The following is a 288,358-nucleotide window of genomic DNA, read 5'->3' as shown; positions in this document are numbered from 1 at the left end:
ACAAACATTGTGCCATTCGCTCACCATATTCCTTCATGTGAGAGATATTTATTGAATGCTGACTGTGTGCATGAGGCACTGGGGGCACTATTATGAACAGACCAGACATGAGATCCTGGATGCTCTGTATTTTTAGCTAATATCTCTTAAATAGGTGTCCCACATCCCCAAAGAGTTTGCAAGTTCCTCAAAGGCTGCAGTATATGTTTGCCTCCTCCCTTATCCCTGACACCCGCCCCTTCCCCTCACCCCCACTACTGCTCCACAAGAAAGACACACCCTTCACACTGAGTCTCTAGTGATCTGTTTGGGAATTCACTAGGAAATACAATTTCATCAGTCACATTTACTGACCAGTCATTTAATCAGTTTTACACAACCATGGCTTGATTCTTATTACAACCCCTCCAATTGAATCAGGCAGACCCAGAAGGGGTCAACCCGAGGTCACTGAGTCTAACCTTCTGCTTCCAGACCAGGCTAAAACCTAGGCTAGATCAATATTAGGGTCTGGTACAGGGCAAGAACAAAAGTCTGGGGGGCAAGAACAAAAGTCTGGGAGTCAAGAGACCTGGGTTTGAGCTGGATTCTGGGTTGAGCCCACTGCACAGTTGGCAGTAATGGTAATGTCCATTGGTAGCAATTTGGAAACCCCTTCTCTCATTTGATCCTCTCAACAACCTGTGAGTTAGGCAAAGCAGTTTCTGTTATCCCCATTTGACAGGGGAGGATACTGAGGCTGGAGAAGTCCAGTTGCTTTCCCACAGTTGGTCACGGAGCTGGTGAGTGGAGGTGCCAGGATTTGAGCCAGGTCTGTCTGGTCCTGGAGCGCCTTCTCCTTCCATACCACAGTGACCCTGGGCACCAACTCCAGATGCTGCTGTGCTGTGTTCCACTGACAGGAGCCCCAGAGCTGGGCTGATTCATGAACTGATGGTCTAAACCTTCCTGCCTCCCCTGCCTGACGGGTTACTGGCTCTTCCATCCATTACATCACTGGCCAGTAAACAGGGAAAGCACAAGAAAGCAAGATGGAGGTTGGGGGTGGGCAGAAGAGGGACAGCAGAGGCAGATGAGGAGGTCTCAGAGCATCCATCAAAAGGGCCAATTCACCCTGGGATCTCAGCTGCTGTCTGATCTGCCCTGAGAGCCGAGTTCCCATCCAAGAGTCTGTGCTGCCTGACAAGCTGTCAGTCACTCCCCCAGGAGAGCTCCTTCCCAGGCTCCCTTGGCCTCAGGGCCTGCTAGGACCCAAGCAAATGGGCAACACATACAGGGCTTTGACAAGGAAGAGAAGCAGCCACTCAGACACCAACAACAGACAGACCCATGCTTTTTCAGCCTCCTGCTTTATAAGCCAATTCTCTGAACACTTGGTCAGAACACAGCCCTAAATGCCTTAAGCTCCTTTGCTGACTGCTTCAGGAGCTGCAAGTTCTTAGGCATTTCTCCTTCTCCTGGCCTTCATCCTCACCTCCTGGGCTGGCCTACTTGGATGGACATGCCTGGCCACTGCACGTCCTGCCCTGTGTATCCTGTTGGCCTGGATGTGGGACCAGGAAGACAGGAGGGAAGGAAGGACCCAGGCCAGCTAGGGTGGGGTCATGCTGCTGAGGTTGAAAACAGAGGGAAGGATGACTGTTAGAATAACAGACTCTGCCCATCACTCCCTTGGAGAGCTGAAGTTGAGGGGGGTGCTGCCCTGTTGTGCTTCTGTACTGCTTCCATTTCAACAAACAGGCATAGATGCCCACTCTGTGCCAGACCCTGTGCTGGGACCCGAGCCCAGACATGATTCCAGCTCCTGAAGGGCTTCTAGACTGGTAGGGACAAGAGCTCAGCAAACAAATAACGAGGACCCGGGTGATCACTGCTCTGAGAGGAGCTGAGGAAGCCCAGGGAAGAAGGACATCTAAGGAAGTGGCAAAGAACCCGGAGGAAACAGCTCGGACCCTGGACTCAGAGCTGAGTTAAGATTGCATCCTGCCATGGTTCACTCACTTCTCTAAGTCTCAGTGCTTTATCTGGAGATGAGAGTGATAATATTAAGCACCTCACAGCATTGCTCCAAGGATTGTGACATCCCTGTTCCTACCTACTGTGTGGATTGTCCTCATCTGCCTGTCTGCCATGAGTCTGTGAGCTGCTCCGAGGGCTGGGACCTGCCTCATTCACCACGGCACCCACAGTGCCTGCTGCCAATGTCACTCAGTGAATGTATACAGGAATAATTAACAAATGATTCTGCAGAATGAAAGACAGGAGAAACAGACTCGAAAGAGCAGAAGAAACAAAAGGGATCTCATATTTCTAGCCCCCACCATGTGTCAGGCATTAGGCTGGTTCCTTATGTGTATGATTAGGTGTAGCTCCCACCATAGACTGCTATGTATGGTACCCTCCCCACGTTACACATAAGGACATGGAAGCTCCCGGACCTGCTGCTGGAAAGCTGGAAAGCAGCAGCCCCATGGCTCCACGTCCATTCATAGATCCACACAGCCCTTTCCATCGTTCTGGGCTACTTCCAACTGTCCGAAGATGATCTGGCCAGAGCCTCAGGTCCCAGAGGGCAGCCCCTCCCCCTCCACTCCTCTCCCCATCCCCAGCTGTGCAAACATTCTCCAGCTGGGCGGTTCAAGGAGTGCTGGGGGAGGGTCTGGGGGTCTAACAGGTCCAGTGAGCCAGGCTTTCCTGGAAACAGCTCCCACCCCAAGGTGGCCTAGAATCCATCCTCAGCAGGCTCAGGAGACGGGCTAAGAGCCTGGTTGAGACCTCAGCCAGCAGTCAGACTCTAAAAATGACAATGAGTCCCACCCTAAACCTGCACCCAAATCCCAACCCCCAACCTCCATCCTCAACCCCCTACCCTCATTCCAAGTGCAGCTGGATCCCTGCCTGGTCAGTGCTGCACTAAAAACCTTGCAGCAAGTCGTAGGCTTGTGTGACATATACACCTCTCAGTGCACCATCATGCTGCCGGGAGGGACAGAAGGCCTGGGAACCCCACTGGCTTTCTTCATCTGCTTCACTGCACCCTTCTTCCCTGTCCTCTCCCTGCCCCAGAGTCCTATACACAGCACTAGCTTCATCTCCCACTTTCCTCCCTGCAGGGCCCATCTAAAGTCAGAGCCTTTGCAAATATTGTGACCCTAAGGGTTCTGTCACCAGTTCAACAGCAGTCTCAGAAGGGAATGGATGTTAGAGAAAAGACTTCCCTGCAAAGAGCACCTGCAGGACACTCATGGCCAACCCCCCACAATCAGAACTCCCAGCCTGGGTTTCCTCAGCGGAGTGATTTTTTTTTCCTGAAGGATCAGATAATTCACATCTAGGAGGAAATGGGCACAAAGTGATTTTGGTTCACACTAACAAAAACACAGGCTGCTGTACACCCACCCAGCAATGAGAGACACATTCGCTTTTCATCCGCACTTGGCTCTCAGACAAGCTGATACGGTCTTGCACATACCACCCAGAGAGTTGGGGATCCACCCTGCCCAAGGGCTGACACCAGCATAAAAGAAAGAAAAACCTTGTCAGGGGATGCCCGTCACCCATCCCCAGAGGCTGCCTGAAAACTTCCCATTTGGAGATCAGGCCTTGTGAGTCGGGGAAGCAGTGTCTGTCTGCAGGAGGGGACTTCCCAACTCAGGAGAACCCAACCCATCCTTCCTATGGGTCAAGGGTAGGAAGGCAACCACACCCGAGCAGATCCTGGAATTCATCTACACACATTCAATGCTCATCTACTATGTGCAAAACCCTTGGGATGAGGCATGGGGTGACAGAGAAACCCAAGTTTGGAGTCAGAAAACCTTGACCTTGTCACTTCATTATTCATGTCAGACTGAGATTCAACAAACATTTCTCGCACACCAACTGTGTGTTGGCCATGCATGCATGAGCAGTTTCACATAGTTCATTTCTCTATGTTACACATGCAAAACCAGGACCCAAAAAACATATGTCATTTGTCCAAGGCTACCTCTATTTGCTTATATGTAAAATGGGTTCATACCAGTACCTACCTCATAGGATTATTGTGGGGATACATGAGTTACTTCATGTAATGTTATTAAAACAGTGCCTGAAACAAAGTAAGTAGTCAATACATGTTAACTAATATTTAAAGGCCTTGTTATAAATTCTGTTCATAGGAACAACAGAAACCGAATTGAAATAACTCAAATCTCATTTTTCTCCTACAGTATCAAGCTGCTTTTTGCATTTTTTTGGCTTGCAAATATTTCCCACAAATAGCTATTTGGTGTTAACTCTATACTAGGAGCATTGCAAAGTGTGAGTGGCTCTTGGTCTCATGTTCAAAGCCCCCAGTACACAGGTCCAAATTCCCCTCTTAGCATCAGCTCCCTCCCCTCCCTTAAGCAAACACTCTCCTCGGTCATGATGAAGAATCACTATTCCACCAAGCTCACCCCTGGTTCTTCTGCCTCCAGGTCTTTATTCAGACTCAAAGCTTCCAAGCTCTGTTTCTGTGGGCTCAGAAATTGCAGGAGTTGTACTCAGGAGTCCCACTGCTGAGATAGATCTTACCCCTGTGATATAATAGAGATCAGCAGGCTTTCGAGTCAGAGCTGTAGCACGAAATCTCAGTTCTGCCACTTTGGCTATGGAACCTTGAACAAGTTATTTAACCTCCCTGAACCCAAGCGTTCTTATATGAAAAGTGTGGATAATAATTCTCATATGAAGTGTATTAAATGAAACACTGTACAGAAAGCACACTTCCCATTCAAGTTTTCAATTCACACTCAAACAAATTACATTAAGAATATCATTTCTCTATTTTTAATTTTCTTCCATAAGCTTTCCATGAATTTTTATGCCTACTATATCTTTTTAAAAATCTAGTTTTATTTTATTTTAAGTTCTGGACTACGTGTGCAGGACATGCAGGTTTGTTACATAGGTAAATGTGTTCCATGGTGGTTTGCTGCACTTATCAACCCATCACTTACTGAGCCCCACATGCATTAGCTGTTTATCCTAATACTATGCCTTATCCATACCAAAATCCAATTTAAGAAGGCATAAACTTAACACCAACCAAGATAGTTCATCACTTTGAATTGCATCTCAAAGTGGTTCATGAAATGTTCAGGGCTTCTCAAATCCTAGAGGAGTGACTTCTGAACTCTCTTTGAGAATTTGGCTCAACCTTGTCCTCAGCCCGTAGCCACACCCTTTCCACCTTTCAAGATCTGGCCCCAAGTTGAATTACAACTGTGGTCTCAGCCATCTGTTTGCTGTGAGCAAACTGGGAACAGATGCTGGGTATGACTGATTGCACAGAGCCTAAGGAAGCATTCGATAAGTCCTTGAATGGACCAACATCCATTGCAGTCATCCATTCAACCATCCATCTCCAATCATGCACTTATCATACATGAATTAAGGACTCAGTCCTCTTTAGGGAATTCTCCTCCAAACATGAGAAACTCTGCCTTATTTGTCCCCTTTCATTTTCTCTCTCCTGGAATCCTTCCAGCCAGTTCTGCTGCCCTCACTGATATTCTCTGCTTTCCCTATTTCCAGGCAGCCTCTTCCATTTCCATTCTGCAGGGCCTCACACCTCCATGCAGGTAGAAGTTGGGGCTGGCACCTCAGAAGGAACAATGTCCTGTGGTCCACAGCTGGAGGCCTTTAAGGACATCTGGATGGACCATCGGTTCCCTCCCTTAGCCTTTCAAGCCCCGGGGTGCCAAATCTGAGCCTAGGCAGATAAGAAAGCTAGATTTTCATGTGCACATTTGGTGTGTATGTGGAGAGGGGAGAGGAGGGGTGGGGAAGGATCTCACTTACCCCAGAAAGCCCTTCTTATCTACAAGTCCTTTGAAGTAGGGAGCTCTCAGAGACTGGCAGCCAGAGGGGAGCCTTTTTTCCACACTAAGTCCCTGCCATTCCTCAGCTGCAGAGGCTGGACCCAGTAATTCTGGAATCTCAGAAGATCACACATTATTCATTCACTGAGCAAGTGCTTACTGAACCTAGCAAGTACTAGGCTCTGGAGATGAATCAGATCCACATGCTTATTTGCAACCACAAAAGCTCTCAAATTGCTCCCAGCCCAAGAAGGGATGCAGACATGGAAATAGAGACAGTGCAGTGGAGCACTTACAATCTTGGGTCCTGGTTTGGAACTCGATGCCTGGTTTTGATGCCTAAGAACCCTCTGCAATGCTGGAGGAAGAAAAGAGGAGTCAAACCCCTGCTCATACACCTCTGCTGATGGGGGAAACCACTGTTACTCCCGCTTCTTCTCTGCCCCAGAGCAGCCTGTTACAACAGTTGACCCTCTGGTTGGTAGATTGTGCTACCTCCCTCAGAGCTAAAACCTGCCCCCTGTGCTCCTCCCACTGGTCCTAACTCTGACCTCTGGGGCCGCACAGACACTTGCTGGCTGTACATGCCCCAAAATAGCCCTGAAGAGAACTGGAAGCAATGTCAGATTCCTACAAAACTCAGTTCCTAAAGATTGTTTGGCTTCAGACAGGTCACTCTAGAAGAAGTAAGCAGAAATCACAAGACTGGTGGGGGCTGGAGATGAGGAGCTCAGTGACACACCAGGTGGGACATGATGTGGCTTGAGCCAAGCAGGATTTGGGCTGAAGAAAGCCAGAGGACCACTCAGTGAGAAGTCTTGCTGTTGGGGACGGAATGGGAGGCCCTACTGCAGACTCCATGGGATGGCATGCTGGAGGCTGGGGGCTCAATGGGGAGGCATGCTGGAGGCTGGATACTCCATGGGAGGGCAGGCTGGAGGCCGGAAGCTCAATGGGAGCTCATGCTAAAGCTTGGAAACTCAATGAAAAGGCATGGTACAGGCTGAACAATCAATGGGAGGACATGCTGGAGGTTGGTTCTCAATGGGAGGACATGCTGGAGGTTGGTTCCCAATGGGAGGATATGCTGGAGGTTGGAGACTCAATGGGAGTACATGCTGGAGGCTGGAGACTCAATGGGAGGACATGCAGGAGGTTGGTTCTCAATGGGAGGACATGCTGGAGGTTGGAGACTCAATGGGAGGACATAATGGAGGTTGGTTCTCAATGGGAGGGCATGCTGGAGGTTGGAGACTCAATGGGAGGACATAATGGAGGTTGGTTCTCAATGGGAGGGCATGCTGGAGGTTGGTTCTCAATGGGAGGGTATTCTGGAGGTTGGTTCTCGATGGGAGGGCATGCTGGAGGCTGGAGACTCAATGGGAAGGCATGTTGGAAGCTAATGAGAGAGGCTTAATCCTTCTTTTAGCCAATGAGAGGGTATAAGACAAATGAGAATGAGAAAATAGAAAACAGGAGTGGCTTTCCAATTCCCAGCCCTCTGCCCCCTCCCGTTTCTAGCCAGATGTGCATCCCTCCCCTGCTCTTCCCTTTGAAAGCATCTATTCTCAGGCTGCTAATGTTCTTACCTAAGTAGCTGGAGGTCAAGCAGCTGGTTCATCTCTATTCCATCTCAGGCATTATCCTTCTCCTTGGCCATGCCTGGTTCATGACCTGCACATGGCAAAGGCTTAGTAAATGAGAACTGAATAAATATCAGCCTGTGAAATTGTTCATTGTACTAGTATATGTGGATTGCAGCTGGTGCAGAAGCTGCATGTCCAAAGAGAAGGAATCAGCCAAATTTAGGGTCAGGAGACAGATCTTAGCCTTGGCTCTGACATTAACTTAGTTTGCTCCAGAGTGGCCTTGAGCTGGTCTTTTTTCCTCCATGGGATTCAGTTTCTCTATCTAAAAGGACCACACAAGACAACTCTGAGGCCTACTAAGCCATAAATGTCATATGATGATCAAGGAGACCCCCTCCACATTTATTTGGCACATTCTATGTAGGGGACACCTGAAGAGACTGTCTTCTAATTTCTCTCATGGCACCTCCATCCCCCTACCAGAATAGTTCTGAGCCCTGGGAACCAAAAGAGGAATGTGTTCAACTCTGAGCTTGGCCAAATTAAGCCAAAACCTCTCTCTCTACAGAGGCAGTCTACTGAGGCTGGGAGGAGAAGGAAATTCCTATCCCCTTGAAAAACTCACTTTGCAGTGGCTCTAAATTCCCCAGGATCAAGAAACCTCCAATGGCAGCTTTCCACTGCCCTTTTCTCTAAATTCTCCCCTGAGGCCACTTCAGTAGCAGGTCTGGGACACTCTACTGGCCTTCTTATTTTCCAGAACGGATCTGTCATTATAGTCCCTGGCCCAGTCATGTCCATGGGGCCTGAGTTATGCAGCACAGAGGGCCCACATCTTCTAGGCTGCAGGACTGTGCATCAGAGGGTAGCTGGGAAGGAACTAGGTCAAGACTAGAGCTGACTGGGAGAGGATGGTGGACCTAGTGTTACAAACTTTTGCATTGTAGCATTTCAAGCTGGAGGAGACTTTCAGGATTATTTTGTCACACACCTCAGTTGTACAAATGGGAAAGGAAGTCTCAGAGAGGGCATAGGACTTGCCCAAAGCCACATCACTTGTTCCTGGTAAGCTTAGGGTGCAGATGCAGGTTTCATTTATTCACTTATCCCACAATCATTTTTCCACCACCTCCCAAGTTCTAGGATTAGAACTTGTCTTATTTACATAAATTCGTATTCATTTAACCAACTTATATAAAACTTATTACGTGCCAGTCACTGTTCTAAGCACTTTGTTAATATTATTTCATTTAATACTTCTAAGAACTCTGAACATAGGTTCTACTATCCCAAATTTACAAAGAAGGTCGAAAATCCAGGAGGCCAAATAACTTTTCCAGGGTCACACAGCTAAGAAGTGGGTCATAGAGGTTTGGATTCTGGCCTGTCCTGTACTCCTTCCTAACTCTGGATTGTTCAGTTGGAGGCAAGAGAAGTTAAATCCAAGTAACATGCAGTGCAAACAGTGGGAGATCCAAGGCCACGGAACAGAGAAATTCTGGGGAGGCAATGGAACTCTGAGGATATCAGTCTCACACACAGCTGGGAGATGGCTGCAGTGATAGGCCTGTGTCCAGCAGCCTCGCTTCTGCCCTACTACAGCAGCAATACACAACTCCAGGGAACACCGTCCACTCTGTATTCCATGCAAACTGCTCCGCGGGGTTGTGCATTGCAGCAGTAGCCCAGCCTTCACATACTCAAGCGACTGCCAGCCAGGTGTGTGCCTCAGCCATTTAGTCAGGGCTGCTCTTCTCCAAGAGGAGGATTCCTTGGCCCAGAATAGACGCTTTGCCAGCCCCAGAGGTAATGTGCCCCAGCTGCTGCTGCAGTCCCCACCAGCTCTGCGCAAGATCATGCCAAGGGCAGCCTAGGGGTCATATGTCTAGACAGTCAGACTGAGAACGGGGCTCGGCATCTTGGGAGAATTTTCCTGAATTCCGCCCACCTTTGGGAATGGAAACAGCTCACAGGGAATTTGTTCTAATTTTAGGGAAATAAGGAGAATTGAACAAGAGCTCCTCAAGGCTGAACATTTCTGTAGAGTTTCTCCAACCCCGGCTTTGTTTGTTCTTTGGTTCCGTGAGAAGCCACAGAGCACCGACTTTGTGCCAGCTCCTGGCTGGGCACTGGGCACAGAGAGGATTAGACAGGCACCCTGACTGCCAACAGTGCCCATCTAGCTGGGCAAGGAACTGACAAGCCCAGCCCACGATGCTATAGGTGCCATCAACAAGGAATCTTGGGGATGGAGGAGGGCACACGAACACAGGCTTCCGAAAGCTCAGCCTGGAGGTCAGCCCAGGCTTCTGGACAAAGTCCAGGGTGAGTTGCTCTTTCCTTTCTTCTCCCCACACCAAGGGACCCAGCTGAAAGGCCACTTGCTTCTGGAAATCTGACTTCAGGACACACCAATAGTCATTCAACAGGCACCGTTCAACAAATACTGACTGAGGAAAGAGCAGGGGATAGGAGAGAAGAGTTGTCCACTCGTGGGGTTATGCCACTCCCTTCTGTAAGAAACCTTTGCACATATTTCACCCATTGAACCACCTCGGGGTGTGTGTGTGTGTGTGCTCTTAAGCATTTCCCATGTTTATTTCAAGAAATAGGTATGTGTAATGATTAAGAACTTAGCCTCTAGAATCAGCCATTCACATTTAAATCCTGAGCCCAACTCTATGTAATCTAAGCAATCTACTTAGCCTCAGTTCCATTTATCAAATTGGTACAATAATAGTTACTTGAGAAAGCTGTGTGGATTACATAAAGGAATCCTTGTTAATTGCTTAACCTTGGTTATTGCTTGGTTATTATTGTGAGTGTAAACAGGGGCAGTCCCGACTGCTAGTCACATCAGCCCACAGTGTGTAAGACAGGCTCTGTACTTAGTAGGCACCTTATAAATGCCTGGTGTTTGACTGATGTTTGGCAAAAGACAGAGGGTAGATATGTGTGGCCTTTTACAAAAATTGTTTTTATTAAGGTAAATATACCTTTAAAATTTTACCATATTTATAATCCCAGCACTTTGGTCAAGGTGGTCTCATACTTGTAATCCCAACACTTTGGGAGGCTCAGGCAAGAGGACTGCTTGAGCCCAGGAGTTCCAAGGCTACCCTGGACAACATAGCAAGACCCCATCTCTACTAAAAAAAAATTAGCCAGGCAAGTCATGGTGGTACATGCCTGTAGTCCCAGCCACTCAGGAAGCTAAGGTGGGAGGATCCCTTGATCCCAGGATTTTGAAGCTACAGTGAGCTATGATCCCACCACTCCACTCTAGCCTGGGTGACAGAGTGAGATCCTGTATCTTAAGAAAAAAAAAAAAAAAACTCTATTCACTGTGCTGTACAACCATCACCATCATCTATTTCCAGAACTTTTTCACCATTCCAAACAGAAACTCTGTATCCTTTAAACAATAACTCCCTGTTCACTGCCCCCCAACACACACACATACCACTATTCTACTTTTTGTCTCTATGAATTTGTAGGTACCTTGTAACAGCGAAATCACATGATATTTGTCCTTTTGTGTCTAGCTAACTTAGTGTAATATTTTCAAGGTTCATCCATGTAGTAGAACATGATAGATTTTCTTCTTTTTTAAGGCTGAATCATATTCTATTGTATGTATATACCACATAATGCTTACTCATTCATCCGCCGATAAATATTTGGGTTGTTTCAACCTTTCGACTATGTGAATAACACTGCAATGAGCATCAGTGCACAAGTGTCTGAGTCCCTGCTTTTAATTCTTTGGAGCACATACTAAAAAGAGGAATTGCTGGGTCTATGTTTAAGTTTTTGAGTAACTGACATACTGTTTTCCACAGCAGCTGTACCATGGTATATTCCCACCAGCGATGATGTGTGTGGTCTCGAAGTAGGAGTTGCCTCCAGGGGCACCTGGCACCCTGCTGTGAAGATGTTCCTCAAAGCAATGGAAGCAGAGTGATGATGAGGAGGGCAAGCCTGGAGGAGGTGCTCAGTGTGGGGAGGGCCCCGAAGCCACACTGAGGAGGCAGTGGAAGGCCCAGAGTGTGGGTATCACCAGAAGGCCCTGGAGGATGTGACAGCTGCCATTATATGTCCACCGTGCTGCCCGGGGTTAGAGTGGGCAGCTCCAGAAAAAGAGAGACGTCTAGGGAGAATTCTAGGGAAACTGGATCCATTTCAACATGAAGAAAACGAAGGCTTTCTGAGAGTCAGGGCCATCCGGTGACATGAGCAGGGAGCTTTCCATCACTGGAGGTGTGCCAGGAGCAACTGATGCCTTTTTGGACAGAGGCCAAAGGGCATAGGAGGCTGGACCATGCGGCCTCTGTGAGTCTGTAGAGCAATGTGTTGGGAAAGTATGTGACTCAAGGATTCTGTAGCTGGTTTCCATTTAAGCCCATTTGTGGGCAAAGATTCTATAACTTGCTATTCCTGCCCATCCAGACAAATTCTGCCCTGGCTTCTCTGTGTGAGCCGTATTGGCAAGGACCCTGTATTGGCAAAGATGTTGCTCAGCCTCAGCAGAGGTGAGCTTCATTTCTATTTGCTGATGTGGATATTATGTGACTCTATAAATTCCTGTGGCTCCCATCTACCTTTTCAAATGGAAATAATACAATATGTCTGCAAAAAAAGAAAGAGACAGGAAATGGATTTGGAAACCGTGCAGAGATGGCAAGGGGCAGAGGAAAGGGTGCAAGGAGCTTTCCTGTCTGGCTTTCAAGGGCATCCAGAGCCTGCCCCTTCCCTGCCACCCGTGTCCCCCAACCCCTGCCGCTGGCCCGGGGGCAGAACTGACCTTATTTCCATCTCTGCTGAGCACTCTGCCTCCCTAATGCTGGGCTGCTCTCTCTTTTACTCTTCTCTCCTTCCAACCATTCAACTCATGCCCCCTGCCAAGCCTGCTTCCTGGGATACTTTCTCTGATTCTCTCCACCGTCACAAATCCTACCCATCATTTATGGCTCACCCAGAAAGCCCACAAAGGTATTCTTCCATAAGGTTTTGTATGCTGAGATGCCACTCCATGCAATCATTCACAGATATTTATCTATGAAGTGTTCAGCACCAGGAGTGCTAGAGGCACTGGGGATAGGTCAGTAAAGAGAGCCAACATCATCTCTGCCATCACTGAGCTTAGACTGTAGCCAGGTGACAGAGTGAGATCACCACAGAAAAGAAACACAGAAGAAAATACATAAAATTTATTGATATAGGGATGATTGGTGCCAAAACAATAGAACAGCAGATATAACAGAGGCTACTCTGTAGAACGGTCAGTAAAGGCCTCTCCAAGAAGCGATATTTGAGCTTGAACAATGAAAGCAGCAAGCCATGGGAGGATCTGGAAGAAGTCTTCCAGAAGAGCACAAAGGCAAAAGTGACTGACTAAGGTTAGTTTGTTCAAGGAACAAGAAAGTGGCTACTATGGCTGGATCATGGAGAATGAGGCAGAATAGAAGACGTGACGATAGGAAGACACAAGAGAGGTGATTTAAGGCATGGTAAAGATTGCAATTGGAAGCTATTTCAGAGTTTTTGTTTGGTTTGGCTTTTTTTTTTTTTTTTAGAGACAAAATCTTGCTCTGTTGCCCAGGCTAAAGTGCAGTGGCACGATAATAGTTCACTGCAGCCTCGACTCCTGGGCTTGAGTGATCTGTTTGAGGGTTTCAAGCATAGGAGGGACACAATCTGATTTATAATGGCAAGAAGACACCACAGCTGCTGCATAGAGAATGGTTTGTAGTCGGAAAGGCTGGAAGCAGGGAGGCCAGTTAGAAGCCTACTGCAGTAGACCAGGCAAGAGACAATAGTGGCTTGGACCTGGGAGATAGTGATGTGAACGGTGAAAAGAGTCAGATTTGAGATTTATTTTAAAGTTATAACAGCCTGGGGGTTGAAAGGAGAAGTTATTTCTAATCAGAACTCACTTGCATGTCCCCACTTCACACAGGGTGACAACATTATGCTTGGATGAAGCCCTTTCTATGAATAGTCTCAGTCCCGCAGGCAGAGGGGCCCAGCTGGACTCCACTAAAGGGAAAAGCAGAATCCTGCTAGGGTCTGCTCTTCCCCGTGTGTTCTGGAAAGCACTTGCAAAGCCTGAATTCCCAGCCCACATGCTGGAGCAAAGCATTCTGTTCTTCCTTTGAAACCTAAGAAAGTTGCAGAAACAGCCATTTACCTGTCACATGGTTTTCATAATTTCCCTGCCACCTCTGCTAATCACTGACGCGAGTTTTGGCGGGTGGTGGGTCCAGGGCGGGCACGCTGAACTGCAGCTAGTTCATGGGGAGAGAATTGAAGCCGAGGTCTTTCAGGGCCCCTCCTGAGTGTGCCCAGCCACAGGGGTCTGCTCGTGAATATTTGGAGGACTTGACGAAACCTCAGAAGCAAACCGATGGTAAACCAGGTGACGCGTTGGAAAGTCGAGTCAGTGAGTACCTGTGAGTCCAGCCCAGAAACACCCATGTGTGGTGTCAGATGACGGGGAAGAACTGTGGACAGTGTGAAAGATACGAGCAACTCAGGACTGACAGGGATGCAAAGTACATGATATATCCATGTAGTCTCAAAATCATACTTCTTTGTGCCTTCTCTCAATGAAGATTAATATGTGTGCTGCTCTAAGCACTAGGATACAGTGGCAGGACATTAACCCAGTCCTTTTCTGCCCAGATCAACTAAAGGGAGCTGAGCTATGTAGTTCCAACTCCAGATGCTCAGGAGAACGGGGTATGAGCACGGCCTTGGGTGATGACTAGGGCGGCTTTCTGGAGGTGGTGACGTGCCAGGTAAACTAGAGAAGGTACTAAGGGAAATCCACGCTTCATGGCATTGGTGGAGAAAGCTTGGATTTTGGACCAAACAAACAGACTTGTTTTCAAGCTAACTGAGCCTTTGTTTTCTCATCCATAAAATGGTAATTATAATCCTTGTTTTAGGTATATTGCAGAGATTAAAGGACCTAGGAGCCAGTGTGCCTGTTTCCAAGTGAGGTTTCCTGAAATGGTTGGTTGCTGGGGGCCAGGGAGCAGGAGGTGATAAGGAGTCTCAGAGAGAAAATCTGCAAAACCATCTCTTCTCCCTCAACCTGTGGACAGGATTAGTGTAGGCAGGGCCCAAAGCAGCACCCCAGATTGTTTGGGTCCTGGTGATCTGTTTGCCCAGAGCTTCCAGAGGGCACTAGCACAGAAGGCTTCTGCAGGCAGCCAGAGAGGCTCTGCCGACTGTACTTCCACAAACCCGGAGGGCCCCACTCTGAGGCTCACACCGTGTGAACTTGAGACGGTGGCCAAGAAGGCAAGTGCTGCATTGGCTGGACTTAGTGGGGTGATGGGCCTCCACAGCGGACAAGGAAAATAAAAAGGATTCTTGCCATAGCTTGCTCACAGGGAGATGCAGTTCTCAAAGCCCCGCCCCCCAACACCAGGATTTTGCTGGAGAACTAATCTTTGGAATCTGACCCAGGAAAGACCCACCTCCTCCAGGAAGCCTGCTTAGACTGCGCTGGTCACTTACGAGCTCTTACTCCTCCAACTCTGTGCACTTGACTGTGGCTTCACTCTCATATGCCATGTACTTGCAACACATCCTGTTTTGTACAGTTCATTTTTGATTCAGATTGTCAAAGTCCACTAGGAAGGGCAAAAGGAGGAGGACAAAGTACACACTTATTGAGCCCCTACTGTATACTTCACTCTGGGCTAGGCACTTCTCATGTCATCTCACATAAATCTTGCAACAGCTCACCAATGTAAGGACCACTATCTCCATTTTACAGATGAAAGGACAGGTTCAAAGAGATGAAAGTTCCGAAATTGAAACCCAAGTTGGCTGGACTCTGAAGCTTTTCTAGAGTCATCTGTCCTTCAGGGCCTACTTCCTCCACATCAAAGCAAGATTCTCTGTGGGAAAAAGAATACATTATGCATGCTGTGGTGACATGTTTAGAAAATCCTCCTTGTTAAACATGTCTCTTAAGTTTCCCAAACCACAGTAGCATATTTGAGGCTCTGAGAAATCCTGCAGAGAAGACACCAGACTTACTTTACCTAGCCTAACATTCCCGAGGGCCACCTCAGTTGCATTATAGCTTCTATAACAACATCCCCAAAAGCCCCTGGGCACACACTTTGAGTTACGCTATCTATAAAGCAAAGATCATCAAAATAGCAGTATTCAGAAACAAGCTCTCTGAGAAATCTGAGATGGGTGGTGAAAGCTGAATTAGAGGTGAATAAGAGGGAGTAGGAAGAAGGGTACGTGAGGTGGTGGAACAGAGTGGGAAAAGGCACAGAGGTGGGAGTGAGCAGCATGAGGGGTCAGGACCAGGAGAAGACAGCCCCAGCTGAAACTCAACATCTTAAGTCCATGAACTGTTATCTTCTTTGACCACAACAGCCTGTCTTTAAAGCCAGAAGCTCAGTGTGACTCTGAGTCACGCTATCAGGCGTTGCAAGCAGAAGGCAGTAGTTGAAATCTATATGAGTATGAGTCCCTATTGCCCAAGGAAGCAGCAGAATGCAGCATGAAGGACTTTAGTTAGACATTAATTAGGCCATCAGTAGACGTTTCTAATCAATCCCCCCTAAACCACATGCACTGTCCTACCACCATCCCATTGCTTATGCTCCCCACGCTGTAATGCTCAGGAGAAATACGCATGGCCTCCAATGATGAATGCCCTCCCTTCTGCACATTTCCATCCTCCCAGCCTCCACCATGCAGTTCATTTGCCAAAAAGACTTCTAAAGGCTCCATGCTGTCTGCTTTCTCTGGAATCGGAGGTCCCAATGCATTTGTCCTTCCAGAGAAGATGCTGGAGACTTAAGATGTCAGTGTCAGGACTTAGAATCTTGGTACCAAAATTGGGCAAAGAAGTAGTCCTGCCAATTTCTGCCTAGGACTGAGCAACCTGGAGTATTATATCTGATCAGGGCGCCACACAGGGACAAAGGCTGGGGTGTCCAAGTGTTGATAGCCCAGGTAGGAAGCTCTTGGAAACTGTCATAGGAGACGTAGGTTAAGGAAAGGGGTGGGGAGACATTTGTAGAGGAAATCACAATCAAAATCTTTGAGTAATAGCTCACATCTGTACAACCCCTTATGTAGTCTGGAGTAGGGTTTTTCAAATGTGGTCCCCATGCCAGCATCATCAGCATCATCTGGGAACAAGTTAAAAATGTGAATTCTTGCACACCACCCCTACGAGAACACCTGAATCAGAAACTCAGGGTAGAGCCCAGTCAAGAGTTTTAATGAGGCCTCAGGGTAGTTCTGAAGCATGCTCAAGTTTGAGAAACTCTGACCTATATTCCCGTTATAATAATAGCTCCTCATGAAAATAGCATTATTAATTTTTGTTGTAGAAAGCATCTCAGAATGGACATTTGTTCAGTCATAGGACTCACAGCAGATAAGCTGCAGACCTGGGGTCCCAACCCAGATGGGACATCAAATCCCAGTCATTCTGCTCCCAAGGACACCAGACTCCAGCTCTGTAGGAGGAGGAGCTTCCCAGCAGCAAGACAGAGCTGTCTGCCTAAGGTTCTAAGAGAGCTGCCTGCCTTGGCCCCAGTCTGCCTTAATTGGCTCATTAATAGCTGTGATTAGCGAGAATGGAGAAGCCTTTATCTTTGAAGTCCCCGGGCTGTGCTAGAAGCTCATGCAGGGAGCTTGCTGTGGCTAATTAAAGCTGAGCTATGTTTCCTGTCAAGGGCCCAGAGTGTTAATGGCTTCAAGCAAGAAAAATTAAGCTTCAATTTCCATTCAGGAGTAATGGATAGAACCCGCAGAATGAAGATGAGAAGGCAGGGTCTTTTAAAGGAGTAGGGACCCTGGGCAGGAAAGTAGAGCTCCAGATCTTTTCTGAAGTACGTAGCCAAAGAGGCACTGCTGGCTTTGGGGTGCCATGGGTGGGGGCAGGCTCAGATCCTCACAGGCAGCCCCAGGGCTGACATTGTCTTCATTCATAGTGTTACTAGGATTTTTGAGCACTTCAGCTTCTGGCCCCTGATCACACCTGCTCAGGTGGGTATGAATTGTCAGTGGGAAGGGAGAGTTGGATGACACTCCTGGTGCACCCCAAAAGTCATATCCATTGCAGAGTTGAGGTCCTCCAACCACTACTATTAATTTATCAGTCACCTTTTCTCAAGTCTTCACTAAATGCCAGATACAGGGCTGAGTGCTTTAAATTAGCTCATATAATGCTCCCAATAATCCTATAGAAATTGCACAAGGCACAGGTGCATTAGTTAATTGTCTTTCCCAGATATATGTAGCTGAGCAACGGACTAAACCCAGCTGTAGCTGATTCAAAATCCCTTGTCCTTAACCACGAATATAGTCAAGATGCCCTGATCCTGAAACTTCCTAGAGGCCTGGGTCATTTCAAGCTGAGAATGCTAACTCCACCCAGCCATCCACCTGGTGAGGGCTCTTTGATTATCCACTCCCACCCTACCCCTACCCTGCTTCAGGGGAGATGACTGAGGACAGAATGTTTCCTCAGACACATTGTGGTTGGGTGAAGGGGTCAAACTAGCCCCTGGCTGTGTAGATCTAAGTATAAAAACGATGCTTCTGAATTAGAAATAAGAACAAGTGTCTAAAAAATAACCTATTCTTATTTAATTTCTTCTTCCAAAAAGTTTGATCAATCAAATGTTAGAAGGTTTGAACACCTATCACCTTTAGTGAAAAGAATATTATATAATAAATACAAAAGTCAGTCAATAATTGATATATTCATTCAACTAAAACCCAGATTGTTTAAATAAGAATTATCCAGAACACCCGGCAGGTGGAAAATGTGGTTCCCTAGGAGCCCATCATCATAGCTCCAAGTAGTCAAAGGCTTTTTCTTCTTCAAGGTCTAAGTCCTAGGAGGTGTCCCACTACCCCCTACTCTAACCCTCCTCCCAGGAAAGTGCTTGCACCATCCCACCCTCAATTTCCTACCACTCTCTTTTTAATGGCCTATTTCAGAGTTGACTATGTCTGCCCATCCCCCACCACCTCAAGGTCTGAGATTTTTTAAAAATTTAAAAATGATCTGAGTCATCTCTGCCTCCCCAGGGCCCAGCCCACAGATCCCAGCAGGCGTCGGTGAGTATTGGCTGAATGAACAAATGAATGACTGTGCTGACTGAGAGGAAATGTTGCTTGGCCTAGAATTCATCTCTGCGTACCCTGGGCTTTCTTTCTCACAGTCCTCCAGCACAGCTGGTGATTCTGGGTCTCCACGTCTGCCTCCTCAGAGGTGGTGGTCCAGGTCAAGGGCTAGGTCTAACTTGCCTCTTTATCAGTGTCAACCCAGGGAACAGTGCCAAAGAGACCTACAGAAGGGCTTATTGAAAGAATGAATGATCAAAAGAACAAAGAACTTGCTTCAGAAATGTTCCACCCTTGGCAGAGAAAGTGTTCACCTGTATGTGTGAGACTACCCCCTCCCCAGGAACCTAAATCACTTTAGAAGGAGGTCCCTGCTGATTGGTTATTCTAGGCCAGGCAGAGCACACCAGGCTGAACCCAGAGGGTAGGGACGGGGCATGGCCAAACTGGGAGCCCAAGCGGGGCAGAGGGGGCAGGGACAAATGACCAGTGTCACCAAGGACCTCTGCATGTGAATGGGGTTGGGAGAGCTTCCCCTGCTCCAGGCCCTACTCAGCAGCTCCCTTTGGCTCTTAAGGCTCCTCACTGATCTGTGTCCTTGGCCTAGCCATGAAAGTCAACATGGTAAAGAAGAAAAAACACAGAGAAGCCCTGGCTCCTTCAAGGATGATGCTACCCACTTCCCACCTCCCCTAACCCATGAAATGAGGCAATAATAATGCCACCTTCAGGATAGAGTTGAGATATGAAGCTCAATTGGCCAATGGGATTGGGCTTTGTGAATTGTTATGGGAGACCTTTGGGTGGCAGCTTGCCCATGGTGGCTTCCATGAAGACAGAACGTGGTGTTGTATGTGGGGAGAAAAACAGATCAAATTAGGCTGGGAGTGATGCAAAATTCTCTTCCTGAGCATTTACTGCATGCCAAGCCCTGGGCTGGTAGACACATAACCACGCATTACTTTATTAATTTTCATAGCCAATATTCAGAGTAGGGATTAATCCCATGGAAAAGATGGGGAAATTGAGACCAGACAGACTCAATGAGGTAAAGCCATGTGACCCACATTGGTCTCAAATGTCAAGGCTGAGCCAGGCTCAGAACCGAAGACTTTCTGACCCCATACTCCCCTGCTGCCTCCCACAAACCACAGACATCCATTCTGGCTCAATCTCAGCCATGCACTTGTTCTGTTTCCTTAGGCAAGTCCTTCCTGCTGTGTCTGTTGAAATCTGACCCACTCCCCACCCCCAACTTCAAGGAGCTACTTTCTCCCAGTCTGCTCAATTGCACGCCCATCTCTCTCCACAACTACCTGAAACCGCAACTGCTATCTCTGTTGGAGCTGGAATCAGCATAGCAGCATGCATTTCTATTGGAAAGGATTGCATGAGCCTGTGCCCCTCCCTGACTGGGATCCCTGGGAAGACAGGGTCTATATTCTATTCATCTCTATGCCTTTCTACACCACCCAGCCACACTGCCCAGTACACAGCCTTGAGCAAAAGAGGGACTCAGAGAAGATGCATCTATTAAAGTGTCCCTTTTCCAGGCCTGTTTTCTCTCTAAATGGTGGATGAGTTCGATTAAATCAATGGTTTCAAAAAGGCCAGGAGTAAGCCCTCTCCAAACAGCCTGCTCCCATTACCTCTCTGACCTCATCCCCTGTGTTCCAGCAACACTGGCCTTCAGGACATCAGTCAGCCCTGCCTCAGGACCTTTGCATGTGCTGTTGTCTCCACATGGAGTGATCTTTCCCCAGATCTACCCATGGCTACCTCCTTCACTCCTTCAGGTCTTCCTTTCCTGACCACGCCATTTAAAGTTGTGTCACTCCCTCCCCCCGGCATTCTCTGTCTCCTCCTCTGCTCTTTATTTCTCTCCATTGCATTTATCAGCATCTTAGATTTTTAAAAAATTTCTAAAGTACTGGCTAACTGCCTCAGAATTACCTGGGAGAGCTTGTTTTAAAATGCAGATTCCTGACCCCCACCAGACCAGCTAAATCAGTATCTCAGGGATAAGACTGGCTATTTGCATTTTATAAATGCTTCCTAGGTAATTTTGATGCACAGACAGGGTTGGAGACTGTAGAAAATCACTGAAATGAACCAAAGTCCCTCACAGATGGGACATCATCTGAATCAGCCAAACCCCAGCCTCACCTGCGTAACCTGTGCCCTGCCCCCGGCAATGCTGCCCACGCAGACTCCTTCATGCTACATAAAACGACTTGCTGTTCCCTGACCATGGCATCCGTTTAGACTTGTTCAACTTTTGCTCATGCCCTCTCCTCTGCTCTAACTGTCCTCTCCAGTATTCTCAACCTATTCTCCAAAGCACTGCTGAGAAGCCACCTTCTCTGGGAAGCCTGCCTGTCCCCTTCCCACCCCCCAAGTCAGAATCCCTAATTTCTTCCTCCACTCAGAGGATCTTGCACATATCATTGGTACTGGATTTATCACACATTTTAGAATCAGTTTTCAAATGCTTGTTCTCAGTAGACTATGGCTCTGAATAAAACAATGATTGAGTCAGATTCATTGATATTTCCAGTACCTAGACTAGTACTTGGCACATAGCTGGTGCTTCCTATGCTGAGGGCATGAGTGAATGTATTAATAAATACATGGGCGTTTAAGTTGATGCATGCTTAGGAAAGTCAGAGTTGCAAGGCTGATATCATTTGTCTTCAAACTGACCCAGCATTTTCCAGTTTCATCTGAGCACAGCTGACCATCACTGACAGCTCAAATTTGCTCTTAGGATAAAACAGACCCTGATGAGCTCCCTCCTACCCATCTGTCAACAAGTGACCCAGCTTAGTTGAGAAGCACTCCCCTCCTGGAGGGCTTTACTCTGTTTCAAGGTGAATCCAAGCCTTCTGCTACAAAAGTTCTAGCTATCAAAGCAGCCCTTGGGGAGTTCTTTTATTCGTGGAAAGGACTTTCTCTTACCTCATGAAAGTCAGGTGATTCTTAGGGCACTGCATCACAGAATCCGAGACCTGCCCCTGATGGTGCTCCATCTAGAAAGGAAAGACAACATCACACACACACGAAAGTAGCAGGACAGCCCTCTAGTTTGGCAGGAATAATCAGAGATCTCTGGGTGTAGCCTCCTCACTCTTCAGATGGACAGAGAGGGCCAGAGCAATTTGGACAATTATATCCCTTGTGGAACTCAGTCCTTCAATGGGAGGCTCCTTCCCTTCCCCACCTCTTACCCCTTCCAAAGAACGGCTGGACTTCCTCTTAACGAGAGACATAATTTATGTCAGCTGGGCTTAATTAGCGCCAAGCTCTCTTGGGCCGCCAAATGCCCCGCTGGCCAGCATCTGAGGGCTGTCTGGCAGGACATATTTGGATGATGAAGCCATGCTGAATGCTAAACTCAGCCCAGGAAAGAGCAACTTGACTTGGATGCCCACCAAAGACTGCCAGGCTTGGCTCCTGCCCACAAGTTGGGCAACAGGCTATTTGGCAGGAGATGGGGCCGTGCTTCTCTGGTAAGAGGGGTGAGGCTAGTCTAGGAGTGCACCACCCCAGGGCAGGATGCCCTCCTTGGGCTTGGCTGGGCCCAGCAAGTATAGGCAGTGACAGAAACTTGAGCTGTGAGCCAGGAGGTCTGGACTCAGAGCCAGCTCCACCACTAACACCTTACTGGGTGACCCTAGGCCCATTGTTTATCCTCCTCTCTATGCCTCAGCTTCTCATCTGTAAAGTGGGAAGGATTTCTTTGCCTGACTCAAGAAACACTTAAGGGACATACAGGGTACCAAAAAAGCACTTACTCTTTTTAGACCTCGGTTTCCTCATCTACAAAATGGGACAAGCATGGCATTTCCCTCACAGAGCTAGTATAAGTTTAGGCGTAGATTAATACATCGTGCCTGGCAAGGAATGCAAGCTAAATCAGCTGTTACCTATTCCCTTCATATTATTAGTATTACGTTGGCTTAGCCATTGCCTCTCTCTGACTCTTAGTTTTCTAATATGCCTTCTTCATAAGGGTTGGTGTGTCTCTGACTCTTAGTTTTCTGATATGCCTTCTTCATAAGGGTTGGTGTGTCTCTGACTCTTAGTTTTCTGATATGCCTTCTTCATAAGGGTTGGTGTGTAAATCAAATTTGGAAACTGTAATCTGAGAAAGGAGATTATGTAAGTTGTACAACTAAGAATTGGTAGATTGGGGTTCTAAATTTAGATCTGTCTGACCCTCAAGCCTCAGTTCCATCTACAACAGCAATATCCACTTACCACCCACTGGTTTTCAGATTCTACTTTCAGTGCTGGGTGTGCAGCATGGAGCTGGCCTGGAGAGCCTAGACATACAAAACAGACACAGCCCCCCATTGCCACTCCAGATCTGCCCTGTTATCTTCCTAGTAGCACTTCTGAAAAGCCCAACTTCCAGGAGAACAGAATAAAACAGAAAGCAAGGAGGGACTGTCCTGAGCCCCCAGTGAGTCAAGTGTGGGCCCTGAAGAGAATAACCACAAGCTCCAGGCTCTGTCCGGACCTGCCCCACGTGCATGCCCAGACCTACGAGGCCACACAGCCTCCTTCTTCATCTGCCCTGAGTCTTTCCTGCTTTACAGGGTGGAGGCTCAGGGTGGGAGAAAGAGCACATGGCTTTTAATCCCAATCCTATCACTGACTTTCTGCAAGACACTGGAGAAGCACTTTAAACTTTCTGGGCATGAGAGTATTGTATGTGAAGTGGAAGTGCTGTGCACACTCATTAATGTGGGTGTGCTTCTCACATATTCCTCACAACAGGATTTTTTGCCCCTATAAACTTTTAGGCAGAGGGATGACTGACTCCTCTTGGCTTTGTGCTTCGTTCTGTTGAAAGAAAAAGAAAGAAAGAAAGAAAGAGAAAGAAAGAAAGAAAAGAGGGAGGAAGGGAAGGCAAACAATCCCCCCTTATTAATGTCTCTGGGACACCCAGCTGGGGGATGAAGAATGCAAGGAAGATGGCCATGGAGCCCAAAGAAATCTGCAGCTCTTCATCTCCACTTGGAGGAGTGCAGACCCAGGCCCTCGCCAAGCCCTGAGAACATGAGAGCCTGCAACTCCCAGAGAAATAAACATGCTTCAGAGTGAGAGGGGAGCCAACGGAAGTCAATCAGCTCAGAGAGACTTGAGACATTTTGGGATCTTTAAGGCAGAGAATTAATTCATTTTGGGGAATTGTGGGCTGCTAGACCCAAAATCCGGACCCCAAATCTAGTCTACAGAAATTAAAATCTGCCCATATATGCCTTAAGGTTTCACCCCAAACCTGCCACCATCCTCAGCTACCTTCTTTCCTCCTGAGAAACTAGGACCCAGTCTCCTGATTGTTTTTATTCAACTGTCCACACCCTCCACCCTAGGACTGAGAGTGTGGGATGCTCAGTAGATATTCCAACCACAATCCTCAGCCCTTATTGATCAGGGGCCCCTGTAGACTGTAAGATGTGATCACCAGGAGACATCCCTGTTCTCAGTAGGTGGAAGGTGTCTACTTCAGCTAAACTCACACATGCTGCAGCCCATGGATTCCAGAAAGGATGGTCAGTTCAGATGTGATTCATCCCAGCCACAGAGCCTCTGGGTGTGACCTTAGATAAGGGACTATGTGATGGAATGTATGAACATTCAGATTTAGGGTCAAGAGACACCCTGATTCAATCAACTTATGAAGAAATACATGTCTGTTTATTAATCAGCAGATGGTATCTTTCTGATCTCCCAATTGCTGGGCGTGGGGAACCCAGAGAAACTGGGACAGAAGAGATATATGAGAATGGAATGAACATTAGTTTACAAAAAAGTTAGTCACTGAATGGGGAGAAAAGGTCAAAGACAGAAAGCAAATTTAACCCATAGTATTATCATAAAGAATAACAGTAGGATTTCCTAATTCTGCAGAAATTTCTTACTTTCCCAAAATCTAGTTTCACCCTCACCATGACCTCATCAAATAAGACTCCTTATGGCCATTTTATAAATGGGAAAATGAAGGCAGCTAGAAATAAGGTTGCTTGCTCTAACTTCTTAGAAGCAAACTCATTAAAAGTCAGTGCTATACTTTTGAAATCATAGAAGGTCATCAATTTGACCGACTTTTTTTCCAGAGTAACGAAGATGTAGAAAGGATTCTAAAAGATTGATTATGGTCATTAAATAAACTTCCAAAGTGCCGTCATAGGCATTTTAAAACTTTTTGCCCTGTAATGCTAATCCTGTGGCAAGTTTCCTCCGAAAGACCCTTCTCTCTTCTTACTTTACTTTAAACATCTCAGCCCCTCAGGCTCTATTCTCCTCTTCTGTATACGCTCTTTCCAAGTGCTCTCATTCACATCAGGACTTCAAGTGGCATCCCTTAATTGTACACCTCTAGCATGGACTCCTCCTAAGATCCACACCTGCACGTTCTATGGCAGCGGGTACTTTGACATCTGAGTATTCCTATAGCACTTAAAACTAGACAGAGCAGTTTCCCTTCCCCAGGTACTACTGTTCTTACTTTCACACTCAATCATGAAAGAAGAAAGGCAGGGCAGGAGGGAGGGAGGAAGATGGAAGCTGCTAAAGAGCCTTAAGAAAACCGACTAGTATAACCCTTCATTCTAAAGATGAATAAACTGGCTAGATAGAATCAGACTCCGGACTGGAAATCCTGTCTCCTGACATCTGGCCTGGATCTTTGTAAGAGCAGTGGCACAGAGCACTGAGAAATGACACAAAAAAGGCAGAAGGCCAGGGAGGAAAGCTGGGCCTTTGCTTCAGAGCACTTAACACAATGTGTGGTCATACATTTGTCTGTTTACATGTGTGCTGTCTGTCTTTGCAGTGTTGGGTCTGGGAAACCAGGGACTATGTCATGCTCACTACTGTATCAGCGAATCAGTAGCACCCGACACAGGGCCTGCACATAGAAGGCACTCACTAAGATGTGCACCATTATTACTATCCACAATGTAGAAATCCAGGAATTAATCTAGGAATTAATTTAACCAAGAAAACAAGATATAAGATAAGTGGTCAATTTAACCAATTATCTAGGAATTAATGTAACCAAGAATACAGTAGACCTCTATGTAGGAGAGTAACACTGATATAGGGCATAGAAGATGATACGAATAAGTAGAGAGATGCTCCTGTGCGTGAATGAGCTGACTTAACATTAAAAACATGCCCCTCCCCCAAAATCAATATAAAGATATAATACGAAGCCAATCAAAATACCAGTTGATTTCTTGAGGATGCAATACACTTACTCTAAAATGTACATGGAGAAATTCAAATGCAGTTAACGTAAAAATGTTAAATCTTAATAAAGAAAAAAATAAAAGAGGAGAACCTCACTCTTTCAGATATTAACATGCTACAAAACCAAGATAATAAACACACTGTAATACTGGTCATTAACAGATAGAGGCACTCCGGTAGAACAGGGAGCACAGAGACACACCCTCACACTGTCACATGTATTGCACTGGATCCTCTCAGTTTGCCCCGTCACATCCTTTCTCCACCCTTCTCTGGCTTCATATGAGAGGCTGGTCTCCCTGCATTGCATTAACTGTACTTACTTACCCTGTGTGATTCCCTGTTGAGTTTGGCCAAAGAGAGTCACTGGAGGGAGGTTGGAGAGAAAAAAGGTTAGCGGGTAGTTATGCCCTAGCTCTCCCCTGCCAGGCTGCACTCATCTGCCCAAGACCAGAACACCAGCTACAGCTTCTTCTGAGTTTGATAGCCATTCCCTCCACCTGCTTGTTCATACTTGGTGGGTAGGAGCTGGAGGATGGGAGATATGACTTCCCCACTGTTGCTGCTGAGTATCCTAACCATCCTTATTGGAGTCCTTAACCAGGGAGTCCTTAGTTCTCCTCAGTTACCCCATTTCAGCTTACATTCTATTTCCTGCTAGGACCCCTACGGATACATATATAAAAGAACTTCACAGACCGTAGAATATGACGAATCAACTCACTACAAATTGTCAAGTATATCATGTTGAGAAAATTAGTTGATCATATGTAGAAGAGGAAAACTGGATCTCTTACTTAATATCATATACAAAGGTGGTATGATGTGGATTAAAAACACATGTGAAAGACAAAAAATAAAGTTTTTGGAAGAATGATAAAGTCAATAGAAGATTTTAAAAATTTAAAGTTAATAGAAGATGTAGAAGTTGATCTTTATGACTTAAATACGAGGAATAAGTTCACACACAAAACACTAAAAGCACAATTTGGGAACAGATAAATTATATTTTTTAAAAGATTTCTATTCAATGAAGGGCTCTATGGAGAAAATAAATAAATAATAGAAGGTATTCGCAACATCTGAAACCGACACCAGATTAATACTGAAAAGATACAAAAACTACAAATCAACAAGAAAAAGAGAAAATTCATGAGAAAAGTAAGCACAGGATATTTGGGCACAGGCAATTTTCAAAAGAGGAAACACAGAAAGAGAAAAAGTATTTGGAGAGTTGCTCAAAATTATTAGTAGCCAGAGAAATGTCCCTTGTGCAATTTATATCAATAAAAATTAGAAATAAGACTTGCAGGGATATAGGAAACTCTCATATGGCAGGATTACTGAGTGGTGGAGGCGTTCTAGAGAACACCCCCCACCACTTAGTCAAATTAAGTATATGCACGCTCTACAATTCAGCTATTACGATCCTGGATATGCATTTCCCCCAGAAAGCTAACCTAGGTTTATAAGATAATTATTTGTGGAGTCAGGGAATTGTAGGCAACCTGGAAGATCATCACTCAGAGAGTAGACAGGCAAAACATGTGAAATACTACTACTGAGTGTTACATAGCAGTCAGAAGAAATAAACTGATTGTAAGAGTATACACTTTGGTGCAAAAAATAAGAACAGAGTCTGACAAATTACACAGTATCATTTATCTAAATTAAAAACATATGCACACAAAACAGGTATACATATTTTCAAGGACATATATAAACAAAAAATATACATGAAACATATTAGTGGTGAGAAGGATAAAGGGAATGAGATATGAGAATAAAAGAGAATAAATAAAGAGAGAGAGAGACTAACTTCTGCCACTAACCTGAGTATGTGCACTATGGACCATGAAGCAACACTTTATTTAAAAAGAAAAGGAGGATATGGGTAAGGGGAAGTGGAAAACAGAGAAGAAGAAGAAAGGGGGAAGGTGGGGAGGAGGAGGAAGAGAGGAGGGAAAAAGCTAATAAGGTTATAAAAGAAAATGAAATCATAAGAAATAGTTAATCTAAATGGAACAAATAGAAAACAGCAAAATGGTAGAGTCAAACTCAAACAGACCTATATTCACATTAAATGTAAAAAATTGTCAAATTGGAACAAAAAAGTAAACCCAATTACATGGTGCCGATAAGAAATCCATTTTAAATATAAAGGCACAACAGGTTATAAGCAAGACACGGAACAAAGATATAGGAGGCTAACACTAATCTAAATAAAGTGGGTGTAGATTTATTAATATCAGACAAAACAGACTTCAGAACAAAAAATCTTGCCATAGATAAAAAAGGTCATTTCATAAAGGAATCAATTAATCAAGAGGACACGACCAAAATGCGTATGTGCCTAATAGTTTTCTAACAACACTAAGCAAAAACTCACAGAAGTGAAAGGAAAAATAAACAACTCCAACATCACACTCGAGACTTCAACACTCCTCTCTCAATAATTGATAGAATAGGTAGACAAAAAATAAGATTAAGATAACTTGAAAAACATTATAATCAACTTGATATCATTGGCATTTGCAGAACATTTCACCAAACAACAGATAAACATTCTTCTCAAGGGTCCACAGAACATTTATTAAAATAAATCTTATTCAGTGTCATTGGACGTCTCAATAAATTCAAAAAGATTAAAATCATACAAAGTATCTTCTCTGACTACCAGATAATTAAATTACAAACAAATAACAGGAAAAAATCTGGAACATACCCAGTAATTTGGAAATGAAACAATGTATTTCTAAATAACCCATGGGACAAAGAAGAAATCAGAAAGGAAATTACAAAGTATTTTTAATTAAATCAAAATGAAAAAACAAATACCAAAATCTATGAAATGCAAATAAAGAAAAGTATGTAGAATTAAAGGCTTATATTAGAAATAAAGAAAGGTTTAAAATTAATGATCTGAGTTTACATCTTAAAACATGAGAACAAGGAGGGAAAACTAAAACCAAAGCAAGCAAAAAAGGAAGGAAATCACAAAAATTAAAACAGAAAACAGGGAAAAAGAAAGGAGAAAAATTATGGAGTAAAGCCCAAGCTGGTTATCAATAAATTCGATAAATCTTTGGCCAGACTGACCAGGAAAAAAAAAAAAAAGATTCAAATTACTAGTAGCAAGAATAAGCAAAGGGAATATAATTACAAATCCATTTGATCATTTCAATAGATGCAGAAAATGCAAGGTTATAGAAAAGAATAATAACATACAACATTTAATCGTATTTTGCATACTTTCAAGGAATAGTTGTAAGTTGAAAATTTTTAAATGCTATTTCTAAGAGCATTAAAAATCAAGAAATGCTTTAGAAAAATTTTCACAAAAGATGTATAGATATATACATTGAATAACTCAAAATATTGCTGAGAGAAGTTAAAGAAAATCTGAACAGACATAAACCATGCCTATGGATTATAAGACTCAATATTATTAAGGTGTAAATTCTCCCCTGATTGATCCTGAGATTCATGACCATATATATCAAAATCCCAGGAGACTTTTTTGCAGAAATTGACAAGTCAATTCTAAAATTTATATGAAAATACAAATAATTTGATAGCCAAATACATGCTATAAAGAAATCTCTGAGACTGGGTAATTTATAAGAAAAAGGGTTCAATTGGCTCACAGTTCTGCAGGCTGTACAGAAAGCATACAGGCATCTGCTTCTGGAGAGGCCTCAGGGAGCTTTTACTCCTGGTGGAAGGTGAAGCAGGAGCAGGCACTTCACATGGTGCAAGCAGGAGTAAGAGAGAAAGAAAGAGAGAGAATAGAGGGGAGGTACCACACACTTTTAAATGACCAGATATCATGTGAACTCAGAGCGAGAGCTCTCTTATCACCAAGGGGACGGCCCAAGCCACTCATGAGAGATCCGCCTCCACGATTCAAACACCTCCCACCAGGCCCTACCTCCAACATTAGGGATTACAATTCAACACGAGATTTATGTAGGGACAAATGTCCAAACTATATCAAAGATGAAGAACAAAATTAGAGGCTTAACACCTGGTTTCACGACTAAGTACAAAACTCTAGTAATACAGTGTGATGCTGCTGTAAATATAGATATGTCTACCAATGGAACAGAACAGAGTCCAAAAACAGACTCACACAAAAATGATCAATTAATTTTTGATAAAAGTACCGAGGCAATTCTATACAGGAAGGGCAATCTTTCAATAAATATTGTCAGGCAAATATGTAGTAAACTGAAACATCATGGGATGTTCAATCCCCTTTGCTTTCAGGTGAAAGCAAAGCTTATAATCACCTAGCCCACCAAAGACTTACATCCTATCCACTGTTACAAATTCCACACCGGTTCACTCCCAAGTGATCAGAAGGTCCATCTCAGCTTCCCCTGGACTTGGGCTATTCCGAGACTGCCGGCTTCAGTATAGAGTTCATCTGTTGCCTGAAGAAAATTCAACAACTGTTATGATGCAGCAAATGCCCTGACAGATGAAATTCTTCACCGATCCAAAGTACAGGCAACCAATGAAGGGTCTAGATTTGCTCATAAATCTCAGAATTGATGGTCTTTGTTCCCAGGCAACAAGGGGCTGTAGAAAGAGGGAAATTAGGCCGGGCGCGGTGGCTCAAGCCTGTAATCCCAGCACTTTGGGAGGCCGAGGCGGGTGGATCACGAGGTCAAGAGATCGAGACCATCCTGGTCAACATGGTGAAACCCCGTCTCTACTAATACAAAAAATTAGCTGGGCACGGTGGCGCGTGCCTGTAATCCCAGCTACTCAGGAGGCTGAGGCAGGAGAATTGCCTGAACCCAGGAGGCGGAGATTGCGGTGAGCCGAGATCGCGCCATTGCGCTCCAGCCTGGGTATCAAGAGCGAAACTCCGTCTCAAAAAAAAAAAAAAAAAAAAAAAAAAAAAAAAAAAGAAAGAGGGAAATTAAAGATTATTTTCCAGATGCTGTGAAAAAAAAAAAAAACACAAAACAAACAAATGGTGTTGGAACATGGATATCCATTTGCAAAAAGGAAAAGAGGAAGAGAAAGAAGAGAAAGGGGGAATGAGGAGGAGGAAGATGAGGAGAAAGAGAAAGAAGTGAGGAAAAGAAGGTAAGGAGGAGGAGCAGGGAAAGAAGGACGAGGAAAGGAAAGAAAGGGATGAGGAAGAGGAGGAGGAAGAGGAGCAAGAGCAGCAGTGGAGGGAGTGGTAGGAGAAAGAGGAAAAGAGGCGGCAGCGCCGTTGCCCGTGATCCTTAACTCACAACTCACATAAGGTCCAAGTGAAAATGGATCACCGATCGAAGGGCCACACCTAAAAATGTAAAAATTCTAGAATAAAACAAAGAACAGAAAATCTTAGTGGCCTTGGGTTAGGCCAAGATTTTTTAAACAGAAGACAAAACGCATACATTTTTAAAGAAAACAATTGACAATTTGGATTTCTTCAAAATTAAAATACTGTTCAAAAGACACTGTTAAGAAAATGAAAACACAAGCCATGGGAAAATATTTGCAAAACTATGTTTCACAAAGCACTTGTATACAAAATATATAAAGAACTATCACCTCTCAAAAATAAAAAGCCAAACAGCCCAATATAAATGTAAAACAGATTTGAACAAAAGCTTCACCAAAGAAAATGTAGGAATGGCAAATAAGTATATGAAAAGATATTCCCAACACCATTAATCATTAGTGGTGTTGAGTAACTCATGCCTGTAATCCCAGCACCTTGGGAGGCCAAGAGCAGCCTGAACAACATAGCAAGATCTCATCTCTACTAAAAACCAAAAAATTAGCCAGGTGTAGTGGTGCATGCCTGTGGTCCCAGCTACTCAGGAGGCTGAAGTGAGAGGATCCCTTGAGCCCATGAGGAGTCCCTTTCAGTGAGCTGAGATGGCGCCACTGCACTCCAGCCTGGACGACAGAGCAAGACCCTGTTTGCTTTGTTTGTTTGTTTGTTTGTTTTTAAAAAAAAAGAAAGAGAAGAAAAAGTCATATTACAATCACAATAAGATGTCACTTCACACTCACTAGGATGGCTGTAATTACAAAACCTGGCAAGACCAAGTATTTGTGAGGAGGCGAAAAACCAGAATTCCCATACATTGTTAAAAGCCTGACACATAATTAGTGCTCCAATATATTAGCAATTAGTCATAGCAGCTAGCAGCAGCAGCTATCATGAATATGAGCTACACACAATGCAAAATGAAAAACCTCAACATGGTCTCTACTCTCGTGGAGCGTCTGTCAACCACACTTCTTCCCTGTATATGTGTGAATTTTTTGAATTCACTCTCTTAAGGACTCATGTTTCTCTAGACCTGGGCTAATGCTTTATGTTATAGAAATGGTGATTTCCATCTCTACACTACTGGAAAAGAGATCTAGAACTGTGAGGAAATAGTTTATATTGAATAGGCTAGACCAGGAGCTATTGATTTTTGCCCCCTGTTCTTGTTCTGTTGCCCAGGCTGGAGTGTAGGGGTGCAATCATGGCTCGCCACAGCCTCGACCTCCCAGGCTCAAGCAAACCTCCCACCTCAGCCTTCTGAGTTGTTAGAACCACAGGTGTGCACCACCATGCCCAGCGAATTTTTTAAATTTTTGTAGAAATGTGGTCTCCCTATGTTGCCCAGGCTGGTCTCAAACACCTGGGCTCGAGCCATCCTTCCACCTTGGTTAACCTCCCAAGATTACAGACATGAGCCGCCATGCCCAGCTAAGCTGCCAATTTGAGAAGGGGAGAAAGAGATGGAAATGCTAAACACTATGGTAGATTACTAAAAAGCTCAGAGGCAAAAAACTAAACAGAAAATTACAACAACAACGAAAGAATCAATTAAGTTGGTGAGTCTGCAGAAGTTTCTGCCACTTCAGAAGTTGCGTGGACTCCAGGACCACTGCTGCTACAGAAAGGCAGCTGTGTGCTAGTGAAATAACATGGGGCAGAGAAAAGCTTAGGAGCTGTAAGACCCTGGAGGAATCACCTCCTCTTTCTTATGTTGGATGCATGAGTTAGTAAATCAATGAATGAAAAAGCTATCAATTCTTGAGGCCATTTCTAGACACAAAGAATTATTTTAGTGGTCAGGAGAGTGAAAAGAAGCAAAACCTTTTATGTATGAAATGGAAGAAACAGCAATAAGACACAGGGTAACTTGATCCCTGTATCCAAATCAATGAATAGCTGTCATGAAGAAGATAGAAATTTCTTCCATGTGGTCCCAAGGGCGGGAACCAGGAACTAGTGGGTATGAGCTCCAGGCCGGCAGGTGTGGACTCAACAGATAGAAGTTTCTGAATGTGAAGAGCGGCTTCAAAGTGGCATCGGCTACCTCAGGTGGTAGTGAGCTTCTTGGCACTAAATGTCATAAGCAGTGTCCAGACAACTACTTGATAAGATTCATGAAAAGGGCTTTCAAACAAAATAGGAGTAGAGAATCCAGCCCAAACTCTCAACTGAGAAAAATGAAGGTGTGAATTTGGACATAAGGAGTTTGAGAGGAAGGCAAGGCATTCAAGTAGAGGAAAGGCCAGGCTGGATACACAGATAGAAAAGTCATCATAAAAATTCCAGTGGCTGAAGACAGAAACTCATTCTCCATTACTGGATTGGCTAATTAAAGTTCAAGCAAACCCAAACATTTCAGGAAGCGTGCCGGTGGATGCTAACCTATATGATGCCAGGTGGAATCACTGCAGATGCAGCTCCTTGCCCGGGCACATGGCTGGATAAGCAGAGTGCTGGCTGGATTTCACTGCCACTGGCCTCCTCAGCAGAGCCCTCTCCTGCAAGGTGCAACCTGCCCACCTGCTCCAGGCAGTGGCCCTGGGTGCCACCATGATGCAGACTTCCAGGGCTCCTTTCACAAGGTGTCCATGTTGCAGGCGATGCACACCCTTTCATGACTTTTTCAACAACTTGAAAGTAATACAGGAAATACTTTTGAGGCCCCTTCTTTTTTTTATTATTGTTAATAATGATGAGAGAATTAATATTCACAGCCCTTTATAGTACATAAAGTGCATTCACATGCATTATCTAACTTGATTCCCACAACAAACCTATAAGATACACATTACTATTGTTCTCACTTTGCAGAGAGGAAATTGAGGTGTGGAGGGATTAAGCTAGGCCTTAAGTGAATCCTTTAGTGAGCTTCTTGTCACTAAGTATCATAAGCAGTGTCCAGACAACTACTTGATAAGATTGACGAAAATGGCTTTCAAACATAAAATGGGAGCAGAGAATCCAACCCAATCCGATCCACTACCAATGGTAGCAAGGCTTGGCTTTGCTTGCTTTCTCTCTCTTTCTTTCCTTTTTTCTTTCTTTCTTTTTTTCAAGACTTGGCTATGCTTTCTTTCTTTCTTTCCTTTCTCTCTCTCTCTCTCTCTTTCTTTCTTTCTTTTTTTTTCAAGGCGTCACTCTGTAACCCAGGCTGGAGTGAAATGAAATGATCTTGGCTCACTGCAACCTCTGCCTTCTGGGCTCAAGGCATCCTCCCACCTCAACCTCCCAAGTAGCTGGGACTACAGGTGTATGCCACCAAGTCAGGCTAATTTTTGTATTTTTTGTAGAGATGGGGTTTTGCCATGTTGCCCAGGCTGGTCTCAAACTCCTGGTCTCAAGCAATCTGCCCATGTCAGCCTACCAAAGAGCTGGGATTACAGGTATGAGTCTGTGCCTGGCCAAAGCCTTTTCTTTTCTTATACAGCATATATTTTTCAGTTATAAACTCTTGATCACCAAATAAATGTGCAAATCTATTTGCGCAGACCACACTGGCCCAGCAAGAGTCCACAAAGAAGGCAAATGCTGAGGAGCACTCAGCAGTTCCAGGTTTAGTTGGACCTTCCATAACTCCACCGAACCCACTTCATTCAGCTCTACTTGCATGTGAACCCCTCTCTCTCCGGGATCAGAAGTTGCCCTCTCTCTGCCAGATCCTCACACTGGCCTGCAAATACATATATGACTCCTATTTTTAAAAGTCTCTCCACTGGCCCGTGTTCTCACTCCCCTCCATTTCTTTATCCTTTATCATAAAATTCCTAGAAAGAGTTCCCTGAAGTGTCTGTCTCCACTTCCTGAATTGCCTCCTGTCGGCCTCCTGTGGTCAAATTTAATCATCGCTTCCCTGTTGTTTTGTTTTACTTTGTTGGATATCTTGATACCCCTCTCTCCTGTTTTTTCTCCTACTTCTGTCTCTTTTGATGACTGCTTCTCTTTCAAACTTGAAATGAATGAGTTCCCTGACTTCTAGGCCTTCTTCAATTCTCTGCTTCTCTGTAACAGGACCTTGGCTTCAAATATCATCTTTGTGCAATGGATACTAAATTTATCCTTCCATCCTGGACTGCTGCCCTGAGCCCCAAGCTCATTTATAAGCTGTTTTCTTCACACTATACTTGGATCCAAGCAAGCAGCTCATGCTTAACATGACCTAACAGTGGCCTCTTGACACCTTCCCTCCACTGCCTCCAAACCCTGCTCCTCCCTCAGTCTTCCCTATCTCAGCTGATGGAGCCAGTTGCTCAACACAAAATCTTCAGTGTCACCTTTGAATCCTCTCTCTTTTCCTCCCACATGATATATGTCACAAAACGGCGACTGCGTGTCAACCACATTTGCTCATCATCTTCCAGTTTCACTGCAGTCACCCTGGGCCGAGACACTATCATCACACCCTCTAACTACGGCCCTGGTGTCCTTACTGAATTACTTCCCAAACTCCCCACTTGTCGTAGGCCTCAACATCCTCCACATCCAAATCTGAAAGCTCTTTTACAAATGTAAATTGGATCCTGTTACCCTTCAAAACCCTCCTATAGCTTCTCAGCAAAGCTGGAATTCAAAACTCCTTACCTTGACCTACAAAGTATTACTCCAACTGGCCCCTCCTATCTCTCTAATGTTATCGGTTAGAATTTCCTCCCTCACAGGAGAATCGCTTGAACCCGGGAGGCAGAGGCTGCCGTGAGCCCAGATCATACCACTACACTCCAGCCTGGGCAACAGAGTGAGACTCTATCTAAAAAGAAAAAAAAAAGGATTTCCTCCCTCTAACCTAGGTCTAGGTTCACTGGACTTCGCTGTTTCCTGAACTCACCAAGGTGCCTCCCTCTGGCCTTTCCCAGCCTGTTCTCTCTGCTGGACGTGCTCTTCCCCCAGGTCTTCTCATTGCAGACTCCTATCACTTGTCTCCATTTTTATTGATTTGCTTGTTTATAATTTTTCTCCTCAACTAGAAAGTAAGTTGTGTGAGCAAGGACCTTGCCTACTTTTTTTTTTTTTTGAGACGGAGTTTCGCTCTTGTTACCCAGTCTGGAGTGCAATGGCGTGATCTCGGCTCACCGCAACCTCGGCCTCCTGGGTTCAAGCAATTCTCCTGCCTCAGCCTCCCCAGTAGCTGGGACTACAGGCGCGCGCCACCATGCCCAGCTAATTTTTGTATTTTTAGTAGAGACGGAGTTTCACCTTGTTGACCAGGATGGTCTCGATCTCTTGACCTCGTGATCCACCCGCCTCAGCCTCCCAAAGTGCTGGGATTATAGGCGTGAGCCACCGCGCCCGGCCACCAATTCTTTATCACCAAGCTCTGATTAAGCTCTCACTGCATATATGTTGCATGAACGGATGAATGAACCCTCCCACTCTGGAGGTGAGAAATCACCATCATCACCACGCTCCAGGCACTGAAGCAGACACATATGAGTTCATGCCACTGCTTTGGTTCAAACCCTGCAATGCTGCCTTGGTTCCATCACTTACTAGGTATGTGATTTGGGGTTCGTTCTCTCTGTGCTTCAGTTTCCTTATCTAGAGAATGAGGATAATGGTAGTACCACCCTCCTAAATTTGCTATAAACTGGTACAAGCTGACACACTTTAAATAGTGACAGAACAGAGCCTGACATATAGTAAGGCTCAATGACAGTTTATAATGATTATACCATCACATACCAACCCTAGAAGGCAAGGTTTCTCAATCTTGGCAGGATGTGCATTTTGGGCAGGATGATTCTTTGTTGTGAGGGGAGGGTGGGGGCAGCATCCTGGCCTTACCCACTAGATGCCAATAGCACCTTCCTAGTTATGACAAACAAAAGTATCTTTAGACATTGTCGGATGTCCCTGGGGGCCAGAACGAGGGCAAAACCACTGCTCTAAAACATGTGCTTTGCCTCCTTTGACAGGTATGAAATTGGAAGTTTACAGTGTTTAAGTAACTTGCCCAAGGTCAAAGGGCTACAAAGTGGAGGAGCAGGAATTTAGACTCTTGCCTCTGGGCTCCGCAGTGCCTGCTCTTTCCTCCACAGCTCACTGCCCGAGGCCTAAGCCCCCCTCCCCTCACCTCACCCTGGCGTGCACACTCACAGATCTGTGCTAATTACACAGCAACGTAAAACTTTATATGTGGTTTGTTATTTTATATCCAGGAACATGGTCCGCAGCCTTCATTACATAAAGCAGCTGTGTGTATACTTGGGGTCTAAGTGCTATTTAGTGGTCAGCTCGATGGGGTATTTTGTTTCAAGCATCACATTTCTTTTTTCTCTTTCCATACTCCTATTGAATCCTAAATAGAGAAGCAGAGCCTCACACAGCTTGGGGTAAAGTGAAAGGCAAAAGTCTCCTAAATGACAATCATCCCACTAATTAGACTGTGAGCCACAGCCCAGGAATTGCCATATTCGGTATGTATGTGCCCCCAGTGTGTGTGTGTGTGTGTGTGTATACGTGTGTGTGTGTGTTTAGTGAAAGGCAAAAGTCTCCTAAATGACAATCATCCCACTAATTAGATTGGGAGCCACAACCCAGGAATTGCCATATTCGGTATGTATGCGCCCCCTGTGTGTGTGTGTGTGTGTGTGTGTGTGTGTACATGTGTGTGTGTGTGTTTAGTGAAAGGCAAAAGTCTCCTAAATGACAATCATCCCACTAATTAGATTGGGAGCCACAGCCCAGGAATTGCCATATTCGGTATGTATGTGCCCCCAGTGTGTGTGTGTGTGTGTATGTGTGTGTGTGTGTACATGTGTGTGTGTGTGTTTAGTGAAAGGCAAAAGTCTCCTAAATGACAATCATCCCACTAATTAGATTGGGAGCCACAGCCCAGGAATTGCCATATTCGGTATGTGTGTGCCCCCAGTGTGTGTGTGTGTGTGTGTGTGTGTGTACGTGTGTGTATACGTGTGTGTATACGTGTGTGTATACGTGTGTGTATACGTGTGTGTGTTTAGTGAAAGGCAAAAGTCTCCTAAATGACAATCATCCCACTAATTAGATTGGGAGCCACAGTCCAGGAATTGCCATATTCGGTATGTATGCGCCCCCAGTGTGTGTGTGTGTGTGTGTGTATACATGTGTGTGTGTGTGTTTAGTGAAAGGCAAAAGTCTCCTAAATGACAATCATCCCACTAATTAGATTGGGAGCCACAGCCCAGGAATTGCCATATTCGGTATGTATGTGCCCCCAGTGTGTGTGTGTGTGTGTGTGTGTGTGTGTGTGTATACGTGTGTGCATACATATGTGTGTATACATGTGTGTGTGTGTGTACTAGCCATCACACCATCTGGCCTGTGCTATGTGTGCTACCTTCCCACTGATGTCTTGAAGGAAGCAAGTACTTTAGTAGAAAGAACTAGACAGTCCAGTCTTTCTAATTCTCAGCTCTATGACTTGAATATGGCATGTCTCCTCTCTGAGGCCCTGTTTCCTCATCTTTAAAATGGGGTTAAAAGTATCTGTCTCACAACATCATTAAAATCCTTTAGATACAGGGTCTGACACAAAATTTATCTGCAATAACCCCCAGCTCCTTTTCTTCCTTCACGACCAAGCTGCCCCCCAGGCCACCCGAGCCCAGTCCGACTCCAGCCGACTCTCAGTATTCACCCCTTCTACTCCAGCCAGAGCCTTCTTTTCCCTGCCCTACTTTGGCCCTTTCACTTTCATCATTCCCATTATCTGGAATGCAAGCAAAGCTCTTTGCATCTATTTAAATGCTACTTTTCCTCTATAGCCTAATTCGAATCCTGCCTCCTCCAGGATCATTTGGTAGCTCTAAATGAAGGAGAGTCTTCGGCTCTCACCGACTTTGCCTGCACTTTCACAATGTTGCACCACTCACCTGGCCCTTATATGCATTTGAGTGGGTGGGTGGCGATTTCTAAATCTTTTTCTCTTTTAAAATATTTAATTGACAAATAAAGATTGTAAAGGCTTGCCAGGCACAGTAACTCACGCCTGTAGTCCAGCACTTTGGGAGGTCACGGTAGGTGGATCACCTGAAGTCAGGAGTTCGAGACTAGCCTGGTCAACATGGTGAAACCCCATCTCTACTAGAAATACGAAAACTTAGCTAGGTGTGGTGGTGCACACCTGTAATCCTAGCTACCCGGGGGAGGCTGAGGCAGGAAAATTGCTTGAACCTGGGAGGCGTAGGTTGCAGTGAGCCAAGATGGCACCACTGCACTCCAGCGTGAGCAACAAGAGTGAAACTCTGTCTCAAAAAAAAAAAGATTGTATATGTTTAAGGTATACAAAGTGATAATTTAATATATGTATATTTTATGTAATGATTATTAAAATCGAAGTAATAAACACATCCATCACCACACTGGCTGTATATTAGGATACCAGAACTTATTCATTATATAACTGAAAATTTGTACTTTTGACCAGTCCTTCTTTACTGCTGGTGACAATATAAATTGGTAAAGTGATTATGAAAAACAGAATAAAGGCTCCTCAAAAAATTAAAAATAGAACTACCATCTGATCCAGCAATCTCACTTCTGGATATATATCTATAGAAACAAAAACCGTGTGACAAAGAGATATCTGCACCCGCCGTGTTCATTGCAGCATCATTCACGTAAATGCATTTTAACTTGCCACATACCTATGTTTTGTCTTGTTCAGAAATGGCAAATATTCGGAGGGCAGGACTATATTCCTTCCTGTGCAAGACACCACAGTTCACATGGGGACCCACTAAGTGTGAGTTAACACAGCCAATGCCTCTCATTGCTGTTATATCCCGGAGGCTGCACACAGCCCATCTGGAACCTGGCATGTCAGCCACCCTCAAGCAGCACCCACAACGGATGCAGAGCAAGCTCAGAGGATGATCTCCTTTGAATGGCAGGAGGAAGGGCTTTCCAAGATAATGCATAGTCCTTCCTGATGTGGACTTATTTCTGAGTGTCCCCAGTAGTTCTCCTCCATTCTACCTCTCCACTTTCGTCATTTACAATCCCTGCATGTGCCAAGCACTTGCACTCCCATGCCTTTGCACATTCGGTTCCCACTGCCTGACCTTCCTTTCTTCCTCCTCCCTGTCCAACTCCTGCTCATCTTTAAAAATCAGCTCACACATGACCTTAGCAAAGACCTTTGCTGATTTCCTTTCTCCTAAGGCCGACTTAGCTGCTCCTTTTGTCTCCGTTTCCCAAAGCCCCATGTTTGTTTGCACCTCTGCCCTCCTCACTGGATTGCAAGTCCCCGAAGAACAAAACCCTGAACTCATTCCTGTGTACTCTCTACTCCCCTACTGGGCAGGAACACATAGGGTGTTTTGTTTTTAATGAACGTCATATTATATGGCAATTTTAATCCTTTGTTGCACTTTTGTGACTATGTGTTTATTTTCCCATTGCCAGGAGGAAATGGCCTTTTCTGAATTAGTTTCTGCAATTTTCTGGTTCTTTCCACCACTCTTAAGCACTGCCAACCTCTTGGTCCTAAAGCCAGCTGTCCTCCCCGACGCCCCATGTCCTTCCATCATCAAGGATTAACTGCCAACCCAGGTGAGGGAGTAGGGGAAGAGGGTGTGGAGGAGATAGAGCCTGAGGTTGGGTGGGAAGGAGCAGGACTGGGATAGGAGTCTGAGCTAGAAGTCAGGCAAGGCCAGGACCATGTGAAAATGCCAGTGTGGCCAACAGCCAGGGCAATGGCCTTGCAGGAGGGCAGCCCTCAGGCCTGAGCAAAACTCTGCCTTTCAGGGGGCTGGAGCAAGTGAGCCCCTCATCTCCCTCCCTGAGAGATGCCCTTCAGCGGCACGGGGCTCCTGGATCTGCTCAGGAGGCAGACTTTGTTGGTTTAGTTCCGCTGCAAGGCTTTCTGCTCCTGCCCCAGCTGTTAACAGCCTACAGATTCCTGTTACCAATTTGATTGAACAACTTAATTAAAATGCAATAAAAGGAAAGTGAGCCAGATGTGCCCCAGGAGAGAGGAGGCAAGCTATGAGTCCCCTGACTCTCTCTTGAGGCCTGTGCTCTTCCTCATCCTGCCTAAAAGCTCTGGGCAGGCTCTGGCCAAGGGGCTCAGAACTCCAGTGTCAGGTATAGAGGCTCCTAAAGGTGATCTGCTCCATCAGCTTCTTCATACTGATGACGTGGAACCTCAGTTCTTACTCAGGTCCGGAGAGGACAAGTGAATTACCCAAAGCTACCTCATGAGAGGTTAACAGAAGCAGGCTAAGTCTCCGGGCCTTAGGACCGATCATCATCCAGGGTTTCTCTCACTATACCATGGTAGGGGTGAAACATGGTTTGAAAACACTGAGGCCCTTGCTCTTGAGTCTCAAGGAACACTCTCTCATGAGGTCCCAGACTTAATATTTATTTATTTGGTAACAGCTTTACGGAGACATAATTCACATACCCTATAATCCACCCATTTGAAATGCAATCTAATGGTTTTTAATATAGTCACAGAGTTCAACCATCACCATTATAGAACATTTTCATTACTCTGAAAGGAAACCCAGTAGCTTTTAGCTATGGCCCCACCATTGCCCCCATTTCTCCTAGCCCCAGGCAACCACCAATCTACTTTCTGCCTTGCTATATTTGCCGATTCTGAACATTTCATATAAATGGAATAATAGAACACATGTCCTCTTGTGACTGGCTTCATTTGGCACAGTGTTTTCAAGACTGATTTATGCTATCTTGGACATAGCATGTATCAGTAGTTCATTTTGTTTTATGACCAAATAATATTTCATCATATGACTATAACGTGTCTTTTCAAAGTATATATTTAAGGCATATGATGTGGTATTTTTATATATCACATTTTGTTAATTTATTCAAAGTTGATGCACATTTGTGTTGTTTCCACCTTTTGGCTATTATAAATACTGCTGCTATCAGCCTCTATGTAGAAGTTTCTGTGTGGATGAGTGTCTTCAGTTCTCTTGGGTATAATATCTAGGAATAGAAAAACATCTATTTGTTCTTGCATCTAATTAAGAATATCAGTAACAGCACTGGTGAAGATCTGAAGACATTATTGCACAGACTGACTCACAGAAAGTGAGGGGGACAGGAATCTGGGTGGAGAAAGAGAGGCACAGAGAAGCTAATTGTTCTGCCCCAGTCATCACAGCCACCACGTGGACCACGGAGGAGGAGGTCAGAGCTGACACTCATGACAATTAGCCAACAAAACTTCTATAATTTCAGGAAACAAAGACAGCGGGAAACTTGTTTATAATACAGGAGGGGAAGACGTTTTAAATCCACACACATATTTACACACAGCATTATTTTAAATTGATCAGGCTCTTTCTTATCCACTCTCTGACTTGTGTCTTCTCATTCTCCAATGAGGACCTTGACCCTCCCTCCAGTGGAATTCAGTTCTCACTTCCCCTGATGCTGACCAGCAGAGTGGTGACTTTGTAGGGAGTTTTGAGCTCCAGAAAGTGGAGGCTCTTTAAAGGACGTCGCTTGTCACAGCTGCGGTCTCAGAGGTCTGTGTGTGGGAAGCAGGGAGCTGTTCTGTGCTCTCATACATGCCATCTGGGTACTCTGGCCTGCTCGGTATCTTTCACCAAGTATGTGTGTAGCTAAGAGGCTGAGGCTGCTCCAGACACCCAGGAAGTTGAACCATATGAAATTGCCAACAGGCATTCACTTGTTGACCTACAAAACTGGCAATTTCATGTGGCACGTGAGAGTCAGCCTGCCAGTCTCTGGTGTCCCCTTCCTCCCAGCCGCCCAGATCTTGTGCTCTGGAAAACCTTTCTGCCCCTCCAGCCCTGCTTCGTCTTCCTCACTCAACCTTCTAGTGAGGCCCACTGGTCTCCCTGACTCCAACTTGACCTCTCCAATTCATGCCCTGGATGAGCACAGATCTACTCCTGCCACCTTAAACTTCAAATCTTGCAATGACTTCCTATCACCTGGTACATAGAATGGATGGACTCCACAGCCTGGCCAGAAACACAACTTCAGCTCCTGCCACTTGCTTTTCCCTGCAGCCATGGGTAACTGCTTGCAGTCCCTGGCAGGTGTGCTCTTACACCACTGTGCCTTGGCACCTGCTCTTCCTCCGCTTGGAAGGCATGTGCACTTCCTTCACTCAGCTACCTCTGACTTATTTTTCAAGACCATCTCCCAGGAGTCTTCCCTGGGCCGCTGGGCTGTGTCAGGAGCTCTTCCTCTCTGCTTTCATTTCCTTGTCCTTCTGTCTCTCCTGGCCCTCATCATCTGTATTTTAATGGCCTCTTTGCATATCTGTTCCTGTCTGTCTCCTTCTCTAGGCTGTGGGCTCCTGACAGTATCACCTAATTCATCGTCAGTTTCTGTTGTCTGGATAGGAAAAGACGACTCTTTTTTAACAGAGCTAAGCAGGGGTGCCTGCGCTTCCCTTTCTTCATTTGCTGGAAACGGTTCAGAAGCTTAGAGCTTTCCCTCTGGCCTTCTCTAAGTCTCATTTGCCTCTTGAGGATGAGAAGGTTGGTTTAAGGGGTCTTTCAATTCTTGTGGTCTAAGAAACTGGTATATCAATCCTCACTCTTCCAGAGACAGGCACAGGGATCCTGCGTGGGTCCAAAAACATAGATAAGAAGGGATTACTTAAATGGAAGATTCCAAGGAATTTTGAGGATGATTATTTTGTTTTCTTTCTTTTTTTCTTTTTTTTTAAATTCAGTTGGTGGAAGGTGTACACCGCAGCTTTCTGAATTTTCTGATTGCTATCTCCTCAGCCCCACTCCGGTCCCTCTGAGCACTGTTCGCTCCTGCCAGGATCCGCGGGACGGATGCGTTGGGCGAGACTAGTCCACATTCCCAAATCTGTCGCTGTCACCCGGTCCGCATCTGCCGCTGAGCCCGCGGAGGTTGGCCGAGCCGGGTCTCAGCCCGAGCGCCCTCTGGCGGCCGCAAGCGGAAGCAGCGGCCCGGTGGCGCCCGGCGAAGGGAAGGCGGAGGGATGGGGGAGGAGGAGGCGCGGGCAGGGGAGGAGAGGAAAAAGTTGCGCTGGGAAGTTTGGAAAGTTGGGAAGTGGCTGCTGCGGGCTTCGCCTCCCTCCGCGCGTGTGTGAGGGAGCGAGCGAGAGAGCAAGAGAGGAGCGAGCGAGCGCCTGCCATGCCCATCAAACCCCGCCTCGCCGCGCCCGGGCGCGGAGCTGGCCCCGACTCCCAGCCGCCCGGCCCGGCCCGGCCCGGCCCGGCGCGGCCCCGGCCCCCCGCCCCCCGCGCCCCGCTCCAGGTCCTCCCCTCCCCCGCCGCAGCGGCCCCAGCCCCCCGCCCGGCCCGGCTCCGCGCCGCTCTCCCGCCCTCCTCTCTCCCTCCCTCCCAGCCGCGGAGCAGCATGGCGGAGCCCGGGCAGCGGCCGCGCGGCCGCCCGCCGCCCCTCTGAGCCGGGCTCGGGGGCAGCCGGGCGCCCCAGAGCCGCCCCCCTACCCCTGCCGCGCCCTCCGCCGCACTTGTCCCACTGCGCGCCCCCTGGAGCGCCGCGCACCCCTGGGACCCTTGCGCGCCCCGGGTGCCCAGCATAACCCCGGGACCCCAGCGCACCCTGGGCTCTCGGTTCTGCCCTAGGAACCCCGCGCTCCCCTAGACCTTGGCGCAGCTCCGGGACCCCAACACGCCCCAGGACCCCAACACGCCCTCAGCACCCCGGTGCTCGGCCAGCGAGGTTGAGCGCCCTGGGGAGGGGCCCAGCCCTAGAGGGTCCCTCTCTTCCAACAGACGGAGCCCCGCCCCAGAGAAACCCCCAGGTCCGACTGGGACAGTCAGCCACGCCCCAGAGGGCGCCCAGCATCCCGCGGCTGGAGCCCCGTACTCCAGAGAAAACTCCGTTCCCAGCTGGGGGCTCCCCACCCTGCTGAGGGGCGCCGCCCAGGAGAGTCCCCCGCGCCCCGCGGGCCCCGGCAGGATGCACGCCGCCCTGGCGGGGCCGCTGCTCGCCGCCCTCCTCGCCACCGTTCGCGCCCGCCCGCAGCCCCCGGACGGAGGACAGTGCCGGCCGCCCGGATCGGTGAGCGAGCGCCTGCCCGGCCACTCTCCCGCCCGCCTGGGTACTCCAGCCCCGTGGGACGCTGGTTTGGGTCCTGCTTCCGCACCCACCTTAGCCCACCCGCTCCGCCTCCACCGGCCGGGCGCAGCCTCGGGCGCCCTTCCTTCGCTCCTGCCTGTCCCGGCTCCAGCTCCGAGCCAGGAGCGAGAAGGGGCGCTCCCTCTCCGGTTCCTCTCCACACGCTGCGGCTCTCGGGCTTTCCTCTTGACTTGTTGTCCTGCTTGGACGCTTCCTCCCTCTGCGCCCCTTTTTGACTCTCCTTCCTCATTTTTTTCTCTACCCTTCTGGTCTCTCTGCCCGCTTCTGACTGTGTCTTTCTAGCGTTCCTTGCCCTTCTCCTGACTTCCATTCAACCCTTTTACTCTCCCATTCACACACTCTGCCCTCTCCCAGGCTTCCCTCTCTCTCCCTGCCCTCCCACTCTGACCTAAGACAAACTTTGTCCCTGGTGCTGGTTCTCACCTCCATCTCTGCAGCCCAGGCCCCCAGCACCTACTCTCTCAAGCATCCACATTTCGTTAAAAAGGGGGACGATTTCAGAGGAGAGGAAAAGGCAATGCCAGGACGGTGCTGGCCTAATATTTACTTGGGGGTCGAATAATTACTGGTTCTCCTAATTTTCCGTCCAAAACAAAGAATATCTTTATTTCCTTCAGTATCTTTCCCTCTAAGTGTAGATTAATGCATTGACAGCAACCCTGAATTGGAGGCCAGGAGACCAGGAAGCAGTGTCGGAGGGTCTGGCTGCTGTAGGTGTGCTGTCCTGTTAACCGGGAATTCTCTGACCTTGGGCAAGGTGCACCTCCAGCGGCCGGCCTTGTGCACAAACAGGGAGCTCGTTGGCTGGCTGGGCTCTCAGTCTATCACCAGCATGCTGGGATTTTACAGTTTTGGGTTGTTAGTAAAGTAAGGTACTGTTCTCCCACAACCCAACCATCCCAACACATACTTTTTATTTGTGCCAGAATCAGGCAGAAAAATGTTATAAGTTGGTCTACAGCTTGCAAGTGGTCAGTGGGCACTCCAGGGATTTTTCTGGATGGAAAATGGCTTTGCCTAAGAGAAATGACAGTCCTCTTCTCATGCCCTTTACGCCCAACCCTGAATTGGATCTGGAAAAAGGACCCCTGTCTGCACGCCTCTCCTTAGCCCCTACGCGCGCGCGCGAGCACACACACACACACACACACACACACACACACACCCTAAGTTGGAGCTTAGGTCATAGAAAATGACAAACAACTGGAGTTAGAGATCAGGTATACATTTTTAGGGGAGGAGCCTGGAAAGTACCCAGAATATGTACATTTCTTGGGACTAATTGTAATGGAATCCTTTCCCCCAAAACCAGATTCTGGAACTTGATTTGGGCTTGCAAGATTTTAAAGCACTTTCTCATCTATGGTCTCAGCTGGTTGAGCAAAGTAGCTGACACCCCAGACCTGCCCTCCAAAAGGAAAACTGAATTCACCCTGATGAATGGGAAGGAGCTGTTTAAATAGGTGTGCTATTTTTAATAGGTGTTCTGCTTTCAAAGTGCTCTTGGCATATATCTTCTAATGGTTGGATTTAAAAGTTATACGACTTCCTCCCTTCTTGCCAGAGCAGGACTCTTGTTCCCCCTTTCCCCACCCTCCACATGAAACACCACGCGTGAAGGTTTGGCTTGGCCAAGCATGAATATCCTCAGGTGGTGTGGCAGTCCTTGGCACTCCCAGCAAACACTAATCATGAGAGTTTCCCTTCATTGCCGACTTCCTCTGTGTCTGGCACTGCTCTGAGGGCTTAATATGCATACATTGTATCTTTTAATTCTCCCAAAAACCCTTACGGTAGTTGCTTTCACTCCCATTTTACAGATCAGGAAACTGAGCCTATGGGAAGTGAACTGATTCACTCAAGATCATATATCTAAGACAGGGCAAAGCTAGGTTTTGAATGTGGGTCTTATAGGCTCCAAAGCCCTGGCTGTTTACCGCGGCTGGCCTGTGTATAGGTCTCTGCCTCTCCCATCCTCACCTCCCTCTGCAACATGATCTGGGCTACCCTGACTCAACTCTGTTGCCTTCAGCCTCACTGCCTTGCCTCTCCTCTCCTCTTGCAGCAGAGGGACTTGAACTCCTTCCTGTGGACGATTCGGCGTGATCCCCCAGCTTACCTGTTTGGCACTATCCATGTCCCCTACACCCGCGTCTGGGACTTCATCCCCGACAACTCCAAGGCAGCCTTCCAGGCTAGTGCCCGCGTCTACTTTGAGCTGGACCTGACAGACCCCTACACCATCTCGGCCCTGGCCAGCTGCCAGCTGCTGCCGCACGGGGAAAACCTGCAGGACGTGCTGCCCCACGAGCTTTACTGGCGCTTGAAGCGCCACCTGGACTATGTGAAGCTGATGATGCCCTCCTGGATGACACCTGCTCAGCGGGGCAAGGGGCTCTATGCCGACTACCTGTTCAATGCCATCGCGGGCAACTGGGAGCGCAAGAGGCCTGTCTGGGTGATGCTCATGGTGAACTCGCTCACAGAGAGGGACGTGCGCTTCCGCGGCGTGCCCATGCTCGACCTCTACCTGGCCCAGCAGGCTGAGAAGATGAAGAAGACCACAGGGGCCGTGGAGCGGGTGGAAGAGCAGTGCCATCCCCTCAACGGGCTCAACTTCTCCCAGGTGGGTATGCGGTGCCCCAGCCCGGAGCTGGCAGCCCTGGAGTCCAGGTCCCCTTCTCTGATTGTCTTTCGAGGGGAAGGGCAGCCAGAGTCAGGTCCTTTTTCTGGAAGGAGAGGTTCTTTTGGGCTGTCAGGCAGCACCCTGGCTGCGCTGGTGGTATCGGTTGAGAGTGGGGTGTGCTGGAATTTGGGGTAAGCGTCTGAGTGTTTGCATCTGTGTCAGCAGTATTGCGTGTTGGGGATGTACAGTCCTCACCTGCTGTGCTTGCTTGGGCAGAAAGAATTTCCCTCAGACCATCAGAGTGATCAAAAACAAAAAGAGGGGCTTCCGGTTTGTGTCAGGCTTTCCCGAGGCCCTGGAGGCTGGCTTGAAGCTGGTGTGTGGACAGTTCCGGAGAAAGCAAGAGGAAGGCATAGCTCCCGAGGCTGAGCCAACAGAGTTGCCCGGGACCTGGCAACAGCAGAGCCCTGCTTGCCATTTGAGGTTAAGCACCGTCAGTTTCCTGGCTCTGTGCAAAGCTCTAGGTGACCCTCGGACCGCCTCCCTAAGGCCAGGAGAAAGTCAGCCACGAGAGTTTTGGGGTTAATAATTTCAGAGAAGTGTGTTCGCTTAAAGGTTCTGATTTCTGAACCTCTGAAGTAGGAGAGAAGGGAGGGGCTTAAGAGGTTTAAAGTCTCTGGCTGCCAGAGACCTGATACAGCAAAATGTCATTAAAAGCCCTGTCTCCATGGGCAGAGGTCACTTGCTACTCACTGGCCCCAAACTCAGCTCTGAGACCCTGGGAACAATGAGTTCACATCTGTGCCTTGAGAACGAGGCTGTCAATCCCAGGATGGGGACTCCTTCAAGGAGGCCCCAAGATGGGGCTTGGGCTGATTTCTCGAGTGAGGCATGGCTCAGAGACACGCTGCCCATTAAGGAGGCAGCCTCATACATTGGCTGGACCAGAAACTACCACTGGAATCAGACCTGCTTGCTGCTCCGTAGATGTTGCAAGCGCTTCACCAGGGAAACAGCGGCAGAAACCGATCCCCTTTCCAAGATCTCTGGCCTTTGTTTTTCTAAGGGAAATGCAATATTGTCCCTGGGAGGTAAGAAGCCAGATTGATTTGCCGGCCAAATGAAAGGCGGGTTTGTCGGTTCTCCTGCTGGCTCTCCCATAATTGTGGAGTCCTTACCCAGAGGGCCCCAGTGGCAGGAGTATTGGGGCAGTTAGTCACGCCCTGCAGGGTTCTGACTACGCCTGACTCCTTCTCCACGGGGGAAAATCCTGTGTATTCTCTGGCCCAGTGCTGATTCCTCTGAACATAGCCGCTTTCTCCCTCTGAAGTGACTTTTCCCTTGCCAGCCTCGGGAGCTGATATTATCTGTGTCGGGACCCCCGGCGCTCACCGCCCATCTCATTTCGGTGGCAGGTTTGTGGGAGGGCCCTCTGTTCAGAGGCCTATGTCTGGCCTCGATATCTCTTTTAGGGTGGGGAGGTGGCATATCCACCATCACTCTCAGCACCCTCTTTGCACCAGCCACGGAGGAATCCGACAAAGGCTGAAGGAAGCACACACAAACTCTGGCTAAGCAGCCCCTGGCTTTAATCTGTCTCTCTTAAAACAACAAAACTATCTTTCTTCGGGGTCTGGAAACACTGCTGTTCAACCAAATGATGGCTTTGGTAGGGCGAAAACATTTGCTGGAAAGTGTGTGTGAGGTGATGTTTTAGGAAAAGTTACTGAGAGCCATTCATCGGCTGGGAGGGAGCCTGCTGACAGTCTCCAAAGTTCATGTTTGAAGATCAAACGGACTCCAATCTCTATTTCAAAAACGTACCCACTCCATCACCAGCCTGGGCCCACTCTTAAAAGTGTTTTTGGGTCCAGCTCCTCGAAAGAGCTGCAGAAAGCAAGTCCCGAACAAAAGAAAACAGAACTCCTCTTAGTTCCCTAATCTACATACCCTTCACCACCTGCCAGAGTGTCCAGTCATGCCAATTTGTCCTGTTATCATTTTGGAGAGAGGCGATGAAATCTGTCCTCCATCCCCCTTGGGTAGCCTTGGACTAAGTGGGAAGGGTGGGATTCTGCAGCCTGGGGAGATGAGGTCATTAGGGATCCAAAAATTCAAGATCAGAAATGCAGCAGCCTCCTCAGTAAAATTGCATGCACGCGTGCGCAGTTTGATATGAACATCTGTGATGCATTAGTGTACCGAAATATCTGTTAAGTGCATCAGATTTTTATTTTTTCTTTCCTTGCAGCATTAGTGTTATTGCAAAATATTTGGGTTGGGGGGGCAGTGAGAGAAGAAGGCGGGAAAAATAAGGTTAATAAAAGAGTGTCTGTTAAGATCTGGGATTTTAGTATTAATGTTGTTGTTTTTAAAATTTATATATATATATATATATATATTTTCTGGACAGAAATACCATATTTTTGCTTGTTAAATGGAGAAAGAAAGCTTAAGTTTTGAAACCCCTGAAAAAGCTCCTTCCATCCTTGTGCAGCTTGGAAGATCAGGTCTATCATTAGGTTTTGGTCTTTGATTTAAGAATAAACTGAGGGTGCTACACCCAGCGTCACCATGACTTTGCTGTGTGACCTTGGGCAAGTCACTTCCTCTCTCTGAGCCCTGTTTTCTTGGTCTGTGAAAGGAGACACTGAGATGAGGTCATCGTTCAAGCTCCTTCCAGCCCTGACATTCCATAGGATGATTCTAATCAATTCCACGTGCCAGGCACCCTGCAGGAGGCTCCACACGCTTTTCCATTGCATTGAATTCTCTATAACAACCCTATGGTTTTCTAAGGTGGGCATCCAGAAAGGCTGAATGACTTGCCCAAGGTCACATGGTTAATAAGGAACAGAGCCTGTCAGCCTTACTCTATCTGAAGGATGTGTTCTCCCGGCTGTTTCTCTAGACTTCCTCCTGTGTAGGTATTTGATAGCTTCCGTAGTAATTCCTTAGTTCTTTCTTCTGTTTCTATCTCCCCTTCAGGACTTGCGGGCTTAACGTTTTATTTCTTGGAAAATTTATACTTGTAGAGATATTATTTCCTTTGGCTATGAGGCTGGTGGTGAGGCAGGTCTCTGAAGGTTTTCTTGATGTGCTGTAGACAGCTCAGCACAGTAGGCTGGAGATAGGAGACTTGCTTCCAGGTGTCAGTCCAAGCCTCAACACTAAAACCAATGACCTGTATATGTATAATCTTGGGTGAGACTTGATGTCCCCATTTATCCAATGGGGCAGTAATTACCAGTCTTTCAAAGTTGAGCTGGTTTTGTGGGGACATGAGAAGATACTACCTGTGGGAGGTTGTTGATGAGTTCAAATGACTACCTGGGTGTTGGTTCTGTGCTTAGCAAACAGTCTAGACTGGCTCCAGGGTAGGGAAAGAGGAAGGCTGCATGGGAAGCTACCACTCCCTTCTCCCAGCAGCTATATCCAGTCCTCATCCCTTGCTGAACACAGTAAAGTTGGAGTATTAAGAGGCGGTGAGCCCCGCCCTTGGGGGCCCAAGGATGCCGAAGTCTTGAGTCCAGATCTTATGACAAGCTTGGGACCTGCAGATTTCTATCAGCTCTGCCTGCTGCCTCCAGGGACTGGTACCGGCTGCCACTACTTCTCCCTCTAGGGGACCTGTCCTCCCCCTCAACTGCCTGCGTGGCAGAGGCAGAGGACTGGATGAGACCTGTGAGTTACATGCTTCTCTGAGGTATAATAAGAAAACAAGGACTCTGCTATTCTGTACTTTACCAAGCATCTGAGCGTTACCCGTGTGATATGTGCAGCACCTGAGCACTGAAGCATGCCTGCCGAAGGTGTGTAAGATGTTTGTAAAATTCTACAAGTCCCTCACTTAGGAGTTAGAAACCATAATACCATTTACTGAGTTTTGTCTCTGTTCAGGGTGCTGCATTAGACCTCAATGGCGTTATCTCTAATCCTCACAGGATGCAACAAGGTTTATTATTGTATTTATTTTTAAGACCGTAAATTGAGACTTGAAAAGGTGAAGTCATTTGGCTGTGATTACACAGACAGGCCAAGTGGACTCAGTGTTCAAACTCAGGTGAGTCCATTGCCACAAGCCCTGCTTTTCTGGTATTTGAAAGATGATCTGGTTTTTATTAGATGACATTTCTGCTGAAGTGTGTGTGTGTGTGTGTGTGTGTGTGTGTGTGTGTGTTGGAATGGTGGTAGATCATCATTTCTTGCTGAAAAAAGAGAGAGAGAATTGAAAAGTGCTGGAACTGATTTTCTCCTTGGCTTATAAATTGGATCTCAAGGTGATTCTAAATTAGGAGTTCTCAAAGACATTCTGGGCATCAGCTTCTCCCTTGGAATATGTCCCCAACTTTCTTTTTTTTCTTTAATTTTTTTTTTTTTTTTTAGACGGAGTTTCGCTCTTGTTACCCAGGCTGTAATGCAATGGCACGATCTCGGCTCACTGCAACCTCCGCCTCCTGGGTTCAAGCAATTATCCTGCCTCAGCCTCCCAAGTAGCTGGGACTACAAGTGCGTGCCACCATGCCCAGCTAATTTTTGTATTTTTAGTAGAGACGGGGTTTCACCTTGTTGACCAGGATGGTCTCGATCTCTTGACCTCGTGATCCACCCGCCTCGGCCTCCCAAAGTGCTGGGATTATAGGCGTGAGCCACCACGCCCAGCCTGTCCCCAACTTTCTAGGAGACTGCTGTGAAGACACACCACTCCCCCCTGCCGCCTTGCCCCCAATACAAGCTAAGCCTGCACAGGTGAATAAAGATCTCCTTGGCTTATAGTCAGAGCTCCTTTGTCCACACCCTGGGGGGCCAGCAGGCATTAGTAAGTGCCCAGTAAATATTTGGAGCATGAATGAATTAATGAGCAAATGGTCAGAAATTATGATGTGACCCTCTCTGATTCCGTTCCACCATCCAGCACTATTGAAAGAATGAACAATGAAGAAAGGTACAAATCACAGTGAGGAGTCTCATTCTGAACTTCGAAAGCTCCTCGCCTTCCTATAAGGATCCAAAATGTCAAAATTATCATGTAGGCTATTACAGCAAAATACCTTACAGTGGGTAATTTATAAACAACAGAAATGTATGGCTCACAGTTCTGGAGGCTGGGAAATTCAAGATCAAGGTACCAGCAGATTTTGTGCCTGGTACAGGCCTGTTCTTCATAGATGATACCTTCTGTGTATTTACATGGTGGAAGGGGTGAACAAGCTTCCTCCAGCCTCTTTTATAAGGGTCCTAATCCCATTCATGAGGGTAGAGCCCTCGTGAATTAATCAACTTCCAGAGGTCCCACCTCTTCATATCATCACTTCGGTAGTTAGGTTTCAACATATGAATTTTGGACGGACACATACATTTGGACCATCGTATTTAAAGCAGGCTCTAATCCTGACCCTGTTACTAACCTTGCCTGTGACTTTGGACCAGCTCTTTTCCCTCTCCAGGCCTAAGTTGCTCCCTTTGTCCCATGAGAACACTGGGTTAGGTGATTTCCAGTGTTGGCCCAGGTCTGACTTCTGTGATACTTATCTTTGACCTATATTTTGGAGATCCCAGGCCAACCCGCTCTGAAATTTTGAGCCTGAGTTATCTGTAGTTGGGAGGGGCTGGCAGGCTTGTCTTTGGCGGTTACTGCTGATGCCTATTTGTCCGGAAGGCTGTTGGTTCCAGTGGGTGATCCTGCTGCCAGGCTTCAGAGAGGAGAGCTCCAGCCTGTCACGGCACAGTCTGCTGGACATCTGCCCAGCCTCAGCTGCTCTCCTTCACTGTGACTCCTCTCCCTCTGTCGCTCCTCACTCATTCAATCAGAGCACCTCACTGTGCTGTGCCAGTGAAGGGTCTGGGAAGAGACCTGGAAATGTCATATGTTTGCCTGCCGAGAATTCATTACCTGAGTGCACCCCATTGCTTTTATGCCCTGAGAGGTGGGTATTATTAATCCTGTTTACAGCATGGAAACTGAGGCACAGGGCACCTATTAGTCTCTCCTGTGTCCTGGTTCTGCACACTTCAGATAGAGACCCTGTTCTTCCTTCCCCTTTCTGTTGTATGCTCCCACCTTTCAGAACCATTCTCTAATTTCCTGTCCTCCAAGAATGGCCATTCTTGAGTCCTCCAGCCCTCTCTGGGCCTGTGTGGTGGCTCTGGAGCCCACAGTGCTATACCTTGTGGCCTCTTGTCAGATCTATGTGCCTCCTTAGAGTAGAGGGAGCAAGCCTTCCCCGAGGCCCCAGACACCCCCGGAAGACTCCAGACCATGCTGAAGCTTTTTCTCCCCAGAAGTCATCCATAGAGGGAGAGCCCGTCCCTCACTGTGGGATTAAACACAGGCTGGCATCGCCTACACTGGATCCCTCCAGAACCTGGAGTGAGAAACAGGCTTCTGGCGTGACGTTCACCTTGTGCTTCTGCAGTCTGCCACACCTGCTGTGTGTCTCTGACAGAGCCCTCTGGTTAGGAGCTGCTCAGCAAATGTCCATCACCTGGTGTCCCCCAGCAGCCATCCACGGGCATGCGTACACTCAGATTCTTTCTGTGCCAGATGACTGTTTGTGAAGAACCCCTACAGGCATGGCGAGCTCTGTCCATCCCCTCTCCATGACCTGGTTCATTCAGCTCCTAATGTTTACTATATTAACTAAATGTAGGGGGCAAAACACACTCAGAAGCAGCACAGGCTGGCTTTGGCACCTCCATCAGAGGGGGATGACGGCCTAAAGCTGGAGGTGACCAAGATGTCATGAGGTATTCTAGTCTAAAGAGGCTTCCAGGCTCAGAGAATCTCCAACCATAAACCCAAACTCTGAAGCTCAAGGAATCTAGGAATGGAGAAATCTCAGAACATTAGGCTCAGAGACATTCTGGGACTCGAAGAATCTTCATGTCCTGAAATCCTAGCCTCTTAGCTTTGAAGAATTGTCAGCTTATAGACACAGACTTCTAAAATCTTAGAGTTGGAAGGAGCCAGCTCTCAAGAATTCCAGGAAGCCTCATCCTCAAACATACTGTCTGATCTTCTTCCCCCAACCCGCTCTCCTCTCCAATCCCAGGCCAAACAGAGAAAACCTGACCGGCAAAGCACTTTCTGACAGAGATAAAAATGGAGCGTGCCTTTGTTAATAGTTCCCATTTGGACATCTCTCAAAGCCAGGAAGATGTCGCCTGGTAATGCAGCTTTCCTAGGGAGGAAACAAGAATGCCGGCGAGCGCCACAGCCTGCCAGTCGGGCTGCTGACGTTCTTTTCCCCTTGAGTTTGCTTCTAAATATTATCCACTTCACTCCCTTTTATCTCCCATCACTGGCTCTCTGTCCGCCTACTTAATCCACAGGCAGCCGGTGGCCGAGCCTTCAGTTCTGTTCAGCGGCTGCCAAGCCGTCTGGCCGAGCAGCTCCTCCAGGATCCGCAGGCTTTTAAATCTGTGCACTATATCCGCTGGAACACAAGACTGTTGCCCCAAGCTTGGAAACGCTGTTGCTTGTGCTAGGTCCCCTCCCTCTCTAGGAATTTCCTCCTTTTCTATTCTATTTCTGAATCCTGAGCTTTTTCAAGGCTCAGCTCACAGCTGTACCTCCTCCAGGAAGTCTTCCTAGAATGTTCCCAGGTGTAATCTGCTTGGAAATACTTGGGCCAAAGCTCCCCTTAATGACCCAGCCACATATATTTTTCCCCTCTGTGGAATTCTTTATGGCATTTTATGACATTCTTTCAGCACTTATATATTTTATTTATAATTTTTTCTCAGCCAGTCTTTTCTTTTCTGAGTCAAACCTAGCTCAAAATGTGCTCAAAATTGATTACAAAATTAGACTGAATGGTCTCCAGTTCTGAAGTTGGGGCTTTGTGGTATATTCTGTGGTTGGAGTGTTGGCAGCTCTGGATGCTACAAAGGGACTATGTCTTGGCCTCTGTAATTCTCAGAAACCTCTTAGGCTTTCCACCTGAGACACATTCAGTGCTGTTGCTGGCCCATTCGGTCAGAACTTTGTAACATTCATGAGTCCCTAATTGGATTCATTACTTTCCACCCTGGAATATATTTTTTCCTCTTTTTCAACTGTTACTTGCAAACAAGTCTCTTTTTTTTTTATCCTCTTCACTACCCGGAGCACACATGATCCTTTCCAGGCTCACTGCATCCCTCCACTTATTTTCATGTTAAAATGCTTAATTTTATTCTTCGCTTGCTATCTTGGTTTTGGAGCACGAGGGATGCTGAGCTGTGTGATTTCTCCCTCCCTCCCTCACATACACTCCTTGGTTTTGCCCACATGCATTTGCTTATGTTGTTTCTTCTACCTGGGAGCCTCTTCCCAGTTTTTATTTTCTGGCTAACTCTTACTCCTCTGAACCGGTAAAGGTCCCTGAGGACCATCCATGTTAAAAACTTGGCCTCATCAAACAAATGTCACTTTATAGCCAGACTTTTATCCATGGTTATCAGATTGGGCTGATACCAAGTAATCATAACTCACTAGTTTGAGTTTAGGTGCAACAATGTGATTGCCTTTTAGCACTGTGTTTTGAAAGGATAGGTGGGTAAATTGTACGTGGGCCACACTGAATGCTGGCTTTCCTGGAAAAGAGCCATGAGGTCATCAAACTAGACCTATAAAAATCAGGGCCCTGGGAGCATCTCTCAGGGACAACCTAGGGCCTTAAGAGATGTGTGGTCTCTGCATTTGCACCCGTTGCTGGATTCTGTGTTCCTTCTGAAGGACTTAAGCAAGGTGGTTTCCTTGGGAGAACCTGGGGCTTTCTGATCAGCACCTGATCACCCTGCAGGCAGTGCACATATTCCCCTGCCCTGAGTGCTGACACTGTCATATTCATTCTTGGGATTCTCCCTTTTCTTCCCATTGACTCAGAAAGGGCAGGAGGAGGCATTAAGCTCCCTCCCACCTCCCTTATTGAGAGGAACATCCTGGTCTGATTCTACCTTCGGAACCAAAAGTCAGTCTTTAAATTTACACATCGTAGTGCAGACTCAGCTCAGGAGTCCCCTCCACTGGAAAACCTCAGACATTGGCCAGATGGCCCCGTGCTCCTTCAGTTCCCAGAATCAGTGCACTTATTGGGAGTATAAGTAACCTTGGGGTAGTTACATAACCTGTGTGTCAATTTCCTCATGACAACTGTAGGATTGCTATGAGGACTAACTGATTAATGTAAAGCACTACAGCACAGTGCCACACACGCAAATGCTCAGTAAATACTAGCTCATAGTTATCACTTCATTTTCAAATTATCATTACACAATTTTTCAAGAAATGTTTGTTCGTGCCCACTGAGTGCCACACATGGGTAAGTGCTGGACATAGTGAGCAAGACTAATGTTTCTGTTGCTCAGGTGCTTCCTTTCTGGGTAGAGAGGGGACCAAGCATCCGTGCTGGTGCCAGGAGGAGGGAGGCTATGGCTGGTCTTCTGGTGTGTTGTAGGAGCACAGAAGAGGCACAGCTTCCTCGGCCCTGAGGAGATCCAGGAAGGCTTCCTGGAAGAAGCCTAGGTGAACCTGAGATGGGAAAGAGTAAAAAAGCCAGGTAAAGGCTAGAAAGTGCTAGGCTCAAGAGATTGGAGGTACCTACGCTGAAGGACGCGGGTGGTGCATTTGGGGGCCGTGAGCAGTTCAGCTTGGCCGCTCTGTCTGGACTGCGACTAGAAAGAGACCATGCTGCATAAAGCTGCTGTTGGTGTCCGTCTACCTCCAGTTCTCCTTGACGCTCCTCCGGGAGGTTTGCGTAACTGTGCCCATTTCACTCTCCAAGAAAGGCCTGGCGCATAGGCGAGAGCTCCATGCACGACCCGCTTGGCTAGGGCCGCGGCGCCTCTCTGGCCTGACCTCAGCGAGCCCAAGTCCACGTTTCCAAATAGAGCAGCGGCTGGGTCGCTGTGCTTGGGGACCGCAGCGTGTGTGTCCCCGCCCGTCCGTCGGTCAGGCGGCGACACAGGCGGGGCCCTGCGGACAGGCACGTCGGGGCTGGGCGAGTCCGCGTTCCCGCGTGGGAGGAAGCAGCGCAGCGCACGGCCAGCCGTGCCTGGGGAGTCCCGGTGCAAAGATAAAAGGACAGGCCTTCTCCGCGCCCCACCCCCGCCCGCCCTTGTCTTCTGTTTAAAGGCTTTACCGCCTTCCTTCCTATTAAGGTTATTTAAAGTTTCCTGGCCAGTGTTATCTCCTGGGGACTTAATGCGCCTTCAAGGCCGTTAGTAATTTAAGCCTTGGGTCCCGTTCGAAAGCCCCTTTTCTCCGCCAAAAGGCGGAGAAAGCCTTTTGGAAATCTCTCTGGATCATCTTTTAGCTTTAGTTCACACTGTTTCCCTTTCTTGAGCTGCTTGGCCTTGAGTCTGAAAAGAGACAAAAGCTTAATTGGCAATGATAATTTCAACCATTTGCATCGTGGTTTGCAATTTCCAGAGGCTTTTCACATGCGCGATGGCGTTCCCTCCCGTCCCCTACAAGACACCAAGAAAGGGGTTAGTCCATTTCCCGACCCCTCTTTCCGCCCCCCCCCCCCCCCCCCCCCCCCCCCCCCCCCCCCGGCTAGTGTGGTTACTGAGCTCAGAAAGGAAACTGGATTTGCTTCAGAGTGCCAGGTGTTGGGACCTCCAGATATCCAGCTGGGTGGCTTCAGCGTCCACTGGATTATAGGACATTTTTGAGCCCCAGATCCTGTATTGGGGGCGAAATGCAGCTTGGAGAGCTGTGGCTTGGTCATGGGATGGGCAAAGTGAGCCAGTTGGGGACTTCAGTGATAACAATGCTTGGTCATTGTGCTTGACCTTGACTGTCATTTTTTTTTTTAACTTTTATTTTAGGTTCAGGGATACGTGTGCGGGTTTATTACATATGTAAACTACTGTGACAGAGGTTTTTTTGTACAGATTATTTCATCACCCAGGTATTAAGCCCAGTACCCAATAGTTAGCTTTTCTGCTTCTCTACCTCCTCCCGACCCCCAGCCTCAAGTAGACCCCAGTGCTGTTCCTGAGTTCTCATCATTTAGCTCCCACTTATAAGTAAAAACATGCAGTATTTGGTTTTCTATCCCTGTGCGAGTTTGCTGAGAATAGTAGCCTCTAGCTCCATCCATGTTCCCACAAAAGATCTCATTCTTTTTTATGACTGCCTAGTATTCCATGACATGTATGTACCACATTTTCTTTATGCAATCTGTCATTGATGGGCATTTAGGTTGATTTCCGTGCCTTTGCTATTGTGAATAGTGCTGCAGTGAACATTGGCGTGCATGTGTCTCTATGGTAGAATGATTTCTGTTCCTCTGGGTATAGACTGATGTTTGTTGGCCCAGCACTACAGAACCTGCATGCTGAGGCCTGCTGGTGGTCTTGGAGGTAATTTCATATTCTCCTTCCATCAGTAGTTTTGTGGGGAAGCTTTTGGATGGAGGTGGCTTTGAGAGAGACCTTGCAGGTTGAATAGGATTTGGAGCCCTGGAGATGGGGTGGAATGGAAGCGGACTTATGTGGAAGTGCCCAGATGGGAAAATGCAGAGCAAGCCTTTCTACCCTCCCTTCACTGGCTTTATTCTTTCTCTTTCCTATCCAGCCCCTAAGGCAGCCATTGCTATTTAGTGCCTGTTATATGCTAGCTCTCTGGTTTATCACGGTAAATTTCTAAAACAATCCTGAAAGGTAAGCATTTTTTCCCCATTTTGAGGAAATTGAGGCTAAGTGCTTTGTTCAAAATGACGGAGCCAGGATTTCTACTTGGATCTTTTGATACCTTAAGGAAGACATTGGACTGAAGTTGGAAATCCAGCTCCTCTTCTTTGGCTAGATGGCTGAACATCTGTTTCCACATCTGAGAAAATGGGGCTCACGACAGTATTCACCCCCTGGGGTTGTTGTGATGCATAAATGAGATAATCCATGTAAACCACAGCAGAGCGGCTCACACCGTAAGAGCTGATGAATGTTAACTGTGGTGGCTTAAGTAGTGGTCATTTTCATTATTGTTATTGGCTCATTTTCACAATGTCTGTCTTGAAGTGAAGCCCATCCCATAACAAAAGATGGCTCTTGATCCTTTGGTCTCACATACTGAGCGTCATCCAGTACAGGGGTGGGTTGTTGGTTGGTCTGATGGGAACTATGTGGTCGGACCACCCAGAGCATGGCCATTTTTTTCTGACCATCTGCAGTGTGTAATATCTGACTGTATTCATTCTGGCTTGCCTTCCCTGAGGCCTCCCACTGCTCTCTGGAGTCAAGACACACTAAAAGGAGGGATCGAAAGGTTTAGGCTGGAGTCCCCGGCTTGAGGCCCCGCTCTGCCATAGGTTAGATCTGTGACCTGGGGCTCTTGCCTCTCAGCATCCTTTTCCCCTACTGCTCGGAGGGGTTGGATATTACCTAGCAACAGCTCTGAGCTCTTGGGAGAATCCAGTGGGGTCAAGTCTGTGAAGGCCTTTATCAGCCATCAGGTGCTCTATGCTCTCAGTAGTGCTAGGGGTGTATGTGTTTTTCCTCTTCTTTTTCTCCCAAAGAGAAATTCCCCATAAATAATTAATTGAATTAGTTATTTTTATTTATTTTTATTTTATTGTTTTTGAGACGAAGTCTTGCACTGTTGTCCGGGCTGGAGTGCAATGGCATGATCTGGGCTTACTGCAAACTCCGCCTCCCGGGTTCAAGTGATTCTCCTGCCTCAGCCTCCTGAGTAGCTGGGATTACAGGCACATGCCACCATGCCCGGCTAATTTTCTGTATTTTTAGTAGAGACAGGGTTTCACTATGTTAGCCAGCCTGGTTTCAAACTCCTGACCTCGTGATCCGCCCACCTTGGCCTCCCAAAGTGCTGGGATTATAGGAATAAGCCACTGCGCCTGGCCAAATTAGTTATTATTAAACTGCTCATTCATTTATTTGTTCATTTCTTTGAAAAGCACTGCTAGGAACTACATTGTGCCAGGCTCAGTTCCAGGTCCTGAGGGTTCAGAGAGGAATATGAGGCAGTTGGGGAAGGGTACAGTGGAAGAGACTGGAGAGAGAGATACCTCACTATAGAGTGCCAGGAATGATTCTGAACCCTTTGCACTGCCCCACTTAATCCTCATGACAGTCTGGCAGGTAGATTCAGCCCCATTTTACAGATGAGGAAACTGAGTCACAGAGAGGTAATTCACTTGCCTGAGGTCACACAGCCAATGAGTGGGGGATCTGAAGTTTAAACACAGAAACTCTGGCTGCAGAGCCCTGTGCTGTTGACCTATCTGCATCTAAAGCAAAGAAAGAATGTGGCCGGGTGCAGTGGCTCACACCTGTAATTTCAGCATTTTGGGAGGCCAAGGCAGGTGGATCACTTGAAGCCAGGAGTTCGAGACCAACCTGGTCAACATGGTGAAACCCTGTCTCTACTAAAGATACAAAAAGTATCCAGTCTTGGTGGTACATGCTTATTCTCTCAGCTACTCGAGAGGCTGAGGCATGAGAATTCCTTGAACCTGGGAGGCAGAAGTTGCAGTGAGCCAAGATCATGCCACTGCACTCCAGCTTGGATGACAGAACAAGACTCTGTCAAAAAAAAAAAAATGAAAAACAAAAGAGGGAATGTGACCCAGAGGAGGTGGAGCTGGAATCTGAGAGTAGAAGGGACAGCCCTTCTGAAACTGGAGATGTGATGAAAGGTAAGAGGCCAGGAGGTGACAGGGACAGGGAGTTGAGAGACTTCTGAGGGTCCCTCTTGAGGAAGGCTGTGGCCCTGGGAAGCAGAGAGCAAGGTAGTCCATTTTCTAGGAACTAGAATGAGGAGGGAGTGCGAGGAGAAAGTCTGTGGTGGACGTTGAAAGTAGAAGCTGACCTTGACAGGTAAAGCAATGGCAGGGCAGGCTGAGGGGCCCAACAGACGTACAGGTGCCAAATTTGTAACAGCACCAGTCTAGATGGCTAGGATGCTTCTCTGCAGAGCTTTCTAGTGTAGGGCAGGGAGTGGGGAAATGTGATGGATGGCCACCCCAGCCCTGAGGAATCTCTGTTCAATTTGCCATAGTAGCTGGACAGAATGTCGCTTCCCACCTGTCTATCATTCAATCCACTGTGTTAAGGTACTGTTGAGCACTGACACTGAGTCCACCACCCCCATGGCAGCTGGGGCTTTGCAGAGCTCAGTTGATCTGGAGAGTCCTGTGGATACTACCAAATGGATGAGCCTGCATTCCTGCTGTCTAGGAGTGAGTTCTCTTTGCTGTTTCACATGCTCAATTGTATACAATAGACAGGCCTCCCCTCCTTGTGAGTACCTGGTTTGGCTTTAGTGTAATACCAACTGAGCTGTATTGAAGGATGAATGGGCATGTCCTGGGTTCAGGAGGAGCACCATGTTATGGAGGTGGGTGCTGAAGGTGATATTGATCCAGATTGAAGGAATATCATTACTCACACTACTCACATATGGAGAACACTAGTAGGAGGCACAGGGAGACTAGGCAATTGTCTATAGAGGCACACAGGGGTCACATGGAGGCCTTACAACCATGTTAAGAAGTTTGGGCTTGATCCTGAGTGCACTGGGGGGCCACTGTCCGTCACTCTCGTGTTCTGCATTTCAGAATTCCTTCTGGTTAATAATTGGCCCACCCACTCATTCGTTTGTTGGCTAAACTGGAACACTTCGCTTAGGCTTGTCTGTACCTTCCCAAGCCTTTTGCTTGAGCCAGAGCAGAGGGTTTTCAGCTTTTGGGACGGGAACTCAGGACTGGGTTTCCTTTAGAAACAAGGTGGTAAAAGCGGTCTGGTGGCTGAATGAGACCAGAGTAGTTTATATATTACAGGGCCTTTTGTAGGGGAGCCTGAGACCCTGACCACCATTTCTAATGTGGCTACTGGAGGATAACATTTCCCTGCATTTTGTGTCACTTATTTTATATAATTTATTTGTGGGATTCCACCTGTTCCAAGTGGGGGCAGGGTAAGGCCGGCAATTCCTGCTGTTCACCCCGGCCCCAGCAGAAGTAGGGGATGGGAGGATCTTTGGTGGGTGAATAGAGCACTGGGTTGGGAGTCCCACAGCCTGAGCCAGAGCAAGTCCTTCCTCTCGCTCAGCCCCCTTGGTGGGTGTGAGATTGGTAAACCATAAACCATACCCCTGCTGCTGCAAAGCCACTTTTTAAGCTGGCTCTGACCTCACTGGAAAGTAGCATTTTAAATATTATTGTCTTTTATGTGTTTACATGTCTGTCTTGTTCATTAAACTGAAGTTGTTTGAGGAAAGGAACCTCCTAGATTCATTCTAGATTCCCTGACACTTGGCTTCAAGTACACACGCAGGGACCCTGTGTGTAGCTGTAAAATTATCAGCCGTGTTTACACATCATCGCCTGAGTATCCTGGTAGAACACAGGAAGCCCCCTTCCCGCATTGTTCCCAGATATCTAGATGTTTGGTTCCAGGAGGCCGTGTACCTCGGCAGCCACCTCCGCTTCATGGCAGCCCCAGGGTGCTTTGGCTTTGGGAGGCTGTGACCACTGAGAGCCTTCTCAGCCTCATGCTCTCACTGACTTCTGGTGCAGCTGTAGCATCCCCCGATCCTCCATTCCCAAACAGGCCTTAAGGGCTTTGACTGGGCCACCCTGCTGCTTCTCCTTGGATTGGAGGAATCTTCCCAGCTCTTCCCCACAAGCTCCTTCCTCAAGCTTCTGTGTTTTTCCCAGGGCACAGATCAGAGCTTCTGTTTGCTGGTCATTCCGTGATCCTCACACAATATAAATGAAAGCTGCTAACACCAATAAATTCAAACCATGTGTGGGGAACCAGGGAGGAGCGAGGACGTCAGAGGGCCGCAGTGTGAAGTGGCGTCAGCTCTGACGGGCACCCAGGCTGATTTGTATATGAGAAAAGTAAATATCCAAAGCCATAAACAGCCTTGAGTCTCTCATCATCTCTGGGATTCAAAGGCATTTTGTAGGAACACACACTCTCTGTCTCATGTAAACAAAGCGAGATTCTCTGTGTGTGCTGACCTAAATTCTGCATTTTCGTCTTTGGGAATGCCAGGCAGTCATTCGAGTCGGGATACCACAGGCGGTCTGGGCCCGTGCTGGGTTGCCTTGTTTTCGGTTTTGGCGGTTGGCCCTGCACTTTGCTTTGCAGAGGGCTGCCCCTCATCATTCCTTGGCCTTAGAGCAGTCCTAGGTTGTTGTTTTAGTCTGTTCATGCTGCTATAACAAAACACCATAAACTAGATTGCCTACTAACAACAGAAATCTATTTCTTACAGCTCTGGGGGCCAGGAAGTCCAAGATCAAGACACTAGTGGATTCAGCGTCTGGTGAGGACCAGCTGTCTGGTTCATAGATGCTGCCTTGTCCATGTGTATTTACATGGTGGAAGGGGAGAACACTGGTCCCTTCAGTCCCTTATAAATGCACTAATACTATTCATGTGAGTTTCCCTCTCAAGACCTAATGACTTCTCCAAAGCCCCACCTGCTAATACCATCACATTGGGGATTAGGCTTCAGCATGTAAATTCAGGGAGTAGGGAAGGGACACAAATTTGGGGGAGAATTTTGTGAATGGGAACATATTGTGGACAGTTAAACCATACCAGATGGATGGAATGAGGTGGCCAGTCCCATCCTGGTATGGATGAGGAACATGAAGCCCAGAGATGTAAATCGACTTGCCCAAGATCGCACATGAAATCAGGGCTGAACCAGACACCTCCCTTCTCTTCTCCCTTAGAGCCCTCCAGCTCTTCATTTCCTCTTCCCGTGAATGATACTTCTGTTCTCCCTAACTCAGAATCCCAGAGGGATCCTTATCAACTACCCCTCATTTCCTCTCTTCCAGCGTCTCCTGGAGCCTGTCCTTCCTCTTGGTTCCTGATTCCTGTGTTTTTTTTTTCATCCAGGCCATTCTTGTCCTCATGAAAGCACCCAGGAAGTAGCTAGACAGTCAGATTTGGGGTTCTGATTTTTCTGCCTGCTGACTGTGACTTCCAACAGATTCTTTCTCGGAGTGCCCCAGTCTTCACATATGTAAAATGGAGATAAGAATACTTACCTTCTTAGGGTGATCTCTCGGGTAAAGGGAGCTCAGGCATATGAAAATGAACATTGTGCCTAGTGGCTGGTGGCTCACTTCGCCCCACTTCCCTTCAGCCCTACACCACTCAAGTGGCCTTCTAATTCATATATTAAAAATGGACTGGCCGGGCGCGGTGGCTCAAGCCTGTAATCCCAGCACTTTGGGAGGCCGAGGCGGGTGGATCCCGAGGTCAAGAGATCGAGACCATCCTGGTCAACATGGTGAAACCCCGTCTCTACTAATACAAAAAATTAGCTGGGCACGGTGGCGCGTGCCTGTAATCCCAGCTACTCAGGAGGCTGAGGCAGGAGAATTGCCTGAACCCAGGAGGCGGAGGTTGCGGTGAGCCGAGATCATGCCATTGCACTCCAGCCTGGGTAACAAGAGCGAAACTCCGTCTCAAAAAAAAAAAAAAAAAAAATGGACTAACCTGGCTGAGCGCAGTGGCTCATGCCTGCAATCCCAGAACCTTGGGAAGCCAAGGTGAGTGATCACTTGAGGATAGGAGTTCAAGACCAGCCTGGCCAATGTAATGAAACCCCATCTCTACTACAGATTTAAAAAATTGGCTGGTGGCACGGTGGCGTGCAACTGTGGTCCCAGCTACTAGAGAGGTTGAGGCACAAGAATCGCTTGAACCTGGGAGGCAGAGGTTGCAGTGAGCCAAGATGGTACCACTGCACTCAAACCTGAGCAACAGAGCAAGACTCTGTCTCAAAAAAATAAAAAAGGACTAACCCTTGAAATTGCATAGAGCTAAATACACCATGCACACATACACATAAGTGAGTGCTTGTAAAACTGGTGAAACCTGAATCACATCCGTGGATTGTTATCAACATCAATTTCCTGGTTTTGATATTATACTATAGTTATGTAAGATGTTACCACTGGGGGAAACTGGGTAAAGGGCATTATTTCTTACAACTGCATGTGAATCTACAATTATCTTAAAAGTTTAACTTAAAAAATAGATCAACCTTCCCAACACCCTCACTTCATACACTCATTCATTCTTCTGTGCCTGCTGCGTGTCAGGTACTGCCCATGTACCAAGCATTTATGCAAAAGAAAACAATTCCATCCCCATCTATTTCGGGTGCACAGAGTTGGTTTCTCCTGACCACCCTGTTGGAAATTGCAGATCACTCCCTTGAACTCACTTTCCTTTCTCCTTGCCCTTTTCTTCCATAGCACCTGTCACCAGTTGCCTTCTATACATTTTACGTGTTGCTCTTCACCCCACCACTACAATGCTAGCTCCAGGAGAGTAGAAATGTTTGTGTGTTGTCTGTATTCTTAGCACCTACAATTACCTACTATGTGTGTAGCACATTGTAGGTGCTACCGTTACCTACTATGTGCTAGTATGTGTGTCTAGCACATAGTAGGTAATTAGTTAATGATTGTTGAATGACTGGAAGGCGACAGACAAGAAACAAGTACGCGAAGTACACAAATGATTAATAATAAGTCAGAGATGGATAAATGCTCAATGAAAACAAGCAAAGGAAGGGGTTGAAGAGATAGTGGAGGAAATCTCATTTTGATCGCGGATTTTTCTATAAACCCTGCAAGCCTCCCAGTGTGTAAGGGGTAAAATGCTGGCATCTTAGGTTATAATTCACTCATTAATTCTGTATTTTATTCACTCACCAGATATTGTTTTGGGCCATTACTGTGTGCAGGACCTTGTAGAGCAGGCAGAAATTAGGCAGGAAAGAAAGGATCTTGCCCATAGGAAGCTTACAGGTGGGATAGGAGAGACGGGACAAGAACGCTAATGACACATGAAAAGGAACTGAAGCAGGGGACCTTAAAGGTCTAGAAGGTCTTTTCTGGTCTGGCCCCAGCTCAACTACCAACCTCCTTTTCCGTTGCCCCTGTAGGGAACCCCGCAGCTCTACTCAGACTACCTGCTGCAGTTGATTCTGAACTCTGTGGTCACCCTGGGGTGCCCTCCGTCCTTCCCCTTGTTACTCCAAATCCTGTTTCCTATTCCAGGTCCAGCCTGGCCCTTCCTTTAGGAAGGCGTTTTTGACTGCCCCACTTCCATGATCAGTCTTCTCTGAACATCTTTGCCATTTATAGCTTGTACTGCATCATTTGACTCCTTTGAAGAGTCTTGCGTTTGACCAGATTTGTGTTTGTGCATCTGGGACAAGAGGTGGCTGTGCAGCCAAACCCAGGCTTGGGTGTGCGGGAGACCCTCAGCAATGCTTGTGGCTGAATGGACTTGAGAAGAGGGAAATAACAGGATTCATCCCCAAAGAGGGCAAGATTTGTTATTTTTGTCATTGATCCCAACTTTCCTCACTTAAAGCCACTGATGGTTCAGTTTGGGGTGAACTGATGTCTGCCTTTACAATGTTTCAGGTGTACAAAGTAATGATGCCCATGGTATGACCCAGACAATGCTTAACAGACTTCAGGAATTCCTCAGTTTTCTAGTATCATGCTAAACCCTGTGCTCAGTAAATTCTAACAAAAAACATGAAAATATATGTGCAACATTTATTACTGCACATTCATTTACCTAACAAATGTTTTTTATATAAACTTTTAATTTCAGAATATTGATTTACAGAATTATTGAGAAGATAGTATAGAGAGCTCCCACACCCAGTTCCCCTGTTATTGGCACCTTATGTTAATGTAGTACATTTGTCATGATGAATGAACCAATGATACATCATTATTAACTAAAGTCCATATGTTACTCAGATTTCCTGAGTTTTTCCCTGAAGTTATTCTTCTATTCCAGGATCTTATCCAGGATACTGTATCACGTTTACTTATCACCTCCCCTCTTAGACTCCTCTTGGCTGTGACAGTTTCTCAGACTGTCCTTGTTTTTGATGACCTTGATGGTTTGAGGAGCACTGGGTATGTATTTGTCCCTCAATACGTATTTGTCTGATGTTTCTCTTCCAGTTAGAGTGGAATTATGTGTTTTGGGGAGGAAGGCCACAGAGGTAAAGTGCTATTTTCCTCACATCATATCAAAGGTACATGCTGGCAACACGACTTATTACTGTTGCATAGTAACCTTGATCACCTGGATGAAGTAGTGTTTGTCAGGTTTCTCCACCGTAAAGGTATCCTTTTTTCCTTCCATCTTTTTGTACTGCACACATTGGAAAGGAGCTGCTGTGAATAACCCATTCCTAAAAAGTAGGGAGTTAACTGCTCTGTCGTTAACAAGTGCATTTTGTTTTGGTTTTTGTCTTTTGAGACGGAGTTTCACTCTTGTTGCCCAGGCTGGAGTGCAATGGCGAGATCTCGGCTCACTGTAACCTCCCGGGTTCAAGTGATTCACCTGAGTAGCTGGGATTACAGGCATGTGCCACCATGCCCAGCTAATTTTTTTTTTTTTTAGTAGAGATAGGGTTTCTCCATGTTGGTCAGGCTGATCTTGAACTCCTGACCTGAGGTGATCTGGCCACCTTGGCATCCCAAATTGTTGGCATTACAGGCGTAAGCCACCACACCCGGCCAACAAGTTCATTTTGAAGGCTCATTCTGCACTGGGCACTGTTACAAATGCTGAAAATATAAATGGTGAACAAAACAGAAAAGATTTTTTTCCTGCATGGAACTTTCATTCCAGTGAGGATTTAACAAGTAAATACATAATTTCAGGGCGTGATAAGGGTATAATGAAAAAGAAAAAGCAGTAGTAGGCTATAGAGGGACCAGGCTGCAAATGGTGGGGGTTGGATGGGAGCAGCTGCTTTGTGTCCTCGGGGTTTGGGGAGAATGTGCCTTAAAAGCTGAATCCAGAAAGATGAGGAGGAGCAAGCCATGAACACCTGGGGAAGGCGCATTTTGGGTAGAGGGAACAGCATGTGCCAAGGCCCTGAGGCTGCTTAAGGGACAGAAAGGATGTAACTGGAGCCATACAGGTACAGGACATTCATGTCAGGAGATGGAGTAAAGAGGAGACAAAGTGAGATCTCACCTGGCCTGCAGATAATAGGAAGGTACTTGGATTTTTTTCTAGCAGTGGAAGGCATTAGTTTAAAGCAGGGGGTGATCTAATTTACTTTTTGGAGGAGATGGAGACAGAATCTCACTCTGTTCCTTAGGCTGGAGTGCAGTGGTGTGGTATGATCATGGTCACTCTAGCCTCACCCCTCCAGGCTCAAGCTATCCTCCCACCTCAGCCTCCCCAGTAGCTGGGACTGCAGCCACATGCCACTGCACCCAGCTAATTTTTGTATTTTTTGCAGTGATGGGATCTCACTATCTTGCCCAGGCTGATCTCGAACTCCTGAGCTCCAGCTATTGGCCTGCCCCAGCCTCCCAAAATGCTGGGATTACAAGTGTGAGCCACTGGCCCTGGCTTTACCTGTGGTGTGCAGAATGGGCTTTCCTGGAGGACAGAGTAGAGGAAGCTGGGAGGCCAGCATGGGTGCTATTAGAATAGTCTAGGTGGGGGTGCTGGTGGGTTGACCTGGGGGAGGAGTGAGGAGGTGTGGCTCTGTTTTGGAGGTGGAGCTGAGACACGACTGAGGGTTGCTTGTGGAGATTTCAAGAAACTGGGTTGGCACTTGCACATTTGGTCCACGGTGGTGCCAGTCACTGAAACTAGGGGAGGCTGGAGGAGGAGCAAGTATGAGTTTACACACAGTGCTTGTAAAAGTTCCAAGTACTATGTGGTTCATTAGAGAAGCTCCCTGGAATTCGTTTGTTGGCCGCATTGTTAGTGGCACCTTCCAGTTACATCACATACCTGGAGAGATTAGAATAATGCCCTGTTTGTTGATTCCCATGCCCCTTTCTCCTCAGTAGTCCACACTGTTGAAATAGGAGATGCAAATATCAAGTGTCCATGGCTGGGGACCCTGGATGTAAGGAGCACACACACCAGTTGCCAGAGGCCTGGCTGTGGGGACTGCCCCCTGCTGGCCCAGGCCCTGTGTGCCTGGCACTGAACGGGACACCTTCTAGCCTTTCCTAGTGTCCAGCCCATAGCAACTTATTTTTTCCTGTCCCAGCTGCCACTAAATAAGCATCTCTTGGTTTGTGTTGAATAATGTCCACAGTAAAGTCTGTCAGTAAGTATTTATTGAACCCCAGCTACTAGGTAATGCTGTCTTAGACAGGAGCCATGATCACTCTCTGGGTGGGTAGATAAGGCATACACAAGCTGAATGAAGTTGATGGGGGCGGGGGCGTGTCCGGTAAAGAGTACACAACCATGCATGTACTGTTGCCCACAGGAGAGAAAGCACATGTCATTAGAGATGCCTCATTACTAGGAGGGATCCAGGAGGGCTCCCCGGAGGAGACAGACACAGACTGTAGATCTGAAGGGCATTGAGGGGACTGAGCCATGTAGTTGAGGTTTCTGTTAGGGAATTGGAAAGGTAAGTTTATGGACCAGTGACTAGCAAGGGGGTCAAAAATTGGTGCTTGTCTTAGCTCAGGCTGCTGCAACAAAGTACCATACACTGGGTGGCTTGTAATCAATGAAATTTCCCACAGTTCTAGAGACTGGAAGTCTGAGATAGGAAGCTAGCATGTTGGGGTTCTGGTGAGGGTCTTCTTTCAGGTTGCAGACTGCCGTTTTCTGGTTTTGTCCTCACGTGGTGGAAAGAGAGCTAGAGAGCTCTCTGGGGTCTCTTTTATAAGGGTGCTAATCCCATTCACTAGGACTCTACCCTCGTGGCCTAATTACATCCCAGAGGCCCCACCTCCTAATACCATCACATTGTGGGTTAGGATTTCAGCATATGAATTTGGGGCAGGAGGCTAAGGGGACACAAACATTCAGTTCATAACAGTGCTGAAAAACTAGTTGTTGAATGAGTGAGTGGTTGGAAAGTAGGTGGAGACTGCTGCCTGGAGGGACTCCCAGGCCAGAATGAGGAATTCAGGGGCTCCCACGGGTAGTGGGGGACCACTGCCGGATATAACCCGTGTGCAAGAAAACTGGAAGAAACCAGATCCCGAAGAAAGACTTGAATTTCTAGCCAGTGTTTAATTTATTGTAATAGTAATGATACTGCTAATGATAACAATAATTTTTATAACTACTTAATTAGCATTATTTTTGCCGGAAGGTCTCAGTTAGTTACATGCTTGGCCCTGTCTTTGTGTGATTAGAGGTTGTGGACTTATCTTGAGGTTTTGCTGTTTTCTTTCCTGGTTGGTCTCTGCCGATAGTCCATCTCACCGTTGGCTCTTTCATCTGTTTGTGCTCCATAAGATACCACAAAAGCACAATCTTTGACAAGGCAAATATGTCAAATCCTTATTATAACATTTTAATCACTTAGGGAGGTTTCACTCTGGGTGGGAGTGGGAGGGGTGGTGGGAATGGAAAGAAAAGGCCAGATTGCTTTGATTAACTGCATTTTTCTTTCTGGATGAATGGGAAGTCTCTGGTGGAAACCTCAGTGTTTGAGGCTGTTTCCAGGAAAGAGTAAGAAAAGCGATTGAGGAGGTTCTGGAGTCTTGGTCAGCAGCATATACTGAGTACCTATTGTGAGTGTGGCATTAGGCTGGGTGCTGTCAGGGAAGGCAGGAAGAATACATCTGTCTTCCTGTTAGAGTGTGGTATCTGAGGGCAGGGAGTTGGGCTGGACAGGCCTACCTGGCACAAGGTAGACCTAGATAAATTCTCATTGATTGGTTGGGCCTTTACCTGCTTGGTAGTTAATTGTTTTAAGAATTCAGATTGGCGAGAGAGATCATTTCCAAGAAGATAAACCTTTCTCCACTTATAACTGTACCCAAGGCCAGCTTCCCATGGGTTTTCTCATATATTGCAAGGTTTCTCATGTATTGAGAGAGCTGACATTCAGAAGGTTAAGAGCTTCACTCATACCACCAGGATAGCAGGAACATGTCTGTTTTGTTTACAAAACTGGCTCAGGGTCTGGCATGATATTTCTATATATAGTAGATTGTTAGTGTATGTGCACGGAATGAATGGAGTATTATTGGGAGAGAATACTGTGTCTGAGTCTCTCAGAAAGTGGGATGTGTACCTATGACACAAGCCAGGCCTTCCATTTCCAAGCCTGGCTTCTTTTACCATACTACCAAATTTTAGTAGGCAGAAATGGTGTGTTAGAATAGATTATTGTTCAAACATATTCCCTCCCTGCCCCCTCCTTCCCCTAGCCTCCAGTGTTGGAGTTGGACGATGTCACTTGCTTTGGCTTCCTGGTGGGCTAAGTGTACTTCTTGCTTCTTGACTTTGGGCTCTGTCTTGTCACTTGCTTTGGCCAGTGAGACACTAGCACACATGAGCCACCAGAGATTTAGATGTGCTTGCTTAGTTGGGCTCATCCTCTCGTGCCTCTGCCTTCACTATGAAAAGGGATTCTTCCATGTAGCTGCTGCCTCTTCAGCCTGGATCCTAGAATGCACACAGTAGACCTGAGTCCAACCCACAGTGAAGAGCCACACCCAAGACACAGAGCTTGAGCCCAGCCAAGTCCAACTCAGATCAACCAACCCCTGGCTGACCCACAGACATGCAAATGAAAATAAATGTTTATTGCTTTAAGCCACAGAGGCATGGGGTGGTTTGTAACAGCAATAGCTGCCCAGTACAGATAAGAAGGGCATTCAGGCAAGGGCTGGACCATGAAATATGTAACAGAGAGAAAGAGGGAATGAGGGATGGGAGATGAGACTGGGAATATAGATTTCACCTAGATCTTAGAAGGTCTTAAATGTCCGTGTAAGAAATTTGGCCATTTTCCAATAAGCAGTGGGAGGCATTGAAAGTTGCTGAGTCAGGAGGAATGAGATCCAAACCCAGCTACAGAAGGTAAATTTGAAAATAGGTGCAAAATGGTTAAAATGGAGAGAGGCCTAAAGGTCAAAAGACCTTTTGAAGAGTTGCTGTGTTTTGTCCCCCACTGAACCCCAGAGCCTAACACCCTGCCTTTTCTATAGTAGGTACTCCATATTTATTCATGTTTGTTGAATGAATAAATGTGTAACAGAATTGTCCAGGCACTTGATAATGAGGACTTAGAAAACAAGAGTCTCTGATAAGTCATCCGTTTACCCGTTCATCCATTCACCAATGTTTGCTGAGCTCTTAAAATGAGTAAGTGCTTGAGTTTGGGGTCAGGGGTGGGTAAAGCCTGAAGAGAGATCCAGAGGGTCCTTCCCCAAACATTTTGGAAAAGGGACCAGACCAACAAGGAGGTCAGGCTGGAATGTGAGAGTGAGGAGTGGTGGGGAAAGTGAAGTTTGACACGGGAAGGGATAGCCTCGAGGGAGGGCATGCACCCTTCTCTTGGACATGAGGACATGGCAGCGGGAACATCACCTTGCTGGCTTCACCTGGGACCAGGACAGCATCACTTGTCCTCCCTCTGAACCCCAAGGCTGGCTTTGCAAGGGCCACTAGGTTTGTGAATCTGATTATATTTGGCCTTTCCTTTTAGGCCAGATTACTAATGCCATGCTGTCCAATCGTTTTAGACTTTGTGTCTATGGCTTCCATCGTTGATATGCTCCAGGTCTCTGACCTGGGTGTGGGGAAACATCGATGACTGAGGGGTCTCCTCCCTAGACAAGGGCACAGTCCAGTGTTTGTAAGTTTCTAAAGTGTGACTTTGGCACATTGTGGACCTCTCCCAGCCTTTTTCCTCATCTGTGAAATGGTCACTGAAAATTCTGCTCAAACTGCCCTGTGCTGGCTTGTGTCCTTGAGTGAATCATTGCTTGACTGAGCCCTTGTGAAAAGTGGTTTCGTCTCCCGCTACACAGTGTGAATATCTTGGAGGATGGGACATGGGAAAGAGGCTGAGTGTAAACTCAGACAATGCCAGCTTTTTAAAAGTACCCAAGACTGGTTGAGAGGAAGATCAAACCCCAAGTACCAGGCTCTGCCCCTGCATCTCAGAGTTCCTGCCTATAAGCAGACATACCCAGTGAGCATTTATTTCTGACCCCAAATCAGAAGACACTAAATCCCTGCTTGTGGATCCACTTGCAAAAGAAAAACAAACAAGCAAACAAACAAAACCTCCAGGCTTCTGTGATAATAGCCTGGGCCAAGAAGTTGGCTGCCTGAAATCTTGGGTTGAGATTGATTCTGAGGCTCTGTTGGACTTGACACAGGGCTGTAATGTTCTAATGATAGGCGCAGGGGAAGCCTCGATTCAGCACATGCTTGCCAGGGCTGATATCTTTCTTTAGTCTACAGGATCGACCAACCATTCACTTGTCTTCATTCAACACATTATTACGGAGCCCCTACTCTACTGTCAGGGAGTGGCCTGGGTACTGAAATAGCAACTCCAAAACAAAACAATGTTCAGGGCCCTTAGGCAGCTTCCGTTCTAGAGGGGACAGATAGATAGCAAATGACAGACACAACAAGTAAGTAAAACAGTAGGTTGGAAGGTAATGTGTGCCGTGGAAATAGGAGTAGAACAGGGTGAAGAGGCTCTGAAGGGCCATGCCCACCCCGGAGCTAGTTTTGTTTGATGTAGTTAGAGCAGCCTATGAACCCTAACTGGGGGCTCATACGTGGTGAGTGGTTGAGGTGATTCAAAGGGATGTGTTGTCTTGGAGTGTGTGTGTGTGTACACATGTGCATGCCAAGATGTGATCCTGTGTTCCTGAGCCCAAGATGAATGACTCTGGATTGACTGCTGTTTGGCATTAGCTGTACTTCCTCTAGCTGCCCAGACAACTAAGAGTTATTGTCCCTTTGTGGCAGCTCACACCCAAGGTCCTGGCCTTCTGGCAGCTGGTTTGGGGACGTGGGTAGTAGAGGGAGTAAAACCACAGTGATTGTCTTAGGAGCAGCCTGTAGCTTACCTTCCCAGACTCTCTGGGAAAAGGATTTGCTGAGCAAATTAGAATGAAAATACATATTTATGAGGAAATGTGCATCTGGGTCATGAATGTGTAGTTATCACAAGACAGGGATGTTATTTGTTTGGGATCAAATATTAATATGCTAATTTGAACAGTTCTTATCTCTGTGAAAGCAGGTAATGTAAGTATCTCTAGTAGGTAATACTTTCTTGCCTAGTTCCAGTTACCATGGCAATCAGTCAGCCAGGGTGGTGCCCACCACATGCTCATCACTGCACTGTGCATTACAATCAGTCTCATCTTCCCTTGAAAACCATGCCGTACACTGTAAGATAACACACAGTGACACCTCATTTAGTCAACATCGGTGGAGCAGGAACTCTTCTACTGAAATGAATTATCTGGATAATAAAATTATAACCGCTAGGTATCATGATGTTAGTTGGCATAACCATGTTGGATGAAAAGCTTATAGAAGTATGTTTGTTGTGTACAGCAGCAAACTCTTCGATTGGTTCACAATTTTCTTGGAGACTCAGTGTCATTTATAATTTTCCTGGATATCACATGGTGAGGTGTGTAATAGTATGGCCTTCCCCTCTCTGGATAACTCTAGCCTGCTATTATTTTCTAGTCCCTAGGGGTCTTTCCGGTTATTTATCTATCTCTCTTATCAGAGCCAGGCAGAAGGTTTTGACATCTTACTGGAGCCAGCATCCTTTGCAGTGTATTGGTTGTTTTTAATCTTTTGTGAGCTAGAAAGCCAGAGAACCAGACTTAAAAGAGAATCCAAAGCTAAACTAAATAATTTCAGATGAAGATGCTGAGGTATTCTTCTGGGAGTCAAGTGTGTGGATGTAGTGTGGTGTTAATTTTGTTGTTTGAACATGTATTTTGGATATGGCAAGTTGCTAGACAGTGGACCTCTGGATAAGTGAAGTATTGCTGTGTGTGTGTGTGTGTCTGTGTGTGTGTGTGTGTGTGTGTGTGTGTGGTTTCTTGCTTACTCACATATACTCATAATACATGGTGGCGGGTGCATAATTCAGCTAATTCAATTTCTGAAGGGCTGTCTCTAAGCACCAGGATCTAATGTGTTCTTTATGGCCCTGCTTAGTGGATGAAAGCTTCCAGGAGGCAATTTCAGCTCAGTAGGAGGAACTCGCTAATAGAGAAGTTCAGTCTTAGAATAGTAGCTGTGGGGGGCGTAAGCTATTGTCAAGCAGCTATGCTCCAGCAGAGGCCAAACCACTAACCACCAAGCACATGGTCAAGGGGATTTAAACATCTGTCAAGCTATTGAATTTTTCAATTTTTAAGATTTGTTCAACTTTATTGAACTACACTAAACTATGTATTTAAAGGATTGGCCTGATTTATTTTATTTTATTTTATTTTATTTTATTTATTTCTTTATTTGAGACAGAGTCTTGCTCTGTTATCCAGGCTGGGGTACAGTGGCATGATCTCAGCTCACTGCAACCTCTGCCTCCCAGGTTCAAGCGATCCTCCCGCCTCAGCCTCCCAAGTAGCTGGTATTACAAGTGTGTGCCACCACACCTGGCTAATTTTTATACATTCAATAGAGATAGGGTTTCACCATGTTGGCCAGGATGGCATCTAACTCCTGACCTCAAGTGATCCACCCCCCTCAGCCTCCCAAAGTGCTGAGATTACCAGTGTGAGCCACTGCGCCAGGCCAACCTGATCAATTTAAAATTCTTTCCTGAGGTTGGCAAAGCTGCGTTAGCCAAATATAAATCTGCACATCCACTGTATGTATGTGGCCTCTTCCCAGGTGTGCTGGAATCACCAGTTTCTGTGATGTACTCAGCAGGCAGTCTGGTGGGCACCCCCTTTTGTCATCCCACTGAAATCTGAATGGAGATATGTCCCTTCTCACCTCCTCAGGTGAGATATTCACCTTAACGACTAGAAATGGGTGACATTTCCTTTGGTGTCAGCTGACAGCTGGGCAAGTCAAGAGCCCAGCTGTGCGGCCATAAATAGTGACAAGCATGGCCAGGCTGCCTTCCAGAGAGTCATGTTGGGGAGTGGTACCACGGTTCCTAAGGGTTCCCACAGCCCCCCTGCCTGGCACTTCCAGATGTCATAACACACAGCCCTGCCACCTCCATGCTGTCTAGGCCTGAATTGCTCTTTGGGACTCAAACGCTTAGGCCCTGTACTGACCTTTAAGAGGACTTAATAGGCCCCTTTGTAAACAGTGGCAGACAGTTCTTCAAGTGACATGTATGGCTTCATGTGGCTGTGGTGTGGAGTGCAGCTGGGGCTTTTTGTTTGTTTGGGTTATTTCCCCCTTTATAAACAGTGAGGAGTGTCTGCCACAGAATCCTCTTCTTGACGAGAGGGGATAGAGAGGGGAGAGTGGGAGAGTCTTCCTTTTTGCTCTATTCTCCATGGTTCTGGGGTAGCCCTGGCTTTCCAAACCCTTCTTCGAGTACCCTTGCCCTTCATGATCTGAAATCCTTGTACCGAAGAAGTGAGAGGGACCCAGCATAAACTCAAAACAACCCCACGTCACGTGGTGTCAGGAAGGAAGAGCTAGCCCCATTTCCCCATGTACTGAAGTGGGAAGAGAGGTGTGCTGTCACATTTAGGTACTAGCACCTTGTCAGAGACTTTACAGAAACAGACTCCCCTAGTGTCTACTGGGTTTGGGGTTGGGGCTGGGGGAGGGCTGGGGCCAGGGTCAGCAGGGCAGCCATTCTCAGGACAATGGGAGGGAAGGGGCAGTAAGATATTGCCAAAGTGAGTCAAGGGGCATCTGGCTTGCCCTCCCTCTGCCTGGACTTCATCCACAGGAGTGCACTAGACTCTCTGGTCCCAAGAAGATTTTTTTTTTTTTTTCAGGGAAGGGGATGCTTAATTGCAAGTCCAGATCTGTAACTTTGTCCTGGACCTTGCCAGAGACCCTGTCACTTTGGAACGCAGAGATGTAGCCCCAACTTTGCAGAAAAGTCAGACTTGTACTCTTGTTAAAACTCCCGCCCCCAGCTCCCGAATCTGATGGGGTATTCTCTCTTTCCTAGAGGCTTCAGGTTGAAACCGCAACCTGGTCTTGATGCTTGAGTTGAACCTATTTGATCAAGTCCTGGAAGAAAAATCAAAGGCTATTGAGGAAGAATCATGTGCAATGCTTAAAGCCCCTTAGTACATCTCTAAACAAAAAGACTTATTCTTTGAAGATCGAGTCAGATGGCTCAGTGCCCTGAATGGAGGGGAAAATGCTGTAATGAGTTAGGTAAAATCCTGGGATGAGAAGAAATCGTGTCTGCCTGGGGTGGGGAGTGGGAGCAGCATCCTTCCTGGGCAGGGCTTCCCAGGGGTCTCTGACTTAAGCAGTGCCTGACCGGTGCATTGTTTCCCCTCTCTGGGCTTTCACTGCTTCCTTTGCAACAAGAGAGAAACTGGCTGAAGTAACTGAGTCCAACCCGGACCCCAGAGCTTCCTAGCCGTGGAGGAATACAGTAATACTGTGTTACCGTAATACCCTAGTTGAAATCCCAAGGCTGTTTAGCATTAAAAACAAACAAATCGTTAGAGGTAAAACTCTAAAGATGACTAAAATTTCAAGTTTCTACCCCCGCAAAATATATCAATATCCATGACTCAAACTCTGTCATCTTTTTCCTGATTAGAAGCTGGGACTGGCATTTTGACACAGTCATTTGGGACAGGGATGTGGTTTGGTTAATAGGGAAAATATTTCAAAACCTGACACTGAGTAGACTAAGGGTGGGCAGGTCTTTTCTCAATACAAAGTTTGGAAATGATGTTTACAATGTTTCAGAATTCTTAATGAAGACCGTGTCCCTTCCTCAGCAAGTCTATGGGTGATTTTTGTGGACCCTTTCCTAAAACTTTGTGGACTCTCCTCTAAAACTGCAGGTTGGACAAGGTTTTGGGTTTGGAACCTGCTAAGCCCACTCATGGGAAGCTTCAAGGACCTCCTTGACCTCCTGTGCCTCACTCAGGTAGTGATTTCTGTGTGTAATGTGACCATAACGCTCCCTTTTCATCTCCGTTAATTTCCAAATTGGCTCGTTAAATCTATACATTCCAGCAACTCGGTCCAACATTCCAGGGAACCTTTCCATGGACAATCAGAGCAGGAGTTTCTTTTCGCCAGGGTTTGTTTAAGCAGAGGGAATGTGGGGTGGGGGCGGGGAACAAAACTCCAGAAGAAATTATCTTTATTTCTGCAAAGGGGACCTCAGATGGTAGCCTCACAGTGACCATGGCCTGTGTATTTCCTTTGCTACATGAAGTGTCTCAGTCTGGCCTTTGGGCCTGGCCCAAGTTCACTTGCTCACATGTCTGTTGAGCTCCTATTGCAGACTAGATATTGTTAACTCCGCCAGAGAGTCAGTAAACTCTGGGGTGTTCTTTTTCTGTTTCCTTTCTGTGTTGTTGTTGTTATTGGGACACAAACATGTAAGTGTGTTTGAAACTTCATAGGTCAGTTGCCAGGGGAGGTGTCAGTCTTGCTGCCAGATGGGTACATAATGTACCACATATGCAAGCAAGGCACTGGGGAATTTTAGCTGGAATTAACAACTGCACGAGAACTGGAAGCAAATAAATAAATAACCCAAACGTTCAAAGGCCATTTATCAGCTCAGTTTATCTCCACTACTGACCGCTAACTTTTTTCCTGACTTACCTTTTCCATTCCCCTGACCTTCAAAATTCTTCCCACATTCGGGATTAATTGAAGTTACTCTCATGTTTCATTATGCCCTGGCTTAACGTAAGGGCCTGCTCTTTTTCTCAGAAGTGCTTCGATTCCTAAGAGGCAGCTCCAGGCAGTGGGAAAATGCTGTGGCCTGAGAATCGAGAAGGATGGGCTCTGATGCCTTGCTGGTCTCTGTGTTCACTGCCCGTAACCTGGGGATGGGGCTGGCAGAGCACTTCCAAGCCTTGTCCAGATGTCACCTGCCGTCTGTCACTATATTCAACATGCACGTCTTAAATATCCAGTGAATGCATATTGCGAGACACCTATTTGGGAGATGGTCCCTGCTTCCAGAAACCTGTTATGTTAATCTCTCTTAGGGAGACATTCCATCAGATAAATGCATATGTGTGTTTAAATCAGTCTATGCTCACAGCCCTGGCACAGACATAGTCTTTCTGCATCTAATGGCATCCTGCATACAATTCATATTTAGTGAATGAATGAATGGATGGCTGGATGGATACCAAAATTATAGAGCTTCAATTCCAACTCAGAGGGAAGTCAGGGAGGCTTATTGTGTTTCATGGCGGGCAGCAGGCCCACTTGCGTGGTATCTTTGTGTGACATGGGAGTAGATACCGCTTTCTGTGAATGGAGGCAGCCTCATGCTTGATGCATGGCTTGTCGTCACCAGGAGCCTTTGGGCTGGAGTCAGAATGCACCAGTGTGCAGGGTGACCCCCACTGGGTGGGATGGGATATGGGGAGAAACAGAAGTAAAGAACATACACTCTGCAGCTGAATTACTTGGGTTTGTGTGCTAGCTTCACCACTTTGTATCAGTGCCTCAGTGTCCTCATCTATAAAATAGAGGAATCATAGTATCTACTTCGAAGGGTTGCTATGAAGCCTAAATGAATCAATCCTATGTAAAGTGTCTAGAGCAGTGCCTGGCACATGGTAAGGACTAATTAAGTATTAGCTCTTTTCATGCTGGCATTATTAATAAGGGCAAAGGGGGCAAGCATCAGGATCTGAGAGACAGAGCAAACTGTAGGACACCTCAGTTTATAGATGGGTGAAGGGGTGAGAGGAAGAGGAGCTGCAATAGGAAACACCTTGTGTGGAGGGCCGCGGTGAACGAGTTGGGTGTCTGAAGCTGTAGTTCTCTATAGTCTCAGGTCTTATATGGTGGTAGAGGCAGGAGGTCATAGGCAAAATTAGGTGGTCAGCAGCTTCCTCCTTGTTCTGGTTCTGAGCAACAAATGCCTCTGACCACCTCCCATCCCCATATACTCTTACTGAAAGGCAGGGAGGTTAGCAAACAGCACCCAGGAAACTGGCAAGATCAGGCAGGGCAGTCAGGAGCCAACTAGGTAGGCCAGGGTACAGAGATTCATCTACATGCTTAGCAGGGAGACTGAGGCAGCAGCCTAGGAAGTTCAGGTTGTCTAGAGTTCCTTGCAGGTATAACTGAAGTTTATGGCAGCCAGACTATCTGTCTCTCTTGGGATTGCTGAGCAGTGGTCTCCTGGCCTGGCAGGCTTGGCCGAAGGACCACATGAGCACAGTCAGCAGTGACCTGCAGCCTAAAGGGGAGGGATCCTGGAGACTGAGGCCAATGAATTGGGGTGGGAGGGTTCATGAGGCCGTTAGAGTTGAAATGAGGCCAAGAAGGAGGGTTAGGGCTTGGATGACCAGAGCTGAGGCATTCCAGGCAGAGGAAGGGAATCAAGAGGAGATTCAGGTGGGCTTGGGCATGATAAGATTCAGAAATATGAGTAAATTTGTGTGCTTTGAACAAAGTGACAGCCGGTGCTTATAGGGGAGAAGCCTGGGATCAGACTAAGGAGATAAGGCCAGGATGGGGAGCTTTGAAGGCTGAGCTGGTGGTGAAGGGCCACTGGCCTTTCTTTGAGCAGACAGTTATGGTCAGAGTTGAACATTAGTATAATGGATCGGATGGTGACGTGGAGTTTGTACTATTCTCCGTGTCTGTACTATAGTCAACTGGATCAGTAACAGAGAGGCAGGATTTGGGAGAGGTGGTGGAAGGAGAAAGGGATTGGGGAAGGAGGTGACTAGAAGCAGTTGGAGCAGGTTCTTAAGGTAATAGGTGTAATTATAGTCTGGAAAATGAAAAGGCTTAGACGGAGGTAGTAGGAACAGTGAGGAAAAGAGATGGAGAAGTGTCATGAAGGAAAAAGCCCTAGAGCTTAGTGGGTGAGCTACAGAAGACATGTGTGGATGGGGAGAGCTGCCTGTTTGGGAGGAGAGGCCAGGTGCAGGTAGAAAGGAATTCCACTTCCATCCCACAGGACTCAAGGTGAACATGAAGGACCTGACTGGACAGGCTGTCAGGTGGTTGGGCCCCAGGGAGTAGGCTCTGGCCTGGCGGTGAAGATGTGTGAGGCCGCTGGGCAGAGCCGAAGCCGCAGGCTTGGAAGGGTGCAGCACAGAGAGAAAGAGAAGAGACCCGTGACAGAAGCTGGGACCACAGCCATCCTTGAGGCTAAAAGAGCAGGGAGAGAAGATGTAGCAGCCTCAGGAGGCAGGGGTCACAGTGGCCAGAGGTGAGGAAGCAGAAGGAGAGTGCACCTTCCTGCTGTGCCAGCCGCTGAGAGCTTCTGCAACTTTGCCCAGGCTGGCCCCTCTGCTGGAATTCATCCCCCGCAACACACAGGCACGCACATACACACACACACACACACACACACACACACACAGAGACATGCACCACAGCTCACGACCTTATTCAAATGACAGCTCGAGTGTTACCCCTCCTTGAAAACTCTCAGCGGTTCCCGGCCCCAAGCACCATTTTAGTTCTTCCCTCTGTAAGCCCATGGCTCCTCCCTCTCCATAGTACCTGTCAGACTCTATTGCAGTCATCTGCTTTATTCAGGGTCTCCCCACCAGACTGTGAACTTTGCAGGTCTGAGTTTTCTCTGTGGTGCCGCAGCCCTAGCTACTACTTGGTACCGTAGTGACCCCGAATGGATGTCAGCCCACTGAGAAAGTTTCCAGGCAAAGGGAGGGGAATGGGATAAATGGAGACCTGGAAAAGCCTCTGGGTGTTCAGCTATGGCCTTTGAGACTGCAGTCAGAGTGGAAGGTGGTAAGGGAGGAAGCAGGATTTGGGAAACATATCCTACACTTCCGGCTGCTAGGAATCACTCGTCTCCCAGTTGCCAGGCACCTCCTCACCACCTGTCCCATGATCGAGTCTGTAGTGACCCTCACCAGCCTTTCCTTGTTACTTACATCTCGTCTTTAGAATCCTTTGAAGCTGTGACTTAAGCTTCTCCCATAACTGGGTACATAGTAGGCCCTCGAGAAATGCTAATTTGAATGAAATGTTATACATTCGTAAAATGAGAACTGTCAAAAGAAGAGAAACAGTCTGTCACTCAGAGGCAGAAGGGCACTCACATTGTCTGATTTTCTGAAGTCGTGTGAACGGCAGTGAGGGAGGCTGAGCCACTCACTGGAAAGAGCACTGGAGCACTGGAGTGGGAGACACTGGGTGGATTCAGCCCCCACGCAGCCACCAACTTCCAGGCTAGGTGAAGGAATAAAAAACTCGTATTTCCTGAGTGTCTTCTGAAGCCAGGCATAAAGGTCAGAACTCATTTTATTTCATTAACCCATATAGCAACCTTGGGATAGTGGCTCATGTGCTGATTCATTACCTTAATTTTATTTAAAAACATAGGGAGACTCAAAGAAGTGAAGTGACTAGCTCAAGGTCCCAGAGCGGGCAAGTTACAGGTGGCCTGATTGAATGTCTTTTGCATATCACTAAGACCAGTTCTGTCCTAAGTCCAGAGCCATGTTGGACATCTGATGCCTGGCCATCCCCACTGCCCCAGAGGCCTCTGTAGGTAGGAGAGGTTTCCTTTAGTCTAAGAAATGGTAGGACTGAGCTTTTAGGAAGGTATGGTGTGGGGAGCTGTGTCCAGCTGAGCCCTGTGATTTTAAGAGCAAAGAACCGTGTGACTGGAACCCACAGTATTTAGGGCCAAACTCTGTCTTGGATGCCTGGAAATATCTGACACGATCTCATGAAAGGCTGTGAAAGTGCGTCTCTCAAAGCCCCAAGGAAGAAATTAGGCTTTTGCACATTTGTATGTGTTCCATTTCTGCTGCCCTGATTTCTCTCAGAAAGCCACTGGTTCTTTCTCAAAGTTGCTCCGGGCCCCTCTGTGCTTCATCTGCACTGGGACAAGTGCAGTATCTGCATGCCTGGCGCTCTTGCCCCATTTTTCTGGGTTGGTTGGGGTGGGCAGTCCTCTGTGGCATTTTTCAATTATGCACTGTCAGGAGCTAAGAAAATTAAAACAAAGCAAATACTCCCCCAAGCAAATGTTCCCCTAATGGTAGCAGGGGACTGCTGAGTTGCTCCATGGATTGAACTGGAACCTGGGGCTAGAGATGCCAGCCAGGCAGAGTCCCTCTTCTGTCCCGGCAGAGTATGGTTGTCCTAAAAGACAGGGCAAGAAGAGGCCCACACCTTCCTCATGGGAGCTGATGGTCGAGAAGACCCAGAAGAGAAAGAGACTGGACGTGCCCTTAGGAAGGCCTCAGTGTCCTCCAGGAGACAGGTCATGTGGGAGAGCAGTTCTGTAAGAGTGAGGGTAATTCATTTTGCTCATTTGGTGTTCAGCAAATACGGAATAAGTGAAGGAAGGCCTGGGTCACAGGAGCCCTGCATGGCCCTTCTGTCTGCATAGTGTATTACGCCCTTGAGAGATGCACATTCTAGTGGGAGAGATAGACAGACACATGTGAGACCAGGAGTGGGTGACAGGTGCTGAGACAGAGGGAGGGGTGTGCTCAAGGCCCTCAATTGTTGGGGAAGAAGTCCTGGAGAAGGAGGAACTGCCACAGGAAGAGGAGAAAGGGTGTCTTAGATCCAGGGAACAGCAGTCAGCAGATGGGACTGGAGGCGTGAAGCAGCCTGCCATCCTTCTGTTTGTGGCCATTGTGGGCTTGGCTGCCCTCTGCACCCTATCTAAAGGCCACCAGATGTCTGCCCAGGGTCTTAGTGGAGCTCAGCTGTCAGGATGGGCAGCAGAGGCTGTGAGAAGTGCTAGACGAGCAGAGAAAATGGGGAGCAAGGGAGGATTCCTGGAGGAGATGTACCTGGGGCCTCAATGAAGAAGCAGGTTTGAACAGCTAGGAAGGAAAGCAGGATAGGAGCTCAACAGGAGCAAAGAACCAGAGGCGGGATGGGAACATGACGTGGAGGCAGCCTCAGGCTGTAGGTGTCTTGCAGTGTGGCAGGTGGCGTAATGCCTGGCTCCTTCAAGTAAGGCTGTAGCTTACTTCTCCCAACTGCAGTGAAGCCATGGAGGAATCTTTGGGTCGGAAGACTTCTGCAGTAGAAGTGGCTGCTCCCTCCTTAGGGCACTGAGGGTGCTGAATGATGCATGAGTCAGAACTCCCAGCTCCTATGGGATCATGCAATGCCTTTGATGGCTCTATGCCTCAGTTTGACCATCTAGAAAAAAGGACACTGGAGGGGACCTCTGGCATTTTTTGATTACCTCACTTTGTGACATTGAGCAAGGCATGTCCCTTTTGGGACTTGTTGCCTAGTATATAAAGTGGGGAGAAACATGGGCCGCTGCTGTCCCCTCGCTGAGAATTTGAGAGGACTGTGTGATGGTCTCTCCAGACCAAGGTCCCTGGACGAAGGTGAGGGGTCAGAGGATGCCAGGCTACCAGGGACTGCTCAGCGTGCTTCCCTGCAGCCAGGCCCCGTCTTCTCCTCTGCTGCCCCACCCTCTCTACCTTGGGTATGAGATGGCACAGCCAGCTGTGCCCCACATCTGGAGGGACTTCCTTGGGCTGCAGCAGCCTGGCCTGGAGCCTGCCCCTCTGCAAACTCACCCACACGCCTGGCAGCAGGAGTGCAGGCGGGCCCACCTGGCAAAGGAGCTCCCTGGCCCTGGGAGGACGGCATGCAGTCTGCTCCCGGCCCAGGGTCCTGGCTCCGGCACTCTGAGCTCACCAAGGTTTATTTATTTATCATTTGTTTGGGGCGACATGGGATAGAATCAAATCCAGTGGGCTGTTTAAGCAGCAGTTGGTGGAAAGAAAGCCATGTCTGTTTCTCCCAAAAGAATCCCCCGCATTGTGGCCCTGGCCCCTTGGTTGGGTTTCGGCAGACAATGCCCTCCTTTCTCTGTGTGCCCGATGACTCGCCCCCGCCTGCCCGCCTGCCTGTCTGCCTCTGGTCCAGTGGGCCTGCTGCTGCCCGCTTGGCTTGGCTGCTGGGGAGGAAGGGAAAGGAGACGCCTGAGGTCTCAGCCCATCAGTCCAGTCTGGCTTGCCGTGCCCTGCAGAACTTCTGGGACCACCATGACCCTGTGACCTCCAGATCTCTGTTTGGGACATTTAGTACAGAAAAATGCATTGAAGGCCTACTGTGTCCCAGGCATTGTGCCCGCAGAAATGAAACCTTCTTCCCTACTGGAGCCAGGGCCAAGGATTCAGGTTCCAAGTGAGCCTCAGTGCCCTTTCCACAATGCCCCTCTCACCACTGCCACTGAAGTTTCTGTTGCATTTTTGCAGATAAAAAAATAAAGGCGACACCAAGGGGTAGAGCAATTTGCCAGCCTCACACAGCAAGGTATTGGTGGCTGAAAATTTGGGAACCCATTTTCCCACCATTCTGGTAGAGGCAAAGAGGAGCTTCAGCAGAGGCTGAGGGTGACCGAGGCAGCCTCCGTTGGTGAGCTCGGCATTCCCTGATTGCTTGTCTGCAGCCATCTCCTCACTCCCCTTGTGGCTTGGCTGAAGCCATTCTTTACATGCAGAATAGAATCCAGAACCATCCCCTGGCCCCTGGCCCCTGGCCCCTGGCCCCTCGCCCCTCCTCTACGCCGTGTCTGCCTCTCCAGCTTCATCGTCTCCCTTGGCTTTCCCTGTTCTGTTCTCATTCTAACTTTGCTGTTTCTTCAGCTCATCAAACTCATTTCTGTCTCAGGTCTTTAGGCTTGAGCTCATCTGCCTGGAGCCCACTTCTGAAGTGTGTGTGTGGCTGGTCCTGAACAGATAAAGAGTCCATTAGATTTGCATGATGTCCCACTGCCTATACTCCTGAACACCTTACCTCTCTCTCCTTTCTTTACAGCATTTGTCACTTCCTGAAATCCTGGCACTTATTTGCCTATTTCTTATATTTTTGTCTCTCCCACTAGAATATGTGCTCCATGCCTGGCACATCTTAGGAACTTGGTAAACGTGTGTATTTTTTGAAGAATGAATAAATGAATGAATGAAATTTTGTGTCTTGATTTTCTCAGAAAAATGTATTGTTTTCTCTATAAAGTTTCTGGGACCTTGGGGACACAGATCTGAAGAACCATGGCAGGCTGGGTGCGGTGGCTCACGCCTGGAATCTCAGCAGTTTGGGAGGCTGAGGTGGGTGGATCACTTGAAATGAGGAGTTCATGACCAGCCTGGCCAACATGATGAAACCCCATCTCTACTAAAAATACAAAAATTAGTCGGGCATGGTGGTGCGCATCTGTAATCCCAGCTATTTGGTAGGCTGAGGCAGAAGAATTGCTTCAACCTAGGAGGTGAAGATTGCAGTGAGCTGAGATTGCACCCCTGCACTCCAGTCTGGGTGACAGAGTGAGACTCTGTCTCCAAAAAAAAAGAGAAAGTACAGTCATAGAGTGGACTGATGAGAGAGGACAACAAAATTGGGCAGGGAAGTGACCAGGCCCCACAGGCTTCAGAGTCAAACAACTTTGGAAACTTGGACAGTTTACTTAGCTCTCTGGTCCTCAGTTTCCTTATCTGTAAAATGAGAATAATAATAATCATGCCACCCTCAAAAATTGCTTTGAGTTAATATTTTAAAAGTACTTAGAATAGTATCTGGCCCATAGCATGTTTCATAGTATCATTAATTGCAGTTACTCTTGCTACGTATGAGCAATTTTACTATTATTAGTAATAGCATTTAAGTTATTATTTGAACTTAGTTCTGACATTTACAATCCATGTGCCCTTATGTTAGTCACATAAAACCTCCCTGAACCTCAGTTTTCTCACTTACAAAATGTGGTTAATGTCAGTGTATTAGTCTTACAGATTTGTCATGAGGATTTAATTTTTAAAAAAACTTAGCAAAGTCATGGGAGCTGGAAATGTAGGGACAGAAAGATGGGGACTAAGAGTGAGAGGGGTGATGAGGGGGCTTGGTGGGAGGATGGGGCCACCCAGAAGAGATGATTCAGATGCAGAGTTGTGGCGAGTATAAGTAACTAAGTGGAAGGGAAACATCTTGAAATTTTGAAGGAGGAGTACAGAGATTAAGGAGAGAGAAAGGTCGTCTTATTCTGTCATGTAAGACGGTCTTAGAAACTTACGGAGAGGTAAGAATTTTGTATTCTTCTCAATAAACCAAGGGCAAAGAAAAGAATTTGGGGTGAGGTCTGGAAGCCACACTTCCTCTCCCTCACTCTCTTGAAAATAAATATATGGTCTGGTTTTTTAAACCCAAGGATTGGAAAGAGATAGGGAGGTCTAGACATTCGAGGTTTAAATCTGAAGACTGTACTCGACCCACAACTCCTGTCTCCTGTCTCCTGTATCGGGGACAAGAAGAGGTAAAAAGTGAACAGCCTGAGATAGGCGTGTTTGCCACCAGGTGCTCTAGACACAGCAGGGTGGCTGGGGTGACAGTTCCAGCCTATTTGGGAAGTGTAGTGTTTGACTAGATCCCTTTTACCTTTTGCAAAGCCATTTTGCTTATCAGCCTTTAGCTGGTCTGTCTGCTCCCCCTAAAGGACGTCTTTGGCAAGCCATCACTCAGGATATGCCTTTAGGATAATAGCACCTTTGCCCCATCTGCCCAAGTCTCTCTGTCCCCACTATTCCAGAGCCTATCAGCAGTATTTCATTGTCTTTGACCCCAAGATTTTACAGTCTGTGTCATCAGAATTTCAGATCTTTTGACCTCAAGGTTCCAAAGCCCACGGCCCCCAAATTCCAGAATTTTTGTTGCCACAGATTTAAGAGTCCACGTCACCAAAAGTCCCAGAGCCTTTTGGGGTACTTATCTGGCTTCGTTCAGATTCACGACACCTGGGCTGCTGTGTTGCTTGCCTTTCTGTCTAAGGAGTACTGGACCAGGAATCAGGTCTAGGCCTGGGGCTTCTGACAGGTTGTGTATAATCGTCAGCAAGTGCTTTACCCTCTGAGCCTCAGTTTCCTCACCTATGAAGTGCAGATAATAAGCGACCACCCTGTGAGCTGCAGGAGATGATGTGTTGGAAATCAAGTGCTCTGCAGACGTAAGCTATTCCTGTGTCAGTGCATGTCAGCTCTGCTCAGCATCAGCATCATGACACTGGAAAATCCAGCTGCATGACCTCCTTGTTTTGGCTTTCATTCGCTCTATGGGTCGTGTCCATCCTTTGCTGTTTACCAAGATTTTTAACTCAATCGACGCTCCAACTCCTCCAGCCGTGTCTTCTGGCCTTGCCGCTTGCCCTCTTTCCTGTACACTTTCTAGGAGTGCCCAAGTCATAATTAATTCCTCCCTTGCCTTCAGCGTCTCCATTTATGCCTCAGTTGTGGCGCTCTGCAAAGCTGCTTTGTATGAGTTATATATTGTATGTGTTAATGATGCCATTATGCTAATTACCTCCTGCTCCATCACTCCTGGGTGTTTGGTGTCTAACAGCACTCACCAACCTTGGCTAAGGCCCTCGGCCTTTCTGAATCTTAATTTCCTTGCTGTTAATGTGGGGGAAAGTAGCACAAATCTCATAAAGTTGCAGTGATTAACAGTGACAAGCAATAGAAGATTTAAAATAGTTGGCACTTAGTAGGTGTTCATAAATATTAATCTCTACTAATGACAAAATAAGGTAGGAAGAACATAAGCTTTGAACCAGGCTTCAAACCACAGCTCTTGCCTTTGAGAGTAATGTGACTTTAGACAGGCTACTTACCTCTTCTAAACCTAAACTTTCTCATCCTTAAAATCCTTAAAGCTGGCATAACAGGGTTGCACCAAAGGTTTGGTAACCATATGAGTAAAATGCATGGAAAAGACCAGGTGCTCAATAAAGGTTTGGTACCTATTATTATTATTTCTCTTGACCTTCATGTGGAAAAAAAGCTAGTCTTACTCGCCTTTTTCATCACCTTGAGCTGTTGTGTATAGCATAACTTAGTCTCTGAAGTAAACTGAATTAACAAAACTAGCAACACAGATGGAAAAGACTAAGAAGAGAAGTGAAAGGACAAAATATAAAATTTTGAGAGGGAAGAGGAGGGAATACTTCCTGTCTCACTTCCCAACTTTAAAAGGCCAGCACTACCCTGATACAAGAACAAGACCCAGACTTTGCAAGAGAACTATAGACCAAAACCCCCTGTATCATGAAATGGATGCAAAAACTCTCAACAAAATTATTAGTCAATCAAATCCAGCTAAATATAAAAAGGATAATACATTATTACCCAGGAATTATCCTGGGAATACAAGGCTGGGTTAATGTTAAAAAATCAATCAATGTAATTTCCTAAATCAGCAGACCAAATAAGAAAAACCCATATAATCATCTCATTAGATGCAGAAAAAGCCTTTTTTCCCCACCTTCCTGCCCTGTCACCTGTCTCCCCATGCTGCTACTGAGATCTAAAACGGAAATGCACACGCAACTCCTTCTTTCACAGGCTCCCCGTTTCCTGGGCTATGAAGTCTTAATCAGTCCCACGACTTACACAGCCCTCCGAGATCTGTTCCCCATCCCCCAACCTCCCCAGCCCTCCCTAAGCTCCAGAATCACTGAACTACTTGTCCTGCTGCACATGTCAGACTTGTCCCCACATCAGTGCCTTTGGGGTTCATTTTCTACTCCAAGAATTCTAGCCCCCGTTTTTCTATCTGATGAGTGTTCTTCTCAACCTTCAAATCTCCTCTCAGATGTTCCCTACTGGGAAGTTCACCCAGGGCAGAGCTGGCTATTTCCTCCTTGGTGTTCTGGAATCAGCCTACTTATCACATCTTTGTTCTGGAATCGGCCTACTTATCACATCTTCTATTGTGGTAGCCATGTCTGTGAGCTGCTTACATCTGCTTTCAGAGAGAGTCTGCTGCCAGGGAGTACAGAGAACCGGCAGACTTCCAGCTAACAGTCAGGCCTGGCCATTTCTGTCCAAACTCCTCCTGTATGGACAATTTTTGCACTGGAGTTTCTTGTTGGGCAGGCTGAGACATGTTCAGAGGGGCTTCAGTCTGCAGCTCCTCCTACCTGGTCCTTCTTCCTTCCTCCACTTGCTTTCTTCACCATGTCTGGCCTGCACTACGGTCAGCGTTTTCCTTGCATGCTTGTGCTGCTTCTGTCCTTTGCCTTTCGTAAGCATTACTCCCAGTGAATGGCTTGCACCTCTGACTCTGTCTTGACTTCTGTTCCCTGAGGCACTTTCCGTGATTATTTCATTTTTTCCCATTGGTCTTTACTTCATTCTCCACTGGCTCTGAATTCATATATTTATTTATTCATTCAACAAGTATTTCTTGAGAGTTCCCAGCAGTCATAGCTCAGTGCCAAGGTTGCTCTCTTTTCATAGGACCTGGCTGGATCCCACTCCTCTGCCATTCCCCCTGCCCCCTTTCTCCACACCCCTGAGAATTTAATGTCCTGTGACCTCTCCATTCCTGAGCTCGTGCATCCTGTGTCCTGGAGCATCATCTTTTATTTTCCAGGAAGCTTCCTCCCTTAAGGCTTTGACAGCCCTCAGGTCTGGAAAGCCTCCCTTGATGGCCCCTGGCCCTGGTCATTGCCCATGACAGTGCATAGCATATATTAGGTTGCAGAAATGATTAGTTGAGTGTCTGACTGAATCTCATATGACTATTGTCAGCATTGATTAGAAGACATAATGTGTGTAAAGCAACAACCATGGGGCCTGGCAGGCTATAGGGTGTATGGTAAATGCTCATGGTTGAGTTCCAGTAAATTCTATTTAATGGCATATCTCATCAATTGCAGCTGATGTTTCTTTTCATTGTGTTCTGTGTGTGTGTGTCTTTTCTTTCTGGATGCATCTCATGTATAGTTGGAAAAGAGAGAGACAGTGACATTTTCTACTTTGTGTTGTTGTTTTGTTTTGTTTTGCCTTGCTTTTTTGAGACAGAGGTTGCAAAAGTGCATGCCTCTTGGGGTGGCAGCACACCAGGCTGGAATCAGGAGACTAAGTTCTAGCATGGGTGGGGGTGTCTCTGCCAGTGGCTGAATGTGTGACTGGACCTCCGTTTCCCCAACTATAATAAAAACTTGGACTCTGATTTCTGTGATCTTTGTGGAACTAAGGTCCCGCATTACAGTCTAGAACCAATGAAATGAACTTGCATTTGTTTTTTGTTTGAGATTATTTGTGCTTTTCTCCACCTTCTTTCTCCATGAAGGCTGAAAGTGCAAAATACTGACTTGTAATAATGGGAAATAGAAGGTCAATAATCACTTTATAACTTTCACCTGTGGGGGAACATTGGCCTCTTTCACGCACATGTGAAATTTCTTGCCAAAAGTGGGAGGACACTAACATGGATTTAACACCAGTCGTGTGCCATGTCCTTGATTGTGTGTGCTTGTCCTCATTGAATCCTTATTCTTAAATTGGGGAACCAAGGCTCAGAGAGAGGGAGACATTTTCCTAAAGGCTCAGAATAACCAAATGATTGGACTTTGAACCCACTGCTCCCTGACTTCAAAGCCTGCACTCTTCTTTAGGAGTCAAGTACCTCGGATTTAGGCTTTCAAAAAGGAAAAGAAACATCCAATAACAACTCTAAAATACTTCAAAATGATGAATCAGTGAATGCTTGGGTATAGCAAGTAAGAATCATGAGCTCTCACATTGCCAGCCTCATTCAAATCCCAGCTTGGCCCCCTACCAGTCTTCCTACGTAGAGCAAGTTCCTTAACCTCCCCTGCTTCCATTACTTCATCTATAAAATAACTGTAATAATAGTGCCTGCCTCCTAGGTTGTTATAAGCATCGAATGAATTAATATGCATGAAGAGTTTAAAGTACTGCCTGCCTGGAACCTGGTAAATAGGCAAAAATTATTATCGTTAAGATTCTTGTTGTTGCGGTAGTCATCATTAGTTGATCCAAACCTGGGATCCAGGAGATTCTTCTGTTCAGGAGGGCACTAGGTGGGTGGTGAGGGATGTCCTGAGAGTGTCCTTACAGCAGCAGCCACAGCTCCTTTGAGTCATGCAGAGGAACAGCAGAGCGCCTGAGCCCTACTTGGCCTGGAGTAATGCTTGCTGATTGCTGGAGCAGGACACTGCAAATGTGTAGACACCACAGCTATGGAGCCACTGCCTCCCCTGATCGGCCCCTTCACCCCAACCCGGCCCCTCCCGGCCCCTCCCACTCTGACCCTGCTCCGCTCTTAAGTGTTCTGGGCTGGTGAGCCAAGGAACTGCCATGCTTATTCTCCAAAGAGAGCAGGAGGCTTTTGCTCACCTGTAGGTGGAGAATATGACATCCTGAATGGGGTGCTGGGGACTCTTGGTGTCCCTAGTGAGTCAGGGAGTCTGAGAACAAAAGAGGGAAGAAGAAGACAAAACCCAGCTCAGAGAGACTGTAATGCAGTCAGATTTACTGCCAGTACCAGGTGGGAGTAAATCTGATTCATCACCCACCTCTTCCAGTAGTGTTTAGTCCTTCATTAGACAAGCGTTTATTGAACTCCTGTGTTGCACCAGGCAAAGCTAAGCTAATAAGTATTAACATAACAATGGCATTCCATGGACTGACATTTATTGGACACTTATAATAGTCCAGGCATTGTTCCAAGAACTTCACAAGTATTAATTCATTGAATCCTCACACTAAAAGCTGTTGGCTAAGTTCTGTGATTATTCCTTTTTTGCAGATAAGGAAACTGAAGCACAGAAAGGTGAAGTTACTTGCCCAGGTCATGCAGATAGTATGTGGCAGAGAAGGAACTCAAGCCCAGGTGGCTGGGCCTCAGAGCTGCCAAGCCATCAGCTTCCAAGGAGACAGAGGCAAGTCAGCATAGCTCATCAGTACCTTCTCACGCCTTCTCTCCTTTCAGCCGTGTAACAGACAGCCTGAAGAGGTAGGCAAGGGGGATCACTAGCCTGGCTTATACATGGAGAACTGAGGCCGTGAAATGATGTGGCCAGGTTCACATAACCATGCAGTGGCCAGGTCAATCGGAAGTCAGTTCTCCCGGTTCTTAATATAGTTCAGTTTTTCTTGAAGCAGGTACATTTGTGTGTGTAAGTGGGCACACATCTATGTGTTTGTGTGAGCAAGTATGTGTAAATGTGTGTACATGTATGTCTGCGAGTGTGTGTGTATATGTGTGTTTGTGTGTATATTCATGTGTACACGTGTATGTGTGTGTGCATGGGTGTGTATGCTTATCAGGATGGGGCTGGTGGCAGGGGAGGGTAACGAGACACAGTGTGGCTAGTGGCAGCTTGGGGACTTCTACTCTAAAGACCTTGGTGTTCATCTTGGCTCTACCACTGAGGTTTTGGGACCTTGAGTAGGTCCCCTCTCCTCTCCTTGGTCTCTCTGAGATAGGATGAGGAGTAGCCAGGGTGAGAGTCTCAGAGGTGCTGCTCTTCTCTGGCATCCTCTGGCCACAGAGAGCAGGGAGGAGGGTTAAGTCTGGGAAGGCTGCACAGAAGAAGCACAAGATGTTTTGGGACATAGACCAGCCGGGAGTGGGTAAGTGTGGGTGGAGAGTGTCATTCACATGGCCCTACTGCTCTTCTGGGCTGGAGTCCAGGAATAGCTGTGGTGAGAACTACATTTCTAAAGTGGGTCTTAATGTTTTTCACGGCTGGAAAATATGCCATTATGGGCATTTTCCCCTCTGGATTCCTGGACTGCCATGCCCTCAAGATTCCCCCACACTGCTGCCTTTATTTCTCTCTGACTGAAGCCTAATTTGTTCCTGCATCCTGCCTCTGTCCCTGGGTTTTATTGGACTTTAGGAGATGACTCGTGTCTAGGCTGGATGGCAAGGTCCTGCCCAGGAAGCCCGCCTGGCCGATGGGGACAGAGCACTGCAGTGGGGCTCAGGACGCTGGTGAGGTCCTTCAGTTCATGAGAGGGAACATGTAGTCACATCTGCCACATCCAGAGCTCTCCAGGAGGCAGTGGTGACAGCAGGCAGGCATGTGACTTCTGCACCAGCCCCAGCTTGATCATTCCTAGAGTGTGTGGACTTGGGCCATTCCTGTGTCTCTATGCCTCAGTTTTCTCAAGTATTAGATAATAATAGTCCCTGTCCATAGTACACCCCAACAAATTCCATCATTGCCGTCATCGGACATGGTGACTTGTTTTTGAGATGCTCACAGTCTGATGGTGGAGACAGGTAACTACCCAGCTCCCTGTGAAGCAGGGAGGGTGATCCTGCCACATGAGACTCCTACAGGGTACTGGCTGCCAGAAGCATCATCCATTCTACCTGGAGCCAGGGGAGGTTCGCCAGTGCTGCATCTTGAGGAGTCAAAGTTTATAGATAAGGCAGAGAAGAGGTCTAAGGGGACTGTAAACAGAGGAGCAGATGGTGTAAGCAGAGTCCCTGTGGGAAACCGCATGGTGATCGGGGCCAGGGAGAAGCTTGATAAAGGGTGCATCAAGGATGGTGGGGGGTGGAAGACTGGGAAATTAGATTGGGGCCAGATTGCGAAGGGCCTTCTATGACAGAGTGTTTCTGGGGCATTGGGAGCTCTGCAAGGTTTGCTTGGATCTCAGAAGGACCACTCTGGGGGCAGTGTGGGAGGGAGGTGGACTAGAAAGGAGAGGCCAGAGGCAGGAAGGCCGGTGAGGAGGCTATGGAATAGTCCAGAAGTTACCAGAGGCCTGAGCTAGACAGAGCTTGGTACCTAGGAAGCTCTGAGTTGAGGTTTGAATGAAAGACTTGGAAAGAAGGACTCATTGTGTGACCTTGAATAAGTCACTTATCTTCTGGAAGCTTCAGTTTTCCTGTCTCTAACAGTGACACTGAAATAATCTTGTGGTTAATATCAGTTAGACTCCCAGCCCAGCTTATCATGAGCTGGGTGACTCAGGGCAAGTAACTCCACCTCTCCAAGCTCCTGTAATTTTTATCTGTCCAGGGGATTACAGTGTCCCTGTCTCATAGGGCTGTTGAGAGGCCTAAGAGAGAGCCCAGAAAGAACAGAGAACGCGGCACCTGGCAAACAGCAGTCCTGCATAACTGTAAGCTCTCATCGGCATTCTTCATTGCTACCTTATTTTATTCTTAGTGTTACTACTGCTATCACTCAAACTCTTCTTACCATTTTATGATAAAATGTGAAGTAGAACTTCTCTAACTTAAATCACAGCATCCGTCCTGGTATCCTGGTGTGTGTGCACCAGGCTGCTCACTGAATGTCTTCTCTTCATTGTCATGTTGGCTTTTATTGGACTTGGACTCCAAAAACTTTCAAAATCCTCTGCCTGCGCTTTCAATCCCATCTTCTGCGTCCATACCCTATTGAAAGTGGAACTTACTAATTAATGATAATTACAGAATCCTGGGGGGCATTAGGAATTTAAGGCTCCTCACCATGTGATCTTCGTGATCCTTGTTCTCTTCCTCAGCACTGTTACCGCAGGCACCTAAGCCTGGAAACCTCTTTCCTGCATAACCCGCATCTTTCCCTAAGCTGTTTCTTCCTCCTAATTCACACCCTGTGTCTGTCTGCCTCTCTCTCTCTCTGTCTCTCTGTCTCATGTCCACACTCTTACTTTTCTGTCTATGGGATTTGGAACCCATTAAAGTCAACCTCTTATCCTCCTCCTGCCAAGAAACTATCTCAGATCCCTGCTTCCAGAAGAAATGAGTACCCTAGTGCTCAGCCAGGACCTTCTCTCCAGCTATGCACATTGTCTTCACCCCACAGGTCTCAAATATTTTGTGCTTCCTGCTACAGTTGAACTGAATCCAGTCCAATACCATATTTTAGACAGGGACACAGGATTGCAGTGAGAGGAAAGTGAGAGATCCCTCTGCTCCATTTCCCAATCTCAATCCCAGAGAGTAGAATTCCTCTGAGATCCCTCCAGCTGTTAGTAAGCTAGAGTCATGGAATATGCACTATTATCAAAGCAGAGGAGAGAGATGCATTTTCCCTGTGCCTAGCGGTTCCAAAAAGATGACAGATTGGAGCAGATGCTTTCTACCACTGCTCCCTACCTCCCTGTCCACCACTATGTTTAGTCCAGGATTGGGGATAGAAGGGACCATAGTTTTCAGAAAAACAGATGGACAGGTGAAACGGTTTGTGGACAGTCATACTCCAGAGACAGATGGAGCTGGGACTAAAATAACCAGTGGTGTTTTGACTCTTTCGTCCTGAGTTTACTCTTGATTGGCCTCTCTGCTCTCCTCTCCTCTACCTTCTATGCCCTCTCTGTGCCTGCAGCCTTGAACCCCACTCACATATATAACACCGGTAAGAAAGAAGGGTCCTGCTAATGGACTGTACCTCTCTTTCTATTTTCTAGTCTCTATCAGGCCCGAGTTCCCTTTGGCCTCATCTAATTTCCCTCAAGCCTTATTCTGTGGGCCTGTCCCGGAGGTTTGGTGGCTACAATATATAATTTAGGCCCCATGTGTGGCTGGCAAAATATACCATGAGTAGTAGAACTGGAGAATGATAATATTGTTGGAGACCACTGCTGGATTGAGGGGGAGCTAGGAATTTTTCCCATTTCCTCTTGGAACAAGGAAGTCATGACAGATGTGTGCACTGCCCCTGCTTCAACCCTTCACTGAGTCTGGAGTATTTGGGTTCCTCACCCTGGGTATCTGGGTTGGAATGTTCCCCTCTGTCCTTGGCTGCAGGTGGTGTGAGCTGAAGGACAGTTGGCATCAGTAGGGCAGGAGGCAGAATGATTGACCTTAAGAGACAATACCTTCATCTAAACATTGAGTGGCCTCATCTCCATGAACCTTGTCCTTTATCAAGGATCTTGGGGCTCTTACCTGTGACAGGAAGATTGTTTACTTCCCCCTAAAAATTCTGTGCACGTTAGAAAACGAAAAGTATTGGGGCCTACCTCTAACTCTCTAAGTTACCCTGGACAAACCTCTTCCATTTTCTGGGCCTCGGTTTTCTCATTTGTAATAATGTTGATGATGGTAGTGATGACAATGACAGTGATGATGATGGTGATGATAGTGACAGTGGTAGTGATGATGGTAATGATGGTAGTGATGATCATGATGGTGGTGGTGATGAGGATCATGATGGTGATGGTAACGATGATTATGATGAAGGTGGTGGTGGTGATGATGGTGATGGTGATGATCATGATAGTGATGGTGGTGATGATGATGGTGATGATCATGATGATGATGAGGATCATGATGGTGATGGTAACGATGATGATGATCATCATGAAGGCGGTGGTGATGATGATGGTGATGGTGATGATCATGATGGTGATGGTGATGGTGATAATCATGATGGTGATGGTAACGATGATGATGATGATCATGAAGGTGGTGGTGATGATGGTGATGGTGATGATCATGATGGTGATGGTAACGATGATGATGATGGTCATGAAGGCGGTGGTGATGATGATGGTGATGGTGATGATCATGATGGTGATGGTGATGGTGATAATCATGATGGTGATGGTAACGATGATGATGATGATCATGAAGGTGGTGGTGATGATGGTGATGGTGATGATCATGATGGTGATGGTAACGATGATGATGATGATCATGAAGGTGGTGGTGGTGGTGATGATGGTGATGGTAATGATCATGATGGTGATGGTAACGATGATGATGATGATCATGAGAAGGTGGTGGTGGTGATGATGGTGATGGTGATGATCATGATGGTGATGGTAACGATGATGATAATGATCATGAAGGTGGTGGTGGTGGTGATGATGGTGATGGTGATGATCATGATGGTGATGGTAACGATGATGATGATGATCATGAAGGTGGCGGTGGTGATGATGGTGATGGTGATGGTGATGGTGATGATCATGATAGTGGTGGTGGTGATGATGATTATCATGATGATGATGGTAGTGATGGTGGTGGTGATGATGGTGGTGGTGATTATCATGAAGGTGGTGGTGATGATGGTGATGGTGGTGGTGATGATGAGGATCATGACTGTGATGGTAACAATGATGATGATGATCATGAAGGTGGTGGTGGTGATGATGGTGATGGTGATGATCATGATGACAATGGTAGTGATGATGGTGATGATGATGGTGGTGGTGGTGGTGGTGGTGATGATGATCCTTATTTATTGACCAATGTGTTGTAAATGGTTTCCACATACTTATTCCATAGGACATTCAGCTGTGGCAAGTACTGTTATCATACTTATTCTACAGATGAGGAAACTGAAGCACTGAATGATTAACTGGGCCAAGATCATGCAGCTCATAAGTGGAGGAAACAGAATATGTTTGACAACAAGGAGAGTGCAATAGCCTTTTTAAGCTTCCCCCAAAACCCAAAATATAGCAGCAAACCAATTTTTAAAATTTCTTATCCTTTTTATCCCTTATCTTTTGTCTGTATAGCACCCCTGTGTAACTGAAGATACTCTTTCACAGAAATTCTATCCCTTCCTTAAGACTCAGCTCTTCCACAAGCCTCCCCTGACATCTCCAGGCCTAGTAGGGCTCCTCGCTGTCTGTCTGCCCTTTGCCTTCATACCTGCTGGGTCCTCTGTTCACCTTCCCTATTGCTTTTCTACTTCACCACACTGTGAACTCCTAGCTGGGAGTGAGGCAAGATTTTACCCATCTATTTCCCTCTGCCCTAATCTAGGGCTGCTCTTAGGGTGGCATGTTATTTCATCCACACTCTATAAATGACGAAGCATCCAATTCATGACCTGAGCCCCAAGCAAGCCAATCTTTTCTCTTTGATCATTGGTCCACCAGTACATCACACCCTCTGCATTCAGCTGAGTCTGTTGCTAAGAATGGCTCTCTTGCCTGACCTCATCTGAGAGAGAGGAGAGACCTCATAGTCCCAAGTCCCTCCTGTGTGCCAGGTGCCATTCTGGGTGCTTTCCCATACGTTCTTCTGTTTACTACTCTTAACAGCCCTGCAAGGCAGTAGCTCTTAGCTCCATGATTACATTTGAGACTCAGGGAAGGAAAACAGTATGTCCAAGATTGCACAGCTAATGAACAGCAAAATCGGAATTTGAGCATGGGTCTGCCTGCCTCTAAAGTTGATGCTCTTTTTTCCTGTGGCTTTATTTCCTGAATCCTAAATTACAAGATATAGTGGGACCTTGGAGATGCCTCTTCTAGGCATGAAATATCATATGAGAGATACAGTTTAGATATATAAATATTGGGGTTTCTAGGTCATTCTGGTGACATAAGGAACTAATGAGATATGGTATTTAAAATTAGGACTAACCTAGAAAATTCAGGACTTTCAGTCTCAGTTGAGATGTAGCAGTTTTTACTGCAATCCTATCTTACTTGCTCATTCAAGCATTTGCCCACTGCTTTTGTGGGTCCACTTAAATATCCTGCAATAGGGCAGTAATAAGTGACTGCCCTGATTTTATTACCTACTTACTGCAGTAGGACTTTCTTCATGTGAAATTTGCTCAGGGGTCATTTCCTGAGCACCCATCTTACTGAGGTCAGATATGTCCCCAGAAGCTCTATTTTAATGAAGCAAGAGACGAAACAGCTTGTTGCAATAGTGACAACAGGTGTGAACACACATAGTGTAAGGCTTAAAGCTTGAGTTGGAATCTTCTGAATTTAAGTCCAGCTTCATTATTTGACAGTTGTTTGACCTTAGGCAACTCCCTTAACTTCCCTGAGCTCTTTTGTTCCCTAGTCTGTCAAATGTGGATAAGGATAGTGCCTTTCTCCCAGGGATGAGGTGAAAAATAGATAAGGTACCTGTTGCCTGGCAGAGAGGAGAGCCTCAATAAATGGTAGGTGTAATTATGATTACGGAGTGTCATGCTAGAAGAGATTTACAGGGAGCAGAGTCTACTTGCCCACCTGCGAGTAGGAGGCTCCGGGTGTCAGAGCAGCGTTCTTGCAGGACACCAAAGCTGCCTCCTGAGGTGTGAGTAGGAATTTTCCAGGTGGATAAAGGGAGGGCATTAGCAGGGTTAGACAGTTCTTTGGAGGCCCCTTTCACTCCAACTCAGACTCTGCCTTGTATTTTGAGAGGAAGGGAGCAGGCTCTTTAGCATGCCACCTTGAAGGTTCTCCAGGGCCCAGGAGATGCCCTTCTGGGGCTCTGATGGGAATTCCAGGTCACCAGATTCCTCCTGTTACATCCCCACTCTGAGCCCTGTGTCTGGCCTTGGATCCTCCTCCCTTGTAAATGTGGCCGATGACGAAATAGAGACATGAGTCCCGTTTATGGCTCCATCAGCTTTGGAAGCAGATCATGGGAATTTTCTGTGTCTGGGCCCCCCGCCAGAAGGCATTTATAATCAGACATGGAGCAATCATTAGAGCAGAAATAATAAATTACAACGGCACCGAAAGAACTCCCCAAAGCTGCTCACGCGAGGGGAGATCCAAGGAGCAGAATGCTAGCAGGCTCTGGGCCGCGCCTGCCCCTCCTGCTGGCAGCCAGGGCCTCCTGCCTCTCCACACTCAGGCTGTGCCCCCAGACGTCTGCGATGGTGCAGCAGCAGTGCCAGAAGAATGTGCCTTGCCAGCTAGGACAGGGCTGTGGGCCTGACCTGTGTGCCTGGGGACTGTGGGAGGGGGCGTGGGAGTGGGGAGGACTCCTTCACAAAGCACCTCCAGGGCCAGGCCCTGCATAGTTGTGGGGTCAGCCTAGTGTGGCGCGATGAACCAGAGCCTGGGGAATTAGGGACCTGCTGTGCAGTCTCCAAGCTGACGGCTCACAGCAAGTCACTGCCTCTCTCTGAGGTTCAACTTTCTTGTCTAAAATGGGAAAATAGTGCTTGCCATCTCACAGAATTATTGTAAAAATTTAACATACAGTGTCGAAAGCCTAGTGTGTACTAACTGTTTAATAACATCAGCCTTTTCCCCAACCCCTTCTTTCTGTCCTCCAACTTGTGCTGTCTAATATAATAATCCTTACCCATCTGTGACTATTTGAACCTAAACGAAATTAAATTAAAAATTCAGTTTCTCAGTTGCACCAGTGCACCTGTGTTGACTGGTCACTGTATTGAAAAGCACAGACACAGAACATTTCTGTTGTTGCATAAGGTTCTGTTGGACAGTGCTATCTACCCCTCTGATTCATCTGTTACCTGGGAAAAGTTTGGCCCAGGAGATACTCATTGGGCCAAGCCCTGGAGTTGCAAAGATGATTGGAGCTCTGCTCTGTCTCTCCAGGGGCACACAGTGTACCAACAGGGCAATGTGTGCAAGAGGCTAGCCCCAGTGGAAGGGCACCTACACAGGACTGGAGGGAGTCAGAGAAGGTTCCCTGGAGGGGATTGTCTCAACTCAAAGTGGAGAATGACATTCTAGGTAGCACAGCAGACAGGAGAGCATTCCCAGAGATATAAAGCTGAGTAACCGCAGTGTGTTTGTACATATGTGAGACTATCAGGAACTCATTGCTGCTAAAGCACAAAGTGCAAGGTAAAGAATGAGAGGAGATGGGGGCTCAAGGAGGGCTCTGAATCCCAAGGAGGTGGTAGAGTGGGTGCAACTCCTGGTCTGCTCATAGCCACTCATGTCCGTGGCTCTTGCTCATGCTGAACCACAAAGCTCAGACTCAAGGAGGTTTGCTGCATGACAAGGCAGATCACATGACCCAAGCCATGTTCTGGGACCGAGAACCCTGGTATCAACTGCTGCAAGAGCCACTCGTTCTTGAAGCTAGTCACTTGACAGCTCTTAGCATGTATGATCCTCCTGACAGCCCTGTGAGATAGGGATCATTAATCCATATGTCCAGATGCGGAAGCAGTGACTTGTGCAGAGTCAACCAGCCATTATAGAGTGGGGCTGGGACTGTCACCTGTCATCTCTCCTCTTTGAGAACCCAAGACTCTGCCACGTTATGGTTGTTCTTGTGGATAAATTACACCCGCTTGTTCACTTGCTTCTTTGATCACAAGTTCCTTCTCCAGTTGCATGAATTTTTGCTCCCTTTCTTATCCCTTCTCTTCCTGCATCAGTTTCCCACTCCTTCCTGATCACTCAGGAGACACACATGCTATAGGATCTCCCATCTAGAAACAACTCCCTCGACTTCACATCCCTCCTCAGCTCCTGCCTTATTTCTCAGCTTCCCATTATAACTCAGCTCCTCCACTGACTATCCATCCTCACTGCCTTCCATTGCCTTCTCAGCCCAATCCTCATCACTATTTTGTCCTCACTTCTGCTTTGCCACCACTTTTGTTCAATCCATTGGTCAGCCATTTGGTCCTCTTCTTGGTGCACTTTTTCTAGCTATACTCCAGGGAATCCCACCCAGCTCCATGGCCTTGAATCCATGTTGGCAGTCCGCTGATGCCGTCATTGACATCACGGACGCATGTAGAGGTCTTAGAATTGGGGCAGTCTCTACCCTGGAACTCTAGACTAGTCTCCAAGTGTTTACTCTGCACCTCTTCTTGGATGTGCACCCAGCATCTTAAATTTAACATGTTTATAAAAGAACTCTTGATTTCAGGTACCCTTCCTGCACCTCCCAAACTCCTCCCCTCCAAGACTTCATCTCAGTGAATGATTCAGGCCCAAAACCCTCTGTGAAGTCCTCTAATGAAACATCATATTCTCAGAGGGGTACAGCCCTGTCACCCTTTGTCCCTTTCTGCTGCTTTATTTCCCTCACAGCACTTGTCACTATTTGGATGTTGGGGTTATCTATAGCCGCGTGACAAACCACCCTGACTTAGTGGCCTCACAGTCCTTTCGTTGTGCTCCTGATCCATGGGATCAGAACTTGGGCAGGAAGCAGCCAGGCCACTCTGCTGTATGTAGTGTCCTGAGAGTTCACTGGGGTATTAGGTGGGCAGCTGGGCTGGCGTGATGAGTTCTGGAGGCTCCCTCTAGAAGGCAGCTGTATCTGGGAGATGGCAACTGTGAAACTTGCCCTCCCCACATGGGGTCTCCAGAAGCATGGTTGGACTTCTCACGTGGCACCTCAGGAACCCACGTGTGTATGCCAGGAGACAGGAAGTGGGAATGGCCGGTGTTATTGAGTTGTGGGCCAGAAAACAGGCACAGCATCACTTCCGCCTGATGTCTTAGTCAAAGTAGTCACAGAACCCACCAAGATCTGAGGAGTGGGGACATAGACCCCCTGCCAACGGTCTTCTCAGCACGCCTGTCCAGGTGGAGAAAACATAAGGTGGGGCGTGGCTGCTGGTGGGGAAAAGAGAAAGATCTGGCCATGCCTTCATGGGGCTGCATTAGAGGCTCTCTAAAGTTCTTCCTGCTCTGGAACAATCTAGGCCTCCAAAGCCGAAGCAAGAATAATCACCTCCATTTTTTAAAAAAGAAGGAATCCTAAAGCCTGTACAAGACAAGTGGCTTGTTCTACACATAACCATTCATTCATGAACTCATTCATTTATTCCTTCACCCATTTGTTCTGATCTCTTTTATGTGCCAGGCACTGTTTTAGGTGATGGGGATGGAGCAGTAGATAAGACAGATAAGGTCTCAGCCCTCACAGAGCCCATATTCTGGTGAACAACACAGGATATATAAAGTAAGCAGAAGCCCATGTTGGAACATGAGTGTTACAGATTGAAGGTGGCCACGGTCTTTGCATTACTCCCATCAGGAGGGAGTGGTCTTTGGGAGCACCAGGGGAGAATCAACAGCTGTGGGGTTGGGTCACAGCTCTGCTCATAAGTTGCTGGTAAGACCCTGGGTCAGTATGTTTTCCTTTCTGGGCCTCAGTCTGCCTGTCTCTAAAGTGAGGGACATGAGCATGTTCTAACCACGGAGGGCCCTGGAGGTGAAGGCCACTGGGAGGGAGAGAGGACTTGTGTGACTTGCAGGCTTGAGATGTTCTTTCTCCGGATGAGGGATGCTTGGAGAGCAGACCAGGGGATGAAGGGAAAATTTGTCTCCACTGTATGTTGCCAACTGTAAGCCAAGGTATGTGTGTGTCTCCTGTCACACAGCCGGTCCTGAGGCTCCTGCTGTCCTTTGAAGCCTCTGCAAGACAGTGGTGGGGAGGAGGGCAGGCAGAGCAGGCCTGGTTGACTTGCTGACTTGTGGCTTCTCTCTCTCCACTTCTTAAGCCACCAGGGGCCTTGTTCTGCTCTGGTATGTGGCACTGAGGAGTAGCTGGAGTCAACCAAGAGCTCAGCACTGTCCACAGGGATCCAGATGCAGATGCCCAGAGAAACCCCAACACCCCTTAGGAAGGGGCTGTACACTCTGCTTTTGCCTGCCTTAATCTCTGGGGCTAAAGCTTTGTCAAAGCCAAGACTTCCCTCATAAATCACCTGGCCTCCTGGTCTTTCTCTTCTCTGGCATCTCCTATTAGACACCGAAAGGCATCCAGGAAATTGGACCCTAAACCTTGACTGACCGTGGTTCAAGATCTGCCTCTGGCAGGGAGGAGGGAAAGGGTGTGCTGTTCAGCCCAGCCTCTACTGCAGAACTGGGCACCACCTCCCTGGCTGGGTGCTGGGGAACTGAGGACAATGGAGAAGTTGATTTCATGGCATATTCCAGTAGAGTTGGCATATATGTGGAGCAGGGTGGTGGAAGGAGTAGGGAACCAGGTATGTACAATAACCACCTCTTTTCATACCAGAGCAGGGCCGTGCGGTGCTGGAAAAGGGCATTTGGCTCAGGTCCATTTGGCTAAAGAGGAGCTGGGCAGGGAGAGCCTGGAGGTGAGGAGGGAGATGAGGATGTTGCTGGAGCTGTCCACACCGGGTTTGGTCTGGGCAGCGTGCAGTGCCCACCGTTATAGCATTCCTCCAGTGCTAACCCCGTCCAGCAAATGCACATGAGCACCCATTCTCTGCCAGGTCCCAGGCTGGGTTCTGAGCATGCAAAGTGAAGGCTGGCCACTGGGAGTGCCGTCCAGCCAGATGAGGACAGTTTTGTGGAGCAGAAGGCAGAGACTGACAGGTACTAGGAGACTGGGTCCTTCCGTGGGATTTGAGAGCACAGGAGGAGGGAGATCAAACTTTTATGCACATCTAACAAGTACTAATTCAATGTCTGCCCTGTGCCAGCCTCTGGGAATGAAATGGGGAGCAAGGCAGAAGTATTCTGGCTTTGGAGCTTACAGTTCAGAGAGGGGACTGATATAAGCACTCAGGCATTCACAGTCCTCTTAAGTAAAGAATGTGACCAGGGGATGGCACAGAGCAGGGACCCTAAAATAGCAGGGGATTCAAGGAGACATTCAGAGGACCAGGGAGAGGCAAAGGAGGCACCTAGAACTCAGAATTTAAGGAGACTCTCTCTCACACAAGTGCAGCGTCGGCACATGAGACCCAAGACCTCTGTACATTCTGTGCTCCAGGTGCCTTGCTTGCCTCATCCTGTCCCGGTTCTGCAGGAAAAATGTATGTCTAAATTAACATGTAGGCTGAGACATAAAGGCTGGGTAGGCTTTAGATAGAGGGGGCTTTATGGGAAGAGTGTTGCAGATAAAGGGAATAGCGTGTGCAAAGGCCTTGAGGCAAGAGGTATCTGTGCCCAGAGACCTGCAAATTGTCTAGTCTAGGGTCAAAATGTGAGGCTGGGAGGTAGATAGCCTTGTAAGTTATGTTAAAGCACTTAGGGTTTTACCTGGGAGGCCAGTTCCAACAGGGGGATCTAGTCATGAACTTGCAAAGGATAGGATGTTTGTGTTGGGCCTTGAAGGATGACCAGAATCCAGGCACATGAAAATGAGGGATGTGAGCCTGCACAGGCTCAGAGTGAGGGCCTGAGGGACCCTTCAGTGCTGCATTCATCAACCTTCCTGAGCGTGAGCTATGTACTAGTACACTAAGGCGCCACACTAACTGATGATGTTTGCACATTGACTTTTTGCTAGAGGATTGGACTGGGAATTCTTCAGCGTTTAAAGGATGAGTCAGTCTAGACTTTAAGAGCCTTGCTATATCTGCCTATCCTTTCCCTTCTTCTCAGCCCAGCAACTGTGTCTGCATTGTTGGAGGCAGAAAAGCAGTCTTTTCATAGGTTGTGGGCCCAATAATCATGGGGTGTGGAACTTAGAGGCTGTGGGGTGTAGCTGGAGGCAAAACTTGTGAACACCAAACATGAGATGCATGCAGTGCAAGGCATCTGATGCATCATCTCATTTTAATCCTCACCATAATCCTAAATGATAGCTGTTATTATACCCATTTTACAGGTGGCAAAACCAAAGTTCAGAAAAATTGGTTAGCTTTCTTCCCAGACCACAAAGCATATGATGGCAGAGGCAGGGTTTGAACCTAAGTAGCTCTGATTTCACGGCCTGTGACTCTTCCTTTGCACTGCACTGCTGCTTGGACCCATGTCTACCACTTATTTACTGTGTGGCCTCCTGTAAGTGACTTATTTCTGCTGGGTCTCAGCTTCTTCACTGGTAACATGAAGGGGTTACATTCCATGGACTAGGACAATACTTCGCAAACTTTGCTGTGCCCATGGATCGCTTGAGGATCTTGTTAAAATACAGATTCCAATTCAGAAGTTCTGGGGCAGGGCCCAAGAGTCAGCATTTCTGACAAGCTTCCAGGGGATGCTCATGCTTCTGGTCCAAGACTGTGCTTTGAATACCGAGGGCTGAACCCTCTCCAAGGGTCCACCTATCCAGAAAGACTGACTCTTGCTGCGGAGAGAAGCAGAGGTCTAGCTCAGGCCAAGATTATTCTTCCAATCCTTTTCCATTCCATTCAGCTTCTATGCAGAGATCAGGGCAGGGAGAATGTCTCCCATTTCGCAGATGAGGAATCAGATGCTCAGAGAGGACCAGGGCTTGCAGGGTGTCTTTCCCCCTTTGAAAGTTTCTTCTCAGCACACTGGGGATGAGTATCTTCAGTGGGCACCTCCCATAATGGATGGCCCCTATATTTCCTCTAATGGGGAGGTCCCTTCTGACAAAGATGGAGTGTTTTTTTGTTTTTCTTTTTTTGGTGGTTTCAGTGTGTTTCCGCTGCTAGTGGCTACTGGAACATCTGTCCGACCCTCACTTGCAGCTGGTTAGATTGAGACAGGCCTGGGCTCTCTGGAGGGAGGTGCCCCGGAGACAGAGCCAGCTTCAGCCCAGAAGCCCATCCTCATGCCTGCAGCCAGCTCCGTAGTGCTTGGCACTGCCAGGCTCACGTTCCATGGGATGGCTTTGGGCTTGTTGGCTTGGAAGGGAGAAGGTACCGGAAGAGTGGATGTTTGCAGATGGATTTATAGGCTCCGTATTTACCATATTGTCAGGGAAACAGGGCTCCAAGACTGAGTCAGCCAGAGCAGGAAGGCTGCACCCAGCACCTCTGGTGGTCTCAGCACACCCAGCCCTGGGGCCACCGTACCAGGCCTTGACCAAGGCCAGCCTCTGTCCTCACCTTCACTCATGAAGGTCCCCCTTCCAAGAATGACCTGTCTCATGCCATTCTCAATCTTAGTCCTGCTAGACTCTCCAAAGGTCTTCAAGGAAGCTTTCCCACTCACCTCCATCAATCCTTTCTGTGAACTTGGCCTGCGTCACACACTCCAGCACTTGCCTACCATTGTGCCTGTGTATGTATGTATGTTGCATGGACTTGTTTGTGAGTGGATCTTGTTTTTAACCTACTTCTTGAACCTAGGAACTAGGATGGATACTGAACCTGCATCCTTCAGCTGAATACACAGTCAGCACTTGGCAAAGACTATAGGATGAGCTCTCTGAAGCAAGGCAGGAAGGGTGTGCTGGAGAGGGAGGGAATAGGGCTGAGTGGCTGACACCAGTCTGTGGTGCTGCATGCCCCAGGGAAACCATCTTGGCCTTCTTCCTCTAAAAAATGTTTGGAAGCTGTGCCCTGTCCTCAACCCTCACCATTCTCTCCAACCCCTCTGTACCCACAATCATTGGGTAGTAATGGCTGCCCCTCTCAGTAGGAAAGGGATCTGCCACAAGATCTTATCCCACAGCATGGCGGGATCTGGAGGTGGTCTGGGTGGATGCCAAGGGAGGGATCATAGAAGGACAGACGTGCTCGGGGCTGCCAGGACCAACCGTCCTGCAAAGTTGGAGAACCCTGGCAGATCAAGTCGGGTTTAAGCACAAGCACTCATTTCTTGGAGCCAGAACCCGTTGGGTGGAAGCCTTTCCTCTTCTCCAGACGCTGGGAACACCTCATCCCCAGGAGCCCCCAGGAGCCATGACTTGCCCAGACAGATCTTCAGAGAAGGGGGCAAATGCACTCTTAGAGCCGGGCTGCTCTGTGTATGAGATTTCACTTCCCCAGTCTTATCCTTGGGCCTTGGTGCCTTTTCCTCTGTGACATGGTGAGAAGTTGAGAGGGCCGGGATCTAGCCTCTTCTTCTTTTTATTTTTATTTTTGAGAAGGAGCGATTCCATTTTTATTATTCATAGATGGCATATGATTCACCTAAAATATAAAAAACGAACTGTAAGAATGAACAAGTGAATTTAGCAATGTCACTTGATACTATGTCCACATATAAAAGTCAATTCGATTTCTATGTACCGAAAACAGAGCATGAAATTTAAATGATTATAACATTTGTGTCACACTTATACGAATGACACAGGGAAAAGTTGAACAGAAGAGGTGTAATTCTTCTATCCCAGAACTACAAAGTATATTGAAAGAAAATAAAGATATAAATAAAGGAAGATATCTACCAGCCTCTTCTTTAATACCTCTCCTTCTGCACCATGGCAGCCTGGACTTTGGAGACTTTCTTTCTTGTCTCTGTAAGAAAGGATAATGACACTTGCAAATGGATGTAAGAATTTAACAAAATAAGGCCGGGCGCGGTGGCTCAAGCCTGTAATCCCAGCACTTTGGGAGGCCGAGGTGGGTGGATCAGGAGGTCAAGAGATCAAGACCATCCTGGTCAACATGGTGAAACCCCATCTCTACTAATACAAAAAAAAATTAGCTGGGCACGGTGGCGCGTGCCTGTAATCCCAGCTACTCAGGAGGCTGAGGCAGGAGAATTGCCTGAACCCGGGAGGCGGAGGTTGCGGTGAGCCGAGATCGCGCCATTGCACTCAGCCTGGGTAACAAGAGCGAAACTCCGTCTCAAAAAAAAAAAAAAAAAAAAGAATTTAACAAAATAATGCTCGTAAACTGCTTAGCCTATGCTTGGCATGTAGTAAGTGCTCAAGGAAAGATGAGCTCCATCTCTTGAACCCTGAGAGTAAGACTTACTCTTTAGGACAAACTGTGTCCTCTGAGATCTAATTTAAACGAAACCAGAGCATGAGTCTGCAGCGTCTTCAGCACTGTGTGAAACAGAGATAATAGAAACTACCTCACTGGGCTGCTCAGTGAGGATTGAATGAAAGAAAGTACACACAACAGAACTCGCTAAGTTATTGGTTCTTAGTAAATGTTACTTGCTGATGCTACTACACTACAGAGATGTTTTTCCTATTTCTTATGGAGGTCAGTGCTTGAATCTCATGAAGTAAGCTGTTAATCAGAATTATTTTCAATATAGAATACAAAAATTCATCTTTTATGCCCTCATTCTTTCCTGCTTTTTTCAATTTAATTCCTTAATACTTTTTGAATTCTTAGTTTATAAAGGATAAAAGCCTCTGAGAAGTGCTAATATGTTTTTAAAGTCTACTTTCTGTACGATCCTCATTAAACTGTGTGAGGACACCAGAGGATGGGAGAGGAGTGTTTTGAGGGAGAGTAACAAGGAGGACTGGAAGTCGGATTAATCAAACTGGTGCCATGAGAGTTTCTGTCCTACCTTAGGAGCTAGAGAAGCTCAGATCTCTGGACTGAGCTTCAAAAAGTCTTGATCAGTTTGCTGGAAATATTAAGAGAAAGATTCAATTACTTTCTGGGTTAGGTGACTTCCCAGGAATCAAAGCCATGGGGGTCACAGCCTAACACTTGACCCTGTCCCCATACAGAGCCAAGCCCTGCCTCTGGTTGCAGACAGAGCCTTGCCCTTTTCACAGGAGTAGGTTCTTAGTCACTAAAGGACCATGACTAAGAAAGGGTGGTGGATAGCTCCCTGCACCTTCCCCACCACCAGGCAGGCCAGCGGTAGCACTGATCCTCTGCCCTGGATGGCCCAGAGGAAACTTCTTTCATTGAGAGAAGTGGCTGCAAGCATAGTGGTAGGAAGAGGGTTTGAACTCATGTGTCCTCTACTTGCTTACTTTCATTCCTCTTTCAGGCTAACAGGAGGCAGAATTACTGCTTTGAAAATGCCACATCGTTTGTCCAGCAGTCTAGCCTGGGTTCTGTTGGCACCGTCCACAGCAGGGGGCTGAGTATGAGAAGGTGGGAACCAGACAGGGGACAGAAAGGGCTGGGTGCATCTGTTCCAGCCGATGGGATCATCTTACTTCATTCAGTGTTACCCAATTGCTGCACCTCTTGTTCTCAGAGAAAACACCCTCGGCTTGAATTCCTTAAGGGACCATGTACCAGGGCAGGAGTCCATGTTCTGAGCATCAGGTGTCAGCTGGGGAGAAGAGCTTTTCAGCCCTAAATTGTACTTTCCAGTTCACAATGCACTGCTGTATTGTCTCCTGCTTTGATCTGCCCAAGAGCCTGTATCATTCCTCAGAAGCTTCCGAAGGGGGTAAACCTTGGCTGAGTCCAGTTCCTGGAAGCAGCCAAGATGCTTGAGCTGGTGAATTTCACTGCAACTCCCTTTCCACTTGTGGGAACCTGAACAGGGACTCTGGTATGGGGGAGACCACCCATGTATTCTGTGGCACAGTGAAAACTTCACCTTGAATCCAAGGTACAGACCCAAGGCTCTATGGCTGTCCCTTTGAGTGATATTGAAGGCTGAATAAAGACTAGGAACATTCTAGACCATAAATCTCAGGCCACTTGCGTGAGTCAGGTTCTCCAGAGAAATAGAACTAATAGGGTGTGTGTGTGTGTGTGTGTGTGTGTGTGTGTGTGTGTGTGGAGAGAGAGAGAGAGATTGATTTTATGGAATTGAGTTACAAGATTTTAAAGGTGCAGGTCCACAGTCTTCAGGGTAGACTGGCAGAATGGAAACCTAGGAAGAGTCCAAGGTCATCTGCTGGCACAATTCTCTCTCCCTGGAGGGAGGTCAGGCTTTTTCTTTTAAAGCCTTCAACTGATTGAATGAGGCCCACCCACGTTATAGAAGGTAATTTGCTTTACTCAAAGTCTAATGATTTACATGTTAACTTCATCTGAAGAGATATCTTCACAGACACATCTAGAATAATGTTAGATCAAATATCTGGATACCGTGGCCCTGCCAAGTTGACACATAAAATGAGCCATCATTCCACTTCACATCTGAAGAGCCAGTTAGGATGAAAAATCCCTTTCTCAGCTATCCTTTCCTGAGAGCCTCTAACAGCCTGTATAGTGGTCAGGGGTGGCCAGGATTTATTGATTCATCCTGTAAATTGGCCACAGTGAACCCTGACTTTATGTCAGGCACATTTAGGTGCTGAAGATACTGTGTCCACCAAGTCGCTCCCATTCCTTTCCCTCTCGAGACTCCAGTGGTAAAGACTCATCTTGAACAAGTAATTGCCCGAGCACATCACTGTTTAATTACCAGGGTGATGAGTTCTGCAGAGAAGGAGGAGCACACAGCATGTAAGAATGACTGGCATGGGGCCTGGCCTAAGACCAAGGCCGGAGGGGGCTCCTCTGAGGAGGTGACGCTCAGGCTGAAACCTGAAGGCTGAGCAGGTTGGGCAGGGGAAGGTGGTGGAGAGGAGGGTTTCAGGCCAAGGAGCCATGAGTGTGAAGACCTGACTGAGGTGGGAAAGGGCTTGGCGCATTTGAGTCTCAGAGGGAAGCAGCTGTGTACATGGCTGTGCAGTGCTCAAGGAAGGGACATCCTCTTTCAGGCTGAGAGGAAGGCTGAGGCCTTATAAATGAGCTTTATAAGGCCATTCAGGATCTTTCACTTTAGCTGAAGGGCACTAGGGACCCCTGAAGGGTTTTAAACAAAGGAGTCCCATGAGCAGATTTGTTCTTTTGAAAAGCACACCTTCAGTGGACTGCAGAGAATGGCTTAGAGGGAGGTCAAGTAGATGTGGAACCTTAGGAAATAAGTCTAGATTTCCAGGGGAAGAAGTGCTGTGGAGATGAACAGAAGAGGGCAGATTTGAGTGCATCGAGAAGGTAGAATCAACAGAGGATTGTGTGTGATTGGATCTGGGAGGTAGGAAAGGAAGGGATCAAAGGTACATGTCATTTTCTTATTTTATAGATGGCAGCTGAGGCTCGGAGAGACCCAGGGAGATGCCCAGGCCCAGATGACTCCAGCCCTGGCACCTTTCTGGCTGGTTTTAATTGTGCTGGGTTCTGTGTGGTGCTGAGGAAGCCAAGGTTTAGGTTCTGTGTTACAATCTACCTTGTCCATTCCGAGTCCTTGACCACAAGCTTCAGCCCTGACCTTGAGATTAAGCCCTGGCCCCAGTGATTCCTACCTGGCCTCCAGCCAGGCCCTGACCCTGGTCACCCACTCAGTCCTGCACCTGGCCTCTTGCGGAGCCCAGGCCAAAGCTTGTTGATTCTGTTATTCTCGGTAGAGATAGCAGGTAACCACTCTCCATGGCAGTAGGCTAGGTACATGTCAGCCACAGCCTGGGTCCCAGGGTGTTGGAATGAATCTGGAAAAGGCCTGGAAAGCTTCTGCTCAGCCCACCAGCCCCACCTTGGGACTTGCCTTTCCCAGCTGCTGGCCATGGCAGCAGAGGGAACTTGCATATTTGTGTCTTTGAAGATCATCATCTCCAGCCCAGAAAACATCTCCATTTCTGGAAATTCACAGGTCATTCTGACCCAGCAGTGGGTCTACCATGACCTGTCATACCTAAGAAGTCTGAAGCTGGGGAGAGACCACCAAGGGTGCAGATGTGGCGGAGAAAGATTTCAGTGAGCATCAAGCACAGACGAAATTCTGTGGCCCAGTTCGACAAACATTTAATGAGTGTGTGTCTATGCCAAGTATGGTGCAGCAAGCTGAATGTGCAAACCTCAATGGTGTTTCTAAATTCCTTTAATAAAATGGGTAATTTCCATAGTCAAGGCAGTTCTGCAGCAGAAGGAACACTATAGTCTGAGAGGAGTCCAGGAAGGTGGATTGCGGTTCTGTGTGCATCGCTGACTGTATGACCTTGAGAAAGCCCCTTTCCCTTGCCAGGCCATTCATAATGTACAAGACAGACCACATGATGCCTAAGAAGGCCTCCAGATCTCCCACAGTGACATTTATTTATTCTTTCTGAAGTACCTGTCATGCACGCAGCCCTGTGCTCAGCACTATGGAAACACCAATAAGGAAAAGAGAGTCCCTGCCCTGCAGGGAGTGACAGCTCAGGAGAGAGGACAGGCACTGCTAAGGACCTCTGTCCAGTGACTCAATTCCATTTTTCTCTGAGTTTTGACTGCACATCTTGGCTGCTTCCAGCTCAGAAGACCAAGGTTTCCCCACTTCAGAACCATGCTGAAGAATGCTTTTCAGCTTCCAGAGTGGCTTCCAAAGAGGAAGCAATCCAGGGCAGGGTCAGTGGGGCAGCCCACAGGGGAAAACACCCTGCTTCGCCAGGGCCACCTTGAATGGGGAAACACTCTTTTGGATGAAAATGCTCTGATTCAGAGTCATGTGGTCTAGGTCATGCATCATTTTGAGGACAAAAGAGGCCATTGTCTTAAACCTATAGCCCCTTTGACTTCTAATTTGCTGGGGATTAAGCCGGGGACAGGACATCCAGAAATCTAGGGTTGACTTGCTGTGTGACCTTGGGCACATAACTTTCCCTCTTTGAATCTCACTGCCTTCACTGTACAAGAATAATAATAACACCTGCCTCTGACACACAGAGCCACTGAGTACTCTGCCAGGCACTGGGCACCATTCACCACTCGATCCTCAAGAAAACCCAATGATACAGGTGTCACAATGAGTCTCATCTTATTATACACATACCAAAGTCTCACACACAACTAGAAAGGAGCAGACCAATGTCTCCAAAGGTCTTTGAGCTGTTTGTGTAAAGGCTGTTCAGGAAGCTGAGGCCCGTCCCTTCCCAGATCCCGTTCATCTCATGTCCCATTACCTAAAGAAACAATCAGTGATGCTCAGTACCACATCCAGAAGCCCTCTCAACCCCTCTCCTATTTACATTCTCCCTCTCCTTCCTGCCCCACACCAGCACGGCCTTCTGCAGGAAGCCCTACCAGACCCCTCCTTCTGAGCACTTGGCATGCAGTGAAGGGCATGACAGGAGCTGATTGGAGCAGTGACCTGGCTCAAGCACAGGAACTGACACGGACATGTAGGTTCTCTTCCCTTGAGGGACTCTTTCCCTGTGCATTGCTCCACTACAAGTTCCTTATGAACTGTCTAGTCCAGCCCAATCCTCTCGTTTTACAGATGGGGAGACCGAAGTCCATAGAGAGGTGCTGATTTCCCCAGGGTCACCCAGCAGAAAATGGTGGAACCCAATCAGCAGTCAAGCTGCTTTTGCCAACTTCCCTTGGAGGGATTTGAGGGCAGGAAGCTCCTCTCTGCCTCCAGATACCCCCCACTGGGATAGGACTACAGCTTCAGGCAGCTTTTAAGATAGACTTTGCTGTTTGGCTCCCCTTCTATTTCTGGAGCCTTCTATGGCTAAGAGATGTTTCAATCTTTTTGAATAGCTCACCATGGGGAGGGCTGAGCGCATGTAGTTCATTCACTGGCCCAGCCAGCCGGCCACTTCCTCCATTCGCTCTCTTTTATCATCCCATCAATACATTTATTTACTTCCTTTTTCATTTGTTCAGGTAATTGTCTATTGATTCACTTATTCACTGGCCCATTTCTTCCTTTATTGACCCATTCATTTAGCAACCAAACACAGAACACTCTTCCTGCACAAACTGGGCAGACCTATGATAAAGCTGATGACCACAACACACAATGATTGTGCAGTGGGCAGCTTGGCGGACTGCGGGAGTCCGAGAGGGACTAAGTGAGCTCCAAGCAGACACCTCAGAGGAGTGACATCCCAACAGGGCCTGCAAGAATGAGCAAGAATTCTCCAGGTGAGAGAGGAGGAAGGAACATCTGTTAGCTCCTGATGTGGTTTTCTGGGGCCACTTAGAGCTGAACTTCCTAAATCCCCTGGCTTTTGGTCACCCTGGGCAGAAGGAACCACAGCCCAGACTATGGCTCAGATCAAATTCTTGGATTTGTTTACCTCTAGCCCTGACTCTGGACCTTGGTCACTGGTTTTCCCATCTGCATGAGGGCACAGAATGGGGTGAGTCCGGCTGGGTGTGAAGAGCTTGGTCTCCTTTCTTTCCTGCCTCGTCTTGGCTTATGGCCAGGCTCCCTGATTATTATCTGGGTACACAGTTCCACGTGGTCTCCTGTACCCCTGCTTGCCTGAGTTGAAGGAAAGGAAGAGAAGGAGGGAGGGGGTATTCATAAACTCAACAAGAATTTCTTTATGGGTGGGATAGCAGTGAAGGTCACTGTGTTTGGAATCAGATAGGCATGGATTCAGATTCTGCCGTGCCACTTACTAGCTGTGTGACATTGGACAGGTCCCTCTGAGCCTATTCTCTTTTCTGCAAAATGTGGCTAATAGCATGTAACTTGGAGGGTGGATCACATACTCTGTCCCCATCATTGACAGACACTCTGTTCTCCAAATATGGTGGCTAATGTCTTCCTCTTCATCCACTTGCTACACAGTTGTGGCACCCTCGCCATGCACAGGACTGCCAGAAAGGAGCTGGTGATGCAGACACATAAAGCATTCCCAGCCCAGGCGCAGAAACAGACAGGTGAACCCTTGCCTTTCATGCAGTGTGGTACTGCCAGGGTCTCAGGTCTACACTGGGCACTGTAAGGAACCATGGCAGGCTGTAGAGTGAAGGTGGCATTCTGACTGGGTCTTAAAAGCAGAGTGCGTAGGAGGCTTTCTTTTCCAAATCCAGGTACCACCTCTAACTGCTAAAGTATTCTGACCTTCAGCTCTTCCAAATGCAAAATGGGAATAATAACTGTTGCAAGAATGAGACAGGACAGCACATGTGAATAGGCTTTGTCATGGGAAAGCGCACTTCTTCATGGAAACAGCCAAGCAAACCCAGCCAGCCTGACTCAAAAGCCCTCCCCCTGCAGCACACACCTGCGGGCCAACATGTGTGTCATAGATCATGACGAATTCAGGAGGATTTGCTCAGGAAAAGGGAGGCAAGAACACTGGTTTCTCCTGCTCTGTTTTTTTTCTTTTTTGAGACAGTGTCTCACTCTGTCACCTATGCTGAAGTGCAGTATGCAATCATAGCTAACTACAGCCTCAAACTCCTGGACTCAAGGGATCCTCTCACCTCAGCCTCCCAAGTAGCTGGGACCACAGGCACATGGCACATGCCACCACGCTTGGCTTTTTATTTTATTTTATTTTTTGTAGACACAGGCCTCACTATATTGCCCAGGCTGGTCTCAAACTCCTGGGCTCAAGCAATCCTCCCACCTTGGCCTCTCAGAGTGCTAGGATTACAGGCATGAGCCACTGCACCTGGCCAAGAACGCTGGTTTCTAACTCATTAGAACTTGGGAGTGTCCCGTGAGTGACAGAGAGAGTAGCCTCTCAGCATGCTGCCTGACACCCACCCATCCACAGATATGAGGGAATGGATTTTCACCATTGCAGGAAAGATAGGCTAGAATCTCAGAGGAGCAGAGGAGCATCCTGGACTGTAGCACCCAGCATCTCAGGCTCACTTCCTCGTGGTTTCTGGGGTTCCTGGCCTATCTGGACTGCCTACTCAGGGCCTGTGGAACTCTCTCTTCTCACCTCTGTGACCCCCATTTTCCAGGGGAGTCCCAGAGCCCGTCCTTGTGTGCTGGGCTCGGTCCATGGCACCTGAGCACCATCTGTCAGGTCTGGGTGCATCTCTGACTCTGCGCTACAGGAGCTGTGCATGATCTTGAACAAATCCCTTAGCCTCTCAGGGTCTGTTTTCTCATCTCCAAGATGGGAAAACAGTACCTGCTTCATAGAACAGTTTTAAGTGAAAATGCTAAACTATGTACAGTGCTTTGGCTAGTGCCTGAGACAGAGTTGGAGCTTTCTTGACAGTGCCTCTCAGGATCACAGTCAGAACAGGGACTGGGGAGGGTGTGACACAGGGAGAGGAGGGAGAAGAAAAGGAGACAAGAGAAGGCAACTGATGTGGGTTTGAATAGAGAAGAAGAGCCAGGTAGGAGGAATTAGGAGGCAGGGTGCAAGGCCCCCAGTCTGACCCTGCCACTGCTGGCCCATGTCCTGCAGTTTCCCTAATGGGCCCTTCTCCACCTGTGTGGACTTTCTGGTCATTCAGCCAATGTGCAAAAATTTCTCCTGCTTCCATTCTGTCACCGTCTGTGAGATGTTATTTCCTCCTTTCCTTCACCTGTATTTGACCTCCAAGATTTGGCAAAGTGCCCCCTCCTCCTGAAAGCCTTCCTTGACTGACCTGGTCCCCAGTAGTTAGCTGCTCCTGCCATGCATCCCCCAGCCCTCTGCTCCTGCCCTGCATCCCCCAGCCCTCTGCTCCTGCCCTGCATCCCCCAGCCCTCTGCTCCTGCACTGCATCCCCCCCAGCCCTCTGCTCTTGCCCTGCATCCCCCCGGCCCTCTGCTCCTGCCCTGCATCCCCCCGGCCCTCTGCTCTTGCCCTGCATCCCCCCGGCCCTCTGCTCCTGCCCTGCATCCCCCCAGCCCTCTGCTCTTGCCCTGCATCCCCCCGGCCCTCTGCTCCTGCCCTGCATCCCCCCCTAGCCCTCTGCTCCTGTCCTGCATCCTCCCAGCCCTCTGCTTGTGCCCTGCATCTGCCCCCCTCCGACCAGCCCTCTGCTGCCCTCGGTCACAGTGCTCATCCCATGGCTGATCCCCCTTTTCACTGTTCCCCTATGTGTCTGGAAGTCCCTTGATGCCAGTGTATGTTTGATCCATCTTTGTACTTTCAGGGCTCCCAACAGTAGTGGGCTTCTTAGTGGATGCTGAAAGTTGAATGAATGGATGAACCAACGAGCAAACAGCTGCAAGGGAAGGTGGTGAAGCCGGGTAGCCTTCTTTAGTGACTAGGCCTCAGCAGATTCCATCTCCCTCTGCTGCTGAGACTGCATTTCCCCCTCAAGACCAGCCTTCCAACTAGTGAAGGGTGAGGGGCAGGCGAGCAACCATTGTCCACTGCTGCCCTAGAGGTGCCTTCCCCACTCTTGTTCCCCTTTCGGGCTGTCTGCGGCTTTCTCGGCAACCCCGTGTCCTTGCAGACCTGCAGAAAAGGCTTTTTCCTCCCACCCGGCACCCTCCTCCCCAAAACAAACACAGTTGCTGCCAGAGAGCCACAGGGGCCTGCAATGAAAAACAGGTGTCTCCTGGAGACCTGTCGGCCATGGCTACACGGCAGCTTGGGGTCACTACCTGGTGGGGGCACGACAGGGCTTACCCTGCATGTTCAGCTCCCAGGGTCCAGCATGGGGCACAGCAGCCACCTCACGCCCTGTGACAGGAGGCTGTGACTGACAGGACATCCCCCGAAGGCCAGAGGGGCAAGGGAGTTCTGGTTCTGTATGAACAGCTGGATATAAGACCTGGCCCTTGATCCCACCCCATCATCTCAAACTTAAGCTGAACTCCAAGGAGTGAAAGGAAAGAGCGTGAGAGCATGGAATGTCCTAATCATCTGGCTTTGAATCCCTACCTGGCCTCTTACAAGCTTTGTGAACCTAGGCACCTGGATGCCAGGGTATGTTTGCTCCATCCATTCCATTTTCCTCTTGGAACTTTACTTTACTCATCTGTAAAATGGGCCAGTAAAGACTCTGTTAGTGGGATGGGACTGGGCCAGGCAGCTTATTCACATGCAAGTGGTCATGATCCAGTGTAGGGCCTGGGTGTAACACACTTGTTAAGTGTAAGCTTCCTTGCCTCTGGCTCTGAAATCCATCACTGACAGACTGCGTGAACTTCAGCAATGTGTTCCCAACTTCAAGGGCCTTTGAGAGAATGTGTAGCCTCCACTCTTCTGTTGCCTACTGAGGCAGTGCTCTGTGGAGTTGCTTCTAGTCTCCCGCACAGGTCACCTCTCTCTTGCACCTCCCTGCTTTTGCGCATGATGTTGCATCTGCTCAGAATGCCTCGACCTAATTGCATCACTCCTTGCAGTAACAAGATGTGCTGACTGCACGCCTACTGCGTGCCAGGCCCTGTTGTAAGTACTTGGAATACCCCAATGAGGAAGACCCTCCTGTGCTCCAGGTGCTTCTGCTCCTTGTCAGTGAGTCTGCCTCGTCGCCTTTGTCTCGCTGTACTGAAGTGGGGTGCTTTCGTGTCCATCTTCCCCATGACTGAGCTCCTAGAAGGCAGGGATGTCGAACCAGGTCTATACCCATGGCACGGGGCACAGAGAGCTGTGTCTGTCTGGTTCATCCTTGCCCCATAGCATTCAGCCTAAATCCAGTGCGTGTGGATGAATAAGTGAAGGGCTCAGGTAAGCTCCGCTGACTCCCTGGCCCCCACAGAAAGGATAAAACCATCTCCATCCCCCTACCAAGACCCGGTGGTTCCAATTCCGCTGACTCAGGCCTTCTGAGCAGTGCCAACGGACCAGCTCTTTCTGTGGAGGGGGCGGGGTCCAGACACCCCGGAAAATTTGGCAACAGAGGGAAGAGGACAGTGGGTGCTGGAGTAGTCTTCTCTCTTTGTATTGGAAGCTACTCCTTATGTGCCAGCCCTCCCCACTGATTTCAATTATCCAGTTGCACACTGCTGCTAATACTGCCCCTGGGCAAATGAGCTGGCTCTGGGCTCACTCCATTCATTCCAGCAGCCCCCTCCCTGCTTGGCTCTGGCTCCCTCCCTGTCCCCCAGGAGCTCCCCGCTCCTCCCACAGTGGGCACCACAGAATCTGTCCAGGTCACCAGGACGGGAGGCTGAAAGAGCTGAGGGTGAGGAAACTCCCTAAGAAAAACATTTGTGTTTGTGAGAGGTCTCAGGTCAGACACCTCTCTTCCTGCTATGCTTGTGTCTGCCTAAAGCTTGCATTCCCTGGGCTAGATCTCAACCAGGGGTCATTTTACCAAGGCAACCGCAGAGGAAGGTGTTTGTAATCTTTGGGACTGGGGCTCACAACTTCACCTGCCGGGTGCTGGGATTGATTTCAAAGGTGGACACTTCGCCATTTCCAATTATCCAGGCTTTGCCATATGGTGTGTTTGGGAACATTGAAAGCCTACAAAGAATCGAGAAGCTGCGACAGAATTAGTTCCAGCACTTTACCAGGCAGGCAGCCACGTTAGGGCTACAGAAGTGAATGACACGGATGTGGAGTCAGGTGGGGCTAGACCCCAGCCTCCCTCTGCCATTAATTTGGTTGTTGAACTTGGGCAAGTTAATCAACCATGCCTTAGTTTCCTCATCTATAAAATGGCAGCTGTAATATCCCTGGTTAGAGTTGATAGGAAGATTAAAAGAAATGATTTTTTCCTGTGCAGGCACATACAAGGCTCTTTCTCCTCCTCGCCTTAAGTTCCTTTTTGTCATTGTTTATTGCTCTTCTCCGATGTTTTCAACCAGAAAGGACATGGCTGCTCTTCTCTTGGAGCCAGGTGATGGGCAATGACCAGGTAGGGAAGGAAGGGAGAAGGGAAGTAGGAACTCCGTGCAGCCTGAACCGCTTTGATAGGGGTTCATATTCTTGGGGTGCTGACCACCGCATGTATTCCTGCCTTGGGTCTGTGCTGGGACCTCAAGGGACAAAAAAAGCAGCCATTCAGAATATCATTTAGAAAGCCAGGAGAGAAAGGTCAGACACCTTTGTCTAGGGACAAAGTGCAGAATGGGCACTGGGTAAGCAGCCCGCTGGGCTTCCCAGAACCGATTGGGTGCCTCTCTGCTATTAGAAATTGTGTCTTTTCTGATGGGTTCAGAGCACACTTAGGTCATGCCCAAGTATCCCTCTTGCAGAGAGCTAACACTGGAAACCGTATTGGCTTGCTCCAGCCTATTCCTGTTCCCAGCCCCAGGGCAGTTTGGATAAAAGGCAGCACCCAGTGCCCATGCGTGCTCAGGAGAGAGCAGATCTGATCTATATGAAGGTGGTGAGAGTGAAGCTGGGAGCTACGAGGAACTGTAAGAATGGGGCTAAGCATGGAGAGGAGGAGCTTGGGGAGGACAAAGTCACTTTCCCCAAATGTGTGCTGGGCTGCCCTGGAGTGGAGGGTTGCCGAGCATGGAGCTGGGCCTGGTGGGGAAACTGAACTGAAGAAGTAAAAAGAGCCTTTTCATAGTCAAAAGCTGCCCAGACACTCGAAGTCAGCCAGTAACCTGCTGTGGCCTCTGGTGGAAGGTGTAGGGGGTTCTGGATTAGGAGTGCTGTGGGTGGCCTGTGCTCCTTCCTAGAGCTGTGGGTATGACAAGTCCTTTCCTCCCTGTGAGTCTCGGGCTTTCCCATCCCCGTGAGATGGTAATGACTAGGGAGTGTGACATGCTTCCTTGCCAGCTCCCGGGACGCAGTGGGCCTGGGAAGAGTGAGTGTCCCTTGTCGTAGAGGGCTGAGCATACCCCCAACCTGAGGTGACCGAGACAAAGCGCAGTGTCTCCCCAGCATTGGGCTGCCCTCTCTAAGCCCTCCCAGAATATGGTAAATACCCTCCCAATGAGTTAAAACTCCACCGCTCCAGGAAACGCTGTTACAAATTGTTTTTCCACTAGAATACATACTGGATTTTCCATGCCACCTCCAGCACATTTTCGGGAAATCCCAGGTGGTGGGATGGAGGCCGAGACCCTCCAGAAAGGCCAAGGTCCCAGCAAACCAAAACTGAAAGACGGCTGGGTTTTATTTAATCACAAGCACATATATGTTTCAGCTTTGAATACTGAAAAGGAAAAAAAAAACCAGGCAAACTGAAAAAACACACACATCGCTTTGCTTTGGAAGGTAATTACTTTGAATTCAGTTAAACCAACTTGCTCTAGCTAACTAGATTAGTTTACATCTTGTGGTAGAAAAAGAAATACAAATTACTTAGATTGCAATAAACCATGTTTTTCTAACTAAATAGATTAGTTTGTATCTTGTGGCAAGAAACAAGGAGAACGGCTCAGAAAGGCCTGCTGCTTGCTCCTGCCCACTCCGTCCGTCATTCAAGGAAGTTTGTTTTTGGTTTGACCTCTGGCCTCTGACCCCTGTGCCTCCCTGATTCCCCTCCTCCAAGAGATGTAAAGAACTGGGCTTGGGAAAAAGAAAAACAAAGCCACATCCAGCCCAACTGCTTTGATGATGAAGCCATTGTACTTGGGCGTTGTGCGATCCACACAGGCTGCATTCACTCCATGACTGCCTACTGTGTGTGCACAGAGCACTGGGCACCCAGTGGGGCAGGGCTGCCTTCACAGGATGAAACTGTGTGTCACACAGGGCCTGGGCTTATTTCATGTGCTGCTGTTCCTGTTATGAAATTCTTAATAATTTATGAATTAGGAGCTCCTCATTTGCTTTTTGCACTGGACCTTGCAAATTACGTAGCCCATCCTGGTGGACAGACAGCGTAGAGACAACACAGGGACGGAGGAGACCAGGGCCTGCACTCCTGAGCTGTGGCTCCCTAGGGGACACAAGGGGCTCACAATAGCCCATGAGCTCCTCCTGGGGCAGGGCCATGTGGGACCTGTGTCCAGGGACGTGTCCACATGCAGGCGGTATAGGCAGGACGGATGTTGCTTATAAACTGACTGATGGTGCATTGTCCTCAGTCAGTCCAGCTGCTTCAGTGACTCAGGAGTTCTTTGATCTGTTCTTTTTCTAAGGAGAAAAGACACTTGCTGCCTCCTGTCTGTGTCTCTCTATATTCTATCACATCTTACTCTTTCTGTCCTAGGAAAGGCCTGGGGTAAAGATTGTAACTGGCACCAGCAGTTTCTGAGGAGACTGGTCTTGGCATGGTGTCTCCCCTGGCCTGTGCAGAGTGGGTTCTCAAGGGTCAGCTCACTGGAGACAATGAATTTAACCTCTGGAAGGCCACCTGCGTATATTACACCCCACTGAGGTGTCCCTTTATGTGCATTGTCTCATTTAATTGTCACGGTGACCCTCTAAGGATGTTAGAAGGAATGAGGATTCACTCTAAGGGTAGACTGGCTTTGTATTAGACATTTATGTTTTCCCCCATGTAAAAATCCTGGCTGGGGCTGGCACTCTGCTCCAGGAAGCTCTGGAGGATTCAGGGTCCTTTCACTTCTTCTCTGCCCGCTCCAGGCATTGCCTCCGATCTAAGGTGGCTCCACACTCTGCCTGGCCATTCCAGCCTCAGGCAAGGAGAAAGGCAGAGCCCAGAATTAGACTCATCGGTCCTGCTCATGTCCCATTGACCACAACGTGGTGATTTGGCCACACTTAATTGTGAGAGAAGACTGAGAAATGGGGTCTCTTCTGGGTAGCCATGTGCCCAGATGAAAATGAGGGGTTTTATTGCTATGGAAAAAGGCGAGAATAGGCATGCGGGTAGAAGAGCGATCTGTGCCATATGAGATGGGTATTTTACCTCTGTTTTGTAGATGAAGCCTGTGTCTTTGTCTACAAAATGAAGAAATGGCGGGGCCTAGGCCTCGAAGCCTGAAGGTCTGTGCTTTTTCTAGCCACTACACTCTAGGGTTTTACGCTTCAAGAAGCCTCCCGGACTCCCATGGGGGAGGGGACATCTACCCAGTGCCAGTCCACGGCATGGCTCTGTGACTGAGGGTCACTGGCTCATTCTTGCACTCTCTGAGTGGCAAGATACTCACTACTTCCCATGTGCATCCTAGAACCTCGTTGGTTAATTACAACTGTTTCAGTTCAGCAAATAATGAGCAGATCATCCTGGGCAGACAGAGCTGTGGAGGGTGACAGGAGGAGACCCTGATCCTGGCTGAGTAGTCAGGAAAGGCCTTCTGAGGAGCTCATGCTTCAGGGAAGTCAGTCCTAGAGGATGAATTGGGGTATTGTCTAGCCTTTGACCTTGGACACTTTATTTAACCTCTCTAAACCTCAGTTTCCGCACCTACAAGAAGAAGGTAGTAAGAGTACCTTCCTGATATGGTTTGGATGCTTGTCCCCACCAAATCTCATGTTGAAACATGATCCCTGCTGGGCGCAGTAGCTCACACCTGCAATCCCAGCACTTTGGGAGGCCAAGGCAGGCCGACTCCTTGAGCTTAGGAGTTCAAGACCAGCCTGGGAAACTTGGTGAAACCCCATCTCTACAAAAATTACAAAGTCAGCTCGATGTGGTGGCATGTGTTGTAGTCCCAGCTACTCAGGAGAGGAGGCTGAGGTTGGAGGATTCCTTGAGCCCACTAGGCGGAGGTTGCAGTGAGCCGTGATCATGCCACTGTGCTCCAGCCTCCAGCCTGGGTGACAGAGCAAGATTGTCTTTAAAAAAAAAAAGAAAGAAAGATGATCCCCAGTGTTGGAGGTGGAGCCTGGTGGGAGGTGTTTGGGTCATGGAGGCAGATCCTTCATGAAAGTCTCGGTGCCCTCCCCATGGTAATGAGTGAGTTTTCATTCTATTGGTTCACATGAGATCTGGTCATTTAAAAGAGTCTGGCTCCTCCTCCTTCTCCTCCTTCTTCCTCTCTCTCTCTTTCTCTCTCCTGCTCCCTCTCTCACCATGTGACATGCCTGATCCCCTTCTCCTTCCGCCAGGAGTGGAAGTAGCCTGAGGCCCTCACCAGAAGTAGATGCTGGTGCCATGCTTCTTGTAGTGCTTGCAGAACCATGAGCCAAATAAACCCCCTTTCTTTATAAATTGTCCAGCCTCTGGTATTCTTTTATAGCAATGCAAAACAGACTAACACCATTTTGCACAGTTAAAGTGAGAATTGGAACGTGTCTGCACGTGTTTAATAGTTGTCAGTCATGATCAAGAGCACGCCTCGCAGAAGGAATGGCAGGAGCAAAGGTCAGGTGGTGACTAATGGACAGGTCACTCGGGAGGCCGGCCTGGAAAGCGGCAAGTTGAGGGCAGCAGGAACTCAGCAGAAGCTTTTGCTTTTAAGGTTCCTGGAGGTTTGAAAGACCTTCCTGATGTCCAGTCCCTGTCTGCTGGCCTGAAATCATGCGCTGAAGCTCTGTAAAGGAAGTCTGCTCTGTCTTCTGGGAGCCACAGTTCAGACAGACTGTCCCAAGGAGCAGTCAAAAGGGCCTCGGGGGCAGGTGTTCCAGAATGCTGGAACTGCCCCCTCCCAAAACTGTCTCTGTACATGTGTGAGGAGCCAGAGCCCTCCATGGCCTGCTGCTGCACAATTGAGACACTGGTGGGACTCGTGTGCCTGGCTGAGCTGGCTCCTTGGTCGTTGTGGGTTGAAGAAAAGACCAGGGAGGCTTGGAGGAGAAAGAGCTGCAGACAGAATGGAGGAAGGAAAGGAACAGAGGAGGTGGCAAGAGACAGGAAATAAGAGTGAGGGAGAGGCACAGGAGGGAGAGAATAGGAGCCTCTGCAGACTGGGCGGTCCCAGGCACCACACCCCTTCATGGGATTTATCCAACCCTTGCGTCAGCTCTGGAGGTGGGGTAGGGAGCCCATTTTACGGATGAGGAAGCTGAAGCCGAGAGGACTTCTTGATTGGCCTGAGTTCTCCCAATTATCTGATTGCAAATGTTTCCCTCTTTTTAAAAAACAAACCATACTAGCGTGTGTTGTTATATAGTATGCAATCATCATAAAAGGCATAAACAAAAAAATTATAAAATTCTACCATCTGGTGGGATAACCATTGTTAACATTTGACGTACATCCTTCTAGACATTTCCCTTGGCAAATCTGTGTCTATATATGTGCATATAGATGAAGACATAGTTATGAAAGTGGGATTATTATCCATGCTCTTCAGAAACTTCCTGCGTTCAGTTCACTGTATATCATGAACCTCCTCCCACTACTGCTAAGTGCATATCCATGGTCTCATTTCTAATGGCCACAGAGCACGCGTAGATCATGCCCGGGTTTCCACAGTTTCATGGAAGAGAAAACTTCTCAGGTTACTTTCTAAAGAGAAAAGAAAAGAAATATAGAAACTTTGGAGGAAGAGAAGAGGCAAAAACTTTAACTAGTCCCTCTCCTTGTTCCACCCACAACCAGGTACCCCAATTTGCCTTCCCAAGTGGGTTCTAAGACATTATGACGCCAGTGAATCCTGCAGTTAACATGGCTAGAAAGGCCGTTAAAGCTCTGTTCTTTTAATCAGTCATTGCACAGAAGGGATGCCGGCCAAAGGAAACACGGTGAGGGTTTTCCTACCAACTTGACTTCTAGAATCAGGACTCCTTCTTTTGCTTTTCTTATGGTCTACAGCAACCTGGGATCCTCCTCCTTTAGATGGGTAAAGAGTGAGAACAAACATGAATGCCCCCTGGAACTGGCTTCTCCCTCCTGACGGGGCGTAATGGAGAAAGCACCAGGCCCCAAAGTCAGACAAACCAGGTTCAAATCCCAGTTCCCCTCCCTACTTACAGGGCAACCTCAAGCCCTCACTTATGTTGGAGTCTCAGTTTCCTCATCTATTAAGTGGAAGGAACACAGGAAACATGAAAGGTACCTGGTAGGTGCAGGGTACAGAATAGATACTCAATAAATACTTTTTGATATTATATCAATTCCTGTTCTCAGAAGTTCTCTTTAAGAGAGGTGGGCCCACTTGTTCTTGCTTTAATATCTCCAATATTCAGCAGCTTGAGGAGAGCTAGAAAACCAAACTCAATGACCATGACTCTCTTGTAAAAAGCCATACTAGTAGCCCAGCCCGACTAATGAACGAATCCCTGGTCGTGAAAGAAAGTGTTTCTAATAAGCATGAAAGTGTATTTGTGAAGGCAGCCTGGGGCCCGCAGCCCCAGCTGCTGGAGCTTATAGCATCTTTGCCTGAATGGCCACACTTTTGTGCCTGGAAAACGTGTGTTATTGGAGCCAGACTCCCCCCTCCCTCCCCGCCCCACGCCAGCGCCCGGCTGGTGCTCGCATGGGCTGCCTGTCATGTGTACGCAGGAGACTGCCGAGCCTATTCCAGGGAGCAGGCCATCAGTGTCCAGGGAAGGGGCTGAAACTGGGCAGGGCCCCATGTTTTCCAACATTGTGCCTGTTGCCAGAGGGGGACCGACAGCACAGGGGATTGGCGCTGGCAGGCCCCCCTGCTAAGCTTCTGGCTGCCCTCAAGAGCCAGGCCAAAGGACTTGTGTTTTCTTTGCTGCATTATTAAGCTGTCTTTTGCTTTTAAGGTTCCTGGACCTGTCATAATACAGGCCATCCTAGCCAAGATTCTGGGCCCCTGTTCCTTTGAACTGCAGGGGCAGCTGTGGAGAAATCCAGCTTTCCCTGTGGTGTGGTTGACAGCCGGCTGACAGCCTCCAGCCAGGCTGCTACCGAGCGGGGTTGCAGCATTACCCGTCTAGGCTTGGGGAATCAGTCTCATCCCACGGGGAGATTTGACGGAGACCTGCTACGCTCGAATCTTATCAGGGAGAATGGAGCTGAGAAGAGGGGAGGGAAGGCAACCTGAAGACTGGGATTGGAATTGCTGGGTTCTCACAAAGGCATTATCTATCTCACCATGGCTAAGAGCATGGAACTTGGTGCAAGAAAGCCTGGAATGAATCAAACTCTAACGTGTGCTCACTGCTGTTGACCTTAAACAAGTTCCTTAACCTCTCTGAGCCTAAGTTGTCTCATCTGTGAAACAGGGAAAATAATAGTATCCACCTCATAGGGCTATCAAGACTGTAACTCTTTATAAATGAGTTATGTTTCTTCAATGAGTCATGCAAAGCACAGAGCCCTGTGGCTGGTACACTGTGCACACCACACGATGTAGCCAACACTGTTCATCTTTTATGGGGCCGTGGTCAGTGCCACGGAAGGGGCACTGAAGTGGGGAGCACTCAGGAAATCTGGCTTCTGATCCCAGCTCTGCCATGGCCTGTGCTATGACCTTGAGCAAGTGTGTGCCACTCTCTGAGCCGTTGTTTACTTGTTTCTGGGCATAAAAAAAGTGAGATATGGCAGGAGTGCTGTGAAGACCTTTAAGCCCAGGAGTAATGTGGAGTGCTGGGGCTAAGAGTGGCGAGTACAAGGGGCGGAGGCTGGTGAGATTCCAAACAGGAAGCCAGAGCCATCGGGTAGCCCTTCCCCAGCATGAAAGCCTTGCCTTGCACTTCTCACTCTCTCTGCAGCTGGTTCCATACTGGGAACCAGTGAGGTGACCCCTTCCAAATATGTATGGCTGTATTCTCTCACACCATATGCCATAGATGGAGAGCTGGGGACAAAGGGGAGGGAGAGAGAGAAAGAAAAGAGAGAGAGGGAAGGAGGTAGAGAGAGACTGCGGAGAAAGAAAGAGACTGTCAAAATGGCTTATGTAGAGCAGCAGAGTGGAAGAATTGTGGCATCAGGTGCAAAGGATGTGAAGTGCAGATTTCTTATCCGAAGTGGAGGCACAGCCGTGAGAGGCCGGGGCAGGGGTGGCTAGGGAACCATGTAGACGAGGGTGCTAGTGTATTCCTGCTGCATGGGATGGGGTAGGTTGCAACACTTCCTCCCCAAGACCCCAGCCAGAAACAGGCCCAAAGATAAGGCTGGGTTGGGGGAACCTTCAGACACTTCCCTTCCCTGTTCAGACATCTAGCTACCACTCCCTTCCCCACCCCAGCTGCCAGCCCTGCTTCTCTGGGAAGTTGGTTCTCATTGCTCCTCACACCTTAGTAGTCCCCAGGTCTTGGATCCTTTGAGAAAAATGAAGGAATGGAGTTTAAACTTAGTCACTATTTACTGAGAACCTGCTGCCCTCCAGGCAGCACCCCTTGCCCATGAAGCCCTGCTTTGGCAGTCATGATTTCTCCCTCTTCCCAGTTACTTGTGTCCTGCTCCTCTCCTCCCTTTGACCATGAGCTCTCCAAGAGCAGGCTCAGCCTGTGTCTACCTTTGTGTCCTCCACTGAGAGCCCAGGCTAAGGGCTCAACATGTCAGCTGGTTTTGGTAGAATTAGAATATGTTAACTTAAATCTGATTAATTTTCAGGGAGGCATACTGAATATAATGTAAGTGATTTGGAGCATTAGGAGTCAGCCTGTATCGGGAGAAAGCACAGAGGATAGTATATTTTGAAAGCAGATTGAGGATATAATATATGGAGGGTAATGCTTAACTCAGAAGAATAGCATTAACGGTGGATTTCTGGCATGGAGGCAAGTATGATAGGGAGGAATTGGGCTGTGGGTCAGCATGGCTTTCCAGGACCCTCCTCCTCTCCTGTGCTATGCTTTGCAGGAGAGAAAGGAGGCCGCATGGTCTCTCCCTTGGGAGTGCACGATCGTGCCGTGAAGATGAGATTCTCTCCGGTGAAGAGCGAGAGCGCTGGCACCCTGTGCACTTGGTTAGTGGGACTGCTCCACTGCTGTAACACAGTGACATGGTTTCCATCAGGGGTTGAATATTTGCTCTAATAAGAGTTGCCCCAGGATGGGAAAGGACCCATCACATCAACATCTTCACTCACTGAGTACAACCTACACTCCTGATTTCCTCTGCCTGCTTCACAGCCCCCAGTGCTTTCTCCACCACACCCTGTGCTTCCCCCATCGCAGCCACTGGTCACCTTATTTCCATCTCTTTTAATGGCCTCCAAGACCCTGATCTATTTCCACATTCTTCCCACCCATCTTTCAAGGTTAGGTTCAGATCCCTCCTCCTCCAGGAAGCCTTCCCTCATTTCCCATCTGCAACATCACCCCACTCTTCAACTCTCTCAGTCAGTACCCTGTTACAGCGTCTTCTGCAGGCCTTATTTTAGTTTGTGCTCAAGTTAGGTTTGGAGGAAATATGTCTGTCTCTTTTCTTCCCCAGAATGAGTTCATGCGTTCATCACACAGGGCCTGGCCCAAGGGGTGTGCACAGTGGGTGTGGGCCAAGGAGAGACACCTCAGAGCAGGAGACAGAGGCAGGAGAGTGACCTGATTTTACCAAACTGCGGCAGGCAGGCAGATCCTGTAGCCTGGCCTGGTGAGCCCCTGGTGCTCTAAGGATTAATCAGGCTTACAGGTGATCAATAAATATTTACTGGGTGTTAAGTTTTTAGCCTAATGCAGGATTTAGCAGCCATTCTCATTTATGGTAATGAGAGGCATTGCGACCCTGGGGGATTTGGAAAGGGAACTCCTCCACCTGCCTGCAGTCTGGGTTCAGAACCGGGCTGACTCTCACTGCCCCTGCCCAGGAAGCCCTGCGGTGATGGAGCTCCCGCTTTGGCTTCCCTTCCAACTATTTTCTCAGGGTCTCAATTCTCGACTCCACCCCACAGGAAACTCCCAGTACCTCCCTCCCTCTCTCCTCACACAGGCCTCACCTCATCTCTGTGCCTGGCTCTACTGGGCCCTGGGGGCACAGACCCGGTGTAGACAAAGTTCCTTCCCCTCAAGGAGCCCCTGCTCTAAAAATGATCCCCAACGCTTTTTCTTACCCACTACTTCACAGGAGGTCTTCACACCAAGACCCTGAGGCACAGATGGGCAGTAGGAGAGGCACAGGTGGGTCCCTGTGAATGGCAAGGCATAGGGGATGGTTGGGAGCCCCTAGGCAGAGGGTGTGCCAAAGTCGCAGGTGGAGGGGGTGTATAGAAGCCCCCAGGCAATTTGATGCATACTCTCCGGGGTGCCCTCCAACAGAAGCTGAGAAAGACACATAAATAAACAGCACTGTGCATAGTGAGTGCCATGACCAGGGGAAGCCCGACAGCTCTGGGGGACAGGAGGAGGCATTTCACTTAGCCTGGGGAACCCTCCTCCAAGGAGGTGACTCTTGAGTGGCTTTGTGAACCCAGACAGAGAAGAGGGGAATGACTTTCCAGGCAGAAGGGGCCATGAGGCATGAAAAAATCTGGCATGGGTGTCAGAGCAAAACCTTGTCTCTTAAAGAAAGAAAGAATTTCCATCCACAGGAAGTCAAGTTGCCCAGCACTGGCCTTAGAATATAGAGCTGCTGTGGATCCTAAAGGGCCTGAGGACCCTGGACTCCTTCCCGTGGGTCTCGGTTCTTCTCTGGACCCCCTGTTTGCCCATCTGCTTGGCAGTCACCCTGGGAACACAGAGGTTTCTCTTTCATCCCACCATTTTATCAACACCTATCATGCCCCTGTTTCAAGAACTTGGTTACAGGAGAAGGGTTAGAAGCCTCCTCAGAACCATAAGCCGTGAGATTCTAAGGGTCCTATGAGAAAGCAGTGAGCACAGCACCTGTCCCAGGTAAAGTCTTGGTACAGACCAGTCAGGGCCAACCAGGGAAGATGCACATTGTGGGAGCCTTGGTCAAAGTATTTGGCCATTCATGAAGAGCAGACACTGGGGCAACTGTGAGGGGCTGGCCAGATGAAGGTTGTGCTGGAGGAGTGGGCAGAAGAGTGGGTGGAGGTATCAAGAGGAGACTTAGCAGGACAGTAGCTGCCTGTTCTAGAGCACCCTGTGCCTCCTTGCCCCACAGATGAGTCTCTTCCTCTTCTGTGCTCAATTTCCATGTCACCTCCTCGGTGAAGCCTTCTCTGATTGTTCAAGGAGCCCCATCTGCCCCCATCCTGGATTTTCACATGACGCTTGTCCCACAGACTGCCAATGTGCCTGTCCCCCTAACTAGACCCTGGGCTGCTTTGAGGACGTAGACCTGCCTGTTTAATTATTCTGCTCCGTTGGCCTGAACCACTTTTCCCGAGGAGTCTGCCCCCATGACTGTACTCAGTCTATATCAGTGTTACTTCTTTAATATATCTGTTGCTTCCATTAGACCATGAACTCCTTGAGTGCAGGGGCTATGTCTTGCTCAGCTCTGGAAATATCTGAATGAATGAGTGCAATCAGGAAGGTGGAGGCTGTTGAAATAGCAGCCAGCCTGGAGGCAGAGGACTTGTGTGAAGACCTAGTCAGGAAAGGGGCTGGGAGGTGTGGAGGGGTGAAAGCAGGCTGTTCCCGCCCCCTGCCTCCGAGCCATGCTGGCTGAGCAAGAGCTTCCTGGTGGTTCTACCTGAGCAGACTTCCCTAGGAGGGGAGACTCTGCTTCTCGTGGACTCTGTTTCCTCTGTGAGATGGCTGCTTTCCCCCCCGCCAATTGCTGCAGAGAAGATAATGGCAGATCCCTTTATTTCTTGGGCTGGCCTCCAGGCAGAAGGACTTGTTCAAAGTGCCACTTGGTGACTCTTGCAAATTGTTCCTGACAGCCCTGCAGAAGCCCAGGCCATCTGCCTTACCCATTTGCAGGGCAGCAGGGGCCGAGAGGAGAGATATTAGGTTTCCACTTTAGCCAATACTTTGATGTTCAAAGCTGTTTAATATTCATTAAACCAGTCCTTCAGCTGTAATTGCAGTCATTACCCTCCCTTTTATGATTGTCTGTAAATGTTACGGGACAGACGGGCACAGCTAACCTAATGATGGAGGGTTTTGAAGATGGATAAAAGGTTGAATGGAACCCCTGCAAATCCGTCTCCTTACTCCTTGGCACCCATTCCCACCCCTTTCTGCTTTCTTTCTCTCTTAAAAGATGGTGTTTGGATTGAGAAAGCAGGATGGCCCTCCAATAGTGTCATGGTTAGTTAATTCTACCGAGACAAAAATGCTTTCCTGTGGTCTCAGACTGAACCCAAAATCACACACACACCTGGGCCTTGGCATCAGGTGGCACAGAGCTCTGAGACTGGCCGTAGTCTGAGCACTCAGCTGACACCAGGAAAGGAAAACTAAGTTTTTACTTAGTTCATTTAGCGAACGTGGAACTTCTGGACAGGTTTGGCCATCAGAGATAACAGCGTTCTTGCTCTGTGGAGGGGTGGAGGCCTCTTGGAGGAAATACACACGCTTGTATTTGGCATCAGACTTGTATTCAGTTTTAGGTGCTCCTGCTTTCTAGCTGCATGACTTTGCCAATGACGGAAACTCCTCATGTTCAGTTCCTTCATCTATTAAAGATAAGGAGTTGTAAAACCTACAGGTAGAGTCGGTGTGAAGATCCCACTAAGTAACAGGCACCAAGTGCCTAACAGAGTGCGTGGCAGGTGGCAACGGGCTCAGTTCCTGCCAACTCGTGGCTTTAGCACCCTCTCCTAAAGTCCTGTGAGAACAAGTGGGCCTTGTGTTAGGAACGCTAAGCCCAAATGGGAAGAGAGAGTACTGTGGGCTGGCCAGATCCTGCCTCTCCAGCCCAATCTGCCAACAGTCCCTCTATGCACCCTCTTCTGAGCCCCCCAAGTCTGGCAAGTGAGTTCTCTGGGAAGCAGACTCTGAGGTAGTTTCCACCCATATTCATTAGGGAGGTCCTTGGGGGTGGGAGGAGAAAACAAATTGGGCAGAGGGAGAAGTCAAGCTGAGATGCAGGCCCAAGCACTTTCCACGGGGAAACTTGGATCTGAACTAGCTGGCTGGGCCTTTAATACCTGCCTTTATTCCTCATTGGATTGGCTCTCATTAGATATGGGCCATGCACGGAAGGGCCCAACCTTGAGCAAGGAGGCTCTGCAACTGGGGCAAAAGAGACTGATGATGGCAGCAGCGGGGGCAACAAGGGAGCTGGGGGCTGCCTCACCCTGTCCACCACAACCAGGGCTCGCTATCATTTCCAAGAGCTTCCCTTGGAACGCCGTATCTACCCACCACACACGCACACCACCACCACCACCACTGCACAAACACACAGGGCTTACCAAAATCCTTTTTCTTCTTCAAAATGTTCTAATAGTACCTCCTCCAGAAGGCCTTCCCTGGTTTCCCCCTCTTTGAATGATTGCATCTCTCACTACTCCCAAGATTCATGGGCAAAGTGCCATGGGTTTTGGTGGATATCCTCTTATCAGACAGCAGTTTTCCAGAGGTGGCATGGTATGTAATGGAGTGGGCCACAGCAGTGTCAGGTGGCCTTGCAGGGCCTTACTTGAGGCGACCAAAGCACAAGAAGGGGCTGACCTGGAAGCGCTGGCAGGTCCTTCTTGCCCTACTGTTCTGTGATTCTCTAGGTCCCACTCTAGGTGGCTTGCTGCTCCAGCTGTCCATGAGCACCTTAGAGAACAGGGCCGGCGCCTTCTCCGTGTCTGTAGGAGGGTGTTGAGGGCACTCCACTTGCAGAGACCAACATGCATGCCAAGCTCTGCGGGGCAAGCAGAAGATCATGCCCTGTGCACATAGGAACCCCGGCCTGGGGTGGAAGTCAGATGGAAACACAGGACACAGCCCAGTGGACAAGTGCAAAGACAGAAAGGTATGTAAGATGAGCCCTTCTGGGCCCAGGCCAGGGTCTCTCATCCAGTGGGCAATTGCTGAGGAAAAAAGTGGATGACTAGGGCCTTCTCCAACAGCAAAAGGATACATGTAGGTGCTGAAGGCTGTGAAGACTGAATGAATGAATGAATGAGTCAATGGAGGAATAAGCAGTTTAAAGAAATCCACAACTGAGTAGAGTAGATCTACAATCTTATCCAAAACCCTTGAAGTCACGTCTGTTTCATAATTCAGAATTTTTTGGATGTTAGATGGCAAAATATGGTATATATCCATACATCATTTAACACTCTGTTGTAGCCTGGAGCAGCATTCTTAATCAAATACATTAATATTTGTGCAGCAAAACACAAATATTCACAGAAAGTGGGAGAGATCAAGGCTCTTTGTAGCCTTGGATACATTCAGGTCAAATTACCGAAGACATTCTTCAGAGCTTTTTGAATTTCAGAATTGTGGATAAGGGAGTTCGAGCTCATATGACCATCAAGGTTCTTTCCGGCTTCAAAAAAGCCCCCTTGAAGATGCAGAGGCCCTACCTTGCTCTTGGCTGTGCCCACCCAGTGCCTCCCTGACTTCCCTTCAGACCCTAAGCTGGGCCTCAGCTCCCTGAGTCTCTCCTTTTCTGTGTGTTTTTCTTTCCTGGCCTCCAGGCAAACCCCTGCCATCACGAGGTCAGTCAAATGGGAGTCTGCGAGCAGGCCTAATCACACGTCATTAGCGTCCTAATGGCACCTAAGTGAGAGGGCAGTGACTTTTACCAGAGGGAGAGCTAGAGCAGCCAGGGTTCAAAGATTGGGCGGAGGCCTCTGGGAAGGGGGGCCACCATTGTTAGGGCTCAGGGCTCCAGCGCTGCTGCCGTCTTAGTCCCTGCTTGACAAGTTGCCTCCTCCACATTCCTCACCAGTGCTTACCTGCCTGCCTTTATGCCTGGATTCTTCCCTTCCTTCATCTGCTCATTCATTCATCTAACAAACATGTTCTGAGCCAGTATTCTGTGCCACCCTACTGTGTGTTGATAGAGTAATTATCAGTAAATTAGGACAGGGTGGAGACTGAAGAAAAATTCTTATAGGATAAAAGTAATTTGCAGTTTTTTTTCTTGTATCAGTTCAATAGCTAGCACTTCCATTTGCAAAGGATGCTATATTTTGCAAGGGATTTTTGCATGTTAGTTTAGTTTAATCCTTACCAATAATCAATCCTGTAAAAAAGATATGGTCAGTTCCAACTTATGAATACAGAGGCTCAGAGAGGTGGAGTAGGTCGTCTGCAGTAGCTGGCCCATTGGGTACCTGCTCTATAGCTGGGCAGGGGCAGGTCAGATGTGTGTGTGTGTGTCTGTTTGTGTGCACGTGTGTACACACGTGTGGTGTAAATGAGGGGCAGGGAGGAAACTGATTGAGCTGTGATAAGGGCAGGTATGTAGTTAGGAAGAAAAGTGGTGAATACAGGATCTGACATATGGTGGCTCTACCTTGCCTTTAAAAGAAGAGCTATTTCTTCCTCAGATGCAGTTCATCTTTCACCAAAATTCACATCAAAAACTTTCCATCCTTCCAGCTGCCCTCCAGGCTTCTCCCCATATGGAAGAGCCTCTTTTCTGGATACACCTCTGAGCCTGTCTGCATCTTAGCTCAGTGAGCTCCTTCTCGTCCATCAGGGCCATTCTGCGGGTTACTCCTTTGACGGCCACCTGGGAAGTAGCTGTACAGTAGCCCACAAGGTCCAAAATGATCAGCTGCTCCCGGCTCGCTTCCTCTCTGTTCATCTCCTACCTCACCTTCAGCCACTCTGGCTTCCTTGCTGTTTCTGGGACATGCCAGCCATGATCTTATCTCAGGGTCTTTGCTCTCCCTCATTTCTTACGTGTCTTTATTCAAATATCACCTTCTCAATGACTGCTCCATTTAAAACTGCAGCCCAGTGCACCTATCCCCTGTTCTTGCTCCACTTTCTCATTTCCCATAACACTTCCTGTCATCTAACATGTCATATAATTTACTTGCTATGTTTTTTGTTTATTGGCCATCTTACCTATCACATACAATACCTCGTGAGATCCAGGAGAGCAGGGATTTGGGTCTGTTGTATGCTGAATATCCCACACACTGTAAACAGTGCTCAACATATACTAGGGGCTCAGTATATATATGTTAGAGAGAGAGAGAGAGCCTACTACGTGCAACTACTTTTACTGGCACTATCTTGCTTAATCCTCATGACACATCTTTTAAATCAGTTGTCATGATTCCCACTTTTCAGATGAGGAAACTGATGCCAAGGGAGATGGAGTTTCTTACCCAAGAAGTGGCAGTACCAGGATCAGAACCCAGGCCAGTCTGAATCTAGACTGTGTTCCCTAGGCCAAGAGGTAGAGGTGCCTCAGAGAGAGTGAGCTTGGCTAGTGGGCTGGACACACACAGGCTGACAAGCCCAGTTCTCCGAGCCTGCCTGATTTCAGTGACGCACAGACTGGGCTTCTGTGCCCACTCTCACTGCAGCATCTCTGGGAAGCAGATCCTAGCTTCTGAGGCCTCTTCAATCCCCACTTCCCACCAGGATCTCTGTTTGGGTTCAGAGGGAGGCTTGGGCAGTACAGGCCATGGCATTTGGACCCAGGCTAGAAACAGCCAAATCCAAGGTCTCCTTCATCAGTGTGGAGTGGGCTATGTGGCTCTGTTGAACCCGGAGTTTCTTTGTTAGCCTTGAGCCTCCACAGCCCCCATCCCTGCCTCCCTTAACCCTCCCTTCTCTCTGTAACCCCAGACCCCCAAACTCCCCATCCTCTCTTCCCTCTAGGCCCTGGGCCAAGCCTCCACTGGCTTCCCTCTGCCATCCTGTGAATGTCCCTTTGTGCGGCAGCCCTGACGTGAGGTCCTTCCTGGGGAGGTGTTATTTTAATATATGGAGGGCAGTCATTGCATTTCATAAAGATAGCTTGTTTGGAGGGGCCAGCAGGGGCCGGGAGAGATCGCACTTGACAGATGCAGGGACAGCCTGTGGTTTAGGGGTTGGAGATCATAATGTGGGCCTGTGCAGCCCCGTGCTGGGCACCATGCCCCCAACAGCCATTGCTGGAATGAGTCCTGCCATCTGGGGCCAAGGCACACAGGAGCCTTCCCCCCTTCACTGGTGGGGAAAGTCCCAATGATGGGGAATATGAGCAGGCCCGGGGGAAAGCAAACACTGGTACGAGGAGGCAGGCCTGGAAACTTTGAGAGGGGTGGGCATGGATCAGTGCCAGCACCATCTCTGCCCCTCCCTCCTCAGCAGTGGGACCTGAGGAGATCTCTGCCCTACGGGTCCCTTTCAACCCAGAGGATCACTCAAGGGCTTTCTGGCACTGTCATTCCAGGAGACTTTTAATCCAACCTCCCCAGAGTGGATGTTGAAAATAAATGAGGAGTGAACTCTGTCTCCCGCCACCTTGGGCCCTGCAGCCAAGCCAGGCTGATGGACGGGGTGACAAAGTCTGAACAGGGCTGGTTCCAGGACAGCTCTGGTCTGCTGCCGAGTAAAACACCTGGTCCTTGGGGAACCGAGACCTGAGGGCAGCCTGACCAGCTCCTCTCCTCAACAAGGAGCCTTTCTCTAACTGTGGTGGGAGGGGGGCAGTGGGGTCCAGGCTGGCCAGTCCCAGGGCACCCACTGCCAGGCATCAAGGTTGTTGAACTTGGAAATGTACATGCTTCCCTCTGCTCAGCAGAGCAACCCACAGCTCGCTCATTGCTCACACAGTGGTCAGATACAGGCTGTGCTTTATGGTAACTTCAGTGAGAAACGGTTGTTGGGCTGGGCTTCCAGGCTGGGGGGTGGGGCGGTGGGCCGCATGAGACTATCCACGCCCTCTGGGCTCATCCTCCGGGTCCAGTGCGGGGCTCAAGCTGTGAAACTCAGGTCTTCATCCCTGCCTGTTAAGGGAGGGAGGGAGGGGGCAGTGGAGTCCTTTGCTGAATATCAAATCTATATCCTTGGGGTGAGGCGGGGGCTGCAGGATCTGATTTTGTCCTGAGGGCTTTCTGAGTATCTCCCAACCCTTTGAGATGCGTGTTTAGATCCCTTGTTATGAAGAAAGCTGAGCCAGGACAAGGGTGGTGGAGGAGGAGGCAGGAGGCCTGGAGCCTGGCCCCTGCCCTTGCACTGATTCTGATTGTCTGTGGCCATGTCTGGCCACTCCCCTGAGGGCAGGAGTGCCATCTGAGCCATGTCTGTGTCCTCGGCACAGGTTGTAGGGCAATGTGTCACGGTGCCCCAGATTCTTTGTGGAAGGAGTGGTACATCATGTTCACTTCCCTGTCCCTATTCTTTGCTCCTAGCTTGTTCATTCTCACTCTGCTGTTCTCTGTGGCCCTTGCTACTAGGTAGATCCTTGTCCTTGTGCTTATTGTGTGTCTTCCCACTGGAATGTAATCCCTGTGAGGTTAGTGACTTTGCTATTCCCACTGCTATAAGAATAGCAAGAACTTACTGAGTATCTGCCCTGTGCCAAGCACTGTTCAAAGCACTTTATGTGATGAATGTATTTAATCCTCCCAAACCCAGTGACCAAGTACCATCATATCTCTATTATAGATATGGAAATGGAGGCACAGAGAAGTTCAGTAACTTGCCCAAGGTCACACTACTAAGTGTCAGAGCCAGGATGTGAACCAAGGCGGCTTGGCTCTCAATTGCGGAGTCCTAAATATTCTTGCTGGCTGCATCCACAACACCCCCCCGACACTGCGTATCACCATATCCCCGGCTTACAGAACAGTGCCTGCCCATGCGCTGAGTACTCAATAATACTATTTGAATCATTGAAGTAAAGAAAGAATACAAATGAATGAATATAGGCTGAGAATATAAGTAAGTTCAGGGAGGAGCACAATCAACTCTCAAAGGGAAGATCCACAGCAGGTTATTTGGGGGTTTGGGGCATGAAAGACCTATTCTCAGCTAGGAAGCTAATGCCAGGCCTGGAAGACCATTGTCTCACAAATCACTTTTTAGTGATCCCATCGCCAAAGCCAGGATCCTGGAGCAGCCTGAGAAGTTGGGCCCTCACAGAGTCCTGCCCCTCTGATGAATCCAGGCAGTTTGCAGACAAGCCTGAGCTCTGACTCTGTTCATTTGTGGGCAGGGAACTTTCTCATAACTCTTCTCTTTCAGTCCCTGGAACAACCCTAGGAAGGTAGCGACTGTGCATTTATTCAACAACTGCATATTCAGCAACTTCTGTGTGCAGTGTACTCATTGTCAAATCAAACACAGGGGCTCCCCTCAAAGAGCTGATAGCCAAGTGTCAAAAAGTTCTCAAGCATTGAAATGTGAGGCCAGATGCACTAAGAGAATGGCTGTAAAGAGAACCTACGCCAGCCTGGGCTAAGGGCAGATATAAGTAGGGCTTTCCTGAAAAGACAACACCCTGGAAACCCGTGTAGAGTTCGCGGAGGCTCTTATTTGTTCAACATCCCCCAGGTGTTACGTGATGGAGTGAGGGTTTCTCCTTCAGTCTCATGTCAAAGGGTGTTCTTTCCACAAGCTGGCCACTCCCTCTGCCTGGCCCCCCAGAGGCTCCGTGAATGCACTCTGGCCCATAGAACACCAGGAGTTGGAATAAGGAGGACAATTTTAGAAAGCATATATATATAATCAACTGAATTGAAATGTAAAACAGGAAACAATAAATAAGTCACCAACTTTATCTACTTCTCCTGGTAACCCAGGGGAGATGAAACACGCCCACTGGCTGAGGGGCCATCTGACCAGATGGCATTGCGTCTGGACATAGAACCGCCTCACCACTGACCTTACAATGGCCCCTACAGGGCGCCCAGAGCCCTCGGCACCGTTTATGTACTTCTGCAGTGTGTATAAATCACTCCCCACCAGCTTACCTTTTTTCCTCTTCCTATTCCTCTGGATGCCCTCGTAAAATTTTAAAAGCTTTGTGTGTCAGACTGCACTTCCCAAGGCTCTAAAACTGGAGACTTGGTTTGTACCTGCTGTTTCATGCTGCTGGCCTTCCCAGAGCCACATGGTCCACCTGCATTCTGATGATGGCTTCCATTTCCTCCGTTGTGTGATAGGTTCTGCAGCTGTTGTCACCTCCTCACCATTCATTCACATGGAAGAATCCCATCGTCATTTTCGGTCCTTATCTTCTTCAACCCATCAGCACATGCCTCTTGAAACAAGTCCTTCACTCATCTGACCTCAGGAGCCTCTGTTAGTCTCCTTGCTGGTTCCTTCTCGCCTCTCTGACCCCCACACTCTGGAGGGTTTCAGTCCTCAGTCCTCAGTCCACATTTCAATTCAGGTGATTATATATATATGCCAGGGTAAGAGTGGAGTACAGTCCCTCTTGTTTCTGTACCAAGGAAGCCTTCATTTCTATCTGCAGCCCAGGTTCTCTCTTCGTACGAACTCTCCAGACTCATATATCCAGCTGTAGTAGAATCTCCACTTGGGTGGCAAGTACACATCGCTAGCTTAACAACTTTTAACCGAGAGTTGATTCTCCCCCTCATGGCTTCCCAGTCCTGATTCTTACCAGACTTCTTCAGCTTAGCAAATGGCAGTTCCATTCTGCCAGCTGTTCAGGCCAAAAGTCTTAGAGTCATCCTGGAGTGTTCTCTTTCTTTCTTACCTCCATGCAGTCTGTCAGCAGTTTCTGTCGTGTCTACATCCTACAGACAGCAGGATTCCACTACTTCTCCCCACGCCTACCGCTCAGCACCGTGGCCCCAGCCACCACCACAGCTGCATGCAATAAGCGACCTGTAACAGGTCTCCCTGCTGTCGCCTTCTCCCACTCCAGGAGGCTGTGCTTCTCGCAGAGCCTGGAGCCATCCTTCAAAACATGAATTCTGATTGATTCACACTTCTTTATTGAAAACCCTCCACTGGCTTTCTATTTTACTCCTAGCAAAAGCCAAATCCTAACTGTGGCCTAAGAGCCTCTGCATAACCTGACCCCAGCTACCTCACTGACCTCACCTTGGACGACTGCCACCATTACTCCACTGCAGCCACACTGGCCCCTTGCTCTTTTCTTTCTTTCTTTCTTTCTTTCTTTCTTTCTTTCCTTTGATACTGGGTTTTTCTCTGTAGCCCAGGCTAGAGTGCAGTGGCATGATCTCGGCTCACTGCAGCCTCAACCTCCCAGGCTCAAGCAATCCTCCCACCTCTGCCTCTCAAGTTGCTGGGACTACAAGCATGCACCACTACACCCAGTTAATTTTTAAAAATTATTTTTTTGTAAAGATGGGGGTCTCACTATGTTGCTCAGGCTGGTCTCGAACTCCTGGGATCAAGCAGTCCTCCTGCCTCAGCCTCCCAGAGTGCTGGGATTACAGGCATGAACCACTGTACCTGGCTTTAAGTGAACACACAAAGCATATTCTTGCCTCTGCCTGGAACCTTTTTACCCAAGGTAGTCACGTGGCTCACATATACTTCATTTCATCCAAGCCTATGCTCAGATATCAGCTGCCCAGAGAAGCCTCCCAGCCCGCCTAGTAGCCCCCTGACTCTCTGTCTCTGCACCCTGCTTTATTGCTTATAGCACCTTTTCCTACACGGCATGTATATTTATGTGTTTCTCCTCTGTTCCCCTGCTAAAATGTAAGCTCTATGACAGCTGGAACTTTGTTCGACTCATTACTATGTGAACAGTGCCTAGTATGATCCCTGGCACATTTTCACACCTAATACTTCTATAGCATTATTATGTACACTAAGCACTATTCTAAACAGTTTACTTGTAATAATAATTCAGTTAATCCTCAGAACAAACTGACGCAGAGATTAAGCATCTTGCCCAGGGTCACAGTGAGCCGGGGTTGGAACTCAGCCACTGCTCCCTATGCCTTTCCTTGGGTAACTACTACAGAAATACCTCTTAGATGAATGGGATCCAGCCAGCGAGTGACTGTTGTGCCCCTCCAGACTCCATACCAAACAAGATAAGGATGGGAACCAGCACTAGTGCCAATAAACGTCCTTAATACAGCCACACAAATGTCCTTAATACAGCAACCTACCTGCTGTAATGAAGATACACAGAGGATTGCTTTCAAAGCTGCTGCCTTTTTGAAGTTGGGAATCATATTTTTCTTCTTTAGGGCCTGCAGTAGGCTCCAGTGAGTATTTGTTGAATGAATATTAAAGGGACAGCAGAGGGAAAAACACCTAACTTTGCTCAGGAGATTCTCGAAGGCTCCTAGGGTTGGCCATGTGGGAAGGTGTTTGGCAGATCAGAAGCCTGCAGCATTAGGCCTGTGGATCCTTTGGCCTACCTTTCAGTGCTCAGTCACCTGTGGACACCTGGGCTCCCCCAGCAATAGGATCCTGAAGAAATGCTCCTCCTCTGCCTGGTCACCTTGTACAACACTGATGCCCAGGAAGTTGCAGCGTCTCCCAGGAGAGCAGACCCCATGGGCCTGCTAACAGAAAGGAGGCCAGCAAGGCTAAAGCACAGTGACTGCCTCTGTCACCTCTCCTGCCACCGGCCTCTCACTGTCGCTACTGTTACTGGACCTGCCACCTCTATGACCATGCTGGCCATGGCCACTGCTACTAACTGGGGCAGTGTTAGGCATGGGCCACCCTCACTGCTATTATGTTAATCACAGCCACTGCTGTTATTACCACCTGAGCCCTGATCCTGTTTCCCAAGTCTGCTGCAGTTACTTCTACCATTTCCAACCACAGCTACTGATATTATTATTACTAGTACTTACTAATGGTTGTAGCTGTTATTAACAACTCACCTGTGCAGCATACTCCTCAGTGAACAAAGCAGAGTGTGCTACACAGGTGAATTGTTAATAATGCCTCCAACTTATGCTCACAGTGACATCCTTGCTTGCTTTGACTGTCACAGCAGGTGGATGAGGTAGGTGGGGTAACCTGTACAGATGAGAAAAAGGAGACTCAGCCAGAGATATTCAACAACTTCATTCCATCCAGGTAGCAAAAAACTCAGCGAACAAAGGGAGCTAATAATTTCCTTTGGCCTCCACTAGATCAGACATCGTGCTAAGCACTTTCACAAATTCTGACCCATGTAATCTACACTGCACCTTAAGACATGAATATTGTCTTCCTCATTTATAAAATGGAGAAACTGGCACTCAGAGGGGGTAGAAGTTGTGCCCATGGTTGCCCAGCTGGGCAGTGGCAGGGTACTGCCTAGCTCCAGAGCTCATGCTCTGGATACCTGGAGAGTAATCCTTTCTCTGAATTCTTTGGTCCGGGATTCTAGATACCTGGAGAGTAATCCTTTCTCTGAATTCTTTGGTCCAGGATTCTAGATACCTGGAGAGCAATCCTTCCATTGAATCCTTTGCTCACCAATTCTCAGCAGCTGTGCATCTTCAACCTAATAGATTACCCTGTATGGGTCTTATTTTGACCATCTTCTGGTGACATCTGCCTTACTGCCCTCACAGTTTGTTATTGGCAGAGTCAGCAGTGGCTTGAGTCCCTTCCAAGGTCTCATATCTACCTGTGGCAATAAGATTCAGGTACTTGCCATCAATGTGACATGAACATCATGCAAGCCACACCCTGTGCTTGGCAATTCCACAGGCTCTCTGTCCCTTATTTCCCCCGAAAGCCTGAGTAGTGAGAAATTGTTTCAGTTGACAAATAAAACTGAGGCTTAGAGAAGTGATGTGAAATGACCAAGGACACTTGGCTTCTGCATGGTGGGGCAGAACTGGGATCCAAGCCAGGGCTCCTGACCTCCCATTCTGGGCAGCTTCCATGAGGCTAAGGTGTGTTGTGGGTCTCGGAAGGATTCATCATCACCCAGTCCATCAGTCATCTGGTAGCTGTTCATTGGGTTCTTTCTGTGTACCGGATGCTGTGTTAGGCCCACATCTTCAGCAGTGAAGACGAGAGACAGTCTATACCCTCAGGAAGAAAACCATCTTCTGAGACAGACAGACATCATACAAATTATTCAATTATTCCAGAGAGTGCAGTGTAACCAAGGGTGCCAAGTACAACCCAGAAGTGCAGGGGCGGGGGAGTGTGGGCCACAGGGACCAAACCTAAGGCGGGTGACGCTAACTGTGGTGACAATAAACCCCCATCATTCAGTGGCTTCACAGCTCCAATGTGAGTATTCCCAGTGGGCCAGGGAAAGCTCAGGGCCCCAGGTGGACAGAGGCTCTCCCCTGGGCAGAGACAGCAGTCAGCATTTGTGGAAGGGACAAGAATCACACTGGGAGGGTCTCAGGGGCCAGGCCTGGAAGTGGCCTCATACTCCATTGGCCAGAATCAGTCTCACTGCCTTGTCTACCTGCATGGGAGGCTGGAAAGGCAGTTGAGTTGTGTGCCTGGAAAGAAGAGGATAAGGGTGTGGTGAGCAGGTGACGGTCACTGTCACTCCCAGTTCAGAGGTGATCAAGAACAGTTTTCCCTACAGAAGTGACATTTCAGAGGAGACCTGAAAAAGGGACAGGAGGTAGCAATGGGAGGTGACTGGTGCTTTTTTAACCAGGGGACCACAGGCTCCTCCTCTCTCTAGCCAGCACCCAGCCCTGTATGGGGAGAGCAGCCTGAGCCACCACTCCCCTCCTAGGGTCCCAAGGGCGCTGCACCTGCAGATGAGAACCCTGCTTTCAGACCCAAGCGGGAGCCTCCCTCCGAAAGAAAGCCCCCTGCTCTGTTTTCAGCCCATCAGAAGGAATCCCACGGGGCTGTCTCTGGGGAGAACCCAGATGATCCTCTCCAGGGTTTTAACACTCCTTTGCTGCTGCTTTGCTGCTGGAGACTGCTTTTCAGGCCCGTCAGGCTGAAGATTTTAACCCAAGATTTAAAAGGACCAGAGATCAAAAGCAGATGCTCCTAGAAGACACTTTAGCTTCCCCAGCCATCTGGGGACATGGCTATGGAGGAGAAGACAATTCATCACAAACCATGCAAGCCCCTGTTCAATAATAAACAGATGTATTATAGGGGGAAAGAAAGGGATGAGTGTCAGCCCCTTGATTCATTCGTCTCCCTCGCGAAGTCACCTTCATCCCGGGCTCCGGAGGCCAGGCGCAGGCACTTTGAAGCAGAGACATCTTGTCAGGGAAATGGAAACATTTCACATTATAAATCTTCAGGGTTGTCAGAGAGATCCTAATGAGAGAGGAAGCTGTCAGGGGTGGCGGGGAGCACCCAGGACTGGTTTGGACAGAGCTGGGGGAGAAGCCTAAAGATGGTTCTGGGAGACAGGAACCTGGTCCCCTCCTCCCCTGATTTACACTCTTCCTGCGCCTCTCTGCTGCGCTGATAGGAAGCAGGCTGGTTTCCCTGGCTGTCCCCGCCTACAGCAACACCGTTTGCCCTTGGTGCCCTTGGCCTAATCCACATGCTCTGTTCAGGTTAGGGCTGTTCACTGGCTTTGTCATCTAATCACCCCCAGGACGTTCACACCCTTCACTTACGGCAAAGAACCTGAAAACATTTTGACAAGTGGGAGATTTAAGTGTGCTTATCTCAAAACACAGGCGGTCTCTTGGTCCCTACTCAGGGGAAACTGAGTCATGACTCTGAAGCCCCACCCCACTCAAAGCCACAGATAGAACCACTAGGCATAAGGACGTTCTCCACAGACGGAGAGAGCTAATAGAATGTCAAGGTTAAGCTCAGGGTCCTCTGGGGTCAGTCAGTCGTATATATGAAATTCCAGTTCTCCACTTATAGCTGTGTGATCTTGGGCAAGCTGCCTAACCTCTCTGAGCCTCAGTTGCTATGTTTCAGAATGGGAATAGCAGTAATAGGAACTTCTGCCTGCCCCTGATTGCTGAAAGGATTGTATTAATACATGTAATATCCTTGGCCTGCTCCGAAATGGAATCATTACCACCAGATGTACCTCAAGGTAGAGCCACACTCAGGGTGTAGATTATTGGCCCACTTTACCTGTGAACAAACTGAGACGTAGAGAGGGAACGTTTTATCCAGCTTCTCACGGGGAGCTAGAACCCAGCCTTCCTGACCAGTGCTTTCTCTGCAGCCCCCACTCCCACTTCCACGTTCTCAACACTGTTTACCAAGTGTGAGGATGATGGTGGGGAGGTGGAGAAGGCTGGAGCAGGGGCTGGGGAACATTAGAAGCCTGTCAGAGATGAAATGGCCCTGGACCAAGGCAGACCCTTGGGATGTACAGGAGAAAAACTATTTGAACAACTGTTCAGAAGTTAAAAGTTGCCCTAGACCATTTCTGGCCAGTTGACCACTGTTTGTCCCCAGCCCCTAACTCAGGGTCTGGCAGTGAGTAAACAGGTAATATTTTTTGTTATTATTTCTGAAGGAGAAGAATTGAATGAATGAATGAACGATTAAAAGAAGCAGAGGGGGGACTCACGGATGACTTCCAGGTGTCTGGCTTGGCGTATTCACTGAGGTGGAGAGAACAGGGAAAAGGACAAATTCAGGGAGTGATTTACAATAGAATCTCAGATAACTTGTGAACTTCCTATATGTGCAAAGTCCAGAGCCTATAAATTCAGTTCTATCAAATGGACTTTCCCTAACACCAGTTAGGTGTCCAGCAGTGAGGAGAGGTAGAGAGAATCAAGAAGCAAACCCTGTCTGCCCCATGGGAGCCTGCCATCCAGTGGAGTGGCCAAGACTTCAGCGGGTAAAATTGATCCATCGTGCTGGGCAGTGTATATACTCTGCATCGTGGCAGAGGGCAAGTAGAGCTTGGAGGGGTGGAGATCCCTGGGGACACGGTTGGTCATGGAGGGCTCCCTGGAGGAGGTGGGTTAGATGATGAATCAGGTTTGAACTGATGGGTTAGATGATGAACCAGGCTTGCATGAGGATGGAGGGATCTTAGAGGAAAGATTTGGACCTGAAGATGAATCCTGGGCATGAAGGAATTAGTTCGTTTCCATCTTGGCATCTCTGATATCTGGTAGAGGACCTGGCATTGAGCAGGCACAAGTGAACTTCACAGCTTCTCTATCTCACTTCCTATATTCTTATCCAATAGCTACAAAATAAAGATTCTCTTAGGCCATATGCCTGAAAGTTGAAGGCATTCCAGATCCATAAATATTATTTTCAAAACCAACTGATGCATAAAACTAGACCTTGATTAAATATTACAACCAGCATTTGGTACCAGAGCATGAGACTGTCATTTATCAGCAAGCAATGTGGACATAATAATTCACGAAGCTCCTTTGAGCACTAGCTCTGCTGAGCACCCAGGACAGTGGGGGCCTGGAGAGGTTATGTTTTCCTTTGGCTGTTTGCAGGACTCCTTCCCAAACTGCTCCTGAAAACCATTAGCTCCCTAGGAGGCCCCAGGCTGCTGCCCTCCAAGTGTCCGGGCCACCGAGCTACTTGAAAGGCCCCCATTTATCACCATGAAATCCCTGCCTCCCTCTTCAAGCCAGAGATTTGAGGGGAGAGCACATAAAGAAGCTGCCCCTGCCTCATTAAATCAATATCCCCTGCCACCATCAGAGGACCCGTGTGTGGAGGCACTCACAGTCCATTCATTCAGCAGATGCTCTGCAGTTACCAGAAGGCAGACGCTGTGACGGGCGCTGGAGATACCATGGGGAAAAAAGCAGACACTGCCCTTGCTCTCAAGGAACCCAGAGTCTGAAAGGGGGTGCTGCAAGTAAATAGACGGTCCACAGTGATACAAATGGTAAGAGTGAAGGCACTGAGAGGGCACCTAGCCTGGCCTGGGAGTCAGGGAGGGCTTCCTGTAGGAGGTGGACACTAAGCTTAGGCCCAAAGGATGTGTAGGAGTTGGTTAAGTGAGTGGGATAGAGAAGAATGTTTTAGGTATAGGGAATGGCATGTGCAAAAGGTCTGGAGGTGAGAGAAAGCATGGCACCTTGTAATGAAATAATTTTGATGAATAGGGCTCAGCGTGTGAAGCAAGAGGTGGCAAGAGCAGAGGCTGGAGAGATGAATTGGGCCAGGGCCATGATATCCTTGAGCCTTATCTTTTGTGGTTTTGAGCAGCTGGGTAGTATGGGGAGGGGAGGGGTGCAGTGTTCACGTTTTGAATGTCTGGACACTTAAAGTGGGGGCAGGGTGCCATGAAAATATTTGTGGTTTAAAAAGATGACCCTGGCTGGGCATGGTGGCTCACACCTGTAATCCTAGCACTTTGAGAGGTCGAGGCAGGTGGATCATCTGAGGTCAGGAGTTCAAAACCAGCCTGAACAACACAGAGAATCCCCATCTCTACTAAAAATACACAAATCAGCAGGGCATAGTGGTGTGCACCTGTAGTCCCAGCTACTCGGGAGGCTGAATCAGGAGAATCGTTTGAACATGGGAGGCGGAGGTTGTAGTGAGCTGAGATCGCACCACTGCACTCCAGCCTGAGCAACAGAGTGAGACTCTATCTCAAAAATAAATAAATAAATAAATAAGTAAAAATAAAGTAAATAAACAAATAAATAAAAAGATGACCCTGGCTACTGTGTGGAGAATGGATTGCTGGGGATGAGGCTGGCCTCCATTAGAAGAGTTAGGATGAAACGCATGCCCTTCACACTTTGCTCCTGGGGCTCACCAGCCATTGTGTGGGTTGTGAGGAATTACCACCAGGATAGCTAGGGTGTGCTGCTGGAGCAAGCAACCCCGAAACTCTTACTATCTTTGGACAGGAAAGAGATTTTTCACCATGCTGCGTGAACACCACAGATCTGCTGGGGGCCTCAGAGCAGCCACCGTCCAGAGCTTGGAGAGGAAAAGAGCACAGGGAAAGTTCACACTGGTTCTTAACGCTTCCACCCAGAAGTGGTAGGCACCATTTCCATTCACATGTCACTGGCCAGAGCAAATCACATGGCCACTGCTGTTTTCAGAGAGCATAGGAAAGAGCCACCCTACAGGGCTCTGGGAAGATTCCAGAACCAGACTATGTATGGACTGGGGACCTAACGACTAGCACAGTGAGGCTGGAGGCTCTGTGGCTTTCCCATTATGTAACCGTCACAAATGCTGGTCCTGTGCTTTTAGAACTTATTTCCATGTACCTGGCCATATTTCACCCTCCCACCTCCCCTTGGGATCAGGCACAATCATCCTTTCCATGACACCAGGCTAAGCTTCCTAAAATCCCATAGAGAGAGAGATCACAGCTTGAGAATCTCAGAGCTTCCGGGAAAGTTGAGTAGGCATGGACCTCCCAAATGCTTTGAGCATATTTTTTTACTTTCACTAAAATGAGCAATAAAAACAACTTGCTGAATAAAGAGAAAGCCAGTGGCATTTACACATCTAAGTGAGACATCATGGAGACTGAACAGTGAGTTTCCATTTGCCATCCCTCTGAGCATCTGCCTCCTTGTAGTTGGAAGAAGAAGACTGTAAATGTGTTTTGCTTTGGTGAAGACACTACATATGCACTGGGGCATTTATTCTGGGTCTGGCTAATCCAGATGTCCTGATTGTGTGATGTAGCTGAGAGCTTCAGGCTCTTGGTCCTTCTAAGATCTCAGAGAAGCCACCTCAAGACACATCCACATACGGGGCCACGCTTACTTCCGTCACTGCGTCTCCTCCAGCTCTGCCTTGTCTCGGCCTTCTTTTTCTACTTTCTACCCCCTAGTTATGTCTCTGTCTTGTTGCCAATAGGTATGAGTTTCAGTACTAAAATTCTCATGGCGACTGAGATGAACTTGAACATCAAGACTAGAATACCAGTGTTTTGAGCTACAGAACTCAAATACCAGCATTTTGAGCTAGAGAACTCAATTTTGAGACAATATCAAGACCAAGGGCTCTGGGAGAAGCCTGACTTAGGATTAAGTCCCAGCTCTGCTGCTTAATCCAGATGTGGCCTTGGACAAGGTACTTAGTATCTCTGAACCTCCCTTTCCTGGCCTACAGGCTGAGGATATGGAGGCAGAGAGCTGATAGGGGTGCTGTAGAGTGGGTGAGATAAGACAAGTCAGGCACTTGGCACTGTGTCTTGAAAAGTGAGGGCTATTAGAGTGATAATTATTATTTATAAGTTCTTCAAGGAAAGTTCCTATTGGAGAAAGATTTCTGTGATACTAAGTGACTTGCCCAAGGTCATGCTGTTACCACACGGTGCTGCGAGAGCTGCCGGGGATTGTGGGAACGAGCAGCTTCTCCAGGACTCCTCTCCCAGTCCTTTTACCTGCCTCCTTCCTGGGCTGCATCTTCTGCTTTGCCCTCTCCAGGTGCCTCCTTCCTCACTCTTACCTTCCTCATTCCTCAAAGAAAAATTTCCCCACAAACTACCAACTTATGGCTATTTCCTGATGACCTGATTTGGAGGTCCGTGTGACCCTTGCTTCGTTCCAGAGCTGCATGGCACGTCAGCACTCACAGAGCTCTCCTGGTAAGGCCAGGGCTGAAACCCAGGGCTTTGGTGGCTATGGTGGGCTTCCTGCCTCTGCTCACGTAGGTGCTGTCTGCGTTAAATACAAGGTGACTACTGCATACACAAACACCCCTACGTGCATGGCAAAGTCAGCAGACTGTCTGAACCAAACATCTGATGAACCTGCATTTTAGAAGTTTCTCCTTCACCCTGGGACCACCAGATGGAGCTGAGAACAGAGACCCCTCATCCCCTCCTGAGACTTTTGCAAAGGTCTGGGCTAGAGCTGTCAAGGCCTGAGCCAGGGGAGATGTCACAGGGTGGAGAAGAAGGATGAGGAACCAGACTCAAGGGGCAGATTCTGGGGGAGACGCAGTGGCAGAATGGATGCGATCACTGTGGCGGGTGGTCAGGCACAGGCACACACGTGCAGTCCCCACAGTGAGGTCCCACACAGCAGCAGCATGGGGAGCATGAGGCAGGACGTGCTTCTGCTATTGGAGCCCTGTGTTTGCCAGTGTTTACATAGGGAGTGGAATTAATTAAATGCCGCAGAGCCTCCTCAGTTGCTGAAAATAAACGCAGTCAGGCCCCCAGCAGTGCAGCCCGCCTGCCTGCTTGCTGCGGAGCGGGGCATCTGTTGGATTTCTCCAGGCTTCTGAGGGCAGAAGGCACACACGGCTCACAGGGAGGGATTACTGTTGCAGTCACCTTCTCTCCACAGGCAGTGTGTCACAGCCAGATGTGGCTCTGAGCCCTGCCTAACTCCTCATGGGGTTAGGCACATACAGGCAGCCAGAGAAACACAGAAACACAGAGACACATTGACTCATGCAAGTAATCACGGGCCATCGGGATGCACAGTTATATCAGGACGTGCAGACACAAAGACAGATGCCATGATCCATGCAGACACGTGATGCCTCTGAGCACGGAGTGAAACAGAGAGAGCCCGGCCACATAGATTCGGATAAGCTCACGTGCGTTCAGAACCCATGTGAACACAGTCACTCGGGCATGGCGTCACATACCCACAGACTTACAAGGATACATGTAGATCTGACTTCAGAACCAGAAAGCTTCAGTCTGCTCCTGAATCTGCCTTTTGTCGGAAGTGTGACTTTGAGTTTATTTCTTAGCCTCTTTGTGCACAGTTTCCTCAACTGTAAAGTGTGGTAATAATAGTACCAATCTCATGGTGTCATTATGAGGATAAAAATGGGAATATGAACAAGTTCTTAACAGAGTTCCTGGTGTATACTAAGAACTCCACAAACATCGACTGATATTCTTCTCTCTTAACACCGTCCAAGTTATGGGCTTACACATAAAAATGGGACACTCAGATCTTCAGACACACAAAGCCACATCTGCACCAAGTGACACGGGGGAACACAGAGGCAGCAGATCCACGCACAGGCGCTCCCGGCAAGCCTGCATGGACCTGCCTCACGTAGGCTTGTGCTTGCACACACCCTCCCGGGTCCACCGCCGACCGCCACTGCAACCCAAGTTGATCATGGGCATGTGACCAAACCATGCAGGGTTAAGGAAAACCAAAAACCAGATTCTTGGCCTTGGAGGCCCATGCCCTGTGGTGTAGTTTCTAGCCACTGAAACACACAGACTTTTTTGTGGCTCTCCATGGCCTACAAGCCAAGATCTGAGCTGAAGCCTGAATGCATGGACCTCCATGCGGTGCTCTCGTCTCTCTCCCAGCCTCACTCCTCCCGGCTGGATTGCAGTTCCCACACTGCCACGAGGGGACCCCCAATGAACAGTACCCTCCCATTCTCAGCGATTGAGGAATAAAAGCAAATGATAGCAAGTGGGGGCCCAAGTATAACCTTTATCACTAAGAAAGTTCAGGCTGGCCCTCACAGCTTATAGTGAGAGGTGGAGAAGCCTGCTAACTGGATCCCAGAATTGAATAGGCCTGGTCCCAGGTCTCAGACAGTGCTGGAGAAGGCAGGCCTCCCATGGAGCTCCGCCCTGGGTAAGACCTAGAGCGCGGAGCGCACGCTGTGCTTCCACATTGCTTCCCCATGACACCTCCCCCGAAAGCCTTCCTTGATGTCTGAAACCTAGCCACTCCTTCCTCTGTTCTCTCACAGCCCCTCTTTTGACCTGCTGTCTGTGTTCCATGCTGTGTCACAATATGACCACACCCTTAGCAACTTAAAACAAAATTGATTGTCTCACAGGCTATTATTGTTTCCTGATTCAAAAAATAAAAATAAAAAACCTTCACCCAAAAGGAATTGACTGATAATCGATTGGTTGATGATCAATTCATTTCTGTTTTTGCATCTTTTTTTTTTCTTTTTGAGACTGAGCCTCACTCTGTCTCCCAGGCTGGAGTGCAGTAGCACGATCTCGGGTCACTGCAACCTCCACCTCCCGGGCTCAAGCAATTCTCCTGCCTTAGCCTCGTGAGTATCTGGAATTACAGGTACCCGCCACCACACCCAAATAAAAGATAATTTTTGTATTTTTAGTAGAAATGGGTTTCACCACATTGGGCAGGCGAGTCTCAAACTCCTCACCTCCAGTGATCTGCCCGCCTCAGCCTCCCAAAATACTGGGATTACAGGGGTGAGCCACTGCTCCTGGCCTGTATTTACATATTTAAGGTGCCTCCTCTCTCCTAGAAGCTAAAGGTGGAAAAGGAGTGAAACAGTTGTTAATCTAGACAAGGAATCAACACAGATGAGGGAGAAGGCACAAGAGCAGTGAGCCCGGCAGGGGCGGCCTCCCCATAGCTCCCTGTCCACACCTGAGCCGTTTCAGTAACGGCCCCACACTACATCAACCCTCTAGGCATGGGATCTCCCCACTCTCCCTTCTGGCCCTTCTTGGCCTCCCTCAGAACAAGTTATAGATGACATTTAAATTAGCCATCTCTTTTATACCACTGTTTGTTCTAGTTGTAAAACACAAATTTATTGTAGAAATGGAAAAGAACAAATAACATAAAAATCATTCTGAAATACTTGTTACCATGTCAGTGTATTGCTTTCTTGCCTATTTTCAACAGATACAGAGTCATGCATCGCTTAATGACAGGGATACCCTTTGAGAAATGTGGTGTTAGATGATTTCACAATTGTGCAAACATATAGAGTGTATGTGCACAAACCTAGATGCTGTAGCCTCCTCCACACCTAGGCTATCTGATATAGCCTATTGCTCCTAGACTACAAACCTGTACAGCATGTTGCTGTACTGAATATTGTAGTCAATTGTAGCACAGTGGTAAATACTTGTGTATCTCAACATATCTGAACATAGAAAAATAAAATAAAATTCTTACATTGTAAAAATACTGTCTTATGGAATCCCTGTTGCATATGTGGACTGTAATGACAAAACACTGGTATGTGGCACATGATTATATTTGTACGTATGTGTATTTCTAAAATAAAATTGAGACTAGGCCACATACTGATGAATTTTTTTTATCGTAATGTTTCCTACATGCCGTACTGTCATCACTGGTCTATGTATAAGCTTGTTTCTTGAGGGGGGCATCTTACTTTATCACTCAGGCTAGAGTGTGGTGGCACAATCACAGCTCACTGCAGCCTCAACCTCCTGAGCTCAAGTGATCCTCCCACCTCAGCCTCTCCAGTAGCTGGGACTATAGGTGCATGTTACCACGCCCAGCTAATTAAAAAAAAAATTCTTTTGTAGAGATGTGGTCTAACCTATGTTGCCCAAGCTGGTCTCAGACTCTTGAACTCAAGCAAGTCTCCTACCTCAGCCTCCCAAAGTGGTAGCACTAAAGGCAGGAGCCATTGCGCCTCGCCCATAACCTTATTTTTTTTCTTTATTTGCTTCTTTATTTGTAAATATCATAATAAACAACTCTGAACCTACCACTTAACCCCAAAACTAAAATCTTATCAGTAACTCACATTTACCTGTGTGCGCACCTGCTCTCCTGGCCCCTGCCTCTCCAGAGATAACTCAGCTCTAGATTTTGTATTTCTCATTCTTTTAACTTTGTAAAATATAGCAGTGCCGTATAAACACTATTGTTTGATAGTGCCTGCTTTTTTGACTTCATTAAGGAGAGAATGATGTCATGCATAGACATCTGGGACTTGCTTTTTCACTCACTATCTTGTCACTAAAAATATTCCCTGATGCTGAAAATGCGGCACATATACACCATTGAATACTATGCAGCCATAAAAAATGATGAGTTCATGTCCTTTTTAGGGACACAGATCAATCTGGAAACCATTATTCTCAGCAAACTGACACAAGAACAGAAAATCAAACACCACATGTTCTCACTCATAGGTGGGTGCTGAACAGTGAGAACACGTGGACACAGGGAGGGGAGCATCACACACTGGGGTCTGTGGGGGGGATCTAGGAGAGGGACAGCCAGGGGTGGGGAGTTGGGGAGGGATAACATGGGGAGAAATGCCAGATATAGGTGATGGGGATGGAGGCAGCAAACCACATTGCCATGTATGTACCTATGCAACAATCCTGCATGTTCTTTACATGTACCCCAGAACCTAAAACGCAATAATATGTATATATATATATATATTCCCTGATGCTGCCTGTGTCAGTGTCTCCTCTAGTTGGTGGCTGTGTGATGCTGCATTGTGTGAATCGCTACAGTGTAATCCATTCTGTCTAGGCACATCATGTTGTCTCATTATAACCTACTCACTGAAAACATTTTTACAAACATATTCTTTTTGGGATGGGTAGAGGGAATGTCTCTCTCTGTCACCCAGACTTGAGTCCAATGGTGCAATCTCAGCTTACTGAATCTCCGCCTCCCGGGTTCAAGCAATTCTTCTGCCTCAGCCGCCCAAGTAGCTGGAATTACAGCCTGCCACCATGCCTAACTAATTTTTTGTATTTTTAGTAGAGATGGGTTTCCCCATGTTGACCAGGCTTGTCTTGAACTCCTGACCTCAGTGATCCACCTGCCTGGGCCTCCCAAAGTGTTGGGATCACAGGCATGAGCCATCACGCCCGACCACAAACACATTCTTAATAGCTGCATAATATTTTATTTATGGAAGACTGTATCTTTTTAAAATCACTTCCCTAATATTGACTTTTGGATTATTTATAATTGTTTAAATGCTGCTATTACACACATTCCCTTCAGGTAATTTTTGCACGCCTCCAAAGTGTGTTTTTCTTCAAATGAGTTCTGAGATGTGGAACTGCTGTTCAGAAAGTTTGAGCATTTTTAAGGTTCTTAATAGCTATGTCAAGATGCTCTCAGATGGTTTCCTCTAATTCCTGTGTTCACAACACCTGCCAATATGGGATACCATCATTTATTAAAGGGACAGAAGAGGGAGGGAGGGAAGTAAGTGGGACACAGATGTATGTGTCTCTTTCAAAGGACCCAAGCCTTTGCCGTTAGAAGCTGGACAGGTGCTTAGAGAGGACCGTCATCCCCGGCTTGGCCGCTGTCTTGGCCCCTCTCTCCCTTCCTTCTGTTCCAGCCATACTGGAGCTGGCTGCCTGTGAGCTCCTTTCACACACCCAGCCATCTTCCCAGCAGCTTTCACAGGCTGTTTGCTCTGCTTGAAACATTCACCCGCCCGCCCTCTACCCTCCGGCCCCATTGCCAAAATACACACATAGCTGACTTCTAGTCCTTCGGGCCCCTGCTTATATTTCACAAACTCAAAGAGTCCTTTTCACATGTCTCTTTCTGAGTGCCTCTTTCCTGTCCCCATCATTATTCCCCAGCCCCAATTTGATCCCTTCATGATACTTATCACAATTTGCAAGGTATATTTCTTTGTCTCTCTTTTCCACCTGACTCTAAGCTTAATGTGAATGAGGCCATGCGTGACTTACTAGCTACTATTACAGACCTGCAGTGCCTAGCACAGTGCCTGGCACACAGGAAGAGCTCAGCAGACAGTTGTTACTGAAGGAATGATGAGTGGATGAATGAGTGGATGAATGAGCAGCATGTAGCCCAGTGCCTGGCAAACAGTTGGTGCTTAGTATGTGCATATTTAAGTAAACAGAAAAACGAATGAGTACTGCCAGCTGCTGTCAGCACTTTCTGGGTGGGGCAGCACCCCTCCCTCCTGGAGCCCTTCTCAGCCCTGCTGGAGGCTGCGGGCCCTGGTCGGGCCAGGGGAGTCTCTAGCATGTTGCAGGTAGGCTTCTAAGGAACAGGGCTATGGCTTCCTTCTCCATGAACCTGCACCTCTTCTCCAGAGAGCTCTGAATCCTGAAGGTCCAGGGATTTCCTAGCCCCTCCCCACTACCACACGCAAGCCCCACTTTTAGGTACTTAGTCTGTCTCCCAGATAGAGGCCTCTTGACCCTTTGACTTAATGACTAATGCTGCAGAGATGGGATTGGCTGGCTAACCTAGAGTCTGTGCCCTGAGCCAGAAGCCAGAGACAGTATATGGTGCCATGGAAGCCCCCCTCACCGGATCTGTGCTTTGTCCTCTCAAGTCAGGGCAATGAGAACATCACACTGTTCCATGTTCGAGTTTCTGTGGTTCTTTCCCATGAGTTATTTGATTTGATTTTTCCCAGCAGCGCTGTGATCTCAGGTTATGCTCCCCACTTGAGTTGACAGAACTGAGACTTAGAGAGGGTGATGCACTTGTTCGAGGTTACACAGCTCAGTGACAAGTCAGGCTGGTCTGACTCCAGACGCTTCTTTTCATTCCTGTTACTGTAGAAGTAGTGGAGTGGACTGTCTGGGAGGCTGGGACCTCCAGTGGGCTGGAGGGAGCACCATTTCCTTTGGTTGTGGAAAGTTATATCTGTCTGTCTTGGCTTTGTTTGTGACACTATTCTTTCACGTGTTCATTTTGTAAATATGCATCACATGCTGATGCAGCACAAAGCACCGTGGAAGGTTCAGTGGGAAACACAAATATAAACAGATGAGAGTGTGCAGAGAGGCCAGGGCGGTGGCCAGAGCCAGTCCTGATCTGTGGCTGGGTTGAGAACTCACCTGGGGGCAAGGATCAAAACTCTAAGTGAACTGGGACGTTGAGGAAGTATAATGACCTCCCTGCAGACCGAAGGAATCACTTTGTCCCTTTTCTTTTCTTTCTTGTTTTTTTTTTTGAGACGGAGTTCCGCTCTTCTTGCCCAGGCTGGAGTGCAATGGCGCAATCTCAACTCACCGCAACCTGCACCTTCCGGGTTCAAGTGATTCTCCTGCCTCAGCCTCCCAAGTAGCTGGGATTACAGGCATGCGCCACCACACCCGGCTAATTTTGTATTTTTAGTAGAGACAGTGTTTCTCCATGTTAGTCAGGCTGGTCTTGAACTCCTGATCTCAGGTGATCTGCCCACCTTGGCTTCCCAAAGTACTGGGATTACAGGTGTGAACCACTGCACCTGGCCCACTTTATCCTTCTTAGCCTAAGAGAAAGCTTATTGAAATTTCAGACTTTTCAGCTTTATGGGCAGCATATCTAATGCTACTGTTTGTGTGTGTGTGTGTGAGAGAGAGAGAGAGAGAGAGAGAATACTAAAGAACACCCTCAGCTCCTACTGTAGTGGGAAATTTTCAGTCTTCCACTGTACTCAGGAAGTCTCAATGGAGTGCTATCATGCTTTTAACAGCTTGGAACAGACTGTTTCCTATCTGGGAGAGGCTGATCTCCTTTTAACACCTAAGGCTCAGCCTGCCCTAGAGACATATTGCAAACCTCTCAGTCTGAGCCGGTGAGCCCTGCAGCACTGATCTTGTCTCCCGTGCAGAGCCCGGGGTGAAAGCGCTACATCCATCACCAAAACCCCACCGGGACCTTGACATCACTATGAGCAAGTGTGTGAGGAGAGACTGAGTTGGGGAGCTCCTGGGTTCAGAAGTGGTGAGTGAGGAGACGAGAATAACCACTTCTCGTTTCAGAGCCTCAGTTTTCTCCTGTATAAAATGAGAGTGCAGGCTGGGCACAGTAGCTCACTCCTGTAATCGCAGCACTTGTGAGGCTGTGGCAGGGAGATCACTGAGACCAGGAGTTGGAGACCAGCCTGGGCAACATAACAAGACCTTGTCTCAAAAAAACAAACAAAAAGAAAAAATTAGCCAGGCCTGGTGGTGCATGTCCGTCATCCCAACTACTCAGGAGGCTGAGGTGGGAAGGATCCCTGAGCCCAAGAGTTTGGGGCTTCAGTGAGCTATAATCCTGCTCCTGCACTCCAGCCCCAGCAACAGGGCAAGACCTTGTCTCCCAAAATAATAATAATAATAATAATAATTGATCAATTAAACATAAAATAAACTGGGAGTTAAGGAAGAGAATTGAATTATTTTATCTCTAACGTCCCAAGTTGCTCACTCGTTAGCCCACTTCGCCCATTGGGAATTCACTCACTTCTTCCTTGCACTAGAGATAGGGCTCTCTTTGCAAGTTTCCATTTTCACGTTACACACTCTATCCTGACCTCTGTTAGGCAAGCAGTCTTCTTTCTCTAAGACAAGGTCACAGTCTGGCCATAGTCGACTTTGAGACAAGTGACAGCAAGTTCTCCAATCACACTTTCTGGCCCTAGCGTCTGTGTCCTCTCATAAGCCATGTCTGTGTTCTGACACAGACAGCCAGTGTTTTATCTGAAAAGGAGAGGAAAAAAGCAAACACCTACTTTATATAGTGTCAGAATAACTCCCAAACCCACTCTGGGTGTTCAGCCCTTTATATTAATTCATGCAGTTCTGAAATAGTAAATAATGTGTTGGACAATTCCCCAGAGCCCAGCCCACAACAGATTCTTGGTGTGGTCCTCTCTCAGGCCTCACACGGCCACCAAGACCGTGCATGGCTTGACACGTGTTCAGACCTTCTCCACTGAGAGTGGAAAATCAGTTGCATGGTCTAGACAGGAAAATCTGATGGTGTAGACACATCTGGAAGATGATGCTATGTTATAAAGCACAACCAACGCCCCGCTTCCCTCCTTGTCCTGGCCCTATGAGCTTGCTCTGTGTAGCACAGGCCCTCGCCCCAGCCACATGCTGTCTGCTGCCACTGCTGACTTTTTGTTGTAAAGAGTGTATGTTTGGAGCTCTTTAGACAGTCAGCCAGAAATGGATGTATCCACTTTATAAATTTGGTAAAGAGAGGCAAATAAAGACTGTACCTGACATCGACATTCTGGACACATTGGAAAAGCTCCCTTACTAGTATTTGGGTGGACTACACACCAGCCTCATCCCTCTCTCAGGTTCTGGACTCTAAGCTTGAGAGGTGCTGTGGTCTGAACGTTTCCATCCCCTCCAAGATTCATATGTTGAAATCTTGACCCACAAGGTGATAGCATTAGGGTGGGGCCTTTGGAAGGTAATTAGGTGATGAGGACTCTGCCCTCACGATAGGATTAATGCTGTTATAAAAGCTACCCTGGAGAGCTAGCTAGCCCCTTCCATCAGTGAGGACACGGCAACAGGGCACCATCTATGAACCAGGAAGCAGGCCCCAACCAGGCGCTGAGTCAGCCGTGCTTTGATCTAAACTTCCCAGCCTCCAGAACAGTGAGAAATAAATTTCTGTTTATAAATTTCCCAGTCTATAGTATTTCATTATAGCAGCCTCAAAGGATGAAGATAGGAGACAGCATTGTCTATCAGGCACAGGAGCCCTGAGGGCCCCACAGGCAGCAGCTATGCCCAGGTCAGACACCTCAAACTCCTAATCCTTCCCCCCACTCCTTGGACCTCTCCCACACCCAGTTTTAGTCTTCACAAGGGGCTCCCTATCTCTTCAGGGAGCCAGATTTTCCCCAAGATAAGGTAAATAATGTGTAAGGATCGTTCTCATGGGACAGCTTCTTAGCAGACATCTCAGTCCTCCTCTGCCTCTCCCTTGGCCTCACCCTTCCCTCACCCCATCGTCCTTTCTCTCACCATCTATACCAACTGCCCACCCACTTCTGCTTAGCTGCTTCCCCACGCACATGGGGAGTTGACGCAAGAGAAGTAAATGCCATACCGGGGGTGGGAGTTGGGACTCTAGGCTGCTAGCTCTGTTACTGCCCCTGTTCCTCGTGGGGCCTGGCATTCATCTCTTCATCCATCCATCCATTCCTCCATTCGCTGATTCTTTCCAGTCTCCCGGAGGTGGCAGGGAGCGTGGCAGCCAGTGCAGCCTGCTCGAGGTCATCTGAAACCACAACAGCCTGACTGGCAAGCCTGAGCCATGACCCAGAAAGGGAGTGGAATGTCATCCTGGGAGGCCAGACGCAGGTCCAGAGGGACTGGTGTGAATTAGACTGTAGACTGCAAAATAGGCCTAAGCCCACGGATATATAGGGTCCCCAAAGAGCATGGGACTAGCTCTGCCGTGACCCTGCATGCTACTCTGCCCCCAATGTGCACCAGACTGACACACCACACACCTGGTCCATCCTGAACATGGAGCTGCCCTGCCTTGCAGGAGCCAGAGTTCAATGGCTCATGATTAGACTCTTGCTCCCCAGGGCAGTCGTGAGATGATTCGATTCCCAGATATCTCTTGGGAATGCACCAGTGCACCGAGGCACAAGCACCTGTTGGCCCTCTGTCCTTCTCCCTCCTTGGAGAAGTCCCCAGTCACTGCAGCAGCCATTTGGCCATTGTTTGCACCAAGCTCTCTGTGTTGCTGGTGCAGAGAGCTCATGACTTCCTGGGAGGCCAGGAGGAAATGGATGAACAGTGTAAAGACAGCTGGAATGGAGTTCAGAGCACCAGCATCCTTGAGCAGGCTCTGCCTCTAACCAGCTCCCAGTGGCTCACTGGGAGCCACTGCCTTCTTGGGGCTTTGCTTTCCCTACCTGTAGAGTGGGCAGAGCCAGCTCCCTCCAACGCATCTTCCCGCCTGTCCCTACCATCTCTGGCTCTGAGTGTGTGAGAGGCAGGTATGAGCCTTACAGGAACTAGCCCACAGAGGATGAAAAGGGTTTCACTCCCTGGGCAGCCATGAGTTCATTTAGGGCTCCAGGTCATTCTGTTCAGTAGGCATCTAGTGTGTGTGTGCGGCGGGGTGGGCTGGGGGGATGGTTTGATTTGGAAGTGAATGAATTTCCTTGCTGGCTCCAAGCCAACTTGCCTCCTCTCAGATTTCAACCCCCGGTCTAGGTCTGATCCTGGTTACTGCAGGGATCCAAGGCAGGGGAGGAGCTGGGAGGGCCCACACTGACAGCAGGTATGCTGGGGTTTCCTGGGTCCTTTGCACTTCACCCAGCTTCATTCTTCTGCTCCTGCCTACCTCTCTAGCTTCCACCCTGTAACTCTCATCACTCTCAGCCCCTTACTACCTGGGCAAGTGACTGTGCCTCAGTTTCCTTAACTGTGAAATGGGAATAATACTGTCTACCTCATAGGCTTGTTTGTGTGGAAAAGAGATGGCACATGTAAAGCACCTAGAATGCTGTCTGGCATATAGAAAACAAAAACAGGTATGTGTAGCTATCATTATTTCCCTGATTATGATTATTGTTACACTGTGTGCGCTAACCCAAAGGAACATCTCCCTGCAGTCCCGATGCTTTATAAAATTCAGGGCTTCCGCATTCTCCATATGCTCTTCTCCCTGCTTAAATGCCCTTCCTGGTCTGATCTGCCTAGAAAATCCCATTGTCCTTCAAGATTCAGTTCAAGCTGACCCACCCTCCCTGACACACTAAGTGTAAGAGTCTATCACGTCCCAGTCGGGCTTCCTGGCACTCCGTTCCCCTTTAACATAGGGCACACTGGCTTGTGAGGTACCTCCTCCCTCGTCTGTCTCCCACACGTGAATGGCACACTCCTGAGCCGTTTGAGGGCAGGAACCACAACTGATTCATCTCTGTGTCACTAACATAAGCACAAGGCCTGAGGCAGGCGATGTGGGCAGAGCATGTCTCCTTCCTTACGTGGGCACTGGAAGACAGGAGGGGACGTGTGCATGAGTAATTCCGATGCATGACGATAAGTGCCACCATAAAGACACAGACAGTCGTAGGTGGGTGCCTGGGAGAGGGATTCATTCCGATTGAGGTTGGGGGGAAAGGGTGTAGGGAATTGAGGAAGATGAGGTGAGGCTGTGAGCTCCCAGCTAGTTGTGGAAGTGCTTTATAAAAGGTGTAAATTGTTCTGCAGCTACCACCGACTCAGAATTCCCATCGGTTTTCTCTGTGTAATGCAAGCTGTGTGTTTGTCATCATCAGAGCGGGGTTCAGGTCTGCGTCTCTAACGGGGAGTGTTTTATCCACTGATCTCCAGGCTCCCCTCCCTAACCCCCATCTCTGCTTCCACTCTGAGATGAAGGCCTGCTTCTCCCTTGCAGTTACAGGTGGGATGGGAGTACGAGAAATACCAGATAACATACTAACTGGTGAAATGCTAAATATTTAGCTACAGGTTTCCTTGCCAGTTAGGCAAAGGCAGTCATCATTCAAGGTGAGAAATGGGGCTCTTCAGTCCAGCTCTTGGGACATTAGGTGTGCCAGGTACCACCTGCTCAAATTACTGGGCGGCTTCCTGATTGGATCCTGACTGTACCCAGGAGCTCCCACTTTCTTGTTGGTCTGATGGGCTAGGTCTGCAGAGCATCTCTCCCTCCACCACCGCCATACCCCTTCCATAGCACAACTGCCAGGACCCAGCTCCAGCTGCCTCTGTGGCCTCCAAATGTTCTTTGCTTGTGATTTGCCTTGATTTCCCAAACTGCATGTGATTGAGAGGGAATGTGCCATGTGTTTCTGATTCAGCTCTCCTGTGCTCAAAGACAGTGGGATTTTGAGCAATATCTGATGGCCTTTGAGCCTGAGAAATATGTTCTTCAAGCCTTCTTTTCCTGCCCTCTCTCTGCCCCCTCCCTTGATGAAGAGGAAAAAGCCCTGGCCAAGAACTAGTCAACTCCACAGCCCCAAGACTTGACAAACCAGTCCTTGCCTCCCCTTGCTGTATCTCTGAACCTGGGAGACTGTGGATATCCAGAATGGAAAGCAGAGTGCCCTTGGGGGAAGACACATGCAATCATAGCATCACCTTCTTTTGGGGACCACAGTGGCACATGTTTGATCACACCTGTTGTGCTGACTGATTTGGTGGTTACGATGAGTTTGCTTTCAAGCACATTGCAGACCTACTGCTGGAAAGCAGAAGGTATTTTTATTTGTCTTAGGTTCAACAAGTCTTGAGACTTCTCCTTTTCTTTTTCCTGCTAATCAGCAATATCTGTCCATTTATTTAGTAAAATTTTATTGAGAACCAACTCAGTATGAATGGTTTTATATGTATGTATACATGTATACATGTATCTGTATGAATGAAATATGTGTAGGACAGTTCCTACCCTCAAGGTCGGAGGAATGAACACTTTAAGAGACAATTCAACAACATGGAGTTCTTATGGGGGAAGCCTAATTAGATAGAGGATGAGCCTAATTCATTTGAGGGAAGGAGGAAGGGATGAAAGAAGGGGACCAATTAGGGGAATCTTTCCAGAAGCATCAAACCTTTCTCTGCCTGCTCTGTGATGCTCATGGGTAGAGTTCGAAGTGAGGACCTAAGAAGGGACTGTAGGGATGAAGAGTCTCCAGTTTACCAACAAATGAGGATGAATATCTCAGCTTTTACAGAAATGACTGTGGACACTTACCAAGCTGGGGAAGGTGAAGTCTCACAGTTCAAAATTCCTGTCTGTTTCTAGGCAGGTAGCACTTGAGTAGAGTGATGTCCCCGCCATCTAGACCATGCTTTAGAGCAGTGGTTCCCAACCTTTTTGGCGCCAGGTACCGGTTTGGTGGAAGACAGTTTTTCCACGGTCCAGGGTAATAGGGGTGGAGGGGATGGTTTAGGGATGAAACTGTTCCACCTCAGATCATCAGGCATTAGATTCTCATAAGGAGCATGCAACCTAGATCCCTCGCATGTGCAGTTCACAACAGGGTTCCTGCTCCTATGAGAATCTAATGCTGCTGCTAATAAGACAGGAGGCGGAGCTCAGGCAGTAATGCTCACTCACTTGCCCACTGCTCAGCTCCTGCTGTGAGGCCCAGTTCCTCACAGGCCATGGACATGTACCAGTCCATGACACGGGGTTGGGGACCCCTGCTTTAGAGTCTGCAGAGTCCCAACCATGATCTTATTTTTTCTTCCTTCTGTCCTTTCTTCCTCCTTTGCTGTCTTCCTTCTGTCCTTCCTTTCTTCACTGAAAAGTGTTTACCAGGCATATGACAGATGCTAGGTTAGGCTCTGGGAATAGTGATATCCAAAGTCAACACAGGCCTTGGCTTCATAAAGCATCTAGTCCAGGAATTCATGTCATTTTAAATTGAAGAATGATCCTGTCTCTCTAGATACCAAATGCCAGTGGTGCTTGGGGACTTCTGAGTTGCTCCACATTGAGGTTTTCTGTAAAATAGTTCCCTTTTCCTTGTTTCACATTAGGTAGGAATTCAAGAGAAATGAACAAGGAAATGGTGTTTTTTCAGCAATCAGGTTTACCTCCTACCCCTTTCTGACAAGTGCATCTCCTCTTCCTGCCCTCAAGGTTTTAAAGGAAGTCCAAACTTCATCTCAGGCCTCTGGAATTGGAACTTCCCAGCATTTTACCCTTGATAAAGCATCAATTTCAATGGTTCATCTCCAAAAGTTTTGTTATTGATTCCAGCCACATTTTGCAACACTCTGTTGGTTGCTAGTATTTTAAAACAGCACATTTCACATTTGCTTTTTTGAGCCCATTTCTCATCGTTTCCCACATATTTCCAGTGAATGAAGAGATTAGTGAGTGCATCTTTTTTTTTCTCATAAAGGACAAAAGTTAAACATCCTGTTCTGACTGCAGAGAAACTTTCAGGTTTCTGGAATCCATTAAAACCCCAAATGTCACAAGAAAGTTACTCTGGAGGCTGCAAAAACACAATTTTACACTTCTGATGTCCACTGGGCCTGTTTGCCTGTCCTTAGAAGCAATCACCATTTTCTTTCTTCACTCCCTCTGTCCTTGTCTCCTTCCTTCCAGACAAATGGAAGGAAGCCAGTGTATGTAATGCTAAGTACTTTGCAAACATGATCGTGTTTAATCCTCCTAGCAGCCCCTTCCGAAGCTCAGACAAGCTGGCTAACTTGACCCAAGTCACCCGCGAGCAAGCCATACATGCAGCCCACACCTTGTTGCATTTTTATCAGTTTCCTCCTTTCCTACCAGCACCAGCTCCTAGTTTCATATGCTGATACCACACCATTTTTTTCCCACTTTGTAGAAACAGATGTAGATATGGAAGCCTGGATGTTGGTACAAGCCAGAAAAGGACCAGCATTTTTGCCTTCCCTCTTGGCTAAAGACCATGTTTTCTCATTTGTAAGCAGATGTGCCACTGCAAACATTACAGCCAAGAGTGATTTCAGAGTATCTGGGTCCACAATCCAGGGCAGTGCTATAAACACAGTTGTTATTACACATTTCACTTCCTTGCAGGAGACAGGCAGGTGGCTCTGAAGTCTGTATGGCTGAGTGTAGGGCAGCCTCCTCCTACCAGCTGGTAAGGGGCGGATTGGCTGTGACAGGGCCTGAGAATGGGGGGCTAGCTGACTGCAGCTTTGCAGTCAAATCTGGGCCTTGAAATTCACTAATAACTCATTTCTAGACCTTGGGCCCCCAAGGCCTTTCAGCCTGCCTTCATTTGGGTGCTTGTTAGAAAGTCAGGGAATAACAGGCTTGGACGGGCCGAGTGGGATGGAGAGGGGTCCAAGGGGGAGTACAACCATTGAATTGCATCACAGGCACAGCCAAGTTCTACAACATAGGAGGAACACAGCCAAGGGGCCTCCTCTGGCTTATCCTTCACCCTTATTCCAGCGCATGCCTTGAGAATTTTCCAGGACTCTCCTAGACTAGGAAGTGTTTGGGAAGTCTGTGCTGGTGAGAGTAGGGTTGGCAAACAGGGAGTGCTGTCCTGGCTGGGCACTTCGTTCAGAAGCATCAAGGAAACTGAGCCCGTGTCTTCCCTCTCAGAGCAGGGGAAGCAGGCAGGAGGGACTTCCTCTTGGCCTCACAGTGACCCTCTGAAAAAGGGTAGGGTGCAGAGAAATGGTCAAAATGCCTAAAGTCAAATTATATCTCTTGAGCCTTCTCTGATCTCCCTTTTAATACAGAAATTTGCTATTTGCTCTTGACTGTCTTAGCCAGCCCTGACCTGAGGTAGTTGTTCTGCATCTGCCTCCCTTGGACTATGACTTCCAAGGGACAGAGCCCCTCAGACATCGATGTCAGGGCTTGAGTCTGCAGGGTCCTGCTCGTTCCTGATGTTTTATATGCCGAGTCCGATCTCCCTCCACACTGGGAGCTGCTAAGCACATGGACAGGGCTCACCTTCCCGCTTGCGCACAGAGCAAAATACAGCGTCAGGGCAAATGCGCTCTTTGGCCTATGATGATGATTAGCAGTAGTCATAAAAAAGTACTTACTCAGGCACTCTACTAGAGGCTTTATGTTCAGACCTCCTTTGACTTTTAATCCTTAAGGCAATCCTGAGTCTCTCCCTTTACAGATGAAGGACTGAAGCACAGAGGAATGGAGAAGCCTGCCTGGGTAACAGAGAATAAGTGGAAAGTTGAGATATGAACCCAGCCTCAACTGATTTCAAACCCACTGTGTGCACGGTAACATCCTTCTGCCTCTGGAAGTGACTGCCTCTCTCACTTGTCTGCACGTTTGACTCAGAGCAGTAATCTGGTCTGAACCATCATCACCATTGGAAGGATGTGACAGGTGCCTAGGATGCAAGGCCAGAGGGCCATTCGAAACCTGCAGAGCTAAACTCTGTTTTACAAGTGAGAAAACCAGGCTCAGAAAGAAGATGAGAACCTCTCTGGAGCTGGGCAGAGAATCCAGTGTCTTGACTTTTCTTTTGTATTTCCACAAACCATATTTCCTGAGCCCCAGGACAACTGCCCATGCTATGAAATTGTATTATTTTCCATAAAAGTGAACCATTAGATGTCTAGCAAAATTCCATGTAACTGTTCAACCTTCAGTGAAACGTGGTCAGTAGCATTAGTTGGCGAGGTAAAGAGTCCACCAGCAGGCCCCATATCGCAGTGTTTGGGTGGAGGTTCAGTCCCTATAAAGCAGTACTACGAGGAGTGGGGCCTTTGGGTCAGCTTGTAAAAAAAGAAGTAGCAAGCAGAGGAAGGAATGGCGGGGGTAAGACACCACCAACCAGAAGGAAACCAGGCTGTGTTTCCTGTTCCTGGCTTCCTGGTCCCAGCTGCAGGCAGAGAAGAGGCCTGGGCCCCACTGTGATGCTGAGGGCAGAAATGGACAATGACCTCCCAGAGGAGTGTTGCTCAAGAGAAGGTACCAGATTACTAGTCCTGTGCCCAGTTCTGGGGAAGGACCCCTTGCAACCTCCTTTGCCATCAGCAGTCAGGTTTCCTCCAGAGTCCCATCTGCCTCCCTGGAAGATGACCCCACCCCATCCCAACCCCCATGATCTAAGAGCTGCAGAAGCCAAGGCCAGGTGTCCAGCCAGCAGTCCAGCCAGCAGTGGTGTGCCAAGGGCAGAGGGCACTCAGGGGCTCTACACATCTAGGGGAGGGTTCAGGAGTGGCTATTTGACAAGAAAGGAGAAACCTAGGTGCTATTGGGGTAACTGAGCCCTGATCATCTGCCCAATGCACACAAAGAAAGGAGAAAGGCAGGGATTCCAGGCAGATGGCTAGTTTTCAGGCAATAGGTCCCCCTCCCCACTACCAGCCATAACAGGAGCAGTGTCCCCACCTAGGCCCCTTAGCATGTCAGCAGGAAGCCATGTGGATTTGGGAGAGGCTCCCAGGAGCCCTATGCAGGGGAAGGAAAAGTTAACCCAAGAGGAAAACGCAGTGAGGCACCATCTGTTCCTAAGAAGCAAAGTAAGGCTGCTTCAGACCACTCTGGAAAAGGCCACAGATATCACAAGGAGGAATTTTTGAGAAAATAGTAATTTTCCTTCGCGTAGACTAGAGTTTCTCAACACTATTGACCTTTTCATAGGACTTTATTTTTTCTTAGCGCAGTTTTAGGTTCACAGCAACATTGAGAGGAAGGTATGAAGTTCTCATACACCCGCTGCCTGACACAGGCACAGCCTCCCCTGTTATCAACATCTCCCACCAGAGTGGTTCATTTGTTACAAGTGATGAACCTTTACTGACACATGTGTCCATCATTACAACTGATGAACCTTCATTGACACATCACCCAAAGTCCAAAGATTAGTTGACTACACTAGCATTCACTCCTGGTGGTGAACCCTAATGTAGTCAACTAAATGTGTCTACCATTATAGTATCATATTATTTCACTACCCTAAAAATCATCCATGCCCCACCTATTCACTCCTCCCTCCCCATAATACCTGGCCACTACTGGTCTTTTTATTGTTTCCATAGTTTTGTTGCCTTTTCCAGAATGTCATATAGCTGGAATTACACAGTAAGTAATCTTTCCAGATTGGCATCTTTCACTTAGTAATAATGCATTTCGGTTTCCATCATGTCTTTTCATGGCTTGATGGCCCATTTCCTTTTAGTGCCGAATAGTATTCCGTTGGCTGGATATACCGTAGCTTATTTATCTATTCATCTACTGAAGGACATCTTGGTTGCTTCCAAGTTCTGTCAATTATGACCAGAGTTGTTATAAATGTCTGCGCGCAGGTTTTTGTATGGACATAAGTTTTCGACTTTTTGGGTAAGTACCAAGGAGTGTGATTGCTGGATCACGTGGTAGAGTGTGTTTAATTTTGTAAGACCTAACTGTCTTCCAAAGTGACTGTACCATTTTGCATTCCCACCAGCAATGAATGAGAGTTCCTCTTGCACCACATTCTCTCCAGCATTGGGCATTGTCAATGTTCTGGATTTTTGCCCTTCTAGTAGTTGAGTGGTATCTCATTGTCATTTTAATTTGCATTTGCCTGTTGACATATGACGTGGAGCATCTTTTTATATACCTGTCATCTGTACGTTCATTGATGAGTTGTCTATTAAGGTCTTTGGCCTATTTTTTAATCAGGTTGTTTGTTTTCTTATTGTTGAATTTTAAGGGTATATATATATATATATATATATATATATATATTTGATAACTGTCCTTTATCAGTCTTTTGCAAATATTTTCTCCCAATCTGTGGTTTATCTTTTCATTCTCTTGACAGTATCCTTCACAGAGTAGACTTTTTATTTTAATGAAGTCCAGCTTATCAATTCTTTCTTTTATGGGTCATGCTTTTGGTGTTCTCTCTAAAAAGTCGCCACCAAACTGAAAGCCATCTCGATTTTCTCCTATGTTACCTTCTAGGAGTTTCATAGTTTTGTGTTTTACATTTAGGGCTGTGATTCATTTTGTCTTAGTTTTTGTGAAGGATGTAAGGTCTGTGCCTAGATGCATTATTTTACATGTGAATGACCATTTGTTCAAGCACTATTTGTTGAAAAGACAACCATAGTGCCCATGTCAAAGATGAGCTGACTACATTTGTGTAAGTCTATTTCTGGGCACCCTTTTCTGTTCCATTTGATCTACTTGTCTTTCACCAACACCACACCGTCTTGATTACTGTCACTTTATAACGTCTTGGAATTGAGTACTGTCATTCCTTTAACTTTGTTCTTCTCCCTCAATATTGTGTTCACTATTCAGTCTTTTGCCTCTCCATATAAACTTTAGAATCAGTTTGTTGATATTCACAAAATAACTGGGATTTTGATTAGGATTGTGTTGAATATGTAGACTAAGTTGGGGAGACCTGACATTTTGAAAATACTGTCTTCCTATCTATGAACATGGGTATCTTTCCATTTATTTAGTTCTTCTATTTTATGAGTTGTGTAGTTTTTCTCATATATATCTTGTGCATATTTTGTTAGATATATGCCTAAGTATTTCATATTTTTGGTGTTAATGTAAATGGTATTATGTTTTAATTTCACATTCTCCCTGTTCACCATCATCATTGCTGGTATATAGGAAAGTGACTGACTTTTATATATTAATCTTGTATCCTGCAAACTCGTTATAATTGTTTATTAGTTTCAGGAGTTTTTTGACAATTCTTTCAGATTTTCTACATAGATAATCACTTCATCTGTGGAAAAAAAGATGTATTTCTTCCTTCTCAATCAGTATATATTTTATTTCATTTTCTTAATTATGTTAGCTAGGACTTCCAGTACAGTGTTGAAAAGGAATTATAAGAGGGGACATCCTTGCTTTGTTCCTGATCTTAGTGGGAAAGCTTCAAGTTTCTTAGCATTAAGTGTAATGTTAACTGTAGGTTTTCTGTAGCTATTATTTATCAACCTGACAAAGTTCCCCTCTATTCCTATTTACTGAGAGCTTTTATCATGAATGGGTATTGGATTTTGTCAAATATTTTGTCTACATCTATTGATATGACCACATAATTTTTCATCTTTAGCCTGCTGATGTGATGAATTATTATCAGTTGATTTTTAAATATTGAATCAGCTTTGCATACCTGAGATAAATCCCACTTGGTGGTGGTATATAACTCTTTATATACATTATTGGATTCAATTTGCTAATATTTTGTTGAAGATTTTTGCATCTATGTCCATGAAATATATTCATCTGTAACCTTCTTTTCTTGTAATGTCTTTGTCTGGTTTGAGGTTGGGTGAGGATAGGCCTCACAGAGTGAGTTAGGAAGTATCCCCTCTGCCTCTGTGTTCTAAAAGAGATTTAGAGACTTGGTGTAATCTCTTTCCTAAATGTTTGGAGTGAATCCATCAGGGTCTGGTGCTTTTTGTTTTGGAAGATTATTAATTATTGATCCAATTTCTTTAGTAGAAACAAGCCTATTCAGATTGTCTATTTCTTCTTGTGTGAATTTTGGCAGATTGTGTATTTCAAGGAATTGGCTCATTTTATCTAAGTTATCAAGTTGTATCTCATTATTTTCCTTTTAATGTCCATGGAATCTGTAGGAAGCACTCTCCTTTATTTCTGATATTAATCATCTGTGTCCTCTCATTATTGACATTTTAGGAAGGATAATTCATTGTTAGGGAGTGGTGCTGTCATGTACATAGTAGGATGTTTTACAACATCCTGGCCTCTACTCATTAGATGCCAATAACATCCCCCCACCCCACCCCCACACACACCATTTGTGGCAACTAAAAATGCCTCCTAGGCATTGCTGAATGTCTCCTGGGGGTGGGAAGTAGCAAAATTGTCCCCAGTTTGAGAACCATTGTTATGGATAATCAAATAATTTAAACCTAGAAGGGATTATTGAGGTCACCTAAGCCAGAGCAGATGTAGTCCCGGTTTTTCTGAGAACCAGCAAATATCTCTGGGTCTCATCTCCTTCCCTGCAGCACAAGATAACTGGAAGAGATGATCACCAAGGCTAACATTCCACTGGTCTATGAGATCCTGTCTTAGTCCATTTCATATTGCTTTAACAGAATATCTGAGACTAGATAATTTATAAAAGAAAGAGGTTTATTTGGCTTACAATTTTGCAGGCTGGGAAGTTGAAGGACATAGTCCTGGCTTCTAGCAAGGGCTTTCATACTACATTATAACATGGCAGATGGTCAGACCAGGAGCAGGCATGTGCAAAAGGAGCCAAATGGGAGGAGGAATCTTGATTTTATAATAACCAGTGACAGCAAGAACTCATTACTGTAAGAATGGCACCAAGCTGTTCATGAGAGACCTCCATGACCGAAACACTTGTGACTAGGCCCCACCTCCCAGTACTGTCACACAGGCAATTACATTTCAACATGAGTTTTGGTGAAGACAAACCACATTCAGACCATAGCACACCCTCATTTTACTAATGAGATACTGGGGCTCAGAGGAGAAAAGTCAGGTGTCTGCTGCCATTCAGGAATCCAGGACACACCCAGGTCCCTGTGTCATTTGTAACAGGGATTTGGCACCTGGGACCATTTCTCAAGCAAACTCAAGCCCCTGGGTCATCTGTGAGGCATATTCTCTGAGTGTCCAGCCTATGCCAGGAGACACTCATTAGCAGACAACGGGAAGGCGGAGGCAGAGATGTTCAAGTAGACCCAACTCACACAGGCCACAGTAATGGCTGCACACCATCAGGGTGAGCTTGTGCAGCTGTGGTAGCTTAGAAGAGGGTGAGTGTCCAGTAGCAACTAGGTGGGAAAGACTTCTTGGAGAAAGCAGGCTTCCCCTGAACCTTCAGGAAATTGAAGAAGAGTTTTAAGAGAGGGAAACAGCAAGAATGGAGGAGTGAAGGTGGTGATTTGATTCTATTTAGATCAACCAGCATTTAGTTCTCCAGGAAAGAAAGCCTCAGGACATCAAGGGCCAGTGCCTGCCCTGGGCACTGTCACAGCTCTGGTACCTGCACTGTGTCCAGCTCCTGGGAGGCACACAGGTAATGCAGTCTGGCCAGGCAGATTCACACCCTGGTTCCACTGCATCTCCAATTGGGTAACCTTGGGCAAGATACTTCACCTCCCTGAGCTTCATTTCACATCTGTCAACAGGACTAACCAGGCTGTGGTAAGGGCTAAGTGAGCTCATGAATCTGAGGGTTGGGTTAACCGTGAAGAGTTGTCGATGTGAGGAGTGATCGTTATCACAACAATAAAATGAGATCAGTCTTGTGATAGAAGTGCCAAGGCTGGAAAGTGCTAAGGACTTCATCCTCAAGGGAGGCTGGGCGGACACTCCCCAGATTGGTCTGATTTTGGCAGGTGGTTATAGTAGGGAAGAGGGGGCACTCTGAGCCAGGAGTTGTGGTCATTCCTTTTTCTACCGTGAGCAGCAGCTAAGGTATGCTCTGGTCGCATGCCTGCTAGCGCATGCAGAAACCTCCCCAAACTCCAGGGTCAGGCCAGAAAGGGGCTGCCGCAGAAAGACTTCTGAGTTCTGTGGCCAAAGCTCTACCAGTCAAAACTAAGGCAGGTAATGCCCAGGGGCTACATGAGCCTATCTTCAGACACGGTTGCTGGGAAGAAGTGTAAAGAAAGGGTGTGGAGTGGGCAGGGCTGTGGGGCTGATTCTGAGTACAGGGCTGGGGTCCAACTGGATCTCAGATGAACCAGCGAGGCCAGGTGGGCCCCTGGTTAGCCCCATCCATTTCCCAGCCAGTGTGTGGCTGGTTCTGGGTAACCACCAGACCACAGCAAAGGCAATGGGAGGCCAGAGGTGGGAGGAGCAGACCAGATGGGTTATAGAGGGCAGGAGGATGAAAAAGAAAGGAAGGATAGGGGAAACAAAAGGGTCAGGCCTGCAAAGCTGTGGTCTGCTGGAATGAAGCACCATGCCAGCCTCAAGAGGGGCAGCTTTGTGTCCCAGAAAATGATAACTCTCGGCAAGTACCCCTCTGTTCCTTGCCAACTGAGCAGAGACCACAGCTCGCTTGGCAGCAAACACCAACCCCAAGCAAGCTCAAAGACCAGCTTGGGAGTATGTGTATGTGAGTGAGGAGGGGTGGTAACTGTGGCTGGATTTGGTTCAAGGAGCAGACAGGTTTACCCACCTTGACTAAGCCATCATGGTTCCCATGCCCAGACAGGAGCTCTCTGCTGTGCCCAGTTATCCCACCAGGCCACCAGCCTGAGGACCTTTCCCTAGAGATATCTGCAGGCTCAGCCACTCTGGCAGGGCAAAGGCCTCTTCTTGTTTGGCAGGCTTCTAGGAAAGACAGCAACACTGGCTGCCTGCCCCGTTAAGGATGAGGCAGAGTTAAAGCACATGGCTTCGGGGACAAGGCAGTCATGTTAGAATCCTAGCTCTGCACTTGTTAGCGATGGGAAACTTGGAAGTCACTTGCCTTTGCTGAGGCTTGCCCTCATTATCTGACACTGGATTAATAAATGTCACTTTGTAAGGCTATTAAGAATACAGTATGGCTAGGTGCGGTGGTTCACACCTGTAATCCCAATATTTTGGGAGGCCAAGGTGGGAGTATCACTTGAGGTCAGGAGTTTGAGATCAGCCTGGGCAACACAGCAAGACCCTGTTTCTACAAAAATATTTAAAATTAGCCAGTCATGGTGGCACATGCCTGTAGTCCCAGCTACCCGGGAGGCTGAGGCAGAAGGATCACTTGAGCCCAAAAGTTTGAAGTTGCAGTAAACTATGATTTCACCACTGCACTCTAGCCTAGGTGACTAAGATCCTGCCCCTTGTCAGAGGATACAATCCAAGACTCCCAGGGGATGCCTGAAACTGCAGATAGTACCAAACCCTGCATATGCTGTTTTTTTGTTTTTGTTTTTTTGAGATGAAGTCACTCTGTCACCCAGGCTGGAGTGCAGGGGCACAATCTTGGCTCACTGCAACCTCTGCCTCAAGCAATTCTCTGCCTCAGCCTCCTGAGTAGCTGACATTACAGGCACCCTCCACTACGCCCGGCTATTTTTTTTGTATTTTTAGTAGAGACAGGTTTCACCATCTTGGCCAGCCTGAACTTGAACTCCTGACCTCGTGATCCACTCACCTTGGCCTCCCAAAGTGTTGGGATTACAGGTGTGAGCCACCACACCCAGCCTGCTGTTTCTTCCAATGTGTACATATGATAAAATTTGATTTATAAATTTGGCACAGTGAAATTAACAACAATAATCATACGATAGAATTGTTATAACAATATACTTTAATAACAGTTATAGAAATGGGATCTCTCTCTCTCTCTCTCTGTCTCTCAAAATTTTTTATTGTGTGTACTCACCTGTCTGCAAGTAACTGAAACCATGGAACGTGAAACTATGGATAAGGGGTAGAGGGTACTGTATTAAGTAAGATACAAAGTGCTTGGCACAGGCCTTGCACACAGGCATTATTAGTAGTAGTTACTGCTTAATGAGGACTTCTGTGTGTCAAAATGATGCTAAGAGACGCAAAGGCCAGTGGCTACATCCAGTGAGCAGACCACCTAGAAGCAGGGTGGGATCCAGGGAGAGTTCCTTCACTCTCTCATCATTCAGTAGGGGGGATCCAGGGAGCGTTCCTTCACTCTCTCATCATTCAGTAGTGGGGATCCAGGGAGGGTTCCTTCACTCTCTCATCATTCAGTAGGGGGGATCCAGGGAGAGTTCCTTCACTCTCTCATCATTCAGTAGGGGGGATCCAGGGAGAGTTCCTTCACTCTCTCATCATTCAGTAGGGGGGATCCAGGGAGAGTTCCTTCACTCTCTCATCATTCAGTAGGGGGGATCCAGGGAGAGTTCCTTCACTCTCTCATCATTCAGTAGTGGGGATCCAGGGAGAGTTCCTTCACTCTCTCATCATTCAGTAGGGGGGATCCAGGGAGAGTTCCTTCACTCTCTCATCATTCAGTAGGGGAGATCCAGGGAGAGTTCCTTCACTCTCTCATCATTCAGTAGGGAGGATCCAGGGAGAGTTCCTTCACTCTCTCATCATTCAGTAGGGAGGATCCAGGGAGAGTTCCTTCACTCTCTCATCATTCAGTAGGGGAGATCCAGAGAGGATTCCTTCACTCTCTCATCATTCAGTAGGGGGGATCCAGGGAGGGTTCCTTCACTCTCTCATCATTCAGTAGGGGGGATCCAGGGAGAGTTCCTTCACTCTCTCATCATTCAGTAGGGAGGATCCAGGGAGAGTTCCTTCACTCTCTCATCATTCAGTAGGGGAGATCCAGAGAGGATTCCTTCACTCTCTCATCATTCAGTAGGGGGGATCCAGGGAGGGTTCCTTCACTCTCTCATCATTCAGTAGGGGAGATCCAGGGAGCGTTCCTTCACTCTCTCATCATTCAGTAGTGGGGATCCAGGGAGGGTTCCTTCACTCTCTCATCATTCAGTAGGGGAGATCCAGGGAGGGTTCCTTCACTCTCTCATCATTCAGTAGGGGGGATCCAGGGAGAGTTCCTTCACTCTCTCATCATTCAGTAGGGGGGATCCAGGGAGAGTTCCTTCACTCTCTCATCATTCAGTAGGGGGGATCCAGGGAGAGTTCCTTCACTCTCTCATCATTCAGTAGGGGGGATCCAGGGAGAATTCCTTCTCTTCCTCACTTTCATCATTCTTGGAGGCTTTCTCCATGCCCAGCCTGGGCAGGGCCCTGGGACATTGACTTCAATCAGAATGATGCCCTAGGAGGTCAGCTGAAAGGACAGACTGGTGAACAGGCAGACCTCAGGCAGAGCAGTCAGGAGGAATTTGGCGGGACACCTAGAGGTAGGTACTGAGAAGGGGGCCTTAACCCTCTTGTCCATGGGATCAGGGAAGGCTTCCCCAAGGAGAAGTCTCCAGCTCTGTGCCTGGAAGGAGGCACAAGAGGTTGCTAGTAAGCACACGGTAGGGCAGGGCTCATGCAGCAACTGTGACTGGCCCAGCTCACCATGCCTAAACAGGAGCACCTGGCAAGTCCGCAGGGCTAAGATGAGCGCTCAGGCAACAAGCTCTGGGAGTGGCTTCAGGAAGGAGGAGGGACCAGGATACTAGGGTTTCCCTGATGTGGGAGCACCTACTAAAGGCCCAGGGGCTGAAGGAAGGGGCAGCCATTCCAGGAAAATCCTTGCAACGCACCAAGGCTGCCCACTTAGATGCAGAAGATACCTTTATGATGGTCAACTCCAAAACATAAAGGTGAACGGAAGCCACGGTTTGTTTGGCTGCAAAGGCCATCTCCCAGCAGGCTCAAGGACCAAGGGCAGTGCTGCTGTGATCACCTGGCAAGTTGTTGGACCATTGTTGAAACTGTCAAAAAACCTCCTGTTCAGCTATTCCCAGCTGGCTGTGGAGGGACTCCGAGTGACAGCTCAGAGCTGCACGTCAATGGCTGACAGCCTCTAGTACGTTTTCTTTTTCCTTTCCAGGCTCACATCTTACCGCTCACCTCTCTCTCTGCCTGCAGGGCCCAGGCCTCATCATTTATCAAGATAAAGATCTATCAAAGTCTTTGAGGAGTAGGATAAAAAGAGTTTGTGAGAGTAATAAATCTCTTTTACCATAGGTGGTGAGCGAGGAATTTATCCCAGACTGTGCTCTTGAAAAATGAGAGGCTGTGTGTGGATGGCATGTACCCAGAGCTTGATGGTGGGGTGCATGGTTGGAGTGAAGTGGTCCACTTAGACCATCAGGACATCATGGCTGGAAAGACTCTGAGCCTCTCTAAGCACCATGCTGTGTCCAGGTGGCAAAGCTGGGCCTAGATTCAAGGACTGGAACTCTCAGCCCACCTCAAACTGCCTTCTCAAAGTTGAGGGAGATGGTTTTCTAAGCCCAAACACATCCTAAATCCAAGAACTAACTGCATTCATCTACCCAGCCTTTTCATTATTCACACACTCATTCATTTTCACTTCACACTCTCATGCCTTCACTCACTAATATTTACTGAGCACATACTATGTGCCAAGCAACATGCCAGCAGTAGGACAGCAAAGGTTAGAGCAAGATCCATGGCAAAGGAGGCAGAGAGACCCCAAAGTAGGGGCAGGAAGCACTCCACAGTATATGTGGAAGGGGCACCTGGAAGCGGGCCGGGATCCTGCCCACTGACCCTGCTTACGTGGTGGGCAGAAATGGGGCTGTCTCTGTGCCACTCATCCAAGCTGAACACCATTTCAGGGGCCTTTTTTGAGTCCGATGTATGCTTAGAAAGTGGCTTGTTCATCCTTCCAGGAAAAATGGTTTCTCTTCTCACATCTCTCTTCTTCATGACAGCATGGTGAAAATGTAGGGGCCAGGGCCGGGGACCTTGCTCATCTGCAAGCGCCCTCATCCACTGTGGCTGCTATAACAGAACATCGCAAACTGGGCTGTGGCTTAAATAACACACATTGACTTCTCTCAGTTCTGGAAGCTGGGAAGTCCCGTATCAGGCTGTTAGCATGGTCAAGTTCTAGTGAAGGCCCTCTTCTGGTTTTCAGATGGCTTTTTGCATGCCCTCACAAAGTGGAAAGAGAGAGGAAGCCCTCTTGTGTCTTTCCCTGTAAGAGCACTAATGTTATCATGAGGGCACCACCTTCGTGACCTGATTACCTCCCAAAGCCCCCACCTCCAATTACCATCACATTTCAGCGTATGAATTTTGGGAGAACACAAGCATTCAATCCATAGCAGTGATGGATAAATGAATCACACTGTGTTCACACAGTGAAATACTAGACAGCTGTTAGAATGGATGACCTATGTGTGTCAACACGGGTAAACCTTACTTAGATAGTATCGGGTTAAAAAGGCAAATCAGAACAATATGTGTAGTCTTCTACTTATGCAAATTTAAAAACAGAACAATATCCCATCCTGTTTATGCACATATGTGCATGTAATAGAAGAATAAAAATGCAGACTAGGATACACTCCAGCCTCCAAAGTGATTACCTCTGGAGGAGAGGAGAAGGGACTGGGATTCAGGAGGGGCAAGAGAACTTAGGATTCTATACATTTTCCTTTAGAAAACACATGAAACAAATATAGTAGAAGAGCAATCTTTAAAAATATGGGAAACAAAAACAAATATAGTAGAAGATCAGTGTGTGGTAACTCTCAGAAAATACGTTAGGTATTTATTAGATTTCTCTGTACTCATCTGTTGAAATATTTCATTTTAAATAAAGGTTTAAACAAAACCCAGTCTTATTCAAAAACCCACATGAACCACAGTCTAAGGACCTCTGATGTTCCAGCACTGTGCAAGGTACTCTGAGCCATTTTATATCACATCTGCTGATGATCCAAGAAGGACCCTCATTTTGCAAATGAGGAAATAGTCTCAGAGGTGGTGAGCAGCTTGCCCCACATCACACAGCTATTCACTTGAAAAATCTCAGCTCCAAACTTTTATTACATGTGACTCCAAAGGCATACTCTCTCCCCTACCTCTCACCACCTATACAAGCTGTCTTTTACAATAAAATACTACAAACTTAAATAAACACCAAACAAAATGCAAACTGGCTCAGGGGTGAGAGGGCAGAGCCTGACCTTGAATTCTGCCTCTGTTTCTGCCTCTCTGTGACTTTTGGCGAACTACTTTCCCTCTTTCAGCTGTACTTGCTGTAAATGCAAACTGCAGATTGCGAGGGCACTTTCCTAGCAGGGCCTAAGGCACCTTGTCAGTGTCATTATTACTTGCTAAAGTGGCTTATGGCACCCTACACTCTGATTTGAGACCCTCACCATCAAATCACAGAGGACGATGACTTATTCCAGGCAATTAGCAAAGTGACTCCGTTTCACTGATTGATTAAAACATTTCTGCTCCAGTTACTTCTTGATTATGTGACCTCAGTGGAAAAAAGCCTTAATTCAGATGCCTGAAGCATCATCCCCAATACCTTCCTTCCCTGATCAAAACAGAACCAGACTCTCTGGAGTGGAGAGATCAGCTGAAGGAAGAGAACAGGGGCTGCAAAAGCCTCATGAGAGAGGCCAAAGGAGGGTAAGGCATTCACACCCTCTCCTAGTAAGCCCTTCCCAAGAGGCAGCATGACTGACCCTGCCAACTCCAGGCAGTAGGCATTGCACTAAGAATCTGACATAGATTTTCCTAGTTCCAAGCCCAGGAGACCATCCCCATTTTACAGAGGTTCAGAAATTGAAGTGTCCTGCCGAAAATGACATAGCTAGTAAGTAGCAGAGTTGAAACGCATGTCTTTCTAACCCCAAAGCTCTGCTTGTAACTATTATAGCATATGAATTGTGGGAGATAGGCCAGAATGAGGCTACAGGGAGAAGGAAATAGTAATGACATCATTATGGTCTCTCTGTAAGCCATCTAAGGAGCAAGGCTTGCCTGCTCCTGCAGGCAGCCGGAACCATTTCAGGGTTTAAACATGGAGAGATGTGATCATATTTGTGATTTAGAAAGTCCACTTTAGTTGCAACCTGAAGATTAAATTCCAGGGTAAGAGGTGGGATGCAGAAAGCCTAGTTAGAAGTCTTGTTATGGTGGTTGTCTAGGCCAGAGAGGCTTAAGCTTGGGTAGGGCCAGTGACAACTGAGAAGAAGACAGATTAACAGAGATATTTAAAATGTAATAATATTGAATGGGTGGCTGGGTGGGTGGATGGGTGGGTGAGTGGATGGTAGGGTTTGGAAAGAGAGAAGAGGAATCAAAGTTGACTCCTCTCAGAATAACCCATATGAACCATCATGGTCTCCACACAGTCACTGAGCTGGGCTCCCAGAGATGCTTTTAGCCTCTCCCCTGTATGACTTTCCTGGTTCTGAATTATGTGAAAAGGTTTGAGGTCAGACACGATGAGAAATCCCACCAGAGTTATCCCCAACCCTCAGCCTCCCAAGTTCAGTGACCACCACCCCGTGGAGACCTGCCCAGAGGGCATTTGGGAAAAGATGCTGGACAGTGGGAGGCAGCGCTGTCCAAACACAGATGCCGCCAGAGGTGGGACCCAGTATGCACCAGCAAATATTGATCCTGCCCCTTGGCCAACTCAGGCCACTGCCGGACAATGCCGGGGCAGGTTGGTGAGTTTGGGTTCCAGGCTGCAGGCTGAGGAATGTGGAGTCCCAGAGACATGTGTTTGCTCATCTCCCACAGCTTGACATTCCCCGGCTTGACCGTCCCCCAGTGAGTGGCCCTCGGCCCCAGCATCAGCCAAGCCCCCATTCAGGGTATTTGCTCAGTGGCCACTCTGCTTAGCCAACATTCGTTAGAAAAGGCTTTTCTCTGCTAGGCATGTTACTAGGATGTGGAGCGGGGGGAGCTTTCCCACCCGCCCCCCTTTACCTGCCCCACCAGTGCTGGCTGCCTTTGGGGAGCCATGGAAGTGAAACTCTTAAACATCAAAGAGAATATGAGAACTCAGCTGGGCCTTCAAAGAGTTATTAGTCACCATCGCCCTGTTTTAAAGATGACCAAAAAATATATATACTTTGAAATACTCAGCTTTGGGGCAGGTATTATGGTCGTTAAGAGTTCTTCAGCCCATGACACTTGGGAAAATGAGGTTGGATGAATACCTTAACCTCAAGAGCACCACCACTACCCACCTCATCTCTTTATCTGCAGAATGGGGATGACAATGGTACCTCCTCCAGGATTATGGAAAATAATATGTAACCAGTGACTGGAACACAGCAGAAATGGATAGGCTCAGAGGGAGCTTGGGCAATCACAGTGTGCTTTGAGAGTCTGCTGGTCCTGCTGAGAGCTGACATTCCCCAAGATTTCTGGCCAGACGTGACCAGCAATGGTGGCCCTGATGGGCTGCAGGGAAAGCTCAGATTCTTGGCGTTGTGCAGCCACATGGGGCCTATTTCCAGCTCTCCGAAACGGGCTCACAGCATTGAAAGGGGATGCTGAAAATGAATCCCATAGTGGGTCGGGAGGTGGGGGAGGCAGAAACTTAATTCTGTTCATGGTCGGTTAGATTACTTTGGCCTGGAATTCCTAGTCTCCAACAGCAACAAAGGCGGCCTTAGAATCCTTATGTGTGAGCCCCTCAGCCCTCACCAAGGGACTCTGCCCTGAACCCCCGCCTGGCCTCATCTATCTCAGGCCACAGTCTGGGCCCAGCTCTCATTCCAGAGCCCCCGAGATTCCTCGGGAGCTGAGTCCCACAAGGCCCATGGCGGTGACTGGTGGGTGTTTGGTTTGGGGTTATTCGTTGGACAGTTTCTAGCTGTATGTTTTCCTTTCCCAGCTTGGCCCTTAGCACAGAGCTCTGGAATGACTCTTGCTAGCCTCTCCTGCTTTTGCTCATTCTGCCTTCAGGCTGCCCTCTTGTCATTTCTTAGACACTTGTCAAGAGCCTACTGTGAATCACATTGCTCAAGAGCACAAATTCTGGAGCCAGACAGTCTGGGTTCAAATCCCACCTCTGGCACATATTAGCTGAGTTATATTGAGCTCTCTCCGCAATTTCTCTAAGCCTAGGCTTCCTCATCAATAAAATGATAATGTTCACAGAGCCAATGGGAAGGTTCAGGCCAATGATGTGCGTGGCGCGATTTGCTCAGGTCCAGTCCTTAGTAAGTCAGGCTCCGTGGGATGTGTACCCACAACCCATCTAATTCTCACTGTGGCCCTGGGAAGTGGAGATTGTCACTCCTGTTATGACTTGGGACACTGAGTATCACTTGTCCAAGCAAGTGACAGAGAAGGACTTGGAACAGAAGCTTCTGACTCTAGAAAACTCTCTGACATTTCTTCAGCTCAAGTATAACTCAAAAGAAGGTCTAAATTTCTTACTGAGCATAATGTCACAACCAATCTCTCTACCTCTTTCCCTCCCTTCCTCCCTTTCCTCGCCCATGCCCCACTCGGTGACTACACACACCACCCCGCAGGTTTACATACATTTTGTCACTCCCCTTAGGTTGGGGGACATGGTTATCGTCCCGAGAGGCCTTGATATTTAAGTGGCTGGTCTCCCATTTTGATTATTTATAATTTGCTATTTTTTATGTGCTGATGAGCTGCTTTTGCAGTGGGAAGAAAGCGAGTCATGAGTGTGCAGTAGAGTCCAAGACAGCCTGAAACAAGGAGAATGGGACCTGTCAGCAGTCACTCCTCCATGAGCCTACACTTCTGCCCTCCTTCTCAGGTAGAACATCCATATAGAACAGGGGTCTCCACTACCCGGGCTGTTGACTGGTACCAGTTCATGGTCTGTTAGGAGCCAGGCCACACAGCAGGAGGTGAGCAGGTGAGCCAGCACTACCACTGAGCCCCGCCTCCTGTCAGATCAGATCAGCGGTGGCATTAGAATCTCAGAGGAGCAGGAACCCTATTGTGAACTGTGCATGCGAGGGATCTAGGCTGTGTGCTCCTTATGAGAATCTAATGTCTGATGATCTAAAGTGGAACAGTTTCATCCTGAGACCATCCCCCAACCCCCCAGTCCATGGAAAAATTGTCTTCCATGAAACCAGTCCCAGGTGCCAAAAAGGTTGGGGACTGCTGATATAGGAAACATGAGCCAGAGGAGGCGGAGGGTGGGCAGGGGCCCACCCACAGCATTCATTCATTCCCTCCCTCTCTTCCGCACTTCCTACTCGGTGGTGCAGTCAGCACTCACTCACCCCTTGGTCCAGGCCAAATCCCAAGTCAGGCACTGGGACTCTGAGATGGGGAGGCAGCTTGCCCTAGAGGGAAGGGCACAAGCTGGAGTCTGAGAGACCAAGGGTCAAGGCTCAGCTCTGCGGTGTCCATGCAGTGTGCCCATAGGGTGGAGAGCACCTATGAACGTGAATCTGGATTCTTAGAGCCCTGCTCTTTCAAGGTTGGAAGAGGCCTTTCAGATCATTTCGGCCAAGCTTCCCTATGGGGCCTTTCCTCAGTTTCTGACAGTAGCTTGCATATACTCCTGCTGAAAAGCTCAGCCCTGCCACAGCCCACTCCATCATGAGACACCACCAACTGTGAGAAAGTCTTCCATCACCTTGGTTACTGACTCCGTGTTCAGGCATTTGTCCCTGTCCTGGCTCAGAGGGCCTGGGCCAGCTTCTGTGCGAAGTCTACAGCATCTTTTAGGACTTGTGACTAGGGGAAGGCTCCCTAGAAGCCACACCTCCTATGCAGGCCCTAATGACAGGATTGTCTGTGGTCCAGCCACCTCCCAGCTGAGGGTGGGAAATATTTTCTTTTGTATAAACAAGTAGCTCAAAGACCTAAGGCAGGGGAATTTGATCTGAAGTGCATGCCTCGGTTTTGCAATTCTCCTGTGAGTCTGTGGGCCAGCGCTGGCTGGGTCTGCAGCTTCTTCTGGAAGGAACAGGGCTGTGAAACCCCAGGTTAAGCCAATTGTCCCATCAGGGGATTCTACTTTGGGCTGAAGTGGGTGGGGATGGAGCAGGAAGGCAGTTGTGTAAGCCTGGGTGCTGACCACAGCAGTGTCAAAGGCAAAAACCCCAGGTGGGAGCCACATTGGCCTTCAGGGGCCAGGTTTACCCTGTCTTCCTCCCCGACGCCATCCCCTCACTCAGCAGCCAACCCCACTGGCCCACACCAGGTTAAACGGAACAATAAAGACTGACAATGCCCCTTGCCAGATGGAGACAGAGACAACTTCTGCCATCTCAGAGAACTTACATTCTAGATATCTGGGGCTTTGAGAGCTGTGCCTGCTCAAAGTAGGGAAGAATTCAGCACTGGGCGTCAGGAGATTTTCCCATCTTATTTTGATAAATCTTAGGTAAGCCACCGTATTCATCTGCTGGGACTGCCGTAACAAAGCACCGCAGACTGGGTGGCTGAAGCAACAGGAATGCACTTCCTCACAGTCCAGAGGCGGTCCAAGGCCGAGGTGCTGCCAGCATTTCCTCTGGGGCCTTCCTCCTCGGTTCACAGATGGCAGTGTTCCGCAGTGTTCTGGATGCCTCTTGCGATTGTCCAGTTGTACGCGTCTGGTGTCTCTGTGTTTCCCAATCCACCTCTTTGTATAAAGACAACGGTCTGATTGGATCAGGACGCTGGCCTCATTTAAACTTAATTACCTTTGTAAAGGCCCTATCTCCAAATACAATCACATTCTGAGGTCCTGGGGGTGGAGGCTTCACCATAGGAATCAGGAGGGAGTGGGACACAGTTCAGCCTTAGCAGCCACTTAACTGCTCTGATCCTCAATTATTTTCTCAGCTGTACGGGGGACTGAAAGCCTGCTGCGGAGCTCACATCAGGCAATGTGCATGAAGCCTGTAATGGCCGCACATAGACAGGAAGGGTTGCCGATGGGGACCCACAGTGATGAAGGCCCCTGGCATTTCAGGAAGCCATGTCCATGGGGAAGATAGCTTAATATCCTTAAGGACATATGACTACCTGAGAAGACAAACTCTCCCTCTCCTTTTCTCTTGGGGACACATGGTCAGGAAGGGCTCGAACCATAGAGCCAGACTTGACCAGCTGTGATTTCCCATTATTCCTTTAGGCAGCTAGGAAATTGTGTTTGGCTGGGGGTCAGGTGACCTGGACAAACTTTCCCTACCCTTCCAGGTTACTAACCCAGCATTCAGGGAATATTTGCAGTCCTCAGTTTCCTCATCTGTGTCATGGGCAAACTAAGAATTTAAACTAGAAGATGCTAAGCTGTGTTCATGGGGTTCATGCATCTGTAACAAAGGCAAAACCGTGGGCTGGAAGCCACGTTTGCTTTTAGGCGCCAGGTTTGGTTGAGTGTTTTCTGATATGATGACTGTGACTACATTCTTAAATCCCCTGTGAGCCTGTGACCAGGGTCTGGTTCTGCCCACTCAGGATAGCCTGAGCCCTGATTCTGGTTATAAACTGAGCCCGAAGCCTGGTCACAGCCAGAGCCCTGACCTAGTACAGCCTGAGCCCTGATCCTGGTCATAGCTGACCCCTGACCCTGGTCACAGACTGGCTGTGAAGAATGTGGATGGTGTAATGTACACTTCCATTATAGAAATCTCACCTAAAATTGGGGGCAATATGTGTATCCCCTTTTTCTCAGCCCTCTACCTTTTATTAAGAGCCTAAATCGTTTAACATTTTGGCTCTGACCCTCATAGAGAAAAGAGAGATCTTGCTCTCCATGTGTTTCTGTAGTCTGGGGTCTGGGGTCCTGGGGCTGGGGGAGTCTGTCTTCTCTAGTCTTGCTTCCTCTGCGTACAACAGAGTAAAACAGGGTGGGGCAGCCTAGCCTGGAGAGATAGGTCTCTTAGAAGAGTTTGTCTCAAGCTCAGGGCTCTCAGGTAGCTGGAATTTATGGCGTCAGCCCCGCCCCATGTCATTAATAAAGGAAAATTAGCCCTCTCTGGGTGAGGACATTTTTCACTGGAGTCTGAGGGCTGTAATGAGGCGCTATCAAAGCCCTAACGTGCCATATGAATTTTATATGCCCTGTTTCCTACAAGTTCTGAACAGCTCAGCCGATTTATAAGGTAATGATTTTTCCATCCATAATTTCTTTCGTATGATTTTGGTAATGTGGACATTTCCCCCTCCTGACTGGGCTGTGCACAGCCTAGCTGAGTGGATTTAGGTAGAATGGGGAGGGAGAGCTCTTTTCTGAGGCCCAGATCACTGTGCAAGAGCTACAGGGTGCTGGAGCAGGCATGAGGGAACATTGAGCTCAGTTCCGCATCTGCTGCTGACTCCTGCAGCCACTGTGTGCAATTGACTTCCCAGCTCTGGGCCTCAGTTTCCCCATCAGTCCAGCAAGAGGTCACTATTCAACGTCAGCTGACATAATAATGTCAAAACTATTCAACTCATTGCAACTCCACACATTTCATGCATAATGACCCATGCCAGCCACTGTGCTGGGCATCGAAGGCACGAGGAGGAATCAATATGGGCCCTCCCTCCAAGATGGAAGAACTCTATGAAAGGAGCGGCATGCTCTCAGAACACAGAGGGGACCAGTCCTTCCTGTGAAGGGGGCGGTGTGACAGCGCACCATGGAGGATAGGAATGACCCATTGCAGAGCTTTTCAGTTGAGGTAGTGTCCTCTTTGACCTTAGCTACGACCTTGGCGGCAGGCCCAGCCTCCCCAAGCACAAGACCACCTCCATGTTCCTCCAAAACACTCCCAAGAAGGAGCAGTTTCCAGGAAAAGCCCTTATTCTTTCTCCTTTCCCAAGGCCAACACCTCCTCTCCAGATGCTCCAGTGGGGAGGAGGTCAGAGCAGAAACACCTGGGAGGAGCCCTGCACACCATAAATCTACCCTTCTCCGTCCTTTGATCTGGACACTCCTATCTCCCTCAGATCACTGCCCAGGAGGTAGCTATTGAGTCGAGGGTCAGAGGGCACCCAGCCCTCATTTTTTAGTGACTGTGTGTGTGTGTGTGTGTGTGTACACGCACGCGCACATGCTTTAACTTAACCTGGCCTGCCTTATATTAAGCTAGAATGTGTTACAGGATGTGAATCACTCCCAGTATAGGTGGATGGTCTATGTGGATGGTCACCCATTGTCCACGTTCCAGCTCAAGGGTGGTTCAAACTGTGAAAAACCAGTGAGTCCCCCAGATGTTTAGTCTACAGGACTTAGTGAGCTCCTGCAGGGATTTTTTTTCCCTCTTGTTCCCTAAATTGACCAGATGCCATGCCTTCCCTAAGACCTGGTCTCTATGTTCCGTGTACCTCGCTCTCACTGCCTCACTCAACCTCCCCAGCACCTCAGGTGTGAGGGTCACAATCAATCCTTTCCACAGGTGGGGAAATGAAGACCCAAACAGGCACAGCCCCCGCTACGGTCATGCAGATAACTGGAGAAACAGGCTAGGAACTCAGGCCTTCTGATCTTAGACAAGCGCGTATCACTTCTACCACGTCAGCTCCTTCTCACTGCCCAGGAGCAAGCCAAACCCATTTCACAGGTGAGCCGGATGGGCAGTTGGGGCAGGTGGAATGGCAATGGGGCAGCTCTTGCCATCTCTCTTTCCCACTTCTCAGAAGTTGGTGCATTTCCCTTGGAAAGAAAAGCCACTTCAATGTTCCCATAATAAAGTTTCCTAATTAGCTGGAGCGGGAAGTAAGCTGAATGCTTTAACCACATCTTAGCTATGTGCTGGTTCTTTTCTTTGTTTGAACGTCTTCATTGAGAAGCTCTCACAGTCTTTGCACAGCAGCCATTAAAGTATTGCCATAGAGCCAGGTATGCGAAATCCTTAGGCATGGCTACTCACATAGACCCCCTTTGCAAATTTATAAAGGTAGGGACACTCTCTCCACTCTTACACTCTCCCAGCATGCAGGTCAGCCCTGGAAAGAGGAAACCTACTGTGTGTGTCAGTTCATTTGGCAAGCATTTACCAGGCACCTGCTATGTGCCAGGCATTTTTTCCAGGCATTGTTCTGGGAATTTCAAATAGAATAAAACATGTTCATTTCCGTTAAGAAGCCCACAGTTCAATGAGGACTAAACACATTAGGAGGTAACTATTCAGATTATAAAAACGCATTCCTTATTATACAAAAATAATCTCTCAGCAGCCACATTGTCTCTGGCCATATGTTCACATACCTTGTGTCCAAAGCCCCTAAAAACAAGCTTTAAACACCCACTCTATAATGAATTCACTGCCCATATGTCTGGGGAGAGATATTTTATTATGATTATGATTACAAGTATTCTTCTCATTATCATTGATAGCAGTTTCTAAAGTCAGACTTCCCTGATTCATATCCCAGTTTCACCATTTACTGGCTGGGTAACTGTGGGTAAATTACTTTACCTCTCTGTGCCTCAGTCTCCTAATATGTAGGAGGAGAATAATAGTGCCTGTAGCATAGATTCTTTTGAAAATTAACAAAGATCATGCCTGTAAAGGTTTTACCCCAGTGCCAGACACTTAGTAAGAGCAAAATAATTACTCACTGTTTTTGTTATCCTAATATGAAGAAGAGGAAGTTGTAGATTTAAGGAGGTAAAATCCATCAGGGTAGCGTTAGACCTGAGATCAAGCTCCTAACTGAGATCCTCTCCGGTTATCAATCACTATCATGCTAACAGACATGCGCTTTCCATGACCTGTGGCAGAAAAAGAGGTCGGAAGGTGAGCTTTTCTTGCAGGTGGAAGGGGCAAGGCATAGTCATTGGAACACAGGGGCCAAAGCTGGTCACAAACACGCACCTGACCGGTGTCTGGAGATTGACGGATGGGAACAGTGATGCTGGGCGGATGCCTGTGCAGGATGGAATCCTCCCCCTGTCTCCACCTGTCTTGGAAGGTGCTACCTGTTGGTGACTGGTGGAGGATCTCCTGCCCTGGGGGAGAGATGTGACCAGGTGTACATCTGTCTTGCTCAAAGAGCTGCAGTTCTTGTATTACAGGGGCCCATCAGTCTGTGACTCAGGCCACCGGAGAGTCTGATTCTGAGTGTCTAAGTCAAAGAATCTCAGCTTTGGTGAATATCTGATTGGAGACTATACTCCTGACCTTTACTCCTGCTGCTTCTGCTGCCTGTAATTCCTTTAGCACGAATTCTGTCCATTGAAATCTTATCCTCGTAGGCCCAACAGATGTTCCTGAATCCATCATCTCCTTTCCGGGACTCACATCACCTGATGCTTTTGTTTCCTGTGAAGAATTGAGTTCATTCTGTCTTACCCTTGGAGCAGAGCATCTGCCTATCTCTTATGTTTGCCAGAGAGTAACCACCGTACCTTGGCACATCTGAGTCCTAAGCAATCAAGCCAGACCCTGGCCCAGAAGATGTTCATTGAGATAATAGGGATTAGAGCTGGAGGGCTGAACAGCATCTGGGCAATGAGAGAAACACATCACATTGATGTGATCAGAGGACACAGAAAAGAGGAACTTCTCCCACCTCCAAGCTGGGCTGCCAGCCAGCCCTGGATGGGCCCCAACTCATATGGACCTCATCTAAGAAGGTGGCCCCCAAAAGCCACCCTCCCTCCCCACCGCTGGGCAGGCGTGGACACACACGACTCTTGTGGGCTCCGGGAGAAAGAGGCCCATTCAAAGGGTGGCCTATAAAACCTCTTAGCTAGCACTCAGAGGCTTATATCACTTTTTAAAGTGTGGTCAGCACGGTGTTATTGCACCGGGGCTGCAGGGGACGGTGACATGATTTACTTGAGTAATTAACTGGTTGCTGCACCCAAACTCTAAGCAAACACAGTGCACTTGGCTGAAATTACCTGCTTCCGAGCTCTAGCTTTTCCTTGTGGGGTTCAAAGACATTCCAGGAGTTAGGGCTAAAGTCAGCTTCTACTGGGGCTTTCTTCCACAGGTTATGGGCCTGGGGCTGGATGCCCATCGAGAGAGGCTCCACGGCCCTGGCCATTCCAGTTCCAAAAAGACCCATTCTGAGCTGGCATCTTGGGAGGAGTAGACTACCTCAACTACCTCGTGTTTGGTTCCCTCTTTCTTTTCAGGCTCCGCAGCCACTCACCTGCCTTCTCCTTCAAGGGAATCTTGTTGTCAGCAGCCTTTGACTGAGTTGGCAACTTCTTTCTAAAACAGTTCTGACTTGAATTTGAGGCCCCTCCTCTCTCTTCGCTGCTTGCCTGGCTGGCCACTCCTTCACAGTGTTCCTTCTCACGCCCCTGACCTCTAAACGTTAAGGTCTCCATCCATAAACCTTTCCTTCCTGACACTCCATCTGGTTGTTCAGCAGGCACCTGAAAATGCACACACCCTAAACCAAACTCCAAATCTTCTCCTACTGCCTAAGCCTACTCCATGCTGACAGCTGCTCAGCCCAGATCAACGGGGCTCGTCCTGACCCCTCTTCTCCTTGCCCTACATCCAGTTGTCAGCAGACCCTATTGGCTCTACCTTCAGTCTGCATCCAGAATACCCCTGCTCACTCTCTCTCCCCTCCTCTCAAAAGCCTCTGGACCAGGCGCCCTGCTTCTGCCCTGCACCCTGACATTCTCTCCTCCACACTACAGGCAGAGGGAGCCTTTAACATGCAAATCAGGTCTCATCACCCCTGGCTTAAAACCCTCCAGTGGCTCCCTCCTTGCTCTAAGGAAAAGCCAGTGTCTTCAGGATGCCTTAAGTCCTGCTTGACAAGCTCACCACCCCTATAGTCACCACTGACCTCATCTCACACCCCCCTCCTCACCCCCTTTTGCTGTCCAGCAGCCGCCCTGGCCTTCCCTCGGCAGCCTGCCACGCTCCTTTCTCATGGCACTACATCTGTCTAAAATGGTCCTTAGATCTCCCCAGAGCAGCCCTCTCAGCCCCTCCGGATCTCAGCTCCAGTGTCCGCATCCCAGTGAAGCTGTCCGTGGCCACACTAAGCAGAACAGCCCCTGCCCACCTGCGTTACTTTGCTTTATGTTTGTCCACAGTGGTTATCACCATCCTACACACAAAGTATCAACTTGCTAATTCCTCTCTTCTGCTACAGTGAAATCTCAACACATTAGAGAGTTAATTTTGTTCACTGCCATAAAGTTTCTAAATGGAGTGGAAGCATCCATAGGAATGAATCATCCAATTAGCCATTTCAGAAGCATTGCAGGAAGGAAAATGAAGCTCAAAGAAGTAAACCGCTTGCCCAAGGTTGCACATGAGCGCCCACGCTGGGGACTGAATCCAGCCCTGGCTGCGTACTTGTCCTGTTATAGAACACGCTTTTTCTTCCCTGGAGTTTGGACTTCCAAACCATGTCACCTGGAAGCTTTCCATAGAGGCTGGTGCCGGAGGGAGAGGAAAGGCAGATGTCTGTAGGACCAGCATCCTCTCCCTGCTGGGTATAGCCTCAGCAGAAGGTTGAGTCATCCCTGCAAGACCTGTCCAGAAAGACTCTGCTCAACTGGTGGTCCCTGGCTCTGGGAACCTCCCTTCCCTCTACCTTGCCCCTCCCCAGGCTGAGTTCATTAGTCCCTGGCTTGTGCCTCCCCTGGCCTCTCTGCTCACACTTATCCCACCAGGCTGTGGGCTTCTCTAGACAGGGAGATCCTCGGCAGTGTAGCTCCCCATCCATGCCTCTCCCTGCACCTCCCAGAGAGCCTGGCACGTGGTAGGCATTCAGTGATGATGAATGAATAAGTGAATGAATGAGGGAATGAAGGTGGTGATGTGTTGTGTGACTGTTCAGGGATTTAGGCTCTGGCCTGGCTGCCCCTGCAGATACAGGAACAGGTGAAGACCTTGTATCCAGGGGAGCAGAGAGTCTTGTCTTGTTGCTGCAGCATCTGATATGTGTGTTGGGCTGGGGAAGGCCTTGGCCTGCCTTGGGAGAAAAGATGGGTAAGGCAAATTGGGTGCCTTAGCCAGTTTTCTAGCAAGACAGTCCAAAGGTCCTACGTTAAACCCAGTATGGGTGCAGGCAGCAGGTGGCCAGAGGCTCTACTTTACTGCTGTGGAGAGTCACAGAGAAAGATTAAATGGTGTGACAGGAGTGAAGCAGTTGCCCTCCCCACCCCCACCCCACATCCGTTGCTGGCCATTAACAGTAACAGCAGTGTTGCCCAGAGTCCCCACGCACTCCACACAGGAGCTGGGCCTACTCCAGACCGCCAGATTTGAACGGCCTTTGTTCATTTTCTCCCTCTTTCCTTCCCTGTCACATGGGTCCAGCAACCCAGAGTTCAGAAGGTCTAAAAAGGCTTTCTGGAGGAGGGGAGATGGAATTGGCAGGTGAACTACAGCCACAGAACTTAAAGATGATCTTCATCCTTACACTTAAGCAGCAGATTTTTCTCTTCTTCCTAATCCTTGAGAAATGTCATCACGCCCCAAGTTGATTCCTTCTCCCTGGGCCCCACTTTAGGCAGAAGCTCCGTGCTGCCAGCAGGGAGTTCAGAGCTCATAACTCAACTATGGGCAGGACCTGGGGGGCCTGATTCCAATTAAAGATGTCAAATATATTCATGGATTATGCAATCAACAGGTATGAAGCAGCCTCGCTAGCCGCCAGGGCCACCCTGAAGACAGGCCTGTCATTAATTAATCCCAGTGGGTCTGCCAAACTCTGTTGCCAACATGAGTGCTCTGAAGAATGCTGTGGACCAGGGAGGGACAGGAGGCTGGGCCTATAGGGTCTGTCTGAGCAGAGAAAAGAATGTTAGAGGAAGACTCGGGGGATTTGCCTTGGAATCACGGCTGTACCACTTACCAGCTTGACTGGTATGATCTTGAACAAGTTACTGAATCTCTTAGAGCCTCAGTCTCCACTGCTGGAAATGCGGAGGCTGATACATACCTCTGGGGGCTTTGTGGAAGAATGTTTGAGGCGATGTATGTGAAAGGGCTCAGCATGCAGCAGGTGCCCATCAGCTGTTGACTAAGGAAAGGATGGCCCTAGAGTGGGCATGTGTTCCCCAGCCCCTACATGATAGTGCCCACCGTCTGCTGTGATCCAGAGACCAAGATCCTCAGATTGTTCACTCAGCAAACCTGGACTCTCACTAGGTCCTGGGCTGCACCCCAGGCCCCAGAACAGAATCCGAGGAGGTAAACACTCTTCAGGAACTCACAGTTTACAGGGGAGATGTCCACACCACGCAGGACCTACAGAAAGGTTGACAACAGTGGCAGCAACAAGCTTAGCCATCGATGGAGGGGGCAGCCAGACACAGCACTCAGATCTGCCCACATCCAGCTCACCACCCTCACCTTGATTCTACCAGGCAGCCAGGGGCTCTGCTTTACTGCTGTGGAGAGAGTCACAGAGAGAGATTAAATGGTGTGCAGGAGTTAAGCAGTTGCCCTCACTCCGTCATTTACTGTTGGCCATTATCGTAACAGCGGTGGTGACGGCAAGGACACTGTGTTGTCTAAAGTCCCCACGTGTTCCACACAGGAGCTGGGCCTGCTCCAGACTGTCGGGTTTGAACAGCCTTAGTTCATTCTCTCTGTCCTTCCCATCGAGATTTAGTTTGCATTTCATAAATTCTCTCTGGCTGCAGGCTGGAGCATGGATGGCAGGGCTCCAGAGAGGAGGTTTATCCACTAGTCTGGGTGGAGGACCATGAGGTCTGAAGACAGCTAGTGCCAGCTTGGTAAAGGGAAGGCTTAGCATCCAGAGACATTAAGAGGCTGAATCAGTCTGACTGGGGGACCGGTTAGGTGTGAGAGTATATGTGTGTGAATGAGAGTGTATGTGAGTGGGTGAGTGTGTACGTGTGTGGGTGAGTGTGTATGTGTGTGGGTGTGTACGTGTGTGGGTGAGTGTGTACGTGAGTGGGTGAGAGTACGTGAGTGGGTGAGAGTGTACGTGTGTGGGTGTGTATGTGAGTGTACGTGTGTGAGTGAGAGTGTGGGTGTGTATGTGTGTGGGTGTGTATGGGTGTGTGTGAGTGAGTGTGTGTGGGTGAGTGTGTACGTGAGTGGGTGAGAGTGTACGTGTGGGTGAGTGTGTACGTGTGGGGTGAGTGTGTACGTGAGTGTACATGTGTGAGTGAGTGTGTGTGTGAGTGTGTGGGGTGAGTGTGGGTGGGTGTGTATGTGTGTGAGTGAGAGTGCATGTGTGTGGGTGAGTGTATGTGGGGTGAGTGTGTATGTGTGTGGGTGAGAGTGCATGTGTGTGGGTGAGTGTGTATGTGTGGTGGGAGTGAGGGCAGGCTCCTGGCACGTGCAGTGGAGGTGTGCACAGAGCTAAAGGCCATCCCGGATGTCCCCGTGCCCACCCCTCTGCTTGCTCACGCGTGTGAGTGTCAGGCCCCTGACCTTGATACAGTAGTGTCTTCTTTGAGAATAGACTCCGTGGTGGGGTTGTAACCTCTCGGGTAGCACTTACTTCATTGTATAACATGTCCTGTCACCAGAGCGCCTAGCATCCACGATTTCGCTTTACCCCACAATGTCCCAAAGGCAGGGTTCCAATCTATCCCACAAGGCCTGACGCCAAGGGTGTGGCTTATCACGGCAGATGGGGACCAGGATGATGGCCTCCAGGCCAACACAGTGCCCTCCCACCACATGAGGGTATCAGAATAACAAGGGCGGACAGAAATAGCCCAGGGGCATAAGCCAGCAGGAGCTCCAGCTTTCACCCCTGCCTGGACACCTTTCCCGTTTCCTCTCAGGAATACTTAAGGCTCAGCCTTGACCCTCTGATTGTACCACTCGTCCCTCCGTTTCCTTTTCTCTGTGTGGTCAGGCCCCAGTGTGCAGAGTCTGCTGTGTGGCCCTCAGTATGTCCCTTGCTCTTCTGGGCCTCAGTCATGGCATCTGTCGGCCATTTGACTGCATCAGTCCGTTGCCATGTCCCTCCAGCACTGAGCATTTGTGGTTTACACTGTGTCTCTTTACAAGTGTCACCAAAGGGACTTAGTCTTCTTCAGTGGATGACTCGGAGATGAAGATCTAAACCTATCAGCTGTAACTGACCCTAGGGACTATTGTTCAACACTCTTGGGTTACTGACCAGGAAACAGAAGATATGGAGAAGTTACTGAAGTGCCCAAGAGCACCCAGCAAGCTGCAGACAGAATCAGAGCCTGCAGGAACCTCAGATGTGAGCTGCACCTGCTCTTCCTGGGCTCCAGACCCTGCTGACCCTCCTCCAGAGATGGATGTTCACCACCTCCTTAGGAAGTCCCTTCTGCTATGGGCACTGATGATAATCTCAGGCCTCAGCCTTCCCTGCCTCATCTTCCAAGCAGGACAGTTAGCATTTGCCTTCTTGCTCAGATGCCTTTGGGTCCCTGGATGAATGACTTCTAGAAAGGTCAGCCTGGCTCAGAATGGATGTCTCTGACAAAAGGGAAATAGTGTCCTTGGAAGAGGGGAAGGGTGAGAGGGAGGACAGTGGCAAAGTCTGATTGGAAACAGACTGCCTCTCACTGCTTCCTTCGGATATTGTGTGAATTGGCCCTAAATTACACAAAGGCAGGGCTGTGCCGGCCTGCCCAGAGCAGCTGTCCTACCTTGAGAGGTTACCGGGATTCTGGTTAAGGGCTGGACTTTGCCCTGAGATTACTTGAATGCCAGTGCTGGCTCCACCTCCGCACTCTGTGGACTTGAGCACATAATTTAACCTCTCTGTGCCTCAGTTTCCTCTTGAGATGAACCATGGGCTCTAATAGTATCTGCCTCCTAGGGTCGCTGTGAGTATTAAATGATGAAACCCATGGAAGAGGCCTAGAAAAGGCCTGGCCCATGGCAGGCTACGTTCTTTCTTTCTTCCTTCATATTTGCACCGCTGTGCAGACCTGGTGCTATAATTGTCCTTGGGAATCATTTTCTACTCATCACTCTTAGAGTTTTCAGGAGGACTCTAGCCATGGAAGGTGCATTCTCCAGAAGCCCAGTACGCCTCTCTCTCCGACCTGCAGAGGCCTGATGGTCAAGGTGATACAGACAGTCAGGAGGCAGGTCCAAGATGCTGAACTCAGATCCAGTCACAGGAAGTTCTTGGAGACCTTGGTGGGAGCAGAGGCAGGGAGGGTCTGGGTGTAAGTCAGATTAGACCCGGTGGGAGACGGGGAGGTAGGAAATAGAGACCATTGAGATTGGCTGTGAAGTAGATGGGGCTACGTTGGGTAGAGGGAGTGTGAGGGTTCCTTTAAGAGATTTTAAACAGGCCTGGTCACCCTTGGACCCCAAATATCTTTCAGGGCCAAGAACCCATTCTTAACAAGATGTCCTAATGTGGGAAAAACGCAGATCTGTTCCCTCTTGGTGCTGAGGTTATGACATTTCCTCCTAAGGAGTCCACTGTACTGCTGGCCCTGGCTGTGGACTCCCAGAGCCCAGCAGGGGAGAGGGTTGTATCCCACCAGCCACTGTTCTCATCCCAGCCCTGGTTTCCTGAGCCCCAGTCCTCTCCCCTGTGGTGTGAACTTTCACAGGATCTTAGGCTTCTCTCTGGATGACAAAAAGGCCAGTGAATTTCAATTCAGTGAACAAACACCCCACCTACTAGGAAGCTACTCTATGATAGGCTTCGGGGGACCCCGAGATTAAAAGGGTTTCTTAGTCCATTTGGGCCTGAATGCCGTAGACTGGGTGGCTTATAAACAACAGAAATTTATTTCCCACAGTCCTGGAGGCCAGGAAGTCCACGATCAAGGCACCAGCAGATTCAGTGTCTGGTGAGGATCTGCTTCCTGGTTCATAAATGGTAGTCTTCTAGCTGTGCCTTCACATAGTGGAAGGGGCAAAGGACCTCTCTGGGGTCTCTTTTATGAGTACTAATCTCATTCATGAAGCCTCCGTTTACATGACCCAATTACCTCCCAAAGGTCTCACCTCAAAATGCTATCAGAGTAGGAATTAGGTTTCAACAATGAAATTTGAGAGGATAAAAACATTCTGTCTATAAGGCATCACTGCCCTCTCGGATTGCTCACAGTTAAGAATAGTCACCAACATTTCTTGGATACCTACTATATGCTAAGCACTCTGCTGAATAAAGACAACACACATGATTCCACGCAGTCTCCAGTGATGTTGTTTCTCCTTTGTACAAAAGAAGGAACTGAGCCTCTGACAAGTTGAATGATCACCCAGGCAACACAGCTAAGAAGGCTGAGGGGCAAGATTCAAGCCAGGCCAGCAGTGTGGCCTCCCACCGTCCACTGGAGGTCAATCTCTTCTCTTTAACATGCACAGCACATTAATTACCTTATTAGAGATATGGATAAAGTTTGAATTGTGCATAGTTATATCCATTTGAAAGATAAGGAAACTAAGATTCAAAAATGGGGGATTACTTGCCCAAGGTGATCGAGACTGAAATGACTGCTTTGCCATGTGAACCCAGGTCTGTGACTACTTGACTACTTGCATTTTGAGTTAGTTTTCCTAGGAGTTGCCCTGGGAATTATAAATTCATATTAATATCAACTTAATTACAAAAATATATAAAAACTTTTTTCTATATGGCTCCTTTTTCTCTCTCCTCCTTTGTGCCTTATTGTCATACAGACTGCATCCTTGTACCTTGTAAAATCCATTAGCGTTGATTTATAACTGCTTTTATGCCTTTTAAATCAGACAGTAGAATTTTTCATTTGTACTGTCTTTTATACTTACCTACATAGTTATCTTTACTGGTACCCTTTATTTCTTCCCGGGTTTATGCTACTGTCTAGTGCCCTTTCATTTCAGCCTGAAGCATTCACTTTAATATTTAGTGAAGGGAAGGTATGCTGGTTACAAATTCTCTTAATATTTGTTCATCTGAGAATATCTTCATTTCTTCTTTGTTATTAAGAGAGAGTTTTGCTGGATATCGACATTTTTTTCCTTTTAGCACTTTTTAATATATCACCTTCTGGCCTCCATGATTTCTGATGAGAAATCAGCCATCAATCCTACTCAGCTGTGTGATGGTTCAGTTGTCTCCTGCTCTTTTCAAGGTTCTTTCTTTGTCTTTGGCTTTTGACAGTCTGATTATGGTATGTCTGGGTGCGGATCTCTTCGAATTTATGCTACTTGGGTTCACTGAGCTTCTTGGTTGTGTAGATTAATGGTTTTTAAATCAAATTTGGGGAGTTTTCAGCCATTATTTCATCCATGTCCTTTATCCTTCTTTCTTTTGTTTGCTTCTTGAGCTCCCAGTGTGCATATATGTTGGTATACTGAATAGTGTACCATGTTTGTTCATTTTTTAAAAATCCTTTTATCTTTTTTCCCCTGAGACTGAATAATCCCAATTAGCCTGTCTTCATATTTGTTGATTCTTCTGCCTGCTAAAGTCTTTTGAGCTTCTCTAGTGAATTTTTCATTTCAGTTACTGTACTTTACAACTATACAATATGTGAATGTTTATTTATTTGGTTCTTTTTTTAAAATAAATTGTTTCTTTATTACTATTCTATATGTGGTGAGGCATAATTCTCATGCATTTCTTTAGTTCTTTAGACATGATTTCCTAGTTCTTTGAACTAGCTGATTTAAATAGATGATTTAAAATAGCTGATTTAAAGTCTTTGCCTAATAAGTCCAACTCTGAACTTTCTCAAGGATATTCCTTATTAACTGCTTTTTTCTCTTATTTATGGGTCATATTTTCTTGTTTGTATGTATTTCTAGTAATATTTATGTTGAAAATTTGACACTTAAAAGAATATAATGTGGCAAACCTGGAAATCAGATTCTCTTTCCTTCTCAGGATTTGTTGTTGCCATTGCTGTTTGTTGTCATTATTTAATTAGAGACTTTTCTGAGTTAATTCTGTAAAGTCTGTATTCTTTGTACGGTCATCGAAGTCTCTGCTAAGTTAGCTTTGTGATCAGCTAATGATTAGACAGCGATTTACTTAAATGTCTGGAACCAATAAGTCCCTCAGTCTTTACTGAAGGCTCTGTGTGTGTGTGTGTTGGAGCACATCCTTAACACCCATCCATGCAATTTACAACTCTGCCTTAGCCTTCACTTCCTGTTTTAAACCCTCAAAGTTAGCAGAGGTGAGAGCTTAGAGCCTTCTCAGGTCTTTCCTGAGCATGTACATAGCTCTGGGTGTTTACACAGCCCTATGCATGCATGCATGCAGCCTTCTAGATTCTCAGGAATATGTTGGAGCTTTTCAAAGCCCCTGTGGACACCCTATTTCCTAGCTTTTCCTTATAAGCTTTTTGGTTAGTCTCTTGTATGACCCAACTGTTTTCAAATGCCTCAGGCTGCTGTGATGTTCAAAAATTTGACACTGTCTTCAACAAACACCCCTGGGGAAAATGCTGTTAGCACTAGGCAAGCTTTGAGTCAGATCAAATACAGACAGCATTGAGGGTAGGATCTTCCAGAGAACCATCAGACAGGTCAAACAGTGACAGTTCTCTGGGAATGTGACTTTGAAGGAGCTCCAACCCAGTTTTTCCTTTGCTGGTGACTGCCAGGCTGCTGGTTTACACTGGGATTGCAGGTGTTGGTTTTCAAGGCTACTGCAGAAGGGGTGTGAGAAATAGGGTAAGTTAAAATGCCACAAAGCTTACTGTTTATACTGAGATTTCGCTGATTAATATTCCCTAGAATCCTGCAAGCCTTTGGTTAGTTTCCAGAGTTCTGAAAAAGTTTATTCTGACCATGTTTGTCTGTGTTCTTGTTGCTTTATGAAGGGGAGAATTTTCAGAGGTCCTTACTCCACCCAATGGTTCACTGATATCCAACTTTTTCCACTTTTGCCAGAAGGCAGGAGGTATAGGTGTGAAAGGGCAAGCTGGATGTAAGAGAATGCGTAACAGAACGTCCTGAAGATTCACTAAGTGCCAAAAGGTACAGGTATAGTAAGGGTCATAAAAGCCCTCAGCAGGGCATGATCAAGGTAGACTGCAAAACAGGTAAATGTTACTAGAGGCAGTGAGATTCCAGATTACTCCAGCTACCAAGAGGGAAGGACTAGGCATGTCTTCACCCATCCCAGCATCTTCTTTCTTCTGACAACCTCTTCTGCCAGTGATCACTCCCCAGCCAGACCTTTGACCAGAGTCATGGTTATCTTAACTCCAAATTCTACTGCCCCATCTGGGAAAGTTGTTTTTAGTTTTTAAATTTCAACCTCTTTCAAGGCTACACTTTTTGACCTGCTCAGCCAGGTAGGACCTGAGACTTTATCTTAACCCCATGTCTTCTTCTCACCTGTGACCTGTCCTTTCCCCTGCTCTGTAGGAGCCCAGGGCCAGGTAAATCTGGAGTCAGAATTCCTTGGCAAATCAGGTCTCAGATCAAGACTCTCTGGCTCAGAACCTCTCAGCCACCATCCCCCACAGAGCCTGGGATTCCAGTTATCAATGATGACTACATCATTGCCTTGTCCAAGCATCTGTATTTAAATGAATTCTGATTTGCTAAAATGCAAATTTCAAGGGGTTACAAGCCTGGGAGTCAGTCCTGATGGATTCTGCCACTTACCACACAATTTATATGGTCCTAATTTCTATAGCTGTAAAATAAAGAGGAGGATCTTATTAAATAAAATAAAGACCCTCTGAGACTATGACTGTGACAGCCAGGTGGAGAGTCACTTTTTCAGGAGTCGCAAAGCCTTCCCAGCTCCTCAAAGCAGAGTTAGGTGCCTTCCCTGGTCCTCACAAGCTCCAGTTCCTCCCTCTGCCCCACTCTGAGAGCCCCAAATAGCTAGTGACTATTTGCAGCTGTGTCTCCCTAACCACACCAAATATAAAAAGGACAAAGAACATACCAGATTCTTCTCTATGCCCCTAGAACTCAGCATCAGGACTTGTAGACAGCAGGTGCTCAAGTAATGTCAATCCCCATTATTATAAAATTGTTGGGACTTACTAGGGTTTCCTGATAGTCACACTGCAGCCTTTCAGCATGAAGACTTAATATACATGCAGAAGACTATGAAAGGGAGAAAAGGAAGGAAGAATTACAGTCATTTTCACTGATAAATGCTTTTGTATTCATTAGCCACTAACAGATATTTGCTAAGTCCTTACTGATGCCATGCGTTTAATCATCCCCCCAAAGAGCATTGCTATTGTTATCCCTATTGTGCAGTTTAGGAAACTGAGGTTCTGAGAGATGATGTGCCTCCCCGGTGGTCGTAACTGGTCTGACTGGACCCATGTCTGATTTCTTTAAGAGTCTGACTCACTTGACTCCAGCACAGGCAGACACCAATGATCATAAAACATAAGCTCCAGACCATAGGAGATTTTTACTGTATCACAGTGCATAGAATGGCATTTGGCACACAGTAGGTGTTCAGTAAATACTCGTCTAATTGAATGAGTCTTCCAAAGTTCAGGTAAAGGATGAGTGAGGACAGCCTGGAAGAAGAGGCCTGGCAAGAGGAGAAACAGCCAGGAGCTCAGTGTGCCAGGCATGTCCGAGACTCTGCCCATATCACCCTGCAGTAACCCTGAGGGTGGGAACTCCACGCCCAGGCCAAGGAGCATACCAACTCACCCAGAGTCACCTAGCCAGTTCGTGACCAGCTGGGGATTTGAATCTGGGTCCTCTGGTGCCAGGGGCCAGGTTCTCCCCATCCTCCGCAGTTTCAGCTTTCAAATTGGAAACATCCTTAAGACCAACTAATCCACTCTCCTCTCTTTATAGAGAGAGCGGGGAGTGATCACCCAGCATACAGCAGCTCTGCCACTGAGCTGCCATTCTTGGCACCTAAAAGTTGCCCAGAGCACACACCCTGTGAGGCGGCAAGCTCCCTGGGAGCTGACAAATGTCTCCAGATCCCAGAGGTATACACAAACGCCTGTGAACACACAAAGATGATCACGCTGCGCCTGCAGCAGCAAAGGAGCCCCAGGCTCCTCTGAGTGTATTTTAAATCCATTCTGACTCCCCAGAAAGTCTGTTTTTGTTATTCATGCTGACCTTTTAAACTCCATGCAGTCTTGCATTTTTCCCGAGGCCTCAGTAGGACCTATTAATAATTCTGCTCTCCCACCGAGGCTCTGGGCTGCAGCCGGCTTTCTTACGTGCTGTAAAAGCCAGTCCTCCCAACTGTTGGTGAGTTTGCCCGCGTCTCCAGACAATTAGAGGGAAAACCATAGGCACCCTCCAGCCATGGGGAGAGGAGACCAGCGCAGGCAGCCGCTGGTACGCTTCAAAGGTGAGGACAGGTGGTCCGACAACAACCAAGGACAGGATCAGGGCACTCGAGGGCTGGGGAATCTGGCTCAGTCGGGCCCCCTGCCTCCGGCCGCTTTCACCTTTCTCTGAGCAAACCTCTCTGCAAATAAATCTCCTCTTTCTGCCTTTCTCACTCTCTGCTGGGTTACTGCTTCAGTTTCATTAAAGACGCTGGAAACATTCTTCGGGCTCAGCTGAGATATATAATATGGAGAACAGAGATTTGCTTCATAACCCACAAACTATTAAAAATATTAGTGTCCCCCAGAGAGTCTCTCTTAAAGATTCCTTCTCCCTCTCTGCCTCCCTCTTTCCCTGGCTCACAGTGCCAACAATAATGCAGGCAGGCTGGGCTGAGCCATTTCCTTGAAAGAAAATAAAAAGGAGATAACAGGCCTTGGAGAAACCTGCCTTTGTGCCTGAATAATATCCGTCATCCTATATGTCTGACTAGAGCTTTGTACTTGTCAAAGCCTCCTTTCACCACTCTTACGTTGTCTGATCCTCAAAAAGGTGCAAAGCAGGGGCACGTCCCTTTTGTTAGGAGGGGAAACCAAGGCCCTGGAGATTGAAGGTGATTTGGCTTTGAGGCAGAGCTGGGACTGGAACCCAGTTCCTTCCGATTCCCAGCTCGGTTGGTTTTCTCATGCAAGTGAATTTATGAAGTCACTTCATTTCTTGGTAGCAAGTGCCTGGTGCACGTGCAGCCCGTGAGATCTCTCTGCCCTTACTCTCTCCCCAAGGGTCTAGAAGTTAATGTCATTATAGGCAACTTGCTTTTCATGTGTTAATCAAAGATGTTTTGAGGGCATCCTCTGGGCCAGGCCCATCCTTGGGGCTGGGAATGGGGGAAGGGGTGAATGAGGGTGCCATGCCGCTGCCTTCAGGGAGGTCCCATCTAGGAGGGGCCATCCTGGGGCAGGGCAGTAAGATCCCAGGAAGAGCAGTTGGAGAGTCAGAAGCACAGGAGGACTTCTGACCAGGCAGGAAAGGGTCTCAAGAGTGATACTTCGCTGGGAATTCTAAGGATGGATGGAATTTAGGCAGAGGGGGGCATGGAAGAGGCTGAGGGGAAAAGAGAGAAACAAGTTTAAGGCCCAGAGACCAAAGAAGGCCTGACACAAAGAAGCCCAGTGTAGCCAGGCAAAACCATGGAGTGAGTAGTGACAAGAGACCAGGAGGAAGTGGCCATGGGGGCCAGTGGCCCCAATGCTCAGTGACAAAACCAACTTTATCCTAAGAACAATGGGGTGCAGTAAAGGACTTTTTGTGATTGGTAATATTTTTTAGAGTGTCTTAAGTGTCATGCATGAATTTATTCATGGGAAGTCATTGAATGTGCCATATGTATTTTTGTTCCAATTTAAATCTTAGAACTGATGAAGAATGAAGTGATGGGGACAGGATAAGAAAGGGAGGACCAGAAAAGTGGCCTGAGCATGGGAGCAGTGACGGAGAGGAGGAGTGGGTTGAAGATTTGGAAGGCAGCTTGGGGATCTGGCAGGGAGTGTTATGGAGAGGATGGTGCAGGCTGACCCCAGCCCAGGGCATCTGCTTCTGCCAATGGATGTGGATGGTACACCCCATCGACAGTGAAGAGGCTGGCGCACAGGACTGATATGCCAGCAGTCCCTCCTACGCTGCATAGGCACTGAGCTGCAGCCTCAGGTTCCTTAAGCTGCAGCTTCTAAATGCCTGGGCTCCCCTCACACCTGCCCTAGCTGAGCCCCTCTCCCAGGGGAGTGGGGGTGAGTGAAGCCTCTCCAGGAACTGGCTGGAGACTACTCCTTGAAAGAACTCTATGGGCAGCTCAAGGTTTGAGAAGCCAGCACACTCCTTCCTTCTTGTCCCCTGGGATATTTAAAATTAGCCTCTTGTAAGCATTTGAGAAGCCGAGACCAGGCCCATACTGATGTCCCAGCAAATGGGAAAAGGCAGGAATAGGACCTCTGTGGGGTCCCTTGGGCCAGTCATCCTCAGTTTCCTCTGCAGTAACGACCCTCCCTGCCCTCCCCACGTCACAGGCTTAGGGTAGGCATCAAATGAGAACATCATTTTCCAACCACAATTCCCCCATCCGTAGCATTGGCTGATCCAGATGCACAGCAGGTGTGCACAAGACAGAGGCAGGCTGTGGAGCTCGAGAGGCCTGTGGGGAGGGGGCTGGGTCCTAGCCCTGCCTCTGCCACCTGTGTGCTGTGAGACCGCTCCAGGCTGCACCTGACATGTGAGAGTCTAAAACTGCCTGACCCTTGAAGGGCTCCACGTTCTAGGATCTGGGTGCTTAATGTTGAGGCTCACCCAGTGTTGTATTGGGTTAAATTCAGTCCATCTAGGGTAGGAAAGACCAGGGGCAGCTTCTGAGAGAGGCTGAGGATGGAGAAGCCCATCCGGGAGCCCAAATCCTGATAAGGGGCCACTTAGAGTTCCTGGCCAAAGGGACTTTACCTCTGGTCTCTGCATACTCTGCCCACAAAAGGGAATCATTTGCTCAGTGTTTTTCCTTTATTATTTGTTCTGCAAACTGTAGGCCATATGTTCCTCAAAGGCTGCAGCAGCTGCTGACCGAGCGGCCCTCATGCACCGTCCACTCACAGTGACCTTCCCACACAATGAGAGGGGATGGGAAGACAGGAGCGGCAAGTGATATGCTCTCCACTCACCCCTCCTGCCTGTACTGCCCCCCTCCCCCTCATAGGGGGTCATCAGGGACTTGGTGGGTGGGGGATTTTCAGTTCAAGAGCCTGTTTGTGAGGAAGGAAGGGAGTTTAGAAGACTTCAGAATTCCAGGGACCAGCCAGCGAGGGGGACAGTGCTGTCCATGGGGGTGGGGCCACAGGGGTAAGAGCTGGAACCCAGGAGCCCTAGAGAGAAGGAGGAAACATAAGCTATGTAGGTCGCGCCTACTGGGTGTGGCCCTGGACTGAGCCCTTATGCACCCGTATGTGTGTTGCTAATACCTCAGGTAGGCCTGCCAGGAAGGGCTCACTGTCCCTAGTTAACAGGAAGAAACTGAGGGTCCCAGCCTGAGGTCCCTGGGCTGAAGGGTGGCCGAGCCTTCTGACCTTGCTGGACTCCCAGCCTCTTAGGCCCCTGCATCCCAGCTCACTTGACAGAGCCTTGAGTAGCTGTCCCTAGGTGGTAGTGGCTCAGCTTCATTTCAACCTTGTTTAAATCCCTCCTGTTTAAAAAGGGGGGGTACCTCAGTGTGGGTCAAAGTGTTGGTGGTTGTCCCTTGCTGGGGCCTCAGCTCCCATTCTCAGAGCAGTGACAGGTGGCTGTTCTGATTATTTTTCCCTAATAGGCCCCTTCTCAATTTGCCCTTTGTTTTCTCAGGGCTGTGGGCCTTGATCTCACCATAAACAAGACAAGTCAGGTGCTTTGAATCTGAAGGGAGGGAAATACTTCTTTCAGCCTCTGGATCTTTGAGGATCTCCCTTGGCCAGCTCCACCCCAAATGTTTCATGTCCCAGTAATTTAAAGGCTCTGCATGCAGAGCAGAGATAAGGGTCTCGCCATGGGCCACACAGACAGAGGCATTTGAACCTAGGTGGTCCCACTGCAGAGCACATGCAGATGCTGAAAATGTGCCTCTTGATTTGAGAAATCAAGCGTGTCTTCGGTACTACCTGCAGACTTCCCTGATGCAGTCATGTTTCCGGAGCCCTAAGCTGATGAACTGGGGAATTCCCTGGCTGTCTCCTCCATTACACACCCTATGAGCCGGAGGCTGAGTCTGGGGAGCCTGCTGGGATAGATGGCGTTCCTGGGAGTAAAGAGTCTGGTTGGCATCCGTGGCAGCCCCAGCAGGGCCCCTGCTGCATCCTCATCCTACCCACCCTATAGTCACACACCCATTCATACTCAGTCCTCCATGAAGCATGGACCCCTTGACAGAGCCAGACTATGAGGCCCCAAAGGTTTCCCATCTTTGCCCTTGGTCCCACAGCATGTGAGGGTCACTACAGCAATAAATTCAAGAGTCCTGCCCCATACTTCCTGATGGCTTCCTAAACATCATCTTTTCCAAGAATGGATCCCTAGGCCAGGCACAGTGGCTCACACCTGCAATCCCGGCCCTTTGGGAGGCCAAGGAGGGAGGATCACTTGAGGCTAGGAGTTTGAGACCAGCCTGGGCAACATAATAAGACCTCGTCTCTGCTAAAAACAAAACAATTAAAAATTAGCCAGGCGTGGTGGCACGCACCTGTAGTCCTAGCTATTCAGGAGGCTGAAGCAGGAGGATTGCTTGAGTCCAGGAGCCTGAGGCTGCAGTGAGTTATGGTCACGCCACTGCACTCCAGCTTGGGTGACAGAGTGAAATCCTGTCTCAAAAAAACAAAAAGCTAGCACCAAAAAAATGGCTCCCTAGAAACACCTCTTCACTTAAGACCGCATTTCTCAGCTCTTTGTACGTTTAACATCATGCCTTCTTCTAATGCAGCTTGAGCAGCTCAAACTCTCTTTTATTTATTTGAAATAAATGTATATTTTTAAATAAATTACATATGTAAAATACATTATCTATCACATATGTAATGACCTATGATATGAGGATGGTGTGAGAATTAGTGAGACCCCAGATTTGCACCCCAGTTCAATATATGTCATATTAAATAAATTATATGTCATGAGCTAAACCACGGCAAAACACAATGGTAAACTTAGAAATGTCCTTTCATCTAGAAACATAGGTGTTTCTCCTTTGACCACAGCTAAGTCTGCGGCTCAGCTCCAGCCCAGCCCTTCTGCCTTGATGTATGTGTGGTAGGCGGATGGACCACACCACAGTCTGCTTCAAGCCAGTTGGGCTGCTAGACTTTCAAACCACATGCAAACTTCCAGCCCGGCTTGCCTCACTAAGAACCACTGTCATTGGGTGAATAAAGGTTTCTTGAGTGTCTACCATCTGCCAGGCAAGGGGGACCTGCATTGATGAGCAAACAGGCCTGGTCTCCATTCTGTTGGAGCCTCTAACCTCTCCCCATTGAACAGATGAGGAAACCAAAACCCAGCTAGGTGGGAACTTCCCCAGTGCCACACAGCAAGTTAGTGGTGGAGGTGGAACAGGAACCCAGGCTCCTGACCCCCAGCCGGAGGCTCTACACACTGTTCCAGCCTCAGGAAGTCGCTTTCCCTTCCTTAAGAGCAGAGCTACATGCTGGGAACTCAGCCACTTCCTCCCGGCTCAGCGCCCACCCTGAGGATTTCCTGAACCTATAAGCGTTGAGAGGGTGGGTGCCTCCTGAGCATATAGACAGTGATTCTTGAAGTAAGGGCCTTTCTGGGCACCTACTCTGCACCAGGCTGGGTTTTGGGAACTGTGCCCAGGACCCTGCCCTGGCAGAGCTCAGCACCCAATCCCACAGATAAAGAATGATGGGTGCTCAGTGCAGGTGGGTGTCAGCCAGGTGGAGGCTTGGCAGGAGGCCCTTCTAGGCAGAGGGCATAGCTTAGCAGAAGTGTGGAGGAGTAAAAGAGAATGGGGTCTTGAGGGACTCATGAGTTGTTATTTGGCTTTTCAGAACCTGATGTTAATGGGGGGACAGTGAATATAAGAAGGTGGTGGCGGGCTGTGGAGGCTGAGGAGGCAGTGGGAGTCACACTGGGCTTTGGAGCAAGGCAGTGCAGGTGGATTTTGCTGTGGGAAGGTCGTTCCATCAGCAGGGCTGGTTATGGACTTTGACTTTCTCTCTCTGAGCCTCACTCTGCATTTGCAAAATGGCTATTGTGAGAATTAACGAGACCCCAGATTTGGAAGATCTTGGGAAGGTGCAGTGGGGCCTGCCTTTATTCCTGCTCATGTTGTTCTGTGAAACCAAGACATCTAGTCCCTGCTCCACCCACAGCTGCTCTGTGACCCTGGTAAAGTCACCCCTCTTCTGAGCCGGAGATCCCCGAGGGTAAAATCGGGCTGGCGGTTCATCTTCATCACAGGGACTTCTGGCCATGAAGAGGACAGTGCAGAGCTAGGGCTGTGCTGGCTCAGCTGGCCTCCTCCTGCGGGCAGCCTGTGGATGTGTGCATATTGGGGGGTGCTGCCTGGGTCTGAGGGTGTGGGCTGAGCTCCCTGGGCCCTTTACAGACTGTTTATGATGTGCCACTGTGGTAACTGCCCATGATTAGCAGCTCCATGGGCAGCTCTGGGCCTGGGAACAATGGAACACAGGAAGGAAAGGGACAATTAAAGGGCCAGGAGCCTCGAATGTCACCCTCAATAATTCATCCTGCACCTGCGCTGAGCCCCTTGGTTGTGGAGACCTCTCTCCCAGGAAGAATTTCTCTACCTGTGTCCTCTGCTTCCAGCAAGTTTGAGATGCAGAATGAATAGGGCATGGACTTTGCAGTCAGGCAGAGATGGGTTTGAGTGCCACTTCCTCTGCCTACCAGGTGAGCTGTGTGCCTGGGCCTCAGTTTTCTCATCTGTGAAGTGGGCATGGTAACCCCATCTACCCACAGGATTGTGTGATGACCAGTTAGAGCACAGGGCAAAGGGTATGTACAGCACAAAGTGAGTGGTCAGTAGGTGGTCGCCAGAGTCAGGGTTGAATTTGCAGGCCGTTGAGGGGGTGCTGGTAACTCACATTGCTGAAGGAATCCCCCGAGACCTGCCTCTGTGGAATTGGTAGGAACTGGATTTACCGATCCGTGTTGCCTAGGGAGCTGGGCCTGCCCACACGCTGCCTTCTCCAAAAAAAAGAGTGAGGAGAGAGGACGTGAGTGAGCCTGGCTCAGTGCTGGGTGATGTCCTTATATGTCACTGACCCTCACAGCAACCCTGTGCGGTAGATAACGAGCAGCCCCCACTTCACCATGAAGAACCCCCGGCTCAGGCAGGAAGGTTGAGAGATTGCCAGCTTCCCTCTGAGGGCTAGTGGCAGCGATCAGGCTTCCAGACTTGAGATATACCCATTCCTGCAGGCAGGGGACCCAGGAAGCTGTCCACATTAGCAGGTACCCACAACCTTCCGAACAGGGAGGGAGCAAGGAGCCATTGGAGGCAGGCCCCAGAAAAGCCGTCTTGAGGTTGGGAGTGATTCCTGGAGCCTCTCAAATCTCACCCCTTACATGGCTACCCCACAGAAAGAGTTCTGAAGTGGGAATTGACAGGCTCTGATGCTGGGACTTGGTTCTACCTTGTGAAATCCCAGAAGGTTAGACTAGGAGGAAGATCTTCACAAGCCTCTGCTGCCTGGATACTGCCTCTCTGTAACAAAGTCTCTGCCTTCCTGTTCAACTGGGGTGAAGGCCTCTCTCTCACCACTCCATTCTCAGTCTATAGCAAGGATGTGCCTCTCCTCCCCATCTGTCTGAACCTCCCCCTGCTCCGACAGCCGAGCAAACACACGCATCCATTCTCTAGAACCAGGCATGCCTCCAGAGGAACAACCTTCCCCAAAGCCCCAGGCCCTAATGAGCTCCCCGTCACTAGCGGAATGCAATCAGAGGCCAGCACTCTGGGTGAGGGAGACCAGATGGGGCCAGAGGGGCTTGCCTCTGTAGAACAGCAGCTGGCAGAGCTCTGAGGCCTCTCCTCTTCCCGCAGAAGCCCCCAGCCCCAGTCAGTGACCCAGGCACGACCCTGCTGGGGCAACAAGGTCCTCATTCTCACTTGAAGTGGAGTCAGAGGACCAGCTTTTCAGTGCATTTGTTCCAAGAATGTGCTGACGCTGTAGCAGCTTGGCAGACTTTCTGCCGTCTGCTTCCCCTGTGCAGCTACACGTTCAGTACCTCTGCCTTCCCAGTCTGCAGCAGATCTCCAGGCAAGAACCTATGGTGTCCAGGGAATGCATGAGCACAGCAAGACCCTATCACGCAGATGGATCTGCTGGGCCGGTCCCATCTCTCACTCCAGGGCCCTGAATGCCTCACCAGCATCATGTCCCATCACCACTCTCCTCTCAGGGTGGAGAAGGAGTCCTCCCCTGGGATGAAGGGCCTTCAGGGAAGATGGCACCTTGGAGGTACTCAGATATTCCAGGAGCTGAGGGTGTAGCCAGGCAGTACTCTTTCTGTATAACACGCCAGATGGAGTCACAGCCTTCTGCAAGACCACCTGCATCAGAGGTCGGTAATGCTCACAAATGTGTTCTTATCACTGGTGTCCTGACCCTCGGCTCCTCGAACTAAAATGTAAAGGCATCTTGGGAAAGGGCAATGCTACAAATTATCATCACAACCATATATTGTGGTTTAACTTCTGTTTCCTCCTCTTTGAAATGGGGATAATGGGAGTAGCTACCTAACAGGATTAAAAGAGTTATTAAGGAATGAAAAGCACAGTATGTATGTCATCCCCAGCTTTCACAGCAGCCCTGCAAGAAAGACATCCCCATTTCACAGATCAGAAAATACCCTCCTCAAGGTCAAGGGACTGGCCCAGAGTCACAGAGTGAGCAAGTGGCAAAGCCAGGATTTGATTCCACAGCCTGATTCACTATGTGCCCCCCACCATCACCCCTGTGACAGGGAAGCTCAGAGCTCAGCGGGCGCTGTACTGAAAAGCCTGTTTGTTTAAGCCCCAAGATAGGTAAGGTGGTATCTGCACTTCACTCCAGAACCTAAAAACCAGGCAGGGGCCTAATTTCCGGGACTTCTAGATGCCCAGAGCGAGCCGACAGACGTGTGGGAGGGAGGAGGAGAGCCCAGAGCAATGTGTAGTAGGGGGTCAGGCCTCGGGGGTGAGCAGAATCTCCACTGGAGGAGTGTGTGTGTGTTTTTGTGTGTGTGCCTAGGGGTCTGTGTGCATCTAGCTGTGTCTGTACAGGAAACGTACCTTTGTGGAAGATGTCGGTGGTATGTTTTAGAGTATGAATATGACTGAGAGTGTGTGCATGCATGTGTTTGTGCACGTCTATGTGTGAATGTCTACGAGAGAGAGAACACATTACCCAGTGCTCCAGGGGTGGGCAGTGAGGTTAATTACATTTTCTGGTTGGCTGAGAGTTAATCAGCAGTGCCTCACTGTTCCAACCCCTGTAGAATATTTTTTTCCTCAAATGTCTGCATCCGCTACTTTTGAAGAGGCATGATGACAGCCTGAAGGGTGTACAAAGAGGGTGACCAGGGTTGAGGAGTAGCCTGGAATCCATGCTGGAGAAGGATTGGCCAACACTGGTGGTTGCTGCCTTAAATCTGCAGGCCTTTTCAGGATCACAGGGTGCAGACAAGTTCTAAGAGGCCACTAGGCTGAACACAAGTTTAGAACTTAGAACACAAGTTCTAAGAGGCCACAAGTTCTAAGGGGCCACTAGCAAACTGCTTTGGGAGTACTGAGCTCCTGCCACAGAGGCATGGCACAGCCCTGCCTGTTGGGGCCATTGGCAAGGCAACTCCCGCCCTGGAGAAACAGTCGGGTTCCTTACAGTCCTGGTATCTGGGGCTGTTGATTTCTGCTCCCACCGCCAAGTCCTGTAGCTGAGTCCGACTCCTGTGGGCCCCCACCGTTCCTCAAACAGTCCTGGGATTTCTTATACCCATTTTTTCAGATGAGGACATGGAACACTCAGAGAGGAGAATCGATTGGCCCTAACCATGTACAGGGGGACTTGACCCCAGGGCCTCTGCTAATATGGTCCTCTGTCCACCTCTCAAGACTCCATAGCACAGAGCCTTGTACAGAACAGTCACTGGTGGGTAGCCACTGACTGGCTTGCTACCTGCATAGCACCACCGTGTGAAAATTATGTCCTGGTGTTTCTGGAACACTACTGGGAGAGACGGGAGGCCCTTTCATCTCAGAGGATAAGAGCCTGTGCTCATGGGGCAGGGGAGTGGTCTGCAAGACAGCATCAAGAGGAGGAGAACCCAGACAGAGACACTGTCACAATACACAGATGCCCAGAGGGTGCAAGGACAGTGGGTGTCCAAAGGCCAGGAGGAAGGAAAGAACTCTTTAAGGTCAGAACTTCCTGCTTCTACCCAAGTGACCTTGGCAACTCGTTTGACCTCTCCGAGCCGTAGTCTTATTATTGTAAAAACTGAAATAATAATTCCTTCATGGAATATGGGAAGAGTAAATAAGATTGTGTGTGTGTGTGTGTGTGTGTGTGTGTGTGTTATGTGTGTGTGAAGTTCTCAGTATTTAATAAATGATATCTGTTGCCTTAACATTCTTGCTATTCCTACTGGTTGAGGGAGGATAGGCATGAGACCAGCAGAGGAAGATGGGCACTTGAGTCAAAGAACACAGGGTGCTGGAAGCAGTGAGGGTGCAGGGCTGGCTGGGGAAAAAAGCAAGGTGGGAAAGGATGCCCCAGCAGTCAGGGGCCCTAGCCCTGCCCACGCTGCTGACCTCACTGAGAGTGTCCACTTCTTCCTTTCAGGAGCACTTTCTCGGTATCTCACCAAGCTTGAAGTAGGCCAGGCCCAGGCATATTTCGAGTCCTGTGTGAACATGTGTTCTCATGCTGACCTTGGACAGGCCCCTGCCCCTCTCTGAGCTTTTCTGGAAAGTAAGCAGTTGCCCTTGCTGTGTAAGCACCGCCTTGGCTTCTCTGCAGGCACCAGCACCCTGCTGCTGAAAGGATGGAGGCTCAGGGTACTGGACTTGCATAGGAAGTCCTGGGACTGGTAACTAGTAATAAAAGGCCACACAGTTCATTCATTTGTTCACGTGACATTGATTGCACGCATTTTATGTGCTGGGGCTGGAGACACATTAATGAACAAAACCAACAGTCCTGCCCTTGTGGAAGGAGGGTCTACCTTCCCGTGGAAGGTGATGCGATTAACAATAAGCATGATAAGCGAGGAACTAACATAGTGTGTTAGAAGATGACCAGTGCAGGGTGCTGTGGAGAGTATGGCAGAATATGGAGATGGGAGTGCCTAGGAGGGACTTTTACCATTGAAGTCAGGGGGTCTGAGTGGATCTTATTGAGAAACGGAGGGCAAGTGGGGCAGTTCGTCTTTTGCAGCTTCATGCGGAAGGTGCCGGCCACAGGTGTTCCCTCCTGTGAGAATTTACCCCATTGTCTCTGGCCTGCGTCCCATATTGGATTCAGCTGTATTGGATTCCGCCTCTGCTTCCCCAGAATCCAGTGCAGGGCTCAGCCTGAATAAGTGCTCAGAATTGGGCATTTAAGGATTACTCCACACTGGCCTGGACCCAGGATGGGGCAGCCTTACTGCCCTTATTCTCTCAAGTGGGAAATCCTTCCTGGCAGCACCCATCCTCAGAGGGAATATCAGCCCGTCCAGGCCCAGACCCCACAAAGCCATACCAAGGGGCGACAGTCCTTGCTGTGTTCATTGCCGCGTCCACACCAGGCCCCGAATTCCATCTGCCGCTAAATTCCAGGGCTGGAAATAATGAGGCAAATTGTCCCTCACCACTGATTAACTTTCAAGTTGCTCTGCTAAACTGGGTGCAGTTGAAGTTTTAGCAAGTCTCCTGGGGACCTCAGGCGGCTTCAGTTTCAGCCTTGTAAAGAGCTGTTAAAGATCCAATCAAAATAAATAAAATCAGATCCAGGAAAGCGATGTGTTTGTGACTGCAGACCAAACACTCGGGATATTCATGCAGAAGCCCAGCACCCCGCTTTTCCACTGGATTCCTTACACTACACTGGCGTGGGCCATGATCCTCCCACCCTGGAGCCACTGGAGGGAAAAGTGCTGGAGAGTCCCATTCCTGGGCTCACTCACTGCAGAGCAGAATCCTGTCCCCACGAGCCTGCAGGGCTGCCACTGGCCCTGTGCCCTAGCCCTGCCAGATCGTATGGGAGGCTAAACGCCAGTGCCCCTAGACGCCTTATCACACTGAGTCCTCCCCACAACAGGCTTATCTGCACTGGGATGGTTTCTACTTTTTTTAAATACTGTCTCTAGACAATAATCATACATTTTAAAAAAAACTAAAAAGAACAGAAAGCCCAGGCCCTGGAAACATATGGTCTAACCACAGAATCAAAAACTCCAAATCGAGAGATGCCAGAAGCCACAGAACGCGAGTGATGGGCTTGTGAGCTGTTCACGTCAAAGGCATTGGAGCCACAGCGAGACAGGCCAGAAGGCTGAGATCCCAGTACTTCAGTACCAAACTGTCTGCCCACCGGCTGTCTTTCAGACTGCTCTCATCCCACCCACCTTGTGATTCTGGACATCCGGTGAAGCAAGTAAAGGCCACGGCAAGGCTGGAGAGAGGAGCGCTCTTCCCTCTCGCTGTCGAGGGCTGCCTCCTGCCTGGCCGGCCACCCTTTCCCGTTCCACGTGCACCCTCCCCTGGCCTTAATGACTGGCTGATGCTTCCGCTGGAATTCTTCATCAAACCTTGGAAGAAAAATCAGAGGTGTTTGAAAGGAAAATCATGTGCAATACTGAGAACCACCTCCCCGCTCCTAAGGTTCAGAGAAACCAGCAGGGAAGCCACTGAAGCCTGTGCAGATGGACATCAGTGCCCAAGAGCGCTGGACAAACTTTTAGATATCGTTGTAAACCCCCCTCTCCTGTCAGAGATGGCAAAACAGGTCCTGAGAAGGAGAAGGACTCAGGGTTACTCAGGGGACCAGGCGAAAGGCATGCTTGGGAGCCAAGCCCTGCCATCCCCACTTTCTCTCTTGGTCACCTGACTTCCAAGAGCTGTGTACACCCTGGACTGGTGGCCACTACGTTTCCATTCACCAAGCCTCACCCAGAGCCCAAGCCAGAGGTCAGCTGGGGCCTCCCAGCCCTCTGTCCCATGGGTGCCAGGCCATGCTGACAGGCCTGGGGCAGAGCCCGTCCCCCGCCTCACCCACTGGCCCGGCCGCCCCCTGAAGCCGGCTGAAAGGTCCCCTTATGCTCAGCCCTGCCTTGCCACCGGGGCGCACAGCCCCGCTCTCTTACCTCATAAACGGCTAATTTGTTACATATTTTCTGACGCTGTAAATGGGAGAACAAAGACCTTTTCTCTCTCATATTTTCGTTCAATTATGTTTGTGGGGGAACCTGATCCCCTTCAAAGGTGGGTGGAGGAGCTGGGGTGGAAGCCTCCCAGGCTTGCTGACCTCCCAGGCCTGCTCCTGGGCCCACGGCCCCTGAGAGCGGCTCAGGACAGCTCTGGTTTGGGTGCGGCTGCGGATGGCAGGAACCTGGCCACAAGAGAGGGCAGTGAGGACCCCTTGCATGCCCTGCGAGGAGCAGGTGAAGGGACCAGGCCCTCATCCCTAGAGGAGAAGAGGCCAGTCCCAGGAGCAGGCTGGGTGGGGTTGGGCTCCACAAGCTGAGATGAAACCTCCCTAGGGCAGATTTGAGGACCAGAGAAGGAAGGTCCTCTTCACGGCTGACATCCGTGCCCCGAAGAGGGCACAGACCAGCCAGACAGGTGAGAAGCTCCCTGTCACCGCAATGACAAGTCCCTCCCTATAGCTGAGGCATGTCCCCCAAGGAGATGTGGGGGGAGCTGGAGGTAGAGGGAAGAGGAGTTATTTTGAAAAGGGAAATCCCATAGCTGAGAACCCCTGGAAGCACCGTTTTAGGACCCTCTGATCCCGAGACTGACTGTACTGTGCTTTTGCCTGGCTTCACACTGGGAACCTGATGTGAGTGCTCTGGCTCAGGTCTGGGTTCCCAGTATGCTCCTTCCACCCTCTTTTGAGAACACACACTGACTGGTTTTGAACACTGGCTCTCCTGGATCTAGGAGCTGGGGCCCAGGGGTGTTGCGGAGGGGATAGAAAACATGGCCTCTGGAGGCAGCTCCCGTAGGACCGGTTGCTCAAGGATGTCTCTAACAGCTGGCGCACCAGCCACTCCTCCCTCCTTCCTTCCTTCCCACTTCCTCCCTCCATTCCCTTTTACCCTTTAGTGAGTAGCTACAAATGGCAGGTCCTGGACTAGGTACTGGGATATGAGAATGAGTAAAGCTGACAGAGTCCCCACTCTTACCACGTCTGCAGAGAAGTCAATAGATGACTGTTAGGCACACAGCTAAAATTGCTGGACTACTTTCTTTCATCCATCACTTACTTGCTGTGTGACCTCAGGAAAGTCACTTGACCACTCTGCGCCTCCTTTGCATCACTGTAAAATAGGGATAAAACTGGGAACCACCTCACAGAGTTGGCAGGACTTGAATGAAATAATACTCGTGACAAACTATACATACTGCCTGTCACGGAACAAATGATTAACCTCGTAAGTATATAAAGACAAACTACTATGAGTACTCTGAAGAAACAGTCCAGGGTGTAGGAGAGCTTCAAACAGGGGCCCCCGAGCTGATCTGGGGGATCAGGGAAGGAGTGTGCAGGAGGTGGTGCTTGAGCTCCTCTCTGAAATATTAGAAGTTAAGAAGGCAAAGGGGAGAGATGATGGGAAGGGCATACCGGGTAGAAGGACCAGCACGTGCAAAGGTCCTGAAGCAGGAAACAAATTGCACATTCAAGAAAACTATAAGGGCAGCACGTGAGCAGTAAAATCCCAAAGGAAGGAGGTCAGGAAGCAGGAGGAGTCCAGGGAGGCAGGCAGGTCCATGCCAAGTACTTCTGAGAGTCCCTGTTGAAGCAGTTCATGGTGATTACCAGGGCAGAGGGGAGCCATGGGGGATCTCAGCCTGGGAGAGGCTGGTCTCATGCACACACAGCATCCCCTTCCCTGTTAGGCCAGAACCAGCGGGCTCTACCTCAGGTCAGGATTCGAGAGGCAGCCCAGACCCCAGGGCCCAGGACCTGAGGTCCCCGAGGGCAGTGCCCTCCAGCAGCAAGGAGAAGTAAAAGTAAAAGAGACAGAGTGGAAGCGGGTGAGGCTGAAAACACAGAAACAGCCAGACCAGATCACAGAGGGCCTGGCAAGTCAGGCTAAGACTAGACCATGGAGAATGATCGACGGGGTTACTTGGTTTCAGGAAGGAGGGAACCAAGTCCCATTAATCTCAGTCTCCCCAGAACAAACACACACGCTTGTTACATGTGTGAATATAAGTCTGTGGTTGGGCCTCTTGATGGCTGGGATAGCACAAAGCACACCCCACACTCCTGACTCTCTCTCTCGATCTGTCTCTCGATCTATCTGTCTGTCTATCTCTGTCACCATCTCTATGTCTCTCTTGCCCACACATGTGTGCACACACATTCTTACACAGCCCTCAGTCACTTGGACCCCCAGACACCCCAGGTAGAAAGAAGCTCTGGCCTGCAGCTGTGCTTCCCAGTTGCCAGAGCTCACTTAAGAAGAAGAAAAATATAGGCTGGAGCGGAAGGGAGGCCTTCTTAGAGGAGGTGAGCTTCCAGGTAGGGCAGGAAGGGTGCATGGGCTGTAGACAAGTGGCGGCCAGCAGGGACCCCTGCTTCTGACCTGGTGGGTCCCTGGTGGCAGGTCCATGCTGGAATGCCTGCATGAGCCTGAGGCTCCTTGAGAAGATTCTGGGCAGGGAGCTAAAAGGCTGGAGCAGTCCTCCTTCTGCCCAACGTGGATCCTCGAAGCAGACTGGCCCCTTTGACCTGCTCCTTTGAGGGCCCCTCTCTGCTCCCATCGCCTCGCACACAGCCCATCCTCCCAGGTCAGACCTGCACAGTAAGGAGGTCTTGGATAGCCCTGAGTGTTTCCCATCTGCAGTGTAAGCAGATCTGTGCTCATCCAGAATGTGTCTGACTTCTCTCTGTTCTTTTCCCAAGACCCAAGGCTCAGATTTCAGTTTCACATTCTTTTGCCTTGGGTCTAAAAACATTTTCCCTTTCTGTGGTAGGGGAAGGAGGGGATAAGGGGGCATAGGAGACCCGAGCTGCCCAAATGAGGCAGACCGATGCCTCATTCCTGCCTTAGTCTGCATCCCCGGCTTGCTGTGTGACCTTGGGCACTTTGCAACCCTCTCTGGGGCTCAGTGTTCGCTCTGCATAATGAGAAACCCCATGCAGGATCTAAGGACCCTCCCTTGCCTGGCTGTCTCTTGCAGTGCCAGAGTCTCCAGCGTTCCCATCCTGTTGCCAGGAAGTGTCTCCTGTGACTTCAGACAGGCAAAAAGCAGGAGAAGTTGGCACTGCATTTTAGTTTTGTCTGCGAGGCCAAGTTCTGCGCAGCTGTCTCCTCTGATGCACCCTGGGAGGAGTGTCTGTTCCCTGGACTGCCAGCACCGCAGAGTCCCAGGCCGGTCCCACACAGTCTTCTTCTCTTCCTGCCATTCTGGGTCTCATCTGCCTTTGTCCAACCGCTCCCTTGAGTGGGGCTCAAGGATTCCTAAAAGGGAAGAGGAGGGGGTGGAGGGCCCAGCCTCAAAAGTCGTGGAAGGAGAGAGGGGCAGTGATGCACACCAGGAAAGCCGCAGAGCCCTAAGTTGGAGAGTTCTGAAACGTGCACGCCAGGACAGATTGGAATTCTAACCTGCCCCTCCCTTCCTCCATGCCTCCCCAAAGCCCCCGGGGCCCGAGTGGGACCTTCTCACCTCTCCTTGTCCAGAGCCAAGAATGTCTCCTGCTAGTCAGTGTTCCTCAAAACCTGTCTCCACACAGCAGCCAGGAGCAGCTTCTAAAGAGAAAGCCTGATGATCACTCCCTGCTTCAGAACTTCAGAGGCATCCCATTGTCCGTAGGGTAAAGGCAAAGCTCCAGATCCACCTCGACTCCCTGCTCTGGGTCTGTCCCATGTCCACCTCCACCAGCCACAGGCCGCACTCCAGCCCCTGCCATCACCGACACGGCCCTGAACATGCCAGCTTCACCGCAGCCCCCATTCCTCTGCATGGGCTGTTGACACTGCCTGGAATTCCTTTTCTTTCCCTTCTGCATGGCAAGTGTATGCCCCCAGAGGATTGCTGCAGAGCCACCTCCTTTGGGAATCCTGTTTGTGGTCCCCCACATTTGCTGGGCTCTCACAGCCCCTTGTCCATCCCTTAGCACCAGCCTTAATGAATGGTACTTGATCTTGTTGCAAGTCTTCCCGGAACTTCCTCCCTTGCCCCACCCTGCCTTTGAGCCCATCAAGGATGGACAGGGTACTGATTTGGTCCCATGACCTCAGCACCCAGTACAGCGCCTAGCACTAGTCCACACTGAACACTCAAGAGGGAACAGAAATCTCATGCACATGTGCAGAATTCCAGCCTCTCTTCAGCACGCCTCCTGCAGCTGGGATCCACCCCAGTGCTTAGGGAACAGAAATTTCTTGTGTGTGTGTGTGTGTGTGTGTGTGTGTGTGTGTGTGTGTATGTGTGTGTGTGTCCTAAGGCAGGGCAATAATACTGTACCAGGTTTTCAGAATGCTAGTCTCAAGCAGGCAGGACAAATATTATACACTCCACTTGGCAGATGGGTAAGCTGAGACCCAGCAAAGAGAAGAGAAGGGCCTGCCCCAAAGAGCCAGAATAAGAACTTCACGCAGCCTGCATGTAGGAGGTCCCAGGTTTGAAACTGGGTCAGGTCCCTGCCCTTTCAGCTGCTGTGTGTCTCTAAAGGCTTGGCAACCGGTGGCTTAGCAGACAAATGGAGAGGTGTGTTACAATTCCTCTCATCAGTATTGAGTGCCCCCAGACTCAGCTCCTCTCCTTCCACCCCTGGCCACCTGGAGGTGCCCCCTCCAATCCGGTCCTCCCTGGCTACTGCCCAGGACCAAGGCAGAGCAGAGGTTCCCCGTACTGCTGGAGGGCCTGTGAGACCCCCTCCCTCCTCTGCAAATTGGTAATTGCTGTGTGGTCAGACCAGAGGAATTAGAGGAGCCCTCTAAGAATTTCATACTGATTTTGCAAATGAAAATGGAGACTTGCCTTTTGAAGTTCAGGCAGCTGTGTCAGCAGGGCAGGTCTGAGACAGCAGGAAAAATAAAAATGACATGCTTTGAACCAATGGAAGCAGCTGCTTAATAACAATAACCATGATGACGGTAACCAAGGCTACCACTGGCTGACGGCCTCCGTGGAGACCATTACCCCTCCGTGGGTCTCAGTTGGCTCATCTCTGATTTCCCACCCATTCCAGCCTCACAGGTGACTTGTCCACTGTCTGAAGATCAGGTGGAGAGGCTGTGTGCTGCTTGGGTTGAGTGCACGGTCCATGGCAGGAGACTGAAGACCCTCCACTACTGGATACCTTCCAGCCCTGACTGCTGGCACATCTTTAAACACACCATGCTCCCCCACATCCTTCTGCAGTCAACACTTTCTTTTTCTTTCTTTCTTTGGTTTTTCTTTTGAGACAGAATCTCACTGTGTGGTCCAGGCTGTGGTATAGTGGTACAATCATAGTTCACTGCAGCCTCGAACTCCTGGCCTCAAAGAATCCTCTCACCTTAGCCTGCCGAGTAGCTGGGACTGCAGGCGCGTGACACCATACCCAGCTCTTTCTTGTTTTTGTTTTAGAGATGGGGTCTCCCTGTGTTTCCCAAGCCAGTCTCAAACTCCTGGCCTCAAGCGATCCTCCTGCCTCAGCCTCCCAAAGTGCTGGGATTACAGATGTGAGCCACCATGCTCAGGCTGCAGTGAACACTTTCCTTCTCAACATCACTCATCTTCACAGCCCAGCTGAAGCCTGTGATTCCCTCACCGACTCCCAGGCTGGGTCAGAAACTGCCTCTGAGGCCCCCAACCTCTGTGTTTTATCATTAACTTACCACATTATAATTATTCATTCCTCTGTCATCTCCTCCATCACCTTGAAGTTGCTCAAAGCTTTATAATTGAGAATAAGTTGGTGTAGGTGACTCTCTGGGACTTTCCAATATGTTTTATTATTTTCCTCTACACACAGAGTGTTTTCAGTTTATGAAATCAGAGGTAGTTACTGAAGAACAGAAATCGAAGATTCACGGCGGAAGCAGACAGACTTGATGCATTAGGCCTCGGCAGAGGTGAGGCCCTGGGTATGGAGCCCCATCACTGGGAACACGGGATGTCCCTTACTGCTCTGAGCCTTGTGTTTTCAATAATGCTGTCCTCACAGGGCTCTGAGGAAAAATAAATGCGTCTCCACATGTAAAATATTTGGAAGCATAGACTGTCGAAATCATGGAATGGCAGGTGTAATGTTCTGAAATATGGGGCTCGTGGAATAGGCCTTCCAGAGCTAGGAGGTACTTCCACACCCTCAGGTTTCAGAGCAACACTATGGCCCAGAGACAGGGCCACACAGCCGGTCTGGGTCAGAGCCCACAGCACCAGAATCTGTGTCTCTGAGCTCCCTTGGACTTAGCTGTACTGAAAACTAAAAACTCAGGGATCCCTTTGCCCTTCAACAGGGCAGACCCCACATAAACTCCTTTCCCCAGACCCCAAGCCTCTGGGCCAGCCCCAGCCAGTCTCAGCCTTCAGCCTCCCTACCCACCCAGGAGAATGCTAATCTCAGTCTCATCACGTGGGTGGCTCGGGATTTATGAGCATTTCCTGGCATGACTTGAAGGACACAGGAGGAACACTGGGATCTTTAAGGGTGGCCTTTGGGTGGAGAGACTAAGCATTCAGAGAAACGAAGGAAAGAAAGCTAGGATGAGTCAGGCCTCCCGGTGCCTGCCCAGGAAAGCACTGAGAGCTCAGCCAGCCCCCTGCAGGGCAGATGAAGGGTGGGCAGCACCACCAGGTCCACGGGGCAGGCGACAGCTGTACTGGAGGCCAAGTCCATGCTTCTTCGGGTTATGGCTGGGCACTGGGGGGGCGATGGGGGGATGATGAGGGGAAGGGAGGAGGGCAGAACTGCCTTAATCTTCAGTTGGACCTCCCTGCTTCACCCCTGCCTCCCTCGATTCCATTATCAACACAGCTCCCTGCCCCCCACCTCCTCCCCTGCATTCTTCTGCCCAGACTCCCCATTACTTCCCATCTCAGCCAGAAGCCACAGGCCTTCAAAGGCCACAGTGCTCTACAGGCTCTGCCCACCACCTACCTCACTCGACTTCTCTGCCTGAGCTGGAAATTTTCCACTTTCCTCTCTGGATCCACTTTCCGCTCTCCCTGTCCCGCCCTGTGCATGAGCTGATGCATCACCTGGGCTCCCGCCTTGTCCTCCCTGGCAGCAGGTGGGCAGGTAGAAGGGGAAGGAAGTTGAATATTTCTTACTTCCACCCGCCTTTCTCCTCCCTCCCTGGCGTTGCCGTGGTCCAGGCCATGCTCAGCCATAGTTGTGCTCCCATTCAAGCCTGTGGTTCTGCTGGGTCCAGGTCCCTACTCTCTCCCTTTCCCTAAAGGTTTAGTAGAAAGCTTCCCCTGCAGCTACTCCATGCTGCCTCACTACAGCCTGCCCACACCTTCATGAATATTCCCACAGTCACTGCTCTCCAGTCACTCTTGCAGCTGAACTGGCTTCATTGGAACTCACCTCACTGGCAGTGTGCCATCTGCTTGCTGTTGGGTCCCCGCCTGACACAGGTCCATTGCCTCACCCCCCTTGCTCGTGCATCTCCAGCCACATTGGCTGCAAACCCATTAGGCCTGCTCTGCCTCAGGGCCTTTGCCCTTACTGTTCCCTCTTCTCTCAGATACCCACATGGGTCCCTCCCTCATCTCCTTAAGACCTTTCCCCAAATGTCACCTCTCATTACAGCCTTACCTGGACATCTTATCTAAAATGGCGTGGAGGGCGGTGATAGCACGAACTTGTTGTCCTGGTTTATTGGGAGGCTAAGGCAGGAGGATCACTTGAGTCCAGGAGACTGAGGCTGCAGCAAGCCGAGATCTCACCACTGCACTGCAGCCTGGACAACAGAGCAGGGCCCCAACTCTAAAAAATGTAAAATAATAATAATAAAATGTCATCCCCCAATACACACACACACCCTATATTCCTCTTTGCCTTATTTCCTCCATAGCAGCTGTCAGTCTTCAACATACTCGATGGTTTACTTCTTGTTTCTTTATGGTCAGCTTGCTCCTACTGGAACAAAAGCTCCTTTAGGGTGGGGATCTTTATTTGCAGTGTTCACTCCTATACCTCTAGGGCCTGGAACAGCATCTGCTACATAAGTGCTCAAGAAATATTTGTTCAATGAATGTGTAAACTCGTTCTTTTCAAGGTGGGTAAACCAAGACCCAGGGAAGGAAAACAACTCACCCCGAGGTTCGTAGTGAAGAGTCCAATGGTGACTAGCTCTCTGGTCCCTGCTCCCGGCGCAGAGCCCATCTCCAGCTCCGGGAAACCTTGTGTTTATTTGGGTGCCTGCTGCTCAGTAGCCCAGTGTCCAGAAACAGGATTCAGTGCTGGAGCCCAGGAGATGCAGAATGCTGAACAGGAAGCAGGGAGGTAGTCGGCCTTGCTTTGGTGCTGCCGATGGGGCAAGGAGAATAAATAAATAGATCTCAGCCAGAACCTGGCAGGCTCTAACCTTTAAAGAAATGTCCCCTAGGCCGAAGAAGGCTTTATGTGAAGGGAGCGCCCCTCCACCCCACCCGGTGCTGAGAGATGATTCGGGCGCAGGGCCAGTGGGTGCGGCTGCTGCACCATGGGAGGTGCTGGGTTCTGGTAGGGAGCTGCTCAGGGTGGGGGTCCTGTGATGGGCAACTCACTTGGCTTTTCATTCAATCATTCATCCTGCAAGTATTGCTCAAGCATCTACTGTGTGTGTGTTGCACACTGTACTCCGAGCAAACAGTCAAGACGAAGGCAGAGGATTTGCCTGCCCTCAGAGCATTCACCCTCAAGCTGGAAGGACGAGTGTCAGTAATGAAATGGGGAGGGCCTGGCCTGGGAAGTGTCAGGTGCTTTGGGGACACTTAGCAGGGGACCTGTGCAGTCCATGGCTCTGGGAAGTTCCCCTGAGCGAAGGAACCTCTACAGCCAGGTGCAAAAGGGAGTGTGAACTGGGGGGTGGAGAGAGGTTTCCAGACAGAGGACATGCAGAGGGGGGAGTCCTGGGCAGGGAGCAAGGTTTCATCAGCCAGGGCACAGTGAATACAAACTGGGGAGGCCATGAACCAAGCGAGGTTACCTTGGCAAGGGCAACCTCTTTCTTACTCGCATGTGGCAGCTCAGACAGTGCACCACAGCTGAGGTTCTAAAACCCTCCTCCTTTCCAGGCGACAGCTCAGAATCTGGGCCTCAAAGACTGGCCCTAACTTGTCTGTTCAAATCTGTGCTTCCTACCAGCTGCTTGGGTGGAGGTGGCTTGGTGGGCCAGGCCTAGGGACAGCAGAAAGAACCCAGACCTACCAGGTGCACCTGAGTTTAAATCCCAGCTCCAGTTAGTTCTTCAATGTGGGACTTTATGCAAGTGACTTTACCCTCCTCACCCTCCTCAAGGCCTCAGTTTCCTTGCTCGTCATATGGAAATAATAGTCCTTATCTGAAAGGATTACGGTGTGAGATGGTTTCCTAGCATCTTTACAGTGGTCCATGTAATTGGGGGCAGGCTCAGTAACCCCAACCTCGTCTCCCATCACTGTCTTCCTTGTTGGCTCAGCTTCAGCCACGCTGGCCTCGGCTTCTCCTCACATAGGTACAGGGCCTTTGCACCTGCTGGTTCCCCTTCCCCTCATCCCTCTCCATCCCTTTTTGCTGCTTTTTTTTTTTTAATAACATATTCTGTATTTGTTCTCCAGAAAAACAGAACCACTAGAATATATGTATGAGTGTATGTATGTATCTCTGTAAATATATATGTGTATATATATACATTTTATACACACAGACACAGTGTTGGTGGTATTGGGATAAGTCTAAAATCTGCAGGGCAGGCCAGCAGGCTGGAAATCTAGGGAAGAGTTGATGCTGCAGTTCAAGTCCAAAGGCAGCCTGCTGGAGAATTCCTCATTCTTTAAAGAGGTCAAACTTTTCCTAGTAAGGCCTTCAACTGAGTGGATAAGGCAGACCTGCATTACAGAGGGTAATCTGCATCTCAAAGTCTACTGATTTAAATGTGAGCCTCATCGAAAAAGTACCTTCAAAGAAGCATCTAAAAAAGTTTTACCAAATATCTGGATACTGTGGCCTAACCAAGTTGACACATAAAATTAACCATCGCGAGTTCACCCCTTGTCAGTTGAGCTCCCGTGCACATCTCCCTAAACCGTAATGAATCTCCAAATACGCACAATAACATGGCCGTAGTTCCACCTGACATGATGCAGCTATCCTACATACAACCAAAAATGCTCTGTATCTTTCCCCAGAAGAGGGTACAAAGTCTTTGGGTGACATTTACTCTTCTTGATATCCTGTACCTTAAATACTATGAAGTAAAACTAACAATACCTGAATACTATGATATAAGTCAATACACCTTATGTTACATGATAAAGGGATAAGAGGGCAGAAAGCGAAGATACTTGAGATAGACACACACACATACACAATTATTATTAACAAAATAGGGAGGAACTCTCATGACAATTACACTTCTCATCGCTGTCACTAGTCACGTGATCATAGCTGGTATTGATGCCTACCTTCTTCTACCACCCATTCTGTATTCCCTTTGCCTTCAGCAGCAACCTCAACTGGTCATGGTTTGTAACATGGCGGCATGACCCAAGCCTTCATGCTTGAATGGTCTGGGCCATTAGTAGTCCTGTCTGGATTGGGTTGTAGTTTTCCATTGACTTTAATCTCAGGGTATGGTAATACTAAGAGATGCCCTAAAAGGCCTCCTGTATTCCAGAAACACTCTGCCTTGCCTCCACTGGAGTGACAATCTAATTTCCCCCTTGGTAGTCAGGATCAATCATTCTGGGCAGCATAGTATCCCCCTTCTTTGCTTGTTGACTCAGAGGCATGAGGAATCGACGTGGCTGGTGGCAGTCTTCACTTCTAGCTTAATGGAGCCTTTGTTATGTGTCCAATATGCTGCACATTCATATTTTTACTAATTTATGTATTCTCTCTTTCCTATTCTAGCAGGTGAGCTCTGTAAGGGCAGGGGTTTTTTTAGTCTGTTTTGTCCCTGGCTGGCTCCCCAGCACCTATAACAGTACCTGGTGCTCATGGAGAATGGTTGAGTGGATTGGGGCCTTTGCTGTGATTCCCTTGGACGTTGAGGTGAATGACCAGACTTGCAAGCTGAGAGCCAGGCTTGTCCCAAGGGGCCCTGGCTCCAAACCCTCTTCTTAACAAAGGGAGTCCTGCTGCCTTCTCAGTGTCATTGCTGGGCCATCGAGTGAACACAGGCCTTTGTGTCTACCATTCCAGCCCATCTAGGACTGTTTACGGGACTGCTCTGGAACAATAAACCTGTTCCCACCCTCCTGGCGCCTGCTTCACTCCTTCCTAGGCCCCCGTTTGAAGACATGTTTAAATTCTGGGCCTACATTCAGCAGATCCCACGAGCCATTTCATGTCCAGCTAGTGCTGGTGAGGGGGGCCCATGGGGGATGCTCCGGAGCTCTCAGTGGCCGGGCCCCCACCAGGCCATCCAGGGGAGACAGGCAGCTCTGGCCTTCACCCAATGTTTGTTATTCCATGTCAAAGCCTTATCATAAACATTATCCTAGAGTGGGCCACCAAGGCGACGTGCAAAGGTTTGTTATTCTAAGGTGGCCAGGAGCAGAAGACATCCCGAGTCTGAGCAGCACCAGGCTTGGGTATTCAGGGTGAGTGGGAGGGAGGCAGGAGTCAGGGCCAGGCCCTTCATTATAAAGCCTGTGTACTTACCACCCTTGCTGTGCCAACCAGTTGGCACATCTGCCTCTAAAATGAGCTCTGCACAGATGGAAGCCAAGTCCAATTAATCTACTAATCTCAAATCCCTGCAGAGAAGGGCTGAAAGTAAATGTTTGTGAATGAATGAATGTAGCTTCCCTCTGTCTGTTGGAAGCACCAAGGATGCTCGTGAAGGAGCACACGCCACACTGAAGTCCTGGTTGTGAGAAACTGGTCTGCTGCCAGATGTAATTTCAAACCCCTGTCCTTTACCGGCTGTGTGGCCTTGTGCCCGTCAGGCCCTTCTGCTTCTTTGGTTTCCCATCTGTGACTAGGGACATCTCTCCTGGCTCTCTTCCAGGGACAGCAGAGGGAGGGCATACGAGGCAGTGGCTGACTCGGAGGGTACATTCCAGGCCTAGCGCAAATGCCTGGCCCACCCTCTCCAGATTTATCACCTTTGGCGAGGTACCTGAGGTCCCTTTGCTGCAGTGGTTGTTGTTTTTTAATTAAACGGAGCTAATAATAGACTTAACTCAGAGTTGCTGTAAAGATAACATGAGTGCAGAAAGTCTCTGACACATAGTAAGTGCTCAATAAACATAGTAATCCTAGTAATGAGTGGATGAAGACTTCTTTATAAATTGCAAAAGGATGGTACAGGGCAGGAGGTGTAAGGGAAAGAGCACACGATTCGGGATCAGCATCCCTCCTTTCGCAGTGCTGCCTGAATGTCTGCTAATGGAGACATTGGGATTCAGCAGGAAACAGAGAGGCAGAGGAGAGGGACAGTTCAGTGGGATGAGTGCCTAAAGCGAAAGAAAGACAGGGGTCTTTGGGAGACACCAAACTCCACCCGAGTAGGGAGGATCCGGATGATAGGCTTGGGTTTCAGTCCTGGCCCCACCACACTCCTACTGTGACACGTGGGAAGGCCCCATAAACGATCTGGCCTCTGTTTCATATCTTAGTAATAGACTATTAATGGCAGACTTATTAGTAACAGACTAACAATAAATATTCCCTGGCTACTTCACAAGCCTCTAGGGAAAAAAAATGGGTGTGGCAGTGCATGTGGATAAATGTGGACCGTGCCTGTGGAGGTCGGGAAATCCAGCCATGCGGTCCAGGGCACTGCAGAGTTCTGGACCAGGAGTTGAGAGTGGAGGTTGAGTCCACTCTGCCCCCAGCTCATTGTGTGGCCTTGGGCAAGTCCCATCCTGCCTGCTCTGGTCCCCAGCCTCCTCTCCTCTTTAATATGATGAGGCCACAGGATAAGATCAGTGGTTCTCGAACTAGGCTCCAGAGTACCTGTGAGTTCCACAGAAAGGCCTCGGGAGTCCCTGCTGCAGGGGAACATTGAGCTAGTGAGACTTCAGGCGCCCGCCTGCCTCCCTTACAACAACCAGGGAAGTTTCCATTTTTATCTTCTCCATATTTTGAGTTCTAAGTAAGGTTCCTTTGGAAAACAACAGAAAGAACATGGCTTTAAAAGGCCTGAAAAGCCTCTGGACCGGATGAACTCCACAGCCCTTCCAGCTCCAATCTGGGAAGCTTGGGGTCTATTTTCTTCTCATTTTTATTTAACAAACACTTATCCAGCACTTAATACATGCCAGGACTGTTTTTAGCACCCCACAGGTTATAACATACTAAATTCACTGGAACACCTTCCAGCTCTGTGATGGCCGTGTGATTGTAGAAGTGACTCTGAGTCAAGCAAGGTCCTGGGGAGACATTTCCCCTCCAGCCAGGTCTTCTGGGTGCCTGGGCCGATGACCTCACCACAGGTCAGATGGTACCTTGGCCAAGCCGAAGCCAAGCAGCAAGGGGGCAGGTATGTGCAGTGGCCAGGTGTGGTCATGGGAAGCCTATGTCCCTGGCCCCCACAGGAGGAGAGCAGATCAACTCGACACGGACACTTTCATCCGAGGCATGTGCCGTGTGGGAGGAAGTGCCTGTTGCCTTAGCAATGCCCACAGCAACCGGGCCACTGCCTCCTGTGATCCATCCCCAGCCACCGTGCTGCCATCGACACCCTGCACCAGATGGCTACATATTAGGTTTCAGTGGTGGCGGCCTGAGCCTAGAGGCCTGGAGAAGGCCCAGAGGTGGAGTTTTGGGTTGGGGGTGGTGGAGGCTGACCTCATCTCCAGCCAGCTCATTATGGAGAGCAGCCAGGGCTGCAGCCAGTGCAGTCTAGCTCTCCTGCCCAGCCATGAACAAAACTGGGAGGGGAGGGAGGTGATCTCATGAGCACATGCTTGGCCCTATTGCCAATGTTAGTACTTTGGCCTGGCTGCACACACCTATTTTATGAGCTTTTCTGGTCAGATTAGGTGTTCTTGAACCAAGTGACTGCTGCCACTTGATAGGACCTTCTGCCACAAGGTGGTGGCATGCCTCAAAATGCAGAGTGCAGAAGTTGTAGGGGCTAGATTTATGGACTCAGTGAGAAGCCTTGAACCATGAAGTGATCTCAGCAGGTGTCGAAGAAATAAACAATGAAGTGACACTCTGTCTTCACCAGGCACAGCGCTGAGTGCTGCAGATTCAAAATGAACAAGACACAATTCCTGTCTTGAAGCTCATAGCCTAAGCTGGGAGGCTGGTAGCTAAACAGCATATACAATGTAATGTTCACCCCACAGTGGAAGGAAGCATGGTGTATCAGTTATCTATCACCACAACTATGCTGTGTAACAATAACAATAAAATGTCACTACTCACGCATCTGGAGCCGGTTGTGAGTAGGCTCTGCTGATCTTGGCCGGGCTGGTTCGCCTGTCTGGGGGTTGGAAGGCTGTTGGATGATCTTGGTCGAGGATGGCCTTCGCTGGATGTCTCTGCCCCAGATGTCTCTCATCATCCAGCAGGCTAGCTCGGGTTGTTCTCAGAGCAATGGCAGAGGGGCAAGCAGCAGCAGCAGCACATAACTGCTTTTCAGACCTGCATTTGTAATGGTTACTAGCATCCCATTGGCTGAAGGAAGTTCAGGGTCAGAATGGAAAGGAGCTACAAAGTTCCACGGCAAGCGGCATGAACACAGGGAGGGGCTAAGCTTTGGGTCCATGAATCTAGCAGCCTACCACCCATGGAGACTGTGGGAGCCCCAGGGAAGGGCTTAACCCAGCCCCCAGGTGGTCAGAGAAGCTTCCTGGAGGAGATAGCTGAGCAGAGTCTGGACAGCTAAGTCTGAGTTTGCAAGCACACCCTGGAAGAAGCAGGATTTCCCTATGAAACAGCATAGACAGAGGCACAAAGGCAGAATTTTTTTTTTCGCTTGAAGGAATGCTGAGTATTTTAGTGTTTAGAGGCATGAAGGCCATGTAAGAAATGAGGTTATTGACCACCGCAGGGTCTGGGTTACTGCCTTGGAGGCGCTACTGAAGAGCTAGCTCTTTAACCTGCAGCAGAAGGGACCTGTGGAAGTTTTGAGCAAAAAAGAAAGAGAGAGCATCAGATATGTGCTTTTAAAAGATGACCATGGCAGACAACTATGGGATGGGAGAGAAGGGAGGGGGTGTGCCAGGAGATGGGTGGGACTGGTGCAGGGGACTCTATGAGAGATCCTTGGGCCTGAATTGAGGTTAGGTGAAGAGGCTAGGAACTTGACGTCCAAGGCATTGTGCAGACAGAATGAACAGGCCTGAAGACCGAGACCGAGGGCTGGCTGGGCTAACAGCAGAGGCCAGTTGCCCGAGACAGCCTCCTGACATTTTGCACAGGACAAAATTTTTCTCTTTAGCTGTGTTAAATAACCTAAATAATGTTCAGTCTCCTCCCTTCTGTTCGCCAAAGGAGTCTGGGATACTTAGTCACCCGAAACTAGCTCCAGGCCTAGCTGTGTGGACTGAGCAACTCCCTCCCTTCCTTTCACTGGGCCTCAGTGTTCCCATCTAAAATGAGCAGGTCATGTTCCATTAGATTCACGATCCTCAAATGCCAGAGGCAGTCGGACTGCTTAGAAAGTATGGAGGGATCCTGTTAAAAAATGTAGAGCCTCTGATCCCGGAGGGCGAGGTGTGGGCATCTGACTTTTTGTCTGGCACTCCAAGTGATCCTGACACCCGTAGATCTGGCTGGGCGCAGGCACGGTGGCCTGGAGGACAGAGGAGCTTGAGGACATGCATGCTGAATCCAAGGATAGATCAGACGCTGAGGGGCCCGGCTCCTCAGGCCTTTCCCTGGTGAGGAAGCCTTCCAGGGCAGCTGGCCTTTAGATGGGCCTTGACGTTGAGCCAGGCTTTTTGCTTCTGTCCTTTTGCTTTGTTTGCGGGATGCTGTTGTCTACAAAATGAGTTCATGCTCATTCTAGACCACTTTTAAGCACAGGAACACAAAGGAGCCAAAAGAACAACTCACCCATCATTCCAAAACCCAGACCCAAGCTGCGTTCTCATTTTGCCACGTCTTTAATAAGATGTTGAGACCCAGAGCAGGAGTGGGACCTGTGTGGGCAAAGGGCTGGAGGTGAGAGTAGGCTGAACATGCTCAGAGAAATGAGGCGGGAGCAGAAACTGGAAACATGCAGCATGAGCCAGCTGGTGCTGGCCCCACACACCTTCCCTGTTTCAGGTCTGTTGCTCTGACGTCCAGAGGAAGGAGGGCCAGTCCTAGAGCTCAGCCAGGGTCCCTAAGCACAGTCCTCATTCCTCTCTCTTTCCTCGGCCTAGGTGCTGTTTGCCCTGAACCAAACCCTGCTGCAGCAAGAGAGTGTGCGGGCCGGGAGCCTGCAGGCCCACTACACCACGGAGGATCTCATCAAGCACTACAACTGCGGAGATCTCAATGCAGTCATCTTCAACCACGACACGTCCCAGGTGAGGCTCCGCTCCAAAGACTGGGATACCTGGCATTCATTAGATCCCTACTGCATACCAGGCATAGGCAGTCTTCTCTCCAGCCATGGCAAGAAGGAGCTATTGTTATCCCCCTTTTATAAATGGGGAAATTGAGACTTAGAGACTAGAAGAGGTTTGTCCAAGGCCACACAGCTTGTGAGTTATTGAGTTGTAAGTTACCAAGAGCAGCAACTTGAGCCAGATCTATATGACTGTGGGTCCTAGGACCCAGGAACTTAGCCTGTAAGACCCGGGAGGCCTCTGAGACGTTCAGTTCTACATCTGGGGAAATTAAGTTCCAGGGAAGGAAAAGCTCACAGTTATTTAGAGCTTGGAGTTGAGCCCAGCCCAGGGCATTCTGCTTTGATTTGAGTCTTAGAGGAAAGATTGCCACCAGGCTGGTCAGACAGCAAGTAGAACCTAAAGGGCTGAGCGTGGCTCACTCCTGCTCAGACTCCGCCATGCCTCCCCATTCATTGCTCTCAGGGTCTATTCCGAAATGCTTCCTCCAGCATTCGAGGACCTTACAACGTGCCCTCTGCTGGGCTTGTCACAGCCCAGGTCCCCCACTCTAAAGACCTTGCTCTGCTGACTGTGGAACTTGCAACTCTTCCAATGTCACTTGTCTTTTCAAGCTTCTGTGCCTTTGTTCAGGCTCCTCTCTCCTCCTGGGTTCCTCCCGCTTGGTCATGTTCATACATCACCTCCTGAGAAACCTTTCTGAGCCCCTGGATAGGATCAGGCATTCTCCCAGCCACCTTTAGGCCCGTGTGCCTCCTCTGTCATGGTGCTTGAATACTCATTCATTTAAGAAGCAGTTGAATTAGGCAGAACACGCCACTTTCCTGCTCAGGACATTGCATGGACCTCCCATTTTTATCAAGGTGAAAGCCAGAGTCTCTGCAATAGCCTGCATGATGCCCATGCTCTCTCCTACCCTGTCACTTTCTGCTCTCCCCTCCTGCACACCACTTGGGCTATGTGGGCCTTCTTGCTGGTCTGTGAACCCACCCCACCAGCTTCTGCCTTTGCCCTGGCTGCTCCCTCTGTCAAATGCCTCTCCCAGGTATGACCATGACTCACTCCTTCTCTGACTGCAGCACTTAACTAAAATCTTATCTCAATGAGGCTGGCCCCAACCACCCCACTCAGAATTGCAGCCTGGCCTGCATGCCCACACTCTCACCCTCTTTATTATGCTCCACTTTTTTCCCCAGGGCCTTTGCCATCCTCTAACACACTGTCTACTTGATTCATTGATTAGTGACTCTTTATTGGTTGCTCTCCCTACCAGAATGTAAGCTCCATGAGGGCAACGAGTTTTGGTCTGTTTTATTCATGGATTTATCTCAACTGGCTGAAGCAGCCCCTGGCCCAGAGCTGGACTCAGTAAACATTTCCTGAATGAATGAATGAATGAATGAATGAAATCATGTATAAATGCTAGACACAGTGCTATGGAAAGGATCTTACAGTCACACAGGAAAGATGGGGAGATTCAAGAATAAATTGTACCAAAGTGTGATCCTTGCCATGAGGAAGGAGTGGAGGAAGCATTTGAGACTGTGGAAGGAACGGCTGATTTAGATGGGCTTGTGCGTAGGGCCTGGGACTGGGGAGAGAAGGAAAGATTTTTGCAAGATGAGAAGGCACAGAAGAACCTGATCTGGCCACAGACAAGGGGAGGAGTGATGTTCTAGCAGAGGAAACCATGTACCAGTGAGCCAGAGGCAAGAGGCGAAGAGGAAAGGGGTGGTGAGAGTAGCCTGCAGACAGAGCCTGGCCAGGCTGGGCCATGGTGTTCCATCAGTACGTGCCCCACAAGACCAGGAGCTCCTGCGGGCGACAGTGTGCTGCCTATCTTGGTCCCCGCTGCCCAGCTCAGGCCTGGCATAGAGCACATGCCATTAGTGACTGTCATTTGATCAAATATAGGTATGTGGCATCCTTGCTGCAGCATAGACAATCAAAGACTTTGCCATAGAAGACAGGATTCTGAGAGCTCAGACTCAGTGGCAGAGAAGTGAGGGTGGAGAGAAGAACCCTGACACCACGAGGCTGGTAGGAATCTCACCTATACGTGACCCCCTTTGTGGCCAGGCCCACCCTGCTTCATCTGCTGAGGGAGACCCCCGTGAGTCCTGAGCAGCCAGGGAACTCTATAGCAAAGGAGGCTTTGGCCATTACTCACGATGGCCTAGCCATGATGTGGTCAGGAGTATGGGCGTATGCAGGACAGGGTGCGGGCCAGACTGTGGCTGACCCTAAGCTAAGAATGGGAGGAACAAGGTGGCCTCAGGAGAAGGCCAGCTCAGATTTTCTTTGAGCTTGGGTCCAGATCATTGATTTGCCTTTGGCAAGTGGAACTGCCTCACACGTCTCCCAACAGTTCCCACACTTGAAGTGGGACAGAGGCCACCTGGATTCAAAGAGCAGCCCAGGCTGCACCCAGGGATTCACAGGTAGAATCTAGTCGCTTGGGTAGGGGCTGGCAACCCTACCCCAAGGTGCAGAGAAGCCTGGCGTCGGGGTGCCAAGGCTAAATCCAGTTCCCATGGGGATCTGCTGGAGGTAGGGCTGTGTCTGCAGCTGAAGGCCTCTAAGTCTGCAGGACACTGAGGATACGGAGGCTGTGGGGCCATAGTCCCTTTGCCTGAAGGCTTTCTAAAGGGAGAAGGTGATATGAGAACCAGGCTTAGCAGTGGAGTCCCCTGGATGGGGATATAGAGGGGTGCTGAGGGGTGGAGAGTACAAGCCGGAGAGCACTATGGTCAGAAAGATGCCTCTGGCTGTAACGTGGAAGATGAGGAAGCAACATCTGGAGGCCAGGGCAGGACAGGTTCAGGGTCTGGGTGGATGACACTGGGCCAGGGGCCAGGGGCACCTCACCCGTGGCCTGCATGCTGGCTCCACTGTCCCCACCTGCAGCAATGGCTGCGTCCCTGGCCTCTGCAGCCCCCAGGCCACTGGCACTCTCAGTGCCCAGCAACAGCAGGGTGGTCCAAAGGCCTGCCCCTTGGAAGCCCAGCCTGAGCCCTAAGCCTGCTTTAGGTGTAGATTCACTGCATATATTTATTGTCCAAACCCAGATAATTTTGGGAGTCAGATACAATTAATCGAACTGGACTGTCCTGGTCGAACCAAAACACGTGATCAACCTATTAGGTGCCTCCTCTGGGCTCACACGTCCCTCATTGTCCTCTCAAAGCACGTATCCATCAGTGTTCTTGTGCACATATCTGACTCCCCCATCAGGCTGTGAGCCTCATCGAGAGCAGCAGACCACCAGTCTGAGGAAGCACTCAGGCCCCCTAGCCCAACACAGGGCCAGGCTCATAGAAGTTCCCACAGGGTGTCTGTTGGATGGATGGGCTACAGGGAAGGGGTGCAGAGTTTAGGTAGGTGGTGTCAGCAGACCTGAGCACTTGACCATTAGACCTGACGTGGTTCATGAGTCAGAGAGGCCTACACTGAAATCAGCCCCCACAGCCCCACCCCAGCCCTGTCCAACCAATCGCCTCATCACCCCATCCCTGGAGACCTCACGTGCCCTCTTTAAAATGTTATTGTGCATCCTGCACTTAAACTTGTCATAGAAGATTTAAGGCCCCCAACAAGTTTAATGACATCATTAATTTGCTTCCATCCCAGCCCTGGCCCAAACCCAGGCCTCATCCTTGGCATGAAGCCAAGGCCCATCAGCATGAGACATGCAGAGAATGCTGGCCAGCGGCTGGCCAGCCCAGGGAGCCTGGGGAGCTAGCCCAACTCTTTCATGACTTCAAAATTTCACTTTTGGGTTCTTGTCCTTGTTAATTTTTTTAACTCCTCAATAACGAATGGAGAATCATCTTTGTGCAAATGCACATTTGTGGTCAGGAAGCATGGGAGGAAGGGCTGGGCACGTGTTCAGGTTCCAGGGACCCTTGGAAGGAAAGAGGAAGTGGAGTGCTGCCTTCGTGGTACTGTCCGATGGCTCAGAGCCATTTACTTGTCACTTTCATCTTTACCCTCTGCCCAAGGCCACTCTTCACTGGGAAAGGTGACGAAGCCAGCTCCATATCCAGGCCGGGTGTATGATAACCAACATTGATTAGGACATCCTTTGTGCCAGGCACAGTGCTCAGTAAGCACTTTCTAAAACTCATCTCATTTAATCCCTATAATAATGTGTGTTAACCTCGTGTTACCAATTTGGAAACTGAGTCTCAGAGAGGCCAAGTAACTTTCTGGTTCTAGAGAGACCACTCAGCTAGTAAGCTGCAAAAGAGGGATTCCAGCCCAAGTTGTCCTGGCTGTCTGACTTCAGGCCCTACATTCATAACCCCGTACTTCTGAGGCCCCTCAGCTCACTCATTCATTCACTGATTGGACAAATACTTATTTGATGCTATGACACAGTTTTCACATTATTATCCAGAATACCTAAAGAACAGGGAGAACCTATGAGGGTCATATTTCCAGAAATAACTCCTCTGAGTCATGGCCTGTCTGTGCTTCTCCCCATTCAGAAGCCGTCAGTGTTTCCCATGGCTGCATCAAGTCCAAGCGTGCCCTGTTTCATTAGGATTTCCAATCCTTGCTTTCAAAGCGGGTATGTAGGGGAGTGAGAATTCCATTGCCAGCTCTGATTGGGAACTAGCAAGACTGCTGTCTACAGCTGTGCATGTTGTGCACTGTACAAGGTTAGGGGACGTCAGCCATGTTATTGTCCTGTTCATACCAAGGCAGCGAATCAGGCCTTTCTGGCAGAGAAGCCCCATGGTGTATGTACCTTTACCTCCCCTATCACTCTGGGAAACACACTAGGCCTTGGCCAGCAGATAGCAGAGGTGGCTATCCCAGCTCCTTCGAGCCCCTTAAAGCTCAGCCTCCGGTTGACTCCATTTTCCGCAGAAGGAGTGTTGACGGTGCTGCAGGGGCTCTCGAAGCCATGTGGCTGGCTGCAGGACCATCTGGGGGGCTTAAACCTGCAGGAAATTAGCCTCCTCGCACCAGGCTGTCCATCCGCCTCACCCATCCGTTGGCGAGGTCTGGTGTCTTGTGCTTTGGGCCTGGGTAGGTGAACATAGAGAAGTGGAAGAGGGAAACCAGGTGGAAGACATCCTGTGAGCAAGAGCTTGGAGGCCGGAATGACACAGGCAGGTTGTAAGGAAAGAGAGAGTATGTTCTGACTCCCTGCCTCAGTTGCCTCAACAGCCCCATACACATATTGGAGGAGATGGTGCAGGAGCACCTGGGCCTGTTATCCAGGTTGGAAAGACAAAATATTGGGAATAGAAGAACACAGGGGGGCAACTGTGCTCAGAAAGGGACAGCCCAAGTTTAAGTTCAAGGTTCAGGGAATCTGGGTACCTTCTTAGTGCCAGGTGTTGGGAGCCAGGAATGACAAAAGCTGTGTCCCTGAACCCAGGGAGCTCTCTGCCTAGTTCAAGAGCATGTTAATGATGCCGCTCCCAGGCCATGTGGCTGGATGCGTAGTGTGGGGTGATGGTGAAACACCCAGAGCTCAGCTAGGCAGCTCCAAGCTAGGTTGTTGAGCAAATCAACTTGGGGGAAGCCGTGGCCCTGGGGTTGAGCTTTTCAAAAAGGGATGGAGGTGTTTGCATTGCGCCCTGGAAAGTGGTGGTGCAGGGATGGGGAGTTGGTGGCGGCAGCAGATGGTGGCTCAGGCATTGGGAAAACCAAAAGTAATGATCTCTTCTCTCATCTCTGTAGGAGGGCATGTGCTGAATGCAGCCCATGACAGCCTCCATCCTCTTACTGAATCCCCACAGTATCATCAGTTTCATCTTACAGGTGACAAAGCTGGGGCTCGGAAAAGTTAAGTAACTTGCCCAGTGCCACACAGTATCAGAACGGGGGCTGAAGCCCAGGTCAGCCTAATCCTGTACTCAGTGGCCTTCCTGCTGCACCAGGCAGCTCGGTGGACCCTGCACATCCTCTTGCTGAACTGAATTCGTCGTACATGCCAGCACTGGGCTCGGTGGTGAAGTGAGAGCAGTTAACAAGATGAGCACAGTGCCAGCCTCGCCAGACCTCAGCATCTGCTGAGGTTAAACAGGGCAGAGACACAGGGCAGAGCAATGCATGTAGGACCCCAGCAGCTTGGCCTTGTCCTGGCGCTGCCCCTTCACTAGCTGTACAGCTTTGCACATCTCTGGATCTTTTCCACTCTTGCTTCCTTCATCTTTAAAACTGGAATAACGCGTATCTCAGAGGATTTTGGAGTTGATGAGAAACATGTACATAATATGTAACCCACTGTAGGCACCTCATGAAAGTAAGTTGCCCAGCCCCACTTGGGCTGCGCATATTTATCCTAAGTCCACCTTGCTCCATAAAGAACTGACAGTAGGTCGTGCACAGTGGCTCATGCCTATAATCCCAGCACTGTGGGAAGCCACAGCAGGAGTTGCTTGAGCCCAGGAGGAGTTCAAGATCGTCCAGGGCAACATAGTAGGATTCCATCTCTACAGAATATTAAAAATTAGTTGGTCATGGTGTTACATACCTATTTGGGAGGCTGAGGCAGGAGGATGGCTTCAGCCAGAGAGTTGAGGCTGCCGTGAGCCATGATTGTGCCACTACACTCCAGCCTGGGTGACAGTAAGACCCTTTATCAAAAATTTAAAAAAGAAAATTAAAAAATAAAACCAACTGAAGGCAGCCTCTGTCTTGCCTTTGCAGCTGCCCAACTTTATCAACACCACCCTCCCGCCACACGAGCAGGTGACGGCCCAGGAGATTGACAGCTACTTCCGCCAGGAGCTCATCTACAAGAGGAATGAGCGCATGGGGAAGAGGGTCATGGCGCTTCTGCAGGAGAACGAGGACAAGATCTGCTTCTTTGCCTTCGGAGCAGGTTTGGGCCAGTGTGGGGAAGGGATTGTTTGCAGAATCCTGGGAGATTTGCTTGGCTCTCCTCTAACGTCTCCTTCACTGAGGGAGAAGTCGAGACCCAGGATGGGGCAGGAAAACCACATAGTGCTTAGCGGCAGCACTGGGACCCAAGGCAGTTTTGCTTCGGGTCAAGGGTTCTTCCATAACGATCCCCACGGGAAAGAGGAGTGATGACCCCTGCCATGGCCAGATAATTTCTGTGGCCCCTTCATGCCCCAGGCAGCCATGTGAGAGCCCAGAACTAAAGCCAGCTCCCACTGCCCAGCCCAGCCTCAAGCCCACCCACAGAGCCAAGGGCAAGGTTGTGAAGCTCTCCCAGAGGGAGAGGCTGGCTCTGGCATCCCACAGTCCTGGCCCTAGATCCCAGTCCAGCCACATCACCTTGGCTGGTACCTTCTCAAAGACTCAGTTCTTTCTTACATAAATGGGCAGCGATAGTAATAACTATTTGATGAACAAAAAAATCTACTTTGTAGAATAGTTGTAAAGATGAGTGATAATATTTAAAAAACAACCTGCCACATAGTCAGAACTCAAGAAGGCAGCTGCAGTGATGATCATCACCATCGTGATAGTGAGTAGAAGTGTGATCATCACAGGTGAACCGTAAACTTGATGCTTGCTTCTGGGGGACCTGGCCTCTTCCTGCAAAGGGAAGTCCAGACGTTCAGGTGCAGGGCTCACTTAGCATCTCTCTCCCTGTTCCTTTTCCTCTCATTTTTCCTCTTCTCCCTCACTCTTTGTTCCCGTCTGTCTGTCTGTTCCTGCCGGTAACACTATGTTTACATCGTGACCAGCATATTGTGTTTGCCTCCTATTACTAACCAGCTTCTGCTCAGTAGCTTACAGCAACAGACGTGTATTTCTTGCTCATGTTACCTGCAATTTGGGTTGACAGAACTCGCCTCCTGCATTGTGAGAATTAATGAGATGGCTCCTGGATATGCTCACTGCACCTGGTGCCGCTGCCGTAGCTACTGCCCCTAGCTGTTCCCTTACCCTTCTGCCACCGTCATGCCACCCTCCAGGACGAGCAGTCAGTCTAACCTACAAGGGCCCTTGTGGATGTCCTGATTTTGTAATGGGATATGTCCACTGTTTGAACATTCACCCCCAAGGGCAAGAGCCAGGGGCACGTCTGCTGGGCTTCTTCCTTCCTTTGCAGCCCTCACTTAGAGACACAGGGGAGGGGCTCAGAAGTAGACACAGTCCTCCTGGGACCGCCTCTTTAAGGCACCACAGCTAGGCAGAAAGAGTTCTGGGTTCATGCTGGATCTCTCCCACAGCCTGTCGCGGCCTCTGGCAAGTCTCTTTCCCTCTTATTGCCTCAGTTTAGCCATCTGAACAGGGGCATCCAGGACTCATTTTGGCCATCTAGGATTCCAGAATGATTCAGCCATGGATTTTAGAGAAGGGAGAGATCCTGTAGGGGTCTAGAAGCGGGAGCAGGACTTGACTGGCAGCACGGAGAACGTAAGTCACTCTCGAGCCGCAGGACACCTGCTGGCAGCTTGGTGTGAGTCAGGACAGCTCTGAGGACTGTGCAGGGAAGAGTCCCCTCCCTCTCCCCCACCATCCAGCTGCCTCATCAGCCCTCCCTCCTATAGGCATAAGGGCAGTGCTTCCTGCTCTGGAACAGCCCCCAGTAGACCCCAAACAGGGAACCACCCTGAGTCATCCAGCCCTCAGGCCCTCCCGGACCTGGGGGAGCCTCCAGAGAATGCAGTCAGTGAGGGAGCCCTCATTCCACACACCCCAACTGAGTAGTCCTACCTGCCCCAGGACCCGGGACCAGAGTCACCCAGGGCTGGGGGTAGCTGCCACCAGCTCTGTCTGTGAGTGAGAAAGCAGGAGAGTCTAACATTGAAAATTACAGCAGTGAGGGCAGCCCTGGCCACTGACCTCCTTTTCCTGAAGCCCTAGGCCTGTGGGGCCACAGATGTGCACTCCAGCACCAGGCTAGCACAAAGGCATCATGCCCAATGCAGCTTCTCCCATCTCCAGAATGTAGTCAGTCCCCAGCCAATCCTGTTGACAGGCCACCAGAAAGACCTCACACACATCCACTCTGTCCATGCCCACTACCACTGTCCCAGTCCCAGACTCCTCCCCTCCTCCCTGCCTCTGGACTGCTCCCCACACTGTGGTCAGGGAGTGGTGTTGGCTTTGTCTCCCATGCTCGCCTCGGAGGTGGGGCACCACTTAATCGTTGCTGTGTCTTTGATAGTGTGTAATAGGTTTTGAGTTTGGTGAGTGAATGAAAGAATGAATGATTGAAGAAATGAACGTTGACCAAGGTCTCCCATCCTGGTCTCCTCTGGGCTGGTGAACTTATGAGGGTAGGCCGACAGTAAAGTCAGGAAGAGGGAGCCCCGCCTCCGGTCTCATGAATCCACCCTCCAAAAACAACAGATCTGGAGCCATATGCAGATTCTGCTGGCAGCTGCCACTTCTCCTGGCTCAGCCATGCCTAAAACAAATGGCCCACTCTGCACGGCAAATCTCCTTTCCACTCGAGGTTTTCCAAGCTGGACAGAGCCTCTGAGCTTGAGCTGCCCACCTCATCCCAGCTGTGGGCAAACTGAGGTCCACAGAGGGCAGGGACATGAGCGAAGCCCCTAGGAAGTCCAGGACAAGGCCACAACTGGACCCCAGGCCCAGGAGCTGTGATCCAAGGGCTCCATTTCCGTGTGCGGGGCACTGAGCCAGCCCAGCGGGCCTGTTACAGAGTCAGCGTGTTGACATGGAGTGCGTCCGCACAAAAGCTGTGGTAAGGAAGTCCACTCCGGCCTCGTTACATTCTTATGGTCATGCAATTTCTGAGCCCCACATCCGGTGACAGGCTGGCTTTTGTGCAGGGCTGGGACTAAGCATTCTCTTGGTAGAGTGCAACCTGAAGACATACCCGCTCCACTCCACCCAACCACCTGGGGGCCATTCTGTCCCAGGGTTCCTGGGCAGTGGGGACCCTGGGACTCAGCTGGGCTCTTACAGCCCGTCGCCTGCCAGGTCCCCAAGAACCCATAAGACCCCCCAGGCTATGGGATGGAGAAAGGGTCTACACTATCAGGGATGCACCTATCCATCCTCCAGGCATGCATCTGCTCATGCCAGTGTGTCTCAAGCCTACAGTCCATGGGTAGCTCTAAGAAACATCTCAGGAAATAGAAACATAACTATGAGACACTCCAGCCACCCACAACGCAGCCTTGCCAGGTGTCCGAGCCAGGCCCCTGCTGGGGTCTCTTCTGGCACTTCACGACAGGCCCAGCCTCAGTGTCCAGCTGAAGTTCCCGAAAGCTCTGTGGTTCTGGAGGCTGGATGGGGCCAGGCATGGGAAGGTGAGAGATTGAGTCTCCTCCACCTGCCAGGCCCTCCCGTGCTTGTTAGGACCCAACTCCAGTCCAGCCCAGCTCCAGAATCCTGCCCTGAGAGCCTATGAGGACAGACAGGGGTTTCCAATGCTGACAGCAGTCTGGCCTCTCCTCTCTTCTGCTCTGAAGTGGCTTCAGTGCAAAGGGTAAGAGCTTTGGGGTCAGGAGGCCTGGGTGCAAAGTGTGGCTCTACCGTTGTAAGCTAAAAGACACTGGGAAAGCCATTTCACCTCCAAGGGCCTCAGTCCCTTATCTGTAAAACTGGGACAATACACCTGCCTTGTGGGATTGTGCCAGATATGCTCATTTTAGAACACAGTGTTAAAACGCTCTTCCATGGTGGAAGGGTTCTTATCATAAAAGCCCTTACTACGTGCCAGCCACCGTTCCAGGGTCTCTGATTACATAACACCGTGAGATGGGTTTTGTGATACTCATTTTGTGGATGAAAACCAAGACTCGGGGAAGGCGAATGGCTTCCTCAAGGCCATAGGGGCAGACCTGCGACATGAACCCTGGCCTCTCGAGTCCCAGGCCTGGCCATTGCCCTTGCACGTGGTACCCTTGCTGTATACATTCAGAAGTGTTGAGGATTTTGTGGAAACAAGTGACTGTTTAGCTGGCGCATCTCATGGAATACTCTTAGCCTCTGTGATGTGTCTGCAACCTGGCACTGTGTGACCTCTTCTGGAGGTGACTGCAGTTCGGGGCAGGTGGGGTGCAAACATGTGACAACCTTGAGCAAACCTGGGTGATGCTGGGGGCCCAAATGGAGGCTCTCCCTATCCAGGAGGTGGCTGTGGCCAGTGTGCAAGCCTAGATGTTCTGGAAGGAGCCAGGCTGTGGCCATGGAGGGGTGTGTCAGCCAGAGGGGAGAGAAAGCCCATGTTCTGTCTGCTGGGCTCCTGTAGCTGGACAGGCTGAGCCTGAAGGGCTCCCCGAGATTTTCTAGTCCAGTTGTTTGCAGATCCAGGTCCTTGGATTTCCTCTGGTCTATAAATAACAGAAAAATAAGTACAAGGTGGTGAATTCTTTATTAGCTAAATGTATTCATTTTGCAGGTTTGTATTCTGAAATTATCTCTTTTCAACTGTGTTTGAAGTTAAAATATTCCTTACTTAGGAAAACAAAAAAGATGATAGTGGGAGGCAGCTAAGAGTCTCAGAGTCCTTACTTGGCAAAATGAAAAGCTGGTAATGGCCTTGTTCCCCCACTCACCCACCTTTTCTTTTTAAGATGAGAAAGAATTGAGCATGCTTAAACGTGATGAAGAGAATATTCTAGGATTGGGGAGGCTGATGATGCAGGAGAGAGGAGGAAAAATGGTAAGCCTGAGGTTCCAAGAAGGTAGCAAGGTGGGGACCAGAGCTTGGGTGCAGGGTTGAGGAGGACGCCTTGGATGGAGGAAGACACCTCCTCACCTGTAACTGAAGGGAAGGAGGGAGGAGGCCAGCAGGCAAGTAATTTGGCAGTGGAAAAGGGAGCAAATTCTCCATGGATGGCTTCTAATCAGAGCACCACTGTCTGAAGTAGAAGGTGAGGTCATCTGCAGAGGAGGAGGAGAGAGAAGGGAGGATTCTTGGTTTAAAGAGGTGAGAACACTTAACGTAGGAGAAATTGGCCACAAGAACTGACCAGGACAAGAAGTTAAAGAGGTTTCCTCCCATGGGCCGTTATGATTGATTGGTAGCAGCGGGCTGGAACATGATGGTATAAGATAAAAAAAGTCACATCAGAGCTCCACAGAGAAGAGGCCCTGATTGATTTGTGATGTCTGCTGGGGACCAAGATTAGGGCACAGGCCAGCCGCAAATCTGCTCTGTCCGTGCTAGGAACACAGAGGATGCTGACTGGCAATGAGGGCCCGTGAACCTGCCAAGTCAGGTGTAAGATTTTCTCCAGCAGCACCAAGCAGCTGGGACGTAAATGTGGATGCTGTCCCCAGGCCTGTGGGCTGATTTTCTCCTGGCACCCGCTGCTCAGCGATCATCCCGTTCCATGTGAACTATTCCAGGACAGGGCGCATACACGTCAGAATTGCTGAAACCTAGATGTTCTATAAGGACATACTGGACCAAATCACACAGAATGAAGTTCATTCTATTGAGTCACAAGGTATCCCAGGCCCAACTGCTGGGGTGGCGGTCTGGTCTTATGCACTAGAAGAAAATTACGATTTTACCCCATCCAGGGAAACAGGTTTCTCAGGATATTTACTTGTTCAGACATCCAGAACTCTCCTAGCATTTTTTTTCCTGGAATAGAATGAGTAATGTAGGAATTAGAGGAGCTAGGTTGAAGACATGAGCCGGACTCAGGGGTGGACCAGGTAACCTCTATGGCCCATTCCTGTTGAACTCTGAGAACCAGTGGTTATCACACACTCTCCCTAGCATGTGCTATAATCTGAATACAATTCTAACTTCTGACATTCCAAAATCTTTGACCCTAATATGCTGTTGCTTTAAAATTGCACAGCTCTAACATTCTAGCATGCTGTAATCGGAGCCTTCTAACATGCTAGCATTATTTGCTCCAACCACTCTAAGATTCCTTGGGAGGAGTATGGAGCTAAGAAGTTTCCAGGAATGGAAATCACTCCACACAGGACTATCACCTGCTCCACAGGGAGCAGAAGTCCAGGTAGAAGGCAGAACTTGAAGAGTTAAAAGGCAAACAGTGTAGAGAGGCTGGATCCGTTACCCAGGCACCCACACATTTGGCACATTCAGCCCCCAGGCTCATGCCAGCCTGTTTCTACCCCAACTAGAATGCTACAGACCCGTAATCCAAAACACACCTGCGAGGCTGGGACACAGAAGCAGATCAGAGGTAAAGATGCAGGCTTGAGAGAAGAGAGAGATGTAAGGAAGGCCAACATACTGAATACCATTAACACCTTTTCAAATTCATCTTGATAGAAATTCCTCCCTAGAGAGTAGACACCATCCTGCTTGAAAAACTACCATATCCATCAACTTATATGACCCTTCCACATCCCAATTCCTCTTGGAGCGAGACAAGATGGTATTTATTATTCCACTTGACTGATCAATAAATCAGAGTACAGACGGGAAGTCAGAGTCTTAGAACTGGAGTGAAATGGTGGTCACATTGTTTAGGTCATTCTTCCTGATGACCAGGAAGTCATCCTGGTCCCTAAAAAATCCATCCAGCTGCTGCTTGGGCCCTCTCTGTTCTGCTGGGAGTTCTGCTGGGCCTTCCCTGACCTCCTCTCTGGGCTCCCATAGGCCTCCAGGATTTTCCTATCACAGCCTCTCTCATGCTCAGTCTAGGATATCCACTCCCTAAGCACTAAGAAGGTGCACATTACTCACTTGTTGAATAAATGAATGAATGAATGAATGCACCAACCCTAAGGTCCATGAGCAGAAATGCTGCCTGTTCCTACATTACCCCACAGCAAAATCCAGCCTAAAACCCACATCTTCTGCCCGCATGGTGGGAGACTGAGGAGTCCAGCAACATCACATCTATCTTTGGAAGCTGAGGCTAGATTGACAGATGAAAAGACCTGAGAAAAGAGAGTCTCAGGTACTGCTGAGTAAGCCATGCAGTCACAGGCTGCAGTGGGGGGAGTTCAGTGCTAAGCAGGGGCATTTGTAGGGAGGGGAGGCCACAAGATGATCAGAGAGGGAAAAGTCAGAAAAGAATGAAATGGAGCAGGGTGAGAATTACGTCAAAGACATGACGGTGGAAGGGGGATTCTGAGATCTTCTACGTGGCCTTCTCAGAGTCTTTCCTCCACTCTCTGCACAGTGAGGGGCTTTAGATGGAGCTAGGCCCAAGGTCCCTTCTAGCTGAACAGCATTCAGCAGTTCCACACATGCCAAACAGAGGTTTGAGTGACTGGCACAGAAAGGAGGCAGGGTAAGTTAGAGAAGGCTTCCTGGAGGAGGTGAGAACCAGTTGAAATTTCCCTGATGCAAATCCAGCTGCCTTCCAGTTTACTGATCATCTCCATAGTCCTCAGGGCAAGACCCACCCCCACACCCACCTCCTTCCTCATCTTGGCTCTTCACTTGGTGGCCTCAGAAATGGCAGCCCTTCAGAGCTCATAGCTGGGCACAGAAGAGCAGCCGTGGTCCATGTAGGGTCTTTTTCACCTTAGAAACAGGAGGCAAGCTGGTCACAGTGGCTCACACTTGTAGTCCCAGCACTTTAGGAGGCTGAGGCAGGAGGATCGCTTGAAGGCAGGAGGATCGCTTGAAGCCAGGAGTTCGAGACCAGCCTGGCAACACAGCAAGACCCCATTTCTACAAAAATAAAAAAATTAGCCAGTCATAGTCATGATGATGCATGCCTATAGTCCCAGCTCCTCAAGAGGCTGAGGTGGGAGGATTGCTTGAGCCCAGATGTCAACTGCAGTGAGCCAAGATTGAACCACTGCACTCCAGCCTGGGTGACAGAGTGAGATCCTCATTGCTAAAAAAAACAAGACAAATGAACAAACAAAAATAACAGCTGCTATCCTCTCTCACTGGCAAGCGCCCTGGTCTGCCACACTCCCCAAGCTGGAGCTTGAGGCCATGGCATCTGAAGTGTTTCAGAATTTCCAATGGTGCTTCAAAGCGCCCTGCCGCCCTTCCACGCATGCATCTGGCAGCTGGTATGCCTGTGAAGGGCTGCAGTCCTTGGCCAGAGTCCCCATTGCTGCTTCAGGCCAGAACATCCAGCCAGCCAGAGGAACATCCCCTCCGGGCTTGTCCCTAGCTGGAGCCAGCCCTCACCCTCCGGAGCAGGGGAGAGTCAAGAACAGAATGCCTACATCCCAGGCTGGATCCCAGAGCTGCTCCCTCGGCGCAAGAGGATGTATGAATCTGGCAAGGGGCTCAGAACTCTTCCTGGACAGTGTGGGAAAGGCAAGAGAAGAAAGTGTTGTAGATTAAGAGCGTGGGCTTGGAGCCAGACTGTGTGAGTTAGAACCCCTGTGTTCTCCTGATCAGAAGTAGCCTTGGGCAGATCAGTTGCTTCACCTCTCTGCAGATGGACCTGAGATTCAGCTGACCAGCGCTAGCACGGCCCAGGGCCTGGCCTTACACAGTCACTCCATAAATGTGAGCTCTTTTGTTGCCACCATTATCTCGGGGTTCCTGGCCTCTCAGAGCTCAAAGTCCTCTGAGAACAGGACTCCCAAACAGGAGAGAGTAGGCTGCTGGGGTCGAAAGGCAGAAGTGCTCGGTGGCCTCTGGGACACTGTGGGGAAATCCCAAGAGCCAAATTCAGCCCCAAGTAGCATTGAGGCTCAGGAAGTGTGGGTCCCTGTCCCTGCCAACAGGGAGCTCCCAGGGATCCTCTGGATGTTGTAAAGAGTGACTGCCATGGCCTTGGGGATCCCAGGCTGAGCACTGCCTCCTGCAGTTCACAGGACACAGGCTGTGTCCTGTGCTGACCTGAAATCACCCAGCACGGCCATTGCCTGGGTCTGGGCTTTGACATGGACATAGCCCGTGCCATGCCTGGACTTGAGCCCAGCTCTGCCCCTTTCTGCCAGTGTGACACAGGGCAAGTTCTGTTAGCCTCAGCAAGATTGCTCTTCTCGGAACTCGTATCCATCTTTGCAGTGTTGATGGCAGAGCTGAGCTGGCCGGCTGAAGCCCTGGGGCACTTTCATTTCTGACATCCTGAGTTCTAACAGCTTCCAAAGAGGCGCAGCTGGTAAAGGCAGCTAAAGCGGGCAGAATCTCTGGTTCCACCCAGACATGGCCGGTTCCCTGTAGGATGTCTGAACACCCCTCGCAGGCCTGACAAGTGCTCTTCGAGCCTCGTCTTACATACCTCCAAGGGTGGAGCACTCACTCCCTTACAGCTGGACAGTTTCCTGGGAGAGTGACTTTTGGCCCCAGCTTGAATCTGCCCCCTTCACCATGTCCTGCAGAAATGAGAATGTCATGGAGGAGGGACACCGTCCTGCTCCAGCCCTGGTTATTGCCACCTCCTCTCTCACTTTATGCTGCAGCAACCCAGAACTGCTATTGGCCAGCATGTGCCACGCCGGCTCTCCCCTCTGTGCGTGTGGGAACGCCCTTCCTCCTCTCTTCCTCCTCACTGATCTCCTTACTCTGGGTCCCCCTCCTTCCACTTCAACCCCGTGGCCCCTGGCACTGCATGGCTCATGCTGTCCTGTGAGTGTTTGCCTGCCCATCTCTGCCTCCGTACTGTGACCCCTCAGGGGAGAGGACTGTGTGTGTCAGCTCCTGGCACAAGTTTGGGTACAGTGGAGGCATCATCTCAGGCCCCACGGAACTGAAAGGGCCCCAGCCCTTCCCTAGGCAGCCTGCAAAGCAGGAGAAGGGAAGCTCCGCTCTGCCAGTGTCCCACCAGACACTCTTTGGGAGACCAGTTGTGCATCCTCTGCTGGCCCTCCCACCGAGCCCTCCTGCCACACTTCCTCAGGAAAACAAACACCGCCATAGCTTGACATCCGGCCGGCCTGTCCTGGCAGCTAGATTAGCATTTGAAAGTTTCCCTTGCATTAATTTCAGACGGAACATAAATAGGGGCTTGGGATGCCTCTTCCAGGAAGAGAAAACTGGAAACCCAGCATACTCACTGGAGAGAAAACATGTGTGCTGGCCGGGGGGAGCCCATGCTACTTTGGAGCCTTTGTGGAAACATCTGGTTCTCCCCTCCCCACTCTGCCCAGCCCCTCAACACAGTCCTGAAATTGCCCTGTTAATTACGTGTTGTTCTTGCTGAGCGCTTGCACACTCTCCTGTCCAATCTGGTGAACCTTGGAAGGTACACATGTTTCTGACAATTTCCTGCCCCCAAATGTGAACTCAGGATCCCTCGCAGCTGCCAATACTTCAGAGTGGGTGTAGCAGGACGTGCAGTAAACTGGGACATCTCTGGATTGAAGTCCAAGCTTTGCCTTTTACCAGGTGTATGACCTTGGGCAAGTCCTGTCCCTTCACTGAGCCTCGGTTTCCTCACCTGGAAACTGGCAACACCTCAAAGGGCCACTGTCAGGATAAAATGAAATGACATTTCAGAAGCATCCTGGGCTTGGGAGGCCCACTAAGTATGAGTGTGTGTTCAGGTCCTCAAATGAAGGAATCATAGAGGTGGGAGGACCCATGAGAACATGAGGCCCAACACCATGTGGGGAAACTGAGGCACAAAGAGAAAAAGGAGACTGCCCAAGGTGACGTAGTTGGTTGATGAGTGGGGTGTTCTAATAGTCCTAACCCCGGACAAGACTTGCTCTAGCCTGCCTTCCCATGTCAGAGGGTCCACAGGGGCTGTCAGGCTGTGCCAGGCTGATGGGAGGTGGGGTAGATCTGGCCCTGGCCTGTGCTCTGCTCACTGAACCCTGTGCCCTGGCACAGGCTAGATTGCACTTAGGAGAAAGGGAGTCTTTTTATTTGCACTAAAACATCACGGGGGTGCACCTGCTCCAAGTAGGTGAATCCCATCAATCCTGGGAGTCCTTGATACATGACTGGATACAGGAGCCCTTCCTCTAGGAAGCCTTCCCTGATGTCCTCCATGAATTGGTCTCCACCACGCTTTTTGTTTTCATTTCTGGATTCCCTCCCTCCTCTTTCTCCCTTTCTCTCATTCCCTCTCTGTCTCTGTATCTCTTTGTCCTATCCTCGTCTCTTTCTATTTCTTTGTCCTGGTATCTCTTCTTCCCTCTCTCCCTAGTGTTGTCTCTGTGTCTCTTACTGTCTGTCTCTGGGCCCCTTTATCCCTCCCTCCACGTTGTCTGTTGGCTCCCCATCGGTCCTGAAGCTCTCTTCTTCCCCCATGCCCCTTTCTGTGAGTGTCTCTCTGCTCTTCTGCCTGCCTCTCTCTCTGTCGCCTCTCTCCCTCTCTTTGTCTCCACGGCTCTGTGTGCCCCAGCCCCCAAGGTCCTCCCTCTGTTTCCTCGTCTTCTCATCCACGAGGCCACAGCAGATGAAATGGAACGTGTCTTCCTGCAGAGAGCTGGCCAGAGAACAGCTGTCAGTGCTGGAAGGGGCTGCTGAGCTGTGGCCAGGAGACCTGGGGAGCCTGGGCAAGCCTTGCAGGCTGAGCCCCAACATTGTGGGGCCCCTTTGGAGACTTTCCATGACTTTCCCTGCAGATTCCAGGATAGGTGTGACAGCTATTTCAGGATTTCTGACCTTGGAGGGAAGCATAGTCCCTGTCTGCCAGCCCTGGGGACAGCATGCTCTGAGCCCTGACTCAGGGGCTGGTCCAAGGACCAAATTCCTGGGATTGGTGGAATCTGGAGGAGCACCACCAAGGAGCAGGGCTGAGTTACAAGAAGAGGAGATCCATGAGCTCAGGTCTCCTGGGGATAGAATGAGATCATGGAAAGGATATGGAGTAACAGGTTTTTTCACTCATTCATTCAACAAACATTCACAAAGTCACTGCCACATGCCAGACCTGGGGAATTTTTTTTAATCTCTGGGGATAAAGATGAATCAGGCGTGACCCTTGCCCTCGGAAAACTCTTAGATCCCCCTTAGGTGGCTGGTTGGGGGAGCACGTTCTGACAAAGTCAGCTCTGGGGTGTGAGCTAGAGAGAATGAGGAGAGCAGTTTCTGCAGTGCTTCGGGCAGAAGGTGATGGTGAGCTGGGCCAGAATCAAGCACCTGTAGGAGGTCACATCAGGGGGCCTCTGAGAACTGATTGTATGAAGACGAGGAGGGAGGAGAATCAAGACAGGACCTATTTAGGTTGGATAGCAGAGGCTGGTTAAGACACAGACATTCTTGCAGAGAAGAATGAGTTGGATTCCATAGGTTCTGAGGATGTTTAGGTGGAAACGTCCAGTAGGCTGCTGGACAAATGCTCTGTGCAAGGTCGCAATTCAGCATTGTGTGGGCACCGAAACCATCAGGGTGGATGATGTGAGTGTGGGTGAGAAGAGGGCCAGGGGAGGGTTCCCAGGGCTCCCACATTGACTAGACAGGAGAAAGAGGACAGATGGGGGCACGGAGAGGAGAAGCAGAGAGAACCGGGGTGGAATGAAGCTGTGAGCACTGGGGCAGTGGCAAGTGTTGCCAACCCAGCTGCGGGGTGCAGGAACAGCATTATACAGTTCTGGGGCGCGGGCCACATGGGAATGGCACCTCCTGGAGTTGCACAGGGAGTAGCCACCTGAGTGGAGGTGAGCATCCCTGCCCTGGCAGAGGGAAAGGAAGGTGAGTATGGGTTAGAGAAGGAGAGAATGGGAACTGAGAGGATTATTCCTGATTGGTTTCGTTTTCTCAAAGCACCGAATGTCTTCGGTCTGGGGTCTTGCAGAGAGCAATAAAGGTCTGGAATGGTTGAGGTTGAGGGATGGATGGGAGCACCGGCCAGACACGGGAACCATTGCCGCGCGGTGCTCGGGATCCAGCGGGCGTCCTGTGAGGCCCGCACTGTCAGGGCTGTGCTGGGGCCTGGGCCCCCTGAGCGTCTCTACTCGGCCCCAGAAATGCTCCTTTTGGAGCAGACACACAGCAGTCAGTAAATATTTGCTGCTGCTCCTGTACAGCCCAAGGCAGGGCTGTTTTCCCTGGCGGCTCTTGAAATCCTCTGGGCAGATGCAAGGACCACTGTTGGGCAGGGAGGCCTTGTCTTTGAACGGGTCTCCGTGAGGGCAGAGAAGGAATTGCCTTTGCTGCCAGGAGCAGAGTCCAAGAGCTGCCGGCAAGAGAGTTCCTGCAGCCTGTGTGCTGAAGGTGCCTCTCTCGTCCCTTTCCAGCCTTTTTGTGCTGTGGGGAAAGCAAGAGGGGATGACTGTGGCCCCGCCAGGGACTGTCTCCAGCCCATCACTCAGTACTGCACTCTGGGATTTTCCAAGGGACACCCACTCCTTCCTTAGGGCTTTACAGCTGCCCCAAGGTATCAGCCAAAGAACTGTAGACCCATTTGACCTACAAGAAAACTGAGGCTGGTGGCAGGGAAGCCATTTGCTTAGGATCACAGGCTGAGGCGCAGACGCAGAGCCTTGCCAGGAGCCTGGATCTTTTGTCCTCAACAGCACTAGATCAGGGCCAGAGCTCCGGAAGGGCTGCTCATGCCTGTGCTGGCCATGCCTCTTCCACAGTTAGCTTCCCAAGTGTGCCTCATTCACCTCCTAGTCTTTGCACATGCAGTTTCCCTGCAAGGAGCTGCCTCCCCGACGGTGCCACCCATTCCCATCCTCATCTCCATAACTCTCATCCCACCCTGCAGCTAGCAGTGCCCCTGCAGGAAGTCTGCTTGACCCCCGGCTGGCTTAGAGGCCCCCTGTGTGCCCCAACAGCCTCCTGTGAGGACAGTTCCCTCTCCATCATACTTAGTGCGTGGATCACAGGAGTCCCATCCTCAAGTCTGTGAGTGCCTGGAAAAGGACCCTGCCTATTCATCACTGCCCAGCACAAGATATGTACCTAGGCAGTGTTCATTAAATGAATGAAATGAATAGGTGGGGAAAGGAAATAGAGAGGGAGGTATCTCTTCATAAGGGTCCCTGGAATGAAACAAAAACCTTCCCCATAGGCTCTGAGAGCAAGATGAGCCCATAGATATTATGCATAGCAAGAAACTCAGGGCATTAGAGGGTAATGGGCATACCCGATGTCTCCGGGCAAGTGTGGTAGATGCTGGACTAGAGACTCTGACATTCCGAGCCCAGCGATCTTTGCCAGTGATTCTCAAGTGGGACTTCAGGAAGGCAGGGTCAGCCAGCCACAGGGCACACCGTCAGGCATAGTCAGGCAGGCCCAAGACACCTCCAGATGCTCCGGCAGGGCATGGCCAGCAACAGGGAGATCACGGGGTTGGGGGAATTCTGGGGAGTTGTGAGCCCAGAGGTGTGCGAGGCTGGCAGGGCAAGATAGCAGCATGGCTCGCCCTCTGCTCCAGCCACTATGCAGTCCTACGCTGGCTCCCCCTGCCGGGGCATCTCTGCTCCCCAGCAGCCTGCCCACTTTCCATTCTCCTGGACCTCCCTGGGGCTGTCAGCATGCTGACCTTCTGGCTTCCACCTGTCACCACCATTCACAGGCAATTAGAGGAATAGTGCAGGGATCCCCCCTGGGGTTCGGGATGAACAGTGAGCAGGAGGGGAGAGTGCTGCCCGAATGAGTGGGGCCACAGGGCAGGCCTATGGTGGGAGGGGCCCAGGGGCCCTGAACAAGCACCCAGTGTCCACATTGAGCAGGTTGGAGAGACTGAGGCCCCCGAGGCAGAGGGGCTTCCCAGAGTGCTGACTTTCAGCAGCTCCTGTGTCCACAGTCACTGGGTCTCCTGAGGATTCTTCCCAGCAAGAGCCCAGGAGAGGCCTCCCCTAAGTACTCAGGCCTCAGCCTGCATTCCAGCACAGGAAGGCGATTGCCACTCCCATCTGGGGCTTTCAACTATCTCACCCGTTTCTGTACTCACCTTGCCTAGTGCAGAGCTGACCACAGAGCAAGGGTATCATGAATGTTTGCTGAATGAATGAATAGTGAGTAGGGGACTGACAAGGAGGCCAGCCTCTCTCCCCACACACACCTCTGAAGGGTTCAGTTCCGTGTTTGTGCCTCCTCGAGGCCATTGTCAGTGTCTGCCAGGCCCTGCAATCACTAGGGGTTTTTTGGTTGCCCCCACTGGGATCTTACACCTCAGTGAGTCCCAGGACCTGGCCCACAGTGTGTTCTCCACAAATATTGGGCCGATGAAGCTGTGCATCCAGCCAGCAGGTGCTAGGCCTGTGCCAAGCAGTGCAGTTGCCATCGCTGCTGTCTGGGAGCTGAGCGAGGAGGCCCACCTGAACATATAGAACCCCACTCCCATTCTAAGGGAGGCCTGAATTGCTGGTAGAACTTATAGAGGTGAGCCATAGACCTGCTAGGGGCTTGAGGGTTGCCTGGAGCTGAGCTTTGAGTGACTGCTGGAGGCTATCCCAGCCTGGGCAGTCAGGGACTTCGGTCAGCTTTGTGGTAAGAGGCACAGAGATACAGCAGAAAGCATGGAGACCCCTTACTACATGTGGGTGGCTGTTTCTTTAATCCTCACAGCAACCCTAGAGGTTGCTATTATAGCCATTCTCACTTTGTAGATGAGGAAACAGGCAGAGGGAGATACAGTTAATGAGCGGCAGAGCCAGGATTTGAACCCAGGCAGGGTGGCACCAGGACCTTGTCTTACCTTCTATGCCATACTGCCTCTCAGAGTCTGGGGCATTGACTTTGGTATAGGTCACTGGCCCAGACACATTAGGCAATGGCCAGGGCAGTCCCCTGTGGCTGGTGGCTGACCCCCCTTTGTCCCTTGTGTTCCAGGTCACTTTCTGGGGAACAACACCGTCATTGACATCCTGCGACAGGCAGGGCTGGAGGTGGATCACACACCCGCTGGACAGGCCATACACAGGTGAGCCACTGGGGCATCTGGGCGTGCCTTGGGCCTGCCTGGCCCTGCCTTCCTGCCCAGGCCTTCAGGAGAGCTGTGAAGAAGCTTCTGGTGAGGTAGGAGCGGGTCTTTACCAGGCAGCAAGAATGGAAAGACTGGGCTGGTGGCAGGAGATTGGGAAGGAGCTGGTGAGCCATCTTGGCTGGAGGTGACAGCAGGGCCAGAGCATGGGTGGGAGTGGGAGCCGCGTTAGAACTGGAGAGGTGCTTAGGATTTAGAGCTGGTGGTTGGGTCAGGGGTAGAGGGACTCAGTAGAACTCCTGGGTGCTGCCTGGAAGATTCTGCGGTTTCCCTGGCCCTGAATCGAGATGGTACTAGGAGGACTGGGCAGGGCCCTGGCCTCCTTCCTGGGTCACACTCCCACACTGGCAGCCCTGCTGCCCGACCCACACCTGGCCCTCACCTTCTCCGTTGCTGTCTCTGGTTATGCCCCTCACCCCTGACTTCCCTGCCAGGGCACACCCACTCTGCTCAATAGCCACCAGTGGCCATCTGCTGTTCCTGCCAGGTCTTCCACCCCTTCCCCCACAGTCTGGGAGCTACCTGAGGGCAGGGACCAACTCAGTCCATCTGTGGGTCCACAGCGCCAGGCCAGGCACGGAAGGTGTCATCAAGAGCCAGGCTCTGGGTCCCGGGCAGCCCCGGAGGTCGGTGACAGGATCCTCAGACTACAGGGTTCCATGCAGCCTGTGCTCCAGCATAAAGACCCAGAGTTTGAAAGAAGCTTGGATCCTCATAGCAAATATTTATTAGCTGCTCACTCTGTACAAGGCTCTAAGCCTTTTTAACTCATTTAATCTGCGTAACAACCCCGTGAGGTCAGAGCTATGAGTTTCCCCACCTAATCATTGAGGAACATGAGGCCCAGAGAGGTGAAGTCACTTGCAGAAGGACACACAGCATCTGATGTAAGTGGCAGTCTGGCTCTAGGGCCTCCCTGAACTCCCAGCCACTCCCCGTACCAGCTCTGAGGGTGGACTGAGCTCTGGATAAAACCTCACATGGGGATTTCATCCCAGTCGCCCACCTCTTCTCATCTTCTGAGTCAAACTGACAAGGCTGTTCTTCCTACCTGAACCATTTGAGCCCAGCATACATTAGTTTGTATTGGGGGCCAATACATGTGTTTGAGGGGTGGGGATTCCAAGGTAGCCTCAGGGACAAAGCCTTCTTCAAGTTCCCCTCCTCTCCCCTCGCCCCATCCCTCACCCCAACAGCCCCGAGGACCTTCCCCTTGAAGCTCATTGTGTCTGTTCTGGCCAGGGCAGGGGAGGCAGGCAGGCCAGTGAGGCTAGCGAGCCTCCTATTCATCTCAGAGCCCCCTATTCATCTCAGAGCCCAGGCATTAGGGGAGGGGGTCCACCACAGCTCCCCCATGGGCTCCACTCCAAGGATTCTCAGCCTTAGCCCCCTGCCTGGGGGAGCAAGGAAGCTGGCAGGGCAGAGAGGGGCAGGGACGCTGAGGAGGCTCCAACAATAAAAGCCATCATCGGCCACAGGTGCTTCCTGGATCTAGCTTTTTGTCTGACTGTTTTGAATTATCTCCCCAGCAGCTGCAGCATCTCCAGGCAGCCTGGACCCTGAGAATCTGGGGTTGCCTTGGGGGTGGGGGAGGAGCGGCTGAGCCGAGGGTCTTCTTTCCTTCAAAGAGAGAAGCTCCTCGCCCATCACACTGCGTGAGAGTGGGCTGGGAAGGACTGCTTGCTGTCCTGGACACCGCCTAACCTTGTAAGCCGCCCACTCAGCCACAATTCCTGAAACCATTCCCCACCTTCTCCCGGGGTCACATGTCTCTAAAACAAGATCTGTTGTGGCCATGGGGAGAAAAGAATAAAAGGGAGAAAAGCAGAGGGTGCTCTTGGGCTAAGCAGTACACGTGCATGCCCCTGTAAAAAACGTGAATTCCACAATGTGACAAATGACACCTTAGCGCCTGCCTGACAGCCAGGTCTATTTGCTTGTGGGCCAACATCCAAGAGAGGCTTCTGTGCCAGGCACTGTGTTAAGACCTCATCTCATTCATCCTCAGGACAACCCCATGAAGTAGGTAGTATTAATACTCTTGTGCTCTCGCTCATCGCTGCTCGAGACGATGGAGTACCTTGCCCTTGTCACACGGCCTGTACCTCGTGAGGCTGGGCTGTGGACCCACGCCAGTCCACCCCCAGCTCAAACTCCGATACTTAACCCTGTCCTTGCTCCACTGAAAAGGTGCACAGGAAATGTGTACTGAACGTACGAAGGGAAGGTTGGATGAATAAACCACACAAACAATGCTGATAATATTCATTACCTGAATGTTTTAGCTGCTTACTGTTTGCCAGACACTGTTCTCGGTCCTTGCCTGTGTTCACCTTCATAATCCTGATGAAGTACCCTGCGAGGTACCAGCTGCAACACCCCCATTTCACAGAGTAGGAGACTGAGACGCAGTGAGGTTAGTGAACTCACCTGAAATCTCAGCCAGAGTTGTTGAATAAATGAGACCCTGACGAAGCTCAGATATGTCCCAGAGGCCTGCCCAGGGCTCGCTCCCTCACCTCTTCCTAGTCTGGGCTCAAATGTCACCTGCTGGTGACCAGACCACCTTCCCTGAGCAGCACCCTTCACCCCTACTCTCACACCTGTCTGTTTCATTTGCTCCTCGGCGGCTGGCAGCGGCTGGCGTCCCCTGTTTGACTCTGTGTCTTCTGCTTTGGAAAGTAAGCTCCCAGAGGACAGAGCCATTGTCGGTTTCCATCATGCTGATACCCACCTCCTAAAAAAGCGCCTGGGACAGGGTTGGTGCTCAGTAAATATCTGTCGACTAAACAAATGAAAGCATGACCCAAAGCACTGGCTGTCAGTACCAGACAAGGTTTTCCCGGGTTGCCGTCCCCAGGCCCTGCAGGGGCACCCTGGCACTTTCTCCTGCCATGACAACACTCCCACTGAATCGTGTTGTATTCCCTGCCACACATGGGTGACATTCTCCAACACGTGTGCCCCATGTGCCGTTACCTCTTTCCAGCCCTGCCCCCCAGAGCCCAGCGCCCTCTCCTGAGGGGACCTCGACGAGCCCGGCCCCAGCGACCCCAGCTGCCGCCGTCCCCGCAGCACCCTCCGTGACCCCCACCGCCCCACCGGAGGATGAGGATCCAGCCCTGTCCCCACACCTCCTGCTCCCCGACAGCCTGAGCCAGCTGGAGGAGTTTGGCCGGCAGAGGAAGTGGCACAAGAGGCAGAGCACACACCAGCGGCCGCGGCAGTTCAATGACCTCTGGGTCCGCATCGAGGACAGGTGAGCCAGGGAGAGCAGGTCTGCCCAGGAGCTGGGCATCTGCACGCCCGGTAGTCTACCCTGAACCCCCCACAGCTGGGCACGCTGTCATCAGGCCAGCCCTGCTCTAAGGAAGTGTGGCAGGTAGCTTTATACAGCACGTTCACATCTAATTTTTTAGTTTTATTCTCAAAACAAAAGCAATTCAACAAGTACTATTCTTTGCATCTTAAAGGTGAGGAAATAGAAGTTTTCTTCAGGTGCAGTGCACAAATATGCTTTGCGCTTAGCTTTCTGTGGACACACCTGTACAGACAGGGCTCCATTTGTCCCATGGACTGGAGGGAACACTGGGAGAAAATGGAACAAGCTGCCTAAGCCAAAAGGCATGTGTTCCCTGTGCCTAGAAGGTGTGAGTAGCCGATGCCATGACAGGGAGGCTGCAAAGGGGACCGTGCTCTGAGAGAGAGATGGGGCAGGTGGTGATCAGTCGCCTTGAAGCTGTGGGCTCTGTCTCCGGAGCGGATGGGGGATTTGTGACATACCTTGTTAAAAATGGGCAGATACAAGAAATCATCCTCATGCACGAAGACCCTTCTGTCCTCTTCCTAGATGTCCCTCCTACCACCTGTATCACCCGCCTCAGCTTGTCTGTCTCCAAAGTCCTGCTGTGACCAGGGTGCTGTCTTCCAAGCCCTGCCTGCAGTCTCAGTACAGAGTGGCTTCCCTGGATCCCACGTTTTGGCAAGAATCTCCATATTTAGTGAACAGTGGCGCCAGAGCACAGGGAGTGTCCCAGGGAGGGACTGTCAGTGATGGGGTAGAGTCCTACCCACTGCAGTGGCCCAGCCTAAATATGCCGTGCCCAGCAGTCATAGAGTCTCCGTCTCAGAATCTCTATCTGAGGGGACCCTCCGAGTCTCCATCTGGACCCATAAGAACACCGTCTAGGATTTTCATCTGCAACCCTAGAGAGAATCACCTTGGCTACTTGTTAAATAAACAGATTCTCAGGCCCCCCGAGCGCTCATGTATCAGAATGTGCAGGACAAGGGCCTGGGAATCTGTATGTTGAGATCTGGAGACTCTTCTGAGCAGCTCTGGGAAACCTGACTAAACTCTGCATTATAGATGGTGAACCAAGGCCCAAGCTGGGGAGGGTTTGACCAGGGTCACTTACGGAACCAACGGCTGCCTCTTGCACTTTGCACTTCACGAATCTCCTACAGCTGGGTCTCAGAGCCATTGACACAATATTGATATGCACCAGCCCATTATCATAAATTGTGGGGTACACACTATCTTTAAAAGACTTCCAGCAAGTAAGAGTCAAGCCCATGGATCCTTTGGGCATTGGTTTTAGCACACCTTGGGTTTCTGAGAAATGGACTTCTGCACAGCCTGGCTCTGTGTTAGTCTGTTCTCACGCTGCTAACAAAGACATACTCAAGACTGGGCAATTTATAAGGAAAAGAGGTTTAATTGACTCACAGTTCCATGTGGCTGGGGAGGCCTCACAATCATGGTAGAAGGCAAGGAGGAGCAAAGCCACATCTTACCTGGCAGCCGCCAAAGAGAGAGAATGAGAACCAAGCGAAAGGGGTTTCCCCTTATGAAACTGTCCGATCTCGGGAGACTTACTGACTACCACGAGAACAGTGTGCGGTAACCACCCCATGATTCAATTATCTCCCACCTGGTACCTCCCACAACACGTGGGAATTATGGGAGTTACAACTCAAGATGGGACTTGGGTGGCCACACAGCCAAACCATATCACCCTGCCTGCCAAAGGCAGAGGCATTACTGTGGCTATATTGGCTATGACACATTTGGATCACGTGCCTAGCATGAGCAGCCCCCTTCTAATCAGGAGGGAGGGCGTAGAGTTACTGAGAGCCACTTTCATCAGTGGCGGGGAGGGCTTGCAGGCTGCCAAGGAGGCTTGAGGCAAGTGAAGGATCTGGCAGCCCATTAAGAGTTCCAATTAGGCTGGTCACTCAGAGCCCTGATCAACACACCAGGGTGATCAGGAGACCTGACCAGTGGTGGGACCAGCCCATGGGGTGACAGGAAGCTGGGCTGTCAGCTCCAGCAATGGACCTCCAGCCCCTAACCAAGTCTGAAAGGCAAATTTCAGCAAATGACTCCAAACGGCTTCCTTCTCACAACACACAGCTCTGAAACACAGAGCCTGATTTCAGGAGAAGAAAACAGCTTTTCTTTGGCTAGAAGGGAGCCCCTTCTCTATCCCCACAGGTAAATTGTGGTTGGCTAACTTGCTTCCATCTGGTTGAGTTGGAGAAGAAAGTTTCCACCACCGCCCGGCAGCCTGTTTGTTGAAACTTCTTGCTGCTTCTAGGGGAGCAGGCCCTGAGCTCCCTGAGAGGCCCCGGTGCAGGGCACAGCCTCCATTGTTCCCAGGGGACTCACCCCACCCTCCTGCAGTGCACAGGTTTCCAAGTTCCTGAGAGGAGCAGATGAGAGCTCTCTGGGGGTGACCGGGGCCCCTTGGTAGTCCTTCTAACAAAACCGTTTTTGGGGGAGATTTTATTCCCATTTCTCATTTTTCTCCTCCTACAAGCCCATTGGAGCCATCGCCTCCTCCCCATCACCTCTCCCGGCCTGTCTTGCACCTGTCATCCTGGCCCCAAGTCCAGCCATCCAGCATGGCTGCTCCTCGGCCTGGGGTCCTACAGTGCCCCTGCCATGCTGCTGCTCAGCCCAGATGTAGGGTCTTCACCTTCTTTCTTCCTCAGCCACCACCCTGCTTCCTCGGGGTCTGCCGGCCCTGTCCTCACCAGGGTGCGTGCCACCCGAGGTGCCCTGTCCCCCCTCCACATCTTTGTCCTGCTCCTCTCTCTGCTTGGAGTGGGGTGCCAGTGAATATTGCCAAGCTCCCCTGCTGTGGCAGATACCTGCCTCCCTTCTGTCCCGTTTTCTGTCAAGAATTGTGGAAGGTAGGCCTGTTTCACACCGGAGGAAACAGACTCAGCAGCTTAGATAACTTGCCAGGCAGAGAGTCGAGCAGACCTGCCTGACGCTAAGGGTCGCTGTCATCACCCGGCACCATGTGGTTGCCCTTTCCCCTTCCCCGGCCCAGCTGAGCCCTCCCTTCCTCCCCGCAGTACCGCTGGGTGCCCCTGTCCTGAAAAAACAGCACAGACTGCGAGTCCTCACTCAGGCTCTTGGTGGCTGGTGGGCCCCGAAGATCAGATCTGGGTTGGGCTGGGAGCGAATGTGAGGAGGGAGTGAGCCAGGGATGCGCCTGCGAGTGCCTGTCCCGGATACCCCCTGGAACGGGCTGGCGTCCCCCTTGCCCCTCATTACCCGAGATGTAAACACACACTGGAGGAAGTTTAGAGAAGCAGTAGCCCATGGCAGGATGGTTTATAGGGACCCGCGGAAAGGGCGGACGAAGCGTGTGTCCGCAGATGGCTGTGCAGTGGCAGAACATTCTTGGGGAACCCCTGCCTCTGAGAGCAAGGCTTGGGGGAAGGGCAGGGCTGTAACCAGGGTGCTCTAAAACAGGGCAGAGGTCATTGCTGTGCAGTGTGGGACCCGTGGCACTCCTTCAGTTTCTCCTTTTGTGCAGTTAGGGCCTTGAGGGGTCTTTGGAGGCCATGCCAGCTCTTATTCTCCAGGTCCACAGCTGACGTGGGATATGAGGGTGAGTTGCATAAATAGGGATGGGAGTGTCTGAGCCATCTAGATCGGAAGTCTTCGGGCAAGGCATAGTGGCCAGATGTAGGGAAGAGAGTGTCTTCCCAGTGCCAGGCATGGCCCAAAGCAGGGCACAGAAGTGGGTGACGAGACCGATGCAGAGCCTTGGTGGGTTCCACTGTGCAGGGGGAGGGGGTGCAGGACACACATGCCCCAGGGTCATTGACTTCCCCTGAGGTTTGAGCAGATGGCTCGAGCCCTCAAAGAGGGGAAGACACACAGTGTCTCCCTCCTGTCCCCAGATTCTCCAGCTCCAGTTCCCCATAACACAGATAGGCAGAGTCTCCAGGTGAGGCCAGGACCCCATCAGATTAGAGATAGGAGATGCCCAATGAGAAATGGGAAGCAGGATCATCCAATGAATAAAAACAGATAAATTCAGTCAGAATGGGGTTCAAATCCACTTCCCCCTTTTACTTGCTCTGAGGCTTCGAGATTACGTGAGATGATGCTCGTAAGCTTTAAGCTGGCATCGGACCACCAGTAACACTCAGTAACAGCCGCAGCTCGTGTTGACACCTGTGACTTTCAGAGTCTCTGGTCTGAGATGACCCAGCCCCCGACCCTAGCAGGAAGGGCTTCAGACTGAATCCTTAAATGACCCATTGGGTGGGTGCTGTGAACGTCCCCTGGTTTAACAGGAACATGTGGGGCACATACTGCATTTAGAGCTAGTGAGGGACAAGAACAGGAAGAGTCTCAGGTCATGGCTAGGGAGAGAGATGGCTCCTGGTGCAGTGCCACAGTCCAGAGACCCTGCCTCGGCTCTCCTGAGTGACCTTGGTGAGTCCCACTTCCTCTCTGGGCCCAGTTTCCCATCTCAGGGACAGACAGGCCCTTCCAGCTATGGTCTGCTATGAAGCTATTAGAAAACATGCCCGTCTGCCCTGTGCTCAAGACGGGATCAGTCAGTAATGGCGCAGTGAGGCTGCGTGAAGCGCGAAGGCATTCCCAGCACAGAGGACCATGTGGACACAAGTGTGGAGGCAGGAGGAGCCCTAGCTATTGCAAAGCCCTGGCTGTCCAGAGCTGCAGGCAAACCAGTTGCCTTAGACCTCCCATCCGACCTGCTTGGCCCAGAGAGGCTGGGCCTCAGACTGGCATCACAGCAGGGTCTCCTGTAAGTGATCACATTGAGGTCTCTATCCCCAGGCAGAGGGCCACCTACCACCCAGGCCCTCTGTATCTCCTTGAAGCTCTCTAAGGAGGTCATTCAGGGCACAGCCCATCAGCCCCTTGTACTGGCAAGAAGGCTGCGGATACCCAGAACCTAGCCTGGGATGGCTCTCAGAGACCCTCTAGTGCCAAGACATGCCCCTGCTCCAGGGAGCCCCTCAGAGGGGCCTCACGGGCAGACAACTGACAGTGTCTCAGACACACACAGCCTTGCTTTCTGCCTTGGGCTTGTGATCTCTGCCTTGGGCTTCTACCTAAGATCTCACTCTGGCTTCTGCTGCTGGGAAACATTTTCAAGTTCATGGGTCTGTTCCTGTTCATCATGTTGATGGGGAAACCAAGGTCTAGAGGACAGCACTTGTCCAAAGTCAACAGCAAGCCAGGAACGTACTACAGGCGAGAGCCAGGCTTCTGCCTTCTGCCCGGGCGGAGGGCCTCTTCCCTACTTTGGGGTCCCTGTGGACTGAGAACAGACCCGGCCTCTTGGTGCCAGCCATCTGCGGAGCCTGGGAACATTTGCAGTGTTTGGTTTGGCTGTGAGGCCACTTTGCCATGAGACAGTTTCCCCCAGTGTGAGCATAGGAGGGGTTGGGGATCTGGACTGGGGAGCTGAGCTTCGTGAGCAGTCAGGCCCAGGAGGTGGGCCGGGGGCATTTGGAGGGGCTTGTCCTCCACCCCACATCAGTCCTACCCCATTTCTCCGGGACTCCTTCCAAGCAATAAAAAGCCTGTTCAGGTTCCAAGAGGGAGTTTTCATCTTTGGTTTTCAAAGTGTGAAAGAAAATGCCTTTGGGCACCTTGTGAGACAGAGTATTCATAACTCCTACTTGGTCTTGCCTTCTGACGGTGGGGGCCCAGCTCCGGGCACCTCCAGGGGCACACCAGCCTGTTCTCCTGAATCCAGCCTCCAAGCCAACAGCCGCTCAGGCTGAAATGATGGGGCAGCGGCTAGGAGGACATTTTTATGTGTTTTGTGTGAGGGTTTCTTTTTTTTATTTCTGTTTTTTGTTTTCATTAGAAAAGAAAGGGAGAAAAGGGGCTGAGGTGATGATCTCTGCCCGGCACAGGCACTGATCCCCTCCAGGGGCTCAGGCCACATGAGGCCTCAGTCTCCCCACCTGGCAAGCCTCCTCCTGCAGGTTTGAGAGATCTCAGCCAGAAGCAGCCACGCTTCACTCACGGGCTCTCCGTCAGGGGCACGCTCATCCATTCAGTCAGGGACGAATCAGGCTGGGGAGACGCTGCCCTGTGCACATCCTGTCTCTTGCAAGAAATCTGAAGTCCTTCAAGCTCAGTTTCCACACCTTAGAAAGGGGAATAATCGTAATATAACACACGTATAGCACCAAGCAGTGTCTGCCAGTATACTGTAAGTGCTCTGTAAGTGGAAGGTGTTATTATCAGGAGAGACACAGACACAAAAATATTAAAAATGATGCTGAATGTAGCCAGCCTCATCTGGCACTTCCTGTGTGCCAGGCGCTGTTTGAAGCACATTACATAGAGAAGCCCATGCAAACCACGTGCAATAAATGGAGACCTACAACACAGAGAGGTCAATGAGAACTGTACAAGGTTTGGGGGAAGCCTTAACTGCCCCAGCTGGCATTGAGGGATGGAGGGCAGATCAAAGAAGGCCTCCAGCAGAAGGGCATGGAGTTTGGCCTTCAAAGGTGAGTAGGAAGATGGCAGCAAGACTGTAGGTGTGATGGAGAGGCTGGTGTGTGTTGAGAGAACCATGAAAGGGGTGGGCAGTCAGGCCAGATCAGGCTGGCACGGAGCGGGAAGCACGACATGCTCAACTCTTGAGTGAGTAAGGGGCATTGGAAGCCACCTGGCCCTCCCCCACCCCCGTTCCACACACACACACATACTCTATTCACAAATGCCATCACTGCCTCCTCTAGGTGGAACAAGAGTTTGCTCCCTCCCTTCCTGATAGCTCCTCGGAGTCTCTCTTAAGACAGAAGATCATGACACATCATATCTTGCAAGAAATCTGAAGTCCTTCAAGCTCAGTTTCCACACCTTAGAAAGGGGAATAATCGTAATATAACACACATATAGCACCAAGCAGTGTCTGCCAGTATACTGTAAGTGCTCCATAAGTGGAAGATGTTATTATCAGGAGAGTCACAGACACAAAAATATTAATAATGATGCTGAATGTAGCCAGCCTCATTATGCAAGCTGCAGTGGGTGCTGAAGGCCAGAGCATCACCCGAAGAGAGGGAGAGAGGGACGGGGCCCTCTCTTTAATGATGTACAGCAAGCCAGGACAGGGTGCCCAGAGGCCATTTGGATGCCTGCTCCAGAGCCGAGAGCCCATATGGAGTCAAGGGTGTGCTTGGTGGCCCCGGGCTCCCTCCCCTGCCCACCCGGCCTGGCTGAGGCTGAGCCAGGGCTGTGTGAGAAGTGTCTGGCCGGGACGGTGGCCTGGATTGAGCTCTGGTGGTGATGACTGCAGGCTCTCACCACTGTGATTATGGCCAGCTGTTAGGACCTCACCACCCAGCCCGAGGAAATGCAACCGGAGTGACCCAGGGCAGCCTGTCGGGGAGGGGCAAGCAGTGGGAAGCGTGGCAAGGAGGCACTCACGCTGCAGACCCCACGTAGCCTGCCCTGTCCCGTTTCTACAGCCTACCCTCTAGGCTGGCCAGCCCAAAGGGAGTGACAAACTTCCTGCCCACCCGTCTGCTAGTGAGCACCTACTGTGTGCCCAGTTCAGATCCTGGCCCTTTTTTGTGTCCTAGAGGAAAGTCACTTAACCCCTTCATGCCTCGGTTTCTTCCTAAGTACAACGCAGACAACAGTCATCCCTGCCTCCCACTGTCTAAAGGTTAAGGAGTGGTCAGAGTGCTTCACACAGAGCCGGCGCAGGGGCAGGACTCCGTACGTACTTTTCCCACGGGCCAGGAGTGCCGTCCCCCATGCTCGAACTAAATTCGCCCTGCCTTCCTGGCTGTGGCCTCCCCTCTTCTGAGAGGTCCTCCTGGCCTTCCTTTCATGTACCCACTGCCCCCAGTGCACCCCTCTGTGTGACAGAGCTTGTGGGTTCCTCCGTCTGCATCTGCATCTCCATCTGCCTCCTGCCTGCCTAGGGTTCCTGAGGGTCGGCGTGGCCCTTGCTTCTGGTCCCAGCCTGTTTCTCTATCCCAGGCCTGTCCCTCATCCACAGGTGTCCTGTCAGACTCCTGACCTGTGGCCTCTCTGCTAGGCCTCTGTAGCTGTCCACTCCCTCCTCAGTGCCTGTGGTAGCCTCTGTCTCTCTCTGCCCGTCCATTTCCTATGTGTCTCTGTCCGGGACCTGAGCTGGTAACCCGGCCCTGAGTCCCCCCAGCCCCACCCTCTCCCTCCAGCTTCCCAAGGCCACCACGTGCTGGGCTCAGGTCAGCCTGCCAGGTGGCTTCTGCACTGATTTTCCTTCAGTCTCTCTGTCTGTTACATAGGCTTTCTTGAGCCACGAATGTCACCTGTTGTCTCCGAAACTGGATTCTGTTTTTGTAAATTCATGAAGGACTGCACCTTTCACTAAACACATCCTGCAGCTGTGCAAAGTAAGGCAGACCTGGGGCTCTGCCTCCTGGCATACCGCTCCCGCTTTCCTCTGGGATCTGGCCACTAGGTAGCCTCCCCGGCCACCATGTAGCCTCTCTGAGCCTCAGTTTTCTCATTCGTGGAAAGGGAGCAACAAGACCCATTTTGAAGGCTCGTGAGGACCAGAAATACTGCTTGTAAAGTGCTGAGCTCATGATGGATGCTCAACAAGCAGTAGTTATGATGATGAGGGCAGGGATCGTGGCGCGGCTGCTTGTCTTGTTTTCTGCGTGTCTTGGTGGTCTGCAAGGGGAGAGCAGCCAACGGGCAGGGCATCTGTGTACCTTGATGCCTGACGACCCCATGGGATCCCAGATGTATCTTCCCAAAACACTATTCTTTCTGCCTTGGATCCACTTTCTCCAGTAGTGACATCATCTGAGGCCTGTGGCTGCCAGGGCCTGGTCTGTCCCCCAGACCCTGGCACAGGGGATCAGTGTGGACTCTGGACCTCAGCCAGGCTGGTTGTGTGGCTCTGGGCTGCCTGATTAGCCTGCTTGAGATCCTTGTTCCCTTCTCCATTGTATGAGGCAAAATAGACCTGAAAAAGTCAGATCTGAGCCCCAAGGCTTCCGCCCAGGACGAGGCTGCCGACGGTCACTCTGCCATGTGCTTCCTCCTTTCCAGCACCACTGCCTCACTGCCCCCGCTGCCCCTGCAGCCCACCCACAGCTCCGGGACCGCCAAGCCCCCCTTCCAGCTCTCAGACCAGCTACAACAGCAGGACCCACCAGGGCCCGCCAGCAGCTCGGCACCCACCCTGGGCCTCCTCCCCGCCGTCACCACCACCATAGCTGCCCGCTTCCTGCTGCTCAGCCTTGGACCCTCCTGACCTCAGCCACCCAAGTGGAGAAGCCAGAGAAATGACACAGGGGTCTGCAGCCACACCCCACCACTCCTGCCACCACCTCCGGTGTGCCCAACACCTCGAGGGCAGTCCAGATGGGATTGGCTAGACACTAGAGCTTTACTGTACCCGAGTTACATCTTCTTTTTTGAGGAAGGATCTTAATTTCCCATAGTGCTATGGGGCTCTTTTGTAAAATACGTGTCCATATTAAAAAAGAAAAATGTATTTATTCTACCGATAAAACTATTTTCATGTGGCCTATGTTATAACCCCCTAGCCCTAGTGCAGGCCCGGGAGGGGATCCCAGGACATCTGTGATCTCCTGTGGACTGTGGCTCTGAACTGGCTTGCCCCTGGATCACCGAAGCCTCCTGGGTCTGGGCTTGGCTTCTCCCACTGTGGGGCCCCCAGTGGCCCCCAGTGGGAGGGGCAGGCAGACAGGTTTAGCTTTTGTGAAGCTGGATTTGGGAGCCAGAGGTGTGAACGTTGACCATCCTCCCCTCCCCTGAGTGCACCCGCGGCCTGGGAAGCTCATTTAAGAGAGAATGCTGCTATTTTGAACCCCCTGAGTGTCTGTGAACTGGCCCTCCAGAGCTCTCGGTAAGTGTTTTCGGCCAAAGCGCTGGGGTGGGGTGGGGTGTGGGATGCTGGTGCTGAGGAAAGCAGTCCCCACCCCACAGAACAGACGAATACACTGAGATCCAAAGAGAGCCAGGTGGATAGCCCAAGGTCACACGGCAAGCGGGAGAGCGAGGACATGAATCCAGACCTCTCTGTTCTGGTGTCATGAATCCAGCGTGGGTTAAAGGAGAGACTGTTGAAGTCCTGGCTAAATGGAGTGAGCTGGACTGAGGGACTGGAGTGGGCACAGGAGGGCAGTTTTAGAGACAGGGGCTTAGGCGTCACATCATGATCATAGAAATGAGAGCTGTCATTTGTCCAAAGACTGCAGTGTGCCAAGCACTTTGCACACTTGCTTCACTGATCCTCACACTAGTTCTATGAGATGCGACTACCCCATCTCACAGATGAGGAAACTGAGTCCCCCAAAGAGGTGAAGGGACTGGCTGAAGATCCCCCAGCCAGCATGTGGCCCCAGATCAGTGTGATGCAACATGATTCCTGCCTCCTGCTCCGTGTTCTGCCACGTCCTCTCTGCCAGGGAAGCTCCAAGGGAGGCAGATCTCGCCCAAATTGAGGCCAGCACAAGCTTTCACTGTAGCAAGAGACCTTTTGGCCAGCTGCTTATGTTGGTCCCCCTGGCCAAAGGGCTCTGGCAACAGCGTGTGCCGTGTATCACATGTCCTGACTTGCCAGATCTCAGAGCCCATGAGAAGCTTTCCTGCCAAATCAAAGGCTGGGAGGGGGGCACAGCTGTAGGGCACCTGGGGAGGCACAGCAGCCAGGTGGGGAGGCAGGCGACGGGGGCTCTGAGAGACTTACCTAGGCCCTCTGCTCCTCAAGGTGGTGGTTGAGGAGACAGAGGACCCAGGTGGGCTGACTCCCAGGCCTGAAACCCCTCGGGGCTGGTGCCTCAGTAATTACAGAGTCCTGGAACCTGAGAGCAGAAAGTCCCCTTCACCTGATGGAAAATAGTAAAAGCAGGAGGAATAATAAGGCCCACAGAGGGGAGACACTTCTCCAAGACTGCACAGCCGGGTGGGCCTGCTGACTCCCAGCCCAGTGTGCCCAGCTTTACTGCTTCCTGGGTTTCCCTGGCAGGCTTGATGGCAGCTGACTGGCCCCAGTAGTGCCATGCTGCCCAGCTTGGCAGCTGTCTGCCTTCTGAGATGGCATAATTCTGGGCAGCTCATGAGATGGTCAGGAGTCCCACGGGCATCTTGGCAGGCCATTGAATTCTTTATGGCTCAGCCCTGTTGAACGTGTTTAAGCTTGAGACCTGGCAGAAGATTGGAGCTCTGCCTCAGAGTGCTCAGCCAGCCCCGTGGGCACCATGCTCTAAACTGAACTTGACCTCAGTCCAGACTGGAGTTGGTTTATCCTTGGCAAAAATGTGACTTCCTATTTCTGAGCGGGAAGGGGCTCAGTGACTTATAAAGCAGACTCAGAAGTTGGACATCAAACGGATCGTGCAGAGCACTATTTGGATGAGATAAGTGTAAAGGAATTAGAAACACACAGGCCAGATTCCTCTCTGTTTGGGGCAGAGTATGGCATGAGATGTATTGAGATGGAGCTTGAGGTTAATTAAAGATGAAGCATGTGGGTAAACAGTCCAGGCACCTGACCATGTGCCCAGATCAGTGCCAGGCACAGGGCCAAGAAGGTAAATTAATGCAGCATGTAATTATTGAGCACACGCAATGCCAGGCTCTGTATTGGAGCTGAATCTCACCACCCTCTCTGGCCCGGAGGAACTCATTATCAAGATGGGACAAGCAGCCCAGTGCTAGGTTATGTTGTCCTGGCCCTTGACTTCAGGAAGACTCAGCCCTAGTCTTTTTCCAGATCCCTCCTCTGGGCAGATTAGGGGATCCTAAACTCTCCCTTACCCTAATTCAAGCGTTTAAAGAAAGTCACCTGGACTAACTGATGGGGCAGACACGTACCTGCAGGAGGATAAAAGCCAACGCGGTCAGACATGTGGTGCCAAAGTTCACTGATCCCTGAGGACCACCAGCTGGCCAAGGGTCTGAAAGGAACTCAGCTTGCTGACTTATGACACAAAAGACTGGAGGCACATATGCAGGAATCCGCATGGCCGGGGCGCTTGACTTCTCTCATCCTGGGCCAGAGAACCACCATCCATAAGCAGCCACCCACACCTCTGGCACAATCTATACACCACTTACTGACATTTCTTCCAGAAATGTTCTTTGTGCCTAGCCTCATAAAATGCTCCTGTTCCTCTGAGAACCTTGTGTGCACTTCTTAGACTTTTATGTTTGGCCGTGAGGCAGGCAGGAAAGATGAAAGCCTGAGACGCAGCAGGTAAATGGTCTCTGCTAAAGATGGGCCACCAGTGTGGCCTGGTCCATCCCTCACGAAAGCGACCATGTCATCGAAGGGCTCTCTGGGGCATGTCGGAATGGCCGTGTCCCCAGGTCTTCCTCCCGTGGTGGGTCTGATGCACCAACAGCCAGACGAAGGCAGGGAGAGCTCCGTCATCCACAGTGGAGGGAGAAGAATCAGGCTGCCGAGGAGCTGCAAAGGGCCGCTGAGGACCACTCCGGCCTTGAGAGTCAAAGACCCAGGATCCAGGATGCATGGAACCTTGTGCTGACTATGAGCAAATGTGTCCTTGCATTGAAAGACCCTAAACACATTTTCTTCATGTTAAATACTGCACCATCTACAACTTCCTGGCATCAGCTAGCCCTGGGCCAAGCCTAGGTACTCAGGCCCCTTGTCCCACTTGCCTAATCTCCAGCCCAGTGCCATTGTCACAATGGATCCCAAAGAGGAGGAAGGGTCCTTCTACCAAAAGGAAAGTCTATTAAAAATGCCGTGAAGGACAAGAGAAGTTCTCCCAGGGAATTGCAGCTGTGATGGCCTCCTGTGTGACAGACAACAGAACGGGGCTACTGGTGGTTTTTCAGTGACTATGAGATAAGAACCAAAGTCCTCAGCCTGACATTCTAGACCCTTCATGACCCCACCCTGCTGACCTTGCCAGCCACGTCTCTCATGTCTCTTACCCTGTGCCTGGCCAGCCCAAGGTGCAGTCAGCTCTAGAATCGACAGGCTGTTTCACACATCCTGCTCCCTACCCTTGAAAACTCCCTTCTCTCCCCTGTACCTGCTCATCTATTGAGGATCAACACAGATAGCACCGCCTCCAGGAAGCCCCCTCTGATTCCTCTGTGCTCTCTTAGCATCTATCACAATACTCACTGCCCAGTGTTGTGACTGTCTAGTCACGTATCTGCTCCGTTCTTGGACTGTGAGCAACTTAATGTCAGGGGTCAGGTGAATTTGTTTTTGTATCCTCATCTGACACAAAAGTAGCGCTCAACATATGTGCAGAGAGAGACAGGAGGGAAAGGAAGCAGAAAGAAGGGGAGGAAGAAAGGAATGAAGGCAGGAAAGAAGGCGAGAGGCAGACCTTAGCTCCGCCAGTGGAATAATTTCCACTAAGCCAGAGCTGTCCGGGGATGGCCCGGAGACCCCAGGGTGGTGAGTTTCCCATCAGGAGAGGTGTTTGAGCAGGGGCAGTGTGCCCACTGGCTGAAGATGTGGTAGGAGAGCTGGCGTCTTGGCGAGGGCCTGGTGTCGATGACACCGAGGGTCCTCCCTGGCTCTGCAGTGCTCAGGTTCTGTGAACATTGTTATTTTTCCAGAAATTCATCTGAGCAGCCAAAAAAAGTCACCCCGCTGGCTGTCTAAACCAGTAAGGTTCAGGAACCAGTCCAGTCTCCCCACTCCACCCACAACCACCACCCCTCACAGCACCCCCTTCAACAACCCAGCTGGGCTTGTGTGCTGCCCTGGGGCAGGGGAACTTCTGAAAGGTAGGGGAGGGCTGGACTGGAACCCAGGCCCACGGCCCAACCCAGAGGTCCTTGCTGCTCTGCCCCACTCCCTGATGCTAGGGGAGGAAAGAAAGAATTCACAAGAACTGACAGATCCCCTACCTGGCCCTTTCCAGGGAGCATCAGCTCTTTTCATCCCTTCTTCCTTTCCAGAGATGATCTGGATTACCCCTTCACGTTGCTGGGTGACCTTGGGCAAGTCCCTGTCCCTCTCTGAGCCTTCACTTCCTCATCTGTCAAATGAAGACCTTGTTTCCTGCCTGGGCGGTTCTGGGGCTGGAGGGCAGGGTCACATGGACCATCTTGGGCCTCTATGGAGGTGAGGTGCTTGGCTTTCTTCCCAGGACCCAAAGGCTGCCGTGGGATTGGAAGCATGTGGAGGCGGGAAAGGTGATGGAGTAGCATGCCTCGAAGGCCGCCTTCATCCCAGTCCTGCTGTGGGGAAAGTGGGCTTTGAACGGGACCCAAGTCTAAGATGTTTCCGGTGAGCTGCCAGGGACAAAGGGCTCTCAGACATCTTGGGTCCCCAGTGGCTGGGGTGGGCAGGGGCTGATTCAGCCAAAGGAAGCTCTAGCGCAGAACAGAGGAAGCCCCGTTCCTAAGCCCCACCGAGCTCACAGACGGTCCCCAACTTGATTCACTGTGCGGCACAGGCTGCGGATTTTCTATTTGAAAGGTATTCGTGATGTTCTCTCATCACCTCTGCCCCTCACTCTGTGAATTATCATGAAGAGTTCTTTAAGAGTATAATAGAAGACAAAGAAAGATGCTATTAATGTTATTTTGCCAAAAATATTTTTGTAGCATAATATATTAATAAAAGATATTATGAATTCAATGGCTTAGTGTTTCTGTGTGACAGCTCTTCTCTTCCTGCCAAGGAATGTTCAGGAAAATTGCCTTTGCTGTGAGGGCTGAGGCCTGCAGTGGAGCAGAGGAGTTGGAGTGGGCCGTGTTTTCATGCACAGAATCGGGCAGGTTCTGGGAGGGTGGTTTGAGCAGGAACCCGATGGCTGGAGAGGCCTCATATGTCAAATGAGGTCCAGATACCCTCACCCCAGCCAGACTGAGCTGCCCAACAATGTGGAGAAGGAGCTGCTGAGTGACTTTAAACACAGCTCACACCTGGGGCCCAGGCTTGGGGCCTCCCTTTCTCTGCCTTTCTCACTCACCAAGACCTGCTGATTCTTCCTAATCAGCTCTTCCTACACACACCCCTATCCCATTGCTCCGCCCTTTACCTGACCTTTACCTGACAGGACCTCCGCCCTGGTCCTGACCTTGGTCCAGACCTTTACCTGACCCCTGCTACCTGCAGCCAGGCCCTCCTCCAGTCCACTCTCCCCTCGGCAGCCAGACAGCGCTGTCAACCAATAAAAGTGACCACGTATCTCCCCTGCTTTGAAAATCCTTCAGTGTCTCCTGGATATTGACAAAGGTCACACAAGGCCCTCCTAAGATCTGGTCCCTAACCATGCCTCCCACAAGAAAGCCATGTCTCGCCAATTCTCCCCCCAGCACTTCACACTCCAGAGTCACTGGCAGCCTCGGCGTTTTCCAGCTCCATCCCCTGCTTCACCACCTGCTGCCTCTGCACTTGCTGTTCCCACAGCACTGCCAGGCTTTCCTCTTTACACCTTGCCCGTTGCTCTGTTGAACTCCTACACATCCTGCACAACCCAGCTCCGATGGTATCTGCTGCACAATGCCTTCCCCAGCTCCCCAAGCCATGCCTCCCCTCTGTTCCCACAGCTCGCTGTTCCTCACAGCACCTAAGGTTGTGCCGAGATGATCTGCAGTGCCCACTCTGCCCCTTGGCTTCCTGGTGCCAGGACCATGGGTTGCCTCTCTGTGAAGTCAGCCTCAGCACAGTGGTTTATATAGGCCATACAGACACTGTATGTAGTGGGGACTTGTGGAAAATTGATGGAGTAAATGGAGAGGAAAGAAAGAAGGGAAGACTCCAGATCAAGCATGTCATATCTGTGTTATCACAGCACATCATGCCGTCCAGGGCCAGCTGACTGGGATCCACACGAGGTATTCCTGCAGCAAGTTTCACCTGGGAGAAACTTAGTCACTGAAATTGGGGGGAAGGAGGAACGGGTCACTGAGAAGGTTAGAGTGGAAGAGGACTCTATTCAAAAGCCCCAGAAGCCTCTACCAGAGGTGATTTATTGCCCATGGTTACTAAGTTCTCCTGGTTCCTTCTAAGAAGAATATGGACTCCACGCAGCGGCCCTGCCTGCACACAGAGCTGACAACAGTGCCAGCAGAAGCTCACATTTGTTGAGCATTTATGAGGCATCAGACAATGTTCCAGGCATTTTAAATATTAAATCATGTCACTCACGCGGCTGCTCTTCCTTACCCCCCTCTACAGATGAAGTCACTGAGACACAGGGGGAGGTTAAGTAAGCTGACACAGCTTATAGATGCTGGAGCCAGGTCGGGAACCCAAGTAGTCCAGCTCCAAGCCCATTCTTCTCACTTTCATCCAGCAATTCTATGATGTCAGGTGTGGGCTGCGATCTGTGAGGTGGGTAAGGAAGGCATCCAGCATCCCCATTTCATAGGCGGGAGTCAAAGTCAGGGCGCGACTGAGGCCCAACGCCATGAGCCTCTTCCATGTCCAGAAGCCTGCCAGACCTCTGTCCCACCCACCTGACTCTGGTCAGAGATCCAGAGAAGCCCCGCCCCACTCCCCACCACCCCCATGATGGTCTTTAGGGGTTGACGTTAATGGTGTGATGATTCCTCCTGTGGCCGTGACCCTGGTGCCCTCTGCCCCGCATACACAGGAAGGATGCTGCTGTCATCCACCCATCCGGAAGTTCAGGGAGCGAATGAGGTCTCGTCCTTCCTCAGGGCCTGTAGTCCTCAGATCACTTACTCCCTGGAGAGGCTGTGGCCCAGAAACAGCTTCTCAGACATGATGGAATGGGTGGCTGAGGGAGGGGCAAGGGGTCCCTCAGAGCTCCTGACACACTGCTTTCCACATGGCGGCAGGTCCTCACTCCCTCCCCATCCTTCAACGTTCTCTGAGGCCTTTCTGTCCCACCTCTGAACATCTAGGGTTCGACAGCCTAGCCCTTCAGAGGAACCATCGGACAATGTCCTGCAGCGGCTGGACTCTAGCGAGGAGGGCCACAGGTCCTGAGTTCAGTTCCAGCTCAACCTGGCCTGCTGTGTGACCTTGGGCCAGCTTTGCCCTCCTCGGACCTCCGTCTCCTTATTTGCATAAAAGGATCAAAGCGTGGAGCACATTATGTTCACTAAAAATCCTTTTAGAAAGAGCAGCATCTCTCTTCGAAAGACTGCTTCTATCCAGGCTTGAGGTAGGAAGGAAAAGCACTGTCTCCCACCTCAAAAGAGGTAGAGAGAAGATATTCTTTATGACTGGGGTAGGAACTTTATCATTTTGCTCCTGAAAAGGAGAGCGAGAGATGGAAGGAATCAAGAGAGAAGGATGAGAAGTCAGGAGCGAGGAAAATGGAGAGAAACTGAAGGAGGGGCAATGTCTCCTTGATGGGGAGAAAACCTGCCAATGGCAGTCATTTTCACAGCAGCCATGAGAACCCTAGCCCCATGTTCTCTGCTGGTCTCCACTGGTCCTCAAGGCCTATGAAGATGTGGGACAGAGCGGGGTGGTACCATGGAACGGGCTGACTGCAACCAAGCAGACATGGGGTAAAGCAGAGGCAGCAAGCTGGAGGCCGAGATCACACGTGTGTGAGCCCCAGGGAACCCGTGCGCTCTGGGAGGGCTTGGAACCTCAGCCACAGACTAGGGTGTCCTAGAGTGTCTTAACCAGGTACTTTGGAGTAGCAATGCTGGACTACGGGTAGATAGGAATAATAAGCTTAGACCTGCCAGCCTTGGGCTTTCATGAGCTAAAGGACTTAGGAACTGCAGAGCTCTCTGAGGCAGGCAGGAAAGCCCCCACCTCACAACTACCTTCTAGGGCTGCTGCAGCAGAGGGAGCACCCTGGCCTCGCCGGCAGGACAGAATGAAGACCCAGGTGGGCTGGATTGGGAGGGGAGGAGGTAGGGGCTCCAGCTGCTGCTCATAGCAGCCAGCCAGCCAGGCAAGCTGGGCCAGCCACTGTTATAGTATCATAAAATGAAGTTATCGCTGGGCGCGGTGGCGCACACCTGTAATCCCAGCACTTTGGGAGGCCGAGGCGGGCAGATCACAAGGTCAAGAGATTGAGACCATCTCGGCCAACATGGTAAAACCCCGTCTCTACTAAAAATACAAACATTTGCTGGGCGTGATGGAGCACCCCTGTGGGTGCTACACGGGAGGCTGAGGCAGGAGACTCGCTTGAACCCGGAAGGCGGAAGACGGAAGTTGCAGCGAGCCAAGATTGTGTAACTGCACTCCAGCCTGATGACCGAGCAAAACTCTATCTCAAAAAAAAAGAAAGAAAGAAAGACATTGTTTTCAGAAAATATTCATGAAATCCTGTTTCATATCAGTTGGTTCTGGGCTTGCAAAACAGTTCCCGTGTTGTTTTTTTCTCTTAGTTTTCATTTCTTCCTCCCTGATCAGTCACGAAAAAGAGTGATAAAATTTCCAACCTGAAAACACAAGTTCTTCCCAGGCAAGGAAGGGTTGGGGACTTGCAGGCTCCCCAGACATCCCTTCCCTGTGTTCCTTTACCTCGGCTGCCCTGAGAGCCAGGAAGAGGACAAGGGGGCTGAGCAGGATGGTGACCAAGGGTGGGGACGAGGAAGGAAGGAGAAGATAAGCAAAAAAGAAAAAAACACATAGAAAGATGGATGGAGAGAGAGCAAAGACACAGAGTAGGAGGGAGCAACAGAGAAGCGAAGACAGAGGAGAGAGAGGCAGACGGCACTGAAGAGAGAAAGGGAGAGAAAGAAAGGGAGTTGTCGGAAGAGGCCTGGGCGGGGAGGCAGGAAAACACAGACGAGCACTGGTGGAAGCAGAGAGAGACAGGACTGGCTGGAGTCAGAACACAGCAGGGTCTCAGCAAGAGGGAGGAGGCCTGGTTCAGATCCAGAGCATGGGCTGGAGCCTGGCTTCAGGGGCCAAGACAGATGGGCCACAGGAGATAGCTCCTGGGGCAAGCAGCCTTCCTCCTCCCAGGAATACTTAAAAACACAAATTGCTTCCAGGGCCAGCCAGTCTCCCCAAATTCAGCCTCTCATCCTTCATCCCTGCCCCAAAGCTTGTCCAGGCCCAGTCAGGGTCCTGGGCTTGTTGTCAGGAGGAGCTGGGGTCCTGAACCTTGCTTTGCCCCAGGTAGTCCCTCCCTTCTCTCAGCTTTGTTTTTATCATCTCTCTAGTGAGTATAATAAAAATATTTTGACTCTCGATCCAAGATGGCCAAACAGGAACAGCTCTGGAGTGCAGTTCCCAGTGAGAATGCAGAGGGTAAGTGATCACCACATTTCCAAAAGAGTTTTTACTGCCCACAGACAAGGAGATTCCCAGGCGGAAAAGCACCAGAGTTTCCAGCATGGCTGTTTCAGCTGGCACAGCAGGTCTCTGCACAAAAACTCACACAAAAACTCATGTTTCAACTGGTGCCTGGAATGCCTGGGAGACAGAGGCACCCATTCAACTGAAAAAAAGGGGGCTGAAACAGGGAGCCAGGTGATCTGGTTCAGTGGGTCCCACTGCAACAAAGACCAGCAATCTCAAACGCTCTGGATTGAGAGTTTCACAGCAAGCACAGCTGGACCCAAGACAGTCCAGCTCTGTTGGGGGGATGGGCATCTGCCATTACCAAGGCAGTCCACCACTACCGAGGCAGTCCCATTACCGAGGCAGTCCACCATTACAGAGGCAGTTCTAACTATACCTCTATAAACAAAACCACAAGGAAGTTCACACAGCAGCTGGGCAGAAACCACAGCAGCTCAGCAACCCCTCTGCTGGCAGACTATGGCTAGGCTACCTCCTTGCTGGGCAGGGCATCTCTGAAAAAAAGCAGCAGCATGTCAGGAACTTATAAATAAAGTCCCACCTTCCCAGGACAGAGCACCTGGGAAAAAAAGGCGGATATGAGTTCCACTGCAGCAGACTTGAACATACTCACCCAGCAGCTCTGAACGGAACAATGGAGCGCACAGCTCAGCACTTGAGCTCCTATAAGGGACAGACTGTCTCCCAAAGCAGCACCCAGACCCCCGTATATCCAAAGAGACACCTTGAAAGGATAGCTCAGGCTGATATCTGGCGGGTACCTTCTGGGACAAAGATAACAGAAAAAGAAACTGGCAGCAACACTTACTGTTCTGCAGCTGCTGCAGGTGATCCCCAGGCAAGCAGGGTCTGAAGTGGACCTCCAGCAGTCCTACAGCAGAGGGGCCTGTTAGAAGGAAAACTAAAAAACAGAAAGAAATAACTTCATCATCAACAAAAGGGACGTCCACTCAGAGACTCCATCCGAAAGTCACCAACTACAAAGACCACAGGTAGATAAATCCACAAAGATGGGAAGAAATCAGTGCAAAAAGGATGAAAACACCCAAAACCAGAATGCCTCTTCTTCTCCAAGGGATCACAACTCCTCACCAGCAAGGGAACAAAGCTGGATGGAGAATGAGTCTGATGAATTGACATAAACAGGCTTCAGAAAGTGGGTAATAACAAACTTCTCTGAGCTAAAAGAACATGTTTTAACCCAATGCAAAGAAACCAAGAACCTTGAAAAAAGGTTAGATGAGATGCTAACTAGAATAAACAGCTTAGAGAAGAATATAAATGAATTGATGGAGCTGAAAAACACAGCACAAGAACTTCGTGAAGTATACACAAGTTTCAATAGCCGAATTGACCAAGCAGAAGAAAGGATATCAGAGATTGAAGATCAACTCAATGAAATAAAATGAGAAGACAAGATTAGAGAAAAAAGAGTAAAAAGAAATGAACAAAGCCTCCAAGAAATATGGGATTATGTGAAAAGACCTAATCTACGTTTGATAGGTATTCCTGAATGTGACAGAGAGAATGAATCCAAGCTGGAAAATACTTGTCAGGATGTTATCCAGGAGAACTTCCCCAACCTAGCAAGGCAGGCCAATATTCAAGTCCAGGAAATACAGAGAACACCACAAAGATATTCCTCAAGAAGAGCAACCCCAAGGCACATAAGTGTCAGATTCACCAGGGTTGAAATGAAGGAAAAAATGCTAAGCACAGGCAGAGAGAAAGGTCAGGTTACCCACAAAGGGAAGCCCATCAGACTCACAGCGGATCTCTAGGCAGAAACCCTACAAGCCACAAGAGAGTGGGGACCGATATTCAACATCCTTAAAGAAAAGAACTTTCAACCTAGAATTTCATATCCAGCCATATCCAGCCAAACTAAGCTTCATACATGAAGGAGAAATAAAATTCTTTATGAACAAGCAATTGCTCAGAGATTTCGTCACCACCACGCCTGCCTTACAAGAGCTCCTCAAAGAAGCACTAAACATAGAAAGGAACAACCAGTACCAGCCACTCCAAAAACATACCAAATGGTAAAGAGCATCGACACAACGAAGAAACTGCGTCAACTAATGGGCAAAACAACCAACTAGCATCAAAATGGCAGGATCAAATTCACACAACAATATTAACCTTCAATGTAAATGAGCTAAATGCCCCAATCAAAAGATACAGACTGGCAAATTGGATGAAAGTCAAAACCCATCAGTGTGCTGTATCCAGGAAACCCATCTTATGTGCAAGGACACACATAGGCTCAAAATAAAAAGATGGAGGAAGATTTACCAAGCGGATAGAGAGCAAAAAAAAAAAAAAAAAAAAAAAAGCAGGGGTTGCAATCCCAGTCTCTGATAAAATAGACTTTAAACCAACAAATATCAAAACAGACAAGGGCATTGCATAATAGTAAAAGGATCAATGCAACAAGAAGAGCTAATGCTCCTAAATATATATGCACCCAATACGGGAGCACCCAGATAAAGCAAGTTCTTAATGACCTACAAAGAGACTTAGACTCCCTCACAATAATAGTGGGAGACTTTAACACTCTACTGTCAATACTAGATAGATCAATGAGACAGAAAATTAACAAGGATATCCAGGACTTGAAGTCAGATCTGGACCAAGCAGACCTAACAGACATCTACAGAACTCTCCACCCCAAATCCACAGAATATACATTCTTCTTAGCACGACATCACACCTACTCTAAAATTGACCACATAATTGGAAGTAAATCACTCCTCAGCAAATGCAAAAGAATGGAAATCATAACAAACAGTCTCTCAGACCACAGTGCAATCAAATTAGAACTCAGAATTAAGAAACTAACTCAGAACCTCACGACTTCATGGAAACTGAACAACTGGCTCTTGAATGTTGACTGAATAAACAGTCAAATGAAGGCAGAAATAAAAATGTTACTTGAAACCAATGAGAACGAAGACACAACATACCAGAATCTCTGGGAAACATTTAAAGCAGTCTCTAGAGGAAAATTTATAGCAATAAATGTCCACATGAGAAGCAAGGAAAGATCTAAAATCGACACCCTATCATCAAACTTGAAAGAGCTAGAGGAGCAAAATCAAAAAAACTCAAAAGCTAGCAGAAGACAAGCAATAACTAAGATCAGAGCAGAACTGAAGGAGATAGAGACACAAAAACCCTTAAAAAAGTCAATAAATCCAGGAGCTGGTTTTTTGAAAAGATCAACAAAATAGACAGACCACTAGCCAGATTAATAAAACACAAAAAAGAAGAATCAAATAGATGCACTAAAAAACGATAAAGGGGATATCACCACAGATTCCACACAAATACAAACTACCATCACAGATTACTACACACAACTCTATGCACATAAACCAGTAAACCTGAAAGAAATGAATAAATTCCTGGACACTTGCACCCTCCCAGGCCTAAATCAGGAAGAAGTCAAAACCCTGAATAGACCAATAACAAGGGCTGAAGTTGAGGCAGCAATTAATAGCCTACCAACCAAAAAAAGCCCAAGTCCAGATGGGTTCACAGGTGAATTCTACCAGACATACAAACAGGAGCTGGTACCACTCCTTCTGAAACTATTCCAAACAATCCAAAAAGAGGGAATCCTTCCCAAATCATTTTATGAGACCAACATTATCCTGATACCAAAACCTGGCAGAGACTCAACAAGAAAACTTCAGGCCAATATCCATGATGAACATAGATGCAAAAATCTTCAATAAAATACTGGCAAAGCGATTGCAACAGCACATCAAAAAGCTTATGCATCATGATCAAGTAGGATTCATCCCGGGGATGCAAGGCTGGTTCAACATATGCAAGTCTGTAAATGAAATTCACCACATGAACAGAACCAAAGACAAAAAACACGTGATTATCTCAACAGATGCAGAGAAGGCCTTCGACAAAATTCAACAGCCCTTTATGCTAAAAACTCTCAATAAGCTAAGTATCAATGGAACATATCTCAAAATAATAAAAGCTATTTATGACAAACCCACAGCCAATATCATACTGAATGGGCAAAAACTGGAAGCATTCCCTTTGAAATTTGGCCCTAGACAAGGATGCCCTCTCTCACCACTCCTATTCAATATAGTATTGGAAGTTCTAGCCAGATCAATCAGGCAAGAAAAAGAAATAAAGGGTATTCAGTTAGCAAAGGAGGAAGTCAAATTGTCTCTGTTTGCAGACAACATGATTGTATATTTAGAAAACCCCATCATCTCAGCCCAAAATCTCCTGAAACTGATAAGCAACTTCAACTAAGTCTCAGGATACAAAATCAGTGTGCAGAAATCACAAGCATTCATATACACCAATAACAGACTTAAAGAGAGCCAAATCAAGAACGAACTGCCACTGACAATTGCTATAAAGAGAATAAAATATCCAGGAATACAAGTAACAAAGGATGTAAAGGACCTCTTCAAGGAGAACTACAAACCACTGCTCAATGAAAGAAGAGAGGACACAAACAGATGTAAAAACATTCCATACTCATGGTTAGGAAGAATCAATATTGTGAAAATGGTCATACTGCCCAAAGTAATTTATAGATTCAATGCTATCCCCATCAAGCTAACTATGGCCCTCTTCACAGAACTGGAAAAAAACCACCTTAAACTTCATAAGGAACCAAAAGAGAGCCCACATAGCCAAGTCAATTCTAAGCAAAAAGAACAAAGCTGGAGGCTTCACACTACCTGACTTCAAACTATACTACAAGCCTACAGTAATCAAAACAGCATGGTACTGGTACCAAAACAGAGATATAGACCAATGGAACAGAACAGAGGCCTTGGAGGCAATGCCACACATCTACAACCACCTAATCTTTGACAAACCTGACAAAAATAAGTAACAGGGAAAGGATTCCCTGTTTAGTAAATGATGTTGGGAAAACGGGCTAGCCATGTGCAGAAAGCAGAAACTGGACCCCTTCCTGACACCTTACACTAAAATTAACTCCAGATGGATTAAAGACTTAAACGTAAGACCTAACACCATAAAAACCCTAGAAGAAAACCAGGCAAAACCATTCAGGACATAGGCATAGGCAAGGACTTCATGACTAAAACACCAAAAGCATTGGCAACAAAAGCCAAAATAGGCAAATGGGATCTAGTTTAACTCCAGAGCTTCTGCACAGCAAAAGAAACAATCATTAGAGTGAACCAGTAACCAACAGAACGAGAAAAAATTTTTGCAATCTACCCATCTGACAAAGGGCTAATATCCAGAATCTACAAAGAACTAAAACAGACTTACAAGGAAAAAACAAAAAAACCCATTCAAAAGTGGTCAAAAGACATGAACAGACACTTTTCAAAAGAAGACATATATGAGGCCAACAAACATGAAAATATGCTCATCATCACTGGTCATTAGAGAAATGCAAATCAAAACCACATTGAAATGCCATCTCACACCAGTTAGAATGGCGATCATTAAAAAATCTGGAGACAACAGATGCCGGAGAGGATATGGAGAAATAGGAACACTTTTACACTGTTGGTGGGAGTGTAAATTAGTTCAACAATTGTGGAAGACAGTGTGGCAATTCCTCAAGGACCTAGAAATAGAAATTCCATTTAACCCAGCAATCCCATTACTGGGTATATATCCAAAGGATTATAGATCATTCTATTATAAAGACACATGCACACGTATGTTCATTGTGACACTGTTTACAATAGCAAAGACTTGGAACCAACCTAAATGCCCATTGATGATAGACTGGACAAGGAAAACGTGGCACATACACCATGGAATACTATGCAGCCATAAAAAATGATGAGTTCTTGTCCTTTGTAGAGACATGGATTAATCTGGAAGCCATCATTCTCAGCAAACTGACACAAGAACAGAAAATCAAACACCACATGTTCTCGCTCATAGGCAGGTGTTGAATAATGAGAACACATGGACACAGGGAGGGGAGCATCACACACTGGTGTCTGTTGGGGGAGACTAGGGAAGAGACAGGTGAGGGTACGGAGTTGTGGAGGGATAATATGAGGAGAAATGCCAGATATAGGTGATGGGGAGATGGAGGCAGCAAACCACATTGCCATGTATGTACCTATACAACCCTGCATGTTCTGCACATGTACCCCAGAACCTAAAGTGCAATAAAAAATATTATATATATATATATATATATATTTCTGGCACAGGCAGCAGAGCAGGCCTTGGAGTGCCTGGACTTCAAGCAACAGTAGAGGGAATACTCCAGAGCTGATTCAGGCTGTAAAGGCTGTGAATGACAGGTCAAGGCACCGTCCTGTGGGCAGCAGGAGCCCCAGGCAGCTTCAGAACAAAGAAGGCCTGGTTCAGATCCAGAGCACAAGCTGGGGCCTGACTTGAGAAGCCAGGGAAAAGAGAAAGCAGCCCCAGAGAAAGCAGGGTCTCACCCTTTCTCTGCCCACCCCACTGAGCCTTCAGGGTGCCAGGCCCAACTAGAGAAATACGGAGCCTGCAGCTCAGTGGGGGAGGCAGACACTGAGTAGCACCCATCAAGTATGTGATGGCTACCATAGGACAGGGGACCTCCCTCAAGAAGTCAAAATCAACATGGAATGTGCGTTTGCTTCCTCTCTCCCTCCCTTCCTCTCCCAGCAATCCTCCCTCCCAGGCCCTCTACAGTTTGCCCAGTGAGGTAGAGGCCATCTCCTCCTCCCATTGAATTTCAGTTTTCCCATTAATTAAGTGGGAGAGGATAGCCTCACCCCACAGAGTCACCGAGAGGACTTAGGATAAGGCAGGTGTGCCTGTGCTCATAGACCCCAAGATAGGCCTTTTGCTGGTGGTGGTGATGATGATGAAGATGACAGAGGATGGTATTTACTGAGCCCCACCTCCTCCTCTGCCCCTTGCTTGATCCCAGGAATAGAATGACCCATGAAGTCACGTGGTCCCAGAGACTTTCCACGGTGATGGTGGGTGGGAGGGCACTGGACGCACTACTGGGAGTCCCCTGGGAAGGGACCAACTCTGCAGAGTTGCTCACCCCCTTGCTCTGGAGCACCCCAACACAGCCATACCCAAAGACAGACTGGGTATGTCTTTGGATATGAAAGATTGAGTCAACCTCCACAGTAGGGGGATTGGACTTGGAAGGCAGTACTGGCTCTCCTGCCATCCGGGAGCTGCCACCAGCGGGCAGTGTTGCTCAGGCTGCGACCTCAGGCTCTAAACAGGTGACCTGAAGGAGCAAGGTGGGAATGTGGGAGCTGGAGGGGCCATGATTCCCCTATGGACTCAGACCCCTCAAGAACAGAAAATCAAACACCACATGTTCTCGCTCATAGGCAGGTGTTGAATAATGAGAACACATGGACACAGGGAGGGGAGCATCACAGATGCTCACTGAACAGATAAGGGGACCACCAAGAGAAGGACCCACCCAAGGCCTCTTGGCACATGTGAGTTGGAGGCTGACCCAGGCATCCAGACTCCCAGGCCCCCTTTCTGGCCTCAGCACACAGGCTCACCTAAATACAGACAACTGGCCCAAAGAGTTAAGTTCACCTAGGCTCCAAAAACCTTCCACACCCCAAACCTGAGCCTGCAGGGTGCCAGGCCCAGCTAGAAAAATATGAAGCCTGCAGCTCGGTGGTGGAGGCAGACACTGAGCAGCACCCATCAAGTATGTGATGGCTACCATAGGACAGGGGCCTTCCCTCAAGAAGTGAAAATCAACAAGAAATGTGCGTTGACTTCCTCTCTCCCTCCCTTCCTCTCCCAGCAATCCTCCCTCCCAGGCCCTCTACAATTTGCCCAGCCAGCTTCTCCAGACGTGTGTCTCCTCCCCTCCCCTAAAACCACACTCCAGCCATAGAGAGCGACTCGGGCTCCCTGAACATACCTCCAATTTCCCAACTCCTCCTTAGTCCCACTGTCCCCTCCACAGCTAGCTACTCATTCTCCCTATTTTCACCTGAAAACTTCCTTCCTTTTATTCAAGGCTTCGCGTAATTTCTGCTTCCTGGTAGAAAACTGCCCTGGTCCTCCCGGCTCACACTGACACCTCTTCTGAAGTCCCAGGCTTTGTATGCATCCAGTCTTAGATTACGGGTTTCGTATGGCTTTATCACCCTTCAAGTTTTATAAAGGGAAAGCCGTGCATGCAAAGCCCAGGTCTTATTCATTTTTCCATCCCCTGGATGAACAGTTTTTATAATGGAGGACACATGATTAATATTTACTGCATCAATTTTAAGTCTGAAGACTAAGTATCAGCCAAGAGAAGGATTAAATTATGTTCATCAAAAGCAAAATTGAAAGAAATGCATCATCTAGGTAGAATGCAGGTCTGAGCCTTCCCTCTTCTATGCCTGGCTTCTCAGAGGAAATCTCCAAATCAGTGTCTTTCAGCAGGAGTAGTATCACCACCCACAGGATGTTTTGGGAATTCGTAGGGAGGTTTTGGCTTTCATACAGGTGTTGCGGAGGGTCGGAGGGTGGTTGTGTTCATGGGCCAGGGACGCTTAGTGACCTTCTAAGAGTCCCACATAAAGAATGATCTCCCATCCTGCACAATTTTTGCATGCTTTGCCAAACATTCATTAGGGGAGAAAAAGTCACTTGTAATTATCTGAGCCTGGAACCTGAATCCATTTTATGTAAACATGTAGTATTTGTTTGTAAAGGTTTAATATGCACTAAATCTTACAGGAATGTAATGGCCATGTATATTGAGAGGAGAATGTACTCTGTTTTGTTCTGAACTTTACCAAGAGTTGTTCACTATTTTTGAGTGCCACATCTCTAACAACAATGCCTGTGTATTTGAGGTGTCAGAGAGACACACAGCTATACCCCTTGGTATTTTATTTGCTTTCAGGTGACTCAGCAGTTAGGTGCAAGCTTTGACTACTACATTATGTGCACAAGTGTTGATATGCCCAAACGTTGACAAAATTACATATTATTTTACTATAAGCTATGTTGATTTTTCCTTACAGTTAGGGCATTGAATTAATTTTTAAAAATCGTATGTGTAAGTGTGTTATATTATTCATAAATGTGACTTTGTTATAGAAGGGACACTCTAAAGGATTTGTGATAAAATGGGACCCTGGGTCTGAAAGGATAAAGAGCCCCTGCTCTAGATGTTTCTTTCCAATATGAGAAATGAAAAGTCCTGAGCTGTTGTACCAGTCCCTGGAACCTAGAGCTGTTCTATTTTCTACCACAGCCTTTTCTGCATGATTTCCTGAAAGAGAGTAGCCCCTTTGGAGGAATAGGAGGTAGAGTGATAGATTGCAAATAGCAACAGGCCTGAGCCCAAGACCCTCTTTGGCTACCTACTGGTTATTTTTCCTTGGGCATGTCACTTAATCCTGGTATTATCAGCCTCATCTGGAAAAAGGGGATAAATATGATTTACTTTATAGAGCTGTGATGGCGGCGACCTGAGACAATGGATGTGAAGTGCATTAGGTCTGCAAAATTAACTTCAGTGCATGTTATCATGGTTCTTGAAAGAGGAAAGAAGCATGTGCCCTGAATTTCCACAATCCTTCAAGCTTCGCTCAATAACCCCAAGTGCTGTGAGTGGAGGATTTTGACTAATTCTGGACCCAAAGAGAGTTCCATTCCTGCTTCGCTACTGACTTCATAAATAACATTAGGCCCATGACTGAGATGCAGTTTCCCTATTCAAAAAATGCAGCAATTAGAGAGATGATCTTTGAAGGGCCTTCTATGTTTGTTAGATTAGGAGTCCAAGTTTTCTACCCTCTAACCTCTTAATTCAACTCCCAAGTTTTGAAGCCATCCCTTCTAAAAAATTAATTTGCGTCAAATGCTAAACCCGAACAACTAATTGTTGCCCTTAGCAGCTTCCAGCCCGGCAGCCTGATCCTCTTTCAAAGGGGCCCTTTAACATCCCCAGGACATGGTGAGAAGCTTCAGATCCACGTTCTACACACATTCAGACGGAGGCACGAAGGCACAGCCAGGCTAAGCGGTGGGTGTGGCATACAGAGTGGGCTGAGGGGGTACTCAGGAGGGGAGGTAGGAAAGACAGCCATGGGAGTGTGGGGCGTGGGCAGGTTGAGTAAGATGGAACCATCCAGCAGGACTTTCAAGAGGGCGGTGGGGGCTGTGGACCACTGGTGGCTGTGTGAATGACAGAGAAGGAGGGCATGGAGAGACGTGCTAGAGGAGGTACTGGGCAAAGCATGTTAGCGAGGATGTGGTCTTCGAGCACACGGAACAGAGAGAAGTAGAGGGTCTGGAGCAGGACTTGGAAGTCCGGTCTGTAGATTTTGGATATGATCAATGAACATCGCTAAAAGTCTTTTATTCAAGAGGATGGAAAAAATCGCGTCTCTCTGGGACACTGAGGCTCCTAAGGAATGCAGGGGGTGGTAGCTGAGCCAGGGAATTCAGGAGGCAGCAAGGGCTGAGCCAACTCTCCCAGCGGGCCCGGGCCAGTCTGCCAGAGCAGGAAAGAGAAATAAACACAGGCCGGACGGATCCGGAGCAGGCACGAAGCCCTAGCCGAAGGTCTCCCTGAATCTCCACACTTGGCCACGCACGCTCACGGGCTGCCTGCTGGTGGGCATGAAGGCCGCCAGCTCAGACCTGTGCTGGAAGCTCCTCCCGGGCTGGTCATCCACCGCCCCTTCAAGCACTCCTGGTCCCATACTTCACAGGGACACAGGGACGCAGGCCAACAAGAAGAGGTGTTTGCCGGCAGTGGTGTATGCTCCATGAGGCCGCTCCCTCCTCCTCTGAGAATGCTGCCCAGCTTGCTGCTCTGGCTCCAATATAACACTTCCCTTTCAGCTTTTGAATTTCAAAGCAAACCTGAGGCTGACTGCAAACAGATGGATGG

General features: G+C 49.0%; 1 protein-coding gene across 1 annotated transcript; it reads left to right on the top strand.

Moving 5' to 3' along the window:
- The first annotated feature begins 44,999 nt into the window (after positions 1-44,999).
- Positions 45,000-272,874, top strand: TRABD2B (TraB domain containing 2B). Its single transcript, XM_064372321.1, has 7 exons — positions 45,000-45,101; positions 47,245-47,805; positions 232,113-232,259; positions 238,971-239,145; positions 254,809-254,899; positions 257,949-258,218; positions 267,321-272,874. Exons 1-7 carry the CDS (start codon positions 45,000-45,002, stop codon positions 267,523-267,525), a joined length of 1,551 nt encoding a protein of 516 aa, XP_064228391.1. The 3' UTR covers positions 267,526-272,874.
- The last annotated feature ends 15,484 nt before the right edge of the window (positions 272,875-288,358 follow it).

The sequence above is a fragment of the Aotus nancymaae genome, unplaced genomic scaffold (assembly GCF_030222135.1).
Source record: "Aotus nancymaae isolate 86718 unplaced genomic scaffold, 86718_ANA_hifiasm-v0.15.2.pri h1tg000007l, whole genome shotgun sequence".
Classification (NCBI taxonomy): Eukaryota; Metazoa; Chordata; class Mammalia; order Primates; family Aotidae; genus Aotus; species Aotus nancymaae.
Note: the sequence above shows the minus strand (reverse complement) of the source record. Positions and strands in the feature narration are given on the sequence as shown.

Bases quoted from the DNA above. Each gene is read 5' to 3' on its own strand.
- TRABD2B (XM_064372321.1), top strand. From the start codon at position 45,000: ATGCACGCCGCCCTGGCGGGGCCGCTGCTCGCCGCCCTCCTCGCCACC. The intron at 232,260-238,970 runs GTGAGGCTCCGC...TTGCCTTTGCAG, and splicing joins TCAACCACGACACGTCCCAG to CTGCCCAACTTTATCAACAC. The intron at 239,146-254,808 runs GTTTGGGCCAGT...CTTGTGTTCCAG, and splicing joins CTTCTTTGCCTTCGGAGCAG to GTCACTTTCTGGGGAACAAC.